Raw genomic sequence first — 280,001 nt, 5'->3', positions numbered from 1 at the left:
CCAATATGTCGTACCAACTCGCCCAAGCAACCACTTTAGTGGCTCATATACGTCTGGTCATGGCAGCGGAGGCACTAGGACGCCCTGCCTTACCAATCCCAAAGTTTAAGCAGCGAAGCCGTTCTAGCTCGGCGTAATGTGTCGTGACCCAAAATTATCATCATCGTGAACCGGCACGCGCTCTCTTCGCTCCCTTCTTCCTTTTCGTCCTCATCTTCATCTTCTACTTCGCTCCCAGAACGCGTACGACGATTCGTCCTGCGTATGGCAAGGGGAAGCGCAAAGCGAAGGTGAGATGTCAGGGTGAGGAGAAGGGCAAAGACAGAAACACAGGGACAGAACGAAAGAAAGATACAAAGAAAGAGAAAATATTGGCGCAAAAAAATTTCTCATGAGATCGCGGGATTCTAACCGTGTAACCACTTTCCGAAGGCGAGCGTCTTAACCACTCGGCTATCCAGGCACGCTGACAGAACATAGCATGACCTTGTATAGTATCGTATAGCGAGGGGGTGGGAAAGGGAAGTGAGAGTGAGGAAGAGAGAAAGGAGGAAGGGGGAGAGTAAATCATAGCATGTAAAGAATAAGAAAGAGAGAAATAGATAGAAAGAAATGCAGAAAGAGAAAGCGAGAGAATCAGAGAAAGAAAAATGTAAACAAAGAAAAAAGTTTGAAAGAAGGAGGAAGCACGCGAGAAACAGAGTGAGAGATAGGAATGAAATAGAAAGAAAGTAAGAGAAATAACTAGAAATAAAAGAGAGAGAGAGAAAGAAAGAAATAGAAATAAACAAAGCCAAAAAATACGGAAAAACAGAGAGAAGACAAAAAAGAAAGAGAGGGAGAAAGAAAGAGAAAGAAACAAGGCCGCCCAGCTCTATAGAGAAACATACACAAATAGACAAGGAGGATACAACTTTATTAAAAAGAAATTTCATGGGTTTGGAGCTGGCCGCTTGTCTACGGCGACCTTTTCTGCCCATGCAATGACTGCTGTCTGCAGTTTTTCGTCGGGGGACCGTATTAAGGTCTCCAATGTCGTTTCGGAGGGAGCTGGCAGAAGCTCTCTGGGTGGGGGAAGGCCCTCGCATTCCCAGAGGATGTGACTTTGGTTTGCTATGGCATTTTTGTCGCAATTTTTGCATGTTGAGTCAACCTCTCCGCCTCTGAGTATCGCTAAGCGGTGAGGAGTGGTTAGGGTGTTCGTTTGAATTCGGCGGAGGATAGAGAAACAGATGTCCCAGCGACGAGCCCGTACGTGCTTCGCTGTGCCAAGCTTTGCTCGACTTAGTGCGAACTTCCCGCATTTTTTTTTTATGAAAAGAATACAGATGTTTTCAACTGGCCCTGATAACGCAATGAAAAAAGTCACGTGGTCCTTTATGCATTTCCTTAGGACAACTCGAAGGCGAAATCCATTTTCTCTTTGTTCTCAGTCGATTGTATTGGTCCTCGGGAGAGAGGAAGGGAATAAACATACTTATTCCGAGAATACAGATTCGGAGAGACTCCTGGATGCGTTGTGCTTGGAAAGAGCCCTTGCGACCAGCCTTATCGGATGCTCGAGTTTGGAGCTGGCCAAGGCTGTCTCCCAAAGCTTAAGAGTGTGGTAAATGGCGGGAGGGGGGCGGGACTATATGCTGAGAAGTATGGGGGTGCGAATAGTGAAATTTAGAACCGAATCAAATGCGAATCAAATGGCGATAACACCGAACCGAATACGAATCAACTACTATTCGAATAGTTTTCGAATAGTAAGGCAACCATTTTCCGAGGAGCCCTGGAATGGTAATGTAACCATTTTCGAAACAGCCAAAAAATTCCACATTTTATTTGAAACAACTAATCACAGGCTTCAACGCAGACACATAACGATTACATTTAACCGACAAAAAATACTGCAATAGTGTAAACTGAATCAAGCTCGTATGCAGCAGCGACTAGAGCTTTAAAAATGTGTTTAGACTGCAGGTTAAAATACAGCAGTGACTACAGTATTCAAGGTGGCACTTTACCGGCAGCTTTTAAATAAAACTGATGCACAAATATTAAGCAATATTCGTGAGTCAACAGTCATCATGAATGTCATGGTGAAGTTAGTGGATTGATGACTCTGTTGCTTTGGTGAGACTGCAACTTTAAGCAAAAACGCCGTCGTCTTGTGATCAATATAGCATCGACAGTACTGTGTAACTTTGGATTGCGTGCATTTTGGTAATTCGATTTTTAAAACATGAAACGTTACCCCTCTCTGTCCAAATGTTTCGCTCCTCTGGGGTCTCTTCATTGGTGCTTATTATTCAAAATATATTCGAAAAATATTCAGTACTTCTAGTACGCACTATACGATTCGAGTGCTGAAGCGAATAGAACGCTATTCGATTCGTAATTCGAATATTCGCGCACCCCTATTCAAAAGGTCCAGGTTCTCCGCAGGAGCTGCGTTGGTGAGGGAATTGTGTAAAGGCTAATACAACCACTTGCTCGATAGGAGTCTGTGCATGGGTTAGATGACCTTTAAGTAAAGGCAGTTAAAATTCATTCGCTTCAATTTCTCTTCTCTCGATTGCGTCTGTAACGTATTTTTGATTGCTCTCTAGAACAGTTCATCACAGGAGCTTGAAAGGTATTCGTGTACCTTTCAATATGCGTCTTTATGCAGAGAAGCCCTCTGTTGTAGTTTGTATTAGTGTTGCAACCAGTGTTGCGGAGTTGCCACTACGGAATTGGAATGATTCCGGAATCATTCCACATTTTCGCGACTCCGGAATGGAATGGGAATGGAATGGGGACAACGCTTGGAGGAATGGAATGGGAATGGAATTAAAGGGACACTAAAGAGAAACAACGAATTGGTTTAGATTGATAAAATGTGCTCGGAGAACTCTTGTGTAGTTTATTTCACCACCATAGGTTTATTACTAGAGAAGAAAACCAAGTTCAAAGTTTCATTTTTAAATTTCGCGCCGAACTTTGTAATTCGTGACGTAAAAGATTTTAAAGAGCATCTAACGTATTTTGGCCCCACTGGCTCGACGAAATTTCCACAAACTCGTTATGTCAAGTCTCTGGCCCCCTCAGAAGACAATGTACTTCGATTTAACCGATTAGGAACTACGTAGGCTCAAGCAGGCGCCGTCAAAAACATGTGACGTCGCGACAAATGATGCGGGAATTCCAAGGTGGCGTCACCACCTGTATTTTCCTTTTGCGCGTTTTCTCGCTTATTAAGCGTCTTCTCGCAGCAAGCGTGGTGTTTTTGGTGTCGTGGAAGACTACTTTACTAATGCGAGAAAAATCGTTTTGCTCTTTAGCGTCCCTTTAAGCGCCTTTTGCACGGAATATAATGGGAATGGAATTACGTCTTTTTCCGAAGATAGAGCACGTTTTCTCCTTCGTGCTGTTTTCCGAACTTCAAACATTAGTAAGTCAGAGCCTCGAATTTAACTAGAAAGCAGTATTCCTAAAATGTTCAGAAAAAACTGCGCAGCAGGACGAGACACCAAGGAAGAAATGAAGAAAACAAGCGCAGCAGCTGCGCTCGTTTTCGTCATTTCTTTCTTCGTGTCTGGTCCTGCTGCGCAGTTTTTTCTGAAGACGTTCCCGTATCAACTTGCCCAACTTTCAACCCTTATTTTTAAAATGGTTTGGCTGATTACACGCACGGTACAATTATAAGGAACGCGCCGACTACAATTATGTCCTTATATAGGCTGTGTTGCTCCGATGTTTGTCTCTATTCTTCGCATAACCGCGGTTCTCTGCCGTTGGTATCCGTCGCGCGGAACTACGGCGGCGGCATACCATCTCTTACGCCTTGTGATTTTTGTGAGCTTAAACACTATTAAAACATCACCATTCGTTCAAACATGCTGACCATGCAAATACTATAGGTAGCGGGAGAACTGCCCATATGGGAATATAGTTGGGTGGTTGTAATGCACGAGATATGTCACCAAGCTACTATTGCTCGACCTTGGTAACGTGTTTTGCGTACTTTTGCAGTTCTTAATGCATCTGATGACATCAGCTTTACGGGGCGTTCATTTTTAAACTCGATAAAACTATCAAGATGCCTTTCCTACGCTGAGGAATTACAGGAATGGAATTGAACTGCCCGGCCAATCCCGGAGTGGGAATGGGCTAAGTTTTTACAGCGAAAGCTGTTATGAGATCATTTCACCGGCCGTTTTTGGCGCCGCAGTTGTCCGCCGCCGCCGCCGCCGCCGCCGGTGTCCGTAACCAGTATCGCTCGAAATAAGAAAAAAAAAACGAAATAAGAAAAAAATTCCAGGATAGAACGAGGTTCGAACTTGGGCCCTCTGCGTGGGAGCCCAGTATTCAACCTCTGAGCCAGGCCGGTTTTTTTTTTTTTTGCTTTATTGCCTGTTATTAGACACGTACATCAAACAATAAGGACATGAAAGAAAAGACAAAAGTTGTGTCGGTCCTACTGGACAGACACAAATTTAAAATTCCTTGAGCGCTGTCAAGGGTTCTACCCTCGACAACCACTCAGGTACAAACTCCTGAGCTTTCTGGAGTTCCACAAACTTAGTCATGCACTCACGAAAATACATCCGTGCGGGCCGTGCGTCAGGATCGCAATAAAACCCCGCCATGCGAGCCCGCCATAAACAGTGAAGGCCAATTAGCATAATCAAGTCAAAAGGGAGACCCTCTTCATCATTTACTGGCAGAAATCTTATACCATGTGGATCTAACGGCAAATCCTTCTTTTTCATCTGAGCCAGGCCGGTGCATGAAACTGCTTCGCAAAAAGGTCCTATACAGGCTTCATGTCGGGAAGGAACCACATTAGCATATGCAATATAGCGTGGTATAAGAGTAAAATAAGCACCAAGCGTCGCACAACGCGAATTCTGTAACCAGGCGTCACACAATGCGAATTGCGCAACGAGTAGGTTGTTGAATGCTTCCAACCCATTACAAATGACTCTGCCATAATTCTTCATCGTCATCAGGCACAGCATCAACAAAGTGCGCATAATGCCTTGCATGCGTATAGCAGGTACCAGCGCTCTCCGTAGAATGACAAAAAATGGCACAGTGCCTGCTGCCCTACTTCTAAAAAATTACAATGATTTATAGCGTAGTGGGTTCCTCGCAAGTGCACTTGTATTGGTTGCCAAGGAAGCCCATAGGCGCATGATCCACTTCCTCGGGGTCTCAGTAAAATTATACTGATTTATAGCGTAGTGGGTTCCTCGCAAGTGCACTTGTATTGGTTGCCAAGGAAGCCCATAAGCGCATGATCCATTTCCTTGGGGTCTCAGTGAAGTTCTTCGCCCCCCCCCCCCCCCCGTCTCTCTCCCACGTCAACCTTTGTTATACAGCATGACGGGAGAGGGAAATAACGACCGGGCGTCACCCAATGCAAATTACATAACTGGTGGGCCGTTTAAAGATTCCAACCCATTACAAAGGGCTGAGCCTTAATTCTTCATCGTCATCAGTCGTCGCGTCAACAAAGTGCACATAATGCCTTACAGACGTGTAGCTGGTGCCGCGCTTCTCCGCAGAATGACGAATAATGTCTTAGTAGGTGCTTCCCAACTTCACAAAAATTGTGATTTATGGCGTAGTGGGTACCTTTCTAGTGTACTTGTATTGTAGCCCCAAGAGAGCTTAACGGGCCCTAAACGCCGCTCTTCCAGCTTTCGCTGTGACTGCGGTGCGGTTTCAGCGCAGGCCTGGCGTTTTTTTCATTCCAAGGAACTGAAAGGAATAGAACTGCGGCAAGTTGTAATTCCCCGGAATAGAATTGGAATGGAATAATGGCGCCCATTCCGCAACACTGGTTGCAACCGCCTGTGTGACGGGCAGCCGCCTGCATGGCATGTGCGCATGTGTGCGTGTGTGTGTGTTTGTTTTTTCTTCAGAGAAAAAAAAACAAAAGAAAATAACGTAGGAGTATCCCGCACCACTCTGAGGTACAAAGGGCTTAAGCAAATAAAAAGAAATGAATATGAGAAATATCCCGTAAGTACATTTTACAAAAGGTCAACTTGAAGAAAAAATTGTCAGGGTCTAAGCAAGTAGAACAGTATCGAGAGGACGTAAATGTTCCGAATAATGATGACAATTCACGTGAACAAATTGGGTAATGTATGATTGTTAAGTGTTAAGGTAGTGTTAAGTTAAATAAGGTAGTGTTAATGCTGTAGGTAGTTTTGATGCAGAGCATTTTTTGTTAAAGTATTTAAAAGTATGTGTGTGTGTGTGTGTGTGTGTGTGTGCGTGCGTGCGTGTGTGTGTGTGTGTGTGTGTGTGTGTGTGTGTGTGTGTGTGTGTGTGTGTGTGTGTGTGTGTGTGTGTGTGTACGTGTGTGTGTGTGTGTGTGTGTGTGTGTGTGTGTGTGTGTGTGTGTGTACGTGTGTGTGCGTACGTGTGTGCGCACACGTTCTATATGTACGTGCTCACCTTTTGCTACAATGAAGGGAAATCTGAGCACGCGCTCAGGTGAATGGGACACACCTTCTCTCACGAGTCAACGCGTACTCGCAACATAGACACAATGCGTCGGCCGCTCGGTGTCTGCATATCCAAGACCTCTCCGGTGGACGACACCTCACGCGTCTATGTCTACAAAGCTCGACACGTGAGATTTCCTGCCTCTCTTTCTCTCTAGGGCCGACGCTGTGAATCCAAGCATGCGTAACTGGAGTACGCTTCAAACAGCGCGAAAAAAAAAATGAGTACTAAGCGTGCGCTAGCAGAGACGCTATGGCGTCTCATAACCACGATATGGTTATGAGAGACGCCATAGCGAAGGGCTCCGGAAATTTTGACCATCTGGTATTCTTTAACGTGCACCGAAAGCACAGTGTTCGCGGGCATCCTCATCAAACGCGAAAATTGACCGTCGGCGTCCTGCGTCGGCGGCGTCAGCATGAGTGATGCGAAAAGTCGTCATTACGTGATGACGCCACATAGGCAATGTTTGTGACGTCATCATGACGTCACTGTGACGGCATGATGTCACATGATGGCGTCATAACACGACATCGTCAGTTTAATTCGATTCACCCTGCACTACCTACCTGAACTGGTTCATGGTGGTGCCGTCGGGGTGCCCTCGTCGTGCACGGAACGTTTCGGCAAGTGCAGCGACAACGAGAGGCCTTGTCGTCTGCTGCGGTTCCAGCCATCTTGTGCCGCACGGACTCGGCACTACCTCACGAGTAGGTGCGGGGAATTAATGGACTAGCCTTGCACGAGGGCTGCACTTTTTCGAAACGAATACCGCGGTGCCGACGACGCCATGTTGAACTCGTGAAACGAATGCCGGAGTGCAGCGCCATCGTGAACTGGTTCACAAAGGGCAAGTGAAACGAATGGGCCCGTCGCTTGGTGAAGGGTGTGCCGATCACGGAGGCAGGGCAAAAGCGCCCGAGGTGCTTGCAATGCCTCCGATCCTAGGCAATGCGAAACCACATAAGGCGTAGAAAGCTCTCGGAAGGGGGGGGGGGGGGCGATCAATATATCGACTGAGAAGAGCAAGATTTCGCCTTCGATTGGTCTTACGCGAATGCATAAGGGACCTTGTGAGTTTTTATATCGGGGTTTGCGGACGTAAAATGCCAACAGCTATTGTATTGTTATCAAACCCCTTCACCATGTGTAGACTCCCGAACCTCACGCGGGTCGGCTTCACCTGTCTTTTCCTTGCCGCTTTCTATCTGTCTTATGGCGTACGAAGTTCCGCGCTGCTTGCTTGTTTGTTTGTTTGTTTCCGAGAAAGTGAAGTCAGAGTATATTGCGAGTGGTTGTTCGATAAAAACCGGGAGGAACACGTTACGGTAGCCGCGTATATCTAGCTTAGCTTCGTTGTGGTGTCTGACAACCTTATCTCGGTACTCGAAAGCGCGTTGTCTGAAGTGGTCAGATCGCTGCGACACTTATCCTGCGCAATCAGTCGAGGCCTATGCGGTATGTTGCGCTGGTCAGTGTCCGCCGCGCCATGGTTCTGTCACTAACCGGCACCCTGACGTTGGCTATATTGGGTGCCCGGGGAGAAAAACAAACAAGCACAAAAGTTTACCGATGGTTGCGATACTCCCTAATACAAAATTGGAGCGTGGCTCAGCGCATGTTCGCGTGGTTGCCAGAAAAGATAAATACCAACCACATGGAATGTGTGCGTTTCCGCGTAGGTAATACACTATTAGTATTATTGAATACTGTACAACAGGAATGATTGTCGTGTCAGGGTTGAAAGTTATTTTCTCCATCTTGAACACTTTACGGTAACATATTTTGTTGGGGTGTAGGAAAAGAAACGAAAATATGCTACCCCATACCATGCCACTATACAGTGACAGGCAGTCGGGCAGTTAAAGATGGAATTCTTTTATTGGGCGAACTTTTGCCCACGAAATTAACAGTCAAAGTACAATCAATACACATAGCGGCAATTACAGGCGTCGGCAATCGGTAAGCGGATCATCGGCGGAACGCGTCGTCTTTTATACATCAATGATCGAATCTTCCAGTTGTATCGCTGGTGCTCACCTAAGCTCTCGAGTAAACTTGACTATTCGCGTCCTGCGCGTAATCTTAACGGAACAATCTGAAACCCTCCTGAAGCTTCCCAAACATTGCTGCGTGACCTGCGCCGAGCGGAGCCAACAGTTTTTTGTGGCGGAAACCCGACCACATCAATATAAAGAAATAATGGCGAGTGACAATATAAGAACCCGGCTACCTGGCCGGGTTCTTTAACGTGCATCTAAAACTATTAAGCACAGGAGCTTCTAGCGTTTAGCCTCCATCGAAATGCGGCCGCTCCGGTCGCATTTGATCCTGCGGCCTTTGGGTCAGCAGTCAAGCACTATAACCACAAGACCACCGCAGCAGGTCAGTGATAGCAAGAAGCGAAAGGTAGGCACTATGCACGCACGCACGCACGTTAGAACGAGCAGAGTGTCCTTTCGTCGGCTCCACCGAGAAAAAGTCCCACCGAGGTGACGATGATGACGCTGCGGCCGCGCCCTTTGCAACGGGATGTTGTGCAGAGGACAGCGCCACCTGATCATAGGCGTGCGCAGGATTCCTCATTAGGGGGGGCGAAGGTTCATCGCAGCGCCCCCCCCCACCCTACTAAGTCCATGTATGGGGCAGATTTTGCGCCCCCCCCTCTTATGTGACTAGAAGGGTCAATGTACGGGGCGGAGTTTGCGCCCCCCTCCTAGATGATTAGGGGGGGCGGCCGTCCCCCCCCTGCCCCCCCTGTGCGCACGCCTATGCACCTGATGGTATCGAAACAAATCGAAATGCCACGCCACGTGGCTGTGTCTTGAGCTCTGACTGGCGGATGCTCACGCGAGGCGTTTCTCCTCACTTTTTCATCTTTCACTGCGCTCGGTCGCTCGGTTACGCCGAGGGTCAGGCACGTAGGCAAGGGGGGGGGGGGCGCCCCCCCCCCCCCCGAAATTCGTCCAGCCTTCTATATGCCTGGGCAACTTTTTTTTTCTTTTTGCCGTGGAAAGACTTTCTTACGAACATTTAGGCTTTGCCCCCCCCCCCCCCCCCCGAAAAAAAATCCTGGCTACGTGCCTGCCGAGGGTTGCAGGTGTATGCGTGACCCGAAGCCTTTTGTATATTCCTAACGAATATCAAGATATTACAAATTTCAACGATGAACTCCCGGCACTCTATCGTTGCCGCCATCCTTAGGGTCATCATAGGGTCATCCAACCACTCAGGAGTCCACGGTCGTCGTCAGTCGTTCTAGTCCACCTTGGGACTGGTGCAGCATAGCTGCAATTGCTTTTGCGCCATAAAGCCCCATTTCACTAACAAGTCGTTCAAGTCAAGCAGACGGAACAATGAGTTCCCGCGAGAAGCTAATCAACGTTCCAGAAACAAAGGGCAAGTGCTTCTGCGAGAGTTTCTGACTCAGGTCGGGGAAAACCGACACGGGTCACTTTCGTGTTGTGGACAATTGCTATGAAAGAGGACTCAGGCATAATTCCTTTAAAGCGAAAGCCTTAAGTGTATATGTTTCAAGGTCATGGTACCGAAAATATGGTCCAAAAGAAGTCAGCGCGCCAGCTGCACGTGTACCTCGTCCGTGTACCTTTGCAGGGCCGTGTGAATGAAAAAAACCACCCATCTCCACGAAGTGAATCATGATGAGTGGGCGAAGCTCTTGGTATCGTATGGGTGAGTAACAGTACGTTACCCGAGCGTTGCCCCATATAATGTAAATTGAGTGACATAAAGTGACATAAAGAGTCGACGACAAAGCGAGGTCCTAAGGTCCATAATGTCTACGTTGTAGTCGTCGACTAGTATTAAGGGTCTGTGCTTGTAGGTGTTTTATATTGTTCTGTATTTCTCTTTCTGTCTATTTCATTCTCTGTCTTTGTACACTTTTTTCCTCCTTTTCCCTATCTTTCTATTTCTCTCTTCTTTTTCCTCTCTCTGCTTGTTCTCTCGCCTGTCCGAGTTATTGGAACCCACGCCGGACAGATCGGCGCAGCGGGAGAGCGCGCGCCGGCCGAGTTATTGCGTTGCACGCGCTAGGCACAGCTGTGCCAGGTGGTTGCTAGGCAACGCGCAGTGACATCATTGCTCGGCGCAGTTTCTTGCACACGCCTTGTAGCCGAACCTCTAGCTTAAAAAGCTCCGTTGTTAAATATTAAAAAGAAAGAAAAAATTGGGGCAGCTACGCACTAGTAGAGCGAAGGCTAAGGAAGCGGAGGAGCTGGCTCTCCTCTTTTTCCTCCTCCTCACCCTCACTTCCCTTTCCCACCCCTCGCTATACTATACTATACAAGACAGCTCCACTAAGGCAAAACCTGGGGAGGTGCGAGGCACCTCCCCTGGGGAAACATAGGGAAAACTGGGGAAACCCTGGGGAGGTGCTTCGCACGTCCCCAGGTTTCCCATAGGGACACGTCAATAACCGACAGCGTCCAGCGCCCATCGCAGAAACAGAGCTTTTCCTGAGCCGACGAGGCGTCTTATTTGCCACACGGAGAAGCGCACGTGGCGTTGTCTCTCGCGGGTCAGCGCGCGTTCTCGCGAGCTGTTCCTGAGCGAACGCACCGTCTTATTTGCCACTTGCTTTACCGTGACGGGCTACGACGACAGGAGGCACCGTGACGGCCTACGAGTCCCAGTGATGTTCCGTACTGCGCCGAAGAATTCCCATTCCGAGACATGAAAATTCCCTATTTCGGGTATTTTCCCCTGCATACATCGAAAGCAATTTCCTTGCACAATGGCAGTAACACACACACACACACACACACACACACACACACACACACACACACACACACACACACACACACACACACACACACACACACACACACACACACACACACACACACACACACACACACACACACACACACACACACACACACACACACACACACACACACACACACACACACACACACACACACATACACACACACACACACACACACAGCTGCTACCCTGACCACTCTCTCTCAGTGCATGCGCTGGAGGGATGGGCGGTATCCTAATGAAGGAGCACCTTGCGCACCAGCTCGTAATTGCACAGTGCTTCTTTGCTAGTGTCCGTGGCGTATCAACTTGTACGCCAGTGGGGGGGCAGGGCAAGCCTCCCTCACTTCGTTGGATATATATATATATATATATTAGGGGTGTGCGAATATTCGAAAGTTTCGAATATTCGTCGAATATTACATTCGAAATATTCGTATTCGATTCGAAAATCGTGTATTCGAAAAATTCGAATATGCGATTCGATTATCCTGCATAAAATAACTCGTCTTCCACATTTCTGCTGCGTTCGTATAGCTAAAAACGTTGCCGAGAGGAGCGACACACATCGCAAGTACACGATATCGTAAGGCACGATATGTGCCTGCGACGAGCGTGCCAATACGTATGATTTATTGCTGGTGCATCTCCGACGCGCAGCGCTGTTGGCGATCATGTAACCATACATTTTCAATATTATGCGGCGGTAACGTGCCGCACAACCACTCGTTCACTATGCGGGACCACTTCTGAAGAAAGACAGTGACTCATGTGACTGGTGGCGGACTGCAGGCACCTTCAGATTCCCCAGTCTGGCAAAGCTTTGCCCCATGTACCTCCCTATACCAGCCACTTCTGTTCCAAGCGAGCGTGCCTTTTCACTGGCGGGGGGGGGGGGGGGGGGGGGGGGCGGGGGTTGTCTCTTTTAGAAGGGAGCGCCTGCTGCCTGATCATGTGGAGCAACTCATATTTCTTCATGATAACATCTAGTCATTACTTTCATGGTGCCGTGATATTTGCTTGTGTTGTGATGTGCATTGAGCTAGCCTGGACATTGTGTTCTGGAGATAGCAGTGTATGTTGTGCTGCCAGTCAGGCTGTTAATGTTTTTTTTTTTTTCAAATAGCTGCATGTTAAATAACATATTGTTACTGTGGAGGCATTTTTCCTATGATATTGATATTCGATATTCGATTCGATATTCGAAGGTGGATATTCGTATTCGATTCGTATTCGAAAAATTTGATATTCGCACACCCCTAATATATATATATATATATATATATATATATATATATATATATATATATATATATATATATATATATATATATATATATATATATATATATATATATATATATATATATATATATATATATATGTATATATATATATATATATATATATATATATAGAGCGAGAGAGAGAGAGAGAGAGACAGAGAGAGAACTTCATTAGCATTCAATTTATTGTGATTTTTCGTCTGTAGAGAGAGAGTTTGCTCAATATTGTTTAATAACATTGTAGAAAAAAAATAATTGGCTGTGGCTTAGCTCGGCTATAGCCCCGGTTGTGCAAGCGAGAGCTCGTTACACTTGGTTGTGCTTGTTTACCCTCGTGGCCGAAGCACAGTTTGCCAACCGAAGGATATGGCTAGTCGAACGTGCCGTACGGCGAGCACTTCGTACCGTCGTTTCGTCAGTTTCCGAAGCCGTCGCCGATGCCAAACGCGAGGCGTTCACTGCTGCCCCTAAAGCTCGTCGCTGTCCTCTTTCTGCTCCTTCTTCCGACATTTATTTAGCTCGCCGAAGTTCCCGTTCTTCACTCTTTTCAGCCTGCCACTTTGCGCGCTGGTACTCATGTTTCCGCTTTAACTCATTAGTAGGAGGCCAGATTTTTAGACATTCAAAAAACTCGTTTTAGGCGCTAAAAACAAGCAGGCGAACCAACGTTTTAGGCCTCCAAAGTCGTAAATATAGGCAAATATAGAACATTCAATTATAAAATGGCGGGCTCTGATATAACTCGAACAGACTCTATAAAATATTTGGGTGTAACTATCACAAGTAATCTAAAATGGAACGCTCATATTGAAAACACATGCACAAAAGCATTTAAAACACTCGGGTTTCTGCGAAGGCAATTGGCTGCGGCTCCTGCATCCGTTAAGTTAGCTGCCTATAAAACTCTAGTGCGCCCCATCCTTGAATATGGCAGTATAGTTTGGAACCCCCACCAGCTATACCTCACAGATAGATTGGAAAGAATCGAAAACAAGGCACTACGCTTTATTTTTTCAAAGTATTCCCGTTATGATAGTGTCACTGCTCTTCGAAATGGCGCAGGAATGCCTACACTAGCCTGTCGGCGGCGGGTGGCAGCGGTGAAATTTCTTTTCTTGCTCTATAATGATCACCTAAACATAGATAAACACGAGCACTTGAAACCACCGCATCGTCACTCCCGTAGAATGTGCCATGATAAGCACATCAGGCAATACGCCACACGCTGCGACACATTCAAATTTTCATTCTTTCCGGCTTCCATTGAAATATGGAACGCGTTGCCCCAGAAAATTATTGGCATGAACAGCGTAGACAGCTTTGTGGAAAGGGTAGAAGAATATTTTTGTACACTATAGCATAGCGGTATTTTTTGTACAATCTTTTTCTTCTCCTGATTACGAGGTTTATGCATTGTTTGTTGTTTTGGTTGTCGTTATTAATGTCTTCTTTGATTTATTGTGCATTCTTCTCCTGATTACGAGGTTTATGCATTGTTTGTTGTTTTGGTTGTCGTTATTAATGTCTTCTTTGATTTCTTGTGCATTGTACTTCTATGTGTACCTTTCGACCCACTCCCTGTAATGGCCTGGGAAAGGCTGACAGTATTTGACAAATAAATAAATAAATAAAACAATAAGCTTTCACATAAATGGAAATAATTTCAAACGAAGACATGCGCGACCTCTATCTACGACAGGAAAACAAAAATGTTATTACTTAAGATGGCACAAAGGCGCCAACAATTGAATATAGCCGTGCAACTGGGCTATGTCCCGCACGGTTCGCAGAACACGAGTTCTCCCGTGTTCTGCAAGTTGAGTCAAGTGTCCACTGTCGAATCAACACACCCCTGGCTGTCTCTTTGGCATGACTGAAAAGGGCAGAAGGGAGGGATTCCTCCTATTGATCGGGTCGAATCGCGTAGAGCCTATTTCTCCCCTGCAGCAGTGAACCAATGGCGTAGCCAGGCGAAGGGGGCGGGGGGGGGTTCAACACCTCCCCCCCGAAACTTTTCAGTTTTGCTTGCGTGTATATACACGCACATATACAACACGCATGCACGAACATATATAAAATACGGTTGAACCCCCCCCCCCCCCGAAAAAAGGCTACACTACTGCAGTGAACAACTCGGAAAGTACATCACAAACATAACAAAAGTTGCGTGCACATCACATTTTTCTTTCTTCTTTTGCTCTTCACTCTCCGCTGACGGCTCTCTGCGGTTTCACATTCGCCAACCACTTCAGCGCGGCGGCGAATGCTCGCCGGCGTGTGCCACTTCACTGCTGCTAGTGGTTGTTTCCGGGAGTTGGTTGAACTAGAGGACTAGGTTGAACCCCATAGTTCCCAGCAGTCCATGTTACGCGGTAACATGAATAACGGTCTCAAACAGCACCCGGGAGCGAAACTTGAGGCTAAATAGCGTTCATATAAGCGGCAATCTTGAAAATAGGCATTTATAGGCATTTGTAATCATTTAGGCACGAACGCCAAGAATATGCATTTATAGGCACTATAAAAACACCATAAAAGTCCTTCTTAACCTCTAATTCATGCTCATATATAAAAATGGCGCGATAGGAGCGCGAGGAACAAAATAGGCATTTGCCTAAAATCCGGTCTCTGCAAGCCGGGCGACACCGCAGGATGGTCCGACGCAGGTTGCCGCTTTCGCCGCTGGGACCGCGCAGACAACATTGGCACAGATGGACCAGCGTCCTCGCTCCCTCCTTCCATCGTGCGACCATGGCACAACGGCTAGACAGGGGCGTAGACAGGGGGGGGGGGGTTCAGTTCCCTCCCCGAAATTTTTCAGTTCTGCTTGCGGGTATGTACACGCACACATACAAACTAACGCACGATCATACATAAAGTAAGGTTGAACCCCCCCCCCCCTCTCCGAAGAATATTTCTATGCCCCTGACGGCTGAACTGAAGCACTCGCCCGCTGACCCGAAGTGGCAGAGAGAGAGCGGCGAGTCACGTGGTTAATCACGTGGTTAATCACGTGGACACGGCTGGCGAGCCAGCGTTTGTCATCCTAGCAGCAGTCGGAGCAGCGGTCGGACGCGGCTAGTCGCGCGGTATGCGTTCTTCGCTTGAAGGCCAAGCGGACGTACGCGGCGAAACTCGCTCGACTAGGCCAGTAAAGCTTTCGCTTTAAAAGCACAGTCAGTTTGACGTAGCATACACTGGGACAACCATACATATGCTTGTTAGGTATGTAATAGTATTACAAGCAACGCTTTTTATACATGTTAAGCACACAACTTTATGCATGAATACAATTATGCCGATGGCGGCCTGCCCATTAGTATACATTGGTATCATCCAATGAAATTTCATTGATCTCTAAAAGCTGCTCACTAATAATTGTTTTTTTTATGTATTTAGAAATGACTGCATATTTTCTTTTCTGTCATGAGTAGTACAACTTCTTGCACACAATCCTGTTCGCGTGTATTAGTTATAGTTTGTTTTGTTTGCTCCTACTCGAAATAATGTTTCCTGAGCGTTGTTATTATGATTGTTATTTCACTTTCTGTATTTGTTAACTTGTGAACCACAAGTTTTCTTTAAAAAATTAAGAATTTGTGGCATTAAAGTCGTAGTACAATGTGTGCACTCATCGTATCGTAGTCGTGCATAAGTGACGCGAGAATTATCCAGTACGTCAATTATGCACGACTACGTAAAAAAATAAGAGAATAAACTGGTTTCTATACCGCATATTGTTCGCCATTGGTTCTTCGCCATCCGTCAAAAATTTTCGGTGTGCCATAAAATCGCCTCCTTGTTACGCGACGTCACAAATCTGTGAAATCTCGTGACATTAAAACGACGTGTGCACACTGAACAGCGCATTAATATGCTGAAAAATACGTAAACTTTTTTGGAATAGTCGGACAGTGTCTCATTCTGAACGTAATTCAAGAAGGCTGCCCGCAGAGCACATTCACAGCGGCTACTTATAGCAGCTGGCGAGATGCATTAATATGAGTGTAATAAATATTTTCAATTGTAGTGTAACGATGTCGAGCTGTTTGTGCGCGCATGCATACCTGTGAACTCATCGTTGCTGAGAGAGAGGGAGAGAGAGAGAGAGAAATAAGCAGCGCTGCGAGTGTGTGCTTCTTTGCCGTCCGAATTGTACTTTGCGCTGTACGCGTCAACTCGAGACGAATCAAGACCAACTAGCCCAGCTGTCAATTTAGTCTCTTTAGACCAGAAAAGTGTTAACCTTGACCATCTCCTTGGTCCGATATATCATGTTTCGGGGCAAGCCTGAAAGCTGAGCTTCCCAGTGTGCTCAAGTCCACTGCGTTATTCGTCGCTTTGTTCCAAGCCGCCGCGATCGCTGCAAGCTATGATAAGGCGAAGCATGTTAACCCTAGGCTAAAGCGGAAACCTCTTTTACCTCTCCTGGCTCTGCTCAACTGATACACTCCGCACTTCTGCACACTCACCGACTCACAGCAGATTGGTTATAGAGCAGCGGTGATATTATTCCTATTCGATGAAAGAAAATGAATATCCTGACACAGGAAGAGGTTTGATCGGTTCATAAAACATTTACTGGGTCCTACCCGTATTTGCGTCGTCGATGATTTAAACTTCAGCCATGCAGAGCAGAATAAAAACGCCCTTTCCTGTCTCCCTCCTTCTTTCATGCTGGTTGCGCAGCAAGTCGAGTTTGCAAAAAACATGACAGAGTGTTGTAACGTTATAGAGCCCCTGCTCAGAGGTAGCCTCCTCTGCAATGCTGGAGGGCAAGACGCGAAAGAGACGCATAAGCGGCCTGCACCGCAGAGAGCCTATACAGTGCGTGGTCGTGAGACAAGGGAGACAGCCTTCACAGCAGAAGCGTACTAGGACAAATTTCATTGTATAACTACGTGATTGTTGTTTTGAAGGAAAACTTCGCCTCAGTTGTTGGTTTCCCAGTATACAGCTTGCCCCCCCCCCCCCCCCCGCACCTGACAGGATGGGGAATCCCTACAGGGCAGTCGCATATTTATCGGGATGAGAACTGCCGCGCAAGACTGGTTACAACTTGATCTTGGAAAAACAAATGTAATTGATTACCTGTAATCAATCATAAGACAATGTAACTGAATTACCCAGAACGCTACAGCTTCGAAAAAGTAATGGATTATATTGCAAAATTACAAGAACGTGTAATTGATTACAAATAAACGATTACTTATAACGCGGTACGTACAACTTTACTAAATAGGTTGTGGCTTCTTGCGGTGCCATCGAATTTCGAAAACTACACTCCACGCGCGGTGCCTTTACGTTGCCGTGTACTTTAGTCTTCGCATTTGGTGGTGTTAGGTTAAAGGACGTGCAGGACATGCGCAAAATTTTTTGGGCTAAGCTTTTTGCAGCGGTGGGCAACAGCATGAATCACGTATGTTGGCGAATGATTCGATGATAAACTAGTGGCAGCGTGAGACCCTTCAAGATATATAAGTATGCCAGCAAGCCCTCTCCTCGGCGTGTGATCAGGCACTTCTGATTTTTTATGTGCAGCGAAAGGGTGGGTTATCGCATCGTACTCTAAATCGTTTCTAAATACACATCTACACACTTCTGTGAATAGTTCGCTCTTTAAGCGAAAGATAAATTTTTAGCAGCGAAGTAGGCCCGCCGTGGCCGTTGAACCTCCCTTCTCTTAAGCATCGCTTTGGGTTTCAGTGGCCGGTGATTTAAGAGGAAATGTTTAGGCCTTGAGCGGTTTGGTTCTAGCGCACCAGTAATTCAAAGTTAAAAGAAATAAGCTCTGTGCACAACTGGTTCTAATAATTGTCTTCACTTTCACCACCTTTATCGTAGATTGTGAAATGACCAGCATCATTCTAGCGCACTTGGGCGCTTTGGGGAAGCTAGTAGCAGACGCTCTCTCCACCCGGCGCCGGCGCAAAAAGACAATGAGCGCTCGCGGCGTTCGGCGCGCGTTGCGCAAAAAACAGTTTCAAAACGTACATAGTCGCTTGCGTCCTATTTCTCAGGAGCTTCGCTCATCGGTTGTATTCGTACACGGAACAACTGCTGATTTTTGTTGGGTGAGTTGGTGAACGTTCATAATTGCTTCTAAGGCGCGAGAGTACACAATCACAAGAGAGGAGGCGCTCTGTCCCGTGTCCTTTCTTGTGATTGTGTTCTCTCGCGCCTTAAAAGCAGCTTTAAAGGGCCCCTCACCAGGTTTGACAATTTTGAGCTGACGAGCGCAATGCATGCACTGGGCGTTCACGATTACGTCTGCCAAAATTTGCAACGCTACGCGCCACGTGAATGGGTCAAATTTCAAGCTGAACGCCGCTTGCCCTTCTTCTCGCGGCCGCGCGCCCAGAGAATGAGGCGATGACGTACATGAGAGAATGGCCCTACCGTAGATGGTAGTGTTGTGACGTCGCTCCTCTACGTAGACGACTGTGCTCTGACGTCGCTAACAGTAGCACGTGACACTGCGATAATTATTTGACACGACGTGTAGTTGATGTAATTTGTTGCTTGAATGGATCAATAAAACTTGAGAGCAATAATAAAACACACAAACGGAATGTGTGCGTTTTCTGTTTTAATTTTTGCTGCGAATCGCAGCGAGATTCGAGACTAATCTACCTCCGTTTCGCACGCGTTCGTGTTCTCGCGCTTTGCGCATCGTGCAGACACCACCATTTACAACGAAACTAATTTTCCACCGCGTTCCAGCGCTCATTAGGCTCATTTATCCTCCCGCGTCTAACTAGATGTTCATGCGGCACACCGCTAGTCTCGCGTCCGTAAAAATATTGCAGCTTTAGACCTTATTAGAGTTACTATATATGCTACCTAAAGGTAGCATATACAGTAACTCTAGACCTTATGCAAAATTGCTGCCATCTAGCGGCCGCCGTGCGCATTTCCGCCATGTTCAAGGCTAAGCGCGCTCCGCATGTGCACACACGGCGTTCGTATCAAAGTGTGGCGGCTGATAGGCGCGGCAATGCCACCATATTTTCTTGTGCCGTGTTGCTCAGATCGAGAAAATTGCAATGCTGAAAAAAAGGTTTGCAGGAAATTGACTTTCATGTTACTAGATTTCCTCACGGCCGACGAGAATAAGCATATCGTTTCGTTCCTCCAGCTAGTGCTCATGACTAACGCCGTGTTTACGCGCTCGCCGTTCTTAATAGATGCGGTATGTGACAGCATCGGCACTCATCAGAGAACACTCTTTCGTGTCATGCCGGAACGAGACAGTCTTCGTGCCGTGTGCTTACAAGCACAGACAAACCCGCTTCGTGTACGAGCTTCAAAGCTGCATCGCGGCTACTCGTGCATGCCTGCGCTGCTGTTGACCTTACCTTGATTATTGCATTGCGATAACAATTACATGTTAGACAGTTAGCTCATGCGCGTCATTGATTCTCAGCGAACGGACCGATTGTGCTGCAGCGTGTTGTTTGTAGTTTGTTTTCGATTGTGGAGTTTAACAAGGTAGCGTTTGGTGGGATGCTTTGCGCGCGTATTGCTTCACTATGCGTATTTTTCTAGCATTTCATGTGGTATCACTGCCAGATTCAGACGGGTGGCCCGGATATCCTGACCGCCCCCCCCCTTACTTTTTTTTTTTAATTTATACCCCCAGAAGAGCACATCAGTTGCTCCCAAAAGCTGATCACCCTTCGGAAAAGTCCTGTATCCACCCCTGTGTGCTAGGAAATTTTAACAGGTGTTTCAAGTGCGTGGCACTTTTCTTATGAAACTAAAAAAAAATGCTATTCCGGGAAATGTGCTGCATTCGGCCGTGGGTGCGCTACCGCTGGTGGTCTCGTAGGCGACGCAAAACTGCCTTGCCGCTACGGGGTGACATTGTAAGGCACCAGTAGGCCCCGAAAGCGACGATGTGCGCGAGATTTTGGAGTATCGTGTTATATAGGAACACATGTCGGAAGGATATTCAATAAAACACCAGCTGATCGGCATCTACTGCTTGGAGACACAACACTTTTCATGTTCACTTTTCACGTGCGTGAGATGCGCAAACATCTTACATTTCAATCGTGCAGTAATTTCATACATAACATATACAACGGTGACTAAAGCTGCGAAATATTTTTATTTAAAAAATAAAAACGAGGACAACGCCTTTAATTTAAAATTAGACGCACAATACTTCAGCTCGACATACGGTGTCCATTACGAAATACGTTTTAAATTGGGTCTACAGCACTTTCTTTCCGTCATCGCTGTGCCTAGCCGTGTCGCACGTTAACGCTTCTTCCCATCCGTCCTGTACTACACGCATGATATTCAGATAGCTAACAATGCTTTATCCGCTACATTGAAAACAAACATACCAAATTTGTAACCTAGCGCAAAGTTTCATTCTTGGCGACTGCAGGCCTACATGTGACTCGCGGTGTCAGTCTTGTATTTCCTTCTCCCTATGAGGTACACGTAATAACCGTCAACGTAATAACTAGGAAATGCCGGTAACGTGTACAGGCCCCTAAAACACTCGTCTGACGTTTTTATGCCCCGATTGCCCACTATCAAAGCAGATACAAGCAAGAAGTTATAGCAGCGACAGCAATACGATTCGGCCACAAGCCTCCAACATGGCGCCGAATGGGTAGCTTCGTCAAACCTCCGACAGATGGCAGCAATTTTGCATAAGGAAATGGTGAGTGGTGGTGAGTGGTGCTGCTAGAGGACGGACGTGTTTTTCGTGGGCTCCGGAATGACAGCGTCAGATAAGTGCTTTTTTTTTTTTGCATGATTCGAGCTTGTTTCTTTAGTTAAGCCACTAGATTGCAGCTTAATAGAGCTTACAACTTTGTGCTGTTGGTACAAAGTGGTGTGACAGTCGCTTCGGGTGTATTTTTTTAATATTTGTTTTTTTGGCCACCACGTGGCTGAAAGGTGCACAGGTGCTTTGAAGTGTAACATACTTGCGGAGTTTTGTGATATCATTTGGCTTTAAGTGTATCTAATCTGCCGCGTGAATGCTCTATAGCCATGGTCAAAAAGACCGTAAAGTGTTCAGGATGCGGAATGGGGCGGAAAATAGAGGTTTGTGAGGATGAGACGACAGAGAGAGCTGACGACAAGTGTAAGCAATGCGAGTTAGAGGCGAAGATGGAAATAATGATGGCCGCCCAGAATGAGCTCAAGGTGAGAATCTCCGAGCTGGAGAAAGCGGTAGCGACAGAGCGGAAAAAAACGATGGCTATGGCGGAAAGGCTTAAGTCAGCCGAGGAGGGATTGGCAAAGGTAGCCATGCCAGCAAATGTAGCCACGGGGAACAGGGAAGCAGGCGACAGCGGGAAAAATGGGGCATCGACCCCCACAGTGATAGGCGCGAAGGGGGAAACAGGTTTGGAAAAGACAGGTGCAAGGGACACAGGACCCACCTTCCGCGAAGTAGTCATGGGAACGGGAGGGGACAAAACAACAGCAGTAGCACGCGCTAGTAACAGGTGCAGTGGCCAGGTGCGGGAGAGTCCACCAGAAAAGTCGGATCACGTGATAATCGCCGGGGACTCGAATTTAGCTACATGCGCAGAAGCAGTCAAGGAAAGGGTGAGAGGCGACAAACGAGTTTTAATAGGAAAGTTCCCGGGCCATAGGCTGGGATCAGTGATGAGACAAGCTAACGCAAAACTCGCAGCTAAGTCTAATGGACGTAACCTCGTGATAATCGCGGGAGGTCTAAACGACGTCTTGAGTAACGAATCAGCCGAACTAGCGACCACATTGGCGAAAGGGGTCGATGACATGCGCGCCATTTCCCCTCAGGTGCAGATAGTGGTATGCACAATACCGGAGGTACCGGTGCGTGACGGCAACCTGCAAAGAGCGGTTGTCGACGCAAACAAAGAGATATGGCAGATGAGTAGAGAGAAAGGCATCGAGGTAGTGGAAATAAACAGAGAGGTGCACAGGTGGGGTGGTTTTCGAAGAGACGGAATACACTTCGATAGGAGGCTTGGCCATGAGGTGGGTTGGCGTCTTGCAGGACGCGCAGTAGCTTTTTTGGGGGGCACGCGGGCCCTTCGGTGCCCATGGTAGCTTGTAATGAGGAAAACAACCAGGGGGACTCTTTGACAGGTAGTATAGCGAAAAAGCAGAGAAAAGGTAAAAGAAGGGAGAAGGCGCGTGTTGCAATTAGTTACATTAACATGCAGGGTGGCAGAAAAAAGGCAAAATGGTTAGAGATTGAGGGACAGTTAAACAAGGAACAGATAGGTGTTTATGCGGTTACAGAAACACACCTTAGAGACTTGGAAGAGCCACCACACATTGAAAATTATGTTTGGGAAGGATGTAACAGGATCACATCAGAAAGGAGAGGTGGGGGGGTTGGAATGCTAATTCATAGCAGAACAAAATGGGAGAGAGTGAAACAAACGTGTTCAGAGCACATGTGGGTTTCGGGCACAGTAGGTGGAAAGAAAACGTGGCTAGGTGTAGCTTACTTGTGGACAGGCAATAACTGCAGAGAAAAGAATCTGGAGATAGTGAAATGCATAAGCACCGATATTAAAGAATTTGGTCATGATGCCGAGATAATCCTTCTAGGGGACATGAACGCTCACATTCATGACCTTGACGGATATTCAGACACCAATGGCAAGTTATTGCTAGATCTCTGCGAGCAACATAGTCTTGAGATAGTTAACGTGGGGCCTAAGTGTGAGGGGCAGATCACGTGGGAAGTCAGAAACAGGCAATCGAGCATTGATTACTGTCTCATGACAGAAGGAATATATGACAAACTTAGAGAGATGAGAATAGACGAAGAAGGCATTAACAGCTTAGGTAGTGATCATAAACGCATAATATTACAAATGGGATATAAAACTGAAAATAAGAACATAGAATCAAAGTTTGGCAGCTCGTATCTAAATGACAAACAAATAACAAATATAGCCGCAAGAGTCGAGGAAAAAGTAGACGAACTACCAGGCAAAGACTGGAAGTATAGTGAGCTGCTACATGTAATCACGAAAGAAATGGAAATAGAGAAGAAAACTATTTGTTGGAAAGGAAAGAAAAAGCCAAAAAGTTGGTGGAACAAAGAAATCCGGGAAGCGATCGAGATGCGACGTCAGGCATCACGGGAGCACAGAAAGGCAAAAAAGGAGAAGCGGCCACAGGACGAAGTCAACCAAATATGGGAAATATATTTAGAGCAAAAATCCATTGTGCAGAAATTAGTCGAGGCAAAAATTAAAGGTGAAAGTGATCGCTGGATGACAGAGATTCGCGAAAAGAAGAAGGCCGCGCCTAGGATATTTTGGAGCCACCTAAAAGCGCTGGGTAGGAAGTCTGTCACAATGCAACAACATATGGTAGATGAAGGAGGAAATAAATTGGAAGGATATGAAGCGCTAGGTTACATCCGAAAGATAACAGCCGATTCGTTTAAAAAGGTCCCCCAGGGGATTCCCCCGGTGAGTAAAAGTACGCAAAGGAGTGCAACCGACGAAGATGTAGTACTAGAGAATTTCAATTGGAAGAAGGCCGAAGGAAAAATTCCTAAGCGCACTACTCCGGGCTTAGATGGGGTTCCCGTCAGCCTCATTAACGAACTCGGACATAACACTAAAGAAGCACTGCTGAAAGCCGTAGAAAAGTGCTTACAGGAGAGGGAAATACCAGACAGTTGGAGAAAAAGTAGAATGAACTTAATCTATAAAGGCAAGGGAGAAAAGGATAACATTCGCTCGTATAGACCGCTAACAATTACATCGGTGCTATACAGGTTGGCGATGCAGGCAGTAAAATTAAAAATAGAAGCGTGGGTAGAACAAAATGATATTTTGGGAGAACTTCAGAATGGATTTCGAATCGACAGGCGGTTAGACGATAATCTGTTTGTTCTTACCCAGTGTATAGAAATATCTAAAATAGAAAACAGGCCCTTATACGTAGCTTATCTAGATATCACCGGGGCGTATGACAACGTTAATCAGGAAATTTTGTGGGATATATTGAAGGAAGTGGGCATAGGTGACGACTGTGTACAGCTTTTGAGGGAAATATACCGAGGAAATACAGTTTGTATAGAATGGGAAGGAATAAGTAGCAAGGACAGCGTTGAAATTAGCAAGGGGCTGAGACAGGGATGCCCTTTGTCCCCGCTGTTATTCATGCTGTACATGGCGAGGATGGAAAAAGCGCTAGAAGGTAGCAACATTGGATTTAATTTGTCACACAAACAGGTCGGAGCGATGGTTGAGCAGAAGCTTCCAGGTCTATTTTATGCTGATGATATTGTCTTATTTGCGGACAGTCAAGATGATATACAGCGACTGGCAGATATATGCGGAAGGGAGTGTGAGGCTCTAGGACTAGGATTTAGTGCAACAAAATGTGGATTGATGGTATTCAATGATCACGGAGACCATACGGTATTAATACAGGGCCAAAAAATACCGAGGGTAAGCGAGTACAAGTACCTCGGAGTATGGGTAAATGAGGGGGATAGATATATGGAGGTACAAGAGAAAGCATCGGTAGCAAAGGGAAAGAGGAATGCTGCAATTATGAAGCACAGAGCTTTATGGGGATACAATAGGTACGAGGTGCTTCGAGGGCTGTGGAAGGGTGTGATGGTTCCGGGGCTTACATTTGGGAACTCAGTGGTGTGCATGAAGTCAGAGGTGCAATCAGGAATGGATGTAAATCAAAGGACGGTGGGCCGCCTCGCGTTGGGCGCTCACGGGAAGACGACAAATGAGGCGGTAAAGGGTGATATGGGATGGACAGGCTTTGAAGTGAGGGAAGCGCAGAGCAAAATGAGATTCGAAGAGAGGCTGAGGAAAATGAAGGAGAGTAGATGGGCAGAGAAGGTTTTCAGGTATTTGTATAGAAAAAGCGTTGACACGCAGTGGAGAAAAAGAACTAGGAGGCTCACCAGTAAATATACGGCTGGCAGTGCGGGCGATATGGCAACAAGGAGCATTAAGCGGAAGGTCAGAGAGGCGGAGAGGACTTATTGGATGACAGCGATGGAAAAGAAGCCGGCTCTGAGTAACTACCGAAAAGGAAAAAAACGAAATAAGGAGGGAAAGGTTTTACGATAATTCAAGGGGAAGCGCTTTACTGTTTGAAGCAAGGTCGGGCTGCCTTAGAACGCGTAGTTATAAAGCGAGATTTAGTAACGAAGAAGAACAATGTACATGCTGCGGGGGAACTAAGGAAACGATGGAACATGTACTGATTGAATGTGGCGATATTCACCCAGGTATACGTGTGGGCACGAGTCTACATGAAGCCTTGGGTTTTAGGGACAACAATGGAAAGCTGAACACGTCCGCGATAGAAATAAGTAAGAGACGGTTAGAGTATTGGTGGCAGAAAAGTAGAGATAAAGAACAAAAATAAATAATGGGGGAAAAATAAGGTCATTCTGCCTTAAGAGGCAGAGAGATGGACCGTGAATTTATATTTTTTGGTATAATAACATAGATTTAATCAATGTAGATAAGGTATTAGGCCAACATGAAACAAGGAAGCTTTTTTTTTCTTTCTTTTTTTTTTCTTCGAGCCTGGTGGCAGACATGTCACCGCCCCGTTTTAAAGGGGACGCTCATAGCATCCATCCATCCATCCATCCCGAAATAAATTGGAAGGATATGAAGCGCTAGGTTACATCCGAAAGATAACAGCCGATTCGTTTAAAAAGGTCCCCCAGGGGATTCCCCCGGTGAGTAAAAGTACGCAAAGGAGAGCAACCGACGAAGATGTAGTACTAGAGAATTTCAATTGGAAGAAGGCCGAAGGAAAAATTCCTAAGCGCACTACTCCGGGCTTAGATGGGGTTCCCGTCAGCCTCATTAACGAACTCGGACATAACACTAAAGAAGCACTGCTGAAAGCCGTAGAAAAGTGCTTACAGGAGAGGGAAATACCAGACAGTTGGAGAAAAAGTAGAATGAACTTAATCTATAAAGGCAAGGGAGAAAAGGATAACATTCGCTCGTATAGACCGCTAACAATTACATCGGTGCTATACAGGTTGGCGATGCAGGCAGTAAAATTAAAAATAGAAGCGTGGGTAGAACAAAATGATATTTTGGGAGAACTTCAGAATGGATTTCGAATCGACAGGCGGTTAGACGATAATCTGTTTGTTCTTACCCAGTGTATAGAAATATCTAAAATAGAAAACAGGCCCTTATACGTAGCTTATCTAGATATCACCGGGGCGTATGACAACGTTAATCAGGAAATTTTGTGGGATATATTGAAGGAAGTGGGCATAGGTGACGACTGTGTACAGCTTTTGAGGGAAATATACCGAGGAAATACAGTTTGTATAGAATGGGAAGGAATAAGTAGCAAGGACAGCGTTGAAATTAGCAAGGGGCTGAGACAGGGATGCCCTTTGTCCCCGCTGTTATTCATGCTGTACATGGCGAGGATGGAAAAAGCGCTAGAAGGTAGCAACATTGGATTTAATTTGTCACACAAACAGGTCGGAGCGATGGTTGAGCAGAAGCTTCCAGGTCTATTTTATGCTGATGATATTGTCTTATTTGCGGACAGTCAAGATGATATACAGCGACTGGCAGATATATGCGGAAGGGAGTGTGAGGCTCTAGGACTAGGATTTAGTGCAACAAAATGTGGATTGATGGTATTCAATGATCACGGAGACCATACGGTATTAATACAGGGCCAAAAAATACCGAGGGTAAGCGAGTACAAGTACCTCGGAGTATGGGTAAATGAGGGGGATAGATATATGGAGGTACAAGAGAAAGCATCGGTAGCAAAGGGAAAGAGGAATGCTGCAATTATGAAGCACAGAGCTTTATGGGGATACAATAGGTACGAGGTGCTTCGAGGGCTGTGGAAGGGTGTGATGGTTCCGGGGCTTACATTTGGGAACTCAGTGGTGTGCATGAAGTCAGAGGTGCAATCAGGAATGGATGTAAATCAAAGGACGGTGGGCCGCCTCGCCTTGGGCGCTCACGGGAAGACGACAAATGAGGCGGTGAAGGGTGATATGGGATGGACAGGCTTTGAAGTGAGGGAAGCGCAGAGCAAAATGAGATTCGAAGAGAGGCTGAGGAAAATGAAGGAGAGTAGATGGGCAGAGAAGGTTTTCAGGTATTTGTATAGAAAAAGCGTTGACACGCAGTGGAGAAAAAGAACTAGGAGGCTCACCAGTAAATATACGGCTGGCAGTGCGGGCGATATGGCAACAAGGAGCATTAAGCGGAAGGTCAGAGAGGCGGAGAGGACTTATTGGATGACAGCGATGGAAAAGAAGCCGGCTCTGAGTAACTACCGAAAAGGAAAAAACGAAATAAGGAGGGAAAGGTTTTATGATAATTCAAGGGGAAGCGCTTTACTGTTTGAAGCAAGGTCGGGCTGCCTTAGAACGCGTAGTTATAAAGCGAGATTTAGTAACGAGGAAGAACAATGTACATGCTGCGGGGGAACTAAGGAAACGATGGAACATATACTGATTGAATGTGGCGATATTCACCCAGGTATACGTGTGGGCACGAGTCTACATGAAGCCTTGGGTTTTAGGGACAACAATGGAAAGCTGAACACGTCCGCGATAGAAATAAGTAAGAGACGGTTAGAGTATTGGTGGCAGAAAAGTAGAGATAAAGAACAAAAATAAATAATGGGGGAAAAATAAGGTCATTCTGCCTTAAGAGGCAGAGAGATGGACCGTGAATTTATATTTTTGGTATAATAACATAGATTTAATCAATGTAGATAAGGTATTAGGCCAACATGAAACAAGGAAGCTTTTTTTTTTTTCTTTTTTTTTTTTTTTTTCTTCGAGCCTGGTGGCAGACATGTCACCGCCCCGTTTTAAAGGGGACGCTCATAGCATCCATCCATCCGAAGTCAGAAACAGGCAATCGAGCATTGATTACTGTCTCATGACAGAAGGAATATATGACAAACTTAGAGAGATGAGAATAGACGAAGAAGGCATTAACAGCTTGGGTAGTGATCATAAACGCATAATATTACAAATCGGATATAAAACTGAAAATAAGAACATAGAATCAAAGTTTGGCAGCTCGTATCTAAATGACAAACAAATAACAAATATAGCCGCAAGAGTCGAGGAAAAAGTAGACGAACTACCAGGCAAAGACTGGAAGTATAGTGAGCTGCTACATGTAATCACGAAAGAAATGGAAATAGAGAAGAAAACTATTTGTTGGAAAGGAAAGAAAAAGCCAAAAGTTGGTGGAACAAAGAAATCCGGGAAGCGATCGATATGCGACGTCAGGCATCACGGGAGCACAGACAGGCAAAAAAGGAGAAGCGGCCACAGGACGAAGTCAACCAAATATGGGAAATATATTTAGAGCAAAAATCCATTGTGCAGAAATTAGTCGAGGCAAAAATTAAAGGTGAAAGTGAACGCTGGATGACAGAGATTCGCGAAAAGAAGAAGGCCGCGCCTAGGATATTTTGGAGCCACCTAAAAGCGCTGGGTAGGAAGTCTGTCACAATGCAACAACATATGGTAGATGAAGGAGGAAATAAATTGGAAGGATATGAAGCGCTAGGTTACATCCGAAAGATAACAGCCGATTCGTTTAAAAAGGTCCCCCAGGGGATTCCCCCGGTGAGTAAAAGTACGCAAAGGAGTGCAACTGACGAAGATGTAGTACTAGAGAATTTCAATTGGAAGAAGGCCGAAGGAAAAATTCCTAAGCGCACTACTCCGGGCTTAGATGGGGTTCCCGTCAGCCTCATTAACGAACTCGGACATAACACTAAAGAAGCACTGCTGAAAGCCGTAGAAAAGTGCTTACAGGAGAGGGAAATACCAGACAGTTGGAGAAAAAGTAGAATGAACTTAATCTATAAAGGCAAGGGAGAAAAGGATAACATTCGCTCGTATAGACCGCTAACAATTACATCGGTGCTATACAGGTTGGCGATGCAGGCAGTAAAATTAAAAATAGAAGCGTGGGTAGAACAAAATGATATTTTGGGAGAACTTCAGAATGGATTTCGAATCGACAGGCGGTTAGACGATAATCTGTTTGTTCTTACCCAGTGTATAGAAATATCTAAAATAGAAAACAGGCCCTTATACGTAGCTTATCTAGATATCACCGGGGCGTATGACAACGTTAATCAGGAAATTTTGTGGGATATATTGAAGGAAGTGGGCATAGGTGACGACTGTGTACAGCTTTTGAGGGAAATATACCGAGGAAATACAGTTTGTATAGAATGGGAAGGAATAAGTAGCAAGGACAGCGTTGAAATTAGCAAGGGGCTGAGACAGGGATGCCCTTTGTCCCCGCTGTTATTCATGCTGTACATGGCGAGAATGGAAAAAGCGCTAGAAAGTAGCAACATTGGATTTAATTTGTCACACAAACAGGTCGGAGCGATGGTTGAGCAGAAGCTTCCAGGTCTATTTTATGCTGATGATATTGTCTTATTTGCGGACAGTCAAGATGATATACAGCGACTGGCAGATATATGCGGAAGGGAGTGTGAGGCTCTAGGACTAGGATTTAGTGCAACAAAATGTGGATTGATGGTATTCAATGATCACGGAGACCATACGGTATTAATACAGGGCCAAAAAATACCGAGGGTAAGCGAGTACAAGTACCTCGGAGTATGGGTAAATGAGGGGGATAGATATATGGAGGTACAAGAGAAAGCATCGGTAGCAAAGGGAAAGAGGAATGCTGCAATTATGAAGCACAGAGCTTTATGGGGATACAATAGGTACGAGGTGCTTCGAGGGCTGTGGAAGGGTGTGATGGTTCCGGGGCTTACATTTGGGAACTCAGTGGTGTGCATGAAGTCAGAGGTGCAATCAGGAATGGATGTAAATCAAAGGACGGTGGGCCGCCTCGCGTTGGGCGCTCACGGGAAGACGACAAATGAGGCGGTAAAGGGTGATATGGGATGGACAGGCTTTGAAGTGAGGGAAGCGCAGAGCAAAATGAGATTCGAAGAGAGGCTGAGGAAAATGAAGAAGAGTAGATGGGCAGAGAAGGTTTTCAGGTATTTCTATAGAAAAAGCGTTGACACGCAGTGGAGAAAAAGAACTAGGAGGCTCACCAGTAAATATACGGCTGGCAGTGCGGGCGATATGGCAACAAGGAGCATTAAGCGGAAGGTCAGAGAGGCGGAGAAGACTTATTGGATGACAGCGATGGAAAAGAAGCCGGCTCTGAGTAACTACCGAAAAGGAAAAAACGAAATAAGGAGGGAAAGGCTTTATGATAATTCAAGGGGAAGCGCTTTACTGTTTGAAGCAAGGTCGGGCTGCCTTAGAACGCGTAGTTATAAAGCGAGATTTAGTAACGAAGAAGAACAATGTACATGCTGCGGGGGAACTAAGGAAACGATGGAACATGTACTGATTGAATGTGGCGATATTCACCCAGGTATACGTGTGGGCACGAGTCTACATGAAGCCTTGGGTTTTAGGGACAACAATGGAAAGCTGAACACGTCCGCGATAGAAATAAGTAAGAGACGGTTAGAGTATTGGTGGCAGAAAAGTAGAGATAAAGAACAAAAATAAATAATGGGGGAAAAATAAGGTCATTCTGCCTTAAGAGGCAGAGAGATGGACCGTGAATTTATATTTTTTGGTATAATAACATAGATTTTATCAATGTAGATAAGGTATTAGGCCAACATGAAACAAGGAAGCTTTTTTTTTTTTTTTTTTTTTTTTCCTTCTTCGAGCCTGGTGGCAGACATGTCACCGCCCCGTTTTAAAGGGGACGCTCATAGCATCCATCCATCCATCCATCCGTCTGACACGCGTGACTGACACGCGCGGACTGCTAGAGAACGGACGTGTTTTTCGTGGGCTCCGGAATGACAGCGTCAGATAAGTTTTTTTTTTTTTTGCATGATTCGAGCTTGTTTTTTTTTTTTTTAGTTATATGAGTACATAAGCCACTAGATTGAAGGTTAATAGGGCTTACAACTTTGTACTGTTTCCTGTGTGACAGTTGCCTGGGTTTTTTTTTATTATTATTTGTTTGTTCGGACACCACGTGGCTGAAAGGTACACATGTGATTTGCAGTGTAGCATACTTGCGGAGTTTAGTGATATCATTTGGCTGTAAGTGTATTTAATCCGCCGTGTGAACGATCTAGCCATGGTCAAAAAGACCGTAAAGTGTTCAGGGTGCGGAATGGGATGGAAAATAGAGGTTGGTACGGATGAGAAGACAGAGGGAGCTGACGCCAAGTGTAAGCAATGCGAGTTAGAGGCGAAAATGGAAATAATGATGGCTACCCAGAATGAGCTCATGGTAAGAATCGCCGAGCTGGAAAATGCGTTGGCGACAGAGCGGGAAAAAACGATGGCTATGGGGGAAAGGCTTAAGTCAGCCGAGGAGGGGTTAGCAAAGGTAGTCATGGCGAACAAGGAAGCAAGCGACAGCGGGAACAGAGGGGCATCGACCCCTACAGTGGTAGACGCGAAGGGGGAAACAGGTTTGGAAAAGACAGGTGCAAGGGTCACAGGACCTAGCTTCCGCGAAGCAGTTTTGGGAAGGGGAGGGGACAATACAGCCGCAGTGGCACGCGCTAATAACCGAGGCAGTGACCAGGTGCGGGAGAGTCAAGCAGAAAAGTCGGAACACGTGATAATCGCCGGGGACTCGAATTTAGTTAGATGCGCAGAAGCAGTCAAAGAAAGGGTGAGAGGCGACAAACGAGTTTTAATAGGGAAGTTCCCGGGACATGGGATGGGATCAGTGATGAGACAAGCTGGCGCAAAACTCGCAACTAAGGCTAATGGACGTAACCTCGTGATAATCGCGGGAGGTCTAAACGACGTCTTGAATGAAGAATCAGCCGAACTAGCGACCACATTAGCGAAAGGGGTAGATGACATGCGCGCCATTTCCCCTCAGGTGCAGATAGTGGTATGCACAATACCGGAGGTACCGGTGCGTGACGTCAACCTGCAAAGAGCGGTTGTCGACGCAAACAAAGAGATATCGCATATGAGTCGAGAGAAAGGCATCGAGGTAGTGGAAATAAACAGAGAGGTGCACAGGTGGGGTGGTTTTCAAAGAGACGGAATACACTTCGATAGGAGGCTTGGTCATGAGGTGGGTTGGCGACTTGCGGGACGCGCAGTAGCTTTTTTGGGGGGCACGCGGGCCCTTCGGTGCCCAGGGTAGCTTGTAATGAGGAAAACAACCAGGGGGACTCTTTGACAGGCAGTATAGCGAAAAACCAGAGAAAAGGTAAAAGAAGGGAGAAGGCGCGTGTTGCAATTAGTTACATTAACATGCAGGGTGGCAGAAAAAAGGAAAAATGGTTAGAGATTGAGGGACAGTTAAACAAGGAACAGATAGGTGTTTATGCGGTTACAGAAACACACCTTAGAGACTTGGAAGAGCCACCACATATTGACAATTATATTTGGGAAGGATGTAACAGGATCACATCAGAAAGGAGAGGTGGGGGTGTTGGAATGCTAATTCATAGCAGAACAAAATGGGATAGAGTGAAGCAGACGTGTTCAGAGCACCTTTGGGTTTCGGGCACAGTAGGTGGAAAGAAAACGTGGCTAGGTGTAGCATACTTGTGGACGGGGAATAACTGCAGAGAAAAGAATCTGGAGATAGTGAAATGCATAAGCACCGATATTAAAGAATTTGGTCATGATGCCGAAATAATCCTTCTAGGGGACATGAACGCTCACATTCGTGACCTTGACGGATATTCAGACACCAATGGCAAGTTATTGGTAGATCTCTGCGAGCAACATAGTCTTGAGATAGTTAACGTGGGGCCGAAGTGTGAGGGGCAGATCACGTGGGAAGTCGGAAACAGGCAATCGAGCATTGATTATTGTCTCATGACAGAAGGAATATATGACAAACTTAGAGAGATGAGAATAGACGAGGAAGGCATTAACAGCTTGGGTAGTGATCATAAACGCATAATATTACAAATGGGATATAAAACTGAAAATAAGAACATAGAATCAAAATTTGGCAGCTTGTATCTAAATGACAAACAAATAACGAATGCAGCCGCAAGAGTCGAAGAAAAAGTAGACGAACTGCCAGGCAAAGACTGGAAGTATAGTGAGTTGCTACATATAATCACAAAAGAAATGGAAAAAGAGAAGAAAACTATTTGTTGGAAAGGAAAGAGAAAGCCAAAAAGTTGGTGGAACAAAGAAATCCGGGAGGCGATCGAGAAGCGACGTGAGGCATCATGGGAGCACAGACAGGCAAAAAAAAAGAGAAGCGGCCACAGGACGAAGTCAACCAAATATGGGAAATATATTTAGAGCAAAAATCCATCGTGCAGAAATTAGTCGAGGCAAAAATTAAAGGTGAAAGTGAACGCTGGATGACAGAGATTCGCGAAAAGAAGAAGGCCGCGCCTAGGATATTCTGGAGCCACCTAAAAGCGCTGGGTAGGAAGTCTGTCACAATGCAACAACATATGGTAGATGAAGGAGGAAATCAATTGGAAGGGCATGAAGCGCTAGGTTACATCCGAAAGATAACAGCCGATTCGTTTAAAAAGGTCACCCAGGGGATTCCCCCGGTAGGTAATAGTACGCAAAGGAGTGCAACTGACGAAGATGTAGTACTAGAGAATTTCAATTGGAAGAAGGCCGAAGGAAAAATTCCTAAGCGCACTACTCCGGGCTTAGATGGGGTTCCCGTCAGCCTCATTAACGAACTCGGACATAACACTAAAGAAGCACTGCTGAAAGCCGTAGAAAAGTGCTTACAGGAGCGGGAAATACCAGACAGTTGGCGAAAAAGTAGAATGAACTTAATCTATAAAGGCAGGGGAGAAAAGGATAACATTCGCTCGTATAGACCGCTAACCATTACATCGGTGCTATACAGGTTGGCGATGCAGGCAGTAAAATTTAAAATAGAAGCGTGGGTAGAACAAAATGATATTTTGGGAGAACTTCAGAATGGATTTCGAATCGACAGGCGGTTAGACGATAATCTGTTTGTTCTTACCCAGTGTATAGAAATATCGAAAATAGAAAACAGGCCCTTATACATAGCTTATCTAGATATCACCGGAGCGTATGACAACGTTAAGCAGGAAATTTTGTGGGATATATTGAAAGAAGTGGGCATAGGGGACGACTGTATACAGCTTTTGAGGGAAATGTACCGAGAAAATACAGTTTGTATAGAATGGGAAGGAATAAGTAGCAAGGACAGCGTTGAAATTAGCAAGGGGCTGAGACAGGGATGTCCTTTGTCCCCGCTGTTATTCATGCTGTACATGGTGAGGATAGAAAAAGCGCTAGAAGGTAGCAACATTGGATTTAATTTGTCACACAAACAGGTCGGCACGATGGTTGAGCAGAAGCTTCCAGGTCTATTTTATGCTGATGATATTGTCTTATTTGCGGACAGTCAAGATGATATACAGCGACTGGCAGATATATGCGGAAGGGAATGTGAGGCTCTAGGACTAGGATTTAGTGCAACAAAATGTGGATTGATGGTATTCAATGATCACGAAGACCATGCGGTCTTCATACAGGGCCAAATAATACCGAGGGTAAGCGAGTACAAGTACCTCGGAGTATGGGTAAATGAGGGGGATAGATATATGGAGGTACAAGAGAAAGCAGCGGTAGCAAAGGGAAAGAGGAATGCTGCAATTATGAAGCACAGAGCTTTATGGGGATACAATAGGTACGAGGTGCTTCGAGGGCTGTGGAAGGGTGTGATGGTCCCGGGGCTTACATTTGGGAACTCAGTGGTTTGCATGAAGTCAGAGGTACAATCAGGATTGGATGTAAATCAAAGGACGGTGGGCCGCCTCGCGTTGGGCGCTCACGGGAAGACGACAATTGAGGCTGTAAAGGGTGATATGGGATGGGCAGGCTTTGAAGTGAGCGAAGCTCAGAGCAAAATGAGATTCGAAGAGAGGCTGAGGAAAATGAAGAAGAGTAGATGGGCAGAGAAGGTTTTCAGGTATTTCTATAGAAAAAGCGTTGACACGCAGTGGAGAAAGAGAACTAGGAGGCTCACCAGTAAATATACGGCTAGCAGTGCGGGCGATATGGCAACAAGGAGCATTAAGCGGAAGGTCAGGGAGGCGGAGAGGACTTATTGGATGACAGCGATGGAAAAGAAGCCGGCTCTGAGTAACTACCGAAAAGGAAAAAACGAAATAAGGAGGGAAAGGCTTTATGATAATTCAAGGGGAAGCGCTTTACTGTTTGAAGCAAGGTCGGGCTGCCTTAGAACGCGAAGTTATAAAGCGAGATTCAGTAACGAAGACGAACACTGTACATGCTGCGGGGGAACTAAGGAAACGATGGAACATGTACTGATTGAATGTGGCGATATTCACCCAGGTATACCTGTGGGCACGAGTCTACAGGAAGCCTTGGGTTTTAGGGACAACAATGGAAAGCTGAACACGTCCGCGATAGAAATAAGTAAGAGACGGTTAGAGTATTGGCGGCAGAAGAGTAGAGATAAAGTACAAAAATAAATAATGGGGGGGGGGGGATAAGGTCATTCTGCCTTAATAGGCAGAGAGATAGACCGTGAATTTATAAATTTTTTTGGTATAATAAGATAGATTTAATCAATGTAGACAAGGTATTAGGCCAGCATGAAACAAGGAAGTTTTTCTTTTTTCTTCGAGCATGGTGGCAGACATGTCACCGCCCCGTTAAAAAGGGGACGCTCATAGCATCCATCCATCCATCCGTCTATAGGTTGAAAAGCCAAGTGATCGGCGAGGGTGCATTCGGCATAGCTTGCAGAGATTAAACTCAAAGAACGCCGCCACAACACCGCTCGCGTCTCAGGGGCTCGGGCTGGTTCGGGCACGTCATGCGCTCGTGACATTTTTGTGCGCATGACGTGTTCATGCGTATGTGTTATGTGATCCTCCTGCTCGCGTGCCGAAGAGGGCAGGGAAGGGATTTGGCTTGCGAAGGCTACGCGGGGCGATCGGCAAGGGTTTGCAGCTCACCTCCTCGCATCATGGTTTCGTGCCGCTACAAATTATTGTTTTTCTCAGCTTCTAACCGACCGATTAGAAATATTCTTGTGGCATAATGCTCTTAATTGGGCTCGCAACAACTTGCAATGTCTAACTAAAATTCGTTAGGTCACCTGGTGAGGGGCCCTTTAAGCGAAGTGTATATGAGTTGCAATTTCGGTGGTGGCAGCGGCATAATTCGCGAAAAGCCTGGCGCCATCGAATGTATAGGAATGCGGGTGTACACAAATGAGCCCTCGAAGGTGCGTCGGTCACATGCGTAGCTATATGCGCCGTTCTCGAAAAATTGATGCTCTCTCGATCGCTGGCTTGTCGGCGATCAGCCGTTCCTGCTATGCTTGCAGTTAACACAACCTCAATCAGGTTGGCTACGTGCAACTAAGCTCGAGGCGCTGCCGAACGGTAATAATAAAGTGCGAAATGTGGGGCATTTTTAACACGAAAGTGTTTTGTGCCGGGGTCCACCAAGACTTTCATGACGTATTTCCGTCACGGAAATACGTCAGCAAAATGAACGCCATCAGATGGCAACGAAAAAAACTAAACATAAATTACACCATTTCCCGCTAGGGGAACCATGAGGGGACCATGAGGGACCATGAGGGGACAATGAGGCGATGCGAAGCCGGAGCACTTGCACGATCGCGTTCCATTGGTGTTCGTTGGGCATGCTACCGACCTCGCGTTGTGGAACGCGAAGAGGAACGCTACGCGCGTCTTGGCTTCCCTCTAGCCTGGCCGTTAATTCTCACAGGGCGAACGGGGAACGCGGTCGACAGGCGCGCGAGAGGGGGGCAGCGTAGGAGTGGAGAAAGAGGGGGAGGGGACGTGCATGCGCTAGCGCTCATCGCGGCGTTGAGGAGAGAATTTCGGCATGTGTAGCCCACGTTTCAAAGGAAGAGAGTGGAGAGTGGGAGGGGAGAGGGGAAGTGGAGGTTGGGAGGGGAGAGGTAAAGTGGTGAGGGGAGGATGGGAGAGGAGGATGGGAGATGGAAATTGGAAAGGGGGAAGGGAGAGGGTGAGCGGAGAGGGGAAGTGGCGAGGAGGAGTGGTGAGGGGGAGTGGAGAGGAGGTGTGTGAAGAGGGTATGCTCGTGCGTAGTAAGGGTGGTCACGCCGCACACCACCACCACCACCGGTTTGAACTCCGCTATGAGATGCTTCGCATCTAAAAGTTCCGTTGACGGGTCCGCGACGAGGCTGGCGGGCGTTTAGCCCACTGAGCTACCGCCAAACACATTACGGAGGCTACATGAACGCGCCTTTTATCTATCACACTTTCCTTTCACACTGCTTTGGATTGGTGGACGGATGCTATGAGCGTCCCCTTATAACAGGCGGTGACAAGTGTGCCACCACATTCGAAAAATAAAAAAAATGTGCCGTTGCTACGACCGTGCGGCGCGTTTGTAAATTTCTTCAACGTTTTAACACACCGCGAGGTGGCGGATTTAGCCCAAGCCTCACTCATAGCATCCATCCATATAGAAAAATACTCTCCGACGCTCGCCTGGCTGTCGCACCCAAGGAGGGCACCGCATAGCACCGCGTTCCCCGCTCGCCCTGAGAGAATTAACGGCCAGGCTAGAGGAAAGACACGACGCGCGTTGCGTTTCTCTTCGCGTTTCACGACGCTTTGAAGGAGTGCATATCGAGTATCAGTGTTTACTATATGCTTGTTGATGCCATCGTTGTGCGGGATTCACCATATGCGGTGTCCACGTATGCGTGAAGAACTTCAGCTACCGCAAAGGTTAAATCATGATCATGGGCGTTAACGGAGATGTGCCACTAGGCGTCAACGTGAGTGCGTCCGCATCAAGCGGTGCTATATATGCCAAACAACAGTAGACATTGTTCAAACTCTCATATACCAGTGTACTATGCACATAACAATAATAATATCTGGGGTTTAACGTCCCAGCACTATAACTACTTCTGTGACGACACGTTTTACTTTCGTGTTATACCGATTCCTATGGCGGAAGGATCAGCTATCTTTTTTGAATATTTTAGTACCTCTTGCGGGTCGAGGGGCAAGAGCACTCAATGTGGGACAGTCAACCAAAGCACCGTGCTGGCTTCTGTCCTCTGGAAGGAGCTTACAAATCTTCATCGTCAATTAACAGGTGGTTACCACACTTGAAAGCAGCTCTTTGGTGCATTGCTGCGTGGGAGCGGGCGGTGTTTCTTTCAAGGTTAATTTTTCTTGCACAATCTGTATGTGCACTAATTCAAATCGGCTGCGACAATTTAAGGGCTATCTTGTGAGGCATTCGACGGAAAATCATATCGCTGCGGTACATCCTAATGTTGACCGCACAGGCTTTACAACAAATTCTTTTGAGAGTGGAACGGGTGCAGTAACTTGCAATATACTCTACTGCAGGCAAGCTTGTTTCCTTTGATTTACGTCCTCTTCGGTCACCTTGACAACGACCTGAGACATATCTAACTGGTGCAAGAATAAAAAGGACAAGACAACGGAAACAGGCAGGCGCAGCGCTGAAATTCAACTAAATATTTACTTACCGGTATTACAAGTCATATGACGCGTAGAAACTGCGCAAAAGAGCGCACATTCACTCTGATAACACCCGCTATATTCAACTCGTAATCTTTTGAACTGTTCAACCTACGATTCTCACACGAAACTACAGCATTATATGCGCAGATTCCTTTAAACTATGCGCATTCTTTGTTGTACCAGCCAGCGACGGAGCACTTACACACCTATCACCTTACTTTCTTATGCAATACGCTTCAAATATTTCCCTATATGACTGGCCTCTGCAACCACCTGAAAACACGAGTACAGTGTACACTGCGCAGTGCACTCGCACCATCGTCAGGGGTCAGCCATATGGCCACCAGCCGCTAGAGAACTGACGGCTGCCCGGTGTTGCTTTAAACAGTCGCTCAAGCAATGACCCGCCTGACCAATGCCACGTATGATGCGCGACAAAGGACTCAAATAAACCACTGCACGAAAGCATTCAACAAAATTCGTGACAAATTTCATTTTGTTTGTCTTTTTTTTACCAGCGGAGCTGTTTAAGCCAAGCATTGATCCGTGACGAGTGAACAGAAATGATATTCATCATGAACCGGCACGCGCTCTCTTCATCCCTTCTTTTTCGCCGTCCTCTTCGTCATCGCTCCCAGAAACACGTGCGCGATTGGTTCTGCGTGGCCTGCAATAACGCTGTTCAGTGAGAGAGAGAGAAGGGTAGAGGAAAGACGGGAGGTTAACCAGGAAGATACTCGGTTGGCTACCCTGTACTGGGGAAGGGTAAAGGGGTTGCGAAAGAATGAAAGAGAAGAAGAATCTGTAACGACACTGCAAAGTCACTGTCTAAAAGAGAGCGAAAGAAAAGAAAGAAAGAGAGAAATTCTTGGCGAAAAAGTTTCTTGACGAGGCGGGATCCGAACCCACGTTCCCGCAATCCGAAGGCAAGCATCGTAATCACTCGGCTATCCAGGCACGCTAGCAGAGCACAACACAGCCTTATATAGTATAGCATACCAAGAAGGTGGGAAAGTGAAGTGAGGATGAGGAGAAATGTGAGGTGAAGAGGAGGGAAAGGAGGAGGGAGAGAGTAATGCATAGCATAGAAAGAGAGAAATAGAGAAAAGAAAGGGAAGAAAACAAAAACAGAAATACAGACAGAAAGAGAGAGTAATATATCAATATAGCTCTTTTCACAGTCATTGCAAAATGCCTCATTGCCCAGTGACTGGAAGGCGGGGAAGGTGGGTTCCTGTGCCTAAACCAGGTGGACTCATCTAATCCTTCTAATTACAGGCCCATCACTTTGACTAGTATTCCATGTAAGCTTCTCGAACACATAATCTATTCTAACCTAATTATATTTCTCGAAGAAAATAACTTCTTCCATAACAGTCAGCATGGGTTTAGGAAACACTACTCATGCGAAACCCAACTACTTCTCTTCACCAGCGACTTATTTTCAGCATCTGACACTGGCTCCATTATCGATTGCATTTTCCTTCATTTTCAAAAAGCTTTTGACACCGTTTCTCACCGTTACTCTACTAAAACTAAGCATGCTAAACATTGACTCAAACATATTACGTGGATTGAATGATTCTTATCTAACAGAACCCAACATGTAAAGCTAACGATCATAACTCACGCAATTGTTCCGTAACATCTGGTATGCCACGAGGATCTGTCCTTGGCCCCTTACTCTTTCTAATCTATATTAATGACCTTCCATCCAGCATTACATCAACAATCAGGCTATTTGCCGACGATTGTGCCGTCTACCGCATAATAACTAACCCTCATGATTCATCACTACTTCAATCTGATCTTGACAACATTACATCTTGGTGCTCACTCTGGTCAATGAAACTGAATATTAACAAATGTAAAGTACTGAGGATCTCTCGAGGAAGTACTGACTGCACTAGCCCTGTTTATTCATTACTATTTTCGTTGTCATCTGTCAATACTTACAAATATCTAGGTGTTCACATAGATAACAATTTAACATGGAATAGTCATATCAGTTATCGATTAACAATGCTAACCGCACTCTCGGCTTCTGCGCCGTAACTTTTCATTAGCACACGTTTCATTAAAACTTCTTTATAAAACACTAGTCAGATCTAAACTCGAGTACGCCTCATCAATCTGGGATCCTCATTCTCGTTTTACTTGTTATGCACTAGAAGCCATCCAAACTCGCTCAGCTCGTTTCATTGTCGATAATTACTCCCGGACTGCTAGTATCTCATCCAATTAAACTTCTCTAGACCTTCCTACCCTTTCTAACAGGAGGAAGCAGGCCCGCCTATGTCTCTTTCACAAGTTTTTTTTTCATGAATCCTGAATAAAACGCACATTGTTCTCGCCAACCTTCTTAAGTTTCATCTCGCATCAACCATAACTTTAAAGTCCATGTGCCATTCTGCCATACCAACATGTACTTCTACTCCTACGTGCCGAAGACTTCATCCGAATGGAACCACCTCCTGCCTCCATCGCCAGCAACCCTGGTCATGCATCATTCAAGACTGCCATCTATAACTTGTAACCACTCCTCTCTGTAACACCGCAATGGCATTGAGAGTATTTAAATAAATAAATAAATAAATATAGACGGAAGAGATAGAAAGAAGAGGAAGCGAGAAACGGAGAGAGAGAGGAATGGAAGAAAGAGAAAAAAAAGATAGAAGGAGCGAGAAATGGAAAGAAAGAGAAGAAAAAAAGGAAATAACAGAGACAAAAAGGACCATAGAGAACTTCAGAAGAGTGGCTTATTGGGGGAGTTGGTTCAGCATCTTAGTAGACTTAAGCGCAAAAAACAGGGACACAGAAAGGTCCACACGACCACAGCGCAAACTATCAACTCAGTTTTATTGAAAAACACACTATAGATATACTCGTGCACAGATTCACGCGGTGAAAATCTAAACAGGAACAAACAAGGTTTGATTAGTGGCTGGCGCTCAAGAAGTATAATTCGGTGGCATGCAACCATCTTTAAATTTGACCACGTGGACTCTTTGCACGAGTATATCTATATGTGTGTTTAGACCGATCTCACCCCGAGTTGCACTACGCCACCGCTGCTCAGTGCATGCCGGTACTTGTAGTACACAGTACGTCAGCTGCCTACAGCTGGTGCATTGGTGAGCTGCATTAACGAGCTTTAGCGGCCTTATTTGGATGAATTGCGATGGTTCAGTTGACGTGCTGTGTGCTGGGTTGCTACAACAGAGCCTGAAGCAAATTACTCTAATTTTACGTGTTCTCAAAGGATTTCAAAGCTCCGAAGGAATGTGTGCGACAGTCGATGAAGTCGGACAGAGAGGCAACTACCGCGCACTTTCTTGTTCAACGGTTTGTGAACTCCCTGTGCTGATGCATCGTAGTTTAGCAGTGCCCTATTGCGTCATAACAACCTTGCTGCGCGAACGATGACCGATCAGCGACAGCAAAAGTTCATATAACTCGAGCTCGATCCCCTTGCGGGGCGATCGCCGCCAGCGGCGGACAGATTGGATACAACGTCCTTCCGGGCTCACAGAGATCGCTGTAATATATAGGGAGACCTAAACGACCTCTCACCAAATGCGATGACGACTGTCAGCGCCTACATTGAACGAGACCAAGATTCTAACTGCATGCTGTACACAGCTCGCGCCGTGGAGCGCACGGCGAAAACTCGGCCGTGCCGCATCGCAGCCAAACTCCGCCGCCGGGATTTCCCTATTCCTTGAATATGCGATATATTGTGAACGCATCGTAAAGCGGGCAACAGCGGTAGCAAAGCTGAACTTCTTATGAGCATGGGCTATTAACCGTACACTGCTGTTCGACGTGGTAGGCCTAGCGATGATACCGGCGCCGGCGCAACCAGCTGAGGCCGCCGCCGGCAAGCCAGGGCCTACTGCTTATCCGCCGCATTTCGCCACAATCTCTTACTGACTCGTCACTCTTGTACAGCAGGAAATATATGCCATTCACGAGATTTTTGTGATGTTAACCTTTGGCAAACGGCATGAGCGCCAGTCACCGTTCAACGGACGCGCCTCTAACCTGCTTCACGGCGACCGTTTTATCTGCATTCACGTTTAACTTATTCCTGTGCTCGAAGTCCTGCGTTGACAACACAGCCTACATGGAAAGTGTCGCCTCGACGAAAAAAAGCGCAATAAGCTTCATTTTTTTCGTCTCTTCGGCTTTTTTTTTTTTCTCCTGTTTGTCGTATAGCGGAGAGCTCTACGCAGTTTGGGCAAGTTATTTTCCAGATACTGTAGCTTGTGTCGCTTGCGTACTTGCGTTCACTGAAGCATATTTGCTCTCATGACGACGGGAACGTGATTTCTTTTTTTTATTACTAATATTTATTCAGCAAAACGACGCAAGCTCATCAACCCGACGAGACAACCTCGTCACATGTACGCACTATCACACTGTTCTTTTTTTCTTTTAGCGCTAGGATGCAGCTTAACCTGAATTAAAATAACATACATTGGAGGTGCGGACACAGTTTTCCACCCCGCGTTCAATCGTTTTGCGTGTCGAGGATTGGTGCAAAACGCCAATATAGCTGACACACGCAGCAAGCAGCCGCACCAGCAGCGCTCCGAGAACTACAACTAAGATGGCGGCAGTGCCACTGTCGGAAACTCGCGCATGCGCGATGGTCTGGTGGGATCGTCTCAGTTGATAGTCTGCGAGTGTTCGTGTGGACCTTTCTGTGTCCCTGTTCTTTTGCGTTGAAGTCTACTAAGACACAGAGAAACAGAGGAGGAGAGAAAAAGAAAGAAGAGAAAAAATAAAGAGAAACAAACAAGGCTGCCCAGCTCCGCACTTCCTTCAGCTTGGCACCACTAGTGCGAAGATGACTTAACCTTTTTTGCCAGGCTCTAGCACCCTTTGCGGTATTCGCCATGCGGTACAGTCTGGAAAGCTTTTGCGGCCCGTGAAAACTACTGAAACGCACTTCAGCGCTACCTTCGTGAGACGGTGCGACACTTTGTGCACACTAAGGCACCGGTACAGGCGCACGGGACTCACCTGTTCGCTGAGGCGAAACTTCAAGGCCAGCGACTGGGCTCAGTGAGGAACGCAGTTCACGGACCGGAACATTAAACCTATATCGACATGGTAGCGTACATTTTACAAATGTAAGATAAATAGACCTTGTGTACAATGCTGGCAATAGGTTTCGGATCAAGTACACAGGCGCTTTTAGTGCCGAAAGGTGATTTGATAACACCGCGATAGAATGGTAAAAAATCTCTGGCAAAAAAAGAGAAGAAATCAACGCGCGCATGGCACCACGCGCTTGTAATATGCACGTGCTGTTTTGTCGCGAAGAGCCGTGCAACCGTACTGCGCTGCGTCAAACAAACGACGACCGGAGCATTGGAAACAGGATATGCACTCCGCTCTGGACAAAGGGCTTACTTTTCTTTCCTGCTGAAACACTGCGCAGGTGACCGCGGATGTTTATCAACTGCCCAGAAGAGCCGTTTGTAGTACACCACGAAGTGGAAGGCAGAGTGTACTTGCACCTCAACAGCTCGAGGTCACGTGATCTGAGCAGAAATATCATGTATGGCGTCACGGCGCCGCCGACATAATTTGAATGTCATGACAAATAGTAAAAAAAAAAACCAAGGTGCCTTATGCATTAGCCTAAGACGACTCGAAGCGAAAGCCATCTTCTTTGCTTCTCAGTCGATCTGTGATCCTCCGCCGCTCCACTCCGTAAGCTTTCTGCATCTAACCTGGTTTTGCACTGCCTCCAGGATCGGTGGCAATGCAAGATTTCTGCAACTCACCTGGTTTTGCACTGCCTCCCGTGATCGGCCCACCTTTGACCAAGCAACGCTGTCATGTGATGACGTCATCAGTGACGGTACGTTATGTGACGTCACTATGATGTCACGTATTTTGTGATCTGTGACGTCACATGGTGACGTCAGCGATGTTTTTCGAATCACTCGTGTTGACGCCGCCGACGCAGGACGCCGATGCCACCTGCGGTCAATTTTCGCTTTGATGATCATCTAAGGCTTTCGCCTTAATAAGCATTGCATAAGTATCCACTATTTTTCCGGTGTCAGTGGTTGGCGCGTGTCACTGGCGGGCCAGTAACGTGCGCCTTGCTGCTTCGCGGTTCTCACTGTATTGCCAGCATGATTACTGCCAGAGCCAGAATCGCAGGTGTAAGTTCCGCTCTACCATGACGTCACACCGTCGTTTCCAACGTGTCACGTGACACCGAGTATTTAAAAAGCATATGGACTCTCACGAAGTCGAAGCTGTTTTGACTAAGGAGCTCGTTGCCAATGACAATTGGTGTACTTGCAATACAGGCATGTCTGTATAAATAACGTGTGGAATTTTATAGCGACGTATCCTACGGTACAGGACGTGTCAGTTGATTCGATGTGGTAAACATAGTCACCTTCAGCTTACCTGCGATCCACAGCCGCCCTCGTATAAATATGACGAATATGTATTGTTGACTTGGATTGAAGGTAGTGTGTGCAGCAGTACTTTGTTGGGGCAAACATGAAGACCGAGTAAGGTATCTGCAAGCTTCCAAGCTAAAGACATGCGGCGAACCGAAACATAAGACCGACAATGGATAAAGCATCCTGGCGAAATAGTCAAGTGCTCCACTTCACAGTGCGATGTCTTCGTTTCTTTGTTCTTTTCAAGCGAAAGCTTAAACAGCTCTTATAGGTAGTTAGTGTCTAGTCCAAAACATATGGTCCAAGAAAAAAAAAACAGCAATCCACGGGGTGAATGATGATGAGTGGGGCGAAGCTACGGAGGGAATCATCTGTAAACCGTGAAACTCTTCCGTGAAATGCGTCCAGTACATAATATAAAGAGTGTGAAACTCGTGTATATATTAAACATCAAACTTTTATTGTACTATTGGTTTACGTGGTCCCTTCATTATCACTTGTGATCGGTGAAATGCAAGGAAGAAGTCCGCTCCCGAGCGAAAGAGCGCCAAGAGCGACCGCATTCCCCGCTCGCCCTGTGCGAATTAAAGGCAAGGCTAGAGGGAAGACAGGACGCGCGTTCCACGACGCGAGGTCGGTAGCATGCCCAACGAAAGCCAACGGAACGCGATCGGGCAAGTGCTCCGGCTTCGGCATCGCCTCGACTGGCTTCCATTTTAGCGTCCCAAAACCAAATATATTGCTTAAGGTGTGCCTTCGTTTTTTCGTAGAATAATTTCTTTATCATGTACATTAAGACGAAAAGCTGAAGCTCACTAGAGGTATCGCCCGCAAAGTATGTCTTTTAGTGTGATTTAACTCTCGTACGCAGGGTCCTCGCGCCGTTGCCCGGCTCCCCTCGCCCGTTGACGATCGGGCGAGGTGGCTACATACACAACGACTACTGCACTTTAAGAAAAACATCTGGCGTTCTTTCGTCTGCTTTTACAAAACATCTGGCGTCTTTCGTTGGTTTATTTCATCAATCAACGGCGTTTTGAACAAAATTTTTATTGTTAATCACGCACAGGAGAAATCTCACCAGGCACTACCTTGGAGGTAAACAATGGCTGCTAATGGGAATGAGAGACAGAAGAAGTCGGCTTTTCGCTAACACTTACACTTCTACTTCTACTAACGTTTCCTACTGGAACATGCCAAGGCTGCTAATGGGGAATGGGAGACAGAAGAATTCGGCTTTTAGTTAACGCGCACGCTGCGAATTTTTATTGTTCAACAACGCGCAGGAGAAATCTCCACCCAGCACCACCTGGAGGTCAAAGCGTAGACTTGTTACGGACTACTACGACGATGACGACTACGAGGGACGACGGGTGCCGCCTTAAGGAGCTTCGCCCCAAAAATGCCCCCACCTCCCCGAAGAAATCGTGAGGAAATGCGAATGCATTTCTTGCGCCGAGAGTACACGGCGTAGTAATTTTAATGGCGTAAAGCTGGACACATCGACGCGCTCAAGTGTCTCCCTTTTGGGCGCCTCTTTCAACGAACGCTTCCTACGTGCGTTCGTAATCACCTCAGGGACGTTGCCACCGCCTTCAATGCAGCACAAACGCGTTTAGAACGCGCTGTTTTCAGGCTGTGCCAAGGCAGCACAAACGCTACAAACGCGTTTCAAACGCACTGCATTGAGGCGTTGGCGCAGGGAGGACGGCGAGAGAAGCGAGAGAGCGAACGGCGAGAGAAGGAGCGCGCGCGCCCGCAGTTGTTGCTTAGGAGAGGGAGTGAGAGCGGAGAGGCGCGCGGACAACGCCGGATGCCTCACATAGCCCGACTAAGAAATGCATTCGCATTTAAAAAAGTTAACGCGCCAGCTGACTTCTCTTGGTCCACAGTCACGTGCGACACACACCCGCATACCATGGGCTTTGGTATGCGGTTATGCGTCATGCGTGACTGTGGGAGAGGCTTTCATGACGTACGCGACAAGCATTGCATGTTATACATGCCATGACCTATCAGTCAGGTTCGTTTTACACTCAAACCCTCCTATGCCAATTTTGGTATATGCCAACTTAATGAGGCAACCATGAGAGCACCGAGACGTAGGCGGCTAGATAGATAGATAGATAGATAGATAGATAGATAGATAGATAGATAGATAGATAGATAGATAGATAGATAGATAGATAGATAGATACCATACTTTATGTATGTTCCTGCGTATGTTTGTATGTGTGCGTATATAAACACATGCAAATTGAAAAATTCCTTGGTGGCGGGGGGTTCGACCATCCCCTGGCTACGCCAGTGCTCCGGCTACTCCTTGGCTCATGACTAGGTGAATAGGTGGAATAGCATAAAATACCACCATTCAAGAACGGGCCAGATACCCTCCCGCACTCTCGAAAAAAAATTCGTGACTGTACACCACTCATGACTCGAGGCGGAAAACGAATATTGATTTTTTTTTTCGTTGGAGTACTCATTCTGTGCAATATACGCACAGAAGGGAAAGACGGCTTCCTTCAGGTCAGAAAGGTCCAACCTTTCTTCGCAACAGCGATAACCTTGATTGATTGCGTGCGAAACGTAGCAAAGGTCGTACGATCTCTGGCCGTCATAATAGCAGCGATCAATTTCCCTCCTATCCGCAGCTGGACGAGCTCGAAGCTTCGACGATGCGTCGTTCACCAACACGCCACCCGGGCCTCCTCTCCTTGTTATGGCTGTCGGAGAAAGGGCAGAATCGAAGTCCGCGTCCTACGCGTATTTGTACTGCCTCGTCTGCCGTCTGTGCGCTGTACCATTACGATGGAAGTTCGATCGTTGTTCCCCTAAACTGCAGCTGTCACGACATGTCAAGGGCTTACAGCGCGGAAACGACGAGGAGGAAGGAGAGTAACTATCCCAACGGACTCTCCTTCGTCCTCGTCGTTTCCGCGCTGTTAGCCCTGACTGCACAACAAATTTCCCAAGGAATCGCTCTCGAGCACGTGGCGCGCGGACATCTCGCTAGCGGCCCTGCCCGCACATGACTTCCTTCGTCCCATATTTTCTTTATTTTTTAATAAGTGCGTTCACGAGCTACTCAGACATGACTCGTCTAAACAATTTTTTTTCGAGAAGCACTCCCTGCGGTCACCATGTGTTGGCACGTAACCGTGAAACAACTCTACATTCCAGAATCGGCGTCTACGTTTTAGTCATTTATAAATTTGGAGATCATTATCCGTATGTTGTTGGAGTCATGGCGCCAAATTCCTTTCAGAAATGACCCATATAGATATCGGAAAGGCCTTTGAAATGGCAACGTTAGCTGACGTTTTGTACATACTACCCCACCCTCCCCCCTTCCTACCTTCTGCGCTGTTCCGGCCATTGCGATACTAAATTTCGTGACTGCGGCCCGCTATAGCTGTGGTGAGGTTGAGACCCGGGCCCCCTCTATGCTGTCACGACATGTGCCGAGCTGGCTCATCAGGCACAATGGTAGCGCGCGGAGCAACGCTTCAGTGTCACGACGACCTTTATCGATATTATCGCGGTTGCTGCTGTTCTAGTGTTTCAGGAGGAAATGCCGAAAACGGATGCAAGAAAGTCGTCACGTCTCCCACTAATGCGCCGGTATAGCATAGCGTTGGTACACTTAACATTATTTATTGGCGTCATTAGCCGACAGAGTGTGTTTTTGGTGTTAGCGCATTATGTCAGGACGGTAAGGAAGAAGCTCCAAAACTGTGCTGGTGGGCATGAGTGAAAACAAATCGCCTATCCTAATTCGCACCCATTAGGTAATCATATTGGTATGGTACTTTCTTGGATAGTCGATACATATACATATATATATATATATATATATATATATATATATATATATTATATATATATATAATATATATATAATTTGGTCATAGCTGCATGCTACTGCAACAATCGCTGCGTTGTGGAGTACTGCTTTGAAGCAGTACACCTCACGAGTACAGTACAATAGCTACTTTGAAGCAAAAACAAAAAAAAATTAGCCACTGTGGTGATCAAGTGGTTATGGTGTTCGATCCCACTCACGGCGGTCGCATTTTCGACGCGGGCGAAAATGCTGGAGGCGCCCGTGTATCCTGCGATTTGTCTGCAGCCCTCCACTGCGGCTTGTCGCATAGCCTGAGTCACGTAGCCCATAAACCAACCAACAATAATAATATCTGAAGTTTTGCGAGTCAAAACCACGTTATGACAAACTGGCTAGTAGCATATAGTGCAGGAGCGCAAAAGGACAAAGAAGGAGTACGAGACGAACACAAGCGCTAACTTTGTCCTTGTGTATTCCTTAGAGCCATCCACATTTTTTGAATGTGAGTGGTCTCGACTACATCGCCCTCAAATAACTTTCGTGCAAAAGCTCTTGGAGCCATTACAAGTAACATTTGGTGATATAATCGACCCAAACGCACTCAAGCACACCAGTAATAGAATATGATGACATATTTCTAAAAAATGCTAAGTTATTGCCCATTAGATATTTAAACGGGTTGTCGGAAGACTACCTTAAAAACGTACAGATAAATTCAGTAATAGCCACGGATGCTTCTGTTACTGATGAGAAGGCAGGTGTGGGAATTTATTCAGCAGCATTAAATTGGTCATTTTCCCTTCGCATGCCAGACTTCACACCAATATTCCAGGCAGAATTAATCGCAATTATTCTTGCCTTGCGGAAACTCCCAGCCATATCTCTTCAACAGTTATATTAACGGATTCCTTGTCTGTGTGCGCGGCATTAACAGTGCCACACTCGTCGAGCTGCCTAACAGAACTTTACTCGTTATGCCCAATCACGTACGGCACGTCCGTCTGGTTTGGGTACTAGGACACACTGGATTGATATTAAGTGAAGCGGTGGACACTCTGGCGGCGGCATCCCTTAAAGGACCTGTCCTAAATGTTCTGAGGCCGTCCTCTAATAACACGATCGCACGATTCCGAAATTTGGTCTGCAAGAGGAGCGCACTAAGTCTTCTGTCCTAAACAATACAAATTTTCAGCACCTTAGGTTTCCGTGGAATAGCAGATGGTGTAGTACAAGGCAGTTGGAAGTAACATTAACTAAAATGCGATGCAGAATACCGTCACTAAACTTTATTTGCACAGGCCTGGTTTCGTCCCTTCCCCTCAATATAATTATTGTAATCAAGCACAACAATAGAGCACTACTTCACAGAATGCCGCGGATACGAAAACATAAGGCAAATATTTCTAAAACCACCTTTTCAAAAACTTGGCCTTGAGCTTTCCACATCGGCATTACTCTCCCTGGGAGCGTCGGCACTGGGGCAATGTAACAGGGGCATACATGATGCCATATTCAGTTATATAAAAGAAACAAAGAGACTACCATGTTAAAATTATAAGTTGATATATAATTTCATTCCCTAAATAAATTTCTGTATTTATTTATTTATTTATTTAATTCTATTATTTAACATTTGTTTAACTAAAATTTCGTATATTAAAAAAAACACCGCTAACGTTCTTGCTTTGCTATAAATTATTTTTTTCTCGCATGTTCCTTTTTTTACCTTTTTCACAAATTCTACTACCGCACGCTTCGTGGCCGATTCCCCGTAGTGTGTTAAGCTATGCTATAGGAACCAACCAACCAACCGACCAACCTTGTGTGCTCCCGCGCTATGCTACTAGCCAGTTTACGATGAACCAACAAACCCATATCGGTACCCTTGTCACGTTATGACCATGAGGCACACCATAGTGGATGGCTGCGGAAATTTCGACCAGCTGGGGTTCTTTAACGCAAACCTTAATGCAAGTACACGGGTCCCTAGCATTTCACCTCCGTCGAAATGCGACTGCCGCTGCCGGGATCGAACTGGCGACCTTCGCGTTCAGCATCCGAGCACCTTAACCACTGTACCACCGCGGCAAAGATAAGTGAGGATGAGGAGGAGGAAAGGGGAAGGGATAAGGTATAGCATAGCATAGCCATGTGTAGTATGGCATAGTAAGGGTGCGGGAAAGGGAAGTTAGGGGGAGGAAGAGGGAAGAGGAAAAAGCATACAATAGTCGTATATGGCTTCACGCAGGCAAAACCAAATATACATAGCCAAATACATAGCCGCCCCCTTGCTACACATAGCCATGCGTAGCAAGGGGGCGAGAAAGAGCACTTAGGGTTAGGAGTGATGTGAGGGTGAGGGGAATGGGAGAAGGTAAAGCGTAGCATACCCACCATAGTATAGCATAGCCATGTGTATTATAGTTTAGCAATGGGGTGGAAAAGGGACGCGAGAGTGAGGAGGAGAGATGTAAGGGTGAGGAAGGAAAGAAGGAGGGGATAGGTTGCCACTGCATCACAAGTAAAGGTTTCCTTTCCCGCCTTGCGCGCCAGTAGGATGCACGTTTGAAAGGCCAGCGCTTGCTTGCCCGTGAACACGAGCGTCGCTGAAGGACAGGCGAATCACTGCTTCGCATTTCCTACAGCTTTCTCGTTGAGTGCAACTGCGTACATTTTTTTTCTGTATGTCGCCCAATGTCCACCGTTAGTTCGGCTTGCAGTTCTTCTCCATCCCTAGCGACGCCTTCTGGGTCGCCTCCCCTTCCACCTCTACCGGGCAAAGGAGAAACCTTAGCCTCTAACGAGCGTCCGCAGCATCACTTGATCATATCTGTTCATCCAAGCCTATGCAATCAGTACACTCTTGTAATTAATAAGTAAATGCTTACTTCAATGTATACGGGAGACAAAACAATAAATCTTACTTTGTTTAATACATGGGGGTCACCAGAAATACTTCGATTGCCTTTCGGGCGATTGGACTGAGTTGTCAATCTGAATATGCTTTGCTAACTTTCATTCATTTTACAAATTGTGACATATATGTAAACAAGTGTTTTGCATATTGTCATCAAACTTATATATTTAACTGAAACGTAATATTAATTTGCACTGGGCTACAATTTCTTATCGTTTGTAATTACTGAAAGACAAAAAAAGCGAACGTGTAGACTGTGGTAAGCTGATTTACGGTGGTAATTAAGGCCCTTTAATTTCTTTGTTGTGATGTGTTTTGACATTAGGAACTGCAAAAGTCTGAGTACTTCACCCACCAGAAATTAAAATGTACATGGTCATTTGACTCTCTTATGTGCACTTAGTGTTAATAATAATAATATTTGGGGTTTTACTTAGAAGGGTGGCGGCTTGGGCTAATTGGTAGCTCATGACAAATGTTATAGCGCGAACTCGTCCTGAGTTGGCGCTATAACATTTGTCTTGGGGTTTAACGTCCCAAAACCACGATATGATTATGAGAGCGCCGTAGTGGAGGGCTCCGGAAATTGCGATTACCTGGGGTTCTTTAACGTGCACCTAAATCTAAGTACACGGACCTCTAACATTTTCGCCTCCATCGAAAATGCAGCCTCCGCGGCAGGGATTTGATCCCGCGACCTTCGGGTCAGCAGTCGAGCGCCATAACCATTAAACCACCATGACGGGGCACACTTACTGAGGCCCGAACACACGTACGCGTTGTAGCGCGTCAACGCGTACGTGTTCGGGCCTTTAAATGACATTAGGAATTGCATGTCTAGTCTCCGTCTAATTACACATTAGGAGTGCTCTAAGTCGACATTAGACATTCAAGTTTCATTGTCATAAGGAATGCTTCAAAAGAGCTAACAAGTGCAACATTGTAATCATTCTAAATATATCCATTGATTGAGTTGTACACTTATTTTTGCTTTGTCATCGGAAGCCTTTGAACTGCTTCGCGCACTTCGTGAAGTGGTTTGTGTTTTCTAGTTGTGCTCAGCAAGATTTGTACGTACGCTGTCTGATTTGCTTGCACTTGTTTTCGAATAGTCGAGACGGCCGGTGTACTGTAGCTACAATGTTCCATTTAGGAGAACAGTGAACTGGGCTGTTTATTTATTTATTATTTATTATTTATTTATTTTTTATTTATTTATTTACGTACTACATAGCTGCATCGCCCCAGTGGGCATTACAGCAGGGGGTTACAATCAGAAAGAAACAAAGTGATCACGCACACAAAGCGCGGTAAAACACATCGTTGTCCAAAATGTCCACAATGTCTAGTGACAGAGCATTCCATTCTCTTACGGCTCGTGAAAAAAATACCTGAACACGTCACCTCTGAAAGGAAACTCGCGGACTTTCAGTGCACGTTCGCGTCTCGACGATTCGTAAGTGGGTAACTTGATATACCTTTCTCGCTCAATAGTGCCGGTTTTAAAATGGTAAACAGCATGAAAAAATTTCAGTCTGAGGTTTTTCCGCCGGTCTTGTAGTGCCTGCCATGATAATTTGCGTTACTTTCCGTCAGGCTTAATGTTCTACTATTGTCGAGTACAAACCTTGCCGCCTTATTCTGCACCTTTTCAAGCTGCTCCATGAGAACAGCTGTAAGCGGATCCCAACAAATACAACCGTAAGTAAAATACAGCTGCTCTTTCAATTTTTCCGGTAACTGACTGAAATTACGGCGAAGAAAACTCGGCGAACCTATTTCCTTATTCTTAATGTGCGAAATGTGCCTATTCCATCTTAAATCTGCTGTTATAAAAATACCTAAATATTTGTATTCTTCAACTTTCTTTAAGGTCGTAATATTGAGTGTATACAGGGTGTTTCAGCTAACTTGCGCCTAGTATTACAAAACAAACACACGCGCTACGTGTGCCGAATTGGCCCAGTATTGTTCTGAGCCGCATGCTGCACGTCAGGAAATTTTGCTAATCCGCTGAGCTGGGTAATTAACAACGATTGTTCAATTAACTTTGTAATTAGTAACTCTAGCCAGAAGCCATCAATGCAAAAGTTGTAGCACTTGTTCTCAATTGTTACAATATATCATCTATGCTAGGATAACTACCAACCCGCCATGTTGGGTAATTAACAAAGATTGCTTAATTAACCTTTATATTAGTAACCCTAGCGAAAGATCTCCAATAGAAGGTTGTAACGCTTGTTCAGCAGCGTCGGATGATTTAATCTATGCAGAGATAACTGCTCCGTGTTTTTTTTTTTCAGATTTTTTTAGAGTGCCCAAATTAAGAAATTATACTTGACACAAGTTAGCTGAAACACCCTGTATGTGCAATGCAGAAACGCGTTTCCTTGAAGAGGTGACTTGAACACATTTCTGAACATTTAACGACATTTCCCATTTATCACACCATGATCCTCTAATGTGTAAATCAGCCTGCAATAAAGTAAAGTAATGTCACTCTCTTTATGTCTAACTCTATAAATGATACAGTTATCCGCAAACATTCTAAACGTCTGACGTCATTTGCATCTGACGTCATTTACAATATCATTAATAAAAAGCAAAAAAAAGCGGACCCAGAACTGATCCTTGAGGGACACCTGAAGTTACTGGAGCATATATGCAGAAGAGAAACCGTTGAGCACAACAGACTACCGCCTTGCACGAAGATATTCGGCAACCCATGCGATAACACTATCATCCAATTTGTAGGCTCGAAGTTTTGAAATGAGAAGATAATGCGCAACTACGTCAAATGATTTTCTGAAATATAGGAATATACAGTCTATTATTTCCGTCTTATCTATCGCTGAAGCCAGACCGTGAAAATATTCAACTAGTTGGGTTGAGCATGAAAAACCTTGTCGCTGACAACCACGCTGACTGGAGCTTAGAAGGTTTTGTTTAACTAAATGTGACATGATAGAAGTATAAACTACGTGCTCCTTTAATTTCCATGTTACACTCGTCAAAGACACCGGCCTGTAGTTTTCAACGGCATTTCTTGATCCACTTTTGTGAATGGGTACACCACGTGCCAGCTTCCAATCATGCAGTAATGAAGCTTCAGATAAACATTTTTGAAATAAACGAGAAAAGTAAAAACACAATATCCCAGAACCATTTTTAAGAAACGCTGCCGGAAAATCATCCGGACCGCATGCGGTGGACGGCTTCATTTTCTGTATTAACTTACGCAACCCCGCCACACAAAATGCAACCTCGGGCATTGGATTAATGTCAATCTGGCAGGTCACATGAACGGTTCGAGAGTGTTTTGGCCTGTACACTGAGAAGGAAAAATTACTAAAAAGTTTCACTTTATCTTTGTCATCGTCAACTATGGTTTCAGATATCTTTAAGGGAGGAATGGAATTATTATCTTAACCGTTAGACCTACAAGTTTCCAGGATGAACCAGTTGGTACTGGTTCATTATGTTACATTTAGGATTGTATATTACATCAAATGGACATAGCATCCATAGTTAAAAACAGCGCAAGGTGGACAAGATGCCCACAGGACCAGCGCTGCCGTGTTTACATTGCGCTACGCTTGTCCGTATTATGGACGCATATCAACTGGCTCGCATTTGCACTCCTTTAAAGACCTATCACCCAGGGGGGTTGGGGGTGGGGGGGGCTAAGTGTACCTTATACTATTACTCAGTCGGACCTATCTCTTCATTATTAAAAAAGCATGGCTATGACCACGCAGGTTGTTGACGATTATGGCAGCCGAAGGACCGTCATGTTGAATACAGGGACTGCTTACTTCCCATCTTTACTCCTGGAAAGCCACGGACCAAAGCCAGGCCATTGTCAGAAACACGTCATCACTTCATTTTCATTTTTTTAATCCATTGTGAAGCATGGGCTGTTTTGGACTCGACCAAGGGGGGGGGGGAGGTTGCGAGAAAACTCTGCACCCCACCCCCCCCTTAATGGGGAACCCTGCGCACGCCTATATGAACACCCGTTACGTCATTGCGGTGTGAGCCTCTACATATTTATTTTGTCGAAAACGATGGCGGATGAACACATGTATTGGCCGCTGTAGACAAGTGTCATTCAGACTGTGTACGTGCGCCAGACAAGGTAATTAAGGTTTGTCTCAGGTGTCGCGCCAGTTCCCTGAAATGAGGCGAGAGAAGCAATCTGGTCTCGCATTGCTCTAAGTCAGCGCATGCGCTGTTGATTGCTTAACTTTGTCCTCGTCTTTGTGTGCGCTACACAAACTAAAAGGTGGAAATAGACATAGATTCACATATGCGTCAACTCGCGCGCCGCACGTTAAAAAAATGCGAGCAAATTAGCGCTTATGAAGACGGAAGAGAAATATAATTCGTTTGTTTGCTAAAGAAAATTTTGCTTCCCATCGCATTTCGGTCCGGCAGAATGTTTACTGAGGTACGGAATCTGTACAATATATGTTATGGGGCATTGAACAGACGGCTGTAATAACTTAATGACATAACTTTCTTTCTCGGTGCAAGAGATCTCCCACTTGGAACCTTATTAAAGCCTGGCAGCCGGCATGTTAGCACATCCTCGTCGGGATACCGGCGTTCCAGCAACTTAGCATACGCGAGCGAAAACATGCAAGCTGTTGCCCCCCGCTTCGAGGTCAGCGTGCCGACGAACGCGCCGCAATGAAGGGCAGCTGAAGAACCTCCGAGATTAGCGGCGTCAGCCGCATATCAGGAGGCTATGTGTACTTTGAACGAGTACAACCACGACTGTTGACATGAACCCACGCGGTGGATATCGAGTGTGCTATATCGAACACCAGCCTTCTTCTAGAGCGAAACTTTCTCGGCAAACCTTACAGAATTTTGAGGGCGGAGGCGGCGGCTGCTGTCTAGACGAATCACCAATGCGCACTTAAAAAATAATCAAGCGTTTGACAGCGAGATCAAACTTCGTTCTTACTGGCGTCGCTTACAAACCAGTTCATACCTACACCTAACGCTTTTACACTATAGATGCACCGGCACTGTACACAGACACCTGCACGTGGTGGGGAGCAAGGCCACGCTGGCCCATATGACGTGGCAATGCACGGACACATCACGCAAAATTAATTCATCCCTTCTAAGGGACACGAGTTCGCACGGCAGTGGAAGGCGCTGCTCGCAAGCGACGACCAGGAGAGCCGATTGGCCCTCCTAGACCAAGCTCAGCGAGCCTCAAAATCCAGTGGATCCCTGGACTGAGCACTCCACCCGGACATCCCGTGACACCCATTCAATAAGGTTATTCCTCCTCTTCAACACAACAGCCGCATGTTGTAACTGTAAAGTCCAACACACTATATAGATCTCTCTTTCCAGCAGGTTTTTATACGATACTATTGGCATGTGCGTCACTTCTCGTATTACGTGCGCACAAAAGCGCATGCGCACCAGATGAGCGCGCGAGCTTTGTGGTGTCCGAAGTTTCGGATGCTGCTGTCGGTGGCGTGCTTCAGCAACCGTGTCTCATGGTTCAGCTAAGCAGCGATGACGCCCTCTGCTCTGTCATACGCTCAGATAGGGAAAAAAAGGACATGCAATGATAATAGCTGGAAACCTAGTAATGGAAGCAGGCAAGGGAGCCAAGGGTTCCTGGTCACGGCAACTTCAGATTACAGACATCATGTGGCCTCTTTGACGCTGATCCGTATATAGGCATTGCTGTTCTTAGCGGACGTCCTTATGCCAGTAACTGTTCCGCAATGTCGTTTAGCCCTTCACATTCTTACACGAGGTGATTCGCATTTGGAAATATTTTTGTGCGCAATTATAACACTCCCACTCGCAGAAGTCATTGCGGGTGGTCGAGGTCTCATTTCATTACCATCGTCAATGCGGTGCTGATGTGCTGATGTGCAGTGTTATGTTATGGCAAGGTCAGAGGAGCATACGCTGTGACACACTGTGACCTTGATAATACTGAGATGAACAGGACAGAGGCTAAGACAAAGCAGCCACTTGACCTCCATCTCTTCACTATATATGTCCAGCAATGGACATTCAGGCGATATCATCCTGTAGACGCAAATGATGTTGCTGGTGACCGTCAGTCCTTCCGTCTACTTCTACACGCAATCGTACTAAGCCTTTCAATTAGCTTTCGCCGATCATTGCTGACTGTCTACACTTCTGAGTACGCACGAATTGTGTTTCCGAATTCCAGTGATCAGAGGCCTCACTGAAGACAATGGGGAGGGGTTGGGGGATTTAGAGGTGGAGGTGGGCTTAATGCAGTAAGAGTATGCCGCCAAGCCTTTAGAACTGAGAATTATTGCGTAAGGTTAATCAAATGTAAATTAAGGTGAATTAAAGGGATTTCAAGCAGTAAGTATAGGCAAGTGAATAAGATCTCGAATTGAAGGTGAATACAATTCGAATTAAGACCACGGCGACGAAGCCACAGCACGAAGAGTCAGTAGTGATGAGAACAAGTAACAGAATGCCATCGACTGAGGAACGTCAACGCAACTAAATGAGCGTTTCGTAGGAGTATAGGCTCTCGCCTGTGTTTTACTTTGCGTTAGCTGAAGGGACTGTAAATTTTTCCACGATGATTCTTAACCGGGAACCCTACTCCAGTCTCCAGTGGCGTAGGCAGAAATTTGTTTCGGGGGGGGGGGGGGGGGGGCAGGCAGGTAAGTGTGGTCGAGTGTCATTTATCCAATGGCAGACAAGAAAATTAAAATTTGGGGGGGGGGGGAGCAGGGGCCTGGTGTGCCCTCCCCCCTGGATTGGTTTCTGATTGGGACTGATTGGTTCTCCCGCCTTGATGTGTCGGCTCCTTTCCAGGTTTTCCTCGTCACACTCGTACTTTCCATAGCTGTGGAACTTCTGCCTGCACTTTACACCGAGTGTCAAGGGATGAATGGGAAGCAACCGCCTGACCGCTTATTCTTCGTTAACAGTTTTCGGCTGCGTGTACCCTTATCCCCTTCTGCAGTAATTAGATAGCAGTACGTGCAAACAAAGTGATCATGCGGTTTCCGCGTATCTATGTTTTCGTGCAGTTGTTTACGTTATCGCTCGAAGTGGCAGTTTTGACAGGATTGCCAAGGCACAGCGAGCTGCTTTGCGTGCCGTGTGCGAGCCACCGCCGCCGTGTAAACCCCGACTTGGCGTTCTGCGCCAAGAGCCATCCACTATCGCTAGCTATCAGGACAACCTTGCGTCGACTCGGCCGCGTGTGTGTATGTAGTATGCAAGCGCTCCTTATCGTCTTGCCGCTGTTGCGAACCGCGTCAAGTGAAAGAGCCTGCGAGTGTTGGTGACATTCGCAGACTAACTTTTGTGCGTCAGTGCTGGAACGTTTACGACTCGGCAGCCTTGTTTTGTTGTTTTTTTTTATTGTCCCTTTTCTTACCCGCACGGCCTTCGCGAGCCAGTGAAACGGCGTAACGTTTCGAGCTCCGTAGTACGCTGTACGTGAAAACAGGGGCCTTATGGCGGACACTCAGATAAGGCCATGGCCGCTCTTTCTGTGGACAGTAAGAGCGAGGACCCATTCTACGAGTCCACATTTCGCCGCTGCCAGGATACTGCACTTGAGAGAACGGTCGTGTGCTTTCGCAAACTCTTCAGCTAAGAAATTAGCAAACATTGCGACAGGGGGTATCTGCATGTTCATGCGCGACATGCTGTAATTGGAGAGAGACATGTAGACGATAAACAGACAACTCGAGCGTGAACTTCCTACGGATTTTATTTTCAAACACGCTTATGTAAGGCGTCGTCATCATTATCACCTGCCTGCTTGATGCCCACTACGGGCCAACCCCGACCGTCCTTTTATCTTCAATTGTCCCCGCATTCCGTCAGCTGACACCGGCCTGGAAACTTTCTTATTTCATCGCACCTGCCCTCTGCAGCGTTTTCCGTCCCTTCGCACCCCACCTGTAACATAAACGCACCGCCGGTTACCTGTCATAAACATTACAGGACTTGTTAAGCTCCGTTTCTTGATGTTAATATCGGCAAAGATATCGGCTAAGGTAGTTTGCTCCCTCTAAACCGCACTTTCTTTTGTCCCTATATGTTACGTTCATAGTTTATTGTTGCATGTATCACGCAAACAGGTGCAACACGACACAGCGAGGCGTGCCCAGCTGGCGGTCGGTTGTCAAGTGGGCGCCTATTCCGAGGCGAAATAGTTTAGTGGTTATGGGCGGAGTATAGGAGTTGTCGACGTGGCCGGCGGGGACCCGTTGACCACCTTCCATGAGATTACTTCTCACTGCCCGTTTGGGCAGGAGATCAGTACCAGCTCCGCACAGGGATCTAACCAGAGGTTAAGAAATCGCCCTTCGCTCAATTCAAACGGAGACGTTCCCATCACCGGCCTACGTGGCCTTGTATACAGATATTTTCCCCAACTGCGGCCGATTGGCTACATGCATTCCAGCACCTTATGTGGTGGTGCGCCCGCTTACGCGACAAAAGGACACCACGTCACCGAGGCAGACTTTTGCCAATGCATCTCTAGCACTGCCTCGTTCGACCGATTCAGGGCCGTCCAGGGGGCCTGAGAAGCGGAGCCTGTGGCTCCCTGCACCGCCCTCGGTGGGCTCCTAGAAGCCCCAAGTTCGTCTGACTGATGGGTGGAGTTAACGTTTTGGGATTATTTTCTACCACCAGGCATATGGGGACAGGCATGCATATGGGGCGGTCACATATCGGGACAGACCTCTAACGGCTCCGGTAACGGCTAAAATGATGCGCTCGCAAAAGTGGGCCGACCCTAAGGATAATGTAATACTGAACTGCACTTATGTGGTGAGACACCGACCAAGATGACTCACCAAACTGCAAGTCCGAGAAAGCAGGCACAAAGGGGCTTGCTTTATTATAGACACTGTTCTCTTTATCACGTACCGGGCGATCAAAACAATTAAATGCCAACGGCAGAGCGCGTAGGTGCCGCACTGCTCGCACTTCTTTTTGTTGCGAAAGCATGTATATGTGCCGTGGTGAGGATATTTAGATACGGTGCGTCGTTTTACTGCGCAGTCGTGCAGAGGAGGCAGCAACAAGTTCACCTACGGAGTTTACCTTCACGCACCTGTATACAGTGTAGGTGCGTGAAGAGATACGCCTAACCAGCCACGGTGGTCTAGTTTTCTTCCTTTTTTTTTGCTTTATTGCCTGTTTCCAGACACGAATTACATCATCAAGCACATAGCGGAAATAACAACGAATAGCGTCAGTCCTACTGGACGGACAACAATTTTAAAATTGCTATTTCGATGGAGGCGGAATGCTGGATGCCCGTTTGCTTAGATTTAGGTACATGTTAAAGACACCAGAGGGTCAAAATTTCAGGAGTCCTCAACTACGACGTCTCTCATTATGATATCGTGGTTTTGGGACGCTAAACCCCAAATATTATTATTATCGTTACTCATAATCATATCGTTGTTTTGGGACGCAAGACCCCAACAGTTATTAAAGAATACGCCTATTCGATTGTTACGCTTAGAATGCTTCTTCTTATTTTCTTTTCTTTTTTTTTAAGGTAAAGTGAAGATTAGGTGAGGCTTGGAGAGGCATCGTTTAACTTCTGAGACCCGACCTGTGGTTCAGAACGAACAGTTCGCATTAAAAAAACGCGCAAGCGCCATGGGCTTCGTTTGCTTCTTTTTTTTTAAATTTCGATAGCTCGCCGTTAGGCATAGTAAAACACGGTGTCTGTCAGCGAACGAGTCTATCAGCGAGCGATCTTCTCAAAGCAACACTTAACACAGTAGCCGAGTATGCATCATCAAGAATCTTCACACTTCTTCAGTGACCGACACCGAAGAGCACTTGAATTTGCATTGGTGTTTATCTTTGTGTACATACAGGAATAATGAATGGAGAAACAGCTTACACGCTACATTTCGGCGGCCTTTGCAATCGGGCGATAACGCTGCCCGGGCTCACAGTGCAAACTCAGTTATCAAAATATGGTGGGCGCTCGCATTTATGCGGCGCATAGAAAAGTGCCCCTGAACGCCTTTGCAGTTTTAGTGTCCGCACAAGCGCGATACGGCGTGCCCCTGCTGCTCCGCCACTCACAGCTCTGACAGCTGCAAAGCTATCACTCTGAAGTGCCCTAACAGTTTCAGGCCGCAACGATGTCGCTTCCGCTAAATGACTCCGCATTCCAAGAAGAAACGGCCATGTTAGATGATTGGTGGTGACGGGCCAGTCGTCTGACCACGAAGCTGTCAAACATTGTTCGAAAACAACCCCGCCGATCTCTTATCGTCGACGTCGACAAATTATCAGCTGCGACAACGATCAGCTGCGACAATTGACAAACGTACGCGTTTGTACAGACCTCACATGTATTCCTCATGTCGTGCAGCCCCCATGCCAGAAACCAATATCTCAAGCTGGGGAATCGACTGCTAAAGAGCTCAGTGACGAACTGCGTATTCGACGTGCACTCCCGGGTTTAACCTCATTTCTCATGAATGTGGTAGCGAACCGGAAGCGCGTCTGGTAGCCCTTCCTGTGTTTTCTTTATCTGGTCTCTCTCTTTCTTTCCCTTGTCGTGAAAACAGCTATCAGGTTCTCGCATAACTCTGACAATCATTGTAGATGGCCATCTACAAAATCCCACATAGAAAGAACAAAATGTGCACCTGCATCCACATCCAGCAATCTAGGCCTTCATGTGCAAAATTCTTTCTGTGATAGCGCATATGCAAAGGAACGGGGGCAAAAAAGACGTGCGCATATTCAAAGCACACAAAAGAGAAGCGTAAAAAAACTTTGGAGCTGTATCTTTGTGACCGCGTTAACGTGTCTTACCGCGGATGTTGTCGCAACACTTCTCGGTCGGTTTATTATCTGCACTTAAAACATCCGCGAGGTACGATTGAGCGCGATAGCGCGTATGCCAAGTTAGATGCGCATACACTGTCCAAAGCTCGCGCCGGAGCGGTTCTTGTGGGAACCCCTTTAGTGTTAGTAATTATGAACCCCATTCACGAGGCTGGAGCTGTGCTTCTGAAATTTTGAATAGAGCTACACAAGTCGAAAAATCGTGTGTCCCTCCGTCCGTGACGTAATAATAAAATGTGTGTTGATCCCGGAGAAAGTGTTAAAGTGGCAAGAACATGGCAACAAAGGTTCTACGAAGAACTTTATTTAGGGACAGTACACATACCGCAACAAGCAACTATACATGTGCGAGAGCACATCTTAGTTCAATACCTCCCTTGAGTTTCGAAGAGCAGTGAACGGTGGATGAACGGATGGATGAAACTTTATTTAAGTAATCTATTTAAATATGGTGGAGCATCTAGACGCCCGGGAGACCTCCTAGCCGACATTTTTAGCGGGCCCGGCACACCTGCCACAGCCGGTCGTGCGAGCCGGTGGCACCAAAGGCGGCTTCCCCCGGTCAAAGGCTAATCGGTATACGGTTGGCAGGTTGACAGAGCTCGTGTATACTGCGCGATGTTAGCGAGCTTGGGCCTGGTACCTGATGTCGCTAGACGTGGCACTGGAACCGTCCAGTCTCGCAAAGGGAAATTTGCATTCGTAAGTGCTCGCCCGTGAAAGCCGACCTGATTAGACGTTCGCGCCGACCATAATCACTGCGTCCTTCCTTCGTTTGAACTTTAGCGTTGCTGCATGAACACGTGGCTGTCCAAAAAGACTCCAAATAAATGTTAAATTATACTTATATGTGTCTATAACCTATTATTCTTTAATCATCTGGTCCCGAGGGCCTTATATGTAGTACTTCTGTCTTTGCTACGACCTGCCGCGGTAGGTTAGAGGCTATATTGCGTTGCTAATCTCAAGGACTCGGGTTCGATTCCCGGTGACCGCACTTGGCATTACTCCCGCATCAGCTATGTCTAACGCGAGCTTTCAGTAACAGGATAATTGGTACCAGTGCCAGAACAAGGAACGACGGCCGTCTCGCCGCCACTGCGTTCAGATAACCAGCAGCAACCGGCCGTGGACGATAAGGCAGCAGTCTTGGCTCACAGCACGTGCAAAAGCAATTATTGCTGCCACTGCTGAAACTTCTCCCGCGACGCGCCGTGAAAATATGAGTGCGTAAATCTAGTAATGTAAATAAACGGAAAGAAATCCTAACCTTTTTTATTACGTGGTGGTAAGGAACACAGTACACAGGGATGCATGCGATAACTTATTTTGAGGAGTTTCTGTATGATGGTGATGTTTAACAAAAGGTAATATCTTTTTTTTAAATATGCCCACAATATATATATATATATAGATATATATAGTATATATATATATATATATAGTTATATATATATATCTATATATTATATATATATAATATATTGTGGGCCATTTATATGCACATCTTCCTCATCTGTACATTAAATCATCATCATTAAGTGGTGGGTTCAACCGTTCCTGTTGGCTGCCGGGTCTTGAGGCCAAATAAACGTCTGCCCAACCAAGACCTCATACGTGGTGGAGGTGCGGGGTATCGATCCCCGTACCTCTCGCACCACCAACGTAAATCTTTACCACCAACGTAAATCCGTCGCCATCCTCTGCCGAGGAATACGTTTCACGACTCGCCCAGTGTCGCCAGCGGGCTCGCCTGAACACAGAAGCCAGACAGCAGGACAGAGAGAGAGAGAACACAACTTTATTGTCGTCAGACTTTATGGAGGTAGGTGATCCGCCAGGCTGAACCTGGTGGCCACCTCCTCTGCTCTCTGTATGGCCTGTAGCTGAACTCCCAGGCTGGTGGAGGTCAAAACCTCCTCCCACCCTTCGGGCGAGGGAGTGGCCAGGAGATCGGGAGAGGGGGGGTATTCCCTGCAGTCCCAGAGAATGTGATGAAGTGTGGCTATTGACCCACAATACGAGCAATACGGGTCAATCGTGTCGGGGTATATACGTGCATAAATATATGGACACGGGAATGAATGCGTTTGCAGTCGGCGCCAGACAACCTCCTGGCGCTTAGTTAACTTGTGGTGCGGGGGTGGTTTTAACTGCCTCGATAGGCGGTAATATTGCGTAATGTCGTGATATGATGTCAAGGCTTCACCAGGGTCCCCCGGATCAGAGGCGGGTCCCACCACTCGGCTGACGAATTCTCGAGCATATTGGTGGGCCGCCTCGTTTCCCGGGTTCCCCGCGTGAGCCGGGACCCATATCAGCTCAATGGAGCATAGTGTTTCTTCCTCAGGATCAGTAAGCAGAATGGGGCGGAGTAAACGCAGTGTTGTGGGGGCCACAATGCCACGTGCAAAGTTGGAAATAGCGGCCTTTGAGTCGCTTAATATAATGGTGAATCCGGCTGCTACTGCTAAGGCTATGGCCGCTTCCTCGGCTTCTGTCGTGTTAAGTGCGCGGACGGAACCAGCCGTTTTTACTCGGGGTGAATCTGCATTGACGACAGGAAGAGTGATTACACTTATTGCGTATGCATTGGTCAAGTCTCGGTATTGGGCGGCGTCAACGTACGCCACTTCAGGGTTGGACGCGTACTTTTTGTGCAAGGATTTGGCCCTCGCTTTCCTTCTGCCGTCGTGGTGGTTGGCCAACATGTTCTTTGGCAGCGGTTTTATGAGGAATTTTCTTCTGATATTGGGGGGGATTATGGCAGGATCGTTACCCGTTGGAGAAACCTCGTGCCCAATTTTATCAAGGATCCATCGGCCCGTCCTGCTTCCTTGTAATCGGTGAATTTGCGCCGTACGATGCGCTTCGAGAAGTTCTTCTAAAGTGTTATGTAGCCCAAGATTGAGAAGGCGCTCGGTCGAGGTGTTTCGGGGAGCCCCAGTGCCACCTTATAAGCTTTACGTATAAGGCGGTTTAGTTGGGCTCGCTCAGACTGAAGGAGGTGCAAGTAAGGGAGGGCGTACGTGAAGCGCGACAAAACGAAGGCCTGAATTATCTGGAGTAATTCTTTCTCCTTCATGCCTCGATTGCGCGCGCTCACTCGAGATATGAGATGGGCTGTCTGGTTCACCGTTACGGTGAGGCGGTCCAATGTGATGTTGTTGTGGTGGTTTGTTTGTACAATGAGTCCGAGCACTCTCATGTGGCCCACCTGTGGTATTGGCGTGTCGTTCACATAAACGTTGATACTCGGGAGTGGAGTCTTAATTTTGCGTCGGTCTGGAGGTCGGAGTATTAGTAGCTCCGATTTGCTCTGCGAGCACTCTAAACCCGCATCCGTCACGTGCTGGACGACTGTGTCCGTAGCCCTTTGAAGGGTCTCTTCGATTTGACCATCGGATCCCACAGTCGTCCAGAGCGTGATATCATCTGCGTATAGGGTGTATCGCAGGCCGGGTATCTTGTCGAGCTTGGAGGGTAGTGACCTCATAGAGAGGTTGAATAGAAAAGGGGATAAAACGGCTCCTTGCGGAGTGCCGCGATCACCAAGAGTTATTAGCTTGGAACGGAGGTCGCCCACCGAGAGTTCTACTGTTCGGTCGGTTAAGAAAGCACGGATGTAGTTAAATATGCGTTCTCCGGGTTGTAGTTCGGATAGACTGCCTAGAATGGTAGTGTGCTTGACGTTGTCAAATGCTTTGTGAAGGTCCAGACCGAGCAAAGCCTTGGTACTAGTGCCACTCCCAGGACGTAGAAGATCGTGGTGCAACTGGATGAGTGCATCCTGAGTAGATAGATGGGCCCTGAAGCCCAGCATTGTTGGGGGAAGTAAGCTGTGCTCTTCCGCGAAATTTTGCAGGCGGCAGAGCACAACGTGCTCCATTAGTTTGCCCAGGCAGGAGGTAAGCGAGATGGGGCGAAGATTTTCCAGGTTGAGTTTCTTGCCCGGTTTTGGTATAAAGGCGACCCTTGCGTGTTTCCAGTCTCCTGGTAGGCCGGACCTCCATCATTCATATATTCGGTAATGGCCACCACCGACTTTGGATCGAGGTTGCGCAGCGTCTTGTTTGTGACCCCGTCAGGGCCGGGCGCCGATGTTGTGCGCAGTTTGTGTAATGCTACGCAAACTTCAGCTTCCGAAATGTCGGCGTCCAACTGTTCGTTCGGGGTTCCTGTGTAATGGGGCAACTGCGCTGTGCTGCTTTGTTTTTGGGAGGTGTTGAAGTAGCGTGTGATGAGCTCGTCCAGCAGCTCCTCGTCGGTGCCCGGGTATTGGTGGATAATGCGCGCAAGCTGTTTGCGTGCCGCCGACTTGGAGCTGCCGGGGTCAAGCATGTGCCGCAGCAGATGCCATGTTTTTTTGCAGCCCATCTGGCCATTGAGGCTGTTGCAAATTTGGCCCCACTGCTGGCGTTCTAGCGCAGCAGTGTGGGCTTCAAGTTCGCGTTCGAGCCTCGCAATGCGGCGGCGGAGCCTGTTATTGTGACGCTGGCGCCGCCATCTACGCATGAGGCTTTCATGCGCCTCCCACATATGTAGAAGGCGGGAGTCAGTTGATGGCTGTTCTTGAGTTACGCCTGTTTGATACGTTGTAGTGTCCACATCTCGACGTAACGAATGTATCCATTCGTTCAGGTCTGATATGGATTCGGGCGCCGTTTCTTTGCGCAGTTGGCGGAATTTATCCCAGTCAGTAATGTGAGCTGTGGCTCGCTTTTTTGCATTGCTAGCGGTCACCTCAATGGTTATCGCTAGAATGCAATGGTCACTTCCTACTGTGTGACCCGTGTTTTGCCATCGGGCACCCTGTGTGTTTCTGCATAGGGAGAGATCCGGCGTGGTGTCCCTACACACTGTTTCCGACTCGCGTTGGTTGCTGTGGGTCGTTGAGGATACTGAAACCTAGGTCGTGTATGATGTTCCATAATCGGAGACCCTTGGGATCCGATTTGGGATATCCCCATTCGGGATGTTTCGCGTTGAAATCGCCTAGTACCAGCAGCTTTGCGTCCTTGGCCAGAAGCGATGCCTTCCGAAAGATGTAAGGAAGATCCGCACCTCTGTCTCTCGGTGGACTGTATATATTTAGAATGAGGAGTGGCTTGTCTCCTCTTCGTTTTGGTACGATTTCCACCAGTGTGTGATGGATGCTCGTGCCTTCAATTTCATGTTGAATAGCTGTGAGGTTTTGATGTACTAAAATGGCAGTGTGGCACTGTGCGCTTACGGAGAGGTCTGTTTTCTGATTATATGGTACGTATCCGGGCAGGTTAGCGGGACTGTTAGTTTCTTGCAACACTATGATGTCCGGGGTACGTTCTCCATCTTGTGCGTGGTTCTGAATATGCTGGGTATGTTGCTGCAGGTGGCCCCTCTTTTTGCGGTAGCCCCTGCAGTTCCATTGCCAAACGGTGAGCGTTTGGCGTGCAGCCATGACTAAGTAGTTATTGGTGCGGTGGCCGGCGGTTGCCGGCTGTTTGATGGTGTGTGTGTATGGCCAACTGTACGCTGAAGTCGGCCAGTGCGGCTTCGGTCGAGCTCTTGAGCACGGCGAACGAATTGTTTTTTCTAGGATGATTTGGTGGATTGCATTAAAGCGTGTTTCTAGTTGGGCTGTTAAATCGGATCGTAGGGTGGAGATGGCTGCCGTAACTGCCGTCGTTACTGTTGCGGTTATGTCCACCTCTGCGTGGAGTGAAGCGGTGGGCGTAGCTGCCTTGCGTTTATTGGCATTTGGAGGTTGAGGTGCTGGCGCTGACGCCGTGTTGTTGGTTGTGAGTGAGTTAGGGTGTGTTTCTTGCGTTTGGGATGGTGTGGGTGTAGCTGTTTGTTTGTTGAAGTTGAGTGCTCTGTCAATTTTGGCTTCTAGAGACTTTATGTAGCTAGTCAACTTAGCTATCTGGGACTGCTGGGCCGAAATTTGTGCCTTAAGTGCAGAATTCTCCTTTGCCAACTCCCTCACCTGTGCATCGGATGATAGTAGCGACGCCGGGGGGCCCCGCTGCCAGGCCAGCGACTTTGGCGCTTCTCCGGGTCGTCTACTGGATGACCGGGACGTCGAAGGGGTGCGTCTGGCTGAGTGGGACGTCGGGCGCTGTGAGCGAGATCGAGATTTGCTGTGTCGGCGTTGGGCTGAGCGGGACCTCACGCGCCGGGTCTGGGATCGGGACCTGCGCTCTGGGCCTTTGTGCTGGCTGCTGCTGGTCCCGGGTGGTGGAAAAGATGGAGAATGGTCTCGAGGGGATGGTGAGCGGCTGCTTGAGGGGCCGCTGTGGGACGGGTTGCCTTGGGTGTTCGATGTAGGTTCTTGGGCTTCTTGCTTCCATTGCGGGGTGGGTGGCGCTTTCTTGACAAAGCGATACTTGCAGTTTGAGCTGCCGGTGTTGTGTGCACCACAGCAGACGATGCAGCGCGACGTGCACTTGGGTTTCTCGCCTTCTCCCGGTGGAGGGTGTTCCTCGCCGCAGCGGCGGCACCGCTGCTTGCGTGGCAGCGGGCAAACATCCGTGCGGTGACCGACCTTGCGGCAGTTGAAACATGCTTCCACCCTGTTGTAGAACGGATAGAGCCTGATGTCGGTGCCGTGGTAGAATATCCACTTGGGAAGAGTCTTGGTCGTGAGTGCGACCACAATGTGCCTAGTTTGGCCCATGCGTCTTCCACTCACAATAGGCATGTCGGGGTTGCTGGCTTGTAGGTCCGCCAGTATTTCGTTGTCCGAGAAGTCATCGTATGCATGGCACATAATGCCTCGTACGGCGTCATCCGGAGGGGGGCTGTAGACATGGAGCTCGATGGTATCAGTGCCCACGTTAATAGACTTCACGCGGAGGTAGGCCTGGGCGCGTTGTGAGTCGATGACACTCAGTGTAAAGGTATTATTGGTGGGGTGCGTCCGAAGACGATCCCGACTTGCGGGTGGCTGATCCGGCAGCGACGCTGCCTTTAGCAGGGCGTCATGCAATTGCCACGGTGGCACTTTCGTCAAGTCGATGGGTGTTCTTGGCCGTCCTACTATATGGATGTCTTGCGGCAATCGGGGAAGTGGTGCACGCCGGCGTAATGGAGGCGGACGTGGCTTAATCTGGTGTTGGCGTTCCGGCACAGCGGCGCGGGCATTGTCCGACGCACTCAGTTGAAGATCGGGCTTGCCTTGGTTTTGAAGTTCCCGTCGGCGTCGTTCCTGGGCACGATAGCCGGGCGACTGCCACGAGTCGTCCGACCACTCCTCTTCAGAGATGGTATGACCTTCTACGACGCACTGCATGCCGGTGGGCGGCAGGGGCACGACGGCGGGAGTAGCGACAGGTGCGGCGCGAGGCCTCGACAAGGAGCCGAACGCGCGCTGAGCCAGCTAGGCTCAGGGCGGCGAGCGGCGTTGGCCGGGTAAACAAACTCTCCTGGGAGAATCTTGAGAAATCCAGCGTCGAGTGTGGTATCCGCGCGTTCCTAATAACTTCATGCACCCACTCGTACATAAATTATTGGTCGGTAAGCATTCGTCGCAGCGAAAAAGCCGAAAGACTCGGGAGGCGATGTGCAGTGCGTCCGATCGCTTCGAGCGTTCGCCACGAATCCCCCAGGACAGGAAGATTGTTTATGATGAAGCGCATCGTGTTGTCTCCTTCCGACCCGGTGACGAGGTACTGCTCTTGACGCCTCTTCGCACAGCTGGTTTGTGTGAGAAGTTTCAGCCACGGTTTATCGGGCCGTACACAGTTCTGGAGCAGACTTCACCCGTGAATTATCGCGTGACGCCACTTGTAACCCCAGCAGACCGCCGTTACCGTACTACCGAGGTTGTCCACGTCTCCCGCATCAAGCCTTTCATGCGACGTTCCTCGTCCCCTTGACCTGCAGCGGCCAGGCTGGCCGCTTTCACGTGGGGGGAATTATGTGCGCATTTATTATGCACATCTTCCTCATCTGTACATTAGCATCATCATAATGTATTTGGTTATGCATCCTCATCTTCGTCGGGCATCATCATCATTAGTGTGGGTTCACCGTGTCTGTCGGCTGCCGGGTCTTGAGGCCAAATAAACGTCTGCCCAACCAAGACCGCATATATATATATATATATATATATATATATTATATATATATATATATATATATATTATATATATATAATATATATATATATATATATATTATATATATATATATACATATATATATATATATATATATATATATATCGAGACTTGACTACATGCAACAATTAAATTTACACCTGCAAAACTAAAGAAGACTCTCAAAACTCTACAGTGTAAATATTTGGAAAAAATCTACCGCGTTCTTCTCTTCTGTCGTTTCCAGTGTTTTCGCCGCACTTCTTGGTGCCAGCAGGATGAATAACGTGACGTATTACAGTATCTCTCGAATGGTCCATGCATGTACGAGGAATCAGTTGCGAGTTGACTGCTACCACGCACTGCCATGCACTGCCACGCAGTTGCACGCCCGTTCGTCCTCGCTGTCTCGCCTGACTCTCGTGCTCGATAAGCTTACTTCGATTCGTGTTGTGGGTTGTCTGTTGCGAGAGCAAAAGATAACAACATGTAGCCGGAAAGCGCAAAGTCCTGACAGGCACGACGCTCAGTACTGCCATTGTCCACGTGTCTTCTAAAGAAAATTATCGACGTGGAAGAGATAGTGCCTTTGGGGGGGGGGGGGGGGGGGCAAGTTAGCGCGAGAAAGAAACCACTCTTTCGCCTTCGAGCACGGAGTTGTATAGGAGCCCTTTGAAGGGCCCCGAAACAACCCCTGAAATTACCAAGAGCACCGTCTTTTCGGCGCAATTTGTGACGCCAGCAGTCTGTTTACGTGACGTCATGAGGAAATAAGCTCTCGATTGGTTCATATTCGAGGGAGGTCAGTTGTGAATTGTCTCCTGCGCTGCTTTGCCATGCAGTCGCACGCCCCTTCTGCCTTGTCTCGCATGACTATCGTGAGCAATCAATTGATTTCACTTCCTTTTGTGCGTTTCCGACTGCGCAAGCGGAGATAGCAGCGTGTAGCCGAAAAGCGCGAAATCCTGATAGGCTCAGCACTTAGTGCTGGCATTGTCCACGTGTTTTAGGAGAAATTAGCGGCGAGGAGGAGACAGCGCACGTAGGAAGGGTAGTGAATGGGTGAAAGAAACAACTCTTTCGCCTTTGAACTCTGAGTTACATAGGATTTCTTTAAATCCAGCGCCTCAGGAACGGTGTTATCGGCTTTTAGTTAAGTTTTCTGTGTTTAAATCGGCATATTGAGGTACATGAAACTCCGCGTAGCATAATAGAGTATTGGTAGAGCGGTAGAGTTCCCATACTCTTTAGTTCTCTTCTATACTCCGTCTGGTGAACAGAAGAATGTAAGGAGAGTACAAAAGTACGCGAGAGCTTGCGGCTCATACAGCTAGGGGGTCTTAGTACTAGTACTGTCTAGAGTTACAGTATATATGCTACCTTCAGTATATACAGTAACTCTAGTACTGTGCTGTGACTCGCAGGGCATTTCACGAAGGGGTTGAGGCTACCTATATGCTACGTGAAATGCATTCGTTCTCTATCAAGGAACAACGGCTCATTCATTCGTGCGTTAACTGTTCGTACGCGACTGTAAAGGAGATGAAATTGAGTTAAATTAACTATAACTTGCCAGGATATCTTGAATGATCCACCTTTGGGTCACGAAGTACAGACCTAATGCATCAAGGGGTTAAACAAACTCTTCCTCTATTAAAACACATGCAAGATGCTTGCAAATCGCAGAAAACCAACAGAAACGGAGTTCACCGATTAGTTCGCATGGGCTTACAATGCTATTATGACTGAATCCTTTCATTTGTACATCTCAGTATTTCTGTGCGTTTTTTATTTGTTTTATTTTATTTTTTATAATGTTATGCTTGATAATAATTGTATGTCCGATGTGCGTGCACGAATTCCTAGTTTTAATGGATATTGTGCTTTTCTGTGATATCTGAAGTCGAGTGAAAAAAAAAAAGAAGAAGAAAGCTGTAATACACATGTCAAACGAAGGAGAGACTCGTCCCATAGAAGGGTATTTACTGGACGTCCCGATGCCCATGGGCCGAGGTCGTATCGACACGGCCATGGTCACATTTATAATCTGTCAAGGTTACTACGCACACAGCCTCTATCGTTAAACACCGCGCAACTAGTTTTATCATATAGCTATAACGACTACACTATTAGTTATTAATAACACACAAAAATTCGCGGCAGTTTGCACTAAGTCGGGCAAAGCTGGGACAGCGAAGCACGAACCCGTCGCAGCTCGTACTCGATCCACGTCGACCGACACGTCTAGCTTCGAGATGCGCGGCTTCCTCCTCGGGAGTATGCAGCCGGGCTATGCACTATAGAGCGTAGGTTGCGCGCGATGTCTTCGTCGGTTGGCATGGCTTAGCTACTGCCCAGTGGTGCGCAGTAGTGGTGCGCTATCTAGCGACACGACGCTTGCTTCCTCTTTATTTCTATCTTTTTTTTCTCTGTCTACTTCTTTTATTTGCAACATACTGCAGACCCAGTAAGGGTCCAAGCAGGAGGACAGAAGAGTACAATGTAAACAGATATAAAAAGAAAATGAAACGAACACTAAAGTTGAACAATAACACAATTAATTAAAAGATGTAAAACATAGTGCCCGGAACACTTTGAAGCCGAAAATAACAAAGAATACTTTAAATGCAACAATATTAGGTCCAAATAATATATTAGCAGAGTAACAAAAGATGCACAAGAGCAACGACATATCCAAGAACAATTGCATCAATAGCATCATGCCGCATAATTAGCTACAAGTTCTCCTTCTTTCCCCTCTTCGTTGATGTTCTCTATGTCTCTCTTTCTTTTCCTTTCTGCATTTCTTTATCTCTATTTTCCTCTTTCTCATTCTTTTCTGTGCAACGCTTTACTCTCTCCCCTCCTCCTTTCCCTCCTCTTCACCATCACATCTCTCCTCACGCTCACCTCCCTTTCTCACCCCCTTGCTACAATATACAATACAAGGCTATGCTGCTCTGCGAGCGTGCCTGGATAGCCCAGTAGTTAACACGCTCGCCTTCGGATCGAGGGTACGCCGGTTCGAATCCCGCCTCGTGAAGAATTCTTTTCGGCAAAAATTTTTCTCTTTCTCTTTCTTTATATCTTTCTTTCCGTCTCTCTGTTTGTTTGTTTCTCTCTTTCTTTCTGTCTCTCTCTGTACTCGTTCTCAGTAGCCGCACAGTGGCACATGCCCTTTAAGATGATGATAGTTTTCTGCGATCCACTCTCAAGGAACGATTTGCTAAGAAGCTTCCCTGTTAAAAAAAAAAGAAAATTGGCGTAACTTGCACTGGAGGCACAATGCTAAAGAGAGAGCGGAGTCGACGGTCACCTAGGTAGTCCCGGCTGTTGCTGTCTTGCTATGTTTTTCAACATTTCTCTTTCTTTATTCGTCTATGTCCTTCTTTTTCCGTTTTGTCTCTATTTTTGTAGTGTCTCTTTATTGTCTTACCTTTCACACCCCCCTGCTATGCTATACTATACTCTGTTAGCGTGCCTAGATAGCCGAGTGGTTAACACGCTCGCCTTCAGATTGTGGCTACACGGGTTCGAATTCCGCCTCGCCAAGAAATTTTTTCGCCAATAATCTTCAGTTTTTTCTTTATCTCTTTCTTTCTCTCTCTCTCTCTCTCTGTACTCGCTCTCTCGGCCTTCAGAGTTTTTCTACCCCGCGCCGTACAAATCGGCGCACGTGTTGTGGGAGCGAAGCAGAAGATGAAGAAGGGAAGAGCCGGTTCATGATGATGATGCTGGTTCATGATGATGATCATTTCTGTTCGCAGCTCACGGACTAACGGCCGCATTAAACAGCTCCGCTGCTAACAGCTGCGACTTCAGCAATTCATTCGGCTCTGAACTCATTTCTGCGAGAGCAAAATGTTTCCACGGCGTAGAACTCAACACTTGCCTAGGTTTTCTAATGTAACAGCATTCGTCCTACAGTCCATAAGGCTGGGCAAGAGGTTGCTGCTTACGAAGCCTCTTAATTGAGGTGAGGATGCTACAGTTCTGAGTAAAAAGTCAGAGAACATAATAAAAATTTCTTTTCATACTTAAATTATAATTCTGCCACTATGAAATCACGCAGCGCCGCCTACAAGGTTTAGGCTAAAGTGTTTTTTTTTTTGTTGTTGTTGTGATGAGGCAGCGAACTTGGTACATGGTGTGGACATGTCCGAGTCAGAGCGATGGTTCCCACACTCTAGAATCCTGGGAGACCCTGCTCCGCAGCCCAGACACCAACGTCCAGCGGGACATCATCAGTCAAGCCCTTGCTGCTGCTGTGTCTGAAGGGATTCCGGCGGACGGCTAGGGGCGACGGGCAATGCATGGCGTGATTGACTGATTTTTTAAAATAAGTTTTTTTTCTCTCTCTCTCTCTCTCTGTGTACTCAGGCACAGCTTCGCGACTGAGAATTCAGTAAGCTGTTATGGAACAGTTTGCTTATTCATAATCATTGCGATGTCGTGTTTTAATGACGCCGCCGATGCTGTCGAATCGTTTTCTTCCTTAAAAAGAGAATTGTTCCATGCGCTCGTTTCTTTGTTACACGCAATCGATGAAATCGACGAACAGTTAAGCCAAGGAAGGCATCAGGGACATTATTTGTCGTTTCTTTAGGTGTAGCGTAATCATTACCCTTATATTGAAAGAATTCATGTGGTCGAAAAAGCACGCTTTCCGTCGGTGGGATCCGAACTCACAACATTCGAATTACGCTTCAGATGTCTACCTTTTGATCTACAACGGAGGCGCTCCCTCGTCCACTTTTTTGTTGGGTATTTATGTGCGTTTTGTTTTAAATCCCTGGAGTGCACTGACAGGGAGACGTGATTTCGAATCCCAGTGCTGGTGACTCGGGATAAAGTTTAATTTTTCTTCGCATTGAGCTGACAGTAAAGCTGGCATGGCGATGCGCGCCTTGGCGACCACAAAAATACGTCGGTGACTGCAACGGTCGTCGTCATGCGTAACAGAATGTAGTACGGACGGATGCACAAGGCAAATCCAGCTGACAAACCCGCTGTTTGTCTTGTAAAATGACTGCTTCCTTAGACATATTAGAAATTCGTTATAAAAGAGCGCGCCACTGTGGATGCAACAATGATAAAATACGTTGACTTTCAACTATGATTTTATTTTCAAAGGCACGCGTGCAATGTATCCCGTTTTTGCGGAACGCTCTATTTTTGTCTAATCTCTCAAACGAGACCTTTGAAGTATCTGCGTAAGCATGGTAATATCGGTAAATGATTAATCGATAAAAAGTGTTCGCAAAACGATTGATCGTCATCGATGTCCGCATTTTGTTTAATCGACTTATCGATTAAACCTTTTTAATTATTCGACTTACATACAGTGAAAGAAGTGACGTGAAAATTCCGGAGTGCTGAGGAAGAGCCCCGACTGTGATTACGAATGGTTGACAATATTTTAATTGATTAACAGCAAACCCTTTGACACCTTAGCCCTTAGTCGGAGAACCCCAATCGGTCGGAGTTTTTTTATCGATTAATCAATTAATCGTCCCTTTCGGCGGGCGCTTCCAAAAGGCTAAAGCAGTCTGTAGTTATGTACAGTCTATCAGGGGCATAGCCATAAATTTTTTTTAGGTGGGGAGGTGCTTCGACAACACTTGAAATAATGCCCGTGCTGTGCTTATATCTATATATATATGTATATTATATTATATATATATATTATATATATAATAATATATATTATATATATATATATATATATAAATAGAGAGAGAGAGAGAGAGAGAGAGAGAGAGAGAGAGAGATACACATGAAGAATTGAAAATGTTTGACAAATCGTAGTTACTTTGTCGAATACTAAGTATAATTTGTGCTAATGAATGGTCACCACGAAACAGCATATGTAACGCCAAAGACAGAAATCAAGGGACAAGTTTCTGGAGTGTAGTGGAACTTGAATAGCACTATGAAATGGCACTTCTTGAGTTCAAAGCCTGGGTTCAAGCCGATGCCAATAATTTTATTTTGTTTTATATTTCTTGTAGCGATGATCATCTGTGTGAGAGAGGTATGGACGTGCGGAGAGTTTTCCTCGTCGAGTCGGCATAGAAATGCTTACTCATTTAAAAGTTTGTCTAGGAGATTATGTAAAGCCAACGTAGATGATTGTGTACGTCAGGAAAATATATAGTTCGCGAAAGTTTCATGCAAACTCGCGTTTCGGTGGCCGCGGGATGCGAATTCTGTGGGGCCATACTGGCGCTGACGAACGTCGAGTATTTGTGAAAACAGCGTCTGAGTTCGAGAGCAACGATAAGTATTCCCTTCTGTACCATTGCCTCCTTACCTTTAAATATACAATTACATTCTTACCTTTAATTTATAAATGTGTGAACGAGGAGCAAATGCTGCAATATCTTTCTCTGTTGGCGTTGTGCTCTCCTCTCAGGCAAGGACTCATGCAAGCTTACAGGAAATAAGCCCCTGCTCAACGCTGGCCGAAACTTTCAATCCTTCGGGCATTAACCAATCTTCAGCTCACTCTTCGCACGGTGCTCGACTATCGACTACGCAAACCCTGCCGAGCGCCTTTAACGGGTACTAACGTCAGTTTTCGGTGCTGAGCTTATTGCGTCATACGATGCTCCATACTTCTCAGAGGCGGCTCTGAATAAGTTGAAGCATAGGAAGTGCTGACAAAATATTTCATTTGAAACTGAAGTCAACTATCGCATCGTGCAGCTGCTGACAACAGCACTATAGCGTGACTTCAAGCAACGGTATCAGTTCTGGTAATTCTCGCATCAGTATGAGTGCGTCAGGTACCAAAAGTTGCATGACAGCCGCTTGTGCGTCGCCAACGGAGTCACGGAGCGGAGCGGCCGTGGACACGTCACGATATCTTGCACGAGCACGTGCGTGGCGAGAAGCTCCTACCGTGTCGTGACGTTAGGATACAGTAGGAACCAAACCACTTTTTAAACATGTTAACGAATTTCTCAGCGCGCACTCACCCCTTACCAGCGTATTTTCTAGGCTCTGGAAGGCTTGACCTTTCACTTGATGCGAAAGAATGACCACTGAAAGTTTTCAACTCAGTACCTTTACGCAGTCTCCCCCAGCCACAACGATGATGCAGCTTCTGCTGCTTCACAGCTCACCTTCCTTCTCTCTCTCTCCCTCTATCTTTCCCCTGAGTGGGATGGCTGTGGTGTCCCCACTGAGAGACAGATCCCTAGTCTGAGATCCCAGTAGCTTCCGCGCGGCCCGGGTTCTAGCCTCCAATGCCTGTAGGCTTGGAGGTCGAAGCAGCCGAGTAGGACAGCCCTCTCGGGTGGAGTGGGGCTTCGGTGGAAAGTTAGGATTGGAGAAGCACGCCCACACATGTGATAGATCTCAGAAAACTCCTCAGAGTGCAAGCACGGGTCCGAGAAAGCAAAATTGAAGCGCTTAAGTACTGCCGGCGCAGTATACAGTTTTGGTGAAGAGGCGGAGGAGTACCTGGTGAGGCCTTTACAGAAACGGGGGGGGGGGGGTGATACAGGCTATCAAGGTTTGATAAATGCAACGAGCCGATCGTCTAAATCACAGTTCCCAACTGCCATGCGGATTCGCCATGTGCCGTGCAGGTCAAAGCGAAAACAACAACAACAATAAAATTACGTTATACCCTAAAGGTTCCTTCTGGCTCTACGGCTAAGAATCAGATCCATGTGGTGTTTTGTAGAATCCTGGAATAGAAATGAGTCCCAGCAATCATAAAGACATGTTCTATCGACAAAGCCAATCAACATAATATCTCGAGTTTCAATTTTGGTGTCAGGGTCCTTTAACTCCTCTCAGCCTTTTCTCCTTGGCTTCCACTATACATAGATCGATACAGTGGCACGGGAAAAACACTTTCAGTCAAATCTCTCGTGAAACGTTACGAGTGACATTAAACAGACGTTCCAAACTAAACCTGTATTGAGAAAGCGAAAAGCATATACAACTTCTCGCAGAAAGCCACTGACACCATAACGGAGCTCATCTAAATCTCGTGCAAACATAATTCGAAGGAACGTCTTTAATGATGGGTCACACACACTGGTCACGTAGAACAAGAATCTTGAAACAACCTGCATCGAAATCGGTGGGGCAAGTCCAATCCTTCCTCAAAAAGAATAATGTGCGATATCACATTTGCACATTATTTGTTTGAAGCAATGCAACGTATAGGCTCGCCACACAGTGCGCATGATATGGTGTTTCCACGCGGATACTGGACATTCGTGCACAGCAGGAAAGTCTGAACTGGAATATTGCGAGTGAACATTTGTTGCCACTTAGGGACTAGCCAAGAGTCACGCAATTCCTAAGTTCAAGCCTAATGAAAGCTAGAAGATTATGAATCCAAGGAGGGTATAGGGAACGTTAATTCTACTGCCTTAATAGTATGTAGTAAATGTATTATAAAGATGTGAATAAGTAAAGTGGACGAAAAGACAACTTGCCGATGGCAGGGACCGAACCGGCGACCTTCGGATTACGCGCCCGATGCTCTCAACTGAGCTACTGCGGCGATCGTCCCCTCGTCCACTTATCGGGTATTTATGTGCATGCAAACCCTGGAAGTGTTAGATGTAAGTCAGCGCCGCTCTTAGCCATGAGAGCGAGTGCGGAACACTCTTTCTTTTTGCCAAATGGCGTCACGTAGCACGTGACCTTTAACGAGCGGACAGCTGACCGATAAATCCTCGCATGCTATTGAAGGCATCAACAGTGCCGGAACGAGACCTCGCTATGAATGAAGGAATTTTCGAGGGCTCGTTTCTTTGTTTCACACAACCTTCGTGAAAACCAGGAGCTTCATTATCTGCAGGTTTTCATTAAGCCATCTATGTTGTCAGATGATTCATATATATATTATATATATATTATATAGATGCTGAAGTATATATTATGCCGTAATTGTGATATTCTTATGCAAAATTTAATTGCCTTGATTATGCTGGAATAACAGCTTCGAGCTACGATGGACACATATGCAGACAGTATAGGGTACAAGATACTGGGTATAAAAATCGACTATTTCTCTAACTTCCATGCCGGCTAACCGGTACAATGTGCGCTAACTCAAAGAATACGCGCATAAATAACCGTCAAGCCGCATTTTACGACCTTTCCTTACTAAGAGCTAGGTTAGTGCTTTTTGCGACTAGTAAATGGTTAGTCTTTAGTTAGCGAATATACCGCCATTTTTTTTTAAGTGTGATGTACAGTAATAACCGGGTACCTGCGATTACCGAAGCGAAGGAACATCTCCTGGGCAAGAGGAGCATTGACTCTTTGAGCCATGACGTAAAGCAGAGGTTCGTTCATGTCGCGAAAAAAAAAGAGAGAGAATAAAAAAAAAAGATATGATCACCTCCGACGACAGTGCTGAAAGCCTACATTCTGCACATTTCTATGGTCTACTCGTCGAAGCTTGATGACAGGCGTCTCAGTTTCCACAGGATGCTGTAAAAATGGAAACGTCTGTGTGTTTCTATAAATGACGTCATAGCCAAAGCGTGGCAAGAGCGCATTCTGTTATTCGCTAGTCCGCGAAAAGTAAAAGCGAATCAGTGTGAGCGCGGTTCCTCGCACGCCTCCCTTAGAAAGAAAGTGACGCACCTGCGCTTTATCCTACCGCACTTCAAAATTATTTTCCACGTTAACGAACGCCACCGACAGGCATAGGAAAATGTTACACTTGCTCATCAGCCGTGGCACGCCGTGGTCGCAAAACAGCCACGCAGAGTCAAAATTGCCAGCAGTTGAGACGGGAAAGACAGCTGGCAGCACATGTGTGTGTACACTTTAAATGTGTTTGGTATGCACGATTCAACTTCCGGCCACGGCGACAGCATTTCGACGAGGACAAAATGCCAGAAGGCTCGTGTACTTAGCTGCGCGTTATAGAAGTGGCGGTCGAATTATAATTTCGGAGCTCCCCGAACCGGAGGCCCTCATAACGCTGGAGTGTTGTTCCATAACGTTAGACTCAAAGAAACGATTGGCGAAAACCTTAGATGCCTCATCAAACGCGAAAATTGGCCGTCGGCTTCAGCGTCCCGCGGCGTCGGCGTCAGCACGAATGTTGCTAAAAATCATCATCGCGTGGTGACGTCACTATATGACGTCACAGGTTACTATAATTTGTGACGCCATCATTACGTCACATGGTGACGTCATAACATGACATCTTCACTTGGTCAAAGGTGGGCCGATCACGGAGGCAGTGCAAAACCACTTTAGGTGCAGAAAGCTTTCGGAGGGAGGCGGGGACGATCAGTAATCTACTGAGAAGAAAAAAAAAATTAAAGGCAGCTTCGCACTAGTGGTGCCAAGCCTGAAGGAAATGCTGAGCTGGGCGGCCTTCCTTGTTTCTCTTTATTTTTCGCTTTCTTTTTTCCTTCGTTTCTTTCTTTTTCTCTTATCTCCGTTTTTTTCTGTCTTTTTTGTCTCTGTTTATTTCTATTTCTCTCTCTATGTATTTCTTTGTCTTTCTCGGTCTTTCTATCTTTCTCTTTCTTGCCCTTCTTTCTCTCCCCCTATATATCTTGCTTCCTCTTTCTTTCTACCTTTTCCTTGCCATTCTCTCTCTTTCTCTCTTACTTCCTCTTTCGGTCTTTCTTCCCTTTCTTTCTCTCTATTTCTCTTTCATTTCTTTCTATGCCTCGCTTTACTCCATCTCCTCCTCCTTTCCGTCCTCCTCACACTCACTTTCCTTTCCCGCCCCTTGCTACAGTATACTGTACAAGGCTATGCTATGCAGTGCTAGCGCGCCTGGATAGCCGAGTGGTTACGGCGCTCGCCTCCTAATCGAGGGTACGCGGGTTCGAATTCTTCCTCGCCAGGAATTTCACTGTTTCTCTGTATTTCTATCTCTTTCTCTCTCTCTCTCTCTCTCTCTCTCCTGTTCTCTGTCTCTGTGCTCGTTCTGTCGCCCACCATAATTATTGCCTCCCGCGCCGGAGACATCGGCGCACGTGTTTTGGGAGCGAAGCGGAAGATGAAGAAGAGGACTGAGAGGAAGAAGGACGAAGATAGCGCGTGCCGATTCATGGTGATGATAGTTTCTGATCGCACTACCCGGCGCAACGAAAAGCCTGAAGAGCTCAGCTCTTAAAACAAGATGATGGTTTTCGCCTTCGAGTCGACTCAGGTGAATGCATAATGGAGCTTGGGAGTTTTTTAACGGCATTATGAGTAAGGTTCTGATGGGAAGACGTATTTGATGGAAAGCATAGTGTTTGGCCGTACGCGGTGCTGGTTCGCCCGCCACCGGATCGAGAGAAGGGCGCTGCATGCCGAGATATTTCGGTGCGTGTAATCTTGCGCCCTTGTGAACCTCCGTTTCCTGAATGCCGAGTCCGTCAGTGCTCTCGTCCGCGCCGACCCATCAATGCCCTGAGTCCCGTCAATGCTCTCGCCGACGTCTCTTCTCACTCAATTGGGTGTGGGCTCTGGGAAGATGCTATACGAAAGAAAAGATTCTTCACCACATATATATAGGATATGGGTGGGTATCATGCATTCCATGAAAATAGAGTCTATTAGCAGTTGCAGTTAGGTAAGGCAGTACCGTAACGCTCCTCCTCTCCCGCTCGTTGTGCTTGACCCCTCCCAGTTCCAGTGACAGTGCTCCCCCCCCCCCCCCCCCCCCCGAACGGCAGTTGCCTCGTTAACAATGCGTAGGCTGGCAAGCAACAATGAGGCGTGACAACCCCACAGTAATTTTTGAAAAAAGTTTTTGTGGCGTTGGGGTGCCTTCACCAGCAAAGCACAACGAGCGGGAAAAGAGGATCGCTACCGTGCACCTAAATCTAAGTAGACGGGCCTCAGGCATTTTCGCCTCCATCGAAATGGCTGTCTCCGTATGCCTGTATTGCGTAGGGGCCAATAAAATAAAACGCCACTCTTCACTGCCCGTAATTCTTCTTTAACAAAAATGTTTCGCTACAACACTTAGTGTGACGCGAATGAATTGAATGTTACCAATATTAATAGAAAACATACCTGCAGTCATCATCCTAATGAATCACCTTATCAAAGTCAGTCTCCTGAAAGAAAAGCTGGATTCATGCCTGGCTAGCGCATGCATACATGCTCCCTTTGAGGTGCAATTATGCTGTACTCACGAATTCGATGTCACCGCTTGCTTGCGAGGTCACCGATAAGTGAAACGCATAATGGAGATATAATGGTGCCTTATGGAGAAGTTTTACCTCAGCGGGAGAGAGAGGGAAAGGTCTAATGGTATCGAGAGAGTTTAGCCTACGGCAGGCCTGAAGTGCTACTAAAATGGCGTGGATCGATAGGAGAAAGGGAGCGAAATATCCCAGCAAACTCTTATCTCAACGCACTGGAACGGCCGGAGAAATTAGATTACTCCGAAACAGCTGAGCCAAGTTTGGTGCCTACGTTACATTACAAAAAAAGGTTCCAGGCGTGTCTACAGAGAGCACGTATTTTATATAGGTAATACGTTGATTGAAAGAATCGTTGAAAGTGGCGTAAACAAAATGAGTGATACACGAAGCATAAAATTATCCTTCGGGGGAAAACATGGGACATCACAGTTCTATAAGCTGCACTAGCTCTCTGAAATATCTGGAGTCGCCATGACATATTTGCACGTACGAGATGCGCGCCTTATGCAGACGCAGCCTAGAGAGCAGCGAATATGTTTTTGTTGCAGAGTCAAGCATGTTTAAACATTTATTGTTCTTCTAAGTTAACGTATTGATTTCCGGCAATTTTTGTGTAGTAAAACATTGAAGGCCATTCACCATAGCGCTGGTTACTAATGTTACTCGAACCTTGCTCGGGAATGCTATAGCACGCAGGTAAAATATGGATGAGTCACTAAATGTGACGTTTTTGATTATTAAGGAATAATTGTTCTCGTCATGTTTGCAGCAGCCAGCAATATATCCACCCGAAGTACGGTATAGTAGGTGGTAGTTATAGTAATGGCAACGGCAGCAGTAGCAGCGGTGGTGTGGTAGTAGTAGTAGTAGTAGTAGTAGTAGTATAAACGAAAGAAGGAAAATGATAGAGGGGCGAATTTGTTAGGCACGAACTAATGAATAGTGAAGCCAAGATGTTTAGGGGCATTTGTTGAAGTTTTTAATTGATGTAGTAATTATAAAACAAAGGAAAATGAATGAAAGTGTACGTAAAACAACTTGCCCCAAGTAGGAGACGAAACCAGAATAGTTCGACTTCTACTACTACTACACAACCGGCAGCAGCGTATGCAGCGTGCCACTCGACGGAACAGATGCTACTCAAAGCATCTGAAGCCTTTGCTGCGAGTGTCGTTACACAACCACTCGAGAAGAGACACAGAAGGCTCTTGACCTAGCCAGCGTAACAGCCGCGCTTTGTTCTGCATTGACCCGCGAGTGTGTTTGTTTACTTGGGCCGCTTTCTTCGTCCTTGCGGGAAGAGACCGCGCTCTCTTTCCTCGACCAGCGTTCCGGTCAACGAACGAGATCGGCATTGCCCAACCTTGCCCTAGAGCGATGCACCGCCGAAAACGGGACGAACACCGGGGAACAAAGAAAAAAAAGAATGAAAAAAAAAAAACCGCCCTCAGCTGCGCGGAAGAAGCGCCGAAAACGAAACTGCATTCGTCGCACCAACGATCCGGCTCACCACCAGGCGGCGCGCGCTACAGTGACGTCACTCTTGCGGCGGTATTAAAGCGGAGGTCGCCGAAGGGGAGAGCGTAGTTTGCATCCACGCCACCCTTTGGGGCGGTATGAATCGTACGGCTGAGATAGCCTTATCAAGTTTAAGTAGTAAAGAGTTCGCCATGCCAGTGTTAGTATAATTTTAGTAGTAGCTGTCCGGACAACACCATGAGGTAGGGGTCACGAAGTTTCTTTTTCTGCTCTTGCGTCGGCTGCCGGTTTCGACCGCGACGTGTTTACGGTGAACTTGTTCCTCGTTTCGCCAGGCTAAGCCTAACTGCCGAGCGTGACGAACCTCTACATTATCCCACTCGCCGTTTTTTTTTTGTCGCCCTGCTTATCTTCGATGAGGGAGGCGTGTTTCTTATGCTGGGATTAGCCTCGTGCATGCTTTAGGGCCGTCTGCCCGCCATTTCTTGCTCCGTGTTCTTACGTTTTGTGGCTCGTCGTTCCGGATTCGCGGCGCTCCGAAATGGGACGTGCGATTAATTTTTGCGCTGTAAATCGCGACTTCCTTTCGCTCCGAAACCCAGGCGCCTTCCGCTGGCACGTAGACAGGATGCCGTTGCGAACGCTGTGCCGTTTTAATGAGCGGCCCTTGGAGATATTTATCGCGTGCCTTTGTTGTCCCGTGACCGCCGAACCACCCAGAAACTTCCCGTCGGCTGCCATATCGGAGCAACTCTGCCCTCTCCCCCACCTCCTTTATTTCTGATGTCGCATTCGACTGCGTACTGATGTGGTGACCTAGTTTAGCCTCGTCGCTGCAAAACCGTCCGATAGCAAGCAATACCAACATCGCTCGCAGAAATTAACTTTCGGTTCAGTGGTGAAAACAAATTGTGGCGCAATGTGTGCCGTTCGTCAATAACCAGTCTTGACTCTTCTTCGCACAAGTGACCCCGCGCCTGTAGCGTGAGGTGTATCGTTGCATGTTTAGGTTTCTTTATAGAAAGTGGTGGACAACAAGAGGCCTCCACCATTCTGTTACGTGGGAGATGAGGGTTTGATCGTGGCCCTCTCCCCCTCCCCTCTATTCTCGTTATATTTCGTTCATTGTTTACCGCTTACCCTAGCGCTCGGAGTATTGTGGATGTTGTCGTATTACAGGTGTTCTGGCGTAATCACATTGTTTGGTGGAAGGAAGGCGACATTTAAAGATCATTTACGGATTAGTGGCGCGGTGAGAAGGCGACGCTGCAAGTCATCGTTTCAAGGCCGTGAAGTGAACTGGAATTGTTTTGTGTGTGTGTGTGTGTGTGGTGTGTGTGTGGTGTGTGTATATATATATATCGCTTCCATAGCAGCTTTCGCTGTGGTTGCAAAACAATTCCAGTTCACTTCACGGCCTTGAAACGATGACTTGCAGCGTCATATATATATATATATATATATATATATATATACATATATGCAGGCGGCACTGACCTTGCTTAATTTTACGCTGGAGTCTACTTCAATATTAGATATTTTTAAAAAATTTGGCTTTAGCGATATTGGGTCTGACTGTAGAGGCTTATTTCTTACGTATACAAATACGACTTCATCTCGTAACACTACTTCTATTTGTGCAAAAGCGTTCATATGATAGGATTCAGCCTTTAGCGGCTGTAACAATAAGCAGCTGACTTTTCGCAAGTTTTAATTTGATATTGCGGAGGTAGCTCCAGAGCAGCCTGTTGGAAGACCTGCGGTGTGGTGTGCACCTGGAGCTGGCGCAGGTCCTATCTTGTTAAAAAAAAAAAAGTGTGAGTTCCACTACTGTGAAACCGGAGGAAGTGCATAGCACAGGCAGCCAGCGATTCCCGTTCGTAGAGCTCCCACTGTTCTGTTTACGAAAGGGTCGATGACGTCAATGTTTGAGGTAAGCATGTAGGGCTTGCCCGGCACGAGTAGACTCATGTGAGGGAATTCGCAAACTCTGTGTCCGACAAGTGCGCTACTTTTTGCTGCACTTTATCGACTTCCCTCTTGTTACGGCAGTTGATATACACGTCGTCTGCAGCGAGCCCCCCCCCCCCCCCCCCAATGGAATGTAGCGGCGCAGCGCCTGCGGAGCGCAGGTGGAGGGGCATTTGCTCGGCGAGGCAGTGGCGCCCGCTCTTGTGTGGCTCCGGAGTCAGTCGCACGTTTCTGAAACGCTTTTAGCGATTTTAAGGGATTTTGCCACGAAAACTTTCATTTGTCGTTGTCTTGCTTCAAATGAAAGGCAAAGCCCTCAAGAGCCTAGAAAATGCACTGCTAAGCATGAGTGCACCTTGATAAAGTAATTGCAGTAAGTTTTTAAAAATTAGTGTTGGTTCCTACTGTAGCCTGACGTCACAACACGGTATGAGCTTCTCTTCGCGTGCTCGCACAAGATCGCAAGATATTGCAATGTTTCGACGGTCACTTCGCACCGTGGCTCCATTGGTGATGCACACCACAAGCAGCCATTTTGGGAGGTCTGGTACCTGATGTCATCACATCTAGCCAGACAGCAGTGTGAAGTCACCAGAATTAGTACTGTAGCCTGACTTCAAGCTAGTGCCGATGTCGGTAGGTGTGCCATGGGGAAAATTGACTGTAATATCAAAATAATACATCAGCATTTGCTGAGCTTCACACTTGCTCAGAGCTGTCTCTATACAGGAGGTTGCTATGGGGGGTAAACTCGTTTCGAAAAATAGTTTCATTACCTCTTTAGGTTAATTATTGGGATTACTTCTTGGTTATTTCTGTTAATTATTCTTGTTCCTTCATTTTAACCAGGTTTTGTGCATTGCTAGCCTCATTATGGTCCATGTCAAGCGCTTTACTCTGAGCGTGATCATGCCACATGAGATGCAGGTATGGACGACAGCCAGGTTCTTAAGTGCTCCGCATTTAAAATTTGCTACATTATTTTAACAGGTTGCAGTAATGTATCAATACGTGATGCATGCTAGTCTGTCATCAGCGCCATGGGCTTTTTGCTTGCGTGTGTTTAGCTCCTAACAATTGGATACGAGGGAACAGACAATGCCTAGGCATGTACCACTGTGCAAATAATGCACTAAGTTATTGCTTATGATAATTTGCAGGACGCTGCTGCGCCACTACTGTATCTCTCTGGGTGCTGGGCCTCTGTGGTGCTCCTGATGCCCCCATGCCGCCGACGTGTCGCTGTCAAGCACAGGAGGCAGCGGCGTGGGGTCTCTGAAAGCGCCCCCTGTGGACAACTCCCATGTTCGAGTAAGATGAACACCAAGATGTGTAGTGGATCCTACTTTGCGTTCATTGCCAGCCTTTGACATTAAGCATGTGGCGACGTAGAGATAAAATAATAATTTGCCAGTGTAAAGGTATTTTTGTGTTAAATGTGACCTCGCTCTGACAGTGTTCCTGTGGAACAGCATGCTTAGTCTCATTAGCTTTTAATTGCCCGTGCCATTCATACTGTCAAAAAGAGCAAATACTTTTCTCGTTAAAAGAACACATTAACTGAAGTTGAATGCACTCGGTGATCTCTTTGTATGCATACTTTGTCGTGTGTTGTCATTGGTGCGGGGAGTTGCAGGTTAATTTGACCTCAAAATAATTAAATTGGAACCTGTGAAATAGTACATTGTGCAGCACATAATGGCTGAGAAATCCAGGGTTAAGTGTTGCAACTGTATATGCTGAAAAATACCTAATAACAGACCAGTTGGCTTTCTTTTTTTCCTGTGAAAGGTAATTTTGTAAATGCTGCCATTTGCGGAGCTTTTTTTTTTTTTTTTTTTTTTTGGTCCGGGGTCAAGGTTGTGCAACTCCAGAGCCCATCGTGAATGGTATCCCTGAATTTACTGAATTTCCAGAGCAGCCTCATAGCATCACGGTGGGATGGCAATTGACATTTTCCCACAAGTTTTGTTGGAGGGGTCAGGTTGTGCGTTAATGGCTTTCGCCTGTGCTGCATAGTAGCTTGGTGTTCCTTAAAGGGATACTGAACAAAATTTTCACCGCCGAGATAAATGGCCCAATTGAAAGATTGGGTGCTGAAATTTGTTGAAACGACCTTCATTTCAGCCGGAGACTAGCAAAAAATAATGAATTTGATGCATTTTTCGCAAATTGGCGCGTCTAGCGGCCGCGCCGCGAACTAAAGAGGAAGTGAGGCGAAACTCGGCGGATACTGACTCGCCAACCGTGCTCGCTGCAAAATCGCTTACCAATCGACATCGCAAGCCGCCACCCGCTGCCGGCGTCTCTCTCAAAACTTGTTCTCGCGGTCGGGAAGGTGTTCTTGAGAGAAGAGGGGGGAAAGGGAAGTGGCTGGGCAGGAGAGAGCGTGCCGGTTGTGCCCCTCTTGCTGGAGCATTTGACGTCACGGCCGTCGACAAGCGCACTGGCGTGCAGCCGCCGCGCTCTCACAATCCACTAAAAATACGGCCAACTGCTCGAAATTACGTGAAATAAACGCTGTTTACAGGAACAGTCGTGTCGTCCGAGTCGAATGCAAGTGTTTTCGTAGCTTTTTCAAATTTTTGTTCAGTATCCCTTTAACATTTGCTGCAACAGGCTTCATGGACTCTTGAGAACATTGGAGTGCACTTGTTCAATTTGCCACTGTAGTGCAACACTTGTAGCGTGAACCATAACATTTTTTTTTTTTGTCTGCGTGTTTGCAACGTCAAAGTTAACAAGAACGCAAGGAAGAAACATGCGCAGGTGCAATGCATGTTTGTGCACATTTCATCTGTGGTCTTGTTCACTTTGATTTTGCGCAAGACAAAGCATTATGTATCAGACACCAACTAACCCAAACGCATTTTTGTAGAGTGACTGAAGTGTACCTTCTATTGCAGAAGGGAGGAGAGCTGTTTTCGCGGCAGTGGAGCGAGGAAGCGGTGCGACTGACGTTCCGCTGCCGTCTGACGGAGCAGACCGAGGTCAACTGGGAGACGGTGCTGTGCCAGGGCCGGCTGTACGTGCAGCTGCCGTCCTGTGTGCTGCCCGATGGCTCTCGCGAGGCCTTTGTCACACTGCTCGAGTTTGCCGAGGAGCAGCTGGGTTGCACCCATGTCCTGGTCTTCTTCAACAAGGACCGCACCGACAGAGGTCCTTACCACAACCCTTTCTCGGAATCTATAGTGGCTTAGCGGCTGCATACCGATGGTAGTGAAATGCAAAAAAAAGGGGAAAAAAAGAACTCCAATGAATTATATGTAGGTGTACATTAAAATAATCTCTTGTAACCCCAACACAGCATGCCTCGTTATCGTATCACGCTTTATGGCGCATAAAATTCTTGTAATTTAATTTTTATGCCCTATTTCCAGTGACAGTATTTAGTTACAACTGTTTGATGCAACAGTACTTTTGCTGTGCTTTGCACTGGCATGAAAATATCAAGTGGATTACACTGCAGATTTAGTTGGTTTGATGTCTAGAGCAAGTTCTCTGTTCAGATCTGGTATTTAGTTGCTTAAGGGGGGACGCGGCTTTCGTATCGCGCAAAATGGCAAAAAAATCGATTTTTTGAAAATCACATTTTCAGTTTCTGTAGCCTTTTTTCTATCTGATTCCAAAATATCTTCACTGAAAACCACCTAGAAGTGCTTTAAAAATTAGTTGCGCGGGCCGAGGTGTCGAAAATTATTGTGGAGATCGCAAAAAAACAGTGCTTTTCAAAAATTCTTGCTCCGCAACGGTACAACCGGGCGCCGCCATTTTGAGCTCGTTGTAAAGGGCATTTCTTCCTTTTCAAATTCCCCGCCTCAGCTGGCTCCTCCCTTTAAAAACAAGCGCACAAAAAGCAAATCTCTGAAGGTCGTTTCGAGGCCTCCGATTGGCCGCGTCCGCCATGTTGCTCCAGCACGCCTCGCCATTGGTCCGATGCTCGCTTCCAGAGGACAGTTGTCTGCTGCTTACGCGCGCGATGTTACCTGTTCTCGTTCTGTGTACACGGGTCGACGATAATTTAGAATATGATTACCCTGTAGTTTGACAGCCGCAAGCGGAAGCGCTGTAATCATCGTACGATAGACGGTAGCGTGCCGCGCTCGTCGCGAACATCGCAGATGCGCGTCTCGGGTAGTTCAGCTTGTCAGCACTTCGTCCTCCGTGACGAAGAACTTCGCGGGACTACTCTTTGTACTCGCGATCTAACATAACGTGCTTTGAAACATCGGGCATCGCGGCCACACACACCGCGACCGAGCTTACTGCTCGGAGTCGTGGCTAGGCCTAACTCCGCTTACGGCGCTGGTTTACGAGACGAATCCGAACTTTGCGGGCACGGACATCGCGCTAGCAGACAAGCCGCACTGTGCTTCGTCGCAAGCAACAAATCGCATCGTCCGCTGGCTACTCGAAAGTGCGGATGGGCACTTTACGCATCGGCAGCGGACTCCCGGTCAAGCCCATCGTACATTGACTGCTCCGAGCAGCGGCTAGCAATTTCGCGCGTCGGCGCCGCAAAATGAGAGACCAAGTACGTTACGCGCGCCGATTTTTCGTCGCCGCGGCTGAGCACTGCGTATTGTCGCCGAATGCCGCCAGCCAGCATATAGTGCGCGACTTCCCGGACCCCGCGGCCGAGTACATCGGCATGAAAGAAGGCGCTGGTGATGCAATTTAGGCACGCTTGGATTCGTGCTTGGTATCGCCGCTAGCTCTGATGAATCTTCTAAAATAACGAAAGCCTCGCAAATTGCAGTTTCCGCGACCGAGTGGATGATGAAACGCATCACAGGCGAGGTTTGCAAATGAGCGTGGCGTGTGTGAAGCAGGGAGTTGAATTTATGTCTGACCAACTCGCGTTATTGAATAAACTGCTCATATATTTCATACCAGAAATGTTTGCAATGAGTGTGCCAATTTTCATGAAAACCTACGAAGGAATAAGAAAGTTGGTACTGAATGCCACGACCCCCACCTTAATTTTATTCAGAAGCTCACTGGAAAGAATGAACTCCAACACACATCCAATGTTTGTGATAGAGACAGTGATACTTCCCTGACTCTTTCTGAAGAACATGCGGATTTATTCCATTGGCTAAAGAAGACTGTATAAATCATGTCAAAAGAGTATGGGTACAGCTCTGCCAACACCTGTATGAAGAAGCAAAAAGATCAACCACTTGGAGGATGGGCCGGCCTGACTCAGACCTGATTAATTTAAAAGACTGACTGGTTATGGTATGGCTATCCGTGACAATGTTGACATTGATGACATGCAAAAGGCCATAATGGCAACGTTCTGTCATGTCACCTCGAGAGATGAAGAGCCACGCCATGAATTCTGCCCACTTGGGTCCCTGAGCTGGTGCAGGTACCGTGCTGCAGAAGCTGAAGGCAAGGCTCCACCACCACACACGTATAAATTGGCAGCACTGCATTGCTGCCAATCTACTAAAAACCTGACCACCTTCAGTTGCTCGGCTGTTGCCAAAACAAAATAAAAAGTCAAAATGCGGCCGAGAGTCTTCATTCGGTAGTTTGGTCAATTCTACCAGAAGAGATAAACACTTCACTGATTGCCGCCGAAACAGCTGTCAATGAGGCAGTCTGCAAGTACAATACTAGCACTCTCCATGCTTATAGAGAGTTTTGTGCATCACTTGGCCAGAAGCCTGAAAAGCACTCCATTCAAAGAGCCGCAGAGAAGGATGCCATACGGGAAAAAAAGGCATCAAAAGTGCACCAAAGCAAGCACCAAATGCTCAAGAGACCTCGCATCACCAAGGACACCAAAAACTACGATCCTGGTGCATTCAGATCACTGGACGCAAGGTGAAACTTCGAGAGCCGTTTTCTCAAAAGTGCCTTTTTGCCTGCCTGCCAAGTTTGCGCAGCCATTTTCTTCGTAACCGTTTGGCCTATTTTGGCTCCGTTTCTTTTGTCATGTTTCTTAGACTGCAATGCATGTCGTGACATTCTTTCTTTCTTACTTTGACACTTTGTAATTTTACGAAGTGACTACTTGTTCACCCCAAGAGTGTGCCCGATTTGAAGGTATCAAAAAGAATCGCAATGCAAGAATATTGTGTTGCAAAAAAAAATAAAGCAAATGACACTCGGCGTGCATTTAGCTAAGCAACAAATATTCACCTAGCCTTCTAGTCCTTTTTTTAAACTCTCCAGGCATTGCGCAAAGTGTAAAGGAATGCAAGAAGTAAAAATTTAATTGAATAAAAAGTTCTGAAGATTACTCTGAAACTTTTTAGAAGCAGCAGGGAGACATGCTGAATATCTGTACCAATTTTCATCAACATCTGTCAAGTTATAAGAAAGTCTGTTTTCCAAAGCCACATCCCCCCTTAAATAATCTCTCCTAAGCTTTACTTCGGCCTTGTTGCTAACGTTTCGCGAGAGTCTCAATCCCCAAACTGAGCAGTAGGTTCGAAATGTGCAGTTTTGTCAGCGCGTCTTTCTCCTATGCATTGCATGGAACCAGATCACGGTGTTTGGTCTTGCATTGCAATCGCTTCTTGCGCCAAGCAGTCTCTGCACGGCGGTACGTTTCTACTTCGGTTGCCTAACAGTGCCTTTCAATTCCTGCAGCTGGCATCGTGCGCACGTTCATGTTCCTGGGCTTCACCGCACTGGCCCCGGGGCATCCGCTCGTGCCGCAGTCAACTTCTGAAGGGCTCCTCTACATGGCATACGCCATTGAGTGAGACGTGGGAGGCCATCAGTAACCCGGCATCCTTCCTGGCTCTACTGCTGCACCAACAGTTTCTTCGTTTTGTTCCTTTTTCTGCAACTCTTTCGGGGAGGAGATCCAAAGCGTGTAACCTTTTGAGTGTTCAAGCATTAGCAACAAGAAAAGGGGCTTCAAAGTTGCGGGGGCCAAATTCTCTTGGGTTGGGCGGCAAATTCACAATTGGGATGTTGTTCGGGGAGGGCATTTTCAGAGACCGCGCGTTAAACTTAGAGCTTAGAAACCACAAGCGAGTGTTTAGTAGTTCGTTAAACCAAGAATTTCGTTACCTGTTTAGCTCCCAACGTGACCTAGGCATGGCGGCGTGATTCCGTTGAACTTCTTTCTTTCTAGTAAAGAATGTGTCATCGATGTTCGACACGTAATTGTTCTATAAGGCGTAATGTAGATGTTCGTTTGGGACCAACGCAGTGTTTTAGGGCATAAGTTAGCCTTCTAGATTGCAAAGATAGCAAGCATGTATGCACTGTTCGGGAAAAAAAATACACTACCTCGCTTGGGACTAGCTTCTTCCTGTGCTAGACTAGCTGGACATGTAATTCCTTGCTCATAAACTTCAAAAAATGTAAAAAAAAGTGTATAAACTGCCAAAAACGTTCAAAAAATGCAAATTGCCTTCTGTATCGTCATTTTCTTTCATTCACTCTTTCACATTGTGCAACTGTTTCGTGGCTTTCACAGTTTCGCGAGTCTATTTCCTTGTGCATGCAACAACATCCTTTTTGTTGTTTCCTTCATTTCTTCCAGCTATTTGTTCTATAACAAATAAACCCGTTTCTTGGCGACATTTGTTTTTCTTATTCTGCAAGTGCAGCGTATATCTGAATTCTCAAATAGCCCATGCACGGCTGAAAAAAAAACTTAGATTTGTGTCACTGGTTACTTATGAAAAATGTCATGATCAGTGACGCATTTGTATGCAGCCACACAAATATAGGTTCGTAGCTTTTGCAGACCGCCCCACCACAGTGGTGTAGTGGTTGTGGCGCTCTATCGCTGAGCCGAAGGTCACGGGTTCGAATCCCGGCCGCAGGGGCTGCATTTTCGATGGAGGCGAAAATGTTTGAGGCCCGTGTACTTAGATTTAGGTGCACGTTACATAACCCCAGGTGGTCGAAATTCCCGGAGCCCTCCACTATGCCGTCCCTCATAATCTTATTGTGGTTTTGGGACGTTAAACCCCAGAAAAAAGAAAGCGTTTACAGACTGTATTATGTTGCCTTGGAATTCCAATTAAATCCACCTGTCTTGGATTCCTGAAACTTCAAGCACATTTTCACATGTCTCATCTGTAGTGTGCTGGGTATGTTGTGGCATCATGCAAAACATTGCTGACAATTATTTTTTAAAGATGGGTAGTGCAAATACCGACACAAGAAATAAGTCAAGACCACAAACTCCAAAAGGCTGACACTGAACACACATGCTTGTTTTAATTGGTGAATTTAGAGGCAATACTGTGTTAGCAAAATTTGAGCTCAACAGTCATTGCAGTGCCGACCAAAAGCACAAAGAATTTGTGGGTGCCCGAACATCCAGTAGGTTGGCCCTTTTGGGCAGCCTTCAAAGTAAGCTAATGTACTGTGTGGGAGTGGATCCTAGGAGATTATGAAGTCCCTACATACTTATCTGCTATTTATTTACTTTTTTGCTGTCTGCATGCAATACATTAACTGGCTTGCAGTTACAAAGCTGTGAATAGAATTCAGTATGAACATTCTAGAGAAAAAAAAAGGTTTCAAAAAGTGAATTGAAAGAGAGAGATGAAAAATGAAGTTTGCACAGAGTGCTTAATGTAAGAAAAAAAATTCAGGCAAGCTGTATGTTCATGTATATGACCTGCTCAGAAAGTATGCAAATTAACATTTGTAGCTGAAGTCTGCACACGCCCCGCCACGGTGGTCTAGTGGTTATGGCGCTCGACTGCTGACCCGAAGGTCGCGGGATCGAATCCCGGCCGCGGCGGCTGCATTTTCGATGGAGGCGAAAATGTTTGAGGCCCGTGTACTTAGATTTAGGTGCACGTTAAAGAACCCAGGTGGTCGAAATTTCCGGAGCCCTCCACTACGGCGTCTCTCATAATCATATCGTGGTTTTGGGACGTTAAACCCCAGATATTATTATTTAAGTCTGCACACAAGTTATACAAGAGTTTCGGTGCACAAGGTGGCTTCACAGTAATGCAACAATGCAAGGAAGACGGCTGCACGACAATGAGCAGGAATTTTTTTTTTTTTTTTCTTGCAGGCTGTAGTTGGAGGCAAAGCTCTTGGATTTCTAAAATATAAGAGCATTGGTTGGGGGTGTAGCTTATACACAAGAAAATACATACTGACGTGTGTACAATGCCAGTTTGACGCCGTGTGCTGCTTATCGTGATTGAGCCTGATCAGAATCAAATTTCTTTGCAGTGATTGGCTCCCTTCTGCAGCTTGTGTAAAGGGGCAAATCATGATCCGGAATCAATCTGGATCAGGCCCGATCTCAGTCAAGTGTCCATGTGACACCAGTGTAATTCTGTTCACATTTAGAAACCTGAATAACTGAGGAGCTTGTACATGATAAACGCTTTAAATCATAGGCCAAATTGACATTGTCAAGACTTTGCCAGATGTACCTATTACTGCAATAGCAATTACATGGACACTCTCGGCGGCTTTTTGCCGTCGCCGTCATGTCCCTTATATGTATATGTGTATATATAAATAAAAGCCACAAAAAAAATAAGTCAGACAAAAAAAATATTTGAAACTCACCACCGGGATTTGAACCTGCTACCCCTTGCTCTGCAGCATGCCGTGTTAGACAACTGGGCCACACGGCATTCATTGTTTTGTATGCTAACGGCAAGCTATTTATACACACCATTTACTGATGGCGGTACGCAGAGCTCAGAGGCACTTCAGCATGTGCAGTTCACCCACGAGATTGCCCGAAGGGCACGCTTTGAAGCAACACTCCTAGATTTTGCTTTAGTTTGAAAAGTGCCCTTGAGACCACACTAAAAAGTGGCCCATTCCTGTACCCACTCGCGATGTGGAACATTGGGTAAACACTACGTCGAACGCCACCACGCGGCAGGAGACGCGGAGGGGTCACTCCACGCGCTGCAGTTTTCAAGATGAAAAAGTATCTAAGAACGCTGGGTTATAGCGCGCTGCTCAAAACAAAAGAGTAACAACGGTGACAGTTGTTAGTTCGCACTCGTACGTGTATACTTGTGCCTTCTTTCGAGTGTCCTTCCTTGTGTTTGAACAGCACTCTGCAAGTGTCGAGTTGTGACCGCTGTTAGTTCGCGTTGCCCTGTGTGTGTTCTTTTCGTTCGTCCTTTGCGCTTGAGCAGCGTATTGCAAGTATCAAGCTGCTTGCCGTTCTTCGTGTGACATTCTAATTGGGTGCTATCGCATTCATTGCTTCGCCCTTGCGGCGAAACTGAGTCTGTTTTTTAAAGAGATTGAAGTGAAAGTCAGTTAATGAAGTGAAATCAATTTAGACTGATATTCTTTGAGGTATGTTATTAGACAAGAAAATCACGTTTAATTTCTGAATTTCATGCTGGAACTTCAGCACTTAAATCTCACAAATTTCGCTTTTTTGGTATCTTGTTCACATGGGCTCAATAAAATTAGCTGGAACTCACTAGATCTTAAGCTCCCTCAGAAGACGTCATTAATTTGCATCAATAAAGAAATAGGTAGGCTGTAGTTTCACATGTTTTCTCACCTGCTGATAATAAAGTTGTTTCTCTCTCTCTCTCTCACCTGCTGAGCATCTTCTGGCTGCAACAATGGTGATTTTGGCATTGTGAAGGGTAACTTACTAACACGAGAAAAACCATATTTCTCTTTATGGAACACAAGCATGGAGATGTGTCAAATAATTGATAGCAACAATTTGCATGTAGACTGCATGCCAAAATGCAATACACTCTTACTGAATCATTAGAAAATTACTCGGTGAAATTTCCTGCACTGCGTGTTCTGTTTGTTAATAGTCCTGCATAACAATTGTTGTTGTCCTGCAAAAGAATCATTCTGAAGTTCAGAAGTGACGCCACCTTCATTGTCCTGTTGCCGAGGCCTCCAAGAATCAATTCTATGCTTTATATATTAAAAAGAAACAATATTCAACAACTTGGAAGAGAAATTCTTGAATTCAATATGAATCGAATTGCATGGTCTGTCACACACTTCCACTAAGACCATCTATGCGGTTTGCCATCGTAGCACATTCCAACAGTTAAAATATACCACTCGTCACATTTCATGTAAATGCCACTTCTAATTGGGGAAGTCGGACCTGCGATGGGCAGTCCAAAGTGTCCATATTGAAATACACCTACACTCAGTGTGACATCTCGAGTTCCATGAACGCTCTCTGTGAGGAGAGGAGACTACTACATTCCACGTATAAATTCTTACCTTCGTAAATTCAATTTCTTATTAACTAACCTCAGTTCATTTTGTAATGAGCCAGAAACACTTGATCATTTTCTTCTGTCATGCCACCAATGCTGCTCCCTTACAGAATATTCTCATAATCCTGGCTTGTAATCTTGGCTCAATTTGAGCATCAAACCCTTTGTCATTTGGCACTCATCAGTTACAATCCAAGACTCTATGTCAACTGCTCTACGAGAGTTTACTAAATCGTTAACAGATTACCTGTTAGTGTTGCTGACCGTAGGATGTATCTCTTCGTAATTTTTTTGTTGACTTATTGCTGAATGAGTCGTATCAGATTTTGCTGTGAATAATGCATGTAAGGTTTATTTTTTTAGACCAGTCTTGTTCCCTGTAGTTCTTTATGTAGTTCCGTTATTAGTCTGCAGTGAACCCAATCTCCTTTGTAAGTAGGAGCCAGTTATTGAGAAAACATCGTAGCTCCCAGTGTACCAACATGTGCCTTGATGGCGAGAGGAAGCCAGTATCAAATGCAGGTTATCGCATAATTATTATTTACCATTTATGCCAAGCCAGTGGGCATACTAGGAAGAGAAATATAGTTGAACTCTCATATTGAACCCATATTTGACGAATTATTGCGTATATCAGAGTTGCAAAATCCCCTTGAATATACTTTCGATAGAAAATATTTTGTATATCGAATTACCTATGTACACAACTTTTTTGTGATCCCCTTCAGATTCTCTATATCTGGGTTCCACTGTTCGAGACAACCCCCCTGTAGGTCGGCAAAAAGATTGGAGCTCACTCAGACTCACTCAAGAAATATATTTGCTCTAGGGGCTTACTCGGACTCAGACTGACCAAAAATTTACTCAACTGGACTAACTCACACTCACTAAACGTTTTCTCAACCGGGCTCACTCGGGCTCAAACTCACTGGTACATTACTCAGCCGGACTCACTCAACTGAGACTCGCGGCTTGACCTGAGTCTGGGTGAGCCTGAGTGAGTCGACTCGTGAGTCTGTTAGGGTAAAATTTGCTGCTTCGATCACAGTGTCAATGCTTTTTAATGCCAATATCTCACATAATCAATGCTCTACGATACGCCATTTGACCTTGTAACGTCTTATACGAGTTATAAGTGGTTTCAATCCACTAAGGACATTTTTATTAAATACGCGACTCACACGAGATATTTATATCATGAACTTCCCGTAGAAGGTTTGCGGGGCAAGTCATGGCACCCCCTCCCCACCCCCAATTCACGCCTCTGATCAATGCATATTGAGATGGTGCATGAACGCTAGTGCGTTGAGATATATCTGAGTAGACTTGAATATAAACTTAAGCCTATATAAGGCTGGTAGTAATGCTTAGTAGGACCATAGGTCGGCAATAACAGATGGAGCTCACTCAGACACACTCAAGAAATATATTTTGCTCTTAGGGCTCACTCCGACTCAGACTCACCAATATATTCATCAAGCGAACTCACTCGGACTCAGACTCACTAAATTTTCCTCAGCCTGACTCACTCGGGCTCAAACTCAACAAAATAGTACTCACCCGGACTCACTCTGACTCAGACTTACGGCCCAACTGAGTCTAAGTGAGTCTGAGTGAGTCGACTCATGAGTGAGTTTGCCGACCTATGACTGGGGCCAATGCAGGTGGGGGGTGGGGGTGCAGCTGCCCCCACTATCATTCCTGTGCGACTTGGCAGGGGTACTCCCCCTCGCTCTCCCCACACAAGGCCACAAATGTTACAACAGTGTTGAAATTTTTACCACTACATTGAGTCGCTGAGATTTTGTATGCCTCACTTAATAAGCAGCTGGTGAAGCTTCCAATAACTTTCTTACTTGAATGCAAAATTTCACTTAAATGGCTCTGCGCGTTCGTCTACATATTTACATGGACACTAAAGGCAAATTAAAATATGTCAGGGTGAAAGGTCACTGCTCGAGAATGTCTAAGACGCCAATATTACGTTCAGCAGCGTTTTAGTAATCGAGAAAGTAAGGTAAATGTAGGATACGATTTGTGCCACCTGTGGGACATTCTGGTACCAGCCTCACAATGTAGTAGGCCCTCAGTACAACTAGTCGCTCGTCATCAAGCTACCCATGATAAAAAGATCATTGCAGTGCATCAGGAGCGTAGCCAAATTTTTTCGGGGGGGGGGGGGGGTTCAACCATACTTTATGTATGTTCGTGCGTGCGTTTGTATGTGCACGTGTATATATACGCAAGCAAAACTGAAAAATTGCGGGGGGGGTTTGAACCCCCCCAACCCCCCTCCCTTGACTACGCCCCTGCAGTGGATTACAAGATGGAATAAAGTGCAACTTGTGCATTTCTGTTCTACTGTTGGAAAAAAAAAAACTTCTTGATGTTACCCTCAAGAACGACATGGGTGGTCCAAAAGCTCTGTTTTTGCCGGGCTGCGCTATGCTAGCATGGTCGCGTCCGAGTGGTAGTTTTGTTATTGCGAACTGTTGTGTGTGCTTTGCTTGTTCATGAAATTCGCGCAAACTGCAAGTTCGACAAGATTCTGCTTTCACGTGATGTCAGATACCCAAATAATGTACGCCGCATGATCAACAGCAGCTTCAGCAAAAAAAACAAGCAGCAAGAAACCACGGCACCAGCAGTCAAGCAGTAAAGGACAGGCATGACGAATGCCAAGTCACACGCTCCTCTCAAAGCGGGTGGTTTGAAGTGTGCTACAACCGTATGCGGACAACTAAATCGTAGGCTTGTGCGAATATTCGAGCAGTTCGGATATTCGAACGAATAATACAGTATTCGAATTCGCTTCGATTCGAATTTAAATTATTGAAAATTTCGAAGTATTCGAAATGAACGAATAGGTGTATATTAGTCCGCTTATAACCCCCCTGTAGAGGTGGTTTCACTGCGGTGGAGGGGTGCTCTACCGTGAATACACCTTTCTAGGAAAATCCGCATTGCCGCGAAGCCCTGCTTCAAGGTTAAATGAACATATTAACCTCACATCGATTCATCATTTCTTAAGTTTAAAAACTTGTTATACCGGCTTACATGCTCCAAGTATAGTAAATTTTAAAACATAACATATTTTACAGGTTATCATTTTCATTCTACCGGAAGCCAAATCCTGCTACTATTCAAAGTTGCTTACACTTCCTTAGAACCAAAAAGAATGACATTTGGACATGCCTTGTTACAATTAAAAAAAAAAAAACGTTGTGCAGGTTGGTTGGGTCATGACAAATATGCTCATTTTTCTTTAGAATATGTGATATATATTATTCGAATTCGATTCGAAATTATTCGACCAAAATCACTATTCGCTTCGAACCTAAAATTTACTATTCGCACAAGCCTACTAAATAGTGATTTTCTTTCACTAAGCATTTCCATGGCATGAAACACACACTATGAGATTTCTGGAATGCTATTTCAACAAACCACGGCAACTCATTATTTGTCTTTAGTGCCCCTCTAAGAGTCAAGTTGCACAGTTGAAATACAGGTCGTTTGTCAAGTGGCTTGGGCTTTCACTATCAGCGAAATGATTGACAAGTTTAGTCTCACAGTTTAGAAAGGCTTAATGGTTATCAGACATTTAAAAGAAAGAGGAGAACATTTAACATCATGTCAATTACAGACTTCAAGACCGTTCACCTACACAACTGATAAGTATTTGCGCATATTTGACGCAGTAAGAGGAGCCTCTGTACACATTGAATCAACACATTTATTCACTTATGTATACACATGTAGCATCATAACATAACAGATATTGTGCAGAATTCAAATAATACACACAGTATCCTTGGATAAACCTCGACACGTCCTGCGTAGTTACAGAAACAACGCTTATCAAGAATTCCTTATCCTGGACGCAAAAAGCACAATGCTGAGCAACGTTCCCTCGAGTCTTTCAACGATAGTTCAAGGGTGAACAGGGGCACACTCCCACAATATCAGACTAGATATGCAAAGGTGTTTGCACGTCCACACGCTTTGCCTGGGCCACTGATCAGCACATTTCGCAACACAAGGCACCTATCACATTTTTGTCAGCGGGTTGCAAGCTGCGAGGGAGCAGGATATCGAGAAACCTTTCACGAACTTTTGTCTTCACAGTCGGTTCTTCGTGGTGCTCTTGTGAAGGCGCGGCGGGTAGCAGACTTGAGAAGTATTTGTCGGTCAAACAAAAGATTGCCTTTGCGTGTCATGCAAGGTCAGAAGGTTCTCTGAAGCAGCAGCCCATTAAGAAGTTAGCACATAGAGATTGTGATCCTGAAAGACAAAGAGTGAGAGAAAATAATATGGAACACAATGGAAAAAGACCGACATGCTATTAGTAGTTTTAGAACTTTTTTTATTCGTACCGAGATTTTTTATTGGCCACTCGAAATTTACTTATTCAAACGCCGTACTTCAAACTCTGCCACACACGTCAGGTGCTTAAATGTGAAAACATGCTACCTTTCCAATTTTGTCACTGGATGTGGGGCACCTAAAGGAACGTAAACATATCCTGAATACGCTAACTTTCCTGAATAAAGGAATGCAAACATATTTAGGCGCTATGTTTGGAACTTTGCCAAGCGCTTCCATATAAAAATGTCAAAATTATTTGAAAGAAGGATCCCTACAGTATAAATTGTGCTGAGTGAATCCTCATTTGTTCAACTTTGTTTTTGTTTATATAATGTGATGAAACTCACACCCCATACATATCATGGTGTGCTGAATCAAATAGGGGTTTTATTCCTGTAATACATAGTTCTTGTGAACTTTATGTTCTTCATTTGGAGATGACATCCGTGAATACAAACTGGAAGCTAGTACACACTACATAATCCAACTTCCCAAATTTTTATGTAAAATATCCAATAAGCAAGGTAGTGATATTGTGAAAATAGCTTGGAGGGAAGTCTGTTACAAAGTCACAAGACTGTTAAATACTGGCATGCAAAAAAAGATTTGGAATGTATGACGTGGTTATATAGCATAAATTGAAGAGACAGACAAAGCTGGACCAAAGTTACAAGATAAAATTTTAGGAAAAAAAAAAGGCTTCTGGCAGACTAGAATAAAACATCTAGGAAAACTTTTTACAATAATTAACACGAACAATCTTGTCTTATTTTACTATACAGGGGAAATTTTTATAACAACAAAATTTACAAAAAAGAATTCCATAATTTTCTTTCTTTATTACGGAGTTCACTGCCGTATTAAAGGAGAATGCGGCATTGAGAGGCAGACATGTTAAATGTAGACACAAATAGAATGGGAAGTATGTACTGTACAACTTATTCTACTCGTGTCAATGTCTTCAAGGCCTGCCTTTTTGTTCCATGAATTCCTACAATGTCGCCTAACATCAAGTAGGTACAAAAAAAAGTTGCACAAATGCAGCACAAATGAATACAAGAACCGAAAGAGCTTTATCAAACAGTTCAAATAGCTCTCCACATCTACACTAAGGAGATATCGAAAGTATTAATGGCTCTTACGAACAGCAACCTACATTTTACACGCATGCTCAGCTTTCCAGTCATTTCATAGTCACTGCATTTTAGTTACAGGAAACACACATTTTCATCAGGGCATTCTTCAAAACAAGTAACAGTTGTAGAGTTTGGTTAAACCTAGGACAACAGTCTTAAATCTATACAGACATCTTAATAAGCCATACTATACATACATGCTTGCACACCAAAAAGGACCCGGAGGGACATTTTTCGTGCACAATTTCTACACAGTTCATTGAATGCTACCTAAAGAATCAAGCTCAACATTTCGCTCTTTTGCATTTGCATAAATGAATAGCCGAACTAACATGTGATCATAGTGAAAAAGAAAAATAATCTTGCGCTACCTTAGATGAGAGCAACTATTAATTACTCAAATACAGTATCAGAAAAAGAAAACGCGGCATGCAGGAGCAGCATATTTAATTAAGAGTTCTTACATAATTTTCACTTCCTGCCTTTTTCTGAAGTTCTCAACAGATATTTTGCTCATAAAGAACTAAAAAGAAAAGGCAAGCATAAGTTGCAACTAAGCTCCAAACCGGTTCCTTGAGCTCAGCACAAATAGAATATGCTAAGAAATGTATCCATAAAAGTTGTAGAAATGTGAGCCAAAAACACACATAAATAGAATATATAACACACATTTCAGCAGGGGAATGAAACAAATTCCTCAAGCTGATGCCTCACAAACAAGCACTACCATTTTTCCCAACAAGCAGCGTCTGTCCTTTATACCTTTGTCTGCATCGTTACTTTTACATTTTCAGTCGTGTAAAGCAATTAGCCTAACCTTTAGTGCCATCAATTTAACGTGTTGGTGCTGAGACTTTCTGCGTTCACATTGTGCTGAAATAGGATGAAGAGCAGCGTAACATGGGGAGAAGAAAAGCTTTCCACATTAACATATGTGGCATTGACATTAACGCTTCCATGCTATTCCAGCATTCTCTCACCCCCTCAACAACAGCTTGGCTGTTAAAGTCCATCCCATTCGAGGCAAGAGGCAATGCTGAGTGCGCGATTAAATCCAAGGGGTCATTGCTTGCAGCTGTAATGTGAAAATGGAGCTGTTTAAGGTGCTTAGCTGCTTAATTGAAAAATTAGCTTCATAGCTAGCTGGTGAAGATGTGTGAAAATTTCGATCAGAAGCTGTGGCAAATGTTTCATTGAAGAATGGTGATACTGTAGGATAAGCACAGAGACGGAGTCAAGAATGTGCACAACCTTTATCTGTCTCGTTCCTTTCCCTTCTGACACGTCCGGAAACGACCTTGACCACCTTCCACGTTTACCTGCTCTCTCATAACATTCATTTAACATTTCATCATCCAGTAATCGAGGCAATAGCACTCTTCAGTTTGTCATTTTGAATTGCTTAGCATGTCTTTTCAATGCACTGACTTCAGCCATTAATGCGTGCAGCATCTTCAGCAAATCTTGGGTAGTCAGGACAAGAAAGCAAAAAAATGAAAGCGACATGAAGAATGTGAAAAATGAAGTGGACTCTCAGCGTTCTTGAGACACTGACACTTGAGATGCAGGCTGTTGCAGAATATACGCACCTGCTACTCGAACATAATACCTGCCTACTCGAGTATAGAGAACAAGTAAAATGTATGTGACTGGGAGGAAAAAGATGGAAAAGAAAGAGCAGTTGGCAGAATTCTGGGCTATCTCTAGTTGCACATACAAAACAACGACAGAGGTCATATTCCTAATCAGTCATTTTTGCAAGTACCGCCATTAGCGAGAATCAAACTGGCTGAGCCAATAGACGAGATGTCTTCCAGTCCAATGAGGTGGCAAACTTAGGTGATTATGCTGACGAAAGTTGAAAGCAGTATTTCCCAGAAATCATGAATCTAGAATAGCATCTCAATTCAAATACAATATCGGTGAGAGCAAATAAAGAAGACGCAAGAGTTTTCAGGCCCAGAAGATGTGAAAAGGACAGCCAACGACAACAAAGATAAAAGGGGCAGACCACCATAGTTTTAAAGGACAAGGACCATCAAGAGTGTAAAAAAAGCAAGATGGAATCGTCAAACGAAAATCTTTGTCCAAGCAGGCTGTGACCAATTTGTCCTATTTAAAATTTTCATGCATGTCTACCAGTCAAGATGTTTCACAATAGACTGCTAGCTTGGGGTTCATAGTGAAAAACAAAACAACACTTTATTTTATCAAGAGTTGTCTGCTCTGTCTAGTATAGGCCTCTTGCCCAGTTCTAAATGCCCATCTCTTTCGCTACTGAAGTTCCATAAATATCCGCAATTTGCTCTTCGGAGCACAAGATGGTCACTGGGATTTCACTTTTTTTTCTGTGCCTGTGTGATATACTAGATGCTTGACTCAATTTCATGGGCGCCCCGCAGACTGGGAATGTCACAGAAATTTCCACATAAGTTGATGCAGAATTAAGGCTGCCTTTGGCTTATCATGCAAACTGCCACACATGCAAAGTAATAATAGGGAGTGGATACGTTCCCTGGTGACATGCACTAGAGTACACTTCAAATATCCACAAAGTAGCATGCAAAAGAACATACACATTTACATGTCAATAAGCCAGCAAAGAAAAGACAAGTCTAAAGCATTAATTCTTTTTTTCTGTCCTACACATGCAAATTTCCTAAAGCTATACATCAGCTACCACCCGTTTACTGCACACCGTTCAAAAAAAAGAGCACTTGCTCAGGTCGCAACGTAAGCTTATATGTTCAGCGAAACAAGGCTGTACAGTAGAAGCATAACATCATCACAAAAGCAGCATTTAAAACTGGCTGGTATTACCGAAGTGGACGAGAATAGTTTGACATAATTTACAATGTATACCTTTGCTCCTCTAGCAACGTATACAAACATTAGAAAACAATATCTGTACCGAAAAAAATAAACCTATGCTAGGAAGTGTTTGCAGACAACACAAGCACAATTATCAGTAAAAAGTGCCTATAATATATAAAGGGAATCGTACAACATTCCATTTGTGCACGAGACTTTAAACATTACATTGCAAGGAACATACAAAGCTGTACAGTGTCAGGGCAGGTGTGATTAATTCATGCAACTGCCACATGACATCTTCAACAGCTTCAAGGGAATAAAAAAGACAACCAAAAAAAAGCTCATCATTAGGCAATACAAAGAAAGCCCAGGGAGTCAAAGCTATCGGCACAATCGACTGCTTTACGTCAAAAGAAAGGCTAGACATCGATAAATATTCTTATTTTCAAGCTTTGTAGTTAAAAATCTACACTTACGCGCTGCGAACAGATTTTAATTTTCAGCTGGTCATTCTGGCTCAACTAACTTTACAGCAAACTGCCCTATTGCTCCAATCTTCAAGCACACAACATCTGCCGCAATTCAGAGCAGGATGTGAAAAAAGGGTTCACTTAAGCATTCAGGCAGAGCCTCTTAAACGGCAGGTCATTTGTCATAGACTGAGAGCTTACAAATGCATTAATGAGAGAACAGCAAGGCATCGCTTGTACAAAGCTTTCTTCCAGAAGAGGCAGTGTGAAAACATTGTGTGCCTGCAAGCCATCCTCACGAGACTGTAAGTTCTAGGATTAAACACTCACGCTATCATTCTTAGGCACACCTTCGCTGACATGTGACATCGCATCTGGCACCACACTTAGCTGAGCAATGTGTGTTCTTGACCATTGGTTTAGCTGATTAACATGCACTAGTTATGATATCACTGAAAAAGATGAACCCAGGACAAGGTTTCAAAAGGTCACTAAAGCGAAGCGCTACATCAGTTTATAACAATGAATTATTCTTTGAGAATCTTGCTCTAATTTTGCCACCATAGGTTCATTATTAGAAGAAAAAATGCAGGTCCAAGTTTTCGTGTTGAGCTTTGCGCAGAAACTTCAGCAAACAGAATGTCAGTGTGACGTCATGGGTTTCAAGAGTCTTTTCTTTTGTATTTTGGGCAAAGTGGATAAATAAAATTTCCTGAAGCTTGCTACTTTAAGTCTGTGATGTCACACAGAGATCAAATCGGCGGCATCACCTGCATTTTCTTTTATTGCACTCGCCAAGTGCCTTCTTGCGGCAAGAGTGGCACCTTTGGTATTGCGAGACATTAATTTACTATTATCATTTTTCGCTTCAGTGTTCCTTCAATTGCCAGTGACACCAAGATGCCTCCTAGCAGGCACTCTCTTGGAGCTGCTAAATTGGCTTACGACACATCAACCCAGAGTTTGCGGGCGTTGCTTATGTTTGTGCTAAGGTTCATCATGCCATCCGTAAAGCAGGCCAGTACTGTATGAAAAATGAATGCTCGAGGAATTCGGCAAAATGCCAATAGAGCTGAGAATGTAAGAAAAGATAACAGAAGAGCACAAAAAGAATGTTAAGAAAAGTTCTGCTGCCCCTCTTTTGTCTTCTGTCTTTTGCATGCACTTTATTTGCGCATGATTACTTCTGCAAGGATCAACCAACTTGCCCAAGAACAATCGTTTCTGAAAATAGCTTATTCTGGGCTTTGGCTTAAAAGCCAGTAAATAGCAATAGGAGTGCTAGTCACTCTTATTGACGGCGTCAGGTGATAAGAACATCTTATAATGAGCACTAGGAAGTAGCTAATCTGAGGAGTCAATTGTGATTAACTGATTTCTGATAACATCTGCAGAGGTGCAATATCATATTGAAAAAAGAAAAGTTGCTTGAAACTAGTAGAGAGGAGCCACACTAAAAGATGGCATCATCAGAAGGCAGTTTTAAATATGGTAGCATTATCATGCTCATAAAGCATCAATAATAAAATGATTTCTCGGGGCATAAAGGAAACAGATCTGCAAATAAAGTAAGGAATCTGAGGTGCCTTTTTGAAGAGAGCTTGTAGCTTGGCTAGTGGGTTAGTGTTCAATATTGCTAACAGCGCAGATGATGAAATAATGCATGTATCTCTTGGGTGTACCACATTTACTCACGCAAGACATGCACCCCTAGGGTAACTGTTTGGGCTTGTTCGTTTGGCATGACACAGGTTGAAAGCTCAGAAGACGAATACAGAGAAGAGGCTTGACACACACGAGCACTGACTTACAACAGTCTGTCTTCGTCTTCTATGCTTTCAACCTGTGACATGTACCCCAACTATCGAGGTGAAAAAGTTTGCGGGAATGAAAGACATTTCACTGAGCCCAAAATTTTGAACATAGGATGCTCAGAATCTATTGATACCATTGCTAAAATTATTTTAAGTTGCTTGCATACTGAACAACACGTGCAACCATCTTTGGGAATGCGACGATGAGGTAATAACCTCCAGTGACAACACAAATCAGATCAAAAGCTAAGGTTGATGGAGAGTGAAAAGTAACAGCCATATTAATGAATGTACAAGATTATGTGAATGCGACATCGTCTGTAGTTTTAGCGGGTAACCACCGTTATGCCTGACCGGTGCAAGAATTGCATTCCCTGCCGAAGCTATGAAGAAAAGGTGTAGGCTCAAAGGGTCTCTTATGCATATGCCTAAGACGACTCGAAGGCGAAAGCCACCATCTTAATCTTTTCTTGTCAATTGATGTCTTGATCCCCCCCACCCATTCCAAAAGCTTTCTGCATCTACATGGTTCTGCGTTGAATCCAGAATCGGAGGCATTGCAAGCTTTCTGCACCTCGGCTAGTTTTGCGCTGCCTCCAGGATCACCCCACCTATGACCATGTGATGACTTAGTCATCATATGACGTCATGTTATGTGTTGTCATAGCGCCGTCATAATGACGTCACAAATTTTGGTGATCTGTGACGTTTTAATCTCTGATCACGTGACTTCTTGCATAGCTTGTGTTGACACCGCCACTGGTCACTTTTCACGTTTGATGTGGCATCTAAGGCTTTTGCCTAAATAAATACGACACGGCCCTCGTCCTGTCATTCATGCCGTTCATTGCATTATAAATAGGCACAAATGCGCATGGCCCAGAAAGCTGCCCTGAGCCACCATATTTTGCATACGGATGGAGTGCAGTGAAGCCATAAAATCTTATATCTTAGGTGGAAAGGCACAGAAGCAAGTAAGAAAACAGTAGGAAAGAAGGTTTCATTCCTCCTTGTCTGGTTCTTTTTTTGCTTCTTTTGCATTTTTTTTTTGCCACTGTAAGAAGGGTGAACAACTACTTCCACAGCAAGTAGTAATAAGTTACACATTTTCCTTAATTTCGACAAGACCGAGCATTTCTGATCCACACAGTAGTGGCCTGCTCTGAGCAGCATCATTACGGCACCTCTATACACAGGAAGAGTTCTAAACAGCTGCGAGAAAAAGCATCACTCTGGGCATTCTTGATCGTAATTCAACGGATCCTATATTATGTCCATACAATGACGCAGCACATTGCAGGCAAACTGACTGCGCAGTTTTCATTTCCAGACTATGAGATGCTACCTTATGTCATATACCATTGAGACAAATAATAACCTATAGGCCTCTTCCGTCAATTTGCAGACAAGAGAGACAGACCCACGCTTTTTTTTTAACAAGCAACGATATACAATGCATTTCATGCTGCACAGTTTTCTTTGATTCGTTCCAGAAATCAAACTACAGGCACCTAAAAGGTACAAATTGCAAGCTGGGAAGTGTCAATTTGTGGGAATACACAGCAATGAGTGCTTTGGAGGGTGGGGGAGGAGGCGTAGAGATTCCCGGTTAAGACTTCCACATCTGACACCTTTTTTCGCTAGTAATAGACACACACTGGCAGCACATGACTGACAAGCACATCATGATGCGCTGAGGCACCCCTGACCTTCAGGCTGCGACGCCGACGCAGCCATAATTGTAACAAACGGCGGAGGCGGTATGTATTTCCCGCGAAGAGGAATAAAGTGGATTAACTGAGGGTGAATCGGTGCTCGGAGCCATCTGCCAGCATGAGGCTGACGGTGCGACTGGTGATCCAGACTAGCCACGCCATCTTGAGCGAGTTGGCACGCACGCTGTCCGGCAGTGGAGGCGTCGGGTAGGTGCGCACACAGCGCGTCTGCGCGTTGCCCAGCCCAAACAGACCGGCTGCAGTCTGTGGGAGCAAAAAAAGAAGTAAACGCTGTCGATACACCATCAGCAAACAATATAGCTGTGCATTTGGGGCAAAGAAAGACAGGAATGAGGGACTCTCAAGCAGGAACCAATACAAAGTCAGACTGGTGCAATGATCGTTAAAAAGCCTGTCTACAGGTATTACGTTTTGAGAACTAACACCACACTTAAAGGGGCCCTGCAACACTTTTCCAAGTAATCATCCAATGGCTTCCACACATATTGACTGCCGCAAATATTTTTAGAATCTGTCAAGTGTGAGCGGAGTTACAGGGGTTGGCTGCACGCTTTAAGCACTCTCTCTCTCTCTTTCGTACCAGTGAGCACGCTGAAAGCTATGCAGGGGGTGGGGGGTGGATGACGAGGGGGCAAGAAGCCCCCTTGTCCATGTCAGTGCACGTCATGACCTTGAGCGCTTATATTTTTTTCTTCGAATGCGCGGTTTACTTTCAGTGTGATTGCGAGCGAGCGCACACGTCGTGGCATCCCGCGGCGGCCGTGGTAACTAGTATGCAGCTCACGATGCTCAAATCAGCCAATGGCCCTGGACTTTGGATTTATGGCGTGGTCATCTAGGTTTATGGCATCATTTTTCGAGAGAAGAGCGAGCGATTTCCAGCCAACTTTGAGAATTAAATGTAAATTCCAGGTCTCTTGCTGCACTATTTGGCTCGCGTGTTCTCAGGAGCCTTGATTATTGATCGGCAGCATTTTCTGACCATGCTCAAAAAGTGTTGCAGGGCCCCTTAAGCATGGATAGCCCGACTAGCTACCTCCCCAGTTTAATTCCCAATGCAAAACTTTCCTTGACTGACTGGCATCTGCTGTGCAGTGTTCTATTTACATCGAAGCTTCTTGGTAGTTTTTGTTTACGGGTTGGCAGTCATTACCTGCCAGAAGCAGAGCTTGTTCTCCCCACTGGAATAGGTGGCCAGGTATTTGCCATCAGGAGAGAATGTGCAGGCAACAACGCTTGTTGAGTGGGCCGGTATTATCTGCAGAAAGAGAAGCAAACTCAGTGATGAAGGAGAAACAAGGAGAATAAAAAGATTTGAAGTAGAAATATATTCAAGTATCTTTTCCTTTCTAATCACGGTGCAGAATTTTAATTGCCCCTTGGTCAACCAGACAGATTCCTGTCAAACATTCATGCTTAAGATGCAACAACAACATGAACAATGCACATAAAAAATGTTTGTCATATTCTCACGTTTAAGACGAGAACGACGCACACAAGAAATGATAATGAAAACAATCATATGCTCATGCTCAAGATTTGATGAAGACATTGTAGTGAAGAGGAAGAGAAAAACACTTCTTCCTTCTTGTTTACTACAATAGTCATACGACAATGTGAACAATGCACGAAAAATGTTCATGTCAGGCACTCATGTTTAAGACCCAACGACGACATTGTAGAGAAGAGGCGGAATAAAAAGTGAGTCTTCCTTCTTTACTAAAATCATTGCATTACAGCACAAGCAATGCAAACAAATAATGACTGCACTATCAACTGGCCACTTATGGAGAAGAGAAGCTTTTGCATAGGGGCAAACCTTGCATGTGCATTTCTCTATGCTTGGAGGCCACAGGATAAAAGCACCCATACTGTGTTTTGTAGTTGCAGAACTTTTTTTTTTACCGCAGCATCTGTTTCCGTGAAAATAAAAAATTCAGGAGCCCTTCCCTAATCCGGGAAATGGGGGCAAGTGAAACTTGAAGTGGGCATGCTTGACCTACTGCTCTTCTTTCTTTCTTTATAGCTAGCAGCCATCCCCGGAACGATGTTTTCGGGCTCAGTCGACGTGGCGTCTTTCGTGTTCTTTCCAGCATTCGCCAGCCTTTAGAATGGCCAAACGAAAGGACCATCGTGTGATCATGGAAACATGGTTTAAGAATTCAATTTTGTTGAAGTCAGAATTTTTCCGAAATGTGCAATTCCCGATATCGACCTTACGCACTGTCCAGCAGATCGCTTTTAGTCCGCCAACACGAAATATGAATGAATTGCCCACAGCAAGTGTACTGCTTCTCAACTGTTTTTTGCATCATAGGTAGAATGCATTCATATGATTCAGTTCAGTTCACATTGGGCAAGCATGGGCATGTGGCGTAGTGTTCAATGCACTTGCTTTCCTACCACGGGGACCTAGGTTCAAGCCCCAACCCCAGAAAGAACATTAATTTTGTTGCATTTATTATTTATTTGGAGTGCGTGACAGCTGTGGGTGAGGAGGGTTTTTTGGAACACCACCAGCTACACAGGTCAGTCAATACAAGCTTCGCTTGAAAAGTACAGCAAACAAAACAAAACAAATCTCAAGCGAGATTTCTTGGTAGTAAAGCGATTATCTGCGAGTGAGTGAAACTTTTCTTCTTAACCAATCATGGATGAACGCTTGGTGACAACACTGCAATTAGAAATACTTCTGGTGAGCGCCGCTTCATGCTGATGCTGTCAGCAGCGGTGTAGCAATTTCTCTGGGTAATTGAAATACCAAATATTTCAACATCGATGTTTCTTACCTGCACTAAAGGCATCTCAAGCAATTAGTCTACATTACCTGCAAATAAATAACGGCGGCTTAAAAAGTTTTCAAGGGCCCCTTTAGCATACTTTATATTAAAGTTCCTTTGTTCAAATCAGTGCTGCGGAATTCTGCAAGGTGATGGACGAATTATGAAAGAGAAAACTTACAACCAGCTGTTTTGTAGAACAAAACTACGAGGACATCCATAAAGATTTCTCAGAAAGAAAGCTTCCTAGTTGACAAAAAATTCGTCCTGGTCCGGGGATCGAACCCAGGACCGACAACTTTGTGCTGCAAAACAGGTGGTCGTCAATTTTTCCTTTCATAACCCTTCCACCAGCTCGTGGGATTTCGCAGAACTGATGTGCAACATTCAGTGTCCACAGGCTTCGAGTTGTCGATTAATTCGGGTTGTCTGTTAAAGCGGCGATGACATGGTCACCCAACAATTTGCGGTTTTCAGTGAAAAATAGGAGTAGAGGGTCTATTGTGCCTGTACATATAAAAAAATTAACTGTAAAAGAATATCTCAGTGCAAAATAAGCCCTAGAAGTCGCCAGCTATCAACTCCGCCTACGGCCGGCGACCACGATTTTGCCATGGAGTGTGTGACGGCAAGTGCTGCATGAAGTGGAGCCGTCGTCTTCTACCAAAGTTTCAGCGGTTGCAAATCGTTTAATTCCAATGTCAAGCTGAAGAAAGCTGAAATGGCTCGACGATGAATACGCAGCTGACCACTGAACAAAATCGTTTGCCGGAATGCAGATGCTCGCGCAGCATGCAGCTCGTTACATCACGGCTCGCGAGTGCGGCAGTATTGCCCGACTCTCAGGCCGCTCATGCATTATAAAAATACTCAATTATAAATTAAGTTCTCGACCAAATGTGCTAAAATTTCACCAGCTTGTTTGTGAACTGTCAAGGATTAACCCAAATAACACAGATTATGACAGAAAATTGGGTGTCATGGCACCTTTAATAAAAAAAAAAGCGAAAGCTTGAACTCGGCCACGCAAGGCTTGGGACACAGCAAAGCTGGCCGATTTAATAGCATTTCATGGCTGGCACTAGGTTGAACTTGGCAGACTCGAGGTTTAAACTTGGATGTAGCTATGTCTGAATGTGACTGTACTAGGTTGAACTTGGTTGTAGCTAGGTCTGAACTTGGCTGTAACTAGGTGGAGCTTAGCAATGGTAGGTCTTTCTTAGCTTATTATGACACCATCAAATCGGTCAGCTTTGCTGTGTCTCAAGACTTGCGCGGCTGAGTGCAAGCTTTCGCATTTTAGGGGCGAAGCTCCTCTTAGTCTAACCTTGTCACGTCTCCGTTGTCTGGCGTAACCACCTTTGCAAACTGCCCACTACTTCGTCTTTGCAAACATCCCACTACGATCCATCACCGATCCATTACTTCACCGACCATAAAGCCGTTATAATGAAGGGGGAACAGAAGCCACGTCCAGCTACCACTTACGATTAAAAAATTTCTTGTATAAATATATACAGTGTTTGTCATGTCTTTGATGATGTACTGGGCTATCGCTTTGATTACTGCTGGGCGAAACCACTGAATATTTCACAGTGTAACCATGATTGCTTCAGGAGCTTCGCCCAAGCTCTTCGTCATTCACCCGTGGATATGCTGTGAATTTTTTAAGAGAGATGGAGAGTTCTCGTCTGAGTGAGAGAAATATTAGTATCTAGCAGTCATCATTGTAGCTACCACCATCCTCATCGTCAAAATTAAATAATAATAATATCTGGGGTTTAACGTCCCAAAACCACGATAATCGTCAAAATTCTCTTGCAAACCGTCGTTGGGTATTCTTCTGGGTCATCACCACCATTGAAGACTTCTACCAAATCAATTCTTCCCGATGTTCTTGCTCTACCAGTTGTTGCTGTGGCCGCTGCTCTGGTTGTTTTCTCTGACTAAGCAAAAGCTTTGCCAAGAGAGAATCCAGAAGCGGTGTTACCACTTCGTAGCCTAGTCTCTAGATGCTTATCGCCGCATAGAGGTATTTGCTGTTATCAAGGGATACACCAGGTCGGGACACCCAGGCAAGCTTGACCGGCATCTTCACCATCAGAGCCTTGTTATCACTGTGGTAGACTGCCAACGGCTTGCACAACTCGCTTGTGCAGGCAGGATAAAAGTTCACATAGATTAAATCTATGCATATGCGCTGCATTCCACTCATGGTGATCAGCAGTATCATCTCGTCGTCTCCTCTTCTCCCTTTCCTTGGCCACGCATTTTGCATCTGCCCGTCGCTACCGTTGCCGTTCTTGCATAGCGACACAAGCCTTGCTTCACGATGCGCGATTTCTTCTTCGAGAGTACGTACTTTCTTTGCACATCCCATGGCTGTATCTGATCGAGAGGTGCAAGCACAGCGGAACTTGGTTGCGCGAGGTGTCTCTGTTGCTGGGTGTGGCTTAGCGATAGCAGCTCTGTGGTTATCGCTACCACGTATCCCATGGCTGCATCTGATCGAGCGGCAGAAGGCTGGCTTTTCGTGAAACACACACATTTTAACGATAGCTTAAAAAACTTCGCTCTTAAAACTGATTAAAAGTGAGCATACTGGAAAGATAACACACTACAATATATCGGCTCAACCGCTCGATAAATACAGAAAAGCTGTGCACGAAACAGACTACACACTGATATTTAACACTGAAGATGCCAATGAGTCATATGATAATTCTATGATCAAACTAAAAATGTTTACTTTAAATCATTTCAGATTGAATGCTACAAGAGTAAAAAAGACATCGTAGAGGCCGTGGATCTCGAAAGAACTCCAAAGACAAATAAAAAAAAACTGTACTTATCTTTCGTCGGGTCACCAGACTAATCAAAGTGAAAAAATAAAACAGCTAAGAAATTGAACAAAGAAAAATAAAAGGTAAAAGATGACAAATACACTCGTGTATTTAACAATGATTGCATGTATAGAAGTAACAAAGTATCGCACAAAACAAAGAATATTCTAAATTGCAGGCCACTCACTAAAGTAAGAGCTCATTAATTCGGATTTGATGGGACAAGAAGAAATGTCAGAATTAAGCCAATGTTAAATTATCAAAAGTATCGAGAGAACAATAAATAAGTATCTGTTACATCAATGCATTTTCATTTTCTCGATGAATTTGTTAATCCAGTACTTATTTTGCATAAAAGCAGTGTCAAAGCCACAATTTTTGTCATCCCAGCCGGAAAAATGGCTAGCAACAGATCATTCACCGATCAGAATGTAGCAAGCGAGTTTTATGCCAGCATGCGGACCGCGGCTGAAGCTCTTCAAGAGCTTCCACCATATTTGAGTTTTGTGACATTACGTGCACATTTCCCACAGTCGAAACGAAGCTACCGAGAGTTGCATCCGCTGTGGATGATACCGTGGTCGTTAAAGACATGGTTATAGCGTTTACGCAGTTCTTAAGGCACGCATGCGGCCTACATCCAGAGTAGAAATGAAACTGCTGAGTACTGCATCAGCCTAGCTCTCTAATGCACAATCATGGATGGCCACTACGTGGTTCTGAAGGCACGCAGCAAAAACGAAACTACTGCTTGTCACAGCTAAGCTTTGACCACATAGTCGCTATCAATGCGATCATAGATAGCACCCATGCAGTTCACGTGCGCTGAGTAAATCGAAAATGAAACAAGTTTGCCACAGCTGCTGAAGTCTTGGTCGCCAACAAGGCAATTGTGGCAAGATCCGCTAAGTCAGAAGGTTTAAGTCCTCCTTTTGCCTTAACTGGTGGGCAAATCCTGCATGTGTTATGCCTCCCCCCCCCCTCCAAAACATTGTGAATGGTGACCAGGCCTTCTGAAGAGCCTCGGCCGTTTCGGTCGTTCGTGAACCCTGTTTTCGCTCCTTTGCGTCGCACATTTGTGGTGGTTTGTGCTTGGTGAGCTTCGAGGATCATCCAAATTAATGGGTTGCGGCCAAATACGACTGAACTAACCAGAGTTTCATGCCATCAAACAATATATGCTTTCCGGAACAAGAGGACATCCGAGTTATCCAATTTTCCAAATTAACAGGGGTCAAATGAACTTTTACTGTAAACGAATAGATACCACTGAAAATCGATGGTACTCTTGTAGGTGGCACAGAACTTGTGGACTACTTTAATAATTTCTTTGTGAAAGTAGGACGCGTAGATCACAGCATTCAGGATAGAATGCATGCAGCTTCATTAAGAGAGTCTCTATTCCCACAGCCTAATAGCATTTCTGAAGTGACGACTGACACATTTTTATCATTGGCCACAGCAGAGATAGGGATGATTTAGAAATCAGACCGGTTAAGTATGTCATAGACCTTCTCGCTCCTGCTGTATTATACATTTTTAATGTTTCACTGTCAACTGGAGTGCTCCCTCGCAAAATGCAGCTACTAGCACAAGTAATAGTTATTCACAAAGGGGGTGCACTGAAAAAAGCTTCTAACATTAGCTTTATTTGGATTTCAGCAAAGCGTTGATTGAATTTGCCTTCGCGCTGCCGATCACTAGCTTACTGGTTGGCTCAATTGGTAGAGCAGCTGCCCAGGAAAGGCGTTGGTCCCAGGTTCCATTCCTGTACTAGGATGAATTTTTCGTCAACTAAGAAGCTTTCTTTCTAAGAAAATCCATATGGCTGTGTACTGCAAACTGGTGGTCCTCTACTTTCCCTTTCATGAAGTCTTTTTTGTTTAGCTCCAAGTTTCTGTTCTATATGTTATCATTGGTAGACAAAAAGCAATGATAGTGCAAATTATGTTATTTTTTTGTTTTCAAGCATAACAGCAAGCTACTTAACATGGCTAAGAATGCCTGCCGTATGCACTCCAAAGCATTTTTGTTCTTCCATAAACTTCTTTCTTACACACATTGTGCAGCCACAACCATACGGTGTGACAAGACAGTGACGCCTGAGAGAGCACAGGAGTTCATTCTAATCCTTAACTGCAACAGAAATAACAAGTTAAAGGGAAGTCAAAGTGAATGAAAAGGCATTCGACACTTCAGCAATTAAGCTACTGTTTTGATGTATTAATGCCCAGCCAGCCATTGAGCTTTTAATTAGGTATGAATATGGGAGGACCAGCGCAGCAGTAAAATAAGAGTTCCACAAAATTCTTCTATGCGATGAAGTGCAAGAGTGCACAAAAGTGAAAAGAAAAGAAGAAAGAAATAATAATGGACATGCCTGTGACTTTGAGGCCCTCAATTCGTATATAGTCAGGTTGCCACTCTTAGCTCCAACAGCAATGCGGCGTGTTGCCCCACAGTAGCTGACATTGTGAAATCTGCAGAAAATGAAATGAAAACATGACAAACATTGTCAAGAGGATCGAATAGGCAAAAGTGTGACATAACTAGAGGTCACCATGCATCTACATGTTAAGTTGTCGCGTACATGGGCACAATCACGCCGTCAACTGAGACAGCACATCAGCTACTGCTAAAGAAAGGGACACCCAGTAAAGCTTAGGTGATCCAGTTGACTGCAAAAAAGCGGCAGGATCAGCCAAGCCGCTAAACTGAAAAGACCGTGTTTGCGATTTGCCATGCGAGTTCCGTGCATCCAAGATTCGTTATTTTACGTATTCACCTCTTTGCTACTTGCATCCACATTCGTGGACACGACTTCTTAACAAGCAACACAACAGCAAACTGCTCAGCGTTGTTGAAAACTCATGCCTTTATTGCCCAGAATGTCCTTTACCCACACTCCAAGAGTGAGCAGCAGAAGTCGACTTCAGCTTCTGATGCAAACAAAATAAAGCGGCAATGAGCAGCTCCCGCAGTGACTCAGAACTAACCTTGTAGAAGTTTTGCAATTTTTACTTTCATACAAAGTAGCGTTACTGCAATTTAAAAATTATTTAAAGCCCCAAAAGCTACAATTCGTATTTACTGTGCATGTTTTCGCCATGTTTGCAACTAATGTTCATGTCTGTGGACACCCACTTATACTCTTTGAAAATTAAATTTTTTCTGCTGTTTTTTCTTTGCATTTGGGGTACAATTTGAAGTAAGCTTTCGCAAATTGCAAGGTGGATGACTTGCGTCATAATGCTAAGGTACCAACTGTATGACAGCTCAGCTGTTGAATGTACTTCTGAAAATTTTTCATGACTTTTGCACAACAAGAGTGTTGCTAGTACCGTGATAAGAAGGTACACTTGGCAGTTTCTGAGAATGACGTTATTTGTAGAAGTGTCTCGTGCTGGTCACATGAAATCTCGTGAAAGTGACCAAAAGTGATCGCCTGAGTATATCGCCCAGCACTTTTCGTCACTCGTGAAATGAACTGTTAGTTGATTTCCTGACAAATATGTAACTCAACCGTAATGAAATCGCTTAAATGCGTCAACGCGCTTTCGAACCAGTTTTACGATGAGAAACTCGGTAAAAAACTGAAACCCAACAAACTCATCAAAAAGCTGAAAAATAGGACAGTAAGCTGGAAGACGTACTTGCAGATGGCAGGGAACAGTTCGCTGAGCCCACGCATTTTCAGCTGCGTAGGATCAAGGCAGTGCAGGACAATCTCCATCACCTGAGCAAAATGCAAGACAAAAAAGAGCATGGCAATGTGAGCATTGTTAGACAGTTCACTCAGGAGTGGCATACAGTAATGCACCAAGGATTGCTATCAAGTGTAGAAATACAAGTGAGACGTAGAAGCGTTAACCAATGAGCTAGTTGGTGCAACATTTCAGACATTATCATGATGTCATCATGTGACGTCACAAATTTTGGCGATCTGTAATAGTATCTGAGGTTTAACGTCTCAAAACCACGCTACGATTATGAGGGACGCCGTAGTGGAGGGCTCTGGAAATTTCTACCACCTGGGGTTATTTAACGTGCACCTAAATCTGAGTACACTGGCTTCAAACATTTTCGCCTTTTTGGCGATCTGTGACATCATGATGACATCATATGGTGACGTCATCATGTGATGATGATTTTTTCATCGTGATGAGACCGGCATCCCGCGCCGACGACGCGGGATGCCGGTCAATTTTGCGTTTGATGACGCATCTAAGGCTTTCGACTTAATAAGTACACCAACGAAAAGAACACAAGTACTGACAGGAAAGATACTCACCTTGCAGCTGAAGGACTTGTTCTTGGGCTAGTTGGTGCTCGCTAATAATCAGGTGTAGCGTAAAGACACATAACAAAGACACGGAAACACACAACACAGGCGCTACTTACAATTTTAATGGAAAATGGACGAGAAACAGTTTCTGTCTCTCGTCAAACAGAAAAAATTCTGTTTCTCGTGAATTTTCCATTAAATTTGTAAGTAGCGCCTGTGTTGTGTTTCCGTGTCTTTGATATGTGTCTTTGCGCTACACCATGATTATTAACTTGCAGCTGGGTTTGGTGCAAGTTGCAAGTTAAGGGTCTTTTCTGTCAGTACCTGGGTTCTTTTCGTTGGTTACCGTATATATACTCGAATGTAACGCGAATTATTTTTCCAGATTTTTGCTACCTAAAGTCGACCCTCGCGTTACAATCGAATACCAAAATAACTATATCTTCTTCCTAGACGCAACGAAAAGTCATCCCTCGCGTTACAATCGTGGTCGCGCTACAATCGAGTAAATACGGTAGTTACTTATCAACAATTCTGCATTCTTCACCTTTGAAATGCGAGACTGCTGGACCCATTAACAAACCACAATATTTAGAAAATAAACTGAGATTGTTAAACAACACACGTCAAACACTGGACATAAATTAACGAAAAGCATGCACATTTCGGATGAATAATGCCTTGATTGGCAGCCAAGGAGATTTTCAATGTTTTCCACACTGCACAGACAAAGTGCATACAACCACTCATGCATACACACCCTGTTAAGTTCATTGCATCCTTATCAGAAGAAAATTTTTTAAATTTGCGGGGCCCTGTCTTCTCAGTACAGTCAGACATCGATATTTTATTTTTTATTTTTTATTTTATTCATCAAATACCCACAGCGCCTTCATAGGCATTACAGTGCGGGGCGGAATTACTTAAAGTACTCCATGTAACCTGTACTTAAAGTACAGGTTACATGGAGTAAACATCACAACATAATCATAACTATACTATTGCATCACAGCATGGTCTTACCTATACAACATCATAGAGTGCCTGCACAAACGCGGCATTTGAAATTATCTTCACAATGTCACTGGGTAGCCAATTCCAGGCTCTAACTGTATTGGGGAAAAATGATTTGTTATACACAGCACTTTTACAGAATATTTCTTTCACTTTTAGATCGTGATCCACTCTTGCAGACACATAATCAGGGCCATGCAAATATTCATCCGATCAATCCCTGTTCGTGTATGTCGTAGAATAATTTCAATTTATGAGTGCATCGTCGTTTTTGAAGACTATCCCATCCAATTAATTTTTTTGCCTCAGATACACTAATTGCCTTGAATAATTTCGAAATGCAAACTGCACGGCTGATACGATCAACATGAGAAACCAGGAATGATGAATAAATAATCTTTTTTTCTTTTTAGGTGTTAGCATGTATCAAATTAGTGCTTACAAAAAAAAATGCAGCAATAGTGAAGTTATTCTTCTGTCACATGTGAATTTGTTGCAATGAAGCTCGACGTTCGTACTTGTTACCGCCACTTAAAGAAGCATAACATGAAAATTTGGATATGAGCATTACAAGATACTGCACGAAAAAAAAGACAACCGGTCTAAGCTCAGCACCAACTCAGATGTTCATTTTTAAATATGTAAATGTGAAATGCAAGAATGGTCTTCCTATGAAACCGGTGACCTGATTTGAGTAAATTATATTTTATCAATAAATCGGGAGCTAATTACACTCACCATAGGAAGGGGAGTTTTTATTTAGGATCCAGCAGTTTCTACGAAAAGCAGTGAAACAACACATGTCTCAAGCAACACATGTTCAAGCTGCAGCAGTTTCTACAAAAACTGCTGCAGCTTGAAGAAACCTCATTGAAAATTTTTTGGGAGTCCCTCACTATGGCGTGCCTCATAATCATACTATGGTTTTGGCACATCAGACCAGCAGGATTTGAAGTTAATTTAATTTTAACTCACCTCGACGAGCAGGTCAGCAACTTCCGTCTGCATCTTGTCGATGAGCAGCTCGACGATGCGCAGGATCTCGGGGCGTGCGCGGCTGAGCACCGTCTGGTGCAGCGATATGTTGAGCGACTGTGCATTTTGAGCGAGCGTGTTGTAGCGGTGCACCTCGCGCGCCAGCGTTGTGATGAACGTTGGCGGACGCGCCGTCGCAATCAGGGACAGCGCGTGCCGCGCTGTGCGGCACGAATCTGCCGCCGGGGTCAGCGGCAGCCCGTACGACATGCTGGAAGACAGATCAGAACAGGCACTTCTGAGGTGACGGGAAAACTAAAAAGAGACAGAAATATCCTGCTTTCCTGAGACTTTTTATACAAATACAACCCAAGCACATACATCAAACACGTACAACACATACTTGCAAAGAAACACGAATAGCACATCTTGTTTTAGTTTTCTGGCATCTTTTCTGCATCTCTCATAACAATTTAAGCTCCTCTATTGCTTATTGCAAACAACACCGAATCTCACAAAGAAACCACTCAAGACTTGTGGATATACCGTAAAATCCTGAGCAAGCGGCCCCCTCTCTTTTTCTGGAGATCTGAAATATCCACCAATGACCAAGCAAGCGCCACACCCCCCCGGCCCTCCTGCCATTTTCACTGCTTCATTAAGCGTTTTTATTCGCTTTACGGGGCCATACAATGACAGTGAGTGCATACTTATTCAATAACGAATTTCATTGGAAGCATGCGGATCTTGAATTTTGATCTGTGACCGAGCAAGTGCTCCCCTCCAAATCTTGTCGGATTATCTTTCACCGCAGGGGGAGGGGGGGGGGGTGCTTGCTCGGGATTTTATGGTAATCTATTTTATGATGAAGTTTTTAGTGCAACTAGATGTGCTGAAAAACGCTACATGACTGTTTTCAGTTTTTTGAAGAAACTTGATCACTTAAAATATTTATGTCTTGGGGAAATGCAAAGAACATGAAAATATAAGGCACATATGTAGGCTTATTCTGAAGGTGTGTGTTAACAATTGAAATGAAAACTTTGAAACCTTTTATTCTGGCCTGTCTAGAAGTATTTATGTAGGAAATGCTTCCAATATTTTCTTGTTTCACTGAGAGAACTGAGAACGGCAGAGATTTCATGTTTAGAGAAAGTGGGGGTCACGCTGTGCATGACACACTGGAAGTTTGGAGTGTGTGTGCCCAATATGCTCTTAAAGTAAAATGCACATGAATGTTTACTTCCTTAGTGAAAGATTATGTACCAAGTGCTTGAAACGTCGGGTCAAGTTTCAAACAAAACAGACAGACCCCAAATCAAACCACGCATGTCTTTTTCATCGTACATTTGCTTACTACGGTACTTGATGATGACTGTAGCGCCAGTGGAAACATCAAAAGCAAAGCATATGATTTTAATTTGTTCCTGGAATTGGTTTCTGTGCCAACAGCAGTGTTGTTCATCAACAATTTCTGGCAGTGGACGTGACATAGTACACTGAGGGTGTTGAGTGGTTGGAAATACAAATGCTTATGCACATGCGTATGCTGTGTACTTACTACAGTCGAGCCCGACTATATCGGACCCGTTTATATCAAATTATCCCGTATATCGAACAATTTCTAAACACGGTAAATTTACATTGAGAATATATAGCAAAAGTTACTGTTACATCGAACGAAAATAGCAATGACAACCGATATATCAAACTCCATGTGCCTCAAAAGTGCCCCAGCAACTTGGCTTTCCCTCGCGGTGGCGGGGAAAACTGCCGGCGCCACCCCAGAAAAAGTGGTTTAGACCCGGCTGTGCACGGGCGAACACCCCCCTGCAAAAAATTATCCTGGCCCGCTCGCAGCGCTTACAGCCAATCAGAGGCCGTCGTGCTTTCTCCGAGGTGCGGAGGCGGTACAAGTGAGCGCCATTTTTTCTTTCTTTTGCTTGCGTGCTGCTGCCTCTTTTCCTTGAGTGCTCGTTCAGCGTGGTCCGTGCTGGTGGTGTTGCCTGTTGGCACTCTGCAAACTTTCTTGGCGCACTGTTGTCATGGCTTGTGCAAAGAGGCAGAATTTGCCGTTCGCCACGAAACTCAAAATTACAAATCGAGTCGAGCGCGGTGAGAAGAAGTCCGGCGTCGCAACCGCATACGGATCGACATTCGACGAGTTCGTCAGTGCGGACGATGATGTCGCCATCATGGGCCAGCTACAAGATGAGGACTACGTTGCAGACGTCGTGCCGACCACGAGCCAAAGCGACAGCAATAAGGAAATTGACGATGGCCCTTTGCCTACATCCTCCGAAGTGATTAGTGCACTTGCATTGGTCCGGCGCTATTGCGTGAATATACAAGGCTGCTACGACTCGTTGGACGTGGAGGCGTGCGTGCTGTCGCAGGCAGCGAAGTTGTTGAAACAGAAGAAAATCCAGGACTATTTTGTTCCAAAGTAGGGCACGCATGTAAGCCACCGTATTAATAAAGTACTTTTCTTATTGGTATGTGCCTTTGAGTCATTAAATCCTATAGCGGGCCTATATCGAATTATGCCATATATCGAACTAAAACGTATTTTGGCGAGTTCGATGTACCCGAGTTCGACTGTACGAGAAATATACAAATGGAAACATGTTTTATGATTGTTAGAGGTATCAAAAATATGCAAATTTGTACATCAGAATTTTGTTCTGTGTACAACTGACACAGGAAGTGGTGTTTAATGGCTTATAAAAAGTGCAGTCTTATATTGCATTTCTGCATCATGGCAAAACCATTTAATTCTCTATGGCAAAACTCCTGATTCCACTGTACTCTCAGATCAACCGTGTTATATGCTGAAGTTGGCGTAGTTTTTCAGTTGTTGACGCAATGGACTACGTGGTGACAACAGTGCTATCACAAAGTACAGCGGCAGTTTCCATTAGGAAAGCCACAATGTGCAGAAACGTTTCGCTACCACAAAATGTAAGCCACGTTCTGATTGGGATCAGCCTGACATGTCAACGGGTGAGCGCAATACTAAAGGGCATGCCGATTTCTGTCATCTGCTTTTATATTAAGTGCGAATGCACTTTATAAGCGACCCTGAATCCGCCGTCCCATAGCAACGGCGCGAGGAGCGGAGAGGAGCGTCTGTAGCAACGGCGCAGCGACGTCACGCCTCACGTGACTGCGCGCGCTCCGCCCTCCGCTCCGTGGCTGCGCGCGCCCCGCGCATTGCCTGTGGTGATGAAGGCCGGCGGCGAGACGCCGAACGAAAGCGTGCGAAGCGAGCCGAGCACCCCGAAGCCGATCTGGCGCGGGGACGCGCGATGCGTGAGCGAGCGCGGGCCCTCGAATTCGATCGGCCGGACGCGCGCTTCAAGCGAGACTTCCTGGACCGCAGCTTCGGATATAGCTGCGCGGTGTGCGATCGACTGTGGTTCGACAACAACCTGAGCCCCAACTCGGGCGTGCGCAACGCCGCCAACAAGTTGAACGCGTTGCGGGTTCTTTGGAACGAGTTCGGAAGACAGATCATCATCATTAGTAAAAGTGCTTTGCACTTAAAACGGCCAGACCTCCGTGGGTCGGCTGGCGCGTGCTCTCTCGCTGCCGTCTCCTTCGCTCGGCTCTGCAGTTTAGTCGCGCGCGCCCCTCATAGCATCACCCCGTGCTTCGCACTTCCTCATACTCCCCTTCGGGGAATTGCGGGTTTTTTTTTTAATGTGCAAGTTCAATAACTTTTGTTTGCATGCGTCTATCTTGAAAATTCTTTTCTTGCATTCATGGACACGTTGCAATGCAGAACTTAGAGAAAAACTTCAGTGCAAGACCTTTAAAGACAGGGCTGCAACATATGCATAGTGAGGCTGCTGTCATAAGCTGTGCATTTGCTATCATTTCTCAGTCACAGAGCTTCTCTAGATTCGTTCCAGAAAACAAACTAGCAAGTTGGCATGAAATTTTTCTTTGTCTCTGGTTTTAAATGTCAACACTGCAAGACGGTTATGAGCTTTTGATCACCTGGGGTTTTCTGATATTCACTGAAATATAAGTACACAGCTGTCCTTGTATTTTGCCCCCACTGAAATGCAACTGCCGTGGTTTGGAGTCAGACACACAACCTTGTGCTTAAAAGCACAATGCCACAACCACTAATCCACCACGATGGCTGGCTTGAAGTGTTATGCAATACTCAGACAAGGCCATATATGGTCCCAGCGAGTGCAGAAAGTCAGGTCAGATACGAAGCCACGTGAAGTATGAAACCGTCTGCTCAACACAAAGTGCACTGTGACTGGCTATGATCCAGTCAGCCAGCTGCAGCACAAAATGTCATAGCCTCCGCCCTGCACTACACTCATCTGCAAGAGTTTGCTTGAAATGCACATAAAAAGAAATTATGGCGAATCTTCTAAAGGGAAACGTGTATGCAAAGCATTAGCTACTCATACTGTGCACTAGCAACACAAGCCAACTGTTAGCGATCACTAGCCTGCATTAGGGAACACCAGCCAGTGCTTGTGTTATGCATAATAATTCCCAATAGAGCTTTAAATTTATATTTTCTAGTCATTATAGCTTTATATGATTTCATGTGTCCGCTTCACTAGTAGTGTTCTTTTTCACCCAAAAACTGCTCCTGAAATCCTAGCTTACCTACCATGCTTTGCATAAAACAGCACTACCAGAAGTGCAGAACATGGCGCAGAAGCACGCTGAAAAGCATGCAGCAAAGCAAACAGTGCCGTCAAGTGGTGAGAAGGGGAGACACCAACTGGGCACGAGCTTGTCCGAATCGCAGCATAGTTCAAGCAGGCCAAGCAGCACCCGGGACACGTCCATGTGTGCTTGCCAGACCGTGAAGCCCCGACCGATCAGGTCGATGGCCGCTCGGCGTAGTGACGTATGTGCAGGTAGAGCTTGAGTTGCAGGTGTCAGCAGCAGATACGACAGTGCCTGGCCTGCATGCAGCCACACAGCAAGCTTACTAACGAGCTGACAACTTGAGATGCAAGCCATTCTAACTTGAGTCTTAAAAAGGGTATGGGCTTGAGCTTGTTGGTAAGGCTTCATGGGTTCGAAACAGTGCGTAAAGTACGAGGACACAGAAAGAACCAGACAGGTCCAGGGTCATTTGAGTCAGGGGAACTTGAGTCATTTGTTCACGCTCTTGCTTGCGTCTTTTCCCATGTTTTATGTTGCAAAGCAGCACTGTAAAAGAAAAAAATTACACCATTTCCCACTAAAGGGGACCATGAGGCGATGCGAAGCCGGAGCACTTGCACGATCGCGTTCCGTTGGCGTTCTTTGGGCATGCTACCGACCTCGCGTCGTGGAACGCGAAGAGGAACGCTACGCGTGTCTTATCTTCCCTCTAGGGCCGTTAATTCTCACAGGGCGAGCGGGGAACGCGGTCAGCAGGCGTGCGAGAGGGGGGCAGCGTAGGAGAGGAGAGAGAGGGGGAGGGGACGCACATGCGCTGGTGCTCATCGCGGCGTTGCGCAGGAGAGAATTTCGGCATGTCTAGCCCGCGTTTCAGAGGAAGAGTGGAAAGGGGGATGGGAGAGGGAAAGTGGAAAGGGATAGTGGAGAGGGAAATCGGAGAGGGTGAGTGGAGAGGGTATGCGCATGCGCAGTAAGGGTGGTCACGCCGCACACCACCACCACCACCACCGGATTGAACTCCGCCATAAGATACTTCGCATCTAAAACTATAGTCTTTTACAACCTAAGAAAAAACATAACCTCCGCCCACAGAACCATGGCGTGCCTGCTCTTCACCTGTGAAAGACAGTCGTGCTTGCTGGTTTCTGTTCAAACTGTAAGTACTTTTTCTTGGCTAATGTGAATACATACATGTATTAGGAGTTAACCCTTTCGTGACCAAAGAAAATAAGAAAAACGCAGCAAAATTACCATAAATTATTTTTCGCTCAATTTGTAGAGCTTTCTTTTCTGAATAAAGTGGTACCATTCTTTCAATTCAGTGGTGTTCCTTTATTTCACTAATCGTGTAGGAAAAGATAACTCGAAGGTGGCTTCACCACATGGCAATACAATGAAAAATGGCCATAAAATGAAAGTTGAGACACAAATGTCCCAGCATGGACAAGTGTGGCCATCTGGCATCAAGAAACACAAGTATGACGAGTATAGTCTTCATTGGTTCCGTGTGGGACCAATTTTTCTGGTTGACGAGTATAGTAGTCATCGGTCATTTGTTAGAAAATCTCATGATGTTAGAAAATCTCTATACTTGTCAACAGTCACGAAAGGGTTAAAGGTTCGTTGTTGCTCGCCAAAACATTACGTCTGGCTGAGCAGCGTTGTCAGAATCCCTGACGAAACTTACCAGGAGTTTCCGACCAGGAACCAGCAATACAAATGCATGCCCGCGTGGTACAGCCAACTATCTGAAACACTCTAGAACCACTTGGCGTCACGAAAATGAGTACGCGCAATCGGATGGAGCATTTATGCAAATTCTTTGTGGGAGGGTCAGCGATGGCTGTAGGTGGAGCCGATATTTTGTGTTACGTTGTATCCGACCATAAGTATGCAAAACTAATGAGTCACACTCGGAGCACTTCCAAGGCTGGTGTCGAGACCTAACACACCGCATTGACTTGAATCTAGAAAAAACACCGGCTCAGATTCGAGTAAATACGGCACTCCTTCCACATTTACTTTGTACTCTCATGCAGCGATGCGGTGCCATCGCCGTAAAAATGGTGGCTGCGCGTGTGGACTCACTAGTGTGCCACGCGAGAGAGTAGTTGGTGGGCCCAAATCCATCCACGACGGACTTCTTCTTCTGGTCGTCGGTGCCCTTCCGCTTGCTCTGTTCAATCTCGTGACCGTACTCTGCGCCGATCACTCCCAGAAGAACAATGGCCGTCGACTGTTTGCGGCGGGCCTCGGCAGCGCTCCAGGCGTGCTTGGTGGTCGCCTCCCCACCTGCATGCACACACAGCACAAGTCAATTTTTGACGGCAGAAACCTGGGATAGTTCTTCGTAAGGAAATGCCAGCAGCACTAAAGAAACGAGAAGTTTCTTTAGTTTCTTCTCGTTTCTTTAGTGCTGCTGGCATTTCCTTACGAAGAACTATGTACCAACTTGCCCAACAAGCACCCTAATGAACTGGGATAGTTGGTAGGGATTCATCATAAAAGAAGGTAAGGTGGGCAAACATGGATACAAGAGAGAGAACGAGACAACACAAATGGTGTTCGCATTGTCTTGTGCACTCTTGTGTCCACTTGCACGTGTTACTTTCTTTTAAGGCAAAGTTTTGAAACTCTCAAAGCACTGGAGGGGTTGTGAGTAACAAGAATGTAGCAAACAATATGGCAAACTAGAACACACTAACAATGTAGTAAAGCAACAAGTTGGGCTAGTTGGTGGAATTTCACCTTTTTCACTGCGCTAAAACATGGACAAAAGAAGACGGGAAGGGACATGTGCAGACCCAGAACTGAATTTTATTAGGCTTGCTGATACTGAGAGGCAATACTAGATGTGAGATTGTGATGCCAGTATTCCTTTATGACTTTGGATGGCCAATGAGCTGATGTTGTAATTTCTTTACTCTGTACTATGTCACATTTCACCTAGTAAAATTCAGTTGTGAGTCTACACACGTCCTGTCTTCTTGTCTTCTTTTGTCTGTGTTTCTTGCACTGTAAAAAACTTTTTCAAGGTGCTAATAATGTAAAGAATTACAATGGCATAAAGCGATATACAGTATAGCAAGAACAGCATGAGAAGATGCCTTTAATTAGGTGCATTAGTTGTGTGCATTACAAAGTTGGCCCAGAAATGTCACTGTTATTGAAAAAGCAGAACAATATGTAGAAAAAAAAAACACACATCAAGTGCAGTATAAGAATCTATATTACATGAAGTTTGCTTTAGTTAGCGAGCCAGCAGCACAAGCAGACGACACAAGCACATCCTAATAGCCAGTACCGTTAACTGTCTGCATCACGAGAACAAGGGCAATGTAGGAGAAAGAATGTTGAGAGATGTAAGCACAGAGAAAGGTAATACATATCTAAATGCATAAAAGACTTATTGTGCCTCTCATGATGGCACATCCAATGCTGTTTGGGCAAAAGTAAGCACTGTAGCATACCCAGTCACTCAAGCTGTCTATACTACATATTCACTTTGTTCACACACATATTTCCTGGAAAAACGATGAAAACCACACCTCGAGGAAGGGACAAACTGCTTCAAAAATCTCCCCCTTTTCCTTCTTCTCACCTTCTCTCCTCCTCGTCTTCTTCCTCCGATGAGTTCTGCCCATCGCTGGTTCTTATCGACTGTGTCTCAGCCTTGGGCTGGGGCCCTGAGGGTGTGCTTCCTCCAGAGGAGGCCCTGCTGCTGGCAGCACTCCCTACCTGGTAGCTGGCCACATTACCCTGCAGGTCAGAGATGGACATTAAGGGCAAGGCCACCATGAAGATTAACTACTGCAGTAGTTCATATAGCAATTAGTGACTGGCACAAAAGCACCTACCAAGCACCTACTGTGTTCTGCTCATGCTTCTCTGCCTATTTCAAATGCTGTACCTCTTTTGTTTACTATACATATAAAAAAAAAACAGTTAAACCATAATATAAGAAACTTCAGAATAATGAAATTCTTTATATAAAAAAGTATTTCGCTTTTCATAACTTCATGTAACTTCATGTCTGTAAAACATGACGCATTTTTAGCCTGAGGTTAACGAAGCATGTTTATCTATGACTTCAATATAATGAAGTTTCAGTGCTACCACGAAAAAAAAACAGAGGGAATAAATTAAAACTTCTCTTGGTGCCAGAGGTGTAACGGTTGTTACACATTGTTTTGCAAGTGCATTTTGCAACTTGCAGGCTGCACAATGAAGGGTGGCCACCAAGGATGAGCAGTGTCTTTCCTGGCAGCAGTTAGTCAGTTATTAATTAATTACTGCCGGTCTGTATTTCAGGCCATAAGAAGGAATGGTTACAAGCTAGTTACATCACACCTGAGTAAAAAAAAGTGAGAAAGAAAGAAAAAGAGCATGCAAACAAACAGAGGAGCAAACCGGAACTCAAGTAACAAAGCGGCTCAAAGTAATACAGCATCATTTCAGGTAATGCGATACAGCAGCCTGGCCAACATTTGGTACCTCGTCACACATGTGGCGTTCATGTAAACAATGCAATAATTGCCACTGGAAGAAAAAAAAACATGAAAGAACAGATACACAGTATAAAAAAAGTTGAGGGCGAGGGGAAACAACGTTCTCCTCCTCCCACCGGTGTTGGGAAGAATGTGAGCAAACTAGCGCATTACAATGCACAGTCTACAGCTGGCATAGTTTCCTATTTCACACCACCCAGACGTTGCGTAGGGGCCTCATTCGGTGTTTTTCTTATTGCCATGCGTCAAGTAACAAGCACGAGTGGCCGGTCGTTAAGGCGGCAGTGCTAAATGCAATGAGCTCTCAATTATATTGCAAGTGATTTCGATCGTTCAGGAAACACAGGTTACTGACAAGGCTATGTTTTAGGTGACTTCATCAGACAAGAGAAAGGATGTTGTGGCTTGTTCTGGAACATCAAAAGGCATGCTTTCCGTGATCCTAAAGTCGCAAGAAGCTAATTTTGACTTTTTCAAGAATAGGCTAAATTTCCAGTGAAATTAGTAAAAACAGGCACCTTTTCTCCGGATGAGGTTTTTCGGTGAGTGCACCATTGCAGCATGTTTTAAGTAGCTGACCAACCTTTTTTGGCTGCTTGCAGTTACCCGCCACAACACTACTGTTTCCATAAAATTATGGTGATGCTCTGCAATAAAATAGACTTGCAAGACTTCTGCCGAACCAACACATCGCAGCAATTGAAATATAGAATGCTATACAGAATCTTGCTCAATACTTCGGACATGATGCAAGTGCACTGTTTGACGAGTTTCAACAGTGTGTATTGAATGGACTTAGCTGGGGAGCAGTGTCCCACCCCTCTGGGCAACACCCAATGTTTCAACAGCAAGCCGCAGTAGGGGAATGTGCATGATAGTTTCATTACACTGATCACCACTGTGTGTTAAACCCCACATTCGTTTCGGCTTTACGCACACCATGTGGCCGCTGTCTTGAGGACTTTGTCGGCGTGGCATCAAATTGTAAATGCGGTCAACAAAAATTATCTTTTGTTACTGAAATTAGCTTTTCTTTTTGTGTTTCCCTACTATTCGGACATTTCCTGCAGCACCTCTCAAGCGAAAAAAAAAAAATCTGTTGGTGGCTATACATTGCTCAAAAGGCTAAATTTCAGCATAACAAATTTCAATATAGTGAAGTAAATTGCTGATTTTACTGACTTCGTGATATCCAGGTTTAACTGGGTTACTGTTTGTATGCTATCAATGTGCATGCCCCATGGAAAGCTTTGTTGGGAACAACATTGTTGGGTTGTAAGATATTTCAGTACTCTTACTGACTTTTCCTAATAAACGTCAAACTTGAAACAGAAGTGGTCCATTAATCGGTACCATTTACTTGTCACACGCCTGCACAACGAAGTGCTTATTACTTAATAAAAAAAATTGTTGTCGTGCAGTAAAAAATAAAAAAAAGGCAACAACATTTTGCATGCTTTCTTGGTGAAGGCTCAACCACTGTGACAAATAGAACCCCATTGACAAGGCATGTTAATGACGGTCAGTGCAGCCAAGACCAGCACGGCCAATTTGCTACATTGCCTCACGAGGCATGTCTTTGAGAACTCCCTAGAATTTAACGAAAAATGGCATTATGGGACTACTTCCTGGCATTCAACTGCACAAAGAGTCATTACAGCATTGCTTTCCTTTTAAGTAAACTGCGAGAAGCCTGTAACAACTGCCACTGCAAAAGACAGTGTAGTAGACGCTATGTTATACTATACAATATAGCATCTACAATATAGTAGACAATACAGGCCAATATTGTTAAATGCAGACAAGATATCTATATTGCAGACAATACTATAGACCAACATTGTCTAGAATACTGACACATGCGTTTATTTCTTTATTTTCATGTATTCGGATTCACCCACAAAAACTGTTAGCACTGCTCGGCGCAGGCCGCACAGCAATGTTTGGGAAGCCTCGTGATTGTTTTAGATTGTTCTGTTAAGATAAGGTGCAGGACGAGACTAGTCAAGTTTATTCGAGAGCATACGTGAGCACCAGCCATAACGCTGGAAGGTTCAATCAAAGACATATAAAAGACGATGCATTCCGCCGATGATCAGATTATTTGAGAACCGACGACTGTATGCGTCGATATCTTTGCACTTTGAGTGTAATTCTTTCCCTGGGCACAAGTTCGCCGAATGAAGAGTTTCATCCTTACTGGTTGCGATTGTTTTCTTCACAATCACAACCACGTGACAATGTATTAGAGAACATAGGTTTGAGACTTGCCTCGATTGCGACGGAGCTAGGACTGCCACCAGCCACGCTGGAAGCCGGCTGTGGCATCTGACCCGTCTGAGGTGTCGGTGGAGTGGGCCCAGCACTCGACGCAAGGAAGGCCTCGGTAGTTCGGCAGGTAGACAGCCCACTCGTCCACCACCATCTTGCGACCCTTGGGGCCAATGCGCCGAAGTTCCGCGAGCAGCAGTGCCTGGGCTGCCTCACGTACCTGGAAAGTGACCAACCACAGCCATTGTGAAAACTATGCCTGTGTGAATGTTCAAGCACTTAAAATATTCAATGGAATATTACAGTATTCGAATTCGCTTCGACATGTTTATTACCAAATAAAAATTTCGAATTCAAAATGATAGAATACCTAGACTTATTTTTTACTGCATGCAACCTGCCTGAAATGGTGCTTTCACTGCACTGTGGTGTCACTATGCTGTGAAACCACCTATTGAGGGGAAATCTGCACTGCCATAAGCCCACACTGCATGGTTCAGTTTGCGTATTATCTGCAACTTAACTTTATATAAAAATCGTGCTATATGGGATTATATGAACTAAGCATGGTGAATTTTAAAGCTAAACATGTTTTACCACTTATATCTTGCACTTTACTGCTATTATAACAGTGCTACGATTCGGCCAGCTCAAAATGATTTATTAATCTATTAGTGCACTGCTATAATGAATTGAACAAGGAACACGGGTTGATGGGACAGGACCAGCAGATTCCATTCAAAAAGAGAATGCAAATAAAGCAAGGCATAAAGCGGAAAGGTAAGCCTCACTTGTCACTACTTCACATGCACAAATGTGACTCATGCAGATGTGAACTTGGATGGTCAATTTTCATTACATAATCAATCAAACAAGCGCTAATGCAGTTTTTTGCTCATGGCTTTTCACTGCTAGTCCTAGCTTTAGGCTGCTTGCAAATTACTATAACTGCGAGATCAGTTGATTTCAGTGCCTAGTATAAATAGTATTGAAAATATGAACAAACTAAAGTGTCCTGCAATTGACAGACCAATTGTGAAAGCAAACACGATCTAACGCACTCATCTAAGATGATGAGACATCTAATAACTTGGCCAACTATCAGTGTTATTGAAGGTAAAAGCCACCCACTGCAGCTGTTTTACTGTGCACTTTACGTCGCATGAACGCCGCCTTTTTTATATTTTAGTCATACCAACGCCACAAAGATGAAGTGAACACACAGCTCGTGTACCTCAAGCCACAAGGCACATCGTTGGTTTTCTACGATTCATGTAATTTTTTTTGTACGACAGGCTGGTTTTTTTCCACATGCCCCTTTTCATGAGAGATTTAAGGCTTTTCCTTAAAAATTAATTTGACCAGCCGCAGTTTGGAGCTCAAGTGCTGACCCGAAGGTCACGGAATCGAATCCTGGCTGCGACGACCACATTTTGATGGATGCGAAATGCTAGACTTCAAGGGGCCCTGCAACACTTTTTGAGCAGGGTCAAAAAGCGCTGCCAATCGGTAGTCGAGGCTCCCGAGAACACGCGAGCCAAATACTATAGCGAAGCGAGCGGCCTGGAATTTACAATAAATTCTCAAAGTCAGCTGAAAATCACTCCCTCTTCTCTCGACAAATGATGTATTAGTCCGCAATATATGACGCGATTGTCGGCAGTTCCACCATTGGCTGATGTTATAATCACAATAACACATTATTACCTTCGTTGTTAATTTTGAGTTCAATAAGTAGATAATATGTATGTTGATATTGTGTTATGCCGTTAAAACACCGAAAAAACATTAATATTAGCACTTCCGGTCTCACCAACAGCTCGTCTGCTCGTAGTTGCGTGGTTGCGTTTTCTTCACCATGCGCAGTGCCGAAATCGTGAATATTTCTGTGCTTTTGACCATCGCCGGTTGTCATTGAGAGTGGCAGCGGTTCGAGTGTTGCCTCGTCAGCTGGAAACTGCATCGTCGGCATGTTCTCACGACCGACCGAGGCAGGGGTGCAGCATTTCTCCGATAACAATGCTGGCACCAGCTAGTTTAGGATACAGTCCCGTTCGCTGTCTGTTCAGTATGTCATCGAGCCGTACCTCGGCGTATCCTCCCGTAGCCTCGCGTTCCCGAGAAACCGCGACCAAGCAACCAAGCAGACTCGCATTTTCAGGGTAGCTGCAGACAGCCGGGGGATGGGTCCGCGCCGGCCTGATGCCGCACGATCCTTTCTTCTAGTCTTTAGTTCTTTGTTGTCAGCGCGCACTCGCTGTGCGCCCGCATTCGAAGAGCAAACAGCATCGAAGTGCCCACCCACCGGCTTAAATGCTGTCATTCTAGTACCTCCACTGGGAGAAGGGTGCACGCAGCTTTGCCGTGTTGAATACGATTCAAGCGCGAGCAGTGCGACGAGGCGGTGTATCGGAGTGTGGGTCGAAACCCATCTCAGCTGTCATTCGTTCCAAACGCGCACGCAGGGTTGCGTCCATGGTTGGCAGAGCGATGAAAACACTATGGCAGTTCGAGGTGCACACCCAACATTACCAAACCGACTCGCAGTTTTCAAGCACGCACGATACACGGTGCGATGGGCTCCGCTCGACGACAACCACGCAAGCCGACCGGAAGTGGCGCCACAGACCACGTGGTTGCGCCCAGAGCCAGAGAGGAAAAAATGAAGAAAAAAAATTCCGCCGGCGATGACGTAACTCTTGGGCACCTCCTCGCACCTCCACCCTCCCTCCCTCCACGCCCCGCGCAGCTTTCCGCGCGCTGTCGGTGTTGAGCAGAGGGAGAAAGCTGCGGAACGTGATTTCTATAATTTGGTAACACCACTTAGACTTGACGGATTCGAAAAATTTTTGCGGCATATGACTCGTGAAGAGTCATACGTCAATAATGAGACTATTCCAATATGACTCGGAAAGGTGTTGCAGGGCCCCTTTCATTGTGTTTAGATTTAGGTGCACGTTAAAGAACCCCAGGTGGTCAAATTGCTGGAGCCCTGCACTACAGCATCCCTCATAATCATATCGTGGTTTAGAGACATAAAACCCCAAAAGTTATTAAACTTTAATTAATTTATAAGCAAACGAACTACAAGTGTAACAGCTTGGGACAGTTGGTTTTCCTCAGTACAGGATGTTAGGACCAGGCCCAGACGACGTCAGATGCCTTTGATACAAGAGGCATCTCTAAAAAAAAAGGGAGGATGACCTTATTTTAGGTCTGGTGGTCCCATGCCGCCAATTTCCCACAGGGTGGGCACCCTCCCAAGAGACCATGTACTTCATTCTGCCGAGCACCAGGCCGGAAGTGCGCTTCTACATATTTCACCGGTAGGTACCCAGCGGCAGCAATTCTCTGCCTCCCACAGCAGCGGTGGATTCTCGACTACTTCACCAAGGCTGTTGTTGGTTGAGGTGCGCCCAGGGGCCTTTACAGAAACTTATGGGGCCGCCTTTCAAGATGAGTACCCAAGAACAACCGAGTGCCAGATTGGTGTACTCCTCTACCCTTTAAGAAAAACCGGTGGGTTTCCGGTTGGCACTGGGAATCGAACCCGTTACCTACAGCATTGGAAGCAGACGCTTTCAATGCGATAGTCATTCTAGGTTTGACTAGGCATTGCAAGGCTTGGCTATGTGGAGTGTAGAACTATATTGCTTGGCGAAGTGTTGTCGTGGCTATGTGAACTAAGAGTTCATATGTTCTTCATTAGCACAGTCTTAATTACCAATGCCATAATTAGCCTGCTATTAATTAGCGATTTCTTAATAAACAAGATCCTAAATAGCAATGTCTTCGTTAGCATAGTCTTAATTAGTAAGGTCTTTTTTTAAAATATCTTAATAATTGACAATGTCTTAATTACAAGGTCTTAATTAACATGGTCTTAACTAGCAAGCATTATTTAAAAATTAGCCTTAGTTAACCTAAATTAGCAAGGTCTTAAGAAAGTGATAAAGAGGATGAAGAGAGTGTATGCCAGCTGTACAACTCGCTAGAAGGTAGAGGCCAATCATGATGATAGTTTCTGTTCACTCTCCACGGCCTTATGTCGAGCTTACACAACTCCACTGTTAAAATACCAGAGAACTGGAAAGACGGGACACAATGACCGAGATTATTACTATCAAAGCAAACTATGGAAGAAACAAACATTGGGGGGCCTACCTCGAGGCAGCGGTCCTGCCACCGGCGGGCAAGCATCTCAACTTGGGGCCTCTTGAAGTCGGGCGTGTGCACCAGGTCAGGCAGCAGGACGCAGTGCAGCGCAGCCAGCAAGCTCCAGCCTTGCTTGATGTGAGCCTGCTGCTGCGACAGCACTTCCTGGATCACAGCCAGGGCGCCACTGCTGTCCACACTGCCACCACTGCCGCCTCCTTCACCGGGTGACATCATGAAGGCACGGCTATCCGCACGGCTCAGGCGCCTGCATAAAACGCCAAGTCAGCAGCGCACTCTCCAATTTACCGTTGCGGAGATAGGTCATGCAAGAAGCACGACTGAAAAGGGATGCAATGTGCTCCATTGCCGCAGCGCACAAAGACGCTACGGCCGGGTTCATTGACTCTCTGACATAGCGCAGAAAAGGCACTCGAGGCAGGTTGTCAACAAACACGGGTTTATTAACCCAAGATGCAGCACAGTGTGACAACCATGGGATTACGGGCTGTCCAGGGTTACTCCGCAAGACGAATCGAGTACACTTGCCGGCGGTGCTATGACTATCACGCAAAAGCGAGCAGTCGAGCGTACGAATGAGAAGCCGCCTGCCAAAGCAGTGTGTCAACCTCTCGTGCAGGCACGGGAGCGTCTGCCCGTGGCAAGCAAGCGCCAGACAAAAGCAAGCTCAGGTGGAAAGGGAGCTGTCACTGGCAACCAATGAGGACAGGCGTGGCACAGTGATGTATGCTAGCGTGCCGTGCGACGGCAGGTTTGACGCCGGGGAGAGGGCAACATGGCTCGCGCCAGGAACAAAGCCCAGTGTCCATGCACATGGCCGCCGTGTTACCATTTAACAGCGGTTCCCAGCGATCGAGCTGCACGGGGCCGGCACAACAGGCTAGTTGGAGGACAAGGCGCCAGAGGGTAGGGCGCTCTCGATTCTCACACCGTATTGTACTTACTCAACTCTAACGGCCACTTTCCTTTTATGAAAATATGTAAGTCCGTGCGAATATTCGAATGGAGATTAAAATATTCAATTTCGCTTTGACTCGAACTTAAAATTTCTGAAATTTCAAAGTACAGTTGAAGCTCGATGTAATGAAATCCGATTTTACAAAGTTTCCGATCTAATGAAGAAATTATCATTCCTTGGCAATACCCATAGGGTTCAGTATTGACATCAACCCTAACCAACGATCAAATGTGGCCACCACCCGATTTAAAGAGGCTTTTTTAAAAAATAACCAACTAAAAAGGGGGTGATTCCTTTCTAATTTAGACACAGGCGGGCTTTTTCTTACAGTGTGCACTCTAATGCTATGGCCTAAAAACAATTGGATGCCCTAGTTACGGTGCTAGCTTTACTTTGCATACCTGCCAAGTTTGGAGAAACGGAATCCGGGAGATTTACTCAACGGGGGGGGGGGGGTGAAAAAATATTTCGACCGCGGGAGGAGGAGGTATAAAGTATGCCGACCGTGGGGGGGGGGGGGGGGGGGGGGGGGGTGGTGTACTGCGATAGCAATTATATGTACATTAGGCAGTTTTAGAACAGCGTACGCAAAGCTTTGCGCTGGCTTTTAGCGCAACTGCGCCTGCGCATGCGTCGTACGCTAAGCGCTTGCGGGCTTCCGGTAAGTGACTGAAATAGTGAGCCGCAAACGCTAACGCTAACTTAGCGTACGCAATTCTAAAACTGCCTACTGACAGCGGGATTTTGCGGTCGCCGCTGATCTGTAGAGAGTCCAAACCGATAACATCGCTTACGCATCGTCTGTTTCACGTGCGAGTAAATGCGCACTAGCGCTAGGGACGAACGCTGTTGAAGCAGAGATGCAACGACCCGGCCGTCACCGTCGCGCGAAGGGCACATGCGATAACATCGCTCCGCATGCGAGGCCTGTCGTCGCTTGCTTACCAGTTATTTCGTCGGGCAAGGGACCATAAGGGGCGCCGTTGAGACGGGGACGGTCGCGAGCGCTGGCGAACGCGCTATCTCGACAGACATCGGCTACCCTTTTAAGTGCTGGACTGCGGCGCAAAGTGCACAGCTACTTCATGCGCAATGAAACTGAGTTGAACCTTTCTACATCGTTAAAAAGAAGAAGAAGAGTCCTTTCTACTACGTGGCCAGACAACCTTGCTTATGTGGCCAGACAAAGCACTGGACGCGCGGGGCAAAACTGGATTTGGGAGATTTCTCTATGACCCGTACAACCGGGAGAAACGTTCAAAATCCGGGAGTCTCCCGGGTAATCCGGGAGACTTGGCAGGTATGACTTTGACAAGGGTGCACGCTTCACCCATGCACAGAACAAAGGACTAGGCTCTTACGTTCCGGGTGGTGCCAGAAGCTGTGGTGGTTGCTTTTGCTATTTCTTGGTTTATGCGGCCCATAGCATTGATAATCCCCAACCTACTTTCTCGCTCGGCCTACTTGCACAATCACTTTGTTCGTCTCCACATCATCGCATATCTGTAGACTATCAGAGTGTTCATATTACGAAACGGCGCCATGAAGTAAGACGAAAACACGTGTTTTCGTCTTACTTCTCAGCGCCGTTTCGTAAATATGAATCCTTACTAACTAGCCCAATTGTCAGTCCTACTAAATATCATAGTTTTTCATGACCTGCATTGCCAGGATAGGGCGTCTCCTACATCCGGGCCACCCTCGGATTGTCCTCACGGACTTTTCAGACACGCAGGTGTGGGTTATCAGCAGAAACATTGCCATGGCACACTTTTGGATATCGCTATGTTAAATTTTAAGACTTCAAAGAACTGAAAAACCCCTTTATAGATTTGATGAAATTCCTGATTTGGCGAAATAACTCAAGCGCTGTCATCAATTCATTAAATCAAGTTTCAACAGTATTCAAAATGAACGAATAGACATATTTTGCCACAGGTAACCCGCTTGAGAAGGTAGTTTCACTGCACTGTAGCCACGCCATAAATTGATAGCCTACTCACGGGAAATCAGCCCTGTCGCAAAGCCACATTTCATGGCTAAGCATGCATACTACCTGTACCCCGATTAAAAGTTTGAAAGCGGTTAATATGAGCATATGGCTAAGCATGGCAAAGATGTACCATGTATTTAAGATGTACCATGTTTATTGCCTACAAGTGGCACCCTACAATGCAAATTCGCTTCTGAATTATTCGATACCGATTAACATCCGCTTCGAACCAAAAAAGCAATATCTGCACAAGCCTAGAAAATTTACTGAAATATTACATGTGAGTGAGCCTCAAGTGTAATATTGGAACTGTGATAGGTGCCGTTTCAATTTTACTCCCCAATCTCAATTCCCCTAGCAATCACAAAAGTTGTGCGTTTCTGTGGCAGGGGCAAAAACAAAGGGCAAAAGATTGCTTGAAAAAAAAAAACAACAACTAATGCACAGCCCTAAAAAAGAGACGTGATAGGCATATATATGCATGAGTAAGAGTAATGCCGCTAAATATCGAATTGATAAAACCGGCAATCGACCTCGTTACAACAAAACTTTATTACATTGAAATTGTCCTTGCATTAATCGGCTACCCTACCTTGTTCTCGATCCACTCTGCTGTCTTCCTACTCTTCAGTTGTGGCTATCATTTTTTGTTTCTTTGCATGCTGTGTGGTCCTCAGCTTCTTCTCGAGTTTCTTCGCTATTCTCCATGCTTCTACCCCATATGTAAACTGGACAATACAGTGTAAACTTCTGCTTTAATGGCTGTTACTGTACGTAGATGACAAAACATCGAACTATGTTTAGGGCAAATCTTATTCGCGTGATGAAGACTGCGGGAGGCTCTCCACCAACTGTCAAGAGCGAAGCAATGGGTGCGGGATCACCTGTGCAGCTTCCGGCGCTTCTCCTGCTCAGGCACGAAGGTGGCACTGTTCATGGACATCAGGGTGTTGGCCAGGGCAATCACCCGCAGGTGGTTGGTCGGACGGCGTCGACAACTCCCAGTGCCTTTGGACGAGAAGCGTCGGGCCCGCTCCTCTTCTCGATCTGCTCCTTGTGGCACGGGTATGGTCACCACCTTGCGCTCCTGCTACTGCGGCATTATGATCAATCACAAGAATTGAAGTGAGAGTGTACTGCATTTTCTTGCATATAACACCCCCCCCTCAACATAGCCCGCATCCCCCATTACAACCTGTAGAGAATTGAATAAGATAGCCTCGTATGCCCTACACATTCCACTATAGATTCACCTCAAACGCTTGTTGATTCACGTTATCAATTATTCGAAGTAAAAATGTATACCTGTAGCTCACCTAAACACTTTGCCCGTTTTCTGCTTAAGAAAGCAAAAGTTTACCTATGTATTTCTCCAACGCTGCATCAAAAGCATAAAAGTTTACTTAATTTTGTTTTATAATGAACCATAAGAATCTTAGAAGCTCATTGCACGACTAATTTGTAGTAATGAACAGGAACATGTTCATTATTAGAAGACAAAATGCAAGTCAAACTTTCATTTGCACCGGAACACCAGCATATCCATTTCATACTGTGGCTGCACTTGCACATCCCAGAACCCTGATTCATAGTTCTTGCTGCATTGATGTCCACACATGCACCACACCATGCACACACGCATGCACGCATACACGAGACAGAAAGGTCAATATTAGGTGGCTCAGTAAATGTTTTTGAACTTTTTGTATCCAGTCCTTGCCCTCGTGCAAGAAAACACGCTGTCCATCTTCGATAAACTATCAACTATACCAGAATAGACAACATCAAAATCAATGACATTATGCGAGAAATTTAAAGCTGATTCATCTTCGTCTTTGGTTCTTGCATCATCTCTTACCAGGCCTCCTGATGCATATTTCATTTCCACTTAAACTTGCAACAGCATGCTTAAGAGGGGAACTGCTGAATTGCATGCATACAGTCAATAACTAAGGAGCTGTGATGTACAGTCAATGTCAAGAGTTTAAGGACCACGAGACGCAAGAAAAAGCTGAATATTCCTGCTGCTTCGGCGAACAGCCTTGAATTTAGATTTCATCCGTTATAAAATGTGCTAAGAGCACGTACTAAGTAGACAACCAAATACAGTCACAAATTACTGAGAAATTTAAAGTTCTTCTAAAGTTCTGACGCCAACTGTACATTCCACTGCTTTCATATCGTAAGTGTGCCGTTATGGTACCAGGTGCTTTGCCTTCAACAGCAGTACCAGAGCGTGAACAGAACTGACAGTACTGGTACCTGATTGGTGCAGTCTCCTGGATGGGGGCAGTATGCGGTACGTGGTTCGAAGCAGCGGCTCATGTGGCTGCCCCTTGACCACAGGCCAAACAGATGGGACCATGGGGCCCGCAGGCCCAGGTTCCCTCACATTCCTGCACACACCACACCGTCGTGAGGCATTGACAAATTTGAAATTAAAATTCTAATGCCAAAACGAATATCGGATATGAGAAAGCTGTAATGAAGGGCTTTGGATGATTTTGACCACATAAGGTTCTTTACTGGGTGTCTAAATATAAGCATCTGGTTCCTTCCCCTTACTTAAAAAAGGAAACAAAAAAAAAAAAAAAATTTTCCGCATGCATTTGTATCAAGGCTAACGTAAAATTTGAATTTTTTTGCGTTGTTAGTTCAATTGCAACTGCTTCTGTTAAAAAACGAATTCCTGCCACAAAGGGTTCTAGGGTCCTGCCCATATACAAATAACCTGTCATTATCTGTATCAGAAACAATAAAAATTGTTCAACTGATTGATTGACCGAATAAGATGCTTTCTTATTAAGCAGTACAATAAGATGCAGGAACATAATGTTGTGGGTACAATAAGGCAGTGTCGTGCGCCATTCCACTTATGCGCGTGCATGTGTTTTGTGTGTGCACCATAACAATGTGAAGGTCAGCTATGTAGTAGCAAGCTTACATTGTAATGAACCCCCGACTACCACTTCAGATCAAACTGACAGCCTTGCCTTGTCGAGATCGTTGTCGAGCCCCCAAGCGTGCAGGAGGGACAGCAGCAGCTGAGCAATCTCCATGTCAGGTTGGTCTCGGCCAAGCTCAGGTGCTTCTGCTTGGCCGCCAGTGCCGCTGCATTCTTGGATCTCCTGGCTGCCAAGACAAACCAAGACCAAATTGATGGATGAAAGAAACTTTATTCCACTCTTCTAAAAGGATGGCAATCAATAGACTGCAGTATAAGACAGTGTATTTACGGCTTCATACATGAACTCGCGTGACAGTGTGCAACAAACATGTCAAAAATTCGACCAAGAATTAATTATGTTGCACTCAAAAGAAAGCGATGCCCAAGCTGAAACATCCACTTTAAGCAGGAACTTGGGTTTCTCTGGTGCAGAAGACTGCATACACCTCAACGATGCCAAGTGCTTGGAAAGGTTTGTCATACTCGCAACAGACTTTGCCACATGTTGCAGATAAAACAAGCAGGCATCACTATACATTGTATGCATTACAGTCAGTTCCCTATGAATAGCGATGGCCTTAAAGACAGACTACAAATAGCAAAGGCCAAGCAGGTGCTACACTGATTACGCAGAATGGATGGATGGATGGAAAAAACTTTGCTTCCTTTGATTCACTCATGAGCTTGTGCACATAAGCATATCAGTGAAAAGCAGGAGAAAGGAAGAGTTCTTCCCTCTGCAGAAAAGCTGGTGGAGTTCTCTCAAGGAGAGAAGATTTATGGATTCCTGCTCTAGAAGATTCATGACAAGAAAAAAAAACATATAAAAGATTTCTGGCAATACCTTTAAACTCCATCACTAATTGCATGGTCCTTTGCTTACTCTCAAGCTCCCTCGTTTATCTTCCATATTTCTGCCTCACATATTACATTGCCAGTAGAAGGTATGGTACAATGTTGAATTATGCAAGAGTAAGAACAAGCTGAGTACCTTGCCGCCTGCAGATGCATCCGTTTGAGATGTCTTAATGCCAACACTTTCTGCCTTGGCTTGGATTTTCGATGCTGCAGTCTCTGCGGTGTCTTTCACTTTGGCGATGAAACCTGCACCACAAGACAACAAACACAAAGTCAGCGTCAAGAACTGCTGTCATATTCTGTTTCCCAGTTAGAATAAACAAAAAAATATCGATCTGCAGCTTGACATAGTTCACAAAGAAAGCTTCTTTTGGCATCTGTCTTGTTAAAAGGACCTAAAGGCAAATAATTTAGGCTACATTGACATATTAATACTCAGAACATCTGAAATATGAATAAAGTAATCCCTGGTTATATTGAAGACAGCGGGATGGCAAAAGTTCGTTATAAGTAGTATTTTCTATATAAGCGACCAATTGAGAAAAGCTAAAGCAGTCAAGCTTCAATTTCACCACAACTGTGAGGGGTCAAAACACAATGATTCAGTGAAGCAAAACTTTATTCAGGCGCAAGAAAGGCAGCAAGCTTTGGCTGTTTCAAGTTCATACGGAGCTTGACAGAGCCACTTATCACTGTAGACCACAAAAAACAGGCGCGAGGCACGCCTAACGAAGCACTCTGAATAACAAATCACATGGCTTGCAGCACGGATCCAAAGGCACGCCCCGTCGGCGCCAAAGTAACTGAATGCGGAGGGCGATGCAGAAGCTTCAAAATGTTGTCAAGGCATCTTGCTTTCTCTTCGCGCGCGCTGGTGATGGCGACAGTTGCAACGGTGGGCTTGGCTTCGGCTTCACGTGTTGCAGAAGAAAGGCAATCGGAGTCGTGCAAGGCGCGGGAACCGGAAGGGCACCCGTTAGTGGAAGGTTGTGCTCAGGAGGCAGCTTGGAGGAGCAGCTACGTCGAAACAGGCAGCAAGCAGGAGAGGAGTTGATGTGAAGGCGAGTGAGAGTAGAGACTGGCGTCCGAACCGCTTGCAGACTGGAGGGCAAATGAGGAGGGGAAGGCAGTGGCCACTTTTATAGGAGGGGTGTGGATGTCATGGAAAGCTACGAGAGTTTCGCGCGGAAAGCGTCGCGAATGCCGCGGCTTGAGTCTGAGGTTGTCTTTGTTGTGTTCAAAAACGATTAATCGCTCATTGTGGGTACACAGCGTAGTTGCGAAAACTGACCGTTTTGCAGTGTGGGCATGATCACTGGACAATTTTTCCAGAGGCGTGCAGCCGTGATGCAAAACAAGAGTTTTTCGGCACCTCGTTGTCAATGAAACTGCTAATTCTACAGTTCAAGTGTTGGTGTTTGCACACCATTGCGTCTACATCGTTAACAAATGTCCAGAAAGAAAATTCGATGACCCTATCACGCATTTGGACCGTTTCTCTAAACTAGGATGACGTGTTTCAGCACCAGAAGTGCTCTCGCTAAAACTTTGCTCGAGCACACCCCATGGAATGCTACGGCGCAAGTCAGCCCGCTGTCTTCGGCATCCAAAAGACTTTTCGGCATCCAAGAGACCACGGTTTTCTGGTGTCGCAAAGTGCCAGGAAAACATTATTTCATGTAGATTCCATAACGGGGGACACCAGTGATGCAATTATGAATGAGTTTAACAGTTCGGGCATGCTGTACCATGGAATTTCAAAGCTCCCATTCTCTCCACAGTAAACAGCAGGAGCACTCGACACTTGCTTGGTACCTGTTACTAAGCGATCATTGGTCGTGGGTTTATATACTTTTGTGGCCTGTTCAGTGCCAGCATGAGACTAGTTCGGTGGCGGCATTAATTTGACACACTGCATACGCGAAAGGGTTGCCGTCACTCGCCAGTTTGTCTAAGCGGGTCAAGCTCTTCGTGCGCTTCGAGTAATGTGGCTTCACATGCATGCGTTTGGGTCATGACCAGAAGAAATTTGAATAATGCGATATTTTGAGTCAAACAATTTCGCTATAACGAGGGATTACTGTACTATCATCAACAGTGCTTTTGTAATGGAGATGTTAAAGTATGCAAAGGACACAAAATGTTACTCCAGTGGGGCATTCTAGTAACAGGCCAATGATGTAGCATGTTCATTGTATAATTCTTTCACTAGCACTCTATCACACAAAATAAAGGATCATTGTAGCGTATCGTAAGATGGCATAATATGCCAGCTATATGTTTCTATTCTACTCTTGGAGAAAATATTTACGGTGTGAACCCAGGCTTTGAACAAATTCAATTCCCAGAAATGGTTTCCTCTATATCACAGCCACCATTTTTTTAAAGGCCATGCTTTCAGGTACTGTCAGGGCTATGCTCAATAGCGGGAGCTGAAAAGGACGAGAAACCATGGCTGCCCACGACACCTATCTTGACACAACATGGGCAATTTGAGTGGCTAAAAGTATTGTTCTCACGCATACCCTCTGTTAGATAGTTAACCATTCTGTTAGATTAATTGCTGGCTTTTCTCGAATGTGGAATTCACTCTAACTGCAAGTAGAAGAAAATGCCACCTCTATGTGACGTCACTAGCTCGCTTTCTGGCCACTCTTTGCAGTTTTAAGATGTTTCTAGATGTGCTTCAGATGTGTGAGATGTGTTTTAGGTAAGAAAAACAGTAGTGCTGCCTGCATGGCAGTAAACAGAGTGATGGCTTATGCCGCATCTTTCTCTCCTCTTCAGGGTGGGTTTGCATAGCTAGCATACATGGACTCTTCACAATAACTCTTAATGTAAATTAGAATTGTTTTTTGCATGAACCAAGGGCTGTAATTTCGGGAATGACATTTCAACGATGCACATCGATCAACATTGCCTTAGGGTGCCCTTAAGGCTTCTCTCGAACAGTCCTTGGGACATACCTGAGAGCTTCTTGTGGTCTCGGGCGCGAGGACAAGGTGAGGTATTTCTGGTACTCGGACTGGTTGATAGGCCCTGAGTTCCAGTGTGCCGGCGACATTCCCGACTATCTTCGGAGAGCAGCTGCACTGCACGGTGCAAGAGCCAATCGTTAGGCCAACACTGCTCGACACATTCTACGGAACAATCAAACATGCCTGACACTTCTGAGTTGCAGACCAAGGCAGAATTTTGGAAATCTATTCATCTTGCCGCGTCTGTGTAGTAAAGGCAGAGGGAGCCTGTCGAAAGCCGAACAAATCTTTTGCAATGCTTAGCATGTTATGCATCTGTTCCAACAGCTGGCTAACGGTTTCCAGGCCCTCTTCTGGTGCGATGCAACAGGATGTGTAAAAGCACAAGGTGTATTACAATTTCTCAAAAAACTACTAAAAAATACTGTTCGCATTCCATGTCATTTAAGTAGTAGTTAAACAAAACTTTAAGAAAGGTGAAGAAATCTCTTAAAAATTGAAGGTATGAAGATATCAAACAATACTACTGACCAGTGCAAGTGCAAGGACAAAATCAAACTTTTGTAGCACAAGTATTTGTTTTTTCTCTCTGTCATTACAGACATGTGATTCACAATGGTTGTAGTTAAATTTTTGCTATGTTTCTCACAGTTAGTGGTAGAAAATTATTTACTAGGAATTTGTGTCCCATGCTAAGCTGGAGGGTTGCTTATGAGATACTTGAAAGCATGCAAACTTGAGCTTGCTGGTACATATTCTAGGGAAAACAATGCTATAACAAAGAAGAAGAAAGACCGACAGGACTGTGCTGACAGCGCTAGTCCTGCTTGGTCTTTTTTGTCTTTGTTGATCGCGGTTTCCACTATGAATGAGACTTTATTTTTAACTAGAGTCCACAGGCAGAACATTTTCAAATTTTGAGTGGTGTAATTCAGGTTGGAAACGCAGACAGTCCCACCAAAGGGACGATGCTGCTTTCCTGGTTTTGAACGTCACTTCATGCTCATAAAAAAACAGCATATAATGTAGGGTGAACGTACAAGAACAAAAAGAGCATAGTAAGCTTGTAAAGGCCTCTTCTAACTAAACCTTAGTTAGCATAGTCTGGGCTGACATAGGCTGACCCAGTGGAGGATTAGTGACTTTAGTGATGCGAAGTGACAGTGCGAGGTTTCTAAGAGTGCGAAGTGACAAGTGGTGCAAAGTGAGAAACACTCCAAGATGGCAAGCAATTTGAGGTGACAAGCAGTGTGAGGTGACAAGCAACATGAGATGACAAGCAGTGGGTGACATGCAGTGCTAGGTGACAAGCAGTGCGAGGTAAAAAGTGGTGTGAGATGACAAGCAACAGAGATGACAAGCAGTGTGAGGTGACAAATGGTGTGAGGTGACTGCAGCGTGAGGTGACAGGCAGTGTGAGGTAAAAAGTGGTGTGAGGTGACATGCAGCGTGAGGTGACAAGCAGTGTGAGGTAAAAAGTGGTGTGAGATGACAAGCAACATGAGATGACAAGCAGCGTGAGGTGACAGCAGTGTGAGCTGACATGCAGTGCGAGGTAAAAGTGGTGTGAGATGACAAGCAGTTGAGGTGACATGCCAGCGTGAGGTGAAAGCAGTGCGAGGTAAAAGTGGTGTGAGATGACAAGGAGAGTGAGGTGACATGCAGCGTGAGGTGACAAGCAGTGCGAGATGACAAGCAACATGAGATGACAGCGGTGAGGTGGCATGCAGTGCGAGGTAAAAAGTGGTGGTGAGATGACAAGCGTGTGAGGTGACATGCTGTGAGGTGACAAATGGTGTGAGGTGAATGCAGCGTGAGGTGACAGGCAGTGGGAGGTAAAAGTGGTGTGAGGTGACATGCAGCGTGAGGTGACAAGCAGTGCGAGGTAAAAAGTGGTGTGAGATGACCAGTGTGAGGTGACATGCAGCGTGAGGTGAAAGCAGTGCGAGGTAAAAAGTGGTGTGAGATGACAAGCAGTGTGAGGTGACATGCAGCGTGAGGTGAAAGCAGTGCGATGTAAAAAGTGGTGAGATGACAAGGAGAGTGAGGTGACATGCAGCGTGAGGTGACAAGCAGTGCGAGATGACAAGCAACATGAGATGACAAGCAGCGTGAGGTGACATGCAGTGCGAGGTAAAAAGTGGTGTGAGATGACAAGCAACATGAGATGACAAGCAGTGCGAGTGACGTGCAGTGCGAGGAAAAAGTGGTGTGAGATGACGAGCAGTGTGAGGTGACATGCAGTGTGAGGTGACAAGCAGTGCGAGGTAAAAATTGTGTGAGATGACAAGCAGTGTGAGATGACAAGCAGCGTGAGGTGTGACATGCAGTGCGAGGTAAAAAGTGGTGTGAGATGACAAGCGTGGAGGTGACATGCAGCGCGGGTGACAAGTAGTGCGAGGTGGCTTTGAAGAGATCAGCCCTGGCTCAAGAGTGCTGTTGGTGGAATTGGAGCCCTGAATTGGAGCGAGGCTTTGGAGGTAGTTACATTATAAGCCACATAAAGCCTTTAACTTCAACTCTTGGACTATGTAGCGGAGCTTACACATTAGGGCTTAGTCACTCGACTGTGCCACCGACTGTGTCGAACACCAAACCCCTTCCTCTCTCCTCTCTTGCCTCACACCTGCCTCTTCCTTTTCTTCTCCTCTTAGACCCTCACTGCACTGGCACATTCTGCACATGCTGTATTCCTCTTCTGGTGCATCACACCAGTGTTGCGGAATGGGCGCCTCCATTCTATTCCAATTCCATTTCGGGGAATTAGAACTTGCCGCAATTCCATTCCTTTCAATTCCTCGGAATGAAAAAGCTTAGCCCATTCCCACTCCTGAAATGGCCGGCCAGTTCAATTCCATTTCTATAATTCATCAATGTAGTAAAGGCATCTTGATAGTTTTATCGAGTTAAGAATGAACGCCCTAAAGCTGATGTCATCAGATGCATTAAGAACTGCAAAAGTACGCAACACATTATACCAAGGTCAAGAAATAGTAGCTTGGTGACATATCTCGTGTAGTACAACCACCCTACTAATTCCCATAGGGGCAGCTCTCCCGCTACTGGTAGTATTTGCATGGTCAGCATGTTTGAACGAATGGTGTTGTTTTAATATTGCTTAAGCTTAAATGTGTTAATGCTAAAATGACGACATAGCGTATTTCGATGCTGACAAAAGTAGTGTTCAAGAAGACTAAGCGTCCCACACGGTGGTCTAGTGGTTATGGCGCTCGAGTGCTGACCTGAAGGGCAGGATCGAATCCCGCCCGCGGCAGCTGTATTTTCGATGGAGGCAAAAATGTTTGAGGCCCGTGTACTTCGATTTATGTGCACGTTAAAGAACCCCAGGTGGTCAAAATTTCCGGAGCCCTCCACTACGGCGCCCCTCATAATCATCTGGTGGTTTTGGGATGTTAAACTCCAGATTATTATTAAGAAGACTAAGCAGTCTTGCCACACGTCTGGAGCGGTCGTGAATATGGAGTAAACTAAGATTTGGTTAATGGGGAACAAAACCCTCTAGATCTGCTGGTATTAGTTGGAACAATGCACCGCTCGGGCACCTTGTGCCTTGGCATCGAATACGGAACACCGGGCCGCACTGCTCGTCAGCACTCACGCTTGTCAAGCGCGCCTCACAAGCATGGATAGGGTGAGGAGAAATTTCTGTGTTCGTCTGTGCACAGGTATGTAATGTTTTCCTTGTCGCAAAGGTTATTTACGTTTGTCAGCTACTAAACTGCTCGTGAGACAAAGAGAATGTGCTTTATTTTCGGAAAAGGGCGTAATTCCATTCCCATTCCATTCCTCCAAACGTTGTCCCCATTCCATTCCCATTTAATTCCATTCCGGGGTCGCCAAAATGTGCAATGATTCCGGAGTCATTCCAATTCTGGAGTGTCAACTCCGCAACACTGCATACACAAATTACACATGCATAGTTGCGCCCATTACAAATGCGTAGTTGTGTTGGCTATATACAGGGATCTTGTAGCTTACGAAATCACATTCTAGAACTATGGGTGCCGTGAGTCTTATTTCCGCAATGACCCAATACACAGCTCAGAAATGAACAATGCAACCTAGTGCTGTTAGGTTGTGCCTGATACAGGTTTCCGAGTTATTTGCAGAAGCATACTACACTGCAAACTGCACTAGGACATGCTTGGGTGGACACAATAGCCCCATTTTCTGCAACCTCTGCAAATCATCACTTGTCTTGGCTTTCTTGTCAGTGATGCTTACTTAAGCCTGTCACACGCATCAAAGTGCATTTAAGCACGAAAGGTGAATTTCAAGCATTTGACGGAAACATAGTTTCTTTTCATTTTTCTGACCAATAAAATATAGACAAAGTGATGCAGAACCTTGGTTTGAGATAGGTGGTAATGATTTATATTTGAAGGAAATTTTTTCAGTGTGAACTAAACATGGACACAAAAAACATATCAATACGACGGACCCATGTCCTGTTTATTTGTGTTTCTGTCTCCTCTTTTGCCAAAAAAGTTTTTTTTTCAACTACATGCTAAAACCACAATATTATTATGAAGCACTCCACAGTAACTGACTTTGGATTAATTTTGATCCCTGAGGTTCTTTAACGTGCACCTAAATCTAAGTACTCGGGTGCTCTTGCATTTTGCCCCAGTGAAATGTAGCTGCTGTGGCTGGGAGTCGTACTTGTGTCCTCGAGCTTGCCAGCGCCACACTTTAGCCATTAAGCCACACTTTTTTCACAACACAGACGGTGCGTTTCAGGGGAAATCTGCACTACCGCAAAGCAATGCTCTATGGTAAGGTGTGCATATTATGTGCACCTCGGTTAATAATTTTTTTATAAGTTTAAAGTGTGTTAAACAGCTTGTATGGACTATGTAAGGCATATTCTAAAATGCAATGTATTTTACCACCTATAACCACTACTATGCAAATCCTGCTCCTATTCGAATTCACTTCGAAATATTTTATACCGATTACCATTCATGTCGACTTCACTCCAAACAAAAAAAAAACGATATTTGCACAAGCCTAGCCTATACGAAACACAAACACTTATTGTTGCAACATAATGCAGAACACAATGAATTAAGGACAAAAAGAAACTACACACAACAAACAGTAAAGTCAAATGCGGCAGACCATGCAAAACCCGCACCTTTGAATTCAGCCAGCAGCTCGTATGCATCTTGGGAAGTGATAGCAGTGGCCATATGACCAAAGGAGGAAGCTCGGCATTTCTTTCCTTTCAGAGATTTCAGGGAGCCTTGGGTACGAAGCGAGCACAACATGCACACGGGATGATGCAGGCAAGAGAGAACAGAAGCAGTGCACCGTAAAGAAATGAAAGACGAACAAAAACAGCATGCAAGCAGGCACACAGGCTGGGTTTATATTCTATTGGGCATTTCACTATAGTCGGAAATAACTTAAGAAGGCAGGAAAGGCCTGCAAAACCCGCACCTGCAAAACCCCCTCCCAGATGACCGAAACGTGGCAGCCGATTGCCTTTGCGACTAATAAAGTAGTCTCGCTCATGTACAGTAAGCCACAAAATAATACAGACCACATGAGCGCATGGCGAAATCGCCGTCTGCGCCGTCTAGTGGCGAGCCACCTGCTATTGAGAGCACTGCTCTGGCAAGTGCGTGGCCAGAGCAATGCTCTCAACAGCAGACGGCAATACTGCCATGCACTCGTGTGGTCCTATTATTTTGTGGCCGGCCGTACTTGGCGACGTTCTCTGATGGTGTGGTCACGGACCAGGTGGCTTATGACATCAGCCTAGAGTGTGCACTCATTGGTGCAGGCTTGTGTGCATCTGCCTTTGAGGTGGAGATGCTGCTGCTGCCTTCTAAAGTTGTGCCCGACTATAGAGGCAGTACTATACAGCAGGTTTCGTGGAATGCGTCTACAGGGCACAGAAGCAGTGTGGCTAGCATTTTAGTGCGATTTCCATTACATAATGTATTTCAGAGTTGCCTTAAAGGATAGTAGCGTAATGCTGACATTCCGGTAATCTTCTGATACCTCTGACTTAGTCTAGAAAGCTTGACAGACAAAAGCAGTGTTTACACACTGGCGTACTTTCTGCTTGATAGAGCAAATTTTTAATGATTTTCATTAAATGTACAGCAGCAGCGTTGGCATTTTAGCAACATTTCTACTATACTATCTGGAAAATCTTTGGGATTTGATCGACATCGCACAAAAGGCAGTGATGATAGCAAAGTGAATTTTCCACAATCTAAAGATGTTCCACTTTTCTGCGTTACATTTATTTCCTGCAATGTTCTACAGACGAATATATAAGCTTAATTTAAAATTTTTTTCACAGCCTTGATCTGGGCTAGACAGAATTGTCTGTTTGGTACCCAAGCACCATTTTAAGAATGGTTTACGGGTACTACATATTGTCACGTGGTCGTGACGTCGACGAAGAAAGCAGTCGGCGTTTGCAGAATGAAACTGTTTATTTGGCCGAACTTGTGGCCGGGAAAATGAGAACTAGAACTACAGCAATACACGCTGTACAATGATAGCGGCAGACAGGGCGTCGTCCGTCGATCAACTAACAAGCGGCGAAGTGCGTCGGCTTTTAACAGGTGCTATCGAACTTTCCAGCGATATCGCTGTTGGTGGCGTTATCTCTCGACAAAGCTGGAACATTCTCGTGCAGCGCGCAATCTTAACGGATTGTTCCAAAACAATCGCGAAGCTTCCTACACATCACGGCGAGGCCTGCGCAGCGCGTTGCCCACAGTCTTTGTGGGTGAAGCTTCAACTCATGAAATATAAGACTTGCGGCAATGCCCCCCTCTGAAAAAGCATCGTCCCGATGCTTAAAAACAGAACATGAATACATGCAATATTAAAGAAAACTAATAAAGAAAGCAAACATTAGAGTCCTCAGGTGCGTTAACGAGCATAGTACGGTTTAAGGCGCACCACATGCACGACCTCGGGTCGAGCTCGGCGCCTCTGAGAGTTCGTGATGCCGTCGGGGACAACCTCGTAGTCGAGTGCGCCGAGACGTCGAAGTACCCTGTACGGTCCGAAGTATCGTCGAAGAAGCTTCTCGCTTAGTCCGCGTCGTCGTATTGGCGTCCAGACCCAGACACGGTCGCCGGGCTGGTACTCGACGAAGCGTCGTCGAAGATTGTAGCGACGGCTGTCGGTGTGCTGCTGGGTCTTGATGCGCAGGCGGGCCAGCTGTCGAGCTTCTTCGGCACGTTGTAAGTAAGCGGCGGCGTCGACATTTTCTTCGTCGGTGACGTTGGGTAGCATGGCGTCGAGCGTCGTCGCCGGGCTCCTTCCGTAGACCAACTTGTACGGCGTCATCTGCGTTTCTTGGACGGCCGTGTTGTAAGCGAAGGTCACGTACGGAAGGACGGCGTCCCACGTCTTGTGCTCAACGTCGACGTACATGGCGAGCATGTCGGCGATGGTCTTATTTAGACGCTCGGTGAGGCCATTGGTCTGCGGGTGGTAGGCGGTGGTGCAGCGGTGGCTCGTCTCGCTGTATTTTAAGATCGCCTGAGTTAGGTCCGCTGTAAAGGCGGTACCTCTGTCTGTGATGAGGACCTCTGGGGCGCCATGACGCAAGACGATGTTCTCCACGAAGAACTTGGCTACCTCCGCGGCACTGCCTTTGGGCAATGCCTTTGTCTCGGCGTAGCGGGTGAGGTAGTCAGTTGCTACGACGATCCACTTGTTGCCGGAAGTCGACGTCGGGAACGGCCCCAGTAGGTCCATCCCGATTTGCTGGAACGGCCGGTGAGGTGGTTCGATTGGCTGCAGAAGTCCCGCTGGCCTAGTCGGCGGTGTCTTCCTTCGCTGGCAATCTCGGCAAGTCTTGACGTAGTGGGCGACGTCGGCAGCAAGGCGTGGCCAGTAGTACTTTTCCTGTATTCTGGCGAGCGTGCGGGAAACACCGAGGTGTCCAGCCGTCGGGTCGTCGTGTAGGGCCTGGAGGACTTCTGGTCGCAATGATGAGGGCACGACAAGAAGATAGTCCGTTCGAAGTGGCGAGAAGTTCTTTTTCAGGAGAACGCCGTTCCGTAAGAAAAACGACGACAGTCCTCGCTTGAATACCTTCGGAACAACGGCGGTCTTGCACTGGAGGTACTCCATAAGGCCCCCCAGTTCCGCGTCGGCTCGTTGCCTTTCGGCGAAGTCGTCGGCACTTGTAGTTCCGAGGAAGCAGTCATCGTCGTCGTCTTGCGGCGGCGCGTCGACGGGGGGAGAGAGGCAGTTGGCGTCAGGTGTTTCGTCCGGACTTGTACACGACGGTAATGTCGAATTCTTGAAGCCTCAGACTCCATCGTGCGAGACGACCTGAAGGGTCCTTCAAGTTAGCTAGCCAACATAAGGCGTGATGGTCACTGACAACTTTGAAGGGCCTGCCATAGAGGTAGGGGCGAAACTTTGACGTAGCCCAGATGATGGCGAGGCATTCCCTTTCTGTTGTGGAATAGTTGGCTTCTGCCTTGGATAATGACCGGCTAGCATAACTGATAACCCTTTCAAGCCCGTCCGTCTTTTGCACAAGGACGGCACCGAGTCCTACGCTGCTTGCGTCGGTGTGTATGTCAGTATCGGTGCAATCGTCGAAATGCGCAAGTATGGGTGGCGTCTGCAGGCGTCGTTTAAGTTCCTCAAAATGCTTGCACTTGCTCCGGTTCCCACCTGAATTCCACGTTAGTCTTCGTGAGAAGCGTGAGTGGTTCGGAGATGCGTGAAAAGCTTTTGACGAAGCGTCTGTAATAGGCGCATAAGCCGAGAAATCGGCGGACGGCCTTCTTGTCGGTGGAGGCGCGAAGTCGGCGATGGCCGCTGTTTTCCGCGGGTGGGCGCACTCCGACTTGCTGATCACATGACCGAGAAACAGGAGCTCGTCGTATGCGAATCGGCACTTTTCTGGCTTCAGGGTCAGTCCAGAGGTCTTGATTGCTTGAAGTACTGCCTCAAGCCGCCGGAGATGCTCGTCGAAGGTCGAGGAAAACACGACGACGTCGTCCAAATACACAAGGCACGTCTGCCACTTCAATCCAGCCAGTACGGTGTCCATGACGTGCTGGAACGTCGCAGGTGCCGCGCAAAGACCGAAAGGCATGACCTTGAACTCAAAGAGGCCGTCGGTGTTATAAAAGCGGTCTTTCTCGGTCTCTTTCATCTACTTCGATCTGCCAATAGCCGGTCTTGAGGTCCATCGACGAAAAGTACGTTGCGTTGTGAAGTCGATCCAGGGTGTCGTCTATCCGTGGAGGGGGTACACGTCCTTCTTCGTGATTTTATTCAGGCGCCGATAATCAACGCAGAAGCGCAGTGTCCCGTCCTTCTTCTTCACTAATACCACGGGTGACGCCCACGGACTCTTTGAAGGCTGGATGATATCTTCGCGTAGCATTTCGTCGACTTGTTTCTTTATGGCCTCACGTTCTCGCGTCGAAACTCTGTAGGGGCTCTGTCGGAGTGGTCGAGAATTTTCTTCTGTTATAATGCGGTGCTTAGCAAGGGGCGTTTGTCGGACCGCGAGGACGACGAGAAACAGTGCTTGTATTGCAGGAGCAGGGTTTGAGCTGGTCTTGCTTGACCTTCGGAAGGCTCGGGTTGACGTCAAAATCCGGTTCGGGACCTCTATTCGTCGAAGCAGGTTCGGCAGCATCGAAGAGGGCGAAAGCATCGCTGGCGGCTACACATTCGTCGATGTAGGCAACCGTCGTACCCATGTTGAGGTGCCTATTTCGTGGCTGAAGTTTGTCAGCAGTACCTTGCTTTACCGTCATGCAGCTCGGCGATACCTCTTGCGACGCAAATTTGACGATTCAGGAGTAGTTGCTGATCGCCATCGATTACGCCTTCAAGGTTTGCAGGTTTTTCAGTGCCGACTGAAATAATGACGCTGGAGCGCGGCGGAACGGTCACCTGCTCTTCTATCACATTCAGTGCATGGTTCCCTGGCGTCGGGGGGGCGGGAGCGCTTTGTCTGAGGTTAGTGTTATCGACTCAGACCTCAGGTCGATAACGGCGCCGTGGTCACTTAGGAAGTCCATTCCGAGTATCACATCCCTGGAGCAGTTTTGTAGGATTACAAAGCTCGCAGGATAAGTGTGGTTATTGATGGTGACTCTCGCCGTGCAGACACCAATCGGTGTTATAAGGTGGCCTCCAGCTGTCCGGATTTCGGGTCCACTCCAAGCGGTCTTTACTTTCTTCAGCTTGGTGGCGAATGGCCCACTGACGACGGAATAGTCGGCTCCGGTGTCGACGAGAGCTGTGATGCTGTGGCCGTCGATAAGGACATCGAGGTCGCTAGTTCGTCGTCTTGCGTTGCGGTTAGGTCGTGGCGTCGGATCACGGCTTCGCGATTTGTCCCGCTGTTTCTACGTTGCGTCGTCAGGTTTTCTTCGGGCCGCGAAGTTTCGTCGTGAGGGCTCCGTCCGGTTTGCGTCGTGTTCTGAAGGTCTCGTCGCGTGTCGTCGTCGGCGGCCGCGGAGGATCTTCGGCATTTCGTCGTACAGCAACCGCACCTCCATCGGTTGCTGCCCTTAGTTTCCCGGATACGGGCTAGGCGACCGGCCCCGGTTTGGGCCAGTGTACTGCCGGGTGCGGTGACATGTAGCGGCCGGGCGACGGCGAGCGGAAGCTCGTCGTTCTTCCCACTGTGTTCCGGTGAGAGTAGTCGTCGATGTCGCGAGGCCGTTCGCCTGGTTGCGGGCGCGGCGCGTTAACGGCGAATCCGCGTAGCCCCATCTGTCGACACTGGCATCGGCGGTATGTGTGGCCGGCTTCCCCGCAGTGATAGCAGAGCGGCCGGTTGTCAGGGGCACGCCAAACGTCGGTCTTTCGGGGGGCGCAGCGTTGTCCTGTCGGCGGGCGGTATGGCGTCGGTGGTGGTGGCGGCGGTGCCTGGCGGCGGAACTGCTGCGGCGACGCGGCGTTGACGTGGGCGAAGGGGTGGGGCGTTGGTCGGGCTGCAGCAGCATAGCATTGCTTCCGGCTGAGCCTGCGGTGCTTCGGGAATTCCAAGCGATTGCCGGACTTCCTCGCGGACAACGTCGGCGATTGAATGCACTTGATGCTGCGGCGAAGGTAACAGTTTGCGCAGCTCTTCCCGCACAATCGCTCTGATGGTGTCACGCAGGTCATCAGACTGCAGCGCCCGAACCTCCCGTAGGTCGTCGTAGGAATGCGGCAGTTGTACTGCCTAGTGCGGATTTCTAGTGCCTTTTCGATTGTGGTGGCCTCTGAAAGGAATGCCGAGACCGTCTTTGGGGGTTGCGCACTGGTCCGGCGAAGAGTTCTTCCTTCACTCCCCGCATCAGGAAGCGAACTTTCTTTTCTTCGGACATGGCTGGATCGGCATGGCGGAATAGGCGAGTCATTTCTTCGGTGTACAGTCCGACGTTCTCATTGGGGAGCTGTACACGGGTCTCGAGAAGGGTTTCAGCCCTTTCTTTCCGATGACGCTCGTGAAGGTGTTGAGAAATCCGGTGCGGAAGAGGTCCCATGATGTTAGCGTGGACTCTCGATTCTCGAACCAGGTCCTTGCGCCATCTTGAGGGCGAAGTAGACATGGCGTAGCTTCTCGTCGCAGTCCCAGTTGTTGAACGTGGAGACTCGGTCGTATGCCTCCAGCCAGCTTTCTGGATCCTCGCATGGTGATCCGCGGAATGTCGGCGGCTCCTTCGGTTGATGCATGACAACCGTTGTAGGCGCCACAGCGGTTGTCATTGTGGCTGTTGTCTTCTTCGTTGTGATCCTGGTCTTGTCCGGTAGGGGTCCGTATTGTGGGGGTAGTCCTTCCAGTCTGCGGCTGGCTCGACTGCCGCTGATGGTGTCGGTGTCTTCTTCGCGACGTGGGCTGGGCAAGGCTTGTCGGGGCGTCCGGAACATGACGAGCAGCACCTCCACCAGATGTCACGTGGTCGTGACGTCGACGAAGAAAGCAGTCGGCGTTTGCAGAATGAAACTGTTTATTTGGCCGAACTTGTGGCCGGGAAAATGAGAACTAGAACTACAGCAATACACGCTGTACAATGATAGCGGCAGACAGGGCGTCGTCCGTCGATCAACTAACAGCGGCGAAGTGCGTCGGCTTTTATACAGGTGCTATCGAACTTTCCAGCGATATCGCTGTTGGCGGCGTTATCTCTCGACAAAGCTGGAACATTCTCGTGCGCGCTAATCGTAACGGTTGTTCCAAACAATCGCGAAGCTTCCTACACATCACGGCGAGGCCTGCGCAGCGTGCCCACAGCTTTGTGGGTGAGCTCAACTCAGAAATATAAGACTTGCGGCAATATCTTAGTCAATAAATGCAGGCAAGGTGACACTAACGAGCATAAGACTAACACAAAATGCTGGCAACATGATACACACATGCACGTGACAGGATCCTTTGCATGTGCACGTTATTACAGCACTAAAACCGTAGCACTAGAAACAACCACAGCACAGGAAGGGGAGGGGGGAGGGGCTATGTTCGTAATGCATTACACTAGGGACAGCACTATCAACATTATCACCAATGTTTCTTCATTTAACCCGGTCCTGTGCTAGCAACGGCCACGTTATCTCCAGAACTTCTTATTCTCACCTGTCCACAGTGCTTGCCTTCTCTTGATATCCAGTCTGTTACCCTTAATGACCAGCGGTTATCTTTGCTTCTCTCTAAATGTCCCACCTATTCTTCTGATTTGACCAAGCTGTCTTTAACATACATTTAATCTCAGACCCACTCTGCTCTCTTTTTGTCCCTTAACATTACACCTATCATTTTCCTTTCATGGCTCGGTGCATCGTTTTCGATTTAAAGCTGAACCCTGTTCATAAGCCTCTCTGCATGGAGTGCTGGCATACCAGTAAGATGGAGCTGTTATACACTTTTCTAGTGAGTGATACTAGCTATAGGTGATGAAAGAAATGCCTTGATGTGAGAGTTTACTAAGCAGAGTGTATAGTACAGTTGACTGAACCACAGTGCTTGCGCATTCACATAATGGTACAGTTAACCGATTCCTACTGATCTCTGATTCAGTTTGTAGTGAGGTAAACTCTCTAGATTGGAGACACAAAAGGCCCACCAGACTGAACATTCAGCTACACCCAGATCAATTAGAGAATCTGTGAGTGAATTGCTGTCTGGTCTCAGTCATTCTTCTAGCAGGGAGGTGACAGTACTTCCAATCATGCACCCTTCCCTGGGCTGTAGAGCAAAGCTATGATTAAACCAAATGAATGTGTTTTGAATGCCCTATTTGGACTAGATACACAGTGTACAGTATGCCAGCAGGGTTCTCTCAAGCACTCAAAGGGCACTGGTCAACAAAGCAGAGGCAAAGAACAACACAACAGTCAATCATAAGTAAGCGCTCATCCACATTTTTTGCCCACTGTATTTTATTTGTTTAACTGTGTGCTACTTATGCTAAGTCTATCAGTCATACATAGCATTCAAGAGCAATAGATTTAGTGCATAAAACCTGACCACAGAAAGCAGATGACATCTAGGCAACAAGGGCATCCGTCCTGTCTGTAATCAGTGCAGCATATGGTACATATATGGTGCAGTGTATGCTGTGCGTTCAATGATACTATTAGATAGGTGCTAAAACGGACCTCCTATCAACTAGCCCAACAGCAGGTAGTACTACTAAATGTAACATCAGTGACCTAAAATAACCACGCAATGGGTGGGGTACCACACATTCTGAGCATTACTCCATTTCATTCCTGCCTTCGCAGCAGGACAGTGAACGACAGGCAGCATAGCTCCTTGACTCATGTGGTCGCTGTGCTTCTGCAAATGACTACTTGGCAAGCGTCAGCTTTTTGGTGATCATCATTTGGCATGAAGTAACAATCCTTAACATTTAATTTAAGTGGAGCTAAGATGTCTCATCAAGAATAGTGGAACAGAGTGTCAAAGAGAACACATAGTAGAAATTTAGCTGGGATCCATCGACTTGTAAGAATTGTCCAATTGCTCTTTAAGATAAAAAATATGTTGCCGCATAGGCTTTCAAAGTGTCCTGGCAGATGCTTGTTTTCAAATATGGGGTAGTGTGGTGCACTCCTAGTCCAGTACATCCGCAAGCCTGATACTACGAGTTACATGAATTTGCTAGCGCTCTTTAGTCCATATTTGTATCCTTAAGCAACTAATTTATGCAATGCACGGGGCACTCTTGTGTACTGTGACAAAAGTGCCTTCGCTTCTGTATGTGGATGAATTTTGTGCTAGACATGCAATTTTTTTTATCCTTGGAAGTGATGACCTGAGAACATGATAAATTTTTGGCCATTCTTTCAAAAAGATTGCATTTCCCGATTCCAGTATTTCAATCTCCCTATTATCAGAACTCTGAGTGGTTCCTTCTATCCCAAATTATCAGACAGCGAATATACTCTTATGTAAGGGTTCACGAAGTAGACTGCATTCCGGCACGTGCTGATTGGGTAGTGCTGGAGAACTGTGGAGACTACTGGCACCAGTTTCGCCTTCTCTCTAGCTCTGTCCAATCAGAGTGCTCAGAAATGGACAGCGCACTTAATGGACTCACACAGAATACCACTCCTGCTAAGTTCAGAACTTAAGTCATCAACTAGCAGCACAATCATATTTGGCAGAAAGGAATGCCAATATAGTCAATATAACTTTAGAAGGTAGTGGCATTTCCACCTAAAATTTGGATGCATACAAGCCTGCACCAATGGGTGCGCACTCTAGACTGACGTCATGAGTCAGACAACCGGTGACCCCACCGTCGAAGAATGTGACGGAGAACATGAGAGGAACTATTTCTCTAGACACGGAGGCAATCGGTTGCCATGCTTCAGCCCTCTGGTCATTCTGCATTCTTAAGTTGTGCATGACTACAGCTTGTACTTGATTATAAGAGCATGACAAGCAGATCAGAAACAAACACAAGGCACAAAGTAAACAAAAGCAATGCTCTGATAGTCCACATTGTCAAACATCCACCATTCTGCTTTCCCTGCATTGTTTTTTCCTGTGTTTGCTGCCTGTCGAATTACAGAATTCGTAGAATCGGCTCACGAAGCCAGCCAATTCTACAAGCACAGTAAATTCGACAAGGCATGCGATAGCCCAGCTGGTATTTTGTAGCCATGCCTTATGCTTCTAGTCTTATCATCCACTACCCGAAGCCTACTGATCCTGTTGGTAATGTGGTCAAACCGTTGTTCTGATCACTGGCCAAAAGACATTTGCATCAGAAAAGGTATTACTACTACAAAATGCCGGCCCAGGTCTCTTCCTTTATTTTCCAAGTGAACCAGGCTGCAAAAAAAGTAGGGGTGTGCGAATATTCGAAATTTCGAATATTTTTCGAATAGTGTTTACTATTCGATTCGATTCGCACTGAAATTTACTATTCGAACTATTCGAACTTCCCAAAGACAAATGCAGTCAACGTCCGATTGAAAGTGACCCCTTCAGATTTTCAATATGCTTCACCTCATTACACCCTCGTATTGCGGCAAAGCTGCCTTTCAAGCTCCGTTACGGTCGAACTTAGCCAAGAGACAAAGTCCGGTTGGAAGTGGTCCCTAGATTTTCAATATGCTTCACCTCATCACACCCCGTATTGCGGCAAAACTGCCTTTCAAGCTCCGTTACGGTCGAATTTAGGCAAGAGACAGTCAACGTCCGATTGAAAGTGCTCCCTAGATTTTCAATATGCTTCACCTCATCACACCCCCGTATTGCGGCAAAGCTGCCTTTCAAACTTCGCTACGGTCGCAAATGTATTAACTCAAGAAAACGCTGGTTCCAATATGGAGATGAAAGATTGGCAGAGTTGGGGCTCAATTAATGCTGTTTTGGACCTGAAATTTGGGCAGGAAGTCCGAGAAATCGGACGCCAAAGCTTTTTAGCATCCAAAATTTCAGATGTTCTTATATATCGACGTCTACGAGGCAGATTTGGAACTCCGGACTTGAAGGGAGCACACCCTTGTCTGCCACACCAGTTGGCCTTCCACAGAAGTTGAGAGAGGAGGAGAGGCTGAGAAAATGGCATTTTTGCCCATCACGTGTAAAGTGTTGTCGGCAACACTTTGGTTGCACCAAATCATCTACATAAATAGAATTTGGCCTCTACATTGCCTCATTCATGATAAGAAAGACAACTATGAAATATGACCCCACCAGCGCTTCATCAACCTAGCGAAAAGAAACACTTTCATGTTGCTATCTCACAAGAACATACTTAGGGATTCTCTGCAACTTTTTCTGTAATTTCACTTCGAATTATTCGAAAAATGTTTGAGAAATATTCGAAAATTATTCGAAATTATTCGATTCGATTCGCACTCATATTTATTATTCGAATTCGCTTCGCACCCAAAATTTTGCTATTCGCACAGCTCTAAAAAAAGTTAACTGCTTTAGTAGTAAACGATGTAGACTGAAGTTGTGACCACGTGACAAAATATGAACGAGAACAGTGCAGCCGTAAGTTGTCAGTAAGTACTACCTAGGTATGTAACCTAAGTCAGTGAGTACCGTCAGTAAGTACCTAAGTCAGCAGGTATGTTAAAGTTGTAAGAATAGAATGCAGGTCACTGTAATCGGAACATAGCGACTATTATCCTTTGTTTGCTCTAAACTTCGTTGCGGTGTGATATAACATATGTTTATACTAGACGTGTCATGTAAGGAAGCCATGCAAGGTGCCTACCGATGAGCGCTTCAATGTCAAAGAAGAGCACGTGGCTGTCCTGATCCACAGGGTTGGTCCTCAGCCCCTGGATCATGAGCGGGTGTGCACGGGAACGAGCATGGGCACTGTCACCCACTTCATGGCCCATTCCATGCTGCATTAAAGAATGTTCAAAGTGCAGTTAATTAGAACAGATGGGACTGCCTTCATTCACTGGTACCATATTTTCTTGCGTATAGCCTTCCCTTCCACAAACTGCAGAAAAATCCCCTATTACCCGCACATTTGAACCGTGCCAATTAATTTTACACCTTGGCATAAATGAAGCTTATTTTCACTTGGTTTCAGTCACTAGCGTCACCGCCCCACCTTTCTCTACTGTACGTCTCATCTGATGCTGACACTTCCACATTTCTTGCATTGCCTGGAAGCATTGCCATAAAGCCACTTTGCAAACTGAAATTCGCATGTAACCCACAACTCTAGGACAAATTTTCTGTTTTTTTGTGAGAGTTATACGCAATAAAATACGATCTCGAGGCCACCAATATATTAGCAGCTACACAGGAGTTGTGTCCTGTCTAGCATCATTATCTTTGTCTTGCAACTCCCGCACAGGATGGCATCAGCAAGTGTGAAACAATGATATTTATTTACAGACACTTTCCACGCAAAGTCTTGGAGATAAGTTTAGAGCAAGGCAGTAGGCTTGTGCAAATATTCGAGCAGTTCGAATACTCGAACGAATATTACATTACTCGAATTTGCTTAGAAGTGAATTTAAAATATTCTAAATTTCGAAGTATTCGGCATAAACAAATAGACACATAAACACCGCATGTAACCCCCTGTAAAGGTGGTTTCACTGCACTGCAGAGTGCTGTACCGTGAATACACCTTTCCAGGGAAAATCGTACTGCCGCGAAGCACCACTTCAAGGTTAATGAACAAATTACCCCCACATCGACTCATCACTTTTTAAGTTGAAAAGCTCATTATACTGGCTTATATGCTCTAAGTAGAGTAAATTTTAAAATGTAACGTATTTTACAGGTTATCACTTGCGTTGTACCGAAAGTCAAATCCTGCTACTATTCAAAGTTGCTGCCACCGAAAAGAATGACGTTTGCATATGCCTTCTTTCAGTTAAAAAAGAAATATTGTGCAGGTTAGTTGGGTCATGACAAATATACTCACTTTTCTTTATAATATGTGATAATACTATTTGAATTCGATTCGAAGTTATTCGACCATATCACAATTCGCTTTGAACCTAAAATTTGCTATTCGCACAGGCCTACAAGGCAGAGGTTGCACTTGGCTGACTGGATCGTAGCCAATAACCACAGAGAGTGAATCAAGCAAATGTAATCCTCCCGACTTCACACTTCGTCAGACTAGGCCCTCACTGTTTGTGAACATGCCCATCGCCTGAACACTCTGAACACTAGAAGCCAATGTACTAGATTTTTTTCATTGACAAGTATAGGCAACTTTGTGGAACTTAGACCACAGTGCTGAATGTTTAAACAATATGTGATGACAATAATGATATTTTATGGGAAGGTAGTCGCTTCCTTCTGTGATGCACAGTCATGTCAAAGCTTCACCACCAACTCCACAATGAACTTTTACTACTGCGAGTGTGCTATGCCAGCTTGCTGTCCTGTCATGTGCTAAAATAAATCAAAACTGCCCTGCACAAAGTGTAGTTTTCATGCTTATGTACTTACACTGTAAAATTAAACAAATACAACACACATGCCAGAGTTTATGCAAAGCAAAGCTCTGTACATTTGTGCAACGCTTGTGTGCGTGTAAGATTCGTTGAGGTGACGAGGTTGCTCAGCATAGTCTGCCTGTAAGCAGATGTTATTTCCACAATGCACCAGTTGCCAATTGGTTGACTGTTGGCTGCCCCTCTCTTTTACCCTGAGTCCATGTGCTTTAAGGCATTTCCAACCTGGTGTCCGGGTGAGGGGTGGTGCGAAGCGTGGTGTTGCTGCTGCAGGTGGTGCAGTCCGCGCTGGGCGGCATGCCGGATGGCAGCCATGTTACGGTGGCGCAGACCCCGGAACAGATGCACCGCCGGGTTGGTCATGCGCTCTCCCGGTGCCCAGTGTGCTCGTCACAAGCACTCAGAACCTCCTCTGCTGCCAGACCCTGCAGCACTCGATCCAGGTGGCCTGCACAACCACACGCGTTTAAGTTCATCGTTGTCGCAGAAAAATGGGAGTACAAGACACTGGAAAAATGGGTAATACGACGCAGTGTAACTTATTGTCAAGACACCACCATATATCAGTTAATGAAACAAACAAAACACACGGGGCAGCATTAAGGCGAAAACCTTAGATGCCTATGTTGGTGGCCCCCCCAGAGAGCTGGTGACCTTGACGTGAAATGCACTATGATGAAAAAATCCCTTCGCGAATGCATGTGGAAACAGCTGCGAGCAAGTGAAAAAATATATGCACGCCCAGCCAACGCCTCCTCTCGGCTTTACTGCGCAGATTAACACATGTTTTGCACATAAAAGTGGGCACACGCACGCTGCGGCTTTGCATCAAACTAGGCACAGTTGCTGCAACGTCGGCTGTTGTCGGCAGTGCTAGTTGGTGGCAGGGAGGTAAGTGACGAAGCGTGCATGCCCTTGTGGCTCGTGGAGACGACCACACAAGTATGCCACTGCAGTGTTGCTGCTCGTGCTTCTGTGTCTGCACGAGCAGGATGCTGAAGACAAGGGGATCCCAAACTGTGGAAGCAAGCAGTGGAACGACAGGTGCAACGAGCAGAAGACGTGAATACATGTACGACATGAAATGGGGCTCACATAAGGCATCCAAAGGGTCTACTTTGATGCCAAACATGCGTACTGCTCATTGTGGCTCCTGTCGTCTTACATGAATACAGCCTTCTTGTGTTCCAGGAGTTTAGCATCTGCCAAAAATTTTTTTACTATTCAAGTGAGGTGTACTAGCAATTACGAGATGAAGGGAAGCGAAAGTGAATAAAAAGAACGTCACAGTTTTGCCGCAAGGGCAAAGCAATGAATGTGATACTAGCAAGAAATTGGAATGTGATACGAAGTAGGCTAGCAGCTCACTCCTTTGGATCCGATCTCCCGTATCTATACAAATGAATACAGCCGCTCCTCGGAACAACACCGTTTTTGTGCTGTCTGTCGTCTCAATACAAAGTAAGCAGTGAAAGCACAGCATGCACAAGGATAGACATTAGTATAAGTCTACTAATGTCTGTTGAGATAGCACGCTGTGCCAGTGCTCGCGGCCACACAGTTGTTGCTTGAGTAACACAGTCCGCTCCCCCCACCGACATCCCTTCATGTTCCCTCGCTTGACGAAAGACGGATGGGGCGTTTCCTCTCTGCTTGAGGAGCCGTCGATGACAGATCTCGTAAGCAGGGTGATGTTATCGCATGTGCCCTTCATGCGACAAAGATGGCTGGCTTATTTCATCTCTGCTTCAGCCGCGTTCCCCAGTGCTTGCGTGCTTTTAGTCACGCATAAAACATACAATGTGTGGGGCAATGTTATCGATTTGTACTTTATACGGAACATGATGGCAATGGCAATGACAAAAACCCATTGGAACCACGACCTCCGCATTATGCAAGCAAGTACTATCGGTTGGGCTACGACAAGAGTCTACCCAGTACTCTAGTTCTGCCATTCCCAAGCTAACGAATGTGCTTCCACACATCCTCACCGGTCTCCATCTGCCAGACGTAAACCGAGCCGTCCGAGCAGCCGACCACCATGAAGTCGTCGAAGGGTCGCCACTTGACCACACCGACGGGGAACAGGTGGCGAGAGGCCAGCATGATGCACTTGCGTTCCTTCAGGCTGACCAACGCCACCGTGGTCACTGGCCACACTGCAGATGCTCTGCAGCACTCGTGTCTGAAAGTGCGATACAATTATGGGATGGCACAGTTAAAGCTGTCGATGCCTTGACAAACACAAACTCTTGAAATGATCATACACATACAAGCACCTCATTTATGTCCAACTATACCAAACGGTACTTTCTCAAATGTTGGATTACGATTACAGGATGCCGTGCCAATGGCAGTTTACTGTTTCAAATCATGGTTGTAGTTTTTGACAAACATGAAATACATATAGAAGTATCATAGAGGACAGACTTTTGGGCTAGTTGGTTTGTTATGTTCATTGAAGCCATAGCGCTGATAAGACAGGGACCACAGAAAGAGGACGGGACATGCGCCGTCCTCTTTCTGTGGTCCCTGTCTTATCAGCGCTATGGCTTCAAAGAAGTACCATAGCCAATGTTGTTTTTGGAAACTCCTGCAGACTAATATGGAGAAAAAAAAGCTGTGACAAAGAGAAATAATAAAACATTGCAATAAGGCATCAATAGTTGGCAAAGTGTGGCTTTTTAAAGATTTAATTTGAAGTTATAGCCAACTTTTTCAGGAAATTATATTTGACCGACTAATCACACATATACGCAGAATAGTTGGTACATCGATTATAACAAGAGCACTACAGCAGGACCTCGTTGGTACATTCCCATTTCATGCAATTTCCTGGTGGCAATGTTCGCAATATTGTAACTAAGTGAAACTGTGCAGTCTTTTGGTGAATTTAGATTGTACGTTTTCCTGGATACTAGCACATTAGCTTCATGCATTTAGCTTTTTTCAAAAACATATCAAGAAGGTTCTACTGTATACCACACGGTGCCATGCTGCGAGCCAGTATCATATTTGTATCGTAACGGAGACTATATGCCAACTGAAATACCACACTGGTCACCAATTTCCTACTTCTGAATGTTCGTCTTCTTTGCCCTCCTTTCCTCAGCCCACTGGCATTCTCTTTTCACTGTAACAATATATTACCATCTGTCTTTTCTGCCATTCTTGGTCACAGCACATTTACATCGTCTGTACCAACAATACTACAGCAGCAAACACTGCAAGTGGCACTGCACGCAATGTTCCCAGCAATGTCCAACGTTTCACTGCAGTCTACTGCATGCAACAATCTGAAAAACAAAACACGAGAAGTACTCACACTACAGTTACTAGGAGGCACTAGAAGCTGGGTGACCTCGCCTGCATGGACACAGAATCGGTGCAGCAGGGTGCCAGCGTACAAGTCCCACAGACAGACCGAGAAGTCCACACCCCCGACACCAGGTGGGCAATCTCGTAGCGCGAATGCACGTGGTTCGGATACAGCAGGCAAGTCACACGACCGGTGTGGCCATGAAGAAGCTGGTGCTGCGCGGGATCTGCAGTCACAACCACACTGATCAACGAAAAATGCTCAGCTTTCAACCAACAGCACCGGGAAAGTGAAGACAAAGCTAAAGGTGAGTGACACAGAGTAAGCACTATCAAGTGAAACTTTAATGCAGAAAGAAATTAGGCACACACATCTCACAGTTCAGGTGCCCGAGTGAATGCTACAATATCACCACAAAATAAAAATAATATTGACGCGGGAAAACTGTTTGAAAAAGCCACAAAGAAACAAAGCACTGTTAAGTTTAGTCAGTCAATGTGGTGTCACAACGGCTTTGATTCCTGACTTAGGGTGTGCTCGAAGACATACTGTAGTCAGCTAAGTAGACAGCTAAGCAGACAGCAGCCATTTTAAGTCTCATTCCTATCCTGACAAAGCTGTCCATATGGACAGGTTCGTAGAGACAGCGTCAAAGACAAAAATGATGCAGGCTAATTTGCTGTAAAAACAAGTGGCGATCAGAGTGAAGGCTAAAAGCTTTCCAAGGAGAGAACAGATTTTTGGGCTAGTTGGTTGTTTATGTTCATTGATGCCATAGCGCTGATAAGACAGGGACCACAGAAAGAGCGCAAGTCCCGTCCCCTTTCTGTGGTCTCTGTTTTATCAGCGCTATGGCTTCAATGAACTTTCCAAGGAGGTCTCCAGCTCAAAGGAAGATGTGGCCATAGTTTGTTACGTGCCTAATGTGAGCTACGTCGAAGCTTTCGCAGGATTGAACATGAAAAGTTAAAAGAACAGTGATTTTATGGTATATTCTAAGCTTTCTCTTGTTGACACAAGTTGGCATGACGCCTTGCTGACGTCTTCCATACGTTCCATTACTCAGGTTGGATGCAGAACCACCCCTCTCCCAAGAAACATGCACCCGGAGCACAATGTTAGCAGGAGAAAGGCGAGAGCGAAAGCTTTATTGAAAGATTGAACAGGTAGGTGAAGAGGCAGCCCTCGTAGACGCCGCCTGGGTCAAAGGCAAAGAGGCCTACACGGCCGTGGTGGTCGACAGCCAGGGCGAGATACGGGACGCCGTCACCCTGTTCACTAAGGAATCAACGGTGGCGGAGCAAGCCGCGATTGCTTTAGCTATCAGGAACCGAAAATGGTCTTACATTTATAGCGATTCCAAATCAGCAATTAAGAGCTTTGACAAGGGCTATGTCGCTGGGACTGCTGTTAAACTTATCGGCAATGTAGAACCTATAGAAACTGAAATCCGATGGTTTCCTGCACATATGGGACAAGTGATGAGGCTCGGGTCAACCTCAACGAGGTGACGAATGATCTGGCACGAGGACTCGCTTGCCGTGCCGGTCAGAACCGAACCGACGCCCACTACCATTCCGGGGATCATAAAGATAATTTACTAACCTACAACGAGATCACTAAATACTACTACTTGGGGCGTAGACAATTCCCACTGCCACACGTAAAGTTGAACAGGGCTCAGGCAGTCACGCTACGTTTACTGCAAACTGGGACGTACCCCACTCCGTATTTTGTAACAAAAATTCACCCTGAAAGTGAAATTAGAAAAGAATGTGACGCATGCGGTGGCATCATTGAAATCAGACACATGCTGGCGGGCTGTCCCGCGACTCTCGCCAACCCCGAAGAAAAATGGCTTCACTGGCAGAAGATGATCTCCAGCTGTTCGTATCAGGATCAACTACGGGCTGTCCAGAGGGTTCACGATGGCGCCCTAAGGCTCGGCCTAACGGTGCCGACGTGGACGCGGCCCGCCTCGGTCTGAAAAGACCGGGCTTCAGGACTCTTAATAAAGTTTTGTGAATGAATGAATGAATGATGCTGTCCTCTAAGATGTCCGCGTAGACTATCTCCGATACTGACCAGAATTGAAGAACCCCCTCAGAAGGATTGCAGCTAGGGCTGGTTGGTGTTCCACGCTTGTGGAGTGGTGTGGTACAGAATAGAACAAAGGAGATACAGTAAAGGCTCATTAATGCGAACTCGAAAGGGACTATAAGATTGTTCGAATTAAGCGGAGTTAGAATTAGTGGGCAGGTGCTAGAATGAACGGACATCGCACGGATTTGCACTACACTGCACGGGCAGAACCCAAAGAAGCCACCTCTGGACTCGTTATCGCGAACTGGGCTACTACACGTTTGTGGTAGGCGATTCCGTAAATTAAGTTCATGGAGCTCTAGTGGCGAACAGAACTAATTGATCAGTCAGTGATACGCCAGAAACAAGCACCGGCATGCATTCATGTGAGGAGTGAGCTTTATTGTGAAATATATATGCTATTCATGCTCCAAAATACGTTTATTTACATTGCAGAGTTAACGAAATCAATATTAAAAGTAACCAGTAATTTGCATTTGCTTGCGTTTCTTCTGTCGCGACTCCATGAGCATAATTTGCGGCTTGCCCGAGAGTTCCAGCGCAGCATCCGAATTCTCATCTGCTGAGCAATGCTGCTGTTCCTTGTTTTGCATCTCTAGTAAACTTGGTGTGGTTTGCTATTGCAACACATTAATTGTGATCACTTTGGGCCGGCTTCTGCGAGGAGCAAGGCAAACCAGGGGTTTCCAGTTCGAATTAACCGTTGTGGATACCGACGCGTTCGAATTATTGGACGTTTTCCCCCATAGAAATACACAGGACTTTGCCGGGACCCGAGCGCCAGTTCGAATTAACTGTAAGTACGAATTAACCGAGTTAGAATTAACGAGCTTTTACTGTAACTGGAAATCAGTTCTGTAGAACCCCGTAAAGTGGCGGAAGGATTAAGGGAAATTGACAAAAAAAGGATTTTTTGGCAACTAAGAAGCTTTCCTTGTGGCTTCGTGCCACAAATGGGTGATTGCCAATTTCCCTTTCCGAAAGAAGATAACTGATAATGAAGACAAGTTCTCATCTCTGTTGGCACTTAGGTTCTATGCTCTTTTTTGCATTACACCGTTCTATGTGTGATTCCTTATAACAGTGGCTGTATTTTCATGGAGACAATGCAAAAATGCTAATGAAGAGTAGAATTTCTTCAAGCGTAACCTGAAGGAACCACGTAAATGTGGTTTAGAACGACAGAAAGTTCGAGTTTGTAAGGATTTGTCATAAAAAATGGCAAGGCAAGCAGACATAGACAATAGAAAACGGCATTAGTGTAGCCTTGCCCTCTTATAATTGTGTCTCCTGTCTGCATGTCTTACCTTCTTTTCGATGCATCGGGAAAATATGTTCCATTTAACAACAGCTCCATTTACCGACAAAGCAGTATGGGAGTGCAGCACCCAAATACAAAACCAGCCAAGTTGGAGGCAGTTACATTGGTATTTTGTTTAATGAGATTCTATTGTGCTTAGATTTTAGTGCATGTTAACGGGGCCCTGCAACACTTTTTGAAGTATAATCATCGAATGGCTTCATTAAAACAACTTATTGCCTCATGAATCGACTTGCGCAAAGTTTCGGGAACCTGTCAAGTACGAGTGGAGTTACAGGCATTTATCGCACGCTTCAAGCGCTTTCTCTCTCCTTTCGTACCAGCGAGCGTGTTGAAAGTTACTCAGGAAGGGTAATGACAATGGGGCAAGAAGATGCGTCCATTCATAAGCGTGCGTCATGGCCTTGAGCACTTTCTTTCTTTCTTTTTCTTTGAACATGCGGCTTACTTTTAGTGTGATCGTGAGCACACACGTGGGCACATGGCGTCATCTAACGGCGGCTGCAGTAACTACACTCAAACCTCATTATAACAAAGTCGCATCTGCCACGAAAATAACTTCGTTATAACCGAAAATTCGTTATAAACGTTTATTTGTAACACTGTAGCTATGACAAGACTATTCTTCATTTAGTTCGTTAGAACCGGTAATTCGTTATATCCATTTTCGTTATAGCGAGGTATGAGTGTATGCAGCTCATGATGGTTAACTCGGCCAATGGCCGTGAACTTTGGGTTTATGGCACGGTCATTTGGGTTTAGGCATCATTTGCCGTGAGGAGGGAGTGATTTCTAGCTGACTTTGAGACTTAATTGTAAATTCCAGGCCGCATGCTGCACTATAATGTTTGGCAAGTGTGTTCTCAGGAGCCTCGACTACCAATTGGCAGCGTTTTCTGACCATGCTGAAAAAATGTTGCGGGGCCCATTTAAAGATCTCCAGATAAACTTTAAGCCTTACAAAAATATGTCTCTCATAACCTATTCTGCAGTTTCAGGCTGCTAAACCTGAAAGGTTAATGAAATTCAATGATAAGCAGCAAAGTCCAGTAACCACTGTATGTATATATCATGCTCATGGTATCAGGACTGCCACCAGCACATGCATAGTGGCCCAAGGCAACCCTTGTCCCTGTTTTTATTAGAGCTTGAGAATTGTGGACCAAGACCCAATAAAAGAAAATGAAAAAAAAAAAAGTGCCTGAGCCATCTTGGCTCGCCCTTGTGGGCAACAAGAAATCGCAAGATGGCCAAGAAAGAATGCATAATCTTGCCACAGGAGTGTGAAGCAATGTTTACTGTTACATCACGCAAGCCGTGAGGTAATAATGCTGGACTGATTCACATGGCATCAGAAACTAGCTATCCAAGCACCTAGGTACGATATTCTCCATACAGGATTTGGAGCAATACTAGTAGTTTAGAAAATGACAAGATGCTTTCAGGCACCTTTATATTCTCTCCACTGTGGCATACCTAGCCCCTTCAGACACGAATTATGATGCACTGTCTGCAAATGGGTCAAATTCGCATGGCATGATATTAAGACGCTCACTATTGCATTTCAAGAAAGAAAACGAAGGAATGTGTTGTGTTGTGTGAGTTTCAGTAATTAATGTTATTTAGCGTGTAACTAATTATCTAATTATTCTGCCTTCAGTCAGCTTCAATACTTGCATAAAAAGAATCGACCATTAGGCCTGAAAAGCATGCACACTTGCTTTTTTGGTTGTATTCGTTTAGAGCGGAGAAAATAAACTCTTGACGTTGGTCCTGGAACGCGGCACGTCGAACGATCGTCTAACATGGTAGTGTTTCCAGCAAAGTGATCATCTGCAGCAATACGCAGGACAATGAAGTAAAATGACCGCTAGTTGTCCAATCAAGAAGCTTGCACGAATGTGCACACTGAGTTTCAGGCCATTTGAAGAAACACGCGACGTGGGACGCGCCTCCGAAGTTCGCGTCCCCAAACGAGGACGCCGTGTCGCAAAGGGCTAGCGTTCAACCCAATGCTGCTGAATATGACCACAGAACCCAATGGTAGTCAAGCCAATGCATCTTGGGAATAACGGAACCTCCAATTCAGGAAATGGAGGTCCTCCGATTGGTTATCCAGGGTCCCCAAATGTGAAACAACTCTCTATTTAACCCTTTCAGTGCCAATTCCGAAATGACTCGGGCGACGAAACACCTACAAGCCCTGCCCATCCCGAGCATACTTGTTTTGCCTCTTTAAATCACTCCCTACCACTCGTGAGACAACTCTTGTAGAAAAAAAATCATGATAACGCGTGGCATGTCCCGCTGTATACAGATAGAACATATAAACAAAGATAACTTGTAGTGAAAATTTTGAAAACAGATGGAGTGCGTGCTTCCACACCAGCGTCGGTTCAGGTCTCTTTTCCAGCGTCTCAGCAGCGTAGCCATGGAGAGTCGGCGTGCCACGGGTGCACGCTATTTGCCAGAAGAAATTCATAGGCTCTTGATGAATTTGTACTCTGAATAAATGAATAAATGACTCAGCCGTTCTGAAAGGATGGCTAATTATATAATTTCGTTAATTAGTTCACTGCTTTTCATTTTCTTGAAATCATTAATTTGTGAGCGCTACTTTTTAATTGATCGCATAATCCCTAATAAGAATGTTTACATGCCCTGAAGAGCATGCTACTGCACTGCTATCACAAAAATTCCACATAACAAAAAAAAACCCCAGCAGAAAGTGTGGAGCAGTGCCCCCCCCAAAAAACACCGGCAGTGAAAGGGTTGATTAGCTTGTCCGACATCCATTAAAAAAGTAGCCAAAAAAAGCCAAGTTGCTACGTGCCTTTCCTCTTACCGTCATGGTGATGCTTCCCATAGAGTAGCTGCAGCATGACAGCTTGGGTGGCCGACACAACGACGATGCTGCCATCTTCCCTGCCAACCACTAGGCGTCCTTGAAGGGGTAGGTAGACACTGGCAGTGAGCTTCAGCTCCTGGCTCTCTCCAGGCAGTTCCTGGAACAGATGCACAGCTGGTAGTTAATGCACTTAGTAGTTGCACAGTTGGCAGTTGCACTATTACTTTGCGCTCTCCATTCTCGTCTATGATGCTGGGCTTTGTTGAGTCGTATATTTGTATCTAGTTTCGCTCAGCGCTGCACAAGATAAGCACAAACCAACACTTTACACAGTGTGGCATGAGAAAAAACATGGCAATGCCATTTCCACATGTGTGTCAAGGATCAAGGGGGAAGCCTAGTCTTAGACCAAAAAGAAATTTTCAATCTCTATCTTCTCATTACGGTGCTGAAAACTTGTATATATACGTAACTCTCTGTGTTAATTTCAAATGAGTAGTACCCAAATCCATGCTTCAGCACCAGGCCATTGTCAACAGGCCATTGTCTTGCTCGTTGCAAGAAGTGAATGAGATAGCAGGAACTAAAGATATGTTGCAGACGTTGAGATTCTGACAATACCTACAGTGGCCCACTTTCATTTCAATTTTGTGGAAGCTTAGCTTTGTTCACCTAATTTTTCAAGCAAGTCTGGAAAAAGGTGAGCTCTTCACGTTTCACTAAACACATTATCAATGGTTTCTGCACGACTCAAGGAATCCAGTGAGACCAACCTTGTTGTTCTGTGTACCTCGCAACAAGAATTATGAGAGTGCAGTGTTGAGAAATCAACATGGTTCTTCAACAAGTCTTCTCATCAAAACATTCCCCTCAGCAACATTTCCTGTTCAAGAATTTTTCATCACTTCAAGTGAGGTCCTTCCCCTGGAATTCTATCTAGAGAGAGCACGGTCAACATGAGAATGTTTTTATAGAAGCATCATAAATACATTAACAGGCTTTTAATTGAAATGTTCCTTTTGGCATGCTGCTAAACATGACACATATCAGAGGAGTCAAACAAGAAGTAATGATTACGCTAAGGAATGAATTTAATTAGAGGGATTAAATGTTCATCACGCAACATACACTTTTTTTCTGCCTTTGTCCGGTGATGACATCTCATGATGAGAAATCCTCTGAAGTGAGTAAACCAGAACTTATTTAAATTATTCAGAGTTACAGAACTCAAGCACCACTAAAAGATTCCCAGATCTTTTTGCTCCAGTCTAACGTGCCAGAAAACAATAGATGTGATTAGCACCTGCAGTTGATAAGCTATGCTGTGCCGTCTGTCACATAAGAAAAAACCTGTCACAAACTATCTTTTGAGCATATGACACAGTCAATCTACAGATATCCCGTTTTCACAGATTACTGTCTTGGGCATGGCCAGGAACATGCATCGGCCGTCAGATGAACTTACATCCAAAGGCGTACGTGAATGGATGATACGAAGGAACCAACCATTTTGTCTAGAATGCCTGGAGGCGGTGGCTTCATTTCGTCCCAAGCCTCTTGCAAAGCCAGGCTCAGGAATGGCTCCATTTCTAAAGAGAAAAGAAAAAAAGAAAGACTTGCAAAGAGAGCCAAGTTGTGCCCTGTTTGCAGTGTGGAGGCTCCTCCTGGCTAGCCCTATATTTATAACCACTTGCAGCAGACAGGGCTGAATAAGCAAAGCTAATTTAATCCTTTCTATGCCAATTTCAAAATTTCCTTAATCTTTTTATGGGTGTTTCATTGTGAACAACTTTCATTATTCAAATGTCCGTAATTAAAGGGACTGTCTACCGCTAGGAAAAATTTTTTTGATTGTGGTGAAAATGAGAAGATCGTTCGTCACATCGGCGGCAACGAGCGCGCTTTCGTCCCATAAAAAAAGAATTATAATTTTAATCTGATGTTGAAAACCGTGAAAGAATGACCGCTAGCGTCACCCAACGGCAAAGTGGTCGCAATTCCCGCAATCTATAGGTGACAGACTATCCACACAGGTGGACTTATTTTGCTTAAAAACAAACATGTAGAACTTGAGAGTGTATTTTCCGCTCTTGAAACAGCTTTCGATTGCGTCAAAAAGTAATTTTTGCTGTATTTTTTTATCCCACGCGCCCAAAAAGACGCCTGGCGGCGCTGCCGCCGCCGCCGCTTTCGAGTTCATCTGCTTCAACACCCCGCGCTGTTTGTGCCGTTACGCTGCACTGTCGTTAGGATGTCTCGCACGTGCTGCGCTGTGAAGGCATGCATTTATAATCGCTACATCAGTACAGGAGTTTCGTTACATCGTTTGCCTGCAAGACCGTTACAGAAACGTGTGTGGGAAGATTGCGGCAGCAGTGCTAAAATAAACGCATACACTGCAATCATAGCAAAACGAGTGTTCTGTAATCGTATAATACGGCTTCATTTAACTGATGGTGCGCTTAAAACGACTGTTACATTCATTGCATTAGTGTTCAGAGAAAAAAAAAAAGTCACAGTTTCGCCGCAAGGGCGAAGCAATGAATGCGATAGCAAGAAATTAATGCTATACGAAGTGAGGCTCGCCAATGGATACTCTCAGTTTGAACAGCGTTCCTGTTGCAAAGGCGGCCGAAGCAGCGAAGGAAACTAGCGTGCTTCAACTGTCGAGCTGTGACACTTGATAGTTCGCGCTCATCTTCTGTTTGTTCGTTTAGCGGCGTCCCTTCAGCTCGAGTGACTTTCGTACGCTCGGTAACATGAGCGCGGACATCACGGTGAAAGCGTGAAACATTCCTCTTCCCCTCACCGCGAGAAAACCGCGCGAGCAGACAACGGAAGGGCAATGTTCTCGCTGCGCAAATATAAGAAGCGAGCGAGCTCGACGACGACTTTTAAATGCGCCCGTCGTGCTGCTAGCGCCATCTTGCTGGTAATGAAGAAATGCTTATTATCGCCTGCCGTGTCTGAGTCCGTCCAGCGGTAAAGGGTGTGTATATAACGCTCGCCGTTAGCTACGTGGAGGATCTGCATTTCGTGGCGTAGTGGATAGCGCCACTCGCTGCGGAGCAAGAGGTCCCTGGTTCGATTCCGCGCTTCAGAAGCATTTTTCTGAATTATTTTTCTTTGGGGCTTTTATATATATACATACTTATACATATACGGTGCATGATGGCTACAGGGACGGACATTTTCCAGCCGAGACTGTCCATATAATTGCTATCGCAATAAAAGAAATCCTACAGAAATGACATGTGCTTTCGGTTTTAAGTTTTACCGGCACTACAATCGTCATCGTGTCCACCAACCAGTGTTGTGGGGCATATTCACACCAATGGAAGAAGACCGAACGCAGATCGAAAAATTCTGTTTTAAAATTTCTACTCACTTTCCAGAGAAACCGCTGCAAGGTTGGACACTTCAGACGGTATGCTTTCGAATGCGGTACAAAACAGAAAAGCGATGAAGGACGGTAGACAGTCCCTTTAAGTTGTTTTCTGCAGTTGTTGCCTGTCAGGTTGTTCTTCTTAATGTTTCTGTGTTGCTGATAGGCAATGCCACAGAAACAAGGTACACGAAGCACGACATTTCTGGGGACAGAAGTGAAGTGTGCTTTTGTAGACTGCAGTTTGATGCATCGTTACACTACTGACACACTGAGGAAAAAAATATCGCGAGGGTGTCTGCACAAGAGCCTTTTTGCCATTCCACACCTGTGTGGCCACCAAAGGCCCCAAATCTTCTTCAAGATTGGCAGTACTATGTTGAAGTTCTAAAACAACACACTAGAGCATTTAAGGTCTTAATTGTTTACTGGAAGTGAAAAACCACTGCAAAAAAGATGTTGTGTCACTGGAGCCAGCTCACTTTATTGAGATGCATGGGAACTGACTACTTCTCCCTTTCCTCCAACAGCACTCTACAAAATGGCTTTGCAGGGGGCTGTTACCATACAGTGTTTCCATAAAGCCATGGTGCACTTTTGACTGGTCACAGCAAACCAGTGAAATAAGACAGAAATCTGAAATCTTCACCAAATAAAAGGAAAATCTTCCAAGTTTCATACCCGTTCACTACAGTTCAATGTAGCCTCCATTTACTGCCATACACACATCTAAATGATATTAAGGTTTTTCCCACACACCGTTAAGGACATCTGGTGTAACGGAGTGAAAAACGTCTGTGATTCTCCGTTTTAAATCATTAATGTCGTTACGTGGTGGCACTTTGTTGTGTGCACAATGATATTCATGTTGCACTTTGGTAGTGGATTCGAATTTAGCAAGGCAAGGAACACACTGAACTTTCCTCTTTACCGCCCACATCTCGACTAGCATGGACATGGGCTGATCCACTGCTGTGCAGTTTGGGTACTTTGTCATCACCTGTGTGCGCACATCCTTGCACTTCATACTACAGAAACTTGGATAGTTTGCCTATCATTTAGTGAAGATTTCATGTTTCTATGTTATTTCGTTGCTTTCCTGTGATCAGTCAACAATGCACTATGACTTAACGGAGACACTGTGTCATGCAACAAATACAGTCCATGATAATTTTAACAGAGGTATTTTTGGCACACGTGTACCTTAAGAGACAGGAAGAGAGCAGAGTGGGTCAGGGAACAAACGGGGTTAAGGACATCATAGTTGAAATCTAAGAAGATGAAATGGAGATGGGCCGGGCATGCAGCACGTCGGCAGGATAACCGGTGGTCATTAAGGGTAACTGACTGGATTCCAAGAGATGACAAATGCGTGAGGGGGAGAAAGAAAATTAGGCGGGTAGATGCGATTAAGAAGTTTGTAGGTATAACGTGGCAGCAGAAAGCACAGGACCGGGTCGATTGGCGGAACGTGGGAGAGGCCTTTGCCCTGCAGTGGGCGTAGACAGATGATGATGATGATGATGATGATGACATTGATGCACCCGAATTCATGTTCAAAGAACTTATCTAAAATGCTTTTTCATTAACCAGCATTTTCACAGCCGTTATTCAGAGCCACAAATTACACCGCCGCATTGATTGCTGTGTGCCACCTACAATTAGTCATCGCAATGACAGTCATCGTGGCGTCCCTTACCATACTACACCATAAATACAGAGGCTGCATTCGCAAGATATCTCGAGACTCTATGCAAAATGTAGCAGCCTTTGCATACACGTGGGAAAGGCTAGAAATTCTAGATTATTTGCAGATGCAAAACCAAAATATGTCACCCAGTTTAATTTAGAGTAAGGAACCCAGCAGGATGCTCATCAACTCGTACATCTTTGCACAGGTTTTCAACATCATACATGTTTGACATACACCGCATGCAGTGACACGAGCCCAGAGGGAAGGCACCCAAATACTCACGGACAACGGCATTTGCCTCTTGGCGCATGCGAGCTACGTCGGAAGCGGCCACGTCCACAACGTTCCACAGGACAACTCGACCGTTTGAGTCTCCCCTCAGGAGCACCTTGTGAAAGCCGCCCCGCGTGCCCAGGAAGTATCCCATGGCGGGAGGGCACACAAGCCTCTGTAGACAAAACAGCATTAGGAACTTGATTAGGCCACGTTCAGACTTCCTATGCAATGTACAGATGTGCATTGTAGAATAGCGCAAAAGATAGTCAGGGACACAGGCTAGACAGACGATACGTTATCTGTCTCAGCGAATTTAGACAGACGCATCAACAGCTAAGCAGACGTATCGTTTGTCTAGCCTGTGTTCATGTCCATCTCTTGCGTTGTTCTACAATACCAACTAGCTCAGCCTTCCTTACAGATACAGATATGGGTTAATGCCTCAACAATGAGCTTACCCATATAACTATAACGCAATCCATGTGCACCCAAGAATCTTGTTCTAACAAAATCACATTTTTTGAAATGCTGCTATATATTTATATAGCGAAGTGCCTGACGAAGAAACTAAAGTTTGCAATGCCTCCAGGATCAGAGACACTGCAACGATCGGAGGCGAACGACGATGTCATGTGATGACGTCACAATTTTAGTGATATCTGGCATCACGATGACGTCATATGGTGAAGCCATCACGTGATGATGATTTTTTGCATCACTCGTGCTGACACTGTCGACAATGAAGGTCAATTTTTGTGTTTGATGAGGAATCTAAGGTTTTCACCTGAATAAATTTTCTAACAATCATCACTCAGACGACATTCTGCAAAATTCAGAACGCTCCCACGTGATCAAAAACTTTTCTCTTTGAAATACCCTAGAAATTCGCTGTTTTCAATGTAATAAATCAGCATGATTTTTTTCTAATACACTTGAGATGGTTGCCAAAATGGCAGGGACGTTTGGCCCTATATTGACATTAAACCGTACATGTCTTGCCAACTTTTGCAATGTACAGTGCACACGGATTGAAACACTTCAATTTAGGGCTAAGTATTACACATACTTTCGTCTCAGCTGTCTTGAGTTCACATCATATTGGCGCAGCTTGAACACTACATCACAGCCAACATTACCCTTAGAGGCCAGAGTTGTAGCAACACGACGCAATTATTTTGATCAATCGCGAAATACCCGTCTTTATACTAGATGACTGGTTTCAATCCGTGAGCGCTGTAGAATGCACTGTCTGCCTTCCCATTGCTCTTTTGTGGCTTCTTTGTTCTCGACAAAATACCGCTGCAACAAAATTGACTTCCCGTCCCAGAGACTGTTTTAGGTGGCGTTTACAGCAAAGGTATGATGCTGAAAACTTGCCTCATCGTTGGGAACAGCAAGCACACAGAAGAGGAAAGCGTTGTCTTCGGAGTTGGGTCCCGTACGGACTCTCTGCTGTCGGCAATGGCACTGAGGCAGCACAAGGAACGGGAAATTGCAGCGTGAATTAGTCGGCACATGCTAAGCACGGCCTGTTGTCATTGCCTCACGAGCCGATACACTCACCACCAGACTGGTTGGCGAAGCCCTGGCAAGACAGCCACATAGCAACAAGCGGCAAAGACTACTGTAACAAATGTTCAGCAAGCAGAGAAGCATGGCTGTGTCTTTGGCAAATGGTTTGCTGTAAGTTACTTTCACTCAATGGCACCTACAAAATTCAGCTTTGCAGTGAACTAAATTACATCCTTTTTAGCTATTCAACAAACATTTACATTGTAGAATTTGAGAATAATGCTTTCAGTGACTATGTGTAACTTGTTTGGCAAGTTATTACTGGTTCAAATTAGAGCTGTGCGAATAGCAAAATTTTGCGTGCGAAGCGAATTCGAATATTGAAGTGTGAGTGCGAATCGAATAAAATATTTTTTAAATATTTCTCTAATAGTTCTAGAATATTTTTCGAATACTTCGAAGCAAAATTGCAGAAAAAAAATTAGAGAGGATTCCTAAGCATATTCGTATGAGATAGCAACATGAAAGTGTTTCTTTTCGCTATGTTGAAGCACTGGTGGGACATTGTTTCATAGTTGTCTTATCAAGAATGAGGCAATGTAGAGGCCGAATTCAATAATTTGGTGCAACCAAAGTGTTGACGACAACGCTTTACACGTGATAGGCAAGGATGCCATTTGCTCAGCCTCTCCTCCTCTTTCAACTTCCGTGGAAGCCCGTGGAAGCCCACTGATGTGGCGGACAAGGTGTGCTCCCTTCAAGTCCGGAGTTCCAAATCTGCCTTGTAGACGTCGATATATAAGAACATCTGAAATTTTGGATGCTAAAAAGCTTCGGCGTCCAATTTTTCGGACTTCCTGCCCAAATTTCAGGTCCAAAACAGCATTAATTGAGCCCCCACCTCTGCCACATCTTTCATCTCCATGTTGGAACCAGCGTTTTCTTGAGTTAATACATTTGCGATCATAGCAGAGCTTGAAAGGCAGCTTTGCCGCAATATCAGGGTGTGATGAGGTGAAGCATATTGAAAATTTGAAGGGGTCACTTTCGATCGGACGTTGACTGTATTTGTTTTTGGGAATTTCGAATAGTTCGAATAGTAAAATTCCAGTGCAGATCGAATCGAATAGCAAACACTATAAAAATATTCGAAATTTAGAATATTCGCACACCCCTAGTTCAAATATATAATTTTGACCTGCTTTGTATACCTTGTTGTATAAGTTACCACTGCTTTGTAAATTTAGTCTTTAAACTTCTTCATTACCGGTTTTTGCACCTGCACCACATACAATGTTTTGTTTTCTCTTGTAATTGTTGGAGTTCCTCCACAAACGAGTGCTCATTCAAGATGTAATCATTTTTTTCTAACCCTTAGCGGTCCGTTGTTGGGCCCCTCCCAACAACACAATATGGCTGCAGTGGTCCATTGGCAGGCACTGGTGGACAAGCTCTTTTGTGGTTTAGGTCACGCGAGCGTTTTCTCACTGCATTATGTGCCATCTCTAAAAGTAGTAAACTTCATTACCTTGTGCTTTGCTTTTTTTTAAAGTTTCGGACCAGAATGGATGGGAGGTGGGTAAAGGTTCCAGACTGCAAAGGGTGAATCGAAAGACTTCTCACTTGACTTGTGAAAACGTTCCAGGGGCCTGCCTTTAGAAATGTCTAGTGAATTATGAATAATATTCACTGATTGGATGACTGAAATGCTTTATATTTTGTAATCATATGTGTACAGCTCATTTTTTGGTTGCTTCAGCAGCTGATCGCTACACTGTATATATTTACAACAGTCGAGGTGGTGGTGTTCTTGGCTCTTGAGCCTCAGACAGTTTGCTAACATAAACAGACCTCAAACCACGAAAATAACATCTTTTTTTTTAAGCTGCATTCTAAGCACAAGACATTTGTCATGCACCGAGAACAATACTACCATACCAACAACCTGCCTGACTACTTAAAATTAGGAGAACTGGCCAAAAATAATTTATTGGCAAGAGTGTCAACAGCTAATTTCGTGGTTCGAGGTTGTTTAAAAAGAAGTACAGCAAAAATAGACAATTAAATGCGCATGCACGGATTAGAATGGACTAAGCCAGCGCACCAATAATCTGCAGTAGAATTACTGGCATCTGTTACCAAACAGATTGAAGTACATCAATGGCACAGCTGTACTGGCACGATACGAACTAAAAGGAAAAGCAAACATGCTCAGCACACGCATACAAACTACAATGTACAGAAACTAAAAGCTTGCTGCTTTGCATGTGCATTAGCATGAAACTTGCGAGAACATCCATGCTACATCAAAGGCATTTCTATTTACATAAGGGTCAGAAAATTTTCTGTTCTTAACAATGTGACAAGTACGGCTTTGGTGCTGAAAGTAAAAAGACGTAGCAATGGAAAGCTTCTATGGTCAAAGCCTGCCACAGAATGCAAGAGTGAGTATTAACGTCCTGATTACTGTAATAAGTATACAAAAGTTTGCCAAATTAGGTTCTAGTTGCTGCACTCCATTCTCAAGGATCTTTATTCTTAAATAAATATGTGCTTACTCAAACGAACCGCCATCAATCTCTATACTTATGCTGTACGTTTTTACCCTTGTAGAAGTTGATGACGAAAACAATCAAAATAACAAATGCTTTTTGGACTAGCTTGTTTTTGTAAGTGTTACTGACTCCCATTTTTAGAGAAGATGCACAGACAGAATGCTTTGGGTTACATTACGCCACCATACATCATCACTGCAGACAAAGTGCTTCTTGGAGCAATTGTTCACTCATCCTTGAATGCTGTGTCAGCAAGCCTGTGGAATTTCGTAACCTTTGCACATTAATACTTAATCCCATTCTCCTTGCCACACTACAACCTAGTCCTGTCCCTCTTTCAACTGCGTTTCCTTTCCTTGCAATGCTACATTATGATACTACACTGGATTCAGATGATGGATGTAACCAAAGATGCACGAGCCACAAGGCATATGATCCATGTTGGATCACTTTGTGGCTAGCATTCGTATGACCGAGGGATAAAGTATGCAAATACAATGCACTGTGGGAATTGGTGTACATGAAGATTTGATAAGCCAGCTAGGCAAAATGGCGCATTACGACAAGAGATGCACAGCGCTTTTTAGAAACACGTCCCTCAGTCCCCCAGTTGACCTTGCAGTGCTGTTTTATTCAGAATTAAGACATGCTGAAGTGCAAGGCACAACATAATCTACTTTGTACGGTATGACGAAAGACATACAGAAAATTTTGGCAATGAACGTGTCTTGTGACTTCTACCTCCATTGTCAGCTAGAAGGTGCACGCACTTACTTTTCTTGGAAGTTAATTTATGCAATGTGAAGCAGCTGATGCACTGAGCATTTCAAAGCACTGCCTTACATGGGGAAAATTCGTAAGGGCATTTTATTCTGCCTTGCATGTGTTTGTGGCATAATGGTTAGAGTGTCAAATTTTTATGTTGGGGAACTGGCTCAAAACCAATTATCACACACATAGTTTCTCTTTCTGCATTATCTATGTTGCAACAATTTTGTGGTAGAAATTAAATGAGTTGGGAGATTGCAGCATTTTGACACTCAAAAGATCACACCTAGACACCTCTAGCTGCAGCAAGAGGCCGAGAAAGCTTAGCTTTAAAAACTGATTGTAGTGTGGACAAACTAACAAACTAAAGGTATGTTGGAGCAGTGTGCTGTTCTACAAGAAACCACCCAGCTAATGGCATCAGTCACGTGTTTCCTGTTGCACATGTGTCAACTCAACAAGCGACTCAATTCTCTGGTGAGTAGTTGCCCGATCACAGCTTTCTAGTCGTAACAGGATTGAAGAAGGTGTTGCCAGACTGGGGCGTTTCACTATCAGTATTTTAGTATTTACTGCTGATAATCTCTGCACCACTTTGGCTTCTGTCTGCACCATGGATTACTTTGCGAGGAATAAGGAAAGTGTGACAAGTGGCATGCGATCCCAAATCACGATTCCATCCATCATGTGAATCCAGCTAAAGACAAAAAACACTACAAAATTCATGCCTGGCATTGAATAGGTAAGCCATTCTTCAGGCAGAAGTGCAGGACATTTCTTTGTGAACATCGGCCATGACACATCATGTGACCAGTAAGGAGGGTGGGGTGCAAGTTTGCAGCGACTAATGAGCATAGCGCGATGGAGTCGTGCAAAACATTGTGCGCATGCGCTGCATGTTTTTGATGCAAGGTGGCAAAAGCCAAGGTGCAGGGGTGATGGGGGCGGTGTTGGTATACCAACCTAATTGCTTTTCCCTTCAGTTTGCTGTTCGGAGAAAGGAACAAGACAGGGTTGAATTTGTTTTCTGTTCTTGGTGAGTGAGCAACACCGTTCGGCACAATGTTCAACCAATGGTCAACCAATGGTCAACCGAAGGCTAGACATAACCTCAGGCTGGAGAGACAGCACATGACTTGAACGGCACATTTCACAAAAGTGTTTTTCACTGTTCTCAAGCACTTATTCAAGACACCCTTCGAAAACAGGACAAAGAGGCTTTGGAAATCTGTCCTATACCCCTTCCATGCGATTCTAAGCTGGGTTCATCTGCTCATTACCGGTAAGCAAATTACACAACACATTTCAGTTTCTTAATACAAGTTTTTTCACTGATAATACTTTTAGTTACATGCATTCTCGTAACATTAAGTTTTGTAATAAATATTTGAAATTTTGCATAACTAAACACTTAGATTACTGTCCCAAGGTTCTACGTAAACTATTCCCCGGTAATAATGATTGGTGATATCTTGTCAGAATTTAGAATAATAAGAAGGCACAAAAAGGGGTTAAAGAAAGTTCAACCGAATGCACTGCAAGTCTCTGAGCTGTCGCAAACGATTTGCATTAGGGAAGTTTGTTTTGAAGGGAGTTTAATGAAAATGTATGAAAGGGCACCGTGTCGATCGCACTTGCCCACAGCTTGACATCAGCTAGCACAGTCATGTGAGTAGAGGTGCTGCAGGCATCACTACTCCATGGATTAAAAACTTTTTATTACTGCATAAAATCATACTCCCACGAGAACTTGTTAGAACATTAAGTTTGATGCTACTGCGAACATTTGCAATCGGCACTGTACTGATGTGGAACAAGTACAGTATACACACCAGTAAAGTCAATTGTGGCAAAAGCGACACAGAAGTGGACAATTGACTAAAGATGGTGTCGAAGACGGGTGCCAACTTTCAACTCAGATTTTATTAGATATGGTGCGCGTGCACACACACATGTGCAAACAATCCATTGCATCGCAAGGTTGTTGGCAAAGCTTTTTAAAATAGAGCCCGAAATGAAAAAAAAAAAAAAAATTTGTAAGAGCCTTTTTGCACTGTTTTGAGCACTCCTATAGCCTTAATAACAACGTTGTGATGTGAGAGATTGTTCATGCACATATGTTCGAGTATTTTATGTATGTGCGTGCTATTTCTAATAAACTCTCTGTTGAAAGTCAGCACTTCGCTTTGTCCCCCTTTTTTAGTCTGCCGTCCGCTGCTGCACTGTTTTCTTCACAATGGGTTATTAACTAGCTCACACATTGATTTGGTAAAGTCAGGTTAGTTCATGTACACATAACAACCAAAAAGGCTCAGTTAAAATAATTCCAGTTAGCAAGCATGCAATGCCAGACACATTATGACACATAACGTATGCTAATCACTGAGTACTAGCCACTTTTATTGGCGCACAGCTTTACACTCCCAACAGCTCACTTTTGCACATGTTACACGGCTTGTACCATTAAATTCCAGAGATTAACATCATGTTATTGTACTATAGGTTAACATCGGAGGCGCACTAGTCAACTGCACTCCAAGGTATTCTGTTGTTAACACTAAATTTGATCATTTAATGAGATTATTTTAATGGATGTACCAGAGGTACGAACTGCCCGTAAATTGGGCAGTGACTGTTGCCCAGACCTGAAATACAAGAGGTATATTCTTGCTCATAGTCAATGTGGCTGCTGCCACAAACAGAGGGATGAAATGTATATTTACCACAGCTATTAAACGTGCACAGTTTCAAAAATGAACATCTAGTAACATAAATGCTAAAACGACCCTGGATGTTAATGTCCTGAACAAATTTCTGTACGAATGGCAGAATTTGTGTTTCATTCATGTGTTCCCGAACTAAATTATTTTCATTGATGACAAAGGCATTTTCTTAGGGAAGAATCATGAAAGTTTGTGTTCTAGTGAAATAGTGAAACATACAGAAATAAAAAAAAGAAAGGCTCAAGTATGTTCCCGTGGCTAGGTATAGACTACATAGTAAACATAATTCATGAAGGTGAGAGAGAAGGTATGTCCCAACTTGCTCCTGCAAAGCTCTAACTTGACAGCTATACTCTGTTCCAGAAGTTCCGTGCAGCACTGTGGAAGCTACAGGACTTCTCACCAATCAGGAGGGCGAGCACATCTAAGTGTATCCTTCCGCGCCCTGTCGTCTGCTAGCGTGATCGCTGCAGCGAAAGCGGCAAGAGCATCTCGGGACACTGTGCAACTGCGCAGTGAGATGAGCTGTAATTGTGAAAGCGGTTAATATTCTCCTTGGCACCGTAAAAGCGCGCGTCTTCGAGATACTTGCACGTAGACATTTGAGGGATAGGGTTCAGTGGCTCATGTTTCGGTGGAAAGCGCCGCACTAGCCAAATTGATATGAAGCACCACGCTTCATCAGATTTCGTATACGCCTTACGCACTGTCCCGAACACATTTAGAGCCAACTGCTTCGCTCCCTTGTGGTAAAAGCTGATCCGGGAGCGATATCGCACAGGTGAACCAGGCGCCGCCATTTTGACTAAGGAGTGACCAAATCTGCCACCGCGGACTAATCACAACCCAGACTGGGTCCTCCGCGGCGCTGTGGACGCTCGGGCTGTGGACTACTCATAAAAGTTTAGACAGTGTCGTACCATTCCTTCGTACTTTATAAGTAAAAACATAACATACGAGCCACAACAGCGTTATTTCTTTCGTCATTTGCATGTTACAACACGTACAAGCAAGAACTCTTTCTTCAGTATCATGGAGCCACAAAAATTGTTTTATACAGAAAATGCGACAAAGTCGTCATACAAATCACAGCTACAACACGCAGAGAAGCCTTCAATAAAAATCTTCCGACGAGACCGCTTGCAAAAGTCATGAGGACAAACAACGGGCTACGTATATGGGGCACTACATCTCGCTTCGCAACACCTGCGCTCAAGGTCATGTAGCCTTGGCTCTGCTGCACGGAACTTCTGGAACAGAGTATATGTACACAGCTTCTCTGAATAATACTGAATTGCACACCTCAGCACTGTTAACCCATGGCATTCAGGGTAAACTGAAATGCAATTACAAGTGAGAATTTTCAATAAAAAGTGTACTAATAAAAATGTAAACCCTCTGAAATTTTATTTCAGGTCATACGACTGCTAAAATTATGTCATAACAAATGACTGGTGGCAGAATGCATGAGTGTGGAGGCTAGTGCTCTGTGTAACCTGCAATTTCCAAGGAATGGTGTCTCTTATCCAAGTACCATAACTTAAGTATTTCATGCCTTAATCATATCAGAAACTTTCACACTAACACATCTGCACAGCTTCTTGGTCAGTGTCCTTGGTCTAGGTGACCAGTCTGTGTCATCTGCTCTATAAACAGAAAAGTAATCTGTATTTACAGGCAGACCAAAGTGATATATGCACATAAGGGAGTGCAAGTATATGCACGAAATAAATGCTTCATCCTATTTAGCCCATCACATCAAGGACTGACAAACCAGTTGCTGTTTAATGAAATGAATGCTCAGGGGTTCCTAAACTAGGTTTCGCAGAACCCAGGGGTTGTGAAGGGCATTATAGGATTGTGAGTCAGTGCTCACCACTGCGAGTTCGTTGGTCCGTACACGTTAGTTACATTATCTTTTTTCTGCCTAATTTGTATCAACTTGCCCAATTTTCTGCCATTTTACTGCATTGTTTTTCTGTCTGCTGCCTCCTGAGAGCTGTCAATCTCTGCTGTATAGGTTGGAAACAATACAAGACGTAACACGACAGCTGTCCACTAACACATAAAAGTATAGCTGTATATCCAGAGATTAGGGCATGCTTAGACAACAACTGCAGTACATCGAAGTGAATCCTTTGCATTGCTAAGCTTGAACACATGTGTTTCGATTCCAGTGTGCAGTCGCTGCATTTAGACAGGGACAAAATGCAAGGACACCTGTGTACTTAGATTTAGGTGCACATTGAAGAACCCTACATGGTCAAAATTATTCTGTAGTCCTCCACTGCAATGTGAATCATAATTAATCACGGTTTTAACACGTAAAACCCCAAATCATCAATCAATCAATCAATCAATCAATCAATCAATCAATCAATCAATCAATCATCAGTCAGTCAGTCAGAGTGAAACTCACTTGGCTGGCAGTTGATAGAGGTAACCCCGACCCTTGTCACTCCACACACACACGGTCAGCAGAGATGAAGTCCCCACCCATCCATCGCTCGCCGTCGGTTGTCCGTCGAGCAAAGCAGTGCAAGTCGTACGCGTCGTAGATCTGACCAGACAGAGAAGAGGTCAACAACGTGGTCAGTGGTGCTTCCATGCCCTCCACACTTATAGCATGCAATTATATTCATGAAATGCCATTAGAAAGGCACACACTTTTTAAAAACATGTTTGCCTTATGCATTTGTTAAGCATGGAAAGAACATTTCAAAGATGCAATGATTTTCCCACCCAACAAGTAGTTTTTAGTATATACATAATATGCATTTTTTAAAACTGGCCTAGTTTGAAAGTGGAATCTCAATGAAACGCTATTCTTTTTAAAGAGGACTGGCATATCAAAGTTATGTCTAATGATGAATTTCTGAAGGGCTACAAGAATGAAAGTTGTAGACTGATTTGGATCAAAGCTATAGCATCAAACATTTTTAAACCATATAACAAGTGAGACTGTTACTGTATGATAATTCTTGTATTAGTACAGTAATAGCAGGGTATGCCTGCTTATCTTTTAGGCCTACTATCCTCTCTCCCAAAAAAGAAAAATTATTGCGACTGGGTGCATTCCACACATTTTATTGGGCCTACCTACGGTACAAAGCTTATTAATCTGTACAAGAGTATGATACACGACAGCACTAGAACATCTGAGCTTTTCTTTGTGATGCCAGTAGGCGGTTATGTAGTTGAAACCTTTATTTATGTTAAACAGCAGGGCATGTAACGCTCTTACAGAAGAAATTCTGGACACAAAACACCTTCACTGGTTCATGCACAGGTCTTCGTTACAAGTTCAACAGACAGCTCATATGAGCTGCACGGCAACTGAGTGTGCAATTATTTATAACACAATCCTTATAGTAACTAAGTACTACATTTTAACGGGGCGTAAAAGTTAGCGAGGTTGTACCAAATTACTGTCGTGGGCCACTTTAGTGACAGTGACAACATCCATGCAACGAATTCTTCGATATTACGAAGTTTTTCTATTCCCCGCCGTTCCTCCATAGAAGCACATGTATTTGCGACCTCTATGTAACAAAGTGGCAGCGGGAGACACCCTTGATATAATGAATTCTCACCGCCGACAGCCTAGGGATTTTGTCCCGCATTTTGTCATTTTGGCACGAGTAGAAGCCGCATGCATCTTCTGCGTTACCCCGCCAAGAGAACGCAAAGCGTTGGCGTTGCGCATGGCACGCTTGAAGCCCAGCCTGACTGCAAGGTGAGGGCGAATGCTCGTTTGTGCGTGCGGATGTGCGCGAGGCGAGCAGGCAGGTGCCGCTGCGGGTGCCCCCCCCCCTCCCTCCCTTCAAACCTCATCCAGTAGCTCGTGGGTGCTGCCACACTAACCGCGCCGGCTTTCTTTAAAACAAAAAAGAAAGAAAGAAATTGGCTAGAGCTGTGAAATAGCAAAATTTTGGGCGCGAAGCGAATTCGAATATTGAAGTGTGAGTGCGAATCGAATCGAATATTTTTCGGATATTTCTCGAATATTTCTAGAATTGTTTCGAATACTTCGAAGCGAAATTGCAGAAAAAAAGTTAGAGAGGATTCCTAAGTATCTTCTTATGAGATAGCAACATGAAAGTGTTTCTTTTCGCTAAGTTGATGAAGCACAGGCAGGGTTGTGTTTCATAGTTTGTCTTATCAATGAGGCAATGTAGAGGCCGAATTCTATTCATGTACATGATTTGGTGCAACCAAAGTGTTCCCAAACACTTTACAGTGATAGGCAAAGATCCATTACCTCAGCCTCTCTCCTCTTTCAACTTCTGTAGAAGCCCAACTGATGTGGCGGAAGGTGCACTCCCTTCAAGTCCGGAGTTCCATATCTGCCTCGTAGACGTCGATATATAAGAACATCTGAAATTTTGGATGCTCAAAAGCTTCGGCTTCCGATTTTTCGGACTTCCTGCCCAAATTTCAGGCCAAAACAGCATTAATTGAGCCCCCAACTCTGCCACATCTTTCATCTCCATGTTGGAACCAGCGTTTTCTTGAGATAATACAATTTCAACCGTAGCGGAGCTTGAAAGGCAGCTTTGCCGCAATACGGGGTGGGATGAGGTGAAGCATAATGAAATCTAAGGACCACTTTCAATCGGACGTTGACTGTGTCTTGGAAAAGTTCGACCGTAACGGAGCTTGAAAGGCAGCTTTGCCGCAATACCGGGGTGTAATGAATGAAGTGAAGCATATTAAAAATCTAGGGACCACTTTCAATCGGACGTTGACTGTGTCTTGGCACAATTCGACCGTAAAGGAGCTTGAAAAGAAGCTTTACCGCAATACCGGAGTGTGATGAGGTGAAGCATATTGACAATCTAGGGACTACTTTTAATCGGACGTTGACTGTCTCTTTGCAAAGTTCAACCGTAGCGGAGCTTGAAAGGCAGCTTTGCCGCAATACCGGGTGTGATGAGGTGAAGCATATTGATAATCTAGGGACCACTTTCAATCGGACGTTGACTGTGTCTTGGCAAAGTTCGACCGTAACGGAGCTTGAAAGGCAGCTTTTCCGCAATACGAGAGTGTAATGAGGTCAAGCATATTAAAAATTTGAAGGAGCACTTTATATAGGACGTTGACTGTATTTGTTTTTGGGAAGTTCGAATAGTTCGAATAGTAAAATTCCAGAGCGAATCGAATCGAATAGCAAACACTATTCGAAAAATATTCAAAATTTCGATATTCTCACACCCCTAAAATTGGCTTTTCCGTTGGCACCCCCACCTTTCGGTTGTTGCAGTAGTCTCTGAAGTGCACTTCGTTAACGTGAACACCAGTGACACCACTAAAAAAATTTGCAGTGGCTTAGCTCGGCTATGCCAGGATATACGTAGCGTTAAAAAAGGTTCAGCTGAATATTCTTAGCTTTCCAGATTGTCTAGGATTATTAGCCTTCTTCTGTTCATTCTTCGTAAGCTGAACCGCTAATTACCAGGCAACTACTTCGGGATCCGATGAGATAAGCTTCTCGGCTCTTCTGCGCCGTCGAGCAGCATTTGCGCTCTCCTTCTCCATGCGTTACCCACCTGCAAACGCCAGTCAGAGGTGCTATCAAGTGGCCCCAGCGCAGTCAGACGGTGACTGCACAGCGAAGGCAAATAGCTGCGCGCGCACCAGCGCCAGTGTGTCTATGGCTACGAAGTCACTTCTCTCGAATGCGGCGCAGACCAGCAGCGGCGAGCCGCGCGCAGCTGTGGCGGAGTCTGCGCGCGTGCCGGTGCCAGTGTGTCTGCCGCGCCTATGACGCTACTCCTCCCGAACGTGCAGACCAGCAGCGGCAAGCCGCACGTGGCGGTGTCGGAGAGCACATGAGATGCCAACTCCGGTGACCCAGCTGTGTGACATCACTGATCGTCGCGCATGCGCAGCACGGCTCATGACCCTCCACGCGAAATTGGCTCTGGCTAGGCAAGTGTAGCTAACACTACAAAAACCTTGCTTCGTGTCGTTACACTTCGAGTTCGCGCCGCATATGTGGAGCCGCACTGCATATGGAGTTCGCTTGTTTTCGATGCCATGCGCATGTGCGGTTTCACTGCACGCGCATGAAGCAGCCCCTGATGATGTGCAGCTCTAGCAATTTTTTTTAATGCCGACAACTGTGTCGTCACTACTGAGATGTCAGATTAGGCGCTGGTGGAAACTGTTCGCGACCACGGTGACGACAGATCTTCGGAGGTCGACTCGTCACTGTTGTCACGCGCTTTGCCGTCTTGCGCCGCACTGTGGGTTCACGAGACCGTGGCCTTTGAAATTGGCTCCGGCAACAATGCCGTCATGTTGCCGGAGCCAATCTCGGAGGCCATGGCTAGACGATGATGGAGCAGCGTTGTAGTGATGTCCTATGAACGTTCAGTATTGCCGTCCTTCACAAACAAGCAAGAGAGCAAAATACACAGTTTTCTGCTTCTAAATAAATGTTTTGGGTGAGCTCTGCCTTCAATTCAACTTGTGTTTAATTTGTGCATTTATTTTCAGAATTTTCGTGCTGAAACTGGATATAACAAAAACCTGTTTATAATGAATTTTTTCTTAACTTTGTCAATTTCGCTATACCCAGGTTTAAATGTATTTATCTTTTACCCTGCTCAAAGCTTGTGGTGCACAGGCCCTATCTACCCTGCCTCAGGATAACCATGTTGAATCCTGTTGGCTTAAGTGAACTCCATACACAGTAAACTCCTATACACAGTAATGAGTATGGCACGCTAACTCAAAGCGTGCATAACTCTTTACTGTCATTATTACACATTAATTTGCATAAATACATGACTTAAATTATTCGTAAATAACCTCAAAAACCCAGATTTCTTAAATGCTCCAAAAAAACCCATTTCTCCCTGAATATCAGTTTGAAAAATAGCACCCAACTTTTACTCCTCGAATTAAAAACAAAATATGAAACCCGAAAGCCAACAAACTTATATATAACCCACTAAAAAATACAGAAATTTTGAAGCTAAGTGGGGTATGAGTTATACGCAAATTTTGGTGTGCAGTACGACTTTGGTGACTGAAACAAATAAAGTTGCAGTGCGATCATTTCTATCAAGGCGTAAAATTAATTTGCACGGTTGAAATGTGTGGGTAATATGCAGGGACGTCAAATATTTTCGCAAGTTGTAGTTGCGTGTGTGTTATGAGCGAGAAAATACGGCACATTCTACACCAGTTGGCGGTGCTTGCATTAGTTCTAGAATGCACAAGTGCCCAATTAGCTGAAGGCAGCGAATGGCGAAAGCTGAAATGGGGCATACATGGCATCGCAAACTATTTAAAGGCAAGGGTTAACTCTAGGCCTCTCGGTAATTCTTGTGCCCAGCAAAGCACCACAGGTGACTTCTACAAGTGCAGGTACAGAGCCGAGAGAATTCCAGCGGAGAAATAAAATCCACGCTCTTACATGCCAACACTTGGCCGTCACGACGAGTATGGTGCGCTGGTTGTAGGCACAGCATGCCAGGCACAGGGCGTTCAGGCACTTGAGGGTCATCGACTCCCCCTCGTACAGCGGGCTGGAAGACTGCTGACAAGACGGAATTAACATGCAGTCACACAAATAAAATGCTCCAATTTCATCTATAACACAAACAGAATTATATCTAGCATTGTCTGTTATAAGAACAAGTGCCGATACCTACGAAAAAGAAGTCATAATTACGCGAATGAAACACCAAGCAGCTAGAGGTCTTCCAAGAGATTCAAAATGGGTCCAGTGCAGACTTGTATGGAACGAATTACATGTAAGTGATTACTTCTAATCAAGAACATTTCTGGGCAATTCTGTTATTTGTCGATTACTTTTCTTACTCAGTTAGGCTCACTGTTATTCAATCAATATTTTTTTGAGCAATTAGTTACACATAATCAGTTACTCTATTGACAAGAAGGTATAACAGTCGATGCATCTTTGAGCACTTGAATTAGGTGACAAATCAAACAGAATGCCTGTGGCCATTGAAAACAGCCTTGCGGTTCCATGTGTCATGAAAGGCAAACACAGGCATTCAACACTTGTTTTCTCATCTTAATGCTCCACCAGGTGTCAGGGTCGACTAATTCAACTCGTTCTGCTATGGAAACCGCCCCATCAATTTTTATTGGCCCTACGAGGAGCATCTTCGCCAAGCTGTACAAAGCAAATACACAGCACTGCTTCATCAATCGACCAAGATGCAAGCTGTTGTGGCCATGTAACCACAAGCTTGCCTGCAAGGCCCGTTCATATGCATTATTCAGAGGCATTTCGAACGTGGCTGTGACAAGTTCACAACTTGAGCGAAGTAAAAGGCAAGAATTCCGTTTTTTTTTTTCAGAACGGCCGATTTTTCAAACATGATTTCATGGTTCCTAGAGAGTCCAAAAATTAGACGCTGACTACTTTGCCGTATAACTTTCATGTACACGGTCGATCATGCGACCTTCTTCTCTTAGAAACTACTGATCACAAGCAAGCCTGTGTCAAATTTCTCAAGGAGCAAAGATATAATCTTAAGTGTACGTCTGCTGGATGTTTATTAAATCCAATCACATATGTATGCTTGCAAACTTAAAGTCATATCTTCAAGAGTGTCAAATGGCTTCCTAGAATAAGTCTCCACTAGTTGTACCACACATGCTACATTACAGTTTGCTTACAATGAATTAAATAAGTTTAGGAGCACTATGAAAATAAGCAAGGTAATGCAGGGTAATGCAGTTTTCTTTTCTGAATAACAGAAACATTACTTAAAGCTTTTAGGAGCTGGTTGTTTTGTATGAGGAAGTCCCCTGCCTTTACTTTCTTTTTATTCAGGGCCATCATAGCTAAAGAATTAAGATATGGATTGTAACAAACCTTGTAATTCTCAGGCGACAGGGTCCATACCTTGGCCATGCCACAAGCGGAGATGGCTACGACGACATCGTCTGCACAAAGTATTTAAGAGGAAAAAAATCTAGAACGTCTGTGCTAGTATTTTCACTGCTGCTTTCCATGGAGATCAGAAAGACATAACTGTTGCTTGAAGACGTGCTTAGAACATTTTCTTAAAATATGTTTCTTTTCTTAGCAACATGTTGGCATCAGACTTGTATGGAACGGTGCCTCAATTCCTCTTGACGAATACAGTCATGAATAATATTTTTAAAGACGACGCAGTATGAAGAGATATAAAGAGTGCATGTTCAATTTGCCCACTATACTCCCAAACAAAAATTTCCCTTTAGCTTGTGTCGCAACGTGGCAACAACTTGATAATGATTTTCAAATGATGTGCCTATTTTCATGTCTACTCCATGACCATAAACTATTGCTCAAAAGTTGCAAAAGTGATTCATTGTGTGAGATTGTCTATAGATCACGAAGATCGTAGTGCTGTATCTCAAAAGCATTTTCGTGCACACCTTCTCAATCATTCATGAAAAAAACAAAACAAAAAAGAACAGAGCATTAAAAAAATAAGAAAACATCAACCTGAAAACATTTGCTTTTGAAGAAAATGAATCAACATTGACAAAATAATGGGTAAAAACTGGCAGTGAACCAAAGCAAGCCCACCGAACCTCAGAACAAGAAGCTAAAGATTGAAAGTAACATGGCCGCGAAGTCCTGAAGACTTGGTAGGAAGAATGGACCACTTACCACGCAAGAAAAACCACTCTCTGCCCAAGCTCAACTGCCAGTGGCAACACCTTCCATCACTGCCGGATAACACCTCACAATTTTTCCTTATAGCTAGTCTGTCTACAGTTGTCGGAGTTGGCTTCTGCAGACCGCTTTATTGTCATTCAGCACAGCAGATTCACTCCAAAGCTCACATTGCCATTTTTCGATGCACTGTAACACGTACTCTTCATCTCAAGATGACAACCAACATGACCACTACCAGCTTTGTCACCGCTTTTTGGCATTTCATCTCTTGTCGAATACCGCTGAGGTAGAAATGAATCGCTTGCATCACAAGACACATTACAGCAGGCACTAGGTCGCAGTCGCCTACCCTTCCAAGACATAACAACTAGTCTGTGCAAGGTAGAGGCAAACATCGACAGCGATCCTTAACTCATTTATCAGCAGATCCCGATGAACTGTGCAACTCATGCCGTCTCATTTCTTACTTGGCAAAAGTGAAGTGTGCTTGCCTCAAGAGCTAGGCTTGTTCAACCAGCAGGCATCGATCCACGACATCGAATCATGCACTGACAAGCCTTAAAAGATCATCTCTGCACATCGGACAAGGAAGTACTCGTTGCTCTTGCGCCCACAAAGTGGCACACCAGCCTTCACCACGAACATAAGTCTGTGATGTGGTCCTGGTGCACAATGGTGAATCAGCTCCTATACTGTGGAAGCTGGCTCGAGTGACCGAACTGCTTCCTGGTCCTGACAAGGGCGTTTGAGCGTGTCGCCTGAGGCTAGCGTCCGCTTCTGTAATCGAGCGTCCTATCCAGGAAGTTTCCCTTCTTGAAGCGGGCAGATCCTCGTAGTTTATTGGCCGTGGGAGTGTGTTACAATAAAGAGAATGAAGGACACGGAGCACAAGCATCAGCCACGGGCATTGAATCACTCAGTTGCTGCCATACCATCGACTGAGCCAGACATTCAGGTCTGGCTCTCATCCCAGTGTTTCGTTACAGGCATCATGGTTAGGGTGTAAAATTTGATGCTTGTCAGTTTTTCCACTAATATTTCAAAATTTTCTCGTCAACAAAGAGACACCTTGAAAGCTTCAACTACTTTTCTCCATCATTAATAGGTAGCACAATACTTTACCAAGGAAAGATACAAAGAGAACAAGCTTTACTTGAACTGAACGTTTATTGCGAGATGCTTATACATATATGTGCAAAGAAACAGAAAACAAAAAGAAACAAGCCCACGTGCCAGGTCAATCATTATTCATCCATTTGTTTCTCCACTCAACGAAAGAGTAAAACTGACGTCCCACAGTAAAAAAATGTAAAAACGTGGAATGGACTCACCATTTCGTGTAGGTGTTCTAATAACGTGCATGGCACTGATCCAGTCTGAAGAAATGCGCGACACCAGCTCGAAGGCCACAGTCAACGTCATGGTGTGAGGACGACGACATCGCGTAGTAGCCGTTGCAGAACAGATACGAGGTTTCACCTCCAGAAAGCGTGGGACTGTAAGAGGAAGAGCTTGTAATTCAGAATGAACAACTAGCAAAATAACTTTTTTCTTAGGCTAGTTGGTCTATACTTGATGAAGTCATTGTAGCGCAAAATTAAACAGACGCAAAGAACATAAGACCAGGAATCATAGGCAAGCCATGCAGTAACCATGGTGTCCATAGCACTAGCTGTGTCCTGCCTTGTGTTGTTTGCATCTGTTTTATTTGAACTATACTACAATGCCTTTGTTAACATGACTATTCCTTGCAGAATATGACACAAAAGTGCTGGTAACATTGACAAGCCTGCCCATGCACAGCTCACCTGCATATGCGTATGAACGTAGGGAAGCTTGTTGTTTTCCAGGCACCTGCCATCCGTCAAGTCCCACAAGGACATTTCGCTGCACGCAGAGATATTACAGCTCAATATTACCTGTACTTACTACTTCTGCTTCTTGCACAAGAACAGCAGTATTAGCAAATAAACCTTAGAAAACTAGGCTGACACACTGGCCAATTCAACAGTATTAACTTCAAGCAGCAGACTCATCGGAAAAACATAAGCTAGTTCATCACTCATTTTTTAAAACAGGACAGCGCCAGGGATGCAGGCATAAAAAAGGCAAAAAAAAAAAGCACGTTTTTCATACTTTGCCACGTCCACTCCATGGCTCCTATACAGTACAATGCTGTATATCTCCACTGTTTAAAAAGAAAACCAACTAAGCACGACCAGATACTGTCAGACCACGCGATGGTGGAAGAAGCCGGTGCGAGAACTTCAATGTGATGTCATTGCCCACGCTTCATTCCAGTGGCTTTTCTGGCTTATTAAGTTTCTTCTCGTGTGGCTTTTATAATGTTGTAAATAGTAGGCAATTTTCTATTTCACTTGTGTACTATTAGCTAGAGCTACTGGAGCAAGGAAGATTAATTTTATAGTCTAACGCAGAGAACATGAGCTGGTCAGCCTTCCAGATCCCATGTATTGTGGGAATCGACACATGACGTGCAACAGTCTCCGATCAACTGCCGATGTCCCATTATTTGGCTTTGGGCCAAGCGTTGCAAGAGGGTCGACGTCCGTGCACAAATTTAGTAGTAGTGTGCATATCGTGGGCTTAGCAGGCACATCGACCACACCGTGATGCCTAAATGGTAGCTCATAGGCTGACGTAATGTTGGCACTCACGTTAGGGCACAGACGTAAGAACCAGTGGTATGCCATGCCGTTCTACTGCTGACACTAACCAAATACTAAATGGGGCTGCAGCCAGCTCTGCTAGCAAAATCCACCCCCTGGTACACTTCAAACAATTCTTTTTGTTTCTTTTTTAGTGTGCTCTTTAAGGTATCGGTCACCCAGCAAAGCATGTCCACATACCCAGCCTCGGAGGAGCTGACCAGCAGTGAGCCGTCCCCAGATGGAGAGGCACTGGCCAGACACAGAACTGGACCAGTGTGGCCAAACAGCATGCTGCGGGGCACAATCTGCACAGATTCCGAAGGTTGAGGGTTAGCAGCTGGAAGTGTACTTACTAGTTATTACAAAGGCAGCCCAAGAAAACAGTGAGATTGAAAAGGAGACACAATGGACAAGGGGCTGAACTAACAACATTGGAAGAATGTGAACAGTGTGAACCACAGGGAACAGTTAAAGAAGAAGCTCCGACAAGATAGCACTTGTCTTATCCTCTTACTTCTAATTTGCAGAAGAAGAAGAAAACTCAAAGCAGGCAGATATTGTCATTAGTGAATGCGATCTGATGCAGCACTTCCATTTCAAATCCCTTCTCAACCAGATGACTGTACAAACTCTGAACTACACATACAAGAATCTAACACCCATGTGGACATGTTAAATGTACCACACACTTGAACATAAACCACCAGCATACAATGTTACCCCTCATCGTGAGCTAAACCTAAATGGCTTAATCCATTTCAATTAAATTCAATATAAATTCATGTCTGCAAGCAATAAGACCAAACACTAACCAAGAAAAAGGAGAGGACAACACACAGCGCTCACTGTAAGCTGAAGCTTGTAGAAAGACAATAAACACTTATAAATCAGTTTAACACTGGCGTATCCAAGGGGTGGATTGGGGGGGCTTCACGCTATGTGTATATACCGTATTTTCTCGCATATAACCCACATTAAAAAATGGACGGAAAAATGTGCTTAAAAAATTGGGGGTACTGGTTATATGTGGAAGTTATATGCATGTGTTTGTTTTTTGTAGAGTTAAAGTCGGGGATGCGAGTTATATGTGAGAAAAAATATGGTAAACAAGCACACGTACAAATGCATGCACAAACATACATAAAGTATGATTGAACACCCTCCGAAAAAATTTCTGCTATGCTATTGCAGTTTAGATAAAGTATACACCAAGAAATCAATTTTAATTTATTTTGCAAGTTGATCACTAGAAGTTATATCAGAAAATTAAGGCTTAAAGGGGTCATGAAGCACCCCTTGGGCTGATTGAAAAAACACATCCTGCGGAAAGCTGACACGGCTATGAACTGCTCTGCCAAATATTACAGTCGTGCGCGCCGCGTAATGGCCAAAGGAGCGCGAAGTTGCCGTTTCCCCAGGCACCCTCTTTTCAAACAGAGGCCGGTTCTCACTCTCGTCGGTGGGCGGGGCGTCTGTCCGCTGTACGTCGCAAGAGACATAGCATGCTTATTGGCCGATAGCCGACGTAAATCGAGAGCGGCGTTCGGATCAGATGCGCTTCTTGCCGCGGGGTGCCGCCACTTGCCGGCGCCGCACTCCTCAGTACACGGTAGCCGCACTCGCGCAAGCGAATCACAGCGGGGAGAGCGATCGCGTTTCATGACGCGCGCTGGCGTAACTTCTTTCCCCCATGCCATCCCTCCCTGTCTAGCTTCCAGTGCGCTCGCCGGCACGAGAAAAGAGAGAAAGCGCTGGGAGCGTGCGCCAAACCCCCGTAACTCCGCTGATTCTTGACGGATTCGAGAAATTTTTGCGGCAATCGATTCCGGAGGCAGTACACTCCGATACTGAGGCCATTAGATCATTACTTGGAAAAGTGGTTCATGACCCCTTTAAGCTTCATGTTTGGATTTCACACTGAAAGTGCATTTCCAATGACTCCATAAGTCACGAAAAAGAACGTGACTTTTATATGTAGTGCAGCTGATTTCAGCCAATTTTAACCGAAAACAGTGCTACATAAACACCTGCAGATCTTGTATTGATCGAAGTGCTGCTGAAATGGTCAGATACTAAGCCAGCAACATATGTAGCAGCTAAACATTCAATTATTTTATATCGTTTTGCTATCATCTAATCAATAAAAAACAAGAACATTTCCGAATACTAAGATTAATTCTTTCAGGCCGTTCCTTACTTGACGTCGTGTAAAATACACTGTTTTGTTTCCACTGCAGACCTTGTCTTCATAGCATCACTGAAACAGTGAATTATTTTCGACATGGGCGAATGTTGAACATCCAATACAATATTTGTAGCCAGTTTTCTCTCTTGAATGCTGCTGTATGAGCACTTATACAATTTACAGCGCTTCCTTTTTTTTAACAAGGACGGCGACATTCAGCTTCCATCAATTTTCTAATGCCAGCATTTTAATGTAGACCTAAACAATTTCTCTCGCTTGTTGACAAGTTGACCATAGCAGATGAGTCAAGGATAAGAAAAAGCCCCTATCCATAAATGCTCTGGAAAACCGTATGCGGGTCAAACAGGCAGATGTCCGACTGATTGACTGAGAAGGCATTCAAACAATGCAAACAAATTGAGTGGCATGCATTTTAGCATGCATTGCAATGCCTGCATGTATGCGCTATATTTGTTAAGGGTGGTAATAAAGCAGCTTGTGAACTCTTCGAGGCACCATTAATTAAAAACACAGGTAGATGTGTCAGTGATACTTCTGTAAACTTAGTTTCTACTGAGGTGCACTTGTTTGATGAAAATTTAATTGCTCATATAAACCTTAAAAGTTGTGACATGTCTTGTCACACACATGTGCAAAAAATGCATCATGCCTCATCTAGGCGCAACACAAAAACCAGGCAACTCTTTGAGAAAAGGCAGCGCCTCAAAATCTGAGAACACCATCGACATCTACACTGACGCAACAATCATACACGAAAAAGCTAGTATGGCCTGTGTCAGCACATCCGCATCCCGCTACAATGGCTATCACAGTTGCCAGCTTCCCGGTGGTGCACCCTTACATGCAGAGTTGTCGGCCATATGAGGAGCGGTCAACACTATTCCGATTGACGCAGGTAACACAGCAAGCGAGAGTCTTCGAAATAGCTTTCGTATACTGACCGATTCGTACGAAGCGGTGGCTGAACTTACAGCAACAACGACTGAAGATGTGGTGGCCAACGATATTAGAAAAAAGTTAAAGAGATTACAGGATTGCGGAATCGATGCGGAAATTTTGTGGACACCGAGACACACTGGCATGGACGGGGGAAACGAAGCCGCTCATGCGGTCGCCGCGCAAGCGGGTGGGCTTGACTATTCATCGAGCACCCACACCCCAGTTCGTCGCCAAACCTGGCGGACCTCAATCCCTACCTAGAAATGCTGCGCGCAGGCTCTCCTAGCAGAGCATTTATGCATTATATTCGCGTAAAATTGAAAACCGACAGTAAACAAAGACTATTACAAGCTACACCAGCACCTCTATTAAGCGACAAGGGCGCATTTACTCGCCAGCAAGAGATATTTCTTAATAAGGTTATGGCCAATGCAGCATACACACCACATGTACTTGACAAATGGATTAGACCCAGACAAGCAATTGCAAACACTTCTCCTCGATGCCCACATTGTCAAGAATTATGCAGAGCAGATTTACACCACCTCATTTCGATTTGCTCAGCTTTCTCGCAAGGAAGAACACGCATCCAACACTTGCGACACGACGACATAAGTGCTTTAGGAAACGTACTACAGTCGAATGATGAAGCACAAAAAGCACTTGCAAACTATGCTAGTGTAAGTGGCCTGTTTCGAGTGGTGTAAAAGAGGTCGACCATCTCGCGCGAGAGCGACTCCATTGAACCTCTACCGAAAACGGATTCACACCAAGTGATGTTAATTGTGCTTATGCTGTTCACCCAACAATACCTTCCCCACCTACTCCCAAACTGCGGCTGAGCGCCTTCCTCTCTTGCGAAATAAAGGTTCAATTCATTCATTCCTCATCTTCAATTTTAATAAATTAGTTGGTAGTTGGTGACCTGCGAGTGTTTATGCTCTTTCCAACAAATGCCTGAATTAGTGTCCTAAACTTGCATTTAAAAACTGCGCAAGAACTTGTATTAAATTATAGGTGCCTCCTCTGTCTGTCATGCTTCCTTTAACTGATAACAAGTTTATGCTGAGTCACCCAAATGTCATTTCCATGCATTAACAGTGAATGCGGGAGATGACCTACCTTAGCTCCGTCTACGATGTCCCAGACGCATATCTGGCCGTCCTTGCAACCCGTCACGATCATCTTCTGGTCCTTCGTGATGAACACGGATGACATGCAGTGGGTGGGGGCAATCTTGCCCCACAGCGTCATGGGAACCACCAGCTGGCTTGAGATGGTCATGGTGATGCCGTGCCGATCACCAGGCTGACGAGACACTGCAAAAACAGCAACATGGCTGACCACTCTGTGCTGACTCATGAATTATAAACCTTCCACTGCTCCCCTTTCAAACCCTGAGGTCATATGCCATATATGACATCTCTGCTTCAAAGGGATGTTGCACAGCGGCCATGATGGCTGTGAATACAGTCGAACTTCCGTGCAATAAATACAGATACAACAAATTTTCGATTATAACGAAGTAAGCGAGGAATTGTGTCGCCATTTGTACAGTGTTACGGATATACATTTATAACGAATTTACTGATATAACAAAGCCATTTTCGTGACAGGTGCAATTTCATTATGATGAGGTTACTGAGAACTGGTTTAGAGTCCCTTAATCTGGGTGAGTTGGTTCATCTTTACAGTGTTCCTTAAACACCACGGGAAACAAAGACGAATAGCAGGATGGAATTCAGCACCTGTGGTGCCACTTTCATGTTGTGTGTCTACTCTCTGGCTCTGTAATTATGTCAGGAGATACAAGAATAGCTGCCACCCTAGCTCAATTAGTAGAGCATTGTGTTTACATGGATGTTGTCAGCCCAGCTTGCACTAGCAGCTAGTCCTCTTTTATAACCTTCATTTTCTTTACTATTATATGTAAAATATAGGCAAACAGTGCTGAGAGCCCTACTGCATTTTAGAGACTACATATTACAACCTTATATCAAAATTTACCCGAAACTAAACCAGCAATGAGTGCTGTTTCGAAACTGTTGGAATAAAACTGTAGGTCACCGTACAAATTTTACGTACTCTTGTTTAGGGTGAACGGTTGTGTTGATTACTGCAGATTTTAGGTAATCCTTTGCCCAATATTACTCGTGAAAATTGGGTTTTGCTTGCATCACCTCCAATGTTGATTCAGCCAATTCTCAAAACACTTATATAAATGTAATGCCTCAAATGTACAGTAGTTCAAGTAACCAACAATAACATCTAAACTAAAGGCAATTCAACATTTCTTCATTACACCATTGCCATGTAAACATGAAATCGTAACAATACCATGAACATATATTATAGGAGTCACCTGTATGTGCTAAACTGTTTGTACTTTTTCGTGTATATCCACCCTGCTAAGATCTGGTACCAGACCGCAGTGTCTATAAATAAAAATAAAATAAAAATCTTGTTCCACATAAGGGTAGGACAGAAACTTCTTTTACACTGATGATTGAAGAACAACCTACATGTGCGAATTACCAAATATCCTTTTTGATTAACCACATCTTGGTTGCTAGACCAGAAATAGAATTGTGCAAAATTTTGTGCTAACCTTTTTCTTCTCAAAAGCAATCAGTTTTATCTAGTAAACATGTTCATAGGCTACAGACAGCCATTTAGAGCTTTTTTTCTTTTTTGAAGAATGTGGTCTAATGCACCAACAGTCTGTTTGCATTATTCTGATAACGTTTCTTTTAGTGCCTCTTTTAAACCTTTCTTCGATACATCAAAACCTTTGTTGTACTTTCAACCTGGAGGAGGAGTTTCAGACTTATCTGGACAAATGCATTGCAACATGTTTATTTTAGGATCTCAATCAGCCAGATGTCTTTTATTCATCTAGTCATGCTTTCCTTGGTGAAGTTTCATTATAAAAAGCCCTGCGAACAGTAATATTGTTTCGTTCCATCAAATTCTACAGCATTACACTATACATAAGTGGGACAGTACATAGACTGTGACTTCAACATTCCTAACCAGCTTGAAGCTGCATGGCTAAGATATAATGACAAATTGTTCGCCATTAGAGGTTTTGTAATGTGTTTTGTCGGGACAAAATCTTTAGAGGTGATGCAAGCTGGGGGCGCCTCTTTCTTTTTTTTAAACACAACGATCACAATAGGGTAGGATTGGTAGATACGCTAATTCTCCACAGTGACTAGCTACGGTATGGGCGCTTTAGATACTCTGAATAATTAAACAACCGCGCACAAAAACTGCGCTCATGGGAAAACAGCTTGAAGGGTATCACTAAGGGTCAAATTTAAACTGAATTCGGATAGTGTTTTACTGCTATATCGGTAAGACAATGCAATCTGTCAGAAAAGCGTTTACTCAAGATTACGAGTACGGTACTTTTAAAAGAGGGGGCGGGGCACGTCAATACAGAACCAGCTCGGATTGCGTGCACCGCGTCGACGCAGTGATGACTGCGTATCGCCAGTGGCGTTTACTTGGTGTGGCTAACTATCAGCGCGGTATCCTAAACCATCGCTCGCACACACTTACAAATCTACGCACTTCGCTCGGCTGAAACGTACCGAAATCATAGCCGGCACGATTGACGTTTACTTCCAACAGAGCTCAGTCGCACTGTGAGCCGCGCGAACGTAATCAACGCGTGATTGACAGTTCCCGTGTGGACTTTATCAACAGGGAAAGCTGCTAGACACACGAAATCACTCGCATCATGGGCGAGAACGCGGTTATGAAAGGTAAAACATGACAGCAATTGCCAAATGATGCAGCACTCGAACAAGAATACGAGGCTCCGGCCCCCCGCAGAAGAAGCATCCAGGCCAGCGACGTTTACGGGCCTTAATTACGTATTTTATCGAGGTGTGAGTTAAAGTACAGGATGACTCCTCACCTGATTTCTAGCAAGTAGCAGACATTCTCAGGAGGAAGCGCTTATCCGCAAACGCGAAAAGCTTCTTCTGCAGGTCCAGTGTTGCCAGCGGCTTTCAACTCGTGCGATCTCTCGTGCCGTATTCAACCGTAGTTACCATTATTTCAGCGGCGGTGTTTGAGAAATCCGCTGTCATCTCTCCCAAATATAATGCTTACTTCTAGTTATAAAATGGCCTGAACGGGTGAGTTGTTACGTGTGTAGCAGAATTATGAACATATGCGTTTTGGGTGCTGCCAACGTGGGTGCTGCGGCGCTCGTTTAAAAAGGGCGGCAATATTTAAACCATGCTTCAACTGCTCCACAGAAGTTTTGTAATAAATGAAGTTTTCTCTCTCTTTCTCTACAGCGGGCCTTAAACTTCACAGTTTAATGACACTGAAACTATATTTTCCTCTTATTTTTTACTTCAGAATCAGAATCTAATGAGTGAGGCGATAAATGTCAATCATTAGCAAGTGAAATCACATTTTTTCTTGGAAGCAAGGTGGAGACAGCTAGAGATATCGTACAATCAGGAATTATTCGTATACTAGCACTGTATATTGTTTTACATATTAACGCATTTATAATAATAAACTGCTGCCATTTTAGTTCGCTGACTTATTTTCAAATTATTCAGTTAGCTAACACTGTATCGGGGCCGGGCGGATCCAGGGCAGCCTCTAGGCGGGTCCTCCTCACCACAGTGGCACGCCACTAGACAGCGGTGCAACCAGAAACTTTTTTTCGGGGAGGAAGTGCCTTTTATGCATGTTCTTCGTGCGGTGCTTGTATGTGCGTATATATGCACACATAAAATATAATAAATTTGGAAGGGGAAAGAAATTGAACGTCCCATACCATCCCACCCTGGCTACGCTACTGCTGTCAGTCAACAAGAACAACAACAAAATGGAGTAACAACGTCGAAGTCTGGGTCAGTTGGTACATGCATGACGCTGAGGCAAAAACCAGTCAAAAAGACGCCGGACAAGGGGAAGAAGTGACACACACGGCGACTGGACTAGCAAGTGCGCTTTTAATTGACAGCAACTCCCAGAAGAACCACGGCGCATGCGCTGATCACGTAAAACCATGAAGCCAGAAGCCAAAAAATGAAAAAAGCAAAAAAGCAAAAACCGGCCTAATGACGGCCAAGAATCTACCGCCAGAGTGACAGGAACTCGCATTCCTTCTGTAGTAATGAAATGGACGTAGTGCTGACACAGTAGTCACGGTGCACGTTGATATGATATGCTTCAAGGATTTCGCGCTCCTCCTTGCCCCCACCTCTACCCAAAATCTTAACATTGGGTCTGTGGTTGTGTGCCGCGTTTTCCAATGTTAAGATTCGGGTAGAGGTGGGGGCAAATAGGAGCGCGAAATCCCTGAAGCTTATCAGGGGTAGCCAAGGGGGGGGGGGTTGGGGGGTTCAAACCCCCCCCGAAATTTTTCAATTTTGCTTGCGCATATATACACGCACACATACAACGCACGCACGAACCTACATAATGTATGGTTGAACCCCCCCCCCCCCCAAAAAAATTTCTGGCTACGCCCCTGAAGCTTATCATATCAACATGCACCGTGACGACTGTGTCAGCACTACGTCCATTTCATTACACAGAAGGAATGCGAGTTCCTGTCATTCTGGCGGTAATTCTTGGCCGTCATGTAGGCCGGTTTTTTGCTTTTTTCATGTTTTGGCTTCATGGTTTTACGTGATCAGCGCATGCGCCGTGGTTCTTCTGGGAGTTGCTGTCAATTAATAAAGTACAGTTGCTAGTCCAGTCGTTGTGTGTGTCACTTTCCCTTTGTCCGGCGCCTTTTTGACTGGTTTTTGCCTCAATGAAATGGAGGAGGGGTGGCGAGAGTTTCGCCCCGAGAAAACCATACAAATACTCTTTTTTTATTGCGTTCTGTATGGCGTTCCTATAGCTCGTACCCACGTGGAGTTCTTGAAGCGCGTGTGAACGGTCCTGTCTTCTCGTTTTCTGCGGGTCGTCACCCGCAGCGCAGCGTTTCGCAGTGGTGCCGCTTCCATCGCAGTGGGCACTCGTGCTCAGCCTTTTTCTTTGCCACATCGCACATAAATACAATCGGTATGCCATGAAAAGATGTAAGAATGGGCTAGCTGGTGGGGATACGTGGCGAAACTTGTAGCGCGCTACGAAGGACACGGACGAAGGAAGTGAATACAGACGTCCCTTTTTCACTTTCTTCGTCCGTGTCCTTTTTAGTGCGCTACAAGTTTCGCGATATGCCTATTTAGCAGTGCTTATGAAATGGTTAGTCGAGCACACGGGAGATTTGTGTGAACGCATGCACGCTCGCAGCCTCAGTAGCACTTTTACATTCTTGTCACGAGATAACCGAAACCGACTTTCGACGATCCCTCCACCCGACAGTGTTAGCATAACATAACAGTGCGTCGAAGTTGAAAACATAAGTGTGTTTTATTAATTTCTACAGGTTCAGTAGCTTCTCCTGGATCTGGTCGCGACTCAGCTGGTGACTGCTGTCCGCGGGCCCCATCAGATGCACTTGCACTACGCCGTCGTCCATGGCCAATGCCTGCGAAGACGTCCAGTCATAAGTCATATGTTGTTGAACCAGCGACTGGGAAAGAATCAATGCTCCAACAACGCATCACTAGTGACAGATCGCTCGAGTCTTTCGGAGCAGAAAAATAAAATAACGAGCGCACGAGGGTAGCGTAAGAGTCGGCATAGTCGTGCGGACCTGGGAACGTACCGGGCAAACCCAACTGCCCCTTAGGAAACCAAAAACGTTCCGTGCGCGATGTTTATTTTTTCAACTGTTCTTTATAACATCTGCGCTGCAAGTTAAAATCCAGTCTAATTTATTTTATTCGCATCGTAAGGACGTGCTTGACCTTAATTTTGTGTCTTCTCCGTTCATGATCGGGAGAGCAACGAGATTCAAGATCACGGGCGAACTGGCGCGGCAGGTACATAAAAGGTCGACCATCGTCACGACCCTCACAATGGTAATCAATCGACGTCCCAATCTACATGGGAACTCAATGCGATGCTGCGGAGCGAAGGCTTTACCAGCGACCTACAATTGGCCCTGTCTTTGACCGGCTGTGGTCCATCTTATTCCTGCAGATTTCCTACTTTTGCCACAGCGTCCGATGCTCTGCCGTCCTCAATTGCGCTTTCTTATGTTTCTTTCTTATATAGCATCCTTTATCGTGTAGCGTACATTCTGTAACTCAACCAGTCACCGCTTATCTACACGGTGCACATTAATTGCATGGACTTCTCAGCTTTATTTTTGCCTCTTACGGTGAGGACAAATAACATTGCTTGTCTTGATTTCTCTCTATTCCATACCGCTGCATTCTTGCCTCTTGCCTTTATATCCCGGGTGCGCCTGATATTTTTCCTTCCTTAAAGCCCGATTACGCCTGACATATTTTCTTTTCACTGTTCGTTACGCAGTCCCCAACTTTTATCTAGCTTCCCTTTGTTAACCTTCGTGTTTCTGCTCATTATGCTAGCCCGACAGAATGCAAGCGGCGTGGTAAAACGCATGGAAAATTGCTATTGGGCTAAACTACTTGGCACCGCATTCATCTTTAAAAGTTGCAAGACGCGCCTTGTCGTATCGTTCCCCCTGTCCCATCTTTTTGTACGTTTAAAAGAAGAAGCGCATGGCAAGTATTCCATTGCGATGCACACTTGTTGGAAGTGGCTCGAAGCTCTTTTTTCTCGCCACCTTCTAAGCTGAATAAAGGGACCCTAAAGTGAACAAGGAATCGGTTCAGATTGATAAATTGTACTCTGGGAACTCTAATGTCGTAGTTTCACCCTCATAGGTTATTAATAGAGGAGAAAATCAAGGTCAAACTTTCATGTTTAAAGTTCGCGCCAAAATTGCCGCGCGTGACGTCACAGATTTCAAAGCGTATTTTCGTATTCTGGCGACATTGGCTCAACGAAATTTCCTGAGACTTGGTATGTGAAGTCTATGTCCCCCTCAGAGGACAATATACTTCATTTTTAGCGATTAGGAACTATACGTTGGGCATAGTAGACATGTGGTCACGGCGTTGTGGTACGAGAAATTCAAGGTGGCGTCACCAACCACATTTTCTTTTGCGCGTTTTCTCGTTTACCAAGCGTCTTCTCGCGGCAAGCGTGGCGATTTTGAATTTGTGAATAAGCACTTCACTAATACAAGGAAAGATCGTTTTCTTCTCTTTAGTGTCCTTTTAAGCATCTCATGCGCCCTTTCAGAGACGGTCAACCATGGGCCGGCGGCAGGATTTTGTCTTAGGGGTTGCAAACCCGTGTTGCATCGAGGTGGGCAGTGAGGGAAACGCTGGGGTTGCTTGGAGGGGCGGGGGGGTGTCAAGTGACCTTCTGTTGAGTCAAGTGCGTAGACTCAACACCGTAACCTTGAACTCAGATGGACGCTGGCAGTGGTTCGGCCCAAAGGTAGTTTGATTCAGAGTAGAAACTTTATCGCTCTAAAGGAGCCGTTAGGATCCATTCTTCGCAGGACTGCCATCCTGTTGAATACCGCCGTCTGAGCACCGCTGTCAAAAATTAGAGGGCTTACTTTATGTTCTCAAGTGATGTCGGTAGAACCAAGCAACCCTTAACAACGCCTTCCATTGTCGTGCAAAGGTTTGCAAAAAGCTGGCTTCTCCACACATATGGTCTTACTGCGGCAAAGCCAGCTTCGCAAAACAGCATCCGTGGATATATAGAGAAAGGGAGCCCCTTGTTGAAAATCAGCCAACGTATAATCGTTTACGTGTCACTCTGCAGTGATAGAAGTGGAAAAGGACCATTGCAGGATGTGGGTATAAGAATCAGTAAAAAAAATGCAGGTCTTGTATTAGTACCGGAAAAAATACGTTCGTGCGCGCGCGCGTGGACACACACACACACACCACACACACCACACACACACACACACACACACACACCACACACACACACACACACACACACACACACACACACACACACCACACCCACACACACACACACACACACACACACACACACACACACACACACACACACACACTGCTTTCTTGGTGAAGAGTCACAGTTTGGACACAGAACCAGCGCATGCAAGTAAGTTCAGGGTTATGCGCTGCTTAGATTGTCAAGGACAGCTCGTCCTTATACGCTGGGCACTCAAGCAAGGTGTGCGTCACACGGCGCCGCAGGTCATACAGCATGAACTTGTGGTCTGGCCATTGCGCTAAACATGACTATTCATTTACGCAGCGTTTAGTTTTGTGGAGGTGTGGCTGATAACAATTACCAGCCTTACGTTAAATCACAATCGCTCGAACAACTTATTGATGTCAATGACAGCGCCTTGACAGGGCTCTAGCGTAAAAAATAATTATGGGGAAACGACAAGGTCTCTAGTCAGTAAGCAAGAGGGTGCGTGAAAGCCTGCACGCACAAACCGAACGCAAGGTATCGATGATTGAAGTGTGATGTAATGCGAGGGTGTGGTCTTTGGCTCGGATCACGTGCTGCAGAAGTGTGCGTGCTACGGAAAACGTTTTAAAAGCCGCACGAGCAGCATTGTACGCGTTCACCGTGATTCGGCAGAGACTGTGCTGTGGAGAGAGTGAGAGAAAACTTTAATGAACACGCCAACCTTTTGGCGCTCCTTTGTGATTGCATGCAGTGGAGGCCGCCTTTTCGGATTATCTTGCTTCACTTGTCGCCTTCGCAGGAAGCGAAGGTTAGGCTCACTTGTTCAGACAAGTGTTGTAAAAGGAGGAAGAAGGAGAAGAAGAAAATAAAAGCGTTCAACAGGGTCCGAATGCCCATCCAGCGAAACTGGGACCTGACTCTGGCAATGACCACAAACCTGTGACAGATTGCAACCTATCGCCGTAGTCGCATCCCAGCTATACAATGCCATGGGCGTGTCGAAGTTTCAATTCGTGAGCTCAACCTTCAGACGTGCCTCAAAGTGTTTTCTTTCACCATGTAGATTGGTTTTGCAGACACATTTTGTATTCTCGTGCAATCTCGCTGCCTTCTTGAACCGCATTTTGATGATCAGACGCTCGTCGAATCATAACTGCCGACCATCTTTCGTTCCCGGTCAGGTGTACATGTCGCAGTGTCGTGATGGGCTTTGCCGACTCGACTAGTTGAGCAGTTCAACTTAGTTACCACTCTCATTATCCTAAATCTGAAATCCGAATTCAACATCCTGATTTTCATATGCAAGAACCCTTACTTTCCCATGTTTGTATTTTAACTAGGATTGGAAATGGCCCGTAATAATGAAACTATTCCATCTATTTAATAATTCATATTGATTCGGAAGTAGGAGCTGGGTATAATTTGCACGTGCGCTTTAAGTATTACCCCTGCGTTTTTTTTTTACTTTTTTTTCCCTAATTCGCGTTTCCCGCCGTGTTTCATTCTGGTCTCGGAACCATAAGTTTGAATCGTTTAATTTAACTATTTTGTATATTTTATTTAATATTGAAAACTTGGCCTCCTTAGACTATGTGTGAGCACTGGTCTGACCGGAAAGGGCAGCAAGCGCCAGGCTAAACGCTGCCTAATCATTTCCGTCGCTGCTGACTAACAAGGACAATTTCCTATTCATCTTGTCTCATGCACCATCGAAATGTGGCACCTTCACCGCCATTCGTGACACCACTTCAGCCTGCCGACGTTTTGAGGCAACTTCAGGCAGAGTCCAGATCAAACTGTTTCTTTCTTTGTTCCAGCAAAAGCAGCGTTGTGCAGAATCCGAGCATAGTTACAAAACAGTCCGAGCAGCACAAATGCAATCTGTCTTGGCATCGTTGCCAATGGTTCGCTTTGAGGGACAAAACTTAATTCGGCTTAGTTTTGTTTATTCAGAGATGTATACATATACAAAACGCATCATGCCAACGAAATTTGGCAAAAGGAAACAGGCGATGTGTGCTTCCCGACGAGGCCTACACTGCGGGTCAGGGAGGAGGAAAAAAGTCACAGTTTCGCCGCAAGGGCGGAACAATGAATGCGATAGTAAAAAATTTGAATGTCACACGAAGAACGACAAGCAGCTTGATACTTGCAGCGCGCCGCTGAAGCACAAAGGACGACGCCCGAAAAGAACGCATAGGCATGCACAGGGCAAGTATGAACTAACAACTGTCGCAGTTGTTACGTCTTTGTGCTTGAGCAGAAGTGGGGCCCCAAAAAGCTTGGGGATCAAGGAGCTCGCGAGCCGCCAGGGCGCATGCACAGAACCCAAGCCACTCTCACGCTCTTGTGCTCGCGTTGGTACATGACCCAAAAATCGAAAACTAGCGTGGGTCCCCAAGACGTCTTGGGTCACCGCAAGACTATGCAGACGCCGCGAGGGCCACGACGCCGTATGGCTCGCGTCCCGCATGATTTTAATTTCACCACGTGTGGCACCCCGTGCGTTTGCGCCAACGCAGCTTGCGTTTGACCCAGTTCTCAAGCTCTGCTGATCCTCCGAACGAAAGAGCAGCCTACCCGACGCAGCTTGGGTCCCCAATTCTTAAACTCTCTAATGGAGAATCATATGCTCTTAGATAATTCTTTTTCTTTTAAACTGTGCCGCGTGGAGTGACCCCCTGCGTTTCCTGCCACACGGGGGCGTCTGATGCAAGGTGTGCCTGGTGTGCCCAGTGTTCTTTGTTTTTTTTTCTTCCACATCATGAGTGAGTACAGAAAAGGGTCAATTTGTCGTGCGCGTCTCAAGGGCAGTTTTCACGCTGAAAGAAAATTGGGAGCGTTGCGCCTGCCATCGTCGACAATGAAGAATCAAACGCTCTAGATATTTCTTTTTCTTTTGAACTGCGGCGGCGGTGAGTGACCCCCTGCGATCCTACCACACGGAGGCGTCCTGATGTAAGGCGCGCCAGTGTCCTTTGTTTTTTTTTTCCCTTTCACATCACGAGTGGGTACAGAAAAGGGCAACTTTGTCGTGCGCGTCTCAAGGCAGTTTTCAAAGTGAAAGAAAATTAGGATCGTTGCGTGATAGAACACACGCTCAAGCACCTCCGAGATTTGCTTACCACAGCGGTAAATGGTGTATATAAATAACTCGCTGTTATTTCGCCGGCGCATGCATGGGGCATGGTGAGTTTGTCTGATGCAGCAGGCTGGGGAGCGAGGGGTCGATGGTTCGAATCCCCGGTCGGGTGCGTTCGGAATTTTTTAGATGCGAAGCAGCCATGCGGAGTTCAATTCGGTGGTGGTGGTGTGCGGCCGTGACCACCCTTTCTGCGCATGCGCAAACCCTCTCCAAGCACCTCCTCTCCACTCCCCCCTCTATACCCCTCTCCACTCCCCCCCTCTCGCGCGCCTCATTTTCTCCTGCGACGAGTAGGCAGCAGCAACGCCTCCGGCGTCTTGACGTGGCACGAGCGGCCGATGGTCGCCTCTCTGCTTCTGTGGCTCTAAGACGCGGGGCGCTCGTGCTCTCCTTCCCTCGCTGAAAAATCCCACGACGACACCAATGGCATGGACTGAAGAGAGGCAGACGCACATGATCTCGCGACCTGCGGTGAGTCGAATACCTCGGACGCCGGCAGTTCCACGCAGCGGGAGCTGGATGGAGACTGGAAGACAGTGCTGATTCTACGCCAGAGGAAGGCACAAGCTCGAGAAACGCAAGAAAAAAAAAAATCACAGCATATCCACGGATGTGAATGATGATGAGTGGGCGAAGCTGCGGAGGTTCATCGGTAAACTGTGAATCTTCCGTGAATTCTGCCCAGTACATCATCACCGACGTGAGATCGGGCGCGTTTATACTAAAGGTTCGTGAGTTATGACGACTTGCAGCTCACTTTAATTTTACATGTACGCTGTGAATTTTCATTGTTGTAGAAAACCATTGCTTTAGAAAACATCTGGCGTCTTTCGTTAAGCAGCTGGCATCTTTTCGTTTTGCTTTACAAACATCTGGCGTTCTTTCGTTTTGCTTTTGCAAAACATCTGGCGTCTTTCGTTGGTTTATTTCATCAATCAACGGCGTTTTGAAACAAAATTTTTATTGTTAATCACGCACAGGAGAAATCCTCACCAGGCACTACCTTGGAGGTAAAGAATGGCTGCTAATGGGAATGAGAGACAGAAGAAGTCGGCTTTTAGCTAACGCTGCGAATTTTTTATTGTTTAACAACCCACAGGAAAAATCTCCCACCGGCACCACCACCTTGGAGGTCAAAGCGTAAGACTGGTTACGCACTACGACTACGACTACTACGACTACGACTACGACTACGAGGGGAACGAACGGTTGCCGCCTTAAGGAGCTTCGCCACTAAAATTACACCATCTCCCGCTCAAGCGACCGATCTCCCCGCTGCTTCGCATCCGCACATGGTTCATTTCAGCGGGGTATGGTGTAATTGTTTCTTCTGCTTTATTTTTCTTTGTGCCTTTTTATATATACATACATATACATATCTGGGGCATGACGGCGACGGCAAAAATCAATCGAGAGTGTCCATAATTGCTATCGCAATTAAAAGGAGGAGTGTGATGAAGAAGACAAGGCAGGGAGGTCAACCAGACTCGCGTCCGCTCCTGCTCTGGGGAGAGAGGACTGAGCGATGACAACAACGAAGAAGATGCTGCCAGGATGTGCTGTCCGTTGCACGCCTACGAGCGATAGCTTAGTCCGGTATATTTATAGTGACACTAAAGAGAAAAACGACTTTTTTCGTACTAGTAATTACTCTTTCATGATACCACAAACGACACGCTTGCTGTGAGAAGTCGGTTGGTAAGCGAGAAACGCGCGAAAAGAAAATGCCGATGGCGATGCCACCTCGAATTTCCCGCACCAGTCGCGTGACGCCATACATTTTGCCGATTCTAAAATATTTACTCTGACTTAAAGCAACAAAAATATAACAATACATAGACGTTTGGCACCTATGCGGGTGGCATCCTCAGTACACATTGGCATCAACTGAGCGGAGGGTCGCCCAGTCCATTGTTAGTGAATGGGTCAAATCATCCAAAGAGAATTTGAGAGAAAACGGCAAGAATTGCTATGCAAACTAAATACAACGCTGTCAAAGCTATTCTATGATAGTTTTACATGTCGGCTAGGGGAAGTTTCTGGCCACAATCAGTTAAAAAATGTGCAGCGGATTCACCATTATTAGCATGATAACTTTGGATTTGGCTCATTTCGCATTGAGACATAGAATTCAATGCGGTATTCTTGAAAAAAACTTTTTTGAAATTCGGGCAGTGGCGCCATTCTTGCTTCGTCGGCGTCGACATTGCTTCTGTTCACGATGTCGACGACGTCTCGGGACCGATCTCTCGCCGATCTCTTCACTTCCACCGAATCCATGATAATCCAGCTCCGTAAGGGCAAAAAAAAATAAATAAAACTTGCACAAACACCCAGAAAACAGGCAGAGTAGTCAGGCTAGGTGGGAAATCACACGGAGGCTTCCACGTTCGCCGAATCACGTGATCGCCGAAGCGCTCTACTATCGGCATACTGGATTTGACTCATTTCGATCCATACAGCGCATGGATCTGGCTCAATTTCGTTTTGAAACGGGATCTGTGAGCACACGTAGCTGTTGGTATTTGGCTCATTTCGTTCGATCTCTCTTTTAGAGGAAAGTTGAGAGAATGTACTTGCCAATGGAGCAATATTTGAGCTAGTTTCGGTTTCTGATTTAGCCCATTTCGAAAAAAAACGCCACATATGTCCCTGTAAATGTCCGGTACGGTGCCGCTGTTGTATAATGAGGATGCCACCCGCATAGGTGGTGAGACGTCTATGTAATTTTGTTATATTTTTGTTGCGTTAAGTCGGAGTAAATATTTTAGAATCATGAACTCACCCGGCTTTTGGAACATTTTTGCATACATTTTGACGGCATCTTATAGGGTCTACATAGTTCCTAATTGGTAAACAATGAAGTACATTGTCCTTTCTCATGGGGCCAGAGACTTAACATGCCAAGTTTCAGGAAATTTCGTTGAACCAATGTCGCCAAAGCACGAAAAATGCACTTTGAAATCCGTGACGCCACGCGCGGAGATTTCGGCGCGAAATTTAAAAGTCCAACTGTGACTTTCATTTTCTCCTCTATTATTGAATTATTATTATTGACGGTGAAATTAACGTCATTAGAGTTTTCAGAGTACAATTAATCAATCTAAACCAATTCGTTGTTTCACTTTAGTGTCCCTTTAATTACAATGGCTCACAAAATTTGATGAAACTCGGCACGTTAAGTCTTTATCCCCCTCAGGGCACAACGTTGTTCATTTTGACCAATCAAGAACTATGTAGGCCCCTGTAGAAGCCGTCAAAATCTATGACGTCACAGTGATTTGGTACGGGATATTGAAGGTGGCGTTGCCTCCTGCATTTGCTTGTACCGCGTTTTCTCACTTACCAGGCGTCTTCTCGGGGCAAGAGTTGTGATTTTGGTGTTGTGAAGCGGCAATTCACAATAATACTGGAAAAAAAACGGCATTTCCTTGAGTGTCCCTTTAAGCGACCGTTGTGATTACACCTATAGGCTCATAAACGGCAGTCTAAAATCGAGCTCCGCTACCATCGCCATGGGCGGTCGTTACACCCCACAAGAAACAGGCAATCAGAGCCTTACCAAGCAATGCTCGGATGTTTTCGACGCAGCCGTTCCATCCGCGTCCATTGCCAAGACTCTGAAAAGAGAACGAATAGGAATAACGTGTTGAATATAGTTAAGAAGGTTTCAAGACTGCGATAGTAGCAGCAAGCGTTGTACCTGTAGAAACTTCCGGTCGCTTCATTTATCATTCTATAAAACACCGAAGCGGAAAACAATAGTATTGAGAACAAACAGACAATAATGCCACGAAAAGTATAGGGGATGTTATTTGTGGTGATTAGTATATAAATGTGAAGAAAGTAAAGTGGACGAAAAGATAACTTGCCGCCGGCAGGGACCGAACCTGCGACCTTCGAATAACGCGTCCGAGGCTCTACCGCTGAGCTACGGCGGCGGTCATCCTCCCGTCCACTTTATGGGTATGCATGTGCATTTAAACATAGGAGTATTAGTAAGCGCCGATTGCAGCCATGGCGGCGAGTGTGGAACACTCTTTTTCTGCCTGTAGGCGTCACGTAGAACATGATCTTGCGAGCTGGCAGCTGACCGGCGCTGACTAACACTCCTATGTTTAAATGAACATATATAGCCCATAAAGTGGACGGGAGGATGACTGCGGCCGTAGCTCAGTGGTAGAGCATCGGACTCGCTAGAGTCACTGGAAAAATTTCAGAGTATCGCATCTGTTTTCCGCGCGCCGCCGCCGACGCGATTGGCTTACTCGCATCACGTGACCTCTCGCCGCCATATCCCTTCCAAGCGCTTTGGGCGCAGGCGCGTTTAATGCGGAGCGTGGCCGGACATTTCGCAGTACCACGGTCCCCAGAAGTACTTCATCGCTTTTTTAAACGCGTCATGCGGACAGGGGCGTAAGCAGACATTTTTTTTCGGGGGGGGGGGGGGGGCACGGACCCGGTGTGCCACCCCCTGGCTACGCCACTGCATGCAGATGCCAGAAGAGAGTAGCTCACCATCAATCGAACGTTACTGGTGAGCTACTCTGGGAATCTCGTTTGCCGTGTGGGAAAAATTAATGTCAAAGAGCGCCGTTCTACGTGGCTGCATAGTTGCCCTGAACGAATTCGGCCTCCTCGAATAACACTCCTTCCTGCAGTGAACTACACTAACTTTGCTGGAAAAGATCCTATGCGACAGGATACTTCACATTTTCGGTTCGCTATGGTCAGCGATATTGAAAACTACATACCTTTCTATTTGCTCGGCTGTTTATATCTCGATCTGTTGAACAGATACGCATGCTATCCGAGTTATAAGCGTGTCACGCACGAGAGCGAAATCGAAGATTTATTAAAATATTAACTGTTTACTGGTATACCTTGAAGGCAATTGTGGCATGATCTTTGGCATTGCACAAAACAGAAGCATGGAACTCTGTTGATAAACTTGGTATAAGGCAATGTTATCAAGCGTATTTTACATTTGTTGCAAAAAATGCTGCTAATGCTGCATTGCACGAGGGTGCCCTTAAAATACTGTATAGTTGGTGAGAAATGGTCACAGCAAAAAAAAAAAAAAAAAAAAAAGATCCAACGCATTGAGGGAGTCGATTTTATGCGAGCCCTAGGTCTATATACGTACTGTGTTGCAGTAGCATGCGCTTTAAAAATTCCGGGATGTGCTATTTCTGATCAAAAGAACATAAAGCACCGTGTCGAGGAAGTTTTAATAAGAGTGCATTATGAAAAAAAAAGTGCTGCAGTGCAGAAACCGAACCCCAGCTGTTTACGCGCTGGCGACGCCAAAAAAAAAAAAGAACTGTTTGTCAGAACACAGCAAAATATTTGCAAATTCATTGCAACGTTGGGAATATTAAGGAGACAAGAAGTAGGAAACGAAACAATTAAGTAGTGATGTCAATAATTTTTGATGGCCTATTCTCTACGTATCGTAAGATAAGATGCACCTTACCTACCACACGCCGATTCGCCCGTGCGTTCGGCTGCCGGCGTTCCGAATCAAGACGTCGCGCACAACTTCCAATTACCGTGCACACACAACTTCTATTACACATGTCAACCAGTTGAACAGCAAGCACGGTGCGCAAGCAGCTATGCGTCAGCAATCAGTCGAAGGACGCAATGTTGAATGTTCTCGATGTTCGATAACGTTCTCGAGTGCAGTGAACCTGAACACCGACTGAAAGCTAGCGCAAACAGTCAAGATTCACCCAATGTCGAAGTAAATGGCATCTCGCACGATGTCACTGCGCTAATGCACTATGTTTACAGATCCGGACCTAGCGAACACGCCCGGGCGTGACACGAAACGAGACCGATGAAGCCATGAAGAGAGGTTCGCGAGCACATGGCAACATTCGCCGTACGTTTCATTAGTTGCACCGCTAACCGCGCAGTCGATCCATACCTGTCGGTGACTCGAAATCACTTCTACTATCCTCTTGAAGAAACACACACATAATGCCGTTCTGCCGAGCGCAACACGGTACTGAGGCTAAAACATCGGTCACTTCTCAACACACGCTAGCAACGCGCCGGACGGTCTGGAAGGGACATGGCCGCCGCCACTCAATGTTGCCCGCGTGCAGCCTACCTTTGCGGTACTCTGATTTTCCAGTGACTCTAGGACTCGCAGGTTCGGTCTCTGCCGGCGGCAAGTTATCTTTTCGTCCACTTTACTTTCTTCAGATTTATATCCTAATTACTACCAATAAAATCCCCCTATACTTTCCGTGGCGTTATTGTCTGTTAGTTATCATTAATATTGTTGTCTAACAACGAAAAACGAGCCCTTAAAGGTAATCTTTCCTTCAAAGCGGAAAACGTGTTTTAAGTTGCCTCAAAGTAAGGAAGATCTCAGTTTACGTTTTCAGATAAAAGGAAGGCGCGCGAAATCCAAAGCTAGCTCTACAATGTTGTGTATGGCTTAAAATAATAGTTGTTAGAAATATTGGCGAAACGTAGGGAGAAAAGTGTTGAAATCTGCGGGCTAATCACCAAGGCTTTTCTCCTCCGGCAACGCTATAGTAGGCTATGCCTGTAACGGTCAAAAGGGAGCCAAAATACTCTGAAGCGTCGATATTTTGTTCAAAACACGTGATGGACAGTTTTGCGTGGTCTGAGACGACTTACTGCTCTACCTTGGGACCTCCTTTTGCATACTTCGCTGCATATCGCAACTAACGGATCACAAAGCGACCGATCGATATTAGAAAAAAAATTAGAATGGTAATTACGGTCATAATTTCCATTCTATTCAGAATTACCTCGAACTTACAAGTGTGACTTGAATAGCAGCAACGGTGCTGTCACCTAGTTAACCGCAACATCGTAAAGGGTCATCGTAACAACAATGCGTTATTTTAGTTTGATTAGTTAGATGTTTGCGGAAGGCACAGCTTCGATTTCATATGACGTACGAGCAAAACAAAAGAACAAAAAAAAGCTAGAGGTGAGATTTAGACGCGATTTTTGCGTAAAAGACTCTTCTCAAATGTTTGGCCCGTCCAACAGAGAGGAGCGCCTAGGCCAACAGCGCTGATGCCGTTCATTCGCATTTGTGTTAGTATTGGAAGACAGAGACTCAAATAAAAAAAACATCAAATAAAAACAATTAACGTTTGGAAACTTGGAACTGATGCCAAGCATAACCACGGTATAATTAACTGATTAATTACTGCGGGCCCCAGATTGGCCAAGACAGGTTAGCAGTAAAGAAAAAAAAACTACAAAAGCGAAAACAAAGAAAAAGTATGAAAGTGCGGCAGAGTATAGGAAAAGCGAAGAAAAACACATATAGTGTCTCGGACGGTTTCTTTTTTGTTGTTGATATGTGAGATGTTGGCGAACAAATAAGGGGCGACTACTCCTTAGCTCTTACAGAGATCGAACATACAACACACAAATTTCGCACTATAACACAACGAGCAATAAAACATGGCGATTAAAAACCATCAAACAGAGTTTTCACAGTAAAACCAGAAACATGGATAAAAGAAAAAAAAAACACACACAGTCGCACATGTCGAACACGTTCTTACAGTAACATCAAAACACAAATGATGCGTGCGCATAGAAGAGGACAATTTAAGCAGCACCATGATAATGTGAAAGAAAATGTCCCAAATGCAATTATTAAGGCATTTATGCTCCCATCACTTGTCACTTATTGCATGCATGCCTTATAGTTGGATACAACTTAAGAAGGCAGGAGAGGCCCCACCCAGACGACCGAAGCGCGGCAGCCGATCGTCACCGCGACCTAAAGAAACAGCCCCGCTCATGCACTCGCACCAGTTTATCAGTCGGTGCTATCGCATTCCACGTAGTCGGCGGCGAAACACCGTTGGTGTATGTGGAAGCTGCAGCACTCCGACAACGAGCCGTCACACGCTAACACGAAGCGAAAGGCAAAGAACGTGACTGCGTCTTGGGCGACTCTTCGATGCTAGCGCGGCCAGCGTCTCTCGCTAGCATCGGGACGCTCAACTGCGTCGTCGCCAAATCACTCTCTATTGGCGCTCGTTAGTTTCATGACGCAGTACTTCACTTCACCGCACACAGACGGCGGCACCGCCCCGCCCCGCCTAGCCCCGCCATCAGAGAGCACCGTGCGAGAGAGAATGTGTGAGGTATATAAGGCGCGTTTGTAGAACCTCGTGCATGCGCGTCGGTGACGTTGTCGGTAGTGCGCCGGGCGCCTATCGTAACGGACCGAGAGGTCGTGGGTTCGATTCGCGGCGGCGGAACTTTTTCTGCAGTTTGTTTCTTTCTAATCCATCAGTGTGCTTTTTACCAACGTCATATCCCTGACTGAAATACGTCAGTGAAGTCTTGGTGCCACCCCGGCATAAAAACACTTTCGTGTTAAAAATGGCATGTCGACCCCGATGGTATGGTATTACACCGTACGGTGAACCACCCCTGCTAAGGGAACCTATTTTATCTGAAACGAGAGTGTGTAGTCATAGGCATGCGCACGGGGTGGGGCAGGGGGGGGGGGGGGCAAAGTCTGCCCCATACATTGACTTAGTATGGAGGGGGGGAGGGCGCTGCGACGAACCTTCCCCAACCCCCCCCCCCCCCTCCCCTGATGAGGAACCCTGCGCACGCCTATGTGTGAGATAGACGATCCGGTCTATGTGAACTACAAAAAACTATTCCCATTATGTGCGCTGATAGGTGCACAATTGTCAAACCTCTTTCCTTAACTGATTCCGCAACGACAGTCAAAGTGTCATAGCGGTCACTGCGCAGAGTCGTGACGTACCTGGAAGAGGGAAACGTGGCGACTCGTGTGGGGCCATCGCTTCTCGTCGACAAGTGCCAGGTGGCCACCTCTCCAGCCGCAGTGGTGACGTGGAACTGCGTCGGGGCGCAGGGGCTCCAGAGGAGCGCTCCAGTTTCCGTTCTCTCCAGCGGGTCCCACTCCCATACGGCTTGCTCTGTCGACAAGGGAGAATACCAAAAATAGGAAATATGCAGCATAGCTGCGCATATATACACACAGGCCCCAATTATGGGGAGGGGGTCAAGCGCACTGTTGCCCCTCCTCCTCATCGAACTGGGCCACGGGAGAGTTGGGAGAGTCGCTCCATTAACAATAATAACGCGACTTGTTTGCAAGTCGTGCGTCTGCCGCGCAGGGCACACTCATTGCGTTGTTCGACGACAGAGCTACAAGTTTACTGAAACGTTTCTTGTAGATTACAAACACTTACCGTACTCGAGGAAGTGCAGTCTCAGAGCGCCACTCCTGCTCGCAACCTGCGATAGAAAGCGTATAGCATCTTCAAGAAGAGCAGTAGCGCGCGCACACATGCACGTAGAGGGAGAGGAAGAGAAAGAGAGAGCTATCTGTACAATTTCAAACGTGGAGACACAAAGCTGCATATCGCCAGTGGTGTGACAGATCCAATCATTCGTGCACATATGCGTCCTATGTAAGCGCGATTACATGACAGAAAAAAAAAGTTAAGGCAGCTGCGTACTAGTGGCGCCAAGCCTGAAGGAAGTGCAGAGCTGGGCGGCCTTCTTTGTTTCTCTTTATTTTCTTTCTTTCTTCCTCTCTTTCCTTCTTTTTCTCTTTTTCCGTTTTTTCTGTCCTTTTCTCTATTTCTTATTTCTATTTATTTATATTTTTATTCGTATTTTCCCCCTTTCTCTCTCTTTCTATTTCTCGCTTGTTTCCCCCCCCCCCCTTTTTTTTGAAATTTTACACGTGGTTTTGCCTGTGTTACACCAAGCGACGACAGCATACGACAGCCCGGCCTCTAAAGTGCTCCGCACTTAAGAAAGTAAAACTGTGAATAGGGTGCACTAATGCTTATTATAACGTGTTAGAACACTATAAAGACTAGAGACGAACGACCAAAGGGGCTCTTATTGATTGAGCCGTAACAAGTTGAACAATGCACAACACTAATGCATTAACGACCTTGAAATATATCGGGAGTTTTCTGTAGGGAGAGGGGGAGGAGAAAAGACAGAGTGTGACAGAGGAGTCAGGTTACAGATACGCTGTGCTTTCGGAAAAAACACGAATAAGGAATGTAAATATGAATGTAAAATATGCACGACGAGAAGGAGAGTATGAACGTGTGCTCACGAGGAAGAAGGACCGGTGATGTGGCGACAATGCAATACAGCACTCCTGGGCCGCCCAAGCTGCAAAACGGAAGAGTAATCGATGAGGGTGGCAATTTGGGGATTGTTGGTATAGCATGGCAATTGATGGTAGCGAAGGCCAAGGAAAAAAAAACAGACACATTCGACACAACACAGCGCTAACTTTCAACAGCTGTTTAATTACTCGCTGATCCCGTTGGTCTATATACTCTCACGACGTCATACGTCACGTGTGCATAGCTCTCACAACCATAAACTGTAAGCTACGCGCGTACATCACAGACGTGACAACACCATATCATTCACCACGCGAGCGCATTTATCCTAGTTGCTTAACCAAAAACCGTTTATCGCCAACACATGTAATCGCGTTCTTCATCTGACAACACCACTGATGGGCTACTCACACATGCGTCCCCAAACGTCGAAATTCTGCTGGCCTCTATTATCAACCACGTCATCTCGCATCTACTTCTACTCATGATGGCCGTTAGCTCCATGTATATGGTGCCCAATAAATGTTTCGCTTCCTCCTATGCCTCACACACACACACACACACACCACACACACACACACACACACACACACACACACACACACACACACACACACACACACACACACACCCACACACACACACACACTATATATATATATATATATATATAATATATATATATATATATATAATATATATATATATATAATATATATATATATATATATATATATATATATTAATTTGCCAAAGTTTCCCAGTGTGGTCACCTTCGGGATCGGTCGAGGTGATACTGCAACAGAACAGGCTGCTGGGCTAATTGGTTATCCATGAACATTGAAAGAATAAGCGCTAAAGATTGACGAGCACAAAAAGGAGAACGGACAAAGGAAGCGCTAGTCCTTTGTCTGTTCTTCTTTTTGGGCGCGTCAATTTTCAGCGCTTATTCTTTCAGTGATACTGCAACCAGTTGTACAGTTTCTCCGGAGGTTACTTAAATAACCATAAATGCCACCGTCGCCTCGCGACGTTCTAACAAGCACTGGCTTTTGCTCTAGTTATACAAACATGGTGACCTATATGGTTACAGTTTCTAAAACTTAAAAAAAAAGATAAATACTGGACATCAAAAAAAAAAAAAGAACTGGTGGAGAACCAGATACGCAATTTCCTAAGACTATGAGAATAGATGTTCGTTGAATCGTTGCATAACACAAAGCATAACATAAGTCCCTCAAAGCGTGTGATATTCACTTCCCTGCGTGGTCCTCTCAGTCACAGTTAAGGCTCGTTCACACCGGCGACTAGCAACGGTCGCGCGACTAATTTAGTCGCAAAGCGACTGGTAGCAAATGGTCGCAAATGGCCGTTTTGGTCGCAAAGCGACTGCTTTGACTCAGTCGCTCGCTGCTCGATTTTTCAGTCGCGCGACTGCAGGCGCAAAGCTCTGAGCCAATCACATGCGCAGGAACAGGACGTCACCTTATTTTACGGGGCAATGGCAATGCGAGCTATATACGAGCAGACGTGAATTCTATGTGGCGACATATATAGGTCGCACGCAGGTGTGAACATCAGTCGCTTTGAGTCGCTTTTTCACTTGCAGTCGCAAATGGTCGCGCGACCAGGGCTAGTCGCCCGTGTGAACGAGCCTTTATGCATGTACACTGCTCCGAAAATCGAAAGGAGGAGGAAAAGAAAAACGGAAGGACAGGGAGGTTAGCCAGTTCTCAGACCGGCTGGCTACCCTGTGATGGGGAAAGGGGTAAGGGGAACAAAAGATGATAGAAAAGAGATGCTACAAAAAAGAAAAAAAAAACAATAATACAATAAAGGACACTGCTTAAAGTCTGTCTCTGAGACCAGTTGTGCGCAAACGCAACAACGCTCACGAAGCCTTCCGTGCCGAGTATGGTCTCGGCCAGTGTCCTAAGACCTTTTCCTCCTACAATGGGCGATTGTCAAGTCTATCTAATAGTTGTGGAAGTTTTTTTTTGAAAAACGTTCTTAGCTGCGAGGAGACAATCGCCCATCTTCTCTGTGAGTGTCCTCGCTTCAGTGCGCCAAGAAAATCGAAAGACTAAACCGCGCAAGCAAAGAACACGCCCTGCTGCTTATTACGTACGCTGCTGCTTCGGCTTGAACACCTTCGGTGACGTCCTCGCCTTGTACAAGTCCAAGTGAACGACCACTCCCTGCACAGAAAAGCATAGTTGAATAAAACGGAGATAAATCTGTAAGGACAAAGTACATTCGCGCGATGTCGAAGCGGATCTCAGAGGCCACGCAGAAAGTAGCGCCTGGTTGAGACATGCTCCGCCAGGTGCCGCAGTGATCCAAGCTGCTCACAATATTTCACTGAGCTTCGTCAAATATAATTTTCATTAATTATCCCGACAGTTAATTGGCCCCTATCTTAAGCCAAGTTGTGCTCCAATATCATATGTATCCAATATAAATGTTAACTTGAACCAGAATCGATTTCTTTTTTAGATTTTCTGAATATTAATACTTGTCCCTTATCTTAAACCAAGTTATGCTCCGATATCGTGTGCATCCAAGATAAAGGTTAACTTGAACCAGAATCATCAAATTTCGAACCGGAATAATCGATTTCCAGCAATCTAAGCCGTACCGCTTCGCGGTTATCAATAATTTGCAGGCATCACCACTTTCAGATACCGAGACGACAGCGACGTGCCGCTCTACTAATCACGTAACACGCGATGTTCCTGCTAAGGTCACTTCACTTTCCCGCGTGTGACGGTGACCGGAAGATTTGCTGTTGCGCTCTTTAGGATTTCGAAACACGCTTCGCCGTGTACAAGTATATAAACTCCACATAATTCACAGCATAGCAAAAACGAATGAGACGACCTTAATTAAATACGTTTTGTGAGTCGAGCTTCTGACTTTCATGAGATTTTTTTTAAAGCGGGTGGCTGGTATCCACAAATATCTGTTTGGAAAGCGTGAAAGCGTATACATGATAGCACAGGCGACACATTTCTACATGAGAAGCGCACATGAGCACACATAGTTGCTAACATTACGTTCTGAACACATAGCTGCACTTGCGCACCACATTTATTTGAGTAATTATTTTGCGTACATATGATGCCACGAAATAAACACTCACTCGCGCACCGACCAGTGAACTTGCCGGCGTGAAAGCGCCTCCACTAATAAGATACCACACAGCGAACGGCCCCCTAGAACTCCCTAGACGATTCAAAGCGGAGCACATAAGCCCGATTAAAGAAACCGTTCGATATATCAGATGGTTCGCTATACCCAAGCACACGAACAGCGAACTTATTTAAACGGACATGTGCGTTGATTTCGCCATAGACGAGCTTCTTATCCTCATATGGTGAGAATACGCGAGAAAGGAATCCATTTACTCCTGCTCCAGTTCATCTCATTTAGAGGAGGCAGAATATCGGCGGCGGCACCGCGAAAAGTGCGTATATAAGCTTCAAGGCGCGAGGCGGCTTCGAACTTTCAAGGGCGCTGGAAGCGGATAAGGTATATACCAAATGTCCAGTCCCTTACAATGGCTGCTATCATGCATAAGTATCGGTCAGCAGAATGCGCGTGTTCGTTATCGAGAATTATTCGCTTTACGCGGGTTCGTTATAACCGAGTTTCACTGTATAGTCGTTGAGATCTGACCTTGTTCTTACATATATATACACACGGGCGACATCAACACGGTTTAACGCAACCCAACCAGCCGCGTTCGTTTCTCCACAACATTCTAACTGCACGACGCGTACCCTCATATGCCGGCGTGTTGTCCTTCGGTATAAAGCGCCACGCGTGTCTCGCGAAGGTCAAACGCGAGCAAGTTGATCGAGCGGAGGACTCACAATGTCCGTGGTAACCAGAACGCGCGTGGCGCTCAGCTGAGCCGCTCCGAAGGTCCTCAGGCCGTCGCGTGCCTCCTCGTACGACCTGCGTGACAAGAAGCAAGATCCTCGAAGCTCGCTCTGCCCAGCCCGGTCCGATCCGGTTAACGCATATACACACATACAATGCAAGACCCGAATGACACGTCACGCGTGCCCGACAATACCGCGACGCGCTCTTTCGAACCACCCGGCCACGGCGGCGCAGTTGAGATGGAAGGGGTACGTCCTCGACTTGTGTAGTCAGCTGGCCCAACTGAAGCTGTAGGCTGCATGACTTCGGTGAACGGGGCGTATGGGAAACGGGTCTCTACATTAAAGATTCGAGAGTGATCCGAGCACAGGTGCCCCAACGGCCTCGAAACGAACGAGTCAGCCACCAGTGCAAATCACCGCGATGCATAGAGTGTGTACGTACAGAGAGTTCGCAGGGTTGCGGACGTGCTCGAGTGCGTACACGTCCAATCGCGCAATTTGCGTACGCGCACTTGCGCTCGCGGTACATAACGAGCTCGCATTCGAAGAACGTGACTTTCTCTCGAAGTATAGCGGGCCGCGGCGAATGAACAAAGGAGAGTGTCTTAAATCAAAGCGCGACGCGTGGAGAACGAGGATGCGAATTTCACCGCCGTGGCCTGTTTTCTTTTCTATCTTTGTTTTTGTTTTTATTCTGCCGAGAAAGTCATCCAAAGTTCGTTCCGGCACGACAAGGCCGAGAACATCGTGGATTATCGGACGTTCTTTCTTTTTCAGCAACGCCCAGATTATTTTCACGTAAATACAAGGTTTTGCGTAAATAACGTCGATGCACCGAGAAAGAGGTCACGAAGGTGATTCGCTGTAAGGTACACGAGGCTTAGGGTTGGTTGAGTTTGTAACGGCTCAATTTTTATAGTTCTCACAGACGTACGCCGACTAAGACAAACAGGAAAAGCTGCTTTTTCATCATGTTTTTCTTCTTTTCTCTCTCTCTCTTTCTTTCCTTTTTTTTTACCGATGTGTGCTCGGGGAATCAGTCTGAGTGCACTGACAATAGACCGCGCGCGAATAAATGCGGACACAAAATGTACAAGAAAAAAATTCCCAGGAAGAAGAAACATAAAACCAGAGACAACATTTACAGTGATGCTACCGAGGACTTCTGATTTGGAGCAATTTTTGGAGCAGCAAAATTTCCGTTTTGGAGCACTTTGGAGCAGCAGAATTTCATCTTGGAGCACTTTGGAGCAGATAATTTTCCATCTGGGAGCACTTTGGAGCAGCGAATTTTACATCCTGGAGTGCAATACAGAAGCATATTGCATTAACATTCAAGCACCTGAGCATTATTATGGGGCTCTTATGAAGGCTAGAAATATTTCGATTCATTGCAAATCTCATGGAAAAAATCATCTCAGGAGCATAGGCGTGCGCACGGGGGGGGGGGGGGGGGCGCAAAATCTGCCCCGTACATTGACCCTTGCGATAGCAATTATATGGACACTCTGGGCGGATGTTTGCCTTCGCCGTTGCCGTAATTTCCGTATAAAGTCCAAATTAATAACATCACCACGCGCATTCTAGCCGCGGGTAAAAGCTCGCGAGCGCTGGCGACGAACGCGGCTGAAGCGGAGATTAAACTAGCCGGCCGTCTGTCACCGCCGCACGGACAGCGCATGAGATAACATCTTCCCGCGTGCGGGCCTGCCGTCGATTGCTCATCAAACAGAGAGGAAACGCCCCGCCCGTCTTTCGTAAGAAGCATGAAGGGACGCCAGGGGAGCGGAAGGGGGGGGGGCGCATCTTTCGAAGGGCGCAGTCGCTTGCGCGCGCGCTATCTCGAGGCATCAGGAGACGGCTCGTAAACTTGCTGTGCTCTCAACGCTTACTTCGCGTTTAGGGAACTGAGAGCAAGAAAACGCTTCGGTTCCTGGAGGGGCCATATTCCCTTCAACTAGCGTTTTGTTGAGTTACGCGAGATCGGATCCAAAAGAGTTAGCTGCTAGTCTTACTTCGTTTCACAATGCAATTTTTTGGTATCGCATTCATTGCTTCGCTCTTTAGCGAAACTGAGTTTTTTTAACCGTTAGCTATTGACCCCCGAAAGCGAGGGGCGGACGTGTAACATGGCGTAGCCGCTTCACTGTGGGCCGTCAGCGACGGGCCCACTACTGACAGCTGCGCATTTGCGGCTGCTCCGACCAGGAGATATGATTTTACTAATGAGATGACATTTTTAAAAAAGCAAGCAAAAAATTCGAATTGGAACCCTAGCACGTGAGCTCGAAAGGGCAGGACCTTTTAGGGGATATTTACCGCAGAGTGATTACAAACTCGGACGTGCTGGCGGAAGGAATTACGAAAAAGCTGTTCTGGATGAAGACCCATGGATAAGGTATATCTGAGGAAAAGTGTCAACGCGTTTCCACCGTCCGCGTGCTCTTCCATAAACGCGAGCAAGGAAAATTCGATATTGTCCCATATATCTACTGCGAGCGATCCCAGATTTCATTCCGCGATGTCCAGAAACAGAAGTGATAGGCATTTTAGCGGCACGCGTGTAGTTATTACTGAACACTGCTTTCATTACGTGCCGTGCGACGCTTGAAACGAGCTATCAGCAGCGTTTCTGGAACAGACGACGTCAGCCGATGAATCGCCGTAGCACTTTCTCGCTACCGATAGGCCTAGACGTCACGAGCCTCTGCGGAGAGCGCGTTTGCTGTCGAGCCGACTTGCAGAACAGAAGCTGCGTCGGCACCGTGCATGGCATCGTGGCTTACTCGGAACGCACGCGCGAGCGCTATTTATTCAGCGGAATAATTCTTGGTCCATGATTGCGACTTTATTGGCAGCCCCAAAATCGAGCTGCACATGTTCTGACGCGCCGGCGGTGCGATTGCCGGGAGACGCCCCCAACCCGAGACTTTGGCGCAGTTTGGCGCAAATTTCGTCGATATTATCAGGATGGCGCAGTAAATACAATTTGGCGCACTTTGGCGCAGTTGGCGCAGGAGTGGAATCACTGCATTTAGTAATTATAAACGTTATAAGCGGCCTGTTAAAAAAAGGAGTCCCGCAAGGAAGCGTACTAAGGCCCTTATTGTTTTCTATATACGTTAACGACATCGTACATACAACAAATAAAGCACAGTTTGTCGCATACGCTGACGATACAACAGTATTCATTCCAGGAACAGTTGAAAGTGAGTTAGAAGCAACAACCAATCAAGTTTTAAAAGACATCAAAACTTGGGCAGACATGAATCGCTTAATGATAAACTCAGGGAAAACAAAAGCAATTTTATATCGACCCAAAGGGGAAAGAATATCAAAAGCATTGTTTGTTCATCTAGATAATGACTTGATAGAGTTTGTGACCAATGTAAAACTCTTGGTGTTATTTTTTCGGAACATTTGACTTGGAATGAACATACGGAATACATACGATCGAAAATGTCTAGCGCTGTTGGTGTCATAGCAAGAGGGCGACACATGCTTCCTGTTAAAGTTAAAATTCTTCTGTATAATTCTCTGGTATCTACTCATTTGGAGTATTGAAGTGTTGTGTGGTGTACCACTGGTATCGCAAATCTAAAGAAGTTGCATATGCTCCAAAAGAGAGCTATCCGTTATACAGGGTGTTTCAAGAAATGTGTCCACCTTCTCAAAAAATCAGGAAAATGCGATATTTGCTCGGGGCTTTCAGAATTGCTTTTTCTGTAGCGGCAGTAATCTTAAGGTAGTTAAGGACATCATTTAGGACAGTAATTAAGAAAGTTATATTAATTACCTTTTTAATTAGTGGAGTTAGGTGATTGTGTCAAATGGGAAAATTGAAGTTCTTCATGCGAGGAATCCATCCGAGCTTTGAGATTTCGAAAAAGCGTCCTCTAGTAATTGCTGTGGCATAATGAAATTCAACCAAATGCAACGGCTTTCAATAGCGAAAGCCGTCGAATTAGGTTGAATTTCATTACTTCGTAATTATTACTAGAGGCCGCTTTTTCGAAATCTGAATGTTGGAATGGGTTTCTGGCACGAAGAACTTCAATTCCCCAATTTGACACAGTCACCTAACTCCACTAATTAAAAAGTTAATTAATTTAACTTTTTTAGTTACTGTATCAAGTCATGTCTCTAACCATCTTAAGATGCCTAGCGCTACAGAAAATGTCATTCCCTCATTTTGGACGTCTCAGAAGAATATGGTAGTTGCTCTCTTCCATGTTTCTGTTTAGGTTTCGCCATTGAATTTGGTTGAATTTCATTACTTCGTAGTTATTACTAGATGTCACTTTTTCAAAATCTCAAAGTTGGGTTGGGTTTCTGGTATGAAGAACTTCGATTCTCCCATTTGACAAAACCACCTAACTCCAATAATTAAAAAGTTAATAATTTAACTTTTTAATTACAGTCCCAAATAATTTCTTTAACCATCTTAAAATCCTTGCCACTACAGGAAAACCAATTCTGAAGGCAGCAATCAAATATCGCATTTTCCTGATTTTTGAGAAGGTTGGACACATTCTTGAAACACCCTGTATAGCAAATGCACCTTATCTTTATTCTACGGTTGAACTTTTTCCTAAATGTGATATTATGCGTGTATTTAGTTTATTTTACTACAGGTTAACACTCATGTACCGGAGTTTTCTGCGAAATAAAGAAAACCGCATTATCACTTTAGCAAAGCTGAAAGAAAATAGATCTACCAAGGATATCAGATTCAAGGAACGGTGGGCTGTACCCACCCCTAGGGCATACGGTTGTACCCAGTCATTGACTTTCACGGTGCCTAAACGATTCAATCTACTTTTAAATGATGACTTCGATTCTTTAGTCGCATCTAATAAAGATATCAAGCATTACTGTATGGGCAAGATCACCACAGAATTACATAGCACGCAGGAAAGAATTTACGCTCTATTTTAGTTTTTTTTTTGTGATGTGTTAAACGATGTGTTTCTTATTTTTGCAATCTACCAATATATGTATCCATTCAGTTTCATGTTTGCGTCATGTGTGTAATAATAAATTGTTATTTTGTTAGCTAAAGTGTAGCTACTACTTCTTTTAACTATTGTATAAATGTCCACTTTGATTATCTATAGTATTTTAAGTGTTCGATTGCATTTATTTTCATGAATGCCCACTGCACTGCCATGTAACAGGGAGTCGGGACCCTTGTCAAGCCGCCTATGCGGCTTTTAGTCCCGTCCCCTCCTTTTTGACAAAGGAACATAAAGACGAATCAATCATCAATCAATCAATCAATCAATCAATCATCAATCAATCAATCAATCAATCAATCATCAATCAATCAATCAATCAATCAATCAATCAATCAATCAATCAATCAATTAACCCCTTTATTACTTAAATACTTATGAATGGCCTAAAAAAGCCGGAAAATTTTGGCCGTCCGCCCTAAAATTAAAATCTCATTTCGATTTGAAAGCTGTAGTGTACTGCCGGAGTGAACCTTGCGTAAAAAAACTTCAAGATTTCGATCACAGCTGACGTATTTATAATGTGTCACTCAATGTATTCCGCTTCCTCCCGGAAAAATAGAAAAAACCTAAGCCTGTGATTTAATGGGTGAGAAGAGGCGAATGAAGTTTCACGCGGTCTGTTTTAACCATCAGAACATTCCAGCAGCACTGGCGCACGCCCAATGAAGCTTCTGCAGTACAAGCACTCCTTCTACTGGATAGGCGTTCCTAACTCATCATGCACTACGCGTGACCCGCCGATGCTGACAACGACGTAAGTGTAACGACACATCGAACCACTTATGGAGCGCGAAAATGAAAAAAAGTAGAATGGAACCTCGTTATAACGAAGTGGCATCGGTATCATAAATTAGTTCGTTACATCCGATATTCGTTGTAATAGTAGATATTGAAATAGGCTCTAACAAATAACCATTCTGGCTCGCACGAAAATACTAGATACAAATACGCATGCCTGCACTGGGCAGAACGAAGTTTCTGACAGATTCCATGCCCGAGAAGACCTTTTCTTCTTCAGCAGTTTCATACGTCGGGAGTTTCTCAAGTGCCTCCCCAGTCTTGGCCGTTTCTGCAGCATCCGCACTGCTCATTTCCGCCAAAATTTCTGCAACTTATTTAACCACATTTTAAACAATTTTTTTATGCCACAACCATATTGAACACAAGAATGTGGTTTTCAGTTGTCTTTCAACATTTATTCTGCTTTTTTATGCTACTTTTCCAGTTTTGAGCCTCGCTCGAACAATTATTTCTCCGTTAGAGCCGATGTCGCGGCGACTCCACGCTTTCGGTTTCGTTATAAAAGAATAAATGCCACTGAAATCAAGCGTGACCAGCCAACGTTCGCATCTAGCTCGCTATAACCGATGATTCGCTATATCCGTGTTCATTACAACCACGTTTGACAGTACTTGTAGTCGAATCGTTTTCGAATCACGACATACATGTGAAGACACCGGAAATGTCCACCTGCTAAAGGTAGAAACCCTACATCGTGATTATCTAGAGGTGGTGCACACTCACGGCGGCAGGAAGTTCGGCACCAGGAACACCGCTGCACGGACGAGTTTGAGCGTGGCCCCGGGTGCGAGTCCCAGGTCCGACATCGATCCCTCGGGCTCGCTCTTGACAGCGGTCACAGCCCACGAGACCAGCGTGCCTTCTTCGTCCAGGCTCCAGACGTTGTAGCCGCCTTCTGACGGAACTGCGTCAATGTTAACACTTCGGTTCAGTGGACAATCTCGCGTGTCATACCACAAGTTATTCTGCATTAAAGGGACACTAAAATGAAACTATGAATTAGTTTACACTGACAAACTATACTCTGAAAACGCTAGTGTCGGTAATTTCACCACCATAGGTTTATTAATAGATGAGGAGATCAATGCCGAATTTTCACTCTTAAATTTCCCGCCGAATTTTCTGATGGTGACGTCGCGGATTTCAAAGTGTTTTTTTCGTATTTTGGTTACACTGGCTCCTCAACAGAATTTACTGAAACTTGGTATGTTAAGTCTCTGACCCCTCAGGAGACATTGAACTTCATTTCCAACGATTAAGAACAACGTAGACCCCGGTAGACGCCATTAAAATCTATGACCTCAAGGAATATGGTGCGTGAACTTCAAGGTGGCGTCGCCACCCGCTTTTTGTTTTTGCGCTTTTCTCGTCTTTCAGGCGTGTTCGGGCAGGAAAGCGTGGTGGTTTTTGATATCGTGAAAGAGTAATTTACTAATACGAGGAAAATCGTTTTTCTCTGTAGTGTCCTCTAATTCGACGACAAGGAACGCAAAGAAGACCGCGCACACAAACACAGACAAGTGCTCTGTGAACACACAACCACTGGTCGTTCTGAACACACAACATTGGTTGGTTCTTCAACTACCTGGTACAACTCGCCACGTGGAATAGGCCATAAATCGGGCGCTGCAGTTGTTCAGAAAAATATGAAACAAGAACCACTAAACTACAGTGGACTGTGAGGAAAATGTTAGATGTTACCGGATGATTGACTAAAGTAATTACTCATCACGTCAGAAAAAATATTGTGACCGAAAAAAAAAAAACAGATTTTGTCATGCTAGTCTGTCTCGTATAGGAAATTACATACGTCAGCACAAACGCCCCCGTGGCCACAACCCAGAACGGTAGAACCAAAGCAAAGGACCACCGGAAGTGACAAGCTTAAGCCTGTCTTCCGGAGGAGTTCTACAAATATATATTTCTTTGAACTGTGATCCGGCGACATGTTAAGAAGAAATGTTTCAAAGATTCATTCTCATTGCAAGAAAGACACAAGGGTGATTGTGCCGGACCAGATCTATGTGCTCCTGTATTTTCTCCTCAGTCGTCTTTTGTGCTGGTTAACTTGGAGTACACCGGAAGGAAGCCATTTTTGCTATTGTGGGAGCTCCGGCTCCCAGCAAGGTTTCGGCAGTAGCTACGGTACCTCACTCAGCGAACATTTCGCCAGTCACGAAAAAAATTTCAATGAATGAATGTCTGCAGTTTCCGAATCACCTTAAATGAGTACTGACAGGAATTTTAGAAATAATCGTATTGTTACTCTAGATAAAAACAATGGTATCGAGAACACTAAAAAGACTATCGTGGTGGATCGGAACGCATGGAATATATTTTTAACACCGGTACCCTAAAAAACCAGCTACCGGTTTCGATACCGAGGAGGCGGTTTCACAGTGACGTATCAACACAAACTGACATAGGTCTAAGTCACGTGGGGACAGCAACTCGTGACGTGTATACCAGCAGCACATTTGACGTCTACTGTTAGTGGCATGTGCAACATGCAGCTGCTGTCAGTTGCGTGTGCAATATTGCAACGTGAAAAAAAAATATATATGGGGCGCTTACTCTGCGTGGTCCGGTGCTGTATCGCAATGTCGGAACTGCCGCCCCTGAAAGTATCGGAAAGAGGAGGGTGGTAAATTAACAGACAACTCACTTACTGGACTGATGATGAATGAAGAAAGCGTTGGTGTCGTAACAGTGGATGGGCAGCCTAAGGAATTATTAAAGACGATAGTCTTTCTTGGGGAACTTAAACGAAGAAATTTTGGCCTGTCTGTCTTTCTGTTTGTCTGCCTGTCGCCCGATTCAGCCACCCGGCCAAAGTTGAACCACTTGCCGAAAGCCCAGCCATCTTGAACTGGTGGCTAGGTTCATACTTGTGTACATTGTCGAGCAAAATGCAAACATTACGCATATCTGAGACGCAACATTAATAGGTAAGTGTGAGGTGGTGCGTTCCTTTACTAGAAAATACATAGATACGTAATTCTAAGACCCTAGTTTCTTAAGCTGCGCTGAAAATGCGACGCCATGCACGCCGACCAAAGCCCTCTGCCACGGAGGAAAGAAAACTTTCCTTCCTCCGTGCCCTCTGCACAAGCTCATGTTTCCCGACGTATTGCCAGATGGCGTCCATATCTCACGCAGCGTAGAGTTAACTCTAACGCAGCGCCTCTATCGTCTTTCGACGACATTTGCAGCGAAGCACGCAGATACGCGGTCAATTTTTTATCCATCTTTAGCCGACACTAACGAGCAATAGCCAACATTATCCATAATGCAGCCCACAAGAGCTGAATTATCTTGTGCTAATGAGTATTGGTAGTGCGCAAGCAAATACGATATTTGAAGTGACGTGAATTATTGCGATTCTCCATCAGACGGCATTGCGTTCGAGACTGGCCGTTACAAGACGTAGAATGGTACAGCCTCGTGACTTTGTTTTCAGAAAAATGAAGTACCATGAAGCAAGTACCAGTAATCGCGCACGTCGGGAACCAATGTCGGGGACCTTGCAGTCCGCAATGTAGCAATTATCACTCGCTCGAATCCTCGCGAAATGCTTTCTACGAATACATTTTTCTGTCAGAAACGGGCATTAAAAGATTTTTCAATTTTTTTTCCCTTCTGCGAAACGAACTTTTAACGGCTTCCATTGCCGATTATACTACGAGGTGTTTCGACAAACCAGCTTATGAAAGATGGGATGATTTTTTTCAAGACGCCTAACAAAATGTTCTTTTTTTCACAAATCCTAAATTTAATGCTGAACATCTTACAGGCTGTTGTGGTGCTTATGCGATAATTCCATTTAAGCGACTCTGCTTGCCGATATTCTATTACAATCATTTCATGATTTCCTGCGTACCCAGTATCGTAGATACAGTCCCATTGAATGCGCCTTGTGTTATTTCACGGCAGTGAAAGTCCCCACGAGGACGACCAACTTCGGGCCATCCAGAGGGCTCACGATCTGGCCGCCGAGTTTCAACTCCCGGTCCCGTGGTGGCCGCAGCCCGCAGACGAGGCCCCTTAGGGGGCCATCACCTTCTCAGGACCAAGTAAAGTTATTCGGTCAGTCAGTGGCAAGCTTCTTTTGAGCATGTTAGATGCCATCTGCATCACGTCAAGTGAAATCCAGACATACCAATAACTCCCACCGTATCGATTTTCGATTTCTTCTTCGTATCGATTTTCTTCTTTCTTTTAAATTCGTAAAATCGGGTCAGACATTTCTAAGCTCAATTTCTTGTTTCGACGTTTTCAACACATTGTGCTTTTATGTGTATGGGCCGGGCAATCAAAAGCGAAACAACTAAACAAATTGAATTTCGTTAATTGGCACCAGAGACTGAATACTGCGAGGACCTGACCAATGAAAGCAGGCGTATTCTCGACCTATTGTAGACAGTAAAAGTGCGCCTGCTACGCCAGATGCGCCCATTTTGCCTCTGTATTGAAAACCAGGCACAAACAAACGAACGGCTCACGACATTTATGCCGATTATTTCAATACACCCCCTCTCACACTATTCGAAAAACAAGCACGTATGAATTTTGGCGTGACCTTTTGAAGCATGTACACAAATCGAGACAGTGAAAGTGCATCGCAGGAAGGCGTAATAATGCGTGCGACTCAAGACATTGTATAGTAAACGTAATTTGGCGAATTGCAACGAAGCGCGCTTCTGCGTTTGAATAGTACTTCCTCTGTTTATCAACCAAATGCGTTAGTTAGATACACAGGTAAATTAGTTAGGCACTCAGATAAATTCGCACAACGAACGCACATGAACAACCACCGCCACGTCCAGCATGCATGCAAAGTCGCGCAAGGGATCAATCAAGTAACGACGTTACGAACATTTCGCCTTGTGTCCAGCAACAGACGTCCACGATCTTGGCGAAGTGGCAGTCCGTCTCGAAGAGGGACGCTGGAAACAAGAACGCTAAGGTCATTCGTGCGGCTTGGATAAGCGACGGTAAGCAGGGTATGTCAAGAGGTACTTTAAATTGCGATGAATTTCATTTCAAGAAGTTTCAGCTTGGGCGCATTGCAGAGAGCACGCGCGACGTTGTCACGTTTCGGAATGCAGCAGAGCAATTTCAAATTTTATGGGATAGTTCGTACTAAATGTAAGAAAATGGTGCAAGCTCTTAGACACAGTAAAAGAAATTGCAGTGGCTTAGCTTGGCTACGCCACGATACACGTAGCGTTGGCTAGGTTCAGCGATTATTCTTAGCTTTCCTGGTTGTCAAGCTTTCTCCGCTTTTCTGCATCGATTAGCAGCATTTGCGATCTCCTTTCCATGGCCATACCGCACTGGCAAACGCCAGCCAGCCGGCCTGACAACTGGCTAATCTCTCTGTCCTTCCGTTTTTCTTTTCCTCCTTCTCCTCCCCGCTATATGCATACCCCACTGATACGCCTGCGCATGCGTGCAAAATTAGAGGTGCTATCAAGCGGCCCCGGCGCAGCGTCAGACGGCCACTGCGCAACGGAGGCGCACAGCTGGGCGCGCGCCGGCGCCAGTTCGTCTGCCGCGGCTATGATGTCACTCCTCTGGAACGCGCATACCGGCGAGGCGCGCGCGGCGGCGGCGCTCTGGTGCGCCAGATGTGTGCCATGCGACGTCACTGCTCCTCGCGCCTGCGCAGCACGGCTCTCGGACTGCCACGCGAAACTGCTCCACCTCGGCCAGTGTAGTTAACGCTACAGCAGCAGTTGCTGACGCGTTACGGTGATCGTGTCGCTAACAGCGCGCTAACATCGGCAGACAAAACCTGTAGCGCGTCGGCTAGAGGCATGGCTTTCTGTGGGCACCATGCATTTAGGCAAGATGTCAAGTTGGAGAGTGCGGAAGTTTCAGTGAGCTGCCATAACGACGGCTCATTTCTATGGCGCTTCCATTGTAAATGTGCACTGATTACTTGGAGTAGCTTTTTCCTTGCACTCTGCGCTTTCTCAAAGTAAGCATGGAATCGAGCAGAGTGTGACTACGCATTTCCGCATGCACAGTTTTGTATTCGCGTTACTCTACAGAACTTTTTTAATTTTATGTAAGGTATCTGTGAATCCCAGCCCTTTCGTTGGTTGTCATTTATTTAAGTGTTACGTGCATACAACAAATATATTATTACATTATTATAATAACAATATCACACTATTTATTATTTTATAACGGAAACATTACATGAAAAAAATGCCCCCACCTCCCCGAAGGGAATCGTGATGAAATGCGAATGCATTTCTTGCGCCGAGAGTACACGGCGTAGTAATTTTAATGGCGTAAAGCTGGACACATCGACGCGCTCAAGTGTCTCCCTTTTGGGCGCCTTTTTCAACGAACGCTTCTTACGTGCGTTCGTAATCACCTCAGGGATGTTGCCACCGCTATAGTGCCTAGAATATACTTACTAGTGTGCCGACCGCCGAGGGTTTCCGGAGACGCTGGCACCGACGGTGATGCCTTCCACTGGACGCCACCAGACGGCGACACTCTTAGGGACCATGCTAACCGAGCGGCGCATCAAGCCAAGCGTGCGCGTTGCACGCGCGTCGCTGAATTGCTCTGCGGATGCCCGTTCCACGGCCGCGTTTTTTTTTTTTTAATGTAGCGGCCGTGCCCGTTCGTAAACGTAGTCGGTTGTGATCACGGAGTTAAGAAATATTCCATTGCTGTAAACTTGTGGGGCGTTGTCGCTTTCGAGCCAGTAGCTTATGGTGTCTCCGCATGTCATTGCGAGGTTCTTTTCTGTGCGCGCGCTTCGCACTTGTTTCCGTTCACAGAACCGCGATGTGGTCGCAGAAAACGAGGCCTAAAGACAGCTCCTGTTTTGTCCCATATTGTACGAGTGGTTACCGCTCAAACAACGAGCGGTTCTCATTATTCAGCGCTTCTGTGGACGCAGAGATTTAATTAAGTTTAGCCGAGTGGGAGAATAATATAAAGAGCACAAATCGAAGACTAACTCCGGCGGCTGTCGTTTGTGAGAAGCACTTCAATAATTGCTACACTGAGTATCGTTAGGTGATTACATAGATAATTAGTAAAATGTGTCGTTAGCTGAATAAATGGATAATAAGTAAAATATGTGTCCTTAGGTAAATAAACAGATCATTAGTAAATGTAAGGTAAATTAGCTGCAAATTGCCGTGAATTTAACATTTGTAGTCATGTGTCGCATATAATAGAATTTTTCGAAGAAACAGCCGGTATCGCGCAGCGTATTAATGATAACTCTGCGTACGATCGCTTGTTAGTGCTACGAAATCACATTCCTTCGATTACGCTTTGCACCCCAACCAACGTTCCGTATAGCGCAAAACTGCATTGGGACAGCCCGTCGGCGGCGTCTCTCACAGGCGCGCGCGTCGGCTAGAGACGCCGCTCGGCATAGCATGGTCCCTACGGCTATCGCCGTCTGGTGGCCGCCGGTGGAAGGCATCATTCTCCGTGCCATCGCGACGCCCGCGGTCGGCACACTAGTAGTATATTCTAGGCACTATACCACCGCCTTCAATGCAGCACAAACGCGTTTAGAACGCGCTGTTTTCAGGCTGTGCCAAGGCATCACAAACACTACAAACGCGTTTCAAACGCACTGCATTGAGGCGGTGGCGCAGGGAGGAGAGAGAGCGAACGGCGAGAGAAGGAGCGGCGAAGCACTGCACCTACCCTCTCCTACACTCTCTCCACACACGCGGGAGCTCCGCCGAGCTCCCGCGATGCGAGCGCCCTCACACGCCAGAGCGCGCTCCTCCACTCCACTCACTCTCCGCTACTCCGCCCGCACCACCTGCTCCGGTTGCTAGAGGCGAGAATAAGCGCGCGCGCCCGCAGCTGTTGCTATGGGAGAGGGAGTGAGAGCGGAAAGGCGCGCGGACAACGCCGGAAGCCTGACATAGCCCGACTAAGAAATGCATTCGCATTTAAAATAGTTGTATGGGGACGTTATCCGCGGTGTTGTGAGTTACCGCATTATATTGTCACGTGGTCGTGACGTCGACGAAGACAGCAGTCGGCGTTTGCAGAATGAAACTGTTTATTTGGCCGAACTTGTGGCCGGGAAAATGAGAACTAGAACTACAGCAATACACGCTGTACAATGATAGCGGCGAACAGGGCGTCGTCCGTCGATCAACTGACAAGCAGTCAAGCGCGTCTGCTTTTATACAGGCGCTATCGAACTTTCCAGCGATAACGCTGGTAGCGGCGTTATCTCTCGACAAAGCTGGAACATTCTCGTGCGGCGCGCAATCTCAACAGATTGTTCCAAAACAATCGCGAAGCTTCCTACACATCGCGGCGAGGCCTGCGCAGCGCGTTGCCCACAGTCTTTGTGGGTGAAGCTTACACTCATGAAATATAAGACTCGCGGCAATGCCCCCCTCTGAAAAAAGCATCGTCCCGATGCTTAAAAACAGAACATGAATACATGCAATACTAAAGGAAAGTAATAAAGAAAGCAAACATTAGAGTCCTCAGGTGCGCTAACGAGCATAGTACGGTTTAAGGCGCACCACATGCACGACCTCGGGTCGAGCTCGGCGCCTCTGGGAGTTCGTGATGCCGTCGGGGACAACCTCGTAGTCGAGTGCGCCGAGACGTCGAAGTACCCTGTACGGTCCGAAGTATCGTCGAAGAAGCTTCTCGCTCAGTCCGCGTCGTCGTATTGGCGTCCAGACCCAGACACGGTCGCCGGGCTGGTACTCGACGAAGCGTCGTCGAAGATTGTAGCGACGGCTGTCGGTGTGCTGCTGGGTCTTGATGCGCAGGCGGGCCAGCTGTCGAGCTTCTTCGGCACGTTGTAAGTAAGCGGCGGCGTCGACATTTTCTTCGTCGGTGACGTTGGGTAACATGGCGTCGAGCGTCGTCGCCGGGCTCCTTCCGTAGACGAACTTGTATGGCGTCATCTGCGTCGTTTCTTGGACGGCCGTGTTGTAAGCGAAGGTCACATACGGAAGGACGGCGTCCCACGTCTTGTGCTCAACGTCGACGTACATGGCAAGCATGTCGGCGATGGTCTTATTTAGACGCTCGGTGAGGCCATTGGTCTGCGGGTGGTAGGCGGTGGTGCGGCGGTGGCTCGTCTCGCTGTACTTCAAGGTCGCCTGAGTTAGGTCCGCACTAAAGGCGGTACCTCTGTCTGTGATGAGGACCTCTGGGGCGCCATGACGCAAGACGATGTTCTCCACGAAGAACTTGGCTACCTCGGCGGCACTCCCTTTGGGCAAGGCCTTTGTCTCGGCGTAGCGGGTGAGGTAGTCAGTCGCTACGACGATCCACTTGTTGCCGGAAGTCGACGTCGGGAACGGCCCCAGTAGGTCCATCCCGATTTGCTGGAACGCCCCGCCACGGTGGTCTAGTGGTTATGGTAATGGCTGCTAACCCGAAGGTCGCGGGATCGAATCCCGGCCGCGGCGGCTGCATTTTCGATGGAGGCGAAAATGTTTGAGGCCCGTGTACTTAGATTTAGGTGCACGTTAAAGAACCCCAGGTGGTCAAAATTTCCGGAGCCCTCCACTACGGCGTCTCTCATAATCATAGCTTGGTTTTGGGACGTTAAACCCCAGATATTATTATTATTATTATTATTATTTGATTTGCTGGAACGGCCGGTGAGGTGGATCGATTGGCTGCAGAAGTCCCGCTGGCCTAGTCGGCGGTGTCTTCCGTCGCTGGCAATCTCGGCAAGTCTTAACGTAGTGGGCGACGTCGGCAGCAAGGCGTGGCCAGTAGTATTTTTCCTGTACTCTGGCGAGCGTTCGGAAACACCGAGGTGTCCAGCCGTCGGGTCGTCGTGCAGGGCCTGGAGGACTTCTGGTCGCAATGATGAGGGCACGACGAGAAGGTAGTCGGTTCGAAGTGGCGAGAAGTTCTTCTTCAGGAGAACGCCGTTCCGTAAGAAAAACGACGGCAGTCCTCGCTTGAATACCTTCGGAACCACGGCGGTCTTGCACTCGAGGTACTCAATAAGGCCCCCCAGTTCCGCGTCGGCCCGTTGCCTTTCGGCGAAGTCGTCGGCACTTATAGTTCCGAGGAAGCAGTCATCGTCGTCGTCTTGCGGCGGCGCGTCGACGGGGGCACGAGACAGGCAGTCGGCGTCAGAGTGTTTTCGTCCAGACTTGTACACGACGGTAATATCGAATTCTTGAAGCCTCAGACTCCATCGTGCGAGACGACCTGAAGGGTCCTTCAAGTTAGCTAGCCAACATAAGGCGTGATGGTCACTGACAACTTTGAAGGGCCTGCCATAGAGGTAGGGGCGAAACTTTGACGTAGCCCAGAGAATGGCAAGGCATTCCTTTTCTGTTGTGGAATAGTTTGCTTCTGCCTTGGATAGTGACCGGCTAGCATAACTGATAACCCTTTCAAGCCCGTCAGTCTTTTGCACAAGGACGGCACCGAGTCCTACGCTGCTTGCGTCGGTGTGTATTTCCGTATCGGCGCAATCGTCGAAATGCGCAAGTATGGGTGGTGTCTGCAGGCGTCGTTTAAGTTCTTGAAAGGCTTGCACTTGCGCCGTTTCCCACCTGCATTCCACGTTATTCTTCGTGAGAAGCGTCAGTGGTTCGGCGATCCGTGAAAAGTTTTTGACGAAGCGTCGGTAATAGGCACATAAGCCGAGAAATCGGCGCACGGCCTTATTGTCGGTGGGTGGCGCAAAGTCGGCGATGGCAGCTGTTTTCCGCGGGTCTGGGCGCACTCCAGACTTGTTGATCACATGAACCAGAAACAAGAGCTCGTCATACGCGAATCTGCACTTTTCTGGCTTCAGGGTCAGTCCAGAGGCCTTGATTGCTTGAAGTACTGCCTCAAGCCGCCGGAGATGCTCGTCGAAGGTCGAGGAAAATACGACGACGTCGTCCAAATACACAAGGCACGTCTGCCACTTCAATCCGGCCAGTACGGTGTCCATGACACGCTGGAACGTCGCAGGTGCCGAGCAAAGACCGAAAGGCATGACCTTGAACTCAAAGAGGCCGTCGGGTGTTATAAAGGCAGTCTTTTCTCGGTCTCTCTCGTCGACTTCGATTTGCCAGTAGCCGGTCTTGAGGTCCATCGACGAATAGTGCGTCGCGTTGTGAAGTCGATCCAGGGTGTCGTTTATTCGTGGGAGGGGGTACACGTTCTTTTTCGTGATTTTGTTCAGGCGCCGGTAGTCAACGCAGAAGCGCAGTGTCCCGTCTTCTTCCGGGTGGGTGAAGCTTACACTCATGAAATATAAGACTCGTGGCAATGCCCCCCTCTGAAAAAAGCATCGTCCCGATACTTTTTTCAGAGGGGGGCATTGCCGCGAGTCTTATATTTCATGAGTGTAAGCTTCACCCACAAAGACTGTGGGCAACGCGCTGCGCAGGCCCGTCTTCTTCGCGGTTTGGGCTTGGGTCAGCGCTCCGCGGTGGTGTCCGGATCATGAAGCAGCACCTCCACCAGATGTCACGTGGTCGTGACGTCGACGAAGACAGCAGTCGGCGTTTTCAGAATGAAACTGTTTATTTGGCCGAACTTGTGGCCGGGAAAATGAGAACTAGAACTACAGCAATACACGCTGTACAATGATAGCGGCGAACAGGGCGTCGTCCGTCGATCAACTGACAAGCAGTCAAGCGCGTCTGCTTTTATACAGGCGCTATCGAACTTTCCAGCGATAACGCTGGTAGCGGCGTTATCTCTCGACAAAGCTGGAACATTCTCGTGCGGCGCGCAATCTCAACAGATTGTTCCAAAACAATCGCGAAGCTTCCTACACATCGCGGCGAGGCCTGCGCAGCGCGTTGCCCACAGTCTTTGTGGGTGAAGCTTACACTCATGAAATATAAGACTCGCGGCAATATGTTCTGTACTCTGCCCACAGAAACATTATTTGTACGCTTGAGCTCATGCATAGAGCCTTTGATGACGTTTTCCCCTATCCTTAGTTGTTTGTCAATTGAGCATAGTTTTTATGATTTGGGAATAGCCGGCTCTGGCGAAACCTACCTTCGCATGTTTTCAAAGAGAAACTACTTAAACAGTCAAGCCTCTCACACTTTATCAGTCATCAAACAACAACAACAACGACAACAACAACAAGAATGTAGTTAGGCAGATGTTCTTTTTTTACCTCTCCCTCTTTTGCGGACGCCATAAACAAGTGAAAATACCCGGAGACACGCGTCACTCTTCAACTTCTTCAACTTCAGTTTACTTCTTCAACGAACACCGCTATGTTAGCACTACCGTCTCTCACGTCACTCACCGCCAAACGCGACAAGGTAATCCGACGCTAAGCTGCGCGTTGTCCCTGCCAGCTATTGTACGGAGGCCACCGCCTGGAAGCGGCACACAATTTCAGATAGCAGATAAACAAAATCTTTCTTCGCCAATTTGACAACAACGCTCGGCCCTCGAGCTTGTAATACATTGGCTCACTGTCACAGCCGACGGTAAATTCCTGCACAAGCAAAGCGGACACACACCGTTGACAGATCCGCTTCACTGGGGCGAGCATAAGCAAGCTCTCAAGCACGCTCGTCCACAGGAGGATTAAACTTTATTAAGAGAATCCGGCGGCCTCGGTTGTGCGAATCCCACGCGTCAGCTGGGCAATCCGACGGGCCGAGGACGCCGCTAGGAACCAAAGGGCTTGTCCCGAAAAGCTCGATATTCCATTGTTTTCTCCAGCCGCCCATCCACGCTTACGCGGGCAGTAACTTCCTGCCCACTTCGACGCTGAAGCTTACTCAAACCTAGTCTTTTAAATGCGCAGCATTCCTTAATTAACGTCTGTCACATTGGCCTTATTTATCTTGACACCTACGAATTTGTGCTCTCGAGGCAATTTCGTTTACGGAAAGATACAAAAATTCGTATGGTGTGACATAATGTATGAAGTACATAACTGACAGGTCGTAACGTGTAGGTTATGATATGCTTGTTGTGTGCGACCTGATTTACATGACACGGTCTTGGTGCTCTCGCGGCTATTTCGTTAAAAGGGCACAATCCAAACTTGGTATGGTGTGACATGAATGCATGAAGAACATAAATGACAGGTCGTAACATGAAAATTATGAGATGCATGCCATGTGCTACATGATTTACATTACACGGTCTCGGGGCACTTGCGACCGTGTCATTAAGTTGACACGTACTAAAATTGGTACGGCGTAACATTACTGTACGGCGAACATAAATGACAAGTGAAGCATTGTATATACCGGTGTCATTAGCATGGTATATAAATGATCGTAGATGCATGCACGAATGACAAAAGCTTGCGCCGTTCGTGTCATGGCCTATCATTCATCTTTCTCATGCATGCATGTCATGCCATGCTTTACGAGGAACGCACCGTTTAATTTACGCCATTCATATCATGACATGTCATTCATCTTTGCCATGCATATTCTCATACACACTAACCAATGAAACAATTAATGGACCCCGACGACAGCACGACGTGGATGGGTGGCTGGACGGACAGACAGACAGACAGACAGACAGACAGACAGACAGACAGAACAGACAGACAGACAGACAGACAGAAGATAGATAGATAGATAGATAGATAGATAGATAGATAGATAGATAGATAGATAGATAGATAGATAGATAGATAGATAGATAGATAGATAGATAGATAGATAGATAGATAGATAGATAGATAGATAGATAATCGATCTTGTACGCTGTTGACCCTAACCTTCAGTGCCAATTAGACCCCCAGCTCCCAAGACGTGTCGACAAACTCATTCATCGCCTAAGATTCGGAACCGCTTACACAAAGCACTTCTTATTTCGGATTCATCGTGCATCATCGTTAACATCGTCAACATGTTCGTGCGGCCACGACGACGAGGATGTGCGTCATCTGTTGCTCGAATGTCCCAAGCACGACACGCATAGACAGCGACTCGAACAGGAACTTCACACGCTGGACTCTGAAGCGAACGTTTTCCTTAGCAAAAATACTAGGCCATGGCCGACTAGGATAAACCGTAAAGCAATGAAAGTGCTCCAGCGTTTTTTTTGAAGCCAATAATATTTGCGATGGCTACTGAGTTCTTAAACTGTCTAGGGCTGTATATATATATTATGTAATACTATATATATATATAATATATATATATATATATAATATATATATATATATATTATATATAATATATATATATATATATATATAGATATACATATTTTTTTAAAGTTTAACTGTGTTATCCTAAACAACTTATGTTGAAGGGGTAGCCGTCACCAAGCACTGTGGACAACTCCTTCTTAATTTCAATTTTCAAATAAAGACAGACAGACAGAACAGCGACAGAACAGATAGATAGATAGATAAGATAGATAGGATAGATGATAAGATAGATAGATAGATAGATAGATAGATAGATAGATAGAAGACAGACAGACAGAACAGAAGACAGACAGATAGATAGATAGATAGATAGCAGATAGATAGATAGATAGATAGATAGATAGATAGATAGATAGATAGATAGATAGATAGATAGATAGATAGATAGATAGATAGATAGATAGATAGGCAGACAGACATACAGACAGACAGACAGACAGACAGACAGATAGATAGATAGATAGATAGATAGATAGATAGATAGATAGATAGATAGATAGATAGATAGATATAGATAGATAGATAGATAGATAGATAGATAGATAGATAGATAGATAGATACTCTCAAAGTGCGCTTGAGAGAAAGAAACTCTACCTGTAGAATACGCAGGCATCTTCAGGGTGTACGCTTGGGATTCTGGGCCATCTTCGTTGGTGACAACGCTCTTAGAAAGGCAGAATTTATCTCTTAGGTCCCACAATTCGACCGAGCCGTCCAGCTGAAGAAAAGAAAACGATATGAGTTATGCAGATAGGCTTTTGTTTTTAACACGACAGAGTTAGCGAGCTCGTTGCCTTCTGCGCGGCAAGTAGTTGTTCTATTACGGAGCCACGCAAGTGCTTGAAACTGCTTCGTAAAAAACCCCTAGAAGAATGTCATGTAGTGGGCAGAGTCTCCTTAACTGAGGGTTTTCTTGCAATTCATTGTTCCCAATGCGGATGCGCTCCAGCATTCGAGAACACACGGATTTTAGCTAGGCATTAGCAGGATAATACGCGCATCATCAATGAGGCTGCGGCTATCGCTAAAGGCAACTGCATCAGTGGACCTTTCATGGCTCTAAATAACAAATAAATAGATCACCTGAGTTCTTGTACGCATGTAACCTACACATAAGTCCGATTAGTTTCCTTGAAGCTTTTTGCTGCTATTTTGCTGTTTATTTTTGCTGTCATCTCGGTTTCCGTTTCACTTCCCGCCTTACTGCGCAAGTAAATGAGCTGTGATCACGTGTGCTGGGTGATTCCACGTAAGATCGAACAAACGATGGCTGGTCGACCTCTCAAATTTATTTCAAAATTTTATATATTATTGCCTGATGAGTGGAAAGAAGAGATCCGCAATTTGTTTTGCCGCCAAAAATTTTTTCGAACCACAGGAAATCAATAATGACGAAGAGGTGGAGTGGAGCGCTCATCCGCTCTGCTGTTTTGGCCAACTTTCGTTATGAATTGCACAAAATATATTAAAGTTAGGTAGCTGAAATTTATTTAGCTAAATATACGCATGTTTTTGCTTCTGCTCAGGTATTTTTAGTTTTTATGTGTAAGGTAGATGTTTTTATAAAAAACCTCAAATTTGGCCCAATCGGCAAAGTTTTCTTTACTTTGAAGGTCTTTATCTCAAAAAAGCCTCGTAGCAGAGCGACAAAAATTCTGCATTACGTTCTTCGCATGCTTATCTACCAAAGTGCCAAATCTTGTATTTATATAATCTTTTCAGTAAAGAGATATGATCGGGCTAAGTTCAAGAAAACACCGAACAATGAAAAGTTCTGACGACAATTAAAAAAAAACCCCATTTTTTAAATTTCTTAAACTTTGTCCACTTATCCTCCTCTGCATCAGCTTTCACAATCATTAAAAACATGTTGCATAATATCGTTGCACTAATAGTTACGGCCCCTCCAATGAGACCCTTAGGCAAGTATGGGCAATTCCGACTTCTTGCCCAGCAAGTGTATAAAATGCAGGCAGGATTGAATTTCTTTTTATTAAAAGGTCAGCAGGTATTTAAAAAGGTGTCGCCGGCACTGAACACGTTAATTTTGAAATTATTTGGTCACTGCAGCGGCCACGAGCGCGGAGCTACCGAGTGGGCGCGCGCGCACCCGAGATGCTCGTTGTAAGAGACGGCGCAGTGAGAGCTCGTTCTCGCGTCCTCAGACCGATTGAGTTCGAAACAGCAACACCTCTCGGGTGACTTAAACGCACGTGCACTAGAGCTTCGCTATTCTATCCGCCCTCTGTTCGCATCGCAGCTAGGCGCTGATAACACGGCGGAGATGGAAGCAAGATGAAAACTATATAAGGGAGCTATGAGCGCTCGCTTCACGCACGCTGCTGCCACAGAAACTGCGCTGCGCCAGTTGCGATCAGTGGAAAGCATGAACGTGGTGCTCCAGTGGCAAAGCAAAATATGGATTGTCAAAGAAACAAAAGCAAAACTATCGGTAACCGGATGCGCTTGTCTATATTAGATGTCGGCAGCAGGACGGCGTGAACTGGCCGCGCGTTCGGTGCGCTGTCACACTTCATTCGGCGCGGATAGTTCTTGTGCTTTGCTCTTACTCTACTCCTCCTGTGCGTCTCATGGTGAAAAATTATAGCTCTGAATGAGTCTATTGTGGAGACTACCTTTCGAAGCACAAGAAGCTTAAAGGAGTACTGACACGAATTTTAAAAAATTTCGGATTGTTGCTCTAAATAAAATACTGGTGTCGAGAAACCTAAACCGACTATTGTGGTGCCTGGAAATGCATCCTATATATTTTAATTAGCGCCACCTTAAAAAGACACTTTCGGTTTCGATATCGAGGGGGTGGCTTCTCAGTGTCGTTTCCTAGCAGTGTGACGTCACGGAGATACAGAAATTCGCGACGTACTAGCGGGAAATCCGTAATATGCTCGTGGTGCAATAGACAACGATGAGTGAATTGTCGTCCAGTGACCCTGACAGTGATTTCTACGATTGAGGCTGCATGCAGGACGCAGAACTCGCGAACTCGGAGGAACTGTCTTGACTTGTCGGGATAATGTCCTTGCAGTGTGGCTGGCTGCAAATGCTCAGCGACGCAAACCTTCAAAGTCAAATTAAATATTTTATACGTGTTCTCCGACTCCAGTGCGTGGACAGCGTGGACACTGCATCCAAACGAAGCAAAAAATGTCCCTTTTGCGATGTCTCAAATTCGTGTCAGTACTCCTTTAATTATTGCAAAGAAGCCAAAATTTCGCAGAGTTACCGACCAAGACATAAAATGCTTTGAAGGAACGTTTAACGCCCGAAAGATCAGTGACTGTCAGTGAGACGGACTACTTGTGCTACGCGGGCTTTTGCTACCACTGCAATGAAAGATCTTCACGGAACGCACAGTTTAACGATGACATTCTTATGCCCCCTGAAAAAGAAATCGACGCAATTAACCAGATCACTGCGACTACCGGTGCACGTGCGTTCAAGTCACCGAGAGGTGTTGCTGTTTCGAACTCAATCGGTCTGAGGACGCGAGAACGAGCTCTCACTGCGCCGTCTCTTACAACGAGCATCTCGGGTGCGCGCGCGCCTACTCGGTAGCTCCGCACTCGTGGCCGCTGCAGTGACCAAATAATTTCAAAATTAACGGTCTTCAGTGCCGGCGACACCTTTTTAGGTACCTGCTGGCCTTTTAATAAAAAGAAATTCAATCCTGCCTGCATTTTATACACTTGCTGGGCAAGAAGTCGGAATTGCCCATCCTTGCCTAAGGGTCTCATTGGAGGGGGCCGTAACTATTAGTGCAACGACATTATGCAACATGTTTTTAATGATTGTGAAAGCTGATGTGGAGGAGAATAAGTGGACAAAGTTTAAGAAATTTAAAAAATGGGTTTTTTTTTTAATTGTCGTCAGAAGTTTCCACTGTTCGGTGTTTTCTTGAACTTAGCCCGATCATATCTCTTTACTGAAAAGTTATATAAATACAAGATTTGGCACTTTGGTAGATAAGCATGCGAAGAACGTAATGCAGAATTTTTGTTGCTCTGCTACGAGGCTTTTTTGAGATAAAGACCTTCAAAGTAAAGAAAACTTTGCCGATTGGGCCATTTTTGAGGTTTTTTATAAAAACATCCACACCACACATAAAAACTAAAAATACCTGAGCAGAAGCAAAAACATGCATATATTTAGGTAAATAAATTTCAGCTACCTAACTTTAATATATTTTGTGCAATTCATAACGAAAGTTGGCCAAACAGCAGAGCGAATGAGCGCTCCACTCCAACCTCTTCGTCATTATTGATTTCCTGTGGTTCGAAAAAATTTTTTCGGCAAAACACCTTGCGGATCTCTTCTTTCCACTCATCAGGCAATAATATATAAAATTTTGAAATAAATTTGAGAGGTCGACCAGCCATCGTTTGTTCGATCTTACGTGGAATCACCCTGCTATTTTGTTTTCATTTTCACGTATCGTGCTAATAAATGATAGTTGGAAGTCAGCGTCAGCTCTCGTCGGTCCCTTGTCCTTGTGTCTCTACCCGCGCCGTTCACGTAGCTATGGTCTCCCCAACGCATGTAATACTGCATGACAGAATCGTAGCATCGCACCAGGCGTCAAAACATGTGAATTGCGCAACGCGTGGGTAGCTTAAAGTTGAGCACCATTACAAAGTGTGCAGCTATGATGTGCGCGTGGCACCGTAGGGACGCGTAGTGGGTACTTCGACAATTTGCCAAGGAAGAATTATGGCGTAGTAGGCACTTCGAAACTGTACTTGCAGCAGGCATTCTAGGATAGTAGGAAAAGGCCAATATTACGCTCACAAACGTTACTTTCCTTGCGGCGCGGTTGAAGGCGATGCGCAAGGGGCCCGAGTACGTTATCGCGTTCTACTCTTGAAGACGAAGCTCAGGGTCTCCTCCAAGGTTTTTTTTCTAAGTTGATCTCTCCGAAGTATAAGTGAAATCACGCGAAATTACATGAAGAAAGGAAGGCGACAGTCTCGAGTTGTAGCGGAGGACAAAGTGCACTTTTTAAAGGAAAATGCGCCAGCAGCGGCTGCCACAATTGCGAGCCGTAGTCAGGCCAGGTAACGAAAAAAACGCATAGACGGTATCTAAAACGTTTCGACCATTGACGGGTGACTTTCAACGTCTGTAGTTGGGTTTCACTCCCTGGGCACCAAAAATACGCAGTTCTTTCTTTCTTCTCTTTCTTTCTTTCTTTCTTTCTTTCTTTCTTTCTTTTCTTTTCTTTCTTCTTCTTTCTTTCTTTCTTCTTTAAATGCAAGAATTTCTTAGTGAAATTCTGCGCCTTTGAGATAGCTCTATCTATCTATCTATCGATCTATCATCTATCTATCTACCTATCTATCTATCTATCTATCTATCTATCTATCTATCTATCTATCTATCTATCTATCTATCTATCTATCTATCTATCTATCTATCCTATCTATCTATCTATCTATCTATCTATCTATCTATCTATCTATCTATCTATCTATCTATCTATCTATCTATCTATCTATCTATCTATCTATCTATCTATCTATCTATCTATCTATCTATCTATCTATCTATCTATCTATCTATCTATCTATCTATCTATCTATCTATCTATCTATCTATCTATCTATCTATCTATCTATCTATCTATCTATCTATCTATCCGCCTACGACTTTGTGCTCTCCTGGCCGTTCCGTTAATGTGATGTATACCAAAACTGGTATGGCATAAAATGACTGTATGAGGAACATAAATGACAGGTCATAAATGAAAATCATGATATGCATGTCATGAACACCATGATTTACATGCCACGGTCTCGGTGCCCTTACGGCAGTTTCGTTAACTTGATATACTATACCAAAATTAGTATGGCGTAACAACAGTGTATGACAAACATGAGTGACAGGTCCTATCGTGCAAATCATGACACGCATGCCATCTATACAGCATGATGTACATGACATGGTCTCGGGACGCTCGCGGCCGTTTAATTAGATAGACATATACCAAAATTGGTACAACGAGACATATCTGTGTGGCGAACATAAATGACAGGTGGTAACATGAAACCTTAAGAGACAGGAAGAGAGCAGAGTGGGTCAGGGAACAAACGGGGGTTAAGGACATCATAGTTGAAATCAAGAAGAAGAAATGGATATGGGCCGGGCACGTAGCACGTCGGCAGGATAACCGGTGGTCATTAAGGGTAACTGACTGGATTCCAAGAGATGGCAAACGCGTGAGGGGGAGACAGAAAATTAGGTGGGTAGATGAGATTAAGAAGTTTGCAGGTATTACGTGGCAGCAGAAAGCACAGGACCGGGTTGATTGGCGGAACATGGGAGAGGCCTTTGCCCTGCAGTGGGCGTAGACAGGCTGATGATGATGATGAACATGAAAATCATGATATGCACGTCATGTACGCCATGACATACATGACCCGCTCATGGTGCACGTTTCGCTATCAAGACATGTACCACAGCTGGTATTGCGTGACGTGAGTGTACGAAGAACATAAATCACAAGTGGTAGCATCAAAATCATGACATGCATGTCATGTACAGCATGACTTACATGCCACGCTCATGGTGCGCTCGCGGTCGTTTCGCTAGCTTGGTATACCCCAAAATTAGCATTTAGTGACGTGACTGTATGAGGAACACTAATGGCAGGTGGTGACATGACAATTGTGACATGCATTTGATGTAGAGCATGATTTACACGTGATGCTCACGATGCGCTCGCGGCCGTTTTCCCTAGCTTTATATAGACCAAAAGTGGTATTGCGTGACGTAACTGTATGACGAACATAAAAGGTCCTAACACGCAAATCATACACGCATGTCATGTACGGCTTGATTTACATGACACTGTCTTGGTGCGGTTCAGACTTTTAATTGGATATACACCAAAATTGGTATGGCATGTCATGAGTGCGTGACGAACATTAATGGCAAGTCATGCATTGTATATACCAGAATATACGTTTCATTATATAAAAGACTGTACATGCATACATGCATGACAAACATATGATATAGAGTGAACTAGAAGTCATGACATGAATGACTTCATTTTCCTGAAAGATGAACAAGGTGATTTATGGAACTCTTCGCTGGCTGCTTCGGATTACATCGATTCCCACAGTGCGTGGGATCTGCCGGATTTTTTTTTTTTGTAGACTAGGCAAGTAGCATGTGTAAATTGATCCGGACGTTAAATTGCGAGAATGTTGCAAAATATGAGCAAGCTAGAACAAATCCGTGGTAAACACAAAATATGTCCACGATTTTCATTGGAAAGCGTGTATCAAACTGTCGAGAGGTTGCGCTCGGGAGGATTCGCGTAGGATCAGCCTTGAACGCTGCGTTTGGAGCAGCGGCGAAATTCGTTGCAAAGCCCTCCATCAGTGACCTGTTCATTCTGCACATCCGCTGCGTGATCTGGGTTACCACCCGGGTGACTGTTTGACCTAAAGCGCTGGGCACATGGTCCTCTTCACCGGCCGTTCCTACAAATACTTATCCGGTAGACAGACCTACAGCTCCTAACTTATGCTGCATGGTATAGTCGCGCAAATAATGATAAACAGTACGTCGTTTTCTTTCGACAAAAGGAATGTAGAATACCATATGAGAGAGTGATGCTTAAGTGTAGAAGGTAAGCACTCATTGGGTCGCTGGTGGTTGCTTTTGTACATCACGCTACATATAGCGAATAATGCTCGGCAAGATACCGAAGGATGACTCATTTCATTTCTGTGCATTCTGCAAGTAACTGCAACGTACCGATCCTGTGACCAGGGACGTGGCGTCGAGAGGCGACCACTGGCAGCAAGTCACCTGGCAATTTGATATGAGCACGCTGTAATAAAACAATGCGTCAGTGACTGCATCTGTAGCATAACAAGAAACAAGAAAAACTAATAGAATGACAGCTACTACAACAACTGCCCTTTGATCTGCCACGTACTCTGTCGGTGTCGCAGGGCTGTTCAGGTTCCACACGCAAAGGACCGTGTCGCCAGGAATACTTGCACGGACCTCTTCTGTCTGCCACAGCGGCGATAGAGACAAGATGAAAGACACGCTTAATTGAGAAAAAGAATTGTTCAGGAAAAACGCTTAATTGAGAAAAAGAATTGTTCAGGAAAAAGGCGCCGATGCACGTATCTGCCTACACATATACTGTTGAGCTGTTTTACACAATCACACAACGATCACTCTTATCGCGAGAAGAGGTGGGGTAAAAGTGAATGCACGAAATAATGAACCACAGGTGATGCCTCTGCGGCCAATTTCTCGCGTTATATCGCCTCGACGTCACCGATTTTAACAGCTCTACACGGATCAATCTCATCCTGTTTCGAGAGTACTCAATGCATCGACACGAACCATCGAAATTTTCATGAAAGGAGGACAGGATGGCATTCGAAAGGAAGCAAAAGCCCCAACGTAGTAAACTTCAACAACATTCACCATGCCACAGCGGCCAAAAGCAAAAAAATAAAAAAATACATTGAAATCCATGACGTCATAGTGGTAAACCGAACTGAGATTTCGGCGCGAGCTTCAATTCCAAAAAAGGAAGAAGAAAAGAAAAATATGGTGTTCATTCTGTCTAGTTGTGTAAGTCTGTTTTTTTTTCTGCTCTGCTTGAATTGTCGTTCGAAGAATTTGTGTGTGCGTAGTTGTGTGTGTGTGTGTTGTTTTGTAAAATGCACGAATAATTAAGAACTTGCCGTCAAATGAATTAAACATTTATTTTGAAGAAGCACCAAGTCAGTTCTTTTTAGTGTTTCATTAAGCAATGTATGCAAAAAAAGAACCACGAAGAAAAGAAAACGCAAGGTACGTCGTCCTCGCGACGTGCTTACGTACAATCAATGTCATTGACTCAGACCATGAGCATAGGCTCTGCCACCACTTAAGACATTTGCCACAGTAAGTCCCAATTATTACCGTTCCGCACTAAATAAGTGAAGCATTCTTTATGAAGAAATATTTACCCGCATATTTTTTTTAACTTCCCCTCCCCTCACCCGCTTTCTCTTCAGCTTCACTCCTTATTTCTAAGAAAACGTAAGGAAACGTACCCATCATTGTAATTGATATTCACTGTCTTTTTCAAAGTATTCGTACTATAGATACAAGTACAAATTCTCAATATACGAAAACCAAACTGATAATTCAGCGGCTATTTATGAGCCATCAGTGCACCGGCATCAGTCTGCTCACCATAGACGTGAGGTCGTGGCTTGTGACCAAGTAGTTTGGACAGGGTCGTGAGAAGCGAACGAAGTTGATCGGACAGCCTGAAATACAGAGGTTTATTACAACGTCGCGTAAACGAATAATAACAGTGTGGCTATTGCTCTTTAACCGTTGCCAGTTAGAAAGAAAGCACTTTCACCTGGACTGGTTAAGATCCATCTAGTTCAACTTAGCAGTAAGCCAACGACATTATTATAGAGCGAATGTTCCCCTCCATCGCTGGGAGCATAATAATAATAATAATAATAATAATAATAATAATAATAATAATAATAATAATAATAATAATAATAATAATAATAATAATAATAATAATAATAATAATTAGGGGCGTGCGAATATCAAATTTTTCGAATACGAATCGAATACGAATATCCACCTTCGAATATCGAATATCAGAGGAAAAATGCCTCAACATTAACGATATTTTATTTAACATGTAGCTATTTGAAGAAAAAAAAACATTAACAGCCTGACTGGCAACACAACATACACTGCTATCTCCAGAACACAATGTCCAGGCTAGCACAATGCACATCACAACACAAGCAAATATCACGGCACAAGGAAAGTAATGGCTACATGTTATCATGAAGAAATATGAGTTGCTCCACATTATCAGGCAGCAGGCGCTCCCTTGTAACAGACTCTTCCCCCCCCCCGTCACTGAAAAGGCACGCTCGCTTGGAACAGAAGTGGCTGGTATAGGGAGGTACATGGGGCAAAGCTTTGCCAGAGTGGGGTATCTGAAGGTGCCTACAGTCCGCCACCAGTCCCGTGGGTCCCGTCTTTCTTCAGAAGTGGTCCCGCATAGTGAACGAGTGGTAGTGCGGCACGTTACGGCCGCATAATATTGAAAATGTACGGTTACATGATCGCCAACAGCGCTGCACGTCGGAGATGCACCAGCAATAAATCATACGTATTGGGGCGCTCGTCGCAGGCAGATATCATGCCTCCGTGTACTTACGATGTTTATCGCTCCTCTCGGCAACGTTTTTAGCGATACGAACGGAGCAGAAATGTGGAAGACGATTTATTTTATGCATGATAATCGAATCGCATATTCGAATTTTTCAAATATTCGAAGTTATCGAATATTCGAAACTTTTCGAATACACGATTTTCGAATCGAATACGAATATTTCGAATGTAATATTCGACGAATATTCGCACACCCCTAATAATAATAATAATAATAATAATAATAATAATAATAATAATAATAATAATAATAATAATAATAATAATAATAATAATAATAATAATAATAATATCTGGGGTTTTACGTCTCAAAACCACGATATGATTATGAGAGACGCCGTAGTGGAGGCCTCCGGAAATTTCGACCATCTGGTGTTCTTTAACGTGCAACTGAATCTAAGTACACGGGCCTCAACATTTCGCCTCCATCGAAATGGGACCGCCGCGGCCGGGACCGAACCCGCGACCTTCGGGTCAGCAGCCGAGCACCGTAGCCGCTATACCACCGCGGCGGGACCACTGGGAGCATCTAGAACATGATGTGGGACCAATCGGACGAACTTAGCGTTCTTACAACGTTTAAGAGCTGCCTGTACACTAGCTAGACCTGTGCGCCGAGCGAAGGCGTCCCTAGCGGCAAGAAGCGCAGATTGGCGGGATGCTCGCAATGAGGTGAAATCGAGGAACTATGCCTTTTACGATGACTATACTTTTCGTGCTTTTCGCGCTTGGCCAGTGACCCAGAGCGACGGTCCGTCCGCGTTATCAACGCGATCAGTCAGGCCGCAGGTGGTGGACGATAAGAATAATATAGCGTGAGCCAAGCATCGCTCCGCGATTGCACCCCTACTCGCTCCACGCTCCCGCTGCGACGGCGCGAGGTATTTTCGCGGGGAGTTTGTTTTGTGTCGGTTGCGCTACTCGTAGGAATGCTGAAATCCAGGAATAATGCTGCGTTGTTGGGTGCAATAACCCCTACAGGAATTCTCCGGGCACGCGTTTTTACCAGTTTCCATTTAGAGATGTCGGCGCAGCAAATGCAGTGCCATGGCCATTCGATGGAAAGTGTTTTTTTTTTTATTCAGCGGCCGTGACAGTTCAATTGCTGGTGTCGCGAGTTTCAAGCTGCCGCTGAGTTCCGCTGCCGCGTTAGCCCGAAGGCGATAAGCTGTGATTGTTTAGTGAGCGAGGCGGCCCGCGTTACACGTGCGCAGTTTCGCTCAACGGGCTCGTCACCTCCGTTGTCTTCCCCCAGCTCATGCATCTTATGTTGCCGCGTTCGCCTGAGGATACACGATGTCTGGACGAAAAGAAGCACACGCGCTAACGCTGCGTTCTTTGACAGCTGCTAACAATTTGACGTCTTTTGAAAGCAAACGGGAAAGAAAACGCCTCAAGCGAAGCACCAAAGCACGGCGCAGTGGCTTGCCGCCGCCTGCGTCGTCTGCTCCCTTATCCCGCCAAATCTGCTGCCGTGGCCGCTTTGGCGCTGAAGGCAGCGCGCGACTGTGGCGGCTCCTAACGAATGCACGGTGCCCATGGGACCATGCGATTTCTACAGATGGCAACGAACTTCGATCAAATGAGCGAATACGTCACTCAGAAAGTGGCTAGATAATCTGTGCAGGCTCACCTTTGGCAAAGCGGACGGGATCTAGCTGCAAGAAACCGTCGCTGAAGCCGTCCACCTCCGATACCCGCTTCAGGTTTCGCCGGGTTTCGCAGGCCCTGTCTTCCTCGATAACGCGAAGCATGAGCTGTCGGAGTAAATGAGTGCGCCATAACAAGAATCATGAAGCGTCAAGTTGTGCGCTTAGTGTGCAGACCTGCTCCGTGGGCCGTGACGTCACAAAGAATTTGCTGGTGCTCGCAGGCACGCGTGATTGCATTGTTCCTGAGTGCGTTGTGGTAATTCAGGAAAACAAGCTAAGCCGCACAATACTGCGGAGACGCATCGAGGTGGCTCTAGGAGGCTCAGCAACGAGGGTTTCTATTTTGGCTATGGACAGTCTTTTCCCAATGTTGCCAATTGTTCTCAATTCAAATGAAGCAATGTGACAGGTCGAGGAACGTGACATAACATACACATACAAAGACCCATGATGTGACGTGCACAGTCAAAGTGAGCTTAGGGAATAATACACGACTCACAAATGGCGCGTTTTTTTTTAAAACATGAAACAATGCTAACAGTGGTGTTAATGTTGCTCCGCTCTAATCAACATTACGGCAATGCCGCAAGATATTACTTGACGAGACTGAAAGTCGCTATGGTGTTTTTTTTTCCACGAAAGCCGTATCGAATGGTTGGGAGTGGATCGCTACTAGTACTCACATCAGACGAGTTTCTCAGAAAGTCCAAAAGGTTCACCATGTCTTCGCCACTTTGCAAGCGCCGTGTGCCGTTATCAATTAGGGCTCCGTCTGCTTTTCCTGTGAAGATAGGTAAGTATAAGAGCTGCCACTGCAGGCTCATGCGAACTTGCGTGTAACACTTTAATATCCATCCCACGTCATGTAACTCCGGAATATGGAACTAGAAGTAAAACAAACGTAGTATTACGTTAGCGTTGTTCAAGAGGCTTCGTGAAACTAATTCACTAATTTAAAGTTAATTTATAATCAAATTTCTAGTTTATTGGGGTGCTATTGCAATTTTAGACTGCAAACTATATGTAATACCAAAGGAGCTTCCAAAGTAATAACAGCCAGGGAGGCCTCCCGACTTCGTTATAAGCAGCAGAAAAATACAAATAACCTCACTTGAAGTAAAACAAATAAAATATATCACAGCAATTAGGGTTCAAAGGTAGGGACAAATACAAACAAATACAAGCGAAGTGGTAAACATGGTATAAGTTCGAAACTAGCGTGCTCAAAAGTGTCCTCATTGCTCGCTGAGATGGACAAATATTCGTGTAGGTTTCGAGCAAGTGGTATTTCACACGCTTAATACCGCACGTAGACAGTGCTGTCGTAAACTACAACAAAAGACGCCGACGGAAAGAGGAAGGAAACGCGCATTGGGATCACGCCACCTAGAGAAAGTTTATTAGGTGGCGTTGATTGGACAGAGTATGACATGTCGAGGTGACATCAGTGGTTTATTACACACGAGTGCTATAATGCTCTAAACAAGGAAAACCGAAGTAAAACAGATAATAATGTCAATGAAATAATAGAGGCGTTTATATGTAGCTTTAACTTGAGAGAAGAGACATTGGATGAAAAAGCACCTTGCCGCCGGTGGCATACGAACCCACAAACAAGGAAAGCTGCTCAACAGGCGAACAAATAATCCAGAGTTGCAAAACTGACGCCACCCTGCGACGCGATAAAGGCTTTGGACGGAGGTGTCATTTTCTCGAGACATATTAGCCTAATTAAGCATAGTTTAGAGAAGCTAACTTTCTTGAAAGCTTCCTCTCAAAAGTCGACTCAAATGTGAGGCAACGTCATAGCGTTCAAAGTTGCGGGAAGTCCACAACGGTCGGTCCGAAGTGAAAAGCATTACGCAAGACTTAACTATCGGAAATATACACGGGACGTCACCAAGACGCCACTGACTCAAAGGCAAGTGACACTGCCACTGTTTCAAGATGCGAACGCTCTTATGCTCGGAGCAGTGTCCGTTCTACTGCGTCCGCACCCATACTGCGTCTGCGCCAACTCTCCCACTCTCCTCGCGTGAGCGCTAGGAGGTGGGGTTGGAGGAGGTGGCGTGAGCGTTGCCTCCGCTTCGTTTCTCTCTCCCGTCCTTCGCAACGGCGCTATAAAAGCTCGCGAAGCTGAACGTAAACGGCAACGCCGGCAAGCGAATCTCGAAGCTGCGAGGCTGCGAAAGCGCGCGTTCATTGTGCTTCCTTCATTCTCTCTCTGTGCAACGGTGTGCGAAACGCCATGAACAACGTCAACGTCGGTGCTAGTTGCAGCGGCAGCGCCACCGCCGCGGAGCAGAGGAAAGCTCGGGAAGCCGAACGTAAACGCCAGCAAGCGGTAATTCAAACGCCTCAACAACCACCGCCTCATAAGTCACATAACAGAAACGAAAACTAGATGCGCACCCCCCGCGACGCTTTCGCATCCCACCATGGTTGCCCGTAGGGGAGATGTGTAACTTTTTTAGCTTGAAAGAGAGTTAGCCACTCGTGTTCTTACCTCCGCCGAAACCCTTGTAGTCGTGAGGAGGCTGTTGAGTCCATTTGTCCTCACATTCGATGGCATCAGTTTGGCACTCTTCTTCATCGCCTAGGTCGGTTTGGATCAACACCTGCGCGAGCGAGAATGAGAGAGTGTAAAACCATCGGATGCACCCCGTTACTAGAGCGCACGCCTCTAATGCCTAGTACAACCTGGATGCGCGGAGTCGCGGTTTCAATATGGCTCCGCCTTTCCCTGTTCTTCCGGTGGAATACAAAATGCTCGAGTACTGTAACTTGGGTGTGCGTTAAAGGGGTTATAAACAGAAACGAGAAATTACTTTTGAAATGTTATAGTTTGTTTTTTCAATAAAAGAAAGAATGAAGATAAATGATCTTTTTGTTGTTAATTTTGCTTCGAAGCCCCAATATACATCCTTGTGAAATAGTAGGTTTGCTAAATTTGCCAAGTTTATATCATGGCGCTTTTAAATGCAACACAGTTCACCGTTTCCATAAAAAAATTATGCAGGCCTGAGCAGACGCTATCGAAATTCATGACGTCAAACCAAGCCGGTGCGGGAGCTTGGTTCGCTGCTTGTCTTTCATTCTTCTTCTTGTTGTTCATTGTGTTATTGATGCTCCTCTCAAAGCGTAAGCGTTGCTTCTTCCTCAATAATTGCGTCTCCTTCAGCAATATTTCTTCTAAAGCAAAACCGTAGCTTCTTCGGTAGTAACTTAAGCTATATTAGCAAGTATAACTTACGAGTGGAATAGAAATATGAACAGCAGAGCTGTTTAAGCTAGGAGTAAGGCCGGCGTTGCAGAAAACTCGGTCGGGTGTGCGCCACAGAAATTGGGCAAGCCCCACTGCCGAGCACAGCAGGTGCGAGGGAAAGCGAGGACAGTGGAGAGAGAGAGAGAGCGGAGCGAAGGAGAGTAAGGGAAAGCGGTGGGAAAGCAGGGTGCAGCCTGGTGTGGGAGAGAGTAAAGCCTAGTAAACGAGGAGTGCTGAGGCAAGGAAGCCGGGAAGGAGGAGTGAGGCACTTGGCTGTTCAGGCACGCTATCAGAACAAGCATTTATATAAACGATATGATTGCGCTGCTATGGGCGACAGAGCGAGAAAGAAAGAGAGAGAGAGAGAGAGCCTCGACTTGGCTTTCCCAGGCTTAACCACCCCCTTCTATGCTCATGTGGCTATATCTACGCCTAACTGGCTATCTCTAGGCTAGGATTGGCTGGTCTGCTAAGGAAAACCACCCAGCACTACTGTTACTTCCCTTTTTTTTTCGTTTTCATTTAGGCTCATTTACTATGTCGCATATCCCTTTACCTGTTTGGCGTCGGCCCGGCCAAATGTCGAAATGTAGACGTCGTAGGTGATTGGTGGAACGTCGAACACCTGGTACGTCATGGTGTCCAGGGAGACCATCTCCAAGACGTCCTTAGCCCGCTGTCTGCAGCGCGCCGTTGAAAAAAGCGGGTCATCCGGGCACTCGAAATGTTTTGTACTAATTACAACAGCCGAACAATTCCACAATACAGCGTACATAGTATTTAAATATTACGTGGACCTCACGCATTACGTGGATCTCTAAGTAGTCGTCGGTCTAAGCGAACTGTTTTTGAGATCTAAAGTATCTGCGCCAGCGGAGTGAGGGTCTAAATTGTCTCCAAGAGCTGCAGCCTTAAACGTTAGCTCGTGTCATATTTGTCAAAGTGCTAGCGGCCATGAGCAAAGGGTCGCAACTAGGGGTGTGCGAATATTCGAAAGTTTCCAATATTCGTCGAATATTACAATCGAAATATTCGTATTCGATTCGACAATCGTGTATTCGAAAAGTTTCGAATATTCGATAACTTCGAATATTCGAAAAATTCGAATATGCGATTCGACTGTCATCCTAAATAACTCGACTTCCACATTTCTGCTGCGTTCGTATCGCTAAAAACGTTGCCGAGAGGAGCGATAAACATCGCAAGTACACGGAGGCACGATATCTGCCTGCGACGAGCGCCCCAATACGTATATATATATGATTTATTGCTGGTGCATCTCCGACGTGCAGCGCTGTTGGCGGTCATGTAACCGTACATTTTCAATATTATGCGGCCGTAACGTGCCGCACTACCACTCGTTCACTATGCGGGACCACTTCTGAAGAAAGACAGGTCCCACGGGACTGGTGGCGGACTGTAGGCACCTTCAGATACCCCACTCTGGCAAAGCTTTGCCCCATGTAACTCCCTATACCAGCCACTTCTGTTCCAAGCGAGCGTGCCTTTTCAGTGGCAGGGGGGGGGGGTTGTCTCTGTTACAAGGGAGCGCCTGCTGCCTGATCATGTGGAGCAACTCATATTTCTTCATGATAACATCTAGTCATTACGTTCATTGTGTCGTGATATGTGCTTGTGTTGTGATGTGCATTGTGCTAGCCTGGACATTGTGTTCTGGAGATAGCAGTGTTGTGTTGCCAGTCAGGCTGTTAATGTTTTTTTTTTTTCAAATAGCTACATGTAAAATAACATATTGTTACTGTGGAGGCATTTTTCCTTTGATATTCGGTATTCGATTCGATATTCGAAGGTGGATATTCGTATTCGATTCGTATTCGAAAAACTTGATATTCGCACACCCCTAATCGCAACGACTTAAGCATGCGTTTGAAGTCCGCGCGTTGGCTGAAGCATGGGGCTTTGCGACTATGGGCTCTGGCTGATGTCCTTTGCTACCGGAGATAGATTTCCGGCTCATTATTATACCTTGTATTAATTATAAATGCTATCTGAGGCTATACATGCCAAGAACCCTACAGACGCACACGAAAGCACAGGAGGCAGGTATGGAAAAGTGAAAATTTAAGGCTACATGGTTAACTTTTATTTGAGGTTTCGGAGCCCATACGGGGTTTATGATGAAACAAGACATCATACGAGGTTGAACGTCATCATACAGCGCACACAGTGTCGCAAGACAAGACGCAAAGAGCGGAGATAAACGGGGACGTGGTGTTCGTGCTTCCTATCTCACGTGCTACAGTAAAAAAAATGCAGGCAGTTTGCACTATAGTAGTAGGGTACGTATTTTGGCTGGTTGGTTCATGATCGCGAGTGAAAAACAGCGCTAAAAAGACGGGACAAGAAAGGACACGAGACCACCACGCCGTGGTCTTGTGTTCTTTCTTGTCCCGTCTTTTAGCGCTGTTTTAGGGGCGAAGCTCCTTAAAGCGGCACCCGTTCGTCCCCGTCGTAGTGCGTAACCAGTCTTAACGCTAGTACCAGATCTTGACCTCCAAGGTGGTGCCGGTGGGAGATTTCTCCTGTGCGTTGTTGAACAATAAAAAATTCGCAGCGTGCGCGTTAACTAAAAGCCGAATTCTTGTCTCTCATTCCCCATTAGTAGCCATTGGCATGTTCCAGTAGGAAACGTTAGTAGAAGTAGAAGTGTAAGTGTTAGCTAAAAGCCGACTTCTTCTGTCTCTCATTCCCATTAGCAGCCATTGTTTACTCCAAGGTAGTGCCTGGTGAGATTTCTCCTATGCGTGATTAAACAATAAAAATTTGTTCAAAACGCCGTTGATTGATGAAATAAACCAACGAAAGACGCCAGATGTTTTCTAAAAGCAAAACGAAAAGGCGCCAGCTGCTTAAAGAAAGACGCCAGAAATTTTCTAAAGGAATGGTTTTCTAAACAATGAAAATTCACAGCGTACATGTAAAATTAAAGTGAGCTGCAAGTCGTCATAACTCATCGAACCTTTAGTATAAACGCGCCCGATCTCACGTCGGTGATGATGTACTGGGCAGAATTCACGGAAGATTCGCGGTTTACCGATGAACCTCCGCAGCTTCGCCCACTCATCATCATTCACTCCGTGGATATGCTGTGATTTTTTCACTCGTAGTTTGCACTAAGTCGCGCCAAGCTTGGCACAGCGTCTATGACTCGTTTTTTAAAGAGACAGGTGAACCCTCTTGTAGGTCATTATACTCTCTTCGGAGAGTCGTGGGACTCAATAGAGAGTCTCTTAAAGAGAGTCTCTTAACGTGTCTTTTAAACCGAGTCATGCACATGGTAAGCTAGGACTCACCGAAAAGAGTGACACATACTCTCTTTTTCTTAGAGCGTACCTAATAAACTGACTCGACGCTGTCTGCTTCCTTGCGAACAAGGAACCCGTTATGCGTTAAGAATGAGAATCTTATTCGAGTACCAGTATTGACTGGTTTGCTTAACACACGTTCGATAAGTTGATTATTTCCGCATCTTTAACGAGCTACCATGCAGAAAAAAAATCATTGGTCATACTGAACACCCGGGGCAACGTACTGAGCTTTGCTGAGCACTTCTTCTCTTCCTCTTTCTTCTGTGCGGTCAGGTAGCTGACCAGACTGTACGTCGAGAAGGAAGTTGGCATCAGCGGAGCAGGTGGCTTCGCTTCGACTTCGAGAACGGGCTCGGATTTCCAGTGGGACTGCTCCTTGAGCTTCTGCTGCGAGAATGCACAGCAACAGTTGAACGTGTGACCGAGATTTCGCCACATCCATTAGACTTCACCTCTGAAGTGACTTCGCTGTGCTCCTGCGCCAGCAGTCGGTCACTAGTTGGTCGGAATGCATCCTTGCTAGAGGGCGCCTCATCGTTTCCACTTGCGGGGGCGCTTCCGCTGCTGCTGCTATCAGTGATGGCGCTGCTCGCACTGCTCTCGTCATCGACGCCATCGTCATTCTCGAAGTCAGACTCGTAATCCTGAAACAAGGGAAATATAGAACTGACTGATAATTAGTTTAAAACATTGCTTCGCGGCATCCAGTGGTTCCCGCTTTCTCGCTTAAAGGGACACTAATGGCAAATATAAGTCGACGTTGATTGTTGAAATAGCGGTCCAGAAACCTCGTAGTGCTACTTTGTGCCAAGGAAGCGTTATTTTGAAATAAAATCACGTTTTAGTGGTCCGCATCGCGTTAGCACACTTCAAATCACCCGCCTCAAAGCGGTCTTTCTGACGTCACTGTTGCCGTGCCCAACGTTGCCCGCCTTACTGCGCGGCGGCGTGCACTGGCGACGTGCACCATTCAGGAATCCGGCAACATCACATGCATGCGGCATTTTGTCAAACTTTCTGTCAGGGCGACTTTCACGAGCGCGCAAAACACACCCGGCAGTACGCGATACCGTAGCTACCACTGAGATCCGACCGCGTGAGCGAAGAAGGGCGCAGGGCGAAGCGCAGTTCGGCGAAAACGGAACCTTTGAACCACGCGCGCCGTTCCCCATGGCAACGCCAATGAGGTTCTTTTTTCCATGAATCAAACAGAAACGAACAAGCAACATTTTATTACGTCTCTTGATGCACGGAAGGTTCTTTTTTTGTTTACAGCTAGTTTGATCACGAGTGATTAATTGTAGTCGGACTCTCTTACGTCATCGGGATCATTTCCAAAACGTCCCGCTCGTGGCGCTCATCGTGTGATACATTTAGAGTCACTGGAAAATCAGAGTACCGCAAAGGTAGGCTGCACGCGGGCAACATTGGGTGGCGGCAGCCATGTCCCATCCAGACCGTCCGGTGCGTTGCTAGCGTGTGTTGAGAAGTGACCGATCTTTTAGCCTCAGTGCCGTGTCACGCTCGGCAGAACGGCATTATGTGTGTGCGTTTCTTCAAGAGGATATTAGAAGTGATTTCGAGTCATCGACAGGTATGGATCGGCTGCGCGGTTAGCGGTTTAACTAATGATACGTACGGCGAATGTTGCCATGTGCTCCCGAACTCTCTTCATGGCTTCATCGGTCTTTTTTCGTGTCACGCCCGGGCATGTTCGCTAGTCCGGAGCTGTAAACATAGTTGCATTAGCGCAGTGACATCGTGTGAGATGCATTTACTTCGACATTTGGTGAATCTTGACTGCGCTAGCTTTGCAGTCGGCGTTCAGGTTCACTGCACTCGTGAACGTTATCGAACAACATCGAGAACATTCAACATTGCGTCCTTCGACTGATCGCTGATGCATAGCTTGCTTGCGCACCGTTGCTGTTCAGCTGGTTGATATGTGTAATAGAAGTTGTGTGTGTACGGTAATTGGAAGTTGTGCGCGACTTTTGATTCGGAACGCCAGCAGCCGAACGCACGGGCGAATCGGCGTACGGTAGGTAAGGTACTTCTTATCTTCCGATACGTAGAAAATAGGCCATCAAAAATGATTGACATCACTACTTAATTGTTTCATTTCCTATTTCTTGTCTCCTTAATATTCCCAACGTTGCATGAATTCGCAAATATTTTGCTGTGTTCCGACAAACAGTTTTTTTTTTGGCGTTGCCCCGCGTAAACAGCTGGGTTTCGGTTTCTGCACTGCTGCACTTTTTTTTCATAATGCACGCTTATCAAACTTCCTCGCACGGTGCTTTTGTTCTTTTGATCAGAAATGGCGCATCCCGAATTTTTAAAGCGCATGCTCTGCAACACAGTATGTATATACCTGGCTCGCATAAATAGACTCCCTCAATGCGTGGGATCTGCTTTTTTTTTTTTTGCTGTGACCATTTCCCACCAACTATGCAGTATTTAGGGTACGCAAGGCGCAATGCAGCATTAGCATCATTTTGTTCCGCAAATTTAAAAATACCTTGATAACATTGCCTCATACCAATTTTATCAACAGACTTCCACGCTCCTGTTTTTGTGCAATGCCAAAGATCATGCCACATTGCCTTCAAGGTATACCAGAAACAGTTATTATTTTAATAAATCTTCGATTTCGCTCTCGTGCGTGACACGCCTATAACTCGATAGCATGTGTAATCTTTCAACGATCGAGATATATAGCCGAGCAATAGAAAGGTATGTAGTTTTCATATCGCTGACCATAGCGACCGAAAAGGTGAAGTATCCTGTCGCATAAGATCTTTTCCAGCAAAGTTATGTAGTTCACTGCCGGAAGAGGTTATTCGAGGGGGGCGAATTCGTTCAGGCCAAATATGCAGCCACGTAGAACGGCGCACTTTGACATTAATTTTCCCACACGGCAACGAGATTCCCAGAGTGCTCACCAGTAACGTTCGATTGATGGTGAGCTACTCTCTTCTAACATCTGCATGCAGTGGCGTAGCCAGGGGGTGGCACACCGGGCCCGTGCCCCTCCCCCCCCCCCCCCGAAAAAAATGTCTGCTTACGGCCCTGTCTGCATGACGCTCAAAAAAGAGACGAAGTACTTCTGGAGACCGTGGTACTGCTAAATGTCTGGCCACGCTTTGCATTGAACGCGCCTGCACCCAAAGCGCTTGGAAGGGATATGGCGGCGAAAGGTCACGTGATGCGAGTAAGCCAATGCGTCTGGCGGGGGCGCGCAGAAAACAGATGCGATACTCTGAAATTTTTCCAGTGACTCTAGATGCATTTACCTTAGTTTCTCGGTAAGTAGGCACAGCTGTTGATAATATTGCCGTTTTAGACGTTGTCGTACACTGAGCTTTCACTCTGACATGAATTATTTGCCTTTATGTCCCTTTAACTATGCCAGCGGTTAGTTAAAAAAAGGGGGGGAGTGGAGGATGAGCTTACTAAACAACTTTTAATAGTTTTATTCACCTTCCCAACCCACACACATCTTACGCGCCCGATGCATCTAACAAGGCGTGCCTTCCGACTAATGGCCCTTTTAATGCGATCTTAAAACTTCACCAAGTGTGTTGTTCGCCCTTGCGGCGCAACTGACTTTTTCGTAGGTTTCTACACATTCTCCTCCGTTGTTCAAGTAAATGATTGCGGTATGTCGCTTTCTTTTTCCCGCACACAAATCACCCGTTGCTGGAGGACGGGGACATTTGAAGAAAATAAAATTAAATAATCGAGCACCAAGCCATCATATCACCCACCTCAAATCATCGTCGTAATTGTCATCTGCGACAGAAGAATGCCTCGTCCTGAAGTTTCTGACTTTGAGAAATCGGGCATAATCTGAAAAATGAAGTCGCAGCGGCTACGGGACACGATCACTAAAAAGAATTAGCTCGCACTGCAAGGAATCAGGCCAATGCAGTGTTTTCATTTGTGGAGTTGTTTTTTTTTTTCTAGAAGAACCAATCCAGAAACTTAACTGGGCTGAATTTCATGAGAACGTAAAGCGTGCCTAAGTGCCTTTCACTTTTAAACATTTGTAATAAAAACAGGGCATTTCCTGATTGTAACGTGGACCAAAAAAAAAACATTACCAATCAAAAATGAGCAAAATGCGCACTTGTCTGAATCAAACTGAGTCAGATCCATTAAACCAGTGCTGCGTCAAAAATCGTGCACAAAACAACCAACGTGGCCGCGTCCAATCTGTTTTCATTTGTGACCTAGTTGCTTTGCTCTAGTATTTTCGCCCCACAACTGCGTTTTCTTTGGGCGAGTTCGTACTTACGTCAGGAGATAATTTGTAGCAGAAAACTCAAATGGGAGAGTAGGAGGCACACTTCACTACTTTTTTCTGCCTTTTAGTTTTTCTTTTCGAGTTTTCAGCTACAGTATCATGTCCTTTCTCTCCAGACGCGGCATAAAACCATATATAAACCAGCTAAAAGAAAAAGGGCTGAAGCATTTTTGGAGGCCTACATAGATTACAAGAACAAGAAAACGCTTTACTCGCTCTTCAATTAAGTCATCGCCATGAGGCGATGACTTTGTGGTGATGGTGTTAATTTTATCGCAAAATATTAGTATATCGCCCATTCGCGGCTATTTAGACTTTTCTTCTTTTCCGTGGCCAGTTGAAGCGCAAATGAAAGTTCCAATCAATAAGAGCCAAATAAAATTTTACTCTTGAATACCGACGATAGTGGGCTATAAATAAGAAAAACGCCACAATTATAGCACTGAAGAGGCCGCAAGACATGTCAATTTCTGCAGCCATTTCTTACCTTTTCTACGGAATGAGACGTCGAAGGTCGCCTGCAAAAAGAAGTAATGATACCGGATTATTCGAGAGGTTCGATCTTAGTTATGTGGATCTTTGCTAAGCCCATGCGCTCATAATAATCTGTAAAGTTTAAAATGACATCCTACATAAATTATATCGGTATTTCAATGTATAATGTGCAATTGTACGAATGAGTTTTTGCGTAAGTTAATATCAGTAAACAAAGATTTTATGTTCATTTGCTTTTAATTTTCGTTGTTTGTTGTGAGGACGCCGTATTGGAGGGCCCCGATAATTTCGACCACCTGGCATTCTTTAACGGCCTCTGACATCGCACAGCACATCCAGCAGTTCGCCTCCATCTAAATGCGTCCGCCGCGCAGGGATCGAACCCGGGACCTTCGGGTCAGCACCGAACATCGTAACTCCGTCGCGGCGGCTCAGATGCAGATGGCGTTATTAATGAGTCCGCGTATTTTTATGGGATGTTTTTCGTATCTCAATCTCATATTTTCAGCCTTATAGGCAATCTGAATTTATCACAATATCCAACCATTATAATGACGGTAGACAACTAAGTGATGGGATTAATAATGCGCAGGCGTGAAATGGAAGCAGCTTGCACAAGGCAGGGAAAATTGGAGATTATTAGGAGAGGCCTTCGTCTTACAGTCGACATAATGTAGATATAATGTCAGACTGGTGACGTAAGACTAAAGAGTATTGTCGACTATATGAACAAAACGTTCAATCAAGAGCACAAAGTCCTCCACAGACTAAAAATGACTACGGTATTTTGTCCCCACCGCGTCAAGTCAAGACGACTTTCCCTTCTAGCCTCATATCAATCGTATGCCTTACGCATTGTCAGCGCTCGTTCCGTTTCCATGGCAACTTCCGCGTTCGTCGTGTTTCCTTCGAGCCAGCCTGCGAATGCCCGCTCCAGTTCGAAGACAAAAAGAAGCAAGCCGCTACGACAACTTAATTAAGCGTGTATATTTCTAAAAATATAAAAATAACGCGAACACACATGCTCACAAAGCGGGCAGTGTTGGCTCTGAGGTGCATCGCTATAGAGCCTGCAAATGTGCAGCAAAGACGCCAATTCCTCTCCACGGCAAGCCATTTAGAACAGAACATTTTAGAACAGTTCGAAAATAAGAAAGAAATCTGGTTATGCAAGTTACCAAATTGTTAAAAAAATCAAGCTTACAAACAATGTCTTCTCGACGTTGTAACCTGAGAAGCACGGATGACGAGCTTACCTGCAGCAATTGCTCCGCGGAATATGTGTCTTGTCTTGTGACCGTTTGATGTGTTTTAGACATCGAGGCGGTCGCTTTGGGCAGGAAAAACAAAACAAAAGAGGCAAATTCTCGTTTCACTTGGCACCACGAAGCGCATGCGCGGTGTTTCGTAGTCATACACTAAAGTAGTCCAAAATTCACGTTCTGCGCTTTTGACACCAGTACAAGAAAGAAAGAAGAAAGGAAGAAGAAAGAAAGAAGAAAGAAAGAAAAAAGAAAGAAAGAAAGAAAGAAAGAAAGAAAGAAAGGAAGAAGGAAGAAAGAAAAAAGAAAGAAAGAAGAAAAAAGAAAGAAAGAAAGAAGAAAGAAAGAAAGAAAGAAAGAAAGAAAGAAAGAAGGAAAAAGAAATCGCACCTTTTTCCCCATTACAATCAGTTCTTTCGATGCGGACAAATTACGAATACGCTCAGGTACGGTGATTTGGATAAGCGTTAATTACCCAACAGCACGACACAAATCCTGAACCACCTCACCACAGCGACTTTAATACTCACTACGTTGTGTTGGGAAGTATAATGCTACGAGTCAACGTAACAAAGATTAACAATTCATAGTAATAGTTCTCTCTTGAAAGATTAACAACAAAGATTAACAACAACCCACGTGGCCGAGGCTGGCTGTCCTTATTCTTCTCCGAAGCGGCATATTTCTGTGGCGCAGCTTTTGCCGTCTTGTGAGACGTGGCCCCCTTGTCGTAGGGACTTTTGTGTTCTTTCTTGCGTTCCTCTGGCTTTTCAACTTTGCTGGCGTGCGAGGACCGTTTTGTGCTGGATGTCACTGGCGATGAACCTGTAAAGTACGGCGTTCACTATCCTTTCCACTTCAAGTCACCACATATGTTTTCGTCATCCTCCGAGATGGGCCCAGCTCATAGGCGTGCGTAGAGTGTTTCCCATAGGGGTGTGGGGGGGCAAAGGTTCATCTCCCCCCACCCCTTCTCGTTTGTCGAGTCCACAAGACAACACACAAGACAAAAACGAAAATGAAGCGATGGCATGCTTCTCACAGTGGCCTGCCTTTGGTCCCTGGCTAAGCAAACGGTTCTTGGAATGCAACGTCAAGGGCCTTCGGCCGCCATTATCGTCAAAAACCTGCGTGGCCATAACCCTTCTCTTTGAACATGACTGGACAGTCCGACTAAGTAAAAGTATGGCGCAGACTTTGCGCTCCCCTCTTAGAAGATAAGTGAGGCGGCCGCCCCCTGCTCCCCCCTCTCCCAACACCCCCTCACGTGCGCTCGCCTATGGCCCATTCTATTCATTACACTGTGTCTGAGATTAGTGGCAGTTAACTCGGCGAGACTCGCGAAACGCCAGACATCGGGAAAGTGTAGGCTAGAAAGCACCCCAGTGATAACCTTTATAGGTAGCCACTTGAGTATTTTTTTTTTTTCAATGATTCATTGACAGGAGCAGAGAGAGCCGAGCTAATGAAACAGTATCGAAAATCTGTTGAAGCTATTGAAATAGTGTCGACTGCAAGATGAATGCCCAGATTTGAAGCACGTTCATGCAAAGTCAAACCTGTTGGTTTTCTAGATCCTGAGCTTGTCTTGAGAAAAGAAATAGGTGTCAAACCTCGACATGAGCTTATCCTTCTCGATGAGCATATCCTTGAGTGTGATGCTTTGGACAACCACATTTATATTGTGCGCAAATAAAGTGTCCGAACACTACATCCGACTCCGTCACGTGACGAATGAAATGATCAGGAAATAAGCAAGTGATGTCTGCTCTTACGAGGATGATTATTTTTTAAAACAAGAGCTACAGGCCCCCCACCGGTATTGATGCTTGCAAGGAGAATGCCAAAAGAAATAAAATAAAGGTGACCGCATCATTATCAGCCATTTGACTTCTTATTATCGACAACTTCCCCCTTAGTGCTCGCCATCAACCGTTAAAGACCATGCGCGGAGACGCATTGTTTCGCGGCGGGACCACTGCGGCTCCCGTTTCTTGCCTATGGCGTAAGAATGGCAGACTGGGCTCGTTGGTCTAACATATTTGAAGTTTTAAGGCGCGAATAAGACCCGGACGAAGAATAGGAACACACACACGGAGCGCCACTTCCAACATAGATTTCTATGTTGGAAGTGGCGCTCCGTGTGTGTGTTCCTATTCTTCGTCCGTGTCTTATTCGCGCCTTAAAACTTCAAATTGCCTATGGCAAGATGTCCGCCGCGCACGCGGCGCGGATTTACTGCGGTCTACTACAGCAAGCTTTATTTAAACCTCTTTGGTTGTAGCAATGTAACATTCGTTACATATAGCCACAGAAACTGCCGGTGCTCGAGCGCTACGCACACCACTCTGCGCATTACAGGCGTCGCCAACCAATCGAAACGCCGACAACCCCATTAGGACAGACGAAGCCAGCCGCTTCGCACGTGCCAGTCCTGCATAAGCACGAGCTCCGACAGAGGGCCCAGCGCGCGTGACGGAGGAAGAAGCGAGGTTAGAGGCCAGTGGCTCGTGATATCGACAGACTCCTCGTTCGCTCTGTCGGTTACGCCGACGCCAGCCAACGGCGACGCCGCTCAACGCAGGAACAGGCGCCTAAAAGCTGCACTCTAAAAGAGCTTATGGTTCGAGCGAAAATCTGCTCGCACGACCACTGACCTCCACTGGACCCCTACTGGAGATCACTGGGCTGTCTTTCACAGGTGAAGGGCAGGCTGTTCTGTGGACGGAGCTGGCATTTTTTGTAAGGTTGAAACCGACTAAAGTGCAGTATTTCTCAAGTACACAAGTCTTCCTTAAAGCAATAAAGCACCCATTTAATTGTGCAATTTCCTGACCCTGCGCCACGAAGGCACGTCTGCAGTTCTGAAGGACGACGTATACCTGCAGCTCAAACGGCTGGATACCTTGTACTAGTGTCGTTTTCTGTGACAGGTACAAGTGTTCTTGCGCATTTGCAGTCACATTCAATAGTGACCGATTATGATGGTGTGCCCCTGCTCCTTTTTTCTCTCTCCCTTTACATTGTTATCTCCCCCTTTCGCTGTCCCCCATTGAGTGTAGCAGACCGGACTTTCACTTCTGGTTAACCTCCCTGCCTTTCACCTCTCCGTCCTGGTATAACTCAGTAAGTGACGTGTAGTCGCTATACGTATTGTTACATGACTTCGGCTTTTGATATATTCTATGCGTCTTCAAACTGCTCGACAATACACGTTTTCCTTTCTTCTTTTCGTCAGCAAGAAATTAATGAAATAAGGAAGTCCAAGCGCCGGAAAAATAGGTTATAGCTTTTTACTAAGATTACTTTTGTCACACTGGCTGAAACTGTGTCATAAAGCGGCAACCATGCCGGAACTAACTTTATAAACGTGATGGCTGCTGAAGTGATGATGTGAACATTTCCTCATACTTTTTTTCTCTTCTTCTCTCGAGTTATTCTTCGTTGAGTACACATTCTTTCGATCATATTTGTCACTGCAGGAAGCTCTATTTTCACGCGCCGCGGGCAATGCCGCGGAAACCACGAAACATACGCAATACGGCAGTGCATAGCAGTCTCACTCAGCGTGTTGTATTCGCAGCGTAGTTGGTTTCAATGCGAAAACATTACACGTCACGCGAAGCGAAAAATTCGACGTGAAAACGAGCAAACTAGGAACATATGTGTAGTTCCATATATGCACAAGACTTCTCATGCTTTCAAAAAGATTGGGGAAAAGCATGGCGCTAAAGTTGTTTTCTATGCCCCTTTAGAGCTTAAAAGCCTTTGCAAACAAGTTAATGATTCTCCCGAAACTACACTCGTGAAAAAATGCACCATCAAACATGTAAACAAATATTTAGAATGTGACGAGGGCATAGTCTAATAAATCCCTTTCACGTGCAGAAAATGCCATATTGGGCAGACCGGGCGTTGCATAAACACAAGATTAGGAGAACATAGGTACACCACAGATGTGCTGCAATCACCAGGGCACCTAGCTACTCATTGCGCAAGATGCGGATGTGATCCCATCTTTAACTAAACGCAGACGTTGGCGCATTGCAGGTCTAAAAGAACACGCGGAATCATGGAGGCATTTTTCATGTTTTAATCACGTGAGCTGTGCATCTATTGCCCTCAGTGAGACAGCATTTAACTTTATTGACAACCGCCAGATTCCAAAGTGTTTTTTTAGCGCAAGAAACGACATCACAAGAAAGAAGACAGAAACTCTTTCTGTCTTCCTTCTTGGGGTGTCGTTTTTTCGCTAAAAAACACTGGATTCTCGCCAACTAGCCCGCCAACGCCTTCTATTGAACCGCCAGATTAGTTAAGAATACACACGAGGAGCATGATAGCTCCAAAATGACTTTCTTCCATGAAGAACACGTTGTAACATAGTCCTTGTTATGTTCAATGTTTTTTGTGTATATCTTTGACGTGCATTTGCAAAATAAACAGTTGAAAGTTTGCGCACCACTAGTCCTGTCCTCTTGTTAGTCGTTTGTGGATTTCGAACAGCGCATCTACATTACATTTCAATGTACCGCTTAAGGTTATGAGTTATATGAAAGAAGTTTTGATAAATCTTATTTACCTTCTGACTCAGCCTCGTGACCTTGCTTAGCCTCAGCGCTGCCACCAGGAGGCCGGTCTGTTGCCTTCGTCTTTGCGCGGTGTGTTGTCTTAGGGCGTTTTTCCGAGACACCACTCGATGACGACGTCGCTGCGACCTTCTCCAGTTCTCGTTCTTTCTCGTTGCTCCGCGAATGTCTCTGGCCACTCGATTCAGCCGTAACCTTACTTCCCCGGCTCGGTGACTTCGCGCCAGCGTTTGACAGGCGCGACGTAAGGGCGTCCTTGTTTTTCGACACGCCGGCGGCTGGTCGCGAAGATGTCTTCGGATTGGCCGCGGTCGCCTTACCGTCGTGTCGACTGGGCACCGCCTTGCCGTCGGGTTGGAGGTTCGACTTCCTGACCTCTGGCTGCCTCGATGTGGACCTGGCATCCCGATGGCCGGGTGGCTTCTTGTTGGTCTCCTGCGGGGCCGGCACTTTCCTGCTCTCGTGTTGGCTGGAGCTTCTCTTGCTCGCGTTCTGAACGGGAGGATTGACGCTCTCACGACGGTTGGAGGCCCTGTTGTCCTTGCTGACGCTGCGAACTTTGCTTCCGGCGCTGTTTTCGACCATGCTCTTTCTGCGAGCTTCGGGAACCTTGGCTTGAGCGCCGCTCGCCCGCGGAGCGGTTGATCGAGTCTTCTGGGACATCTTTGAGCGCAGGGTTGCAAGTCACCCCACGATGCCAACGCCTGGGATAAAAGAACGATAAGAAAATGTTGCTTGTTGCTGAACTCACTATGAAATGTGACTTTCACCTTAACGTGGTTTGTTCCTTTACCTA

General features: G+C 45.6%; 2 protein-coding genes and 1 pseudogene across 2 annotated transcripts; 1 reads left to right on the top strand and 2 right to left on the bottom strand.

The window, feature by feature from the left end:
• Positions 1 to 88,090: 88,090 nt before the first annotated feature.
• Positions 88,091 to 94,092, top strand: LOC119378225 (ornithine decarboxylase antizyme 1; the record flags this gene model as incomplete). Its single annotated transcript, XM_037647429.2, has 3 exons — positions 88,091 to 88,177; positions 89,770 to 90,025; positions 93,473 to 94,092. Coding segments are annotated over 3 exons (459 nt in total), but the record flags the coding sequence as incomplete, so codon positions are not given.
• A 15,932-nt stretch (positions 94,093 to 110,024) lies between these two features.
• LOC119378228 (WD repeat-containing protein 7-like) lies at positions 110,025 to 208,060 on the bottom strand (annotated as a pseudogene).
• Positions 208,061 to 210,422: 2,362 nt separating this feature from the next.
• LOC119378224 (cytoplasmic dynein 2 intermediate chain 1-like) lies at positions 210,423 to 279,868 on the bottom strand. Its single transcript, XM_049411725.1, has 23 exons — positions 279,199 to 279,868; positions 275,256 to 275,441; positions 274,384 to 274,424; positions 269,003 to 269,194; positions 268,792 to 268,937; positions 265,778 to 265,901; positions 264,463 to 264,574; positions 262,640 to 262,737; positions 261,938 to 262,061; positions 259,285 to 259,361; positions 258,020 to 258,099; positions 257,836 to 257,911; positions 250,648 to 250,771; positions 240,786 to 240,855; positions 239,892 to 239,952; positions 236,633 to 236,874; positions 230,076 to 230,160; positions 228,329 to 228,398; positions 226,185 to 226,243; positions 225,298 to 225,343; positions 224,847 to 225,021; positions 219,615 to 219,672; positions 210,423 to 210,544 (listed from the first exon to the last, which is right to left on the bottom strand). The coding sequence occupies exons 1-23, from the start codon at positions 279,866 to 279,868 to the stop codon at positions 210,437 to 210,439; spliced, it is 3,024 nt and encodes a 1,007-aa protein (XP_049267682.1). The 3' UTR covers positions 210,423 to 210,436.
• Between the last annotated feature and the right edge of the window lie 133 nt (positions 279,869 to 280,001).

Source organism: Rhipicephalus sanguineus, unplaced genomic scaffold (assembly GCF_013339695.2).
Source record: "Rhipicephalus sanguineus isolate Rsan-2018 unplaced genomic scaffold, BIME_Rsan_1.4 Seq742, whole genome shotgun sequence".
NCBI lineage: Eukaryota > Metazoa > Arthropoda > Arachnida > Ixodida > Ixodidae > Rhipicephalus > Rhipicephalus sanguineus.
Note: the sequence above shows the minus strand (reverse complement) of the source record. Positions and strands in the feature narration are given on the sequence as shown.

Bases quoted from the DNA above. Each gene is read 5' to 3' on its own strand.
- LOC119378224 (XM_049411725.1), bottom strand. From the start codon at position 279,868: ATGTCCCAGAAGACTCGATCAACCGCTCCGCGGGCGAGCGGCGCTCAA. The intron at 265,902-268,791 runs GTGCTCAGCAAA...GGCGCGCTGCAG, and splicing joins AAGAAAGAGGAAGAGAAGAA to ACAGCGGGCTAAGGACGTCT. The intron at 239,953-240,785 runs GTTCGTAACGTC...TGGCCCCCTAAG, and splicing joins TGCTGGACACAAGGCGAAAT to GGGCCTCGTCTGCGGGCTGC.